The sequence below is a fragment of the Argiope bruennichi genome, chromosome 5 (assembly GCF_947563725.1).
Source record: "Argiope bruennichi chromosome 5, qqArgBrue1.1, whole genome shotgun sequence".
NCBI lineage: Eukaryota > Metazoa > Arthropoda > Arachnida > Araneae > Araneidae > Argiope > Argiope bruennichi.
Window position 1 is genome coordinate 68,115,578 of NC_079155.1, and position 230,713 is coordinate 68,346,290.

Sequence of the window (230,713 nt, forward strand, 5' to 3'; positions counted from 1 at the left end):
CAGCACCTTAAATCCCCAGATCTAGACTTGATTTCTTTCTCTGAATAATCTCATTTACCCCTGAAAAATCTCATTTACGAAACATACGCCTGATAAGCTTGCGGGTAGCATTAACATACTCCTGTAGTAGTGCATGATGTGTTACGTATTTTTCAAAATGTATGCTACTTAGCTAGGGTTGCGAAGATTAGAAAAGTAAGAGAAGGTAGTATCCACATCCATTAGAAATATTTTAATAGTTTTGTTTACAATTAAATAAATGTATAAAAAATACAAATTCTATTAATCATAAAGTATTGGGATGTTTTAACCCTTTAATTGTTTTAAAGGCTTTCATGTAAAATTGAATTTAAAAATCTTTTATAAACAATTTTTTTTCTCAAAATTTTTTTATTAATGTGTTAAAAAGCAAAGATTTCAACACTATAATAATCAAAAAAAAAAAAAAAAAATCATAAATGTGTGAAGTACTAATAGAAAGAGTTTTGATCATATTTATAATTCTACCTTTTCATCAATTTTTTTCTTTGATATTGACTTTAATTCTTTTTAGTGTGTTTACAACATCTTACACTTTTGTTTTGATATTCGAATTTTGATAAAAATGTCTTCTGTCTTATTATGAAATAATAGCTAAAAAAATTTTTTTTTATTCATAATCACTTTTTATTTTGTGGATTTTTGATAAATTTCATAATTTATTTTTATAAATATAATGGAATATAATAATGATTTTTTATACTAATATCAAATAACATTTATATAAAATAAAGTTAATATTTTCAGAAAATCAGCAATAAATTTAAAATATTGTATTATGATCAAGAAAACACAAAAAAACAAATATGTCCAAAATAATAATAATCACAGAGTTAAAAAAAAAAAAAAAAAAAAAAAAAAAAAATTAAGAATTCTATTTTTACAAGCCTTAAGTCAAGTTAAATTAAGAATATATAAAAATCTGTCTGAATGAAAAGCTGTAAATTCTGTTTATTAAATAAAATCATTTAAATTTTGTTTGAAAATACATATTTAATCAAACAAATCAATATATTTATATTACTACCTAACAACAAATTTTAGTTGTAAACAATAGAAAAATTTAGAACTTTCCAATAAAATTTCTTTTCCATTTCAATTTTTGAAATATATATATATATATTGCATTCTGCATAAACTAATACTATTAATATTTAAGACTTTGTATTTAGATTTATAAAATTAATTATATCAAAATTATAAAATTTGTTGTCTATAAGTCACAATCCAAAGGTAAAATTTGAGTAGACACTAAACCCTCCAATATCTATATCAATGTAAATATGGTATCCAATTCATTTATACTAATTCATATTCGTGGAATCATTTATTGTTCTCAAAATTATGCATTCTATTAATCAAAGTCTTTTTTTGAAATATAATTGAAAGTACTCAAGTGTAAAGTGAAATATTTGTGCTTAAATATGAAGTTAATCCGATATATATAATTTGGCATACATTGGATAAAATTGTTATAAATTTTTCAGCATGGATCAACAAAGTCCATAAAAAAATGGGGGAGAGGGGGAACATTGTAATGAAACAATTTAGGAAATTATAACTGAATTAATCATCAATTATTTCCAAGCTGGCTTTAGAACTGAATTTAAAAAATTAACTTACATCCTGAATTATACAAAAACATTGTTACTTCTTAGATCTGTTCAAAGATAGAGGTAAGTATTCGGTTTCTCAGCAATACAAAGAGAACAGGTTTCACTATTTTTCGCAGAACTCATAATTTAAATGTAGATTCAGTTTAACTCCTTAATTATTGGGAAGTATTTTGAGTGATAATTTTTCATAAAATCATTTATCAATACTATAATTTGATGCAAAAATTATGATCATCTGAAGTATTTTATTGATTCCTAGTTGTAGAAAAGCACATTTTCTTAATTGCCATTCAATTGGATAGTAAACATATATATAGTAGTTAAGGAGTTAAACATATTAATCAAAATTTTAATAACATAAATCTATTTTAAGAAAATATAGTACTTGAGGACAAAGATATCTAATTAATTAAAATCTAGCAATAAATGTGAAAAATTCCTTTTAATGTATTGTAATAAAGCAAGATTTAAATTTGATGAAACCGAGATGTAATTTCAGATATTAGAGGGATAAAATCTTTAAAAATATTTTGTTTTTAATAAAATGTTCTAAATAAAATTAATAATATTGAAAAATTTGACAGAAACAAATGCTATTAATTTCTTTGAAATCCCCAAAGTGATGGATTTGGGGTGGGAGTTTCTCCAGACTTTCAAAAAAATTTGTCTTAGTTTATAAGTATGTCAGGTAGGAAAAGACAAGTCAATTTTGCAATTGAACATAGGATGGGAAATGCACAGATGGTCATTAATAATTTTTTTAAAAAAAGATGTACTACATAATACATACGAACAGATATAATAAAATTTATATTAGGCAAACAACCTAGTTGCTTGAATCTCAACATTATAAGCAATATTAAGCATGACAGATGTTATAATCGGAACTAGGAAGCATTTATCAGTAACAAAATTTAGAATACTTAAAGTATTCAAAAGATTTGCCATCCAAAGCAATAATTTTTTTCATGTTGTTATTCAATCATTTGTGCTATGGGAAATTTCTATTCTATGTTATGCAATTTAATAGGTGTATTCTTTTATCTCACTAAAATTACAGACAATGTGCTTTTTGTAAAGGCCTTCTCTTCATGTTTCATATCCCATTTCAGATTTTACTAGAATTGACTTATTTCCCTGTGCTTTACTTATATTTTCAGTTTGTAAATATTCTTTTAATGCAACTTATATAATTTCAGTGGGTCGAGTGTAGATCTAAACCATAATACTAACACTTCCAGTGAATGCTAAATAAACTAATAAGATGCATCATTTCTTAAGCAAAATTATTTTAGTGCTTCAATGCTAAATATAATTGTACGAGTTATTTTTTCTGAAGAATTAATTTATAACAAATTGTTAAATACTTTTTTTTTAACTATGAAAATCATTAAAAATCAAAATAATGCACCATCTAGGACAATGTCTGACAGTCATCTCTACAATTAAAATGCTAAAAAATGGTTCTTGTAATATTATTGAAAATTAAGTAAAATGATCTTTTTTTAAAAAGTATTTTTGCTAACTAAAACTGAACACGAAAATTTCCTTAAATAGCTTTGCACAATTAAAAGTGGTAACCATGGCTCATAGTTATAGATCTTGTTTCTCAATGGATATGTTTTTAAGAAACTAATATTTTTTCATATGCTTTAATGAATACACTGCGACCTTGCAATAAATAAACAACTAAATGCCCCATGTTTCTATAGAATCATTACAAAATAGAGCATTTATTATTATCATTTAATAGACTATACATTAAACTAGGTAGAATTTGCCAAGAAATTAATATTCCTTATTTTATAAAAATATCTTTATAATAGGTGTCAACTTTTTAAATATATTATAATTTCAAGGTAAAATATTTTATTTCATTCGAACAAATTTGTGAGTAAAAGATGTTCTTCAAACAATAAGCTAGATATAATTCTTTAAAAAAAATTATGTAATAAGAAATGAAAAGATGAAAATTATACAATCATTAAGGTTTCTCGGAGAAAAGACAACAATGGTAATGTTTTGTTCATTTAATAATAAAAAACAAAATAGTTTACATCTGAATAGGTATGAATTATGAAAATTATATCACATGTGATAAGAAAAGCACGATGTGTTGACATCGTACTCAATATAAATAATGCACATACGTAACATTCACAAGTACAGAAACCTATAGTGCTAAGTAGCAACACAGCATTTTGAAGACCACAATAGAATTCCAAAGTGAATTGCCAGTATACAGTTTGGATAGAAGCAACATTACAAATAACACTGCAATGAGAAAATGAGGCAAAAACAAAACACCTGTACTTGAAACTGATCTACAGTAAAGTTGATAAAACTGTACAATAATAGTCTAGCAAATATTCAATATTAAAAATACTAAAAACTAATGGCCCATTGCCCCCATAAAATCTGCCCAACAGGGGAAAAGAAAAGACCCAGATGACAGTAAAGCTGTATATTTAACTGAAATCATTGCAATGATAAAAAAATAATAAAAACAAAGCACGATCCATCTGAAAAGCTGATAAAATTCCATCGCACAGTGTATAAAACTAGAAATAAAATATTGCAAGATGATTTTTATACATATAAATTATCTACATTTTTTTCATTTTAAATGCCCTCTACGATGACAAATGTGAAATTTACATCGAAATTTTTAAATTCACTCCTGTGTTGCATTGCAACATATCAACCAAGAGCAAACATAAGTACCTGTTCCGACAGAACATATGTCTCATGTATTACTTTCTACAGTATGGTACAAATGATTTTGGTAATACTCTGACAGGAAAACATCCAAGCACAGCATTTATAATCCTGGAGATGTGCATGATATTTTTGGGAATGAGGACCAAGTAGTACCAGAAAAGGGGGTTTCAGTAATTGCGATACAACCCATAAAGTAACCATTCCATATGTTACAATCATTCGACCACTTTGGTAAATTGATGTTAAAAATGCTTTTGCAGTAGGAATCAATGGCGCAAAACCCTTTAGATCAGAAGTTGGTTATTACCAAGAAGTTGCAGCTTAAGTTTCACTCTTGAGTAATGTATGAAACGATATCTGTAACTCCCGTAAGTTCATCTTCTTCATTTTCAGGGTTTCTTGCCCTCAGCAATGTATCAATCATGAATCCACCATTGGGTTGCATTACGGGTGTTGCAACATATGGATTGGGGACAAATGGAGGTACTGGTTCAGGTGGTACATAATTTGGTTGGTATGTTGCTCTAGGTAGACGCTCTTCTCCCTGATAATATGGTTGGTTCTGATAGTAATCTGGTGAACGAGGTGGAGCATAAGTATCTGGATACTGTGAATGGAATCTTGGAGGTGTCCCAGCATCTCTTGCTACATGAGAAGGAGATCGTGAAGCATATGTACTAGGAGATGGAGGGAACCTTATTTCTCCTTGATACCCTTCAGATGGTACAGGCCTCGGCACTGCCTCTGGTTCAGGAGTACCATAAAAGTGCTGTTTCTTCTTTCGAGAATCGGAATAGGAATCTAGTGATATAAAACCCTTTGGACTATTGGTGTTTGAATATGAATCTAATGGAGTAAGTTTGGAAGGGCTGGAGTTATTGGAATAAGTTTCAACAAGAGATGGTTTGAGTGGGCTTGGCCGTGAAGAATAGTCCTGGAAAGGAGCAAGAGAGGAATATGTGGGTGGAAAACACTTTTCTTCTGGTGTGGTATAAGAGAAACTAGACAGTTCCTTAGCTGGTGTATATTCAGAGTCACGTGTATAAGACAGTGATTTGGTAGGAATTGAAGTAGCAGCAGTGTTTGGGATTCGTTCCAATGGAACATCATCATCACTGTCATTTTCATCATCAATGTTACTGAAAGGCTGAATTATTGTGCTTGTAAAAGGTTTGGTAGTAGGATTAGATGCTCTAATAACATTTGAAGTTGCTGCCATTTTAGGAAAAGAAAGGTGTTTAGCAGCACTAACATTGTCTGTTTTACTTTTGTTGATTTCTTTATCACTCTCTTCATCTGCAGTTGCACCATGCCCACTTTTGGGAGATTTATCATAGGGTATCACACAAGGCACCATTTTAGTGGCATCTTTTTTTACTGTCCTCTGTGGTGGCTTATCTTTAACAGTCATGACCACCACTTTTTCTTTAATTGGCTCAACTGCAGGCAGAGAACTTTCTTTCTTCACTGCTACGTCTGGCATCTCAATTACTTTGGAAGCATCTATTTTTACCGCTTCTTTCACAGCAGAAACAGATTTAACCTCTGCTTTTAATGGCCCATCCTTAATTTTTGATTCAACAACAGCTTTAGATGGTGTATCCTTAGGTTTAGTTGATATATCATTAAGTTTAGGTAGCACGTCTTTAGTTTTAGATGGTGCATCATTAAGTTTCACTGGTGCATCATTAGGTTTAGATGATACATCTTTTGGTTTAGATAATGCATCTTTTGGTTTAGATGGAATATCTTTAGGCTTAAAAGATGAAACCTCTTTTGGTTTCTTAACTTTTGCATTCCCCTCTTCTTCATCCTCCTCCTCTTCTTCTTCTTCATCATCATCATCATCTTCTTCCTCTTCATCATCATCATCTTCCTCCTCCTCTTCAGATGATTCTTCGTCCTCCTCCTCCTCTTCATCATCTTCTTCCTCTTCACTTTCAGGATCAGAAACAACTTTGTTTGAACGTTTCTTAGGAGCAGATTCATGAGATTCATCATTCTCATCACTGCTCAAGACTTTTTTATTGATATTAATCTTTATCTTATTTCCTTCTGAGCTCTTTTTTACCTTCCATTCATCCTCTGATCCCTGACTACTTCCACTAAAGCTCATACTACGCTCAGATTCCTCTTCAGATGAAGAACTTGCCCATTTACGAACACGGGATTTTCTTTTGGGTTTCTTCTTTTTGTAAGAGGCCTCACTGTCTTCTGAAGAGCTTGCTTTCTTTCTCTTTTTGGGACTGAAACAAAACATTCATAATTATAGATCATTAACAGATTTTACAGAACTGGACACAAAGAAAAAATGCTTACAGTTTATAATGGAACTAAAATCCAGATAGATCCAACATGAGTATCATAGGAAAGTTCAAATTTTCAGGGGGGAGAAAAAATTAAAAGGCTGTAACCTACACCTGTTCTTTATTCATTAAAAAAAATTTCTGAATTATTTACCAAGCTAACTATAAATAGTTTCATACTAAAAATATTCTAAAGATAAATAGGTACCAGATAGAGCTATTGTCAGAAGGAAACTTATGAATTTTTTTACTTGTAAATTTGGAACATTTTTATGACATCAAAAATTTAAATTCTCTTTGTAACCTTTGAAAAAAAACAAAAACCCTTAAGCACAAAAAGGTTTATAACAACTGAAAGTAAATAAATATATATTACAGTTTAAAAACTTCAGATAACAGAAAAAGAAATGTTAGCAAGCAAATATAAAGCCGAATTTTAAACAGTAGATGATACATGTGTCAGAATTTCTAAACTGAACTAAAACTAATCAATTTCAGAAAAAAAAAGTACACTTATTAACAATAAAAAATCAGATTTGGATTTTTTTTAAAACCAAATACTAGTTACAATATGCCACATACTAGGTACAAAAAGTTTTAATGTATAGAAAGAAAACAGAGTAAACTTATTTCCTCCCAATGTTACCAAAGAAGAAGGGAGAATGGCTTCAGAACAGATTATTATCGAATTCTTTTTATACATCATTATTCATATTTATAGACTAACAGAACTGAGAAAAATTCACAATATGTATTATGAAATGAAAATATGCCGAATACAAATATCAGTATTGGAAAATTTGTCTGTTATTTCTCATATATTAAATTGTTTCTTACGATATGAAAAACAGAGTATTCAGATTATTTTATTACTTAAACCTTAAATATATTATACAACAAAATCAATAACCCCTCTTATATTTATATTTCAAGAAGAACAAATAAAATACTTGCTAAAATCCCAAGAAATAAACAGCTACAAACACAATTGACCAAATCATAACTAAGCTTTAAAGGAAAAATGACTAGTTATTATTTTACAAACACATTAAGTTCAATACCAGTGATTGAACTCAACATTTCTGCAAATGTTAAAAATTTTATGAAGTGAATCTTTCTAATGAATATTGACATTTCATAAACACAATAGCATTAAAAAAAATTACAAAAATAATCTATAATTAAAAAACAACATTACATAAAAATTTAATATTGTGTTTAGAAATTAACAACAAAAGTAAAAAAAATATAATTAAAATTTAAATATGGTAAAAATATAATAAAACACCGTTCCATTAACAGGATTTATATTCGAATTTTACATCCTAGTTATTATTTAATAGAGACAGATTACATGCATGTAATCTGTATCTCATGTAAATAACACCTTAACACACAGTTCAATTCTGCAAAAGAAAATGTAGTCAATATTTTATTAATTTTTTTTTCACAAATAGAAAGCATATATATAATTTTTAGCATCAAATTCAGATGAAAAATTGCAAATTTCATCTCAGCATTAAATAGCATTGTAAAAAAAAAAAAAAAGCGGGAGGGAAACTATTTGGCAAAGAATATTACAATAAGAACATTTAATAAATGGAATTTAAATTTCATTTCATAAGTGACAGCAATTCAAGCATGCAAATAACTTGCCAAGAATGGAGCTTAAATCTAGTTAAAATTATTTACATTTGCAATAGTTGTAAAAGCATTTAGTAATGCCTAGATAATTTTGAAAGAATTAAAAAAAATTAAAAAATAAGAAAATACTTACGCTGATTTAGGCTTAGGATTCCATTCATCATCATCATCTGAGGAAATTTCTTTATAACTAATAGCTTTTTGAGCAGCTCTCCTTGTTGTAGGTCTGTAGCTATCACTCTCATTTTCATCCCATTCTTCATCTAGGAATTAAAAGAATCGTTCAACTATATGTTGTTTGAAATGATTCAAAGTAATGAAATTTTTTTACAAAAAAAAAAAAGCAAAAAAAAAAAAAAAGCTTTATGGGGGGGGGGGGAATAAATTAAGTAGATTCAAACGAACTGTTCAGAATAACATAATATTTTAGGCTACATCATCTACTTATATTTGATTAAAATTAAATTTATTTTTAATCTAGTTTTAAAATAATAGCAGTAATAACGTGTACACACACAAATGTGTGCAATATTATTGCTATATACATAAATAACAGCAATTATAGCAATAGTTGCGATATATATTTTCAAAACTTCAAATTTCCAAAACTAATGTTTTTATTGATTTAAATTTATTAACTACATAAGTTGATTTAAATACCAAATATGACAAACTGACATTTAAAAAAATGTAATTGTGAATCTTTTTCAAGAGAATATGATTTTTCAGAAGAGCAACTCAGTTATCCAAGGCCATAGACTTGCGAGTCAATCAACTTATTGCAAAATAAATTTAACCCAATAATCAGCAAGTAATTCTGAAAATGTGGGAAAAAAAAAACTTAACAATAATACTCAGAAATTTAATAACCACTCAGTTTTAATGGCTCTCCTAAGTAATTCCTGAAAATACTGCAAAAACTTTGAGATTTGGTGCCCCAGAAATTTGCAGGACTTTTAGGCAATTGTCTACTTCTGCCTATCAATGATAAAGTAGATAGTTCGATGCTATGCTTAATATCATAGTATGCACCAAAAAATATTATATATTTTATTAAAATTTGCAAAGTGATTAAATAATACTGTTTGTAACAGGATTAATCCAACTTTGAAAAAGCACTGATTTACAAAATTGTAAGGCATTAAAGAGAAGTTGATTTCTGTTGCTCAATTACTTTATTATCAGGTATATATATTTTTGTTGATACATAGGTTCTCAAATTACAAAAAATTCTTGGGCCAAATATAAAATTAAGGATTGGTAATTCAGTAATGAAATACAAATTAAAATCTTGTGGTAAAAGCTAAATAGAATTTTAGCTGCACTTTTTTTTTTAATTCATAGTTCCTCTGCTTAACAGAATAATAATAATAATATTAAAGAAGGAAATGCATAATTCAAAATTGATCTAAGTAGTTATATTGAAATAGTAAATCAATATTCAAGAGGACAGAAACTTTTGTGTTACAAAAATTCCACATAGAAATAACTTAAAATTTAATATATGCAACATAAATGGATTTTTACCCGAACTATCCTTCCTTTTTCTCCTAGGTTTCCTTGCAGATCTTGCTTTTGTTTTAACTATCCTCCATTCACCAGAAGCAGCACTTTCAGCATCAGAACCACTTCTTGAAAGTGGAGCAGTTTGCTCTGAATCAGAACTGATAGAGAAAATATATTGAATAATAAATATATAATTTATAAAGACAAATGCATGCTAAATTAATAAATACAAATCAATTTCATATAAGTTTTTAATAAAGACAAAACCTAGCAATAAAATATTTTTTAATCTCCAAAGATACTAGTTATTTTCCTTTTCATTTGTAATGCTAATGGAGTTCAAATACACTCTTTTTGAACAGTTGGATGAGTTCATAGTAGTAATTTAATTTGCTTAGATTAGTAAATCTTTTGAAAGTTATATGAGGATCATTTGTGGTCAAATTAAACTTTGAACATTAACAGAGTGGTCATTATTTCTTCTGTTTGAATTTCCCTGCCTTTTTTCGAGTGTATCTAATTTCTTAAAATGATGTTCCTTTCTTTTCTTTATTTATTGCACAATATGTTATTAAATGTTCATAAAATAATGCTCTACTTTTTTAACTAAAATGTAATGTTTAGAAAACAAACAAACAAAAAAAAACATCATTATTGAAATTTCGATAAACTTCAATTATGCAAAATATTTTCCTATTTTGAAAAGACATTAACAACACTAGAAGATGCATTTCCATCTAAACGAATGTTTAGCCAATTAGTCATATCTCAGAATTGTTTGTCCAGTTTTACTCATGAAAGATGCAATATAAAAACGCTTGCACATTACAGAGTGTTTAAGAATGAAATGATGTTTCCATCTTGTGGCTTCTCACTTATCCACACAAATCTCTCTCTGTCTCATGCACGTATGTGCGCACACACACACAGTGCTTAATCTTTCTTTTCTATTGTAATTCCAAATGTTAATTTAACTGATTTTATTGTTTTAACTAAATTGTGTACTCTAATGCTAAACCTAGCCTCTATTGTGATTCGATCTAAAAATGATGAACGAATTATAATGTTATCAATTTATCATTGCAATATCATAAATAATAGAAGAAAATGGAGTAAATATTTTTAGGTAAGTACATAAAATATAACAGTATGGAAAATAATAAACTTCTTAATGGACACAAAACAGCAAGTACAATTTGAATCAAAATTAATTACAATCTAGATGCATGAGAATTTTTCTTCAGAATTGCAGGAACTTCTCAAACACAGCACTGACGATACTATACATCTAAAAATTTGATTCCTCTCAAATTTAAATACAAATCTCCCCAAACTAATGCATGTATAGAAATGTGGATGACCTGTATTTGACTATCAGTAAATGATTGATTTTCATTTGATGCCAATGTTTCATTCTACTTATGAAAAAATTCCAGCAAATTGTCATTTACAATATAAATTACCGATTCATAAAAAAATTCCAGTTTTCTTGATCGGCTGGCAACCCTGATTAATCAGATTATAAAGGAGATATATAAACTGGTACTCCAATCTCAAAACAAAAATGTAAAGGATGAACAAATAATACTAGTTTCAATTTGCACCAAGTTCACAAGGATAGCAATTTTTCAATAATATCAAATCTCAAACTAGTAATCTTCAGAATATGAGGTCTAGACCTTACCACAAGGTTACTACAGCCCAAGTTTATAGTAGATATGTAAAAGTTCATGAAGAAATTTTTTTATGAATGTTCAGGGATCACTGACCTTCAAAGGATACTACAATAAAAAACCTCAGTTTCATTTTTTGAAATCATCAATATGTTTGTGAAATTATTATTTCGCATAGATCTTGTGACATTAATATAAATGATCGTATTTTATTATAGATTGAACAAAGCCTTCAATCAATTTTTTGCCAGCATACGGCAGTGATAAGTGAAAAATATTCAAACAAAATATCTGCCCTTTCTTAATATTAACCTTAAAACATTATTTCAGAATAATTTAATAGAAATATCCAAGGACCTTTAATACATATTTCACTTTAAACCAAACACAAAATTTGTAAAATCTATATTTATTTTACCTTGATCCTTTATATTCCTCTCCACTATCTTCATCTTCATCACTGAAGTCCAAATCATTCAAGCGTTTCACTCTTTTTCTTCTTCCCCTCTTTGATGGCAATTTGGCAGTGAAAGATTTATCACTGTCTTCGGATTTTTCTTTTTCTTTAACTTCCTCCTCATCCTCAGTCACTAGAACAGGTGAAGTTCATAAAATTATTCACCATACATTTACATTAGATCATGGAATTATTTTATTAGAATCCAAGAAATAGTTCATCATTCAGTGTTGTCAGATTTGTTTAAGATTAAAAAACAATTTATCCTTTTTTGACATTAAATGGAACTTATTACTATGAAACAAATCAATCCCAAATAACTGCATTTAAAATAGAATGAATGGCGAAGATTATATAGTTATTTTAAAGCAAAATTGCTAAATACTGGATGACAGATGTCTAATCCTAATTTATGCAATTTCCTTTCTAAAGATCCCCGTATTATACTATTTAGTTTTTGAAAAGAACAGGATTTCATAATTATATTCAACTGCATATGGCTTGTTATATCATTTAATTTTTTTAAAGCATGGTTTTCTTTTTTATTCTTTAGACAGATTTTACAATATGTTTATTTATGCTTTGCTTTTATACATATTAAACATTGCATATTGAAGTTTTAGCAATAATGTGAAATTTAACACGAGTGTGAAGCAATATAACAAGTAGCTTTAGGATGTAAAAGAAGTTAAATAAAACTGAAATTTCCAAACATAATGTGATGGAATATTTGACTGGTTTTAAAATTCTCTAGAATACATTAACTAACATTATAAACAAATATTCAATTACAGATTGAGTATTAAATTCCATTTTGAAGTAAAAGGCTGATTGCATCTTTAATGTATTTAGGATTTTCTTAATACACAATTTTTTAAATTTATAACCTATCTAGGTAATTGACATTTTGAGAACACAGATTCATATGACAAACAAACAACACAGTGTAAAATTTATAAATACAAATCATATCAAGATCACATATACTCACATTTATCCAACATTTCCTCTTGAATAGCAGAAGCTATTAAAGCATCATATTCTTTAAACTGGTAATTGACATTACGGCGAGCTCTGACTGATCGTTTTCCATATAATTTGTTATGTCTTTCATCATCAGGTGACTCTTTATGTCTCCTTCTTTTGCGTTCAATCTCATTTATTTCCTCCTCTTCTTCTTCTTCCTTTGAAGATTCATCCGATTTTTCTTTCTTCTCCTATTCGATTCAATAATAATTATTTATATAATTTATTTTTAACCTACTTAATGTGAATAATAAAAAAAAATTAGAACATAATAAGGTTTATAAAGAAAGGAATATTTTAAATGCATATTTTGCTTACATCCAAAACAAATAGCAAAATCAAGCATAACAGTGACAACATATAAAGATGAGAGTTTAAATCTAATTGTAAATTTCTTAACAATTATATTTGTTTAGAACATAGCTTCTTTAAATGAGGATAGTGAAAAGTTTCTCCATACATTCTTTCCAATTTGCCTATATTTATAAGAGAAAAATATTTAGAGAAAATAATGCTTTAAAATAAATTAAAAGTTTCTAAATAAGCCTTTTTTTTTTTCATCCCTTCAGTAGGTCTATAAATTGAGGATCAAGTATGCTTGGGAACTAAACAATGGGGGTTCCGTGTTAGGCTGACCACCTAACCGGGACATATACCTTGCATCCCAGGGCCCTCGGTAAAAAGCAGATATGGGCACTGTAGGCCTTAGCCCACATGGGCTGTCATGCCACTGAGTTTAGTTTAAATAACCCTTTTCATTTAATAATATTAAGTTTTCAATTTTTATTTGTCGCTCAACAAAACTTTTCATTCAAAAATAAGGGTGCAAAACATTCTTTCTCACAAGAAAGATATACAATTGGAAAAGTTTTAAGAAGTTCAAGCTTTATTTATAAAAGGCCAAGAATATTCCTGAATTCATAAATAATAATAAATTATCTAGAATTATATGGATTTGAAGAAATATATATAGATAACATTTTAATAAAAGAACATGTGAAACTTATTTATATAGTTTATAAAAGCATGCTGGGCAGTTTTTTTTTTTTTACAACTTTTAAAAAATTCTAAAGTATTTTGTTCACTTAATTCATTACTTGTCACGATGCCTATTTAAAGATTTCAGAAATTTTACATACACAATTTGGAACCTAAAATATATTTGGCACACCTGACAGTTTCTTTCTATAATATATATATGTAAGTAAATACTGTGTGTAGTAAAAAATGTGTATTCTATGTTTCACGTCTTTATAACAAACAAACAGATTTGAACTTATCTGCAAGTTGTACACAATAGAATTGTTATATTTGAAAGATTATATTTTTGGTCTGGTTTTTATTATAATGAAATAATGTACATAAATATGCAATTTTAATAATATAGTAAATAACTGTTACTCACTGATATTAAGTTTTTTTTTTTTTTTTTGATATTTGAGCTACTGCTTGTAATAAATGATTTTCAATATAAAATTGCACATTATGATGAAAGTATGAAATATTTAGAAATGTTAAAAAGTTTACAAAATAATATGAAAAATTCCAAAAAATTAAATTTTATGCAATGAAAGTAAATCAAAATTTTAGTTGATTAATCTAATAAGTAAATTAATTTCATGAATTTTATTTTGAGTCAAATAAGAGATCCTCTCACATAAATTTTTTTAGGTAAACAATAAAAATACTATTCAGAGGCACATCTTTGGAACAATTGGTCGAGTGTTATATCAACATTATAAATAAGCACTAGGTAATTTTGGGGGGGAGTGAATGGTTTAAAAATTTTTGATAAATAAAAAAAATACAAGAAAATATTATTAATAATTAATTTTGTAAATGGACACTGTCTTGGCCACAATGTTTTGATGACCCTCCACAGAAAATTGTTGCCCAGCAGAGGGGTGTAGAAAGGAAGAAACACAAAGTGTGTGTGTGTGGGGAGAGGGGGTCATTGGGAAAGAGAAAAGATGATTATATAGTTGGTGTGTTCATATCTTGTGCAGTGTTCCCTTCGCGAAATGCTTAAAATAAAAATATTAGAACTAAAATTGTCATTCTACATCTATGATCACAGTTCATACATTAAAAAATAATTATAAAAAGTTTCCAACTGAAAGATATCAAAGCAAGATAAATTATTCACTATGTGTTTTACTTATGCAACATTGTTTCATTTTAAGTAGGAAAAATACTTACAGGTTTTAGAACATTATCCAAACTTATACCAACATAAGCCAGCCTTTGTTTTCTAAAAAAGAAAATAATAAATCAACTTTAAAGGTGGAAAAAAAAATGTATTGCTTTCAAAAATATTCCTTCAGTTTTCATATTTTGTCCTTTTATTCAAGGAATAATAAATTAAACAGTAAAAAGAGTTAGAATTAGGGATTGCAATACCAGTATACCGAATACCGGTATTTTGAGCCATTTATACAATTTCGTAATACCGGTTTTTCGGTATTTACTAAAAATTTAAAAAATTGTCTCCACTATATGTTCATTGATCGCGAACATAGCAAAACAGTATACGTTTTTGCTTTTATATCTCCCAAATGGACGAAATTGATTAGCTAATAATTGGCTTAATTAATTGCTTAAATCTAAATTAGTGAAACATGGATTATCCCCGAAAGAAAATATTGTATCCATAACAACTGATGGAGCAACAGTTATGAAAAAAGTTGGAAAGTTGATTGGTACAAATAAGCAATTGTGCCAAGCACATGGAATTCAGTTAGGAGTAATAGATGTATTATACCAAAAAAATAAAGAACAGAAGAATCCAAATACTGTGGATAGAGAAACTTCGGATTCCAACTTCGAAAAGAGAAAGAGTGAGAGTGATATTGACAATGAAAATAATGACAATGTAATTGTTGAAGAAGATATTGCTAATGAGGATGAAATATTAACCTATCAAGAAATGCTTCCTAAAATTTATAAAGTTCAAAAAATTGTTAAGATATTTAAACATTTCCCTATAAAAAATGATATATTACTGAAATATATACTAACTGAAAATAAAACAGAATATATGTTAATATTAGATTATAAAACACATTGGAACGTGTTGGTTTACTCCTAATGATGGAACGATTTTCGAAACTGAGAGATCCAATCCAAAAAGCAATAATCGACTTAAACCTGTATATTAATTTTTCAGATTGTGAATTCGACTTAATATCCAGTCGGAGAGATTCCTATTTATTAACAGCTAATGCAACAATAAATTTCATGTTGCAGTCGCTGAAAGAACAGCACACATCACTATCTGAAGAATTATATATTACATTGAAAAATTGCACAGAAGAAAGGCATACTGAAATAGAAAATGTCTTATGGTATTTACATAATTATAATGATTTTAAAAATGAAAATGAAAAGAAAATAACCAATTCAAATCTGATTAAGTTTAGAGTAAATTTTCTTAAAATCTTTTACCCACAAACCTATCCACATTCAGAATAATTCGGTTCATTTGTCGAAGATTATGATGACACTAATGTGGATAGTGAAAAGGAATTGTCTGTTGAACAAAAATGAGAATTAGCGATAAATTAATTTTAAAAAAATTCAACGAACCAAAATACAATACAGAAATCAGCTATATCCAAAACCATCCGACGAGAAATCGATTTATTTGAAAATGAGGGATTTAGAAGTAAATACTTGGAAAAAGTATATCACGCATTGCTAACAGTACCACCAACTAGCGTAGATGCCGAAAGAGCATTTTCGACAGCTGGTTAACTTTTACACAAAATTACTTTTCAGGCTTAATGACAGTAAAATTGATGCATTATGTTTTTTAAGATCACATTTCAGAAATTTGTAATAGTACCACAGACTGAATAGTGATATTTACACTTTTTTTGTGATTTAAATAAATAAGATATTCCTTTACTTTTTTGTGATTCTTTATATACTTTTATAATTTATAAGTTACAAATTATTTTTTGTGATATTTACACTCTCTAATAAAACTGGCAAATAAAACAAAGAAACAACTATGTTTTCTTTCTTTTTCTAATACCGGTATTAAGATCTAAAAAGTACCGAATTCCGGTATTGAAATTTTGTTCCGGTATTGTAATCCCTAGTTAGAATACAAATGCATGCAAATTAAAATCAGTTTTAGATTTAAAATTATTGTGTCAATATAATTCAGAGCAAAATTTAAAATACTTTTCATTTATGAAACAATTGTTTAATAATTTAAAATAGTATTCATACAGATGATTTATTTTAATAATCAAGGCTTTGACATATAATAGCAGCCAAAAGTATGGAAAACTTTTGGAAAAAATGGATTTTTGATGACCCATAACTACAATTTTATAAATAGAAATACCATAAAATTATTTAAATAAAGATATCAATTTTGAAACAGTACTTACAAAGAAAAAAAATAATGATATATAGAAAAAATTTAAGTCTCGGCAGGTAACTTTTAGCATTAATTATGTTTTGCAATGCTGTTCTTCTGTTCGTTGGAGTTAACTAATACACTTTAATTTCTTAGCAATAATAAATCAAATATAATATGCTATATCAAAACTTGATCGGATTATTGCTTCAATTAATTGAGTTTATTATTGGATTGCTTTTAAGTAAAAAGTGTTTTAGCCTTCTCCATAAATTTTTGACCGGACTATTCCCAGACCATTCCAATATTGAAGAATGATTATCTTGAAACCAGCTTTTATACATAGAGGCAAAATAACATGGAACTGAATCCAGTTGAAATGCAAATTCTGTATTATTTGGGGAAAAAATCACATCGGAAGTCAGTAGTTTTAAAATGATTTTTTCATTTACGCATTTATATTCTCATTAATCACACAAGTTCAGTGTGTGCCTATGGCATCATACATTGCCAAATTATAATACTAATTGGAAGTTTAACAATAAGTATTATGCAATCAAGACGAAAATCTCCTATTCTTCTTATGTATTTTATACCATTGCTAACAAATAGTGAGGTATTAGTCTAATCAGTTCTCAAGTTCTTAAATTTAGTTGTCCATTAACATGGAAATTTGAACTATTTAGTTTTAAAAAATTATTTTTGATTAAAAAACAGCTTTTTTTGTGTGGAATTCTTACATTTATTAATTATCTTTAAAATGAAAAACAGTTTTAAAGTATTATTGCAAATACTACTGCTATTATGAGCTCAATAATAGCAAATCTCCTAGTCTCCAATTTTTAAAAAGTTTTCCACAATTGTATCAAAATGGCCCATAATAACATACCTCCCTTTTTAACAGTCAGTTTTGAACAGTTGACAACTCTGCATCTATCATAGTATAGAGAGTTCTTGTATTTTTATTAAAAGCATTCTATTGAAGAGAAATAGTTGGCCTGAAATATCTTCTATTAACAGAAAATTTAATAACTATTTTGTTCCAAATTTTATTATCGGTAGGATTTAACAAAACAATGTTTTAATGAGATCATTCAATAATTTTGGAAATAAAATAACACAGATTTTAAAATACAGGCATTAAAAAAACATTTAAATATTGATAAAATAGACTTAATTAAAAGAAGTGGGAAGAAACAAACCAGTTAGAGGTTTAAAAGCCATAGTTTTTTCTCACACATCAATTTATCAATAGAAGTAATGTTTTTTTCTGCTCATAATATAGACCTTAATATTCTTATTTTTGATACAATGAAATCACTTTCTTAATCTTACAAAATATTTATAGCACTCTTACCTCAATTCTTCTCTTTCTCTTTGTTTTAATATCACTTCCAAGTTGTGTAATTCTTTTTGTAAGGATTCACATAAGAACATCTATAATTTTGTAAATAAAAAAATGTTAACTTCTTATCACACCATCCCACATATAACCAAATGAATAATTTTAAAATTTAATAATGTACAGTCATAAAAACTTACATGCTCACAAGGTTGACAATACCAGTCACCTTCAGGAATAATTACTAAAGGTGGTATCAGGCAAGTAGTATGGTAACCATTATCACACTTATCACAAAGAAGAATCTGTAAGAGAAAGATACAATATATATTTCTAATACAAACACAATATATGATAGAATAAAAGCAATACTACAATTAGAAAGTTTGTTTATTGAACATTAGTTGTCACATAAAAAATGAGGATCTTCCTTCAATTATTTAAATAGAATAATCATATATTCTTTAAAGTAGCAAATTAATAGATAAATAAATTTGTGAAAATGTAAATATTTGTATATTATTTCTTGTAAGCATGGTAGAATAGAAAATCAAAGTTTACAAATGTTAAATTATTTTTCCAACATTTTTTTTATAAATCAGTTCAGTACCTTGTCATTCTGATTTCAGGCAGTTTCGATTTGGTAAAATTAAACTGAAAAGTTACCAACATGTTCAAATCCAGCTATATAATTGAATGCAATTAAAATTTTCCATAATTTTTTATTAAATTCTTATTACATTATGCTTTAAAATATTCATCAGAAAAAAATTTAACTGCCAGTCCCTTGCTCCTGAATCAATAACTAATATGTTTGCAGATAGTAGACAGAAAAAAAAAAAAAAAAAGAGTATAGAATTGTAATAATGTGACATTCATGTCATTTTGCATTGTATTTAAAATAAATTATAAAAATGTAATACAATAGTAAATTAAACTATATACCCATTCAGGCTTGTCATATTTTCCACATTTCGAACATGGCTTATCATCTGTAACAACATTTTCTTCAGCAGTTATATCTTCAGGAGCTACAAAAAATAAAATACCTCAGAAGATTACATAATGTTCACTTTTCACCAAGATCATATACTTAAAAAAATCTTTTCACATACTTTATATAGCAAAATAAGGTGAAAATGTTTTAAAAGACCAACAATACATTCCGATTCTTTTTAAAAACCTACATATAATGTAATATTACATAGGAAGCTAAGTTGAAATTCACCCACTGAAATAAATAAAAATATATATTTTGCATCAATATGTTTTGGTAATTTTTTTATTTATAAAAAAATTCTCATTTACTAAATAATTCCTTGTTAAAATTATATAAAAATTAATTATGATCTGCAAAGCATAATAATCTATACTCGCATTTTCTGCTAAATTATTTTAATGCATTGCACTAAAAAAGAAAGAAAGAAAATACACACAAACATTAATATATTTTTTTTCTTTTTGATTAACAATTAACTCCAAATTCTGAAACCATTCTAATAAATTATTAGAATGGTTTAGTTAGAATGTTCTAATGATTTATTAGAACATTCTAATAAATCATTAGAATTAAGAATAAGCTTCCTCAGCATTTCAAAATTCAATAGATAGGGAAAGCTCCTTATATGTACAACAAAGAAATATTACCAAAGTTTCTCATAAAAAAAGTTTATTAATGTAAAATTTCATTTTTCAGGAGATAAAAATTTATCCATAAACTTAATCTATTCAAAGTAGATTCTTCACTTTTTCCATTCATTTGGTTTAAAATTAAAAAAATCTAAAATACAGTTTTATATAAAAAAATCCTTACATGAATATTTTCTAAGGTAGGGCACTAACAATGATAAGATCTTTGTCTTTTAAGATGTGCACATTTAAATAATTTACCACTACGGAATAAGAGTATCTATGCTTTTTTTTATAGAGAAGATGCAGCTATACATTTATATTAAAAGTTACAATTAATAAAAAATTTAAGTGGATTGTTGCATAACATCCAAATGTTTTACAGGAAATTAAAATTAAAAAAATGAAAATAAAAAAAAAAACAATGCTCTAATCTCACACTTAGCCATCAAATAATGCATCAATTGCAGAGCTTTTTCATAACTCGTTAAATTCATTTTTCACTGCTGCTATTCACGACTGATTTCTTTACAATGTTTATTCTTTCTTTTGATCTGATACTTATAAATTAAAATTTTTAAATACATACTGAGCAAACTTTTTGACAAATTTTGGCAGGAACAATGGTAATTTATTTCACAGTAATCATTATTCTGGGCTTTATCAAAAAGAGAAACATATGTATGTTGAGCAAAAAGCAAAAGAATAATGTTACACTGTTTTCAAACATTTTAATAATCTGGCATCTACAAAAGGACAAATAAAAAGTGTTAAAAGGAAAACAAGTCCCTTCATGCAAACATCAGTAACTTTTCTGCCACGTGAGCATCAGGCTACTGCTAAGACTTTGAGATTTACTTTCTAGTATTTATTATATGGAATAATTTTGTCCAATAAATACAGTTTTACTATTAAAATATTTCTTTTAAATAAACATCCATTAATCCTCTGATTTGATATCTGTCAGTTCCCTACTATATTGCAATGTTTTCATAAATTATTTTCATATATTAAAAATAAAATTAAGCAAAATGCAAATTTTAACATAAAAATATTTATACATTTTTTTCATCTAATCAAATACTTTTTTCAGTATAACAGGTAATAATTTACATAATAGAAAATTAATTTAAAAATATTATAATATGAAGAAAGTACCTTTCTTTGCAGTTCTAGCTCTCCTCACAATAATAGGTTCTGCATCTTCATCCACTTCCTCACAGGCAAATTCATCCTCATTTACTTCAAATATCAATGGTTCATCAGGCTCTTCTTCCTCTTCCTCTTCTGTAATTTCTTCAACAGAAGAAGAGGATTCAGATGACACATCCCATGGTTTATATCCTTTTCTAGCACCCTTTCCTCTTCTTCGTTTCTTTGATTTTTCTGTTTCTCTTGAAGTTGAAAATTCACTATCTTTTGATTCATCTTCATACATTAAAGTCTAAATAAGAGAAATTGCAATGCACTTGAATATTAGAATATAAAAATATGCAACTGCAATTTTTACTACTAATAAAGATGATAATGTTTGTGTTAGTGCTCTACAGGCCTGAGTATTTGATCTAGAGCTACTAAACTTAGTACATATACTGTTTGAAGGATGGAAACATGCACTTTAGAGTGATTAGTTTATAATTTTAATTAGGTTAGCAAAATTTTGATGCTTTTGTACCACAGCTTCCAAAAATATTGCAGCACAAAGATAATTTTTAAATCAGCTTAAAATTTTAAATAATTGGCTTTTTAATTATACAAATTTAATAGTCACAAAATATTTCCCTCAATTTTGTCAGTTTTTTTAAAGATAATTTTTTGTTTAATTTTCAACACTAGAAGGAATCAAGTACTCAATGAAAAGAACATATGCAAGGCAATTAAAATAGAATGACTTTGATGCTTGACAATTTAGTGAAATCATAGATATGAAAATATATCTAAATGATTTAACACGATTAAATATCATTAACATCCATACTAAACTAGCTAGTCACCAAAATTATTCCATATATTAAAATTAAACTATAAGTTATTCTACCTATATGAAATAAATCTGCAAAATGAGCAGAAGCTGAGTTCTTTAAATGGCAGTTATATTCGTCATAATTAACTCATTAATAGACTATTAAAAGATCTTTGTCAAATTAAAGCCAATACTAGGATGAACACACAAATCAGAGACAAACAAAAGGAAAACAGGATCTTGGAATATATTCAGTATTTCTATAATTTTCAGAAGGGAATTTTATCAATATCTACCTGAGCAAGCCTTTATTTTAGGTATGCAACTACATGTGCTACTATATCTTCCTATAGTATATAAACCCCTTTGTTCATCAAAATTTTAACACAGTTCCCTTATATTTTCTTATTTGATTTGATTACATGAAAATATAAGCCTATTTGAAGATTCATTCCAATTTTTAAAAAATTCAAAACAAATTGAGATTTAAAACAACATATTACTTAAGTAGGAACCTAACTCTTTTATTTGGGATGCTTATAGTTCTTCCACTGCAACTTTCATTGAAGAATCTTGAAATTAAATTTAATGCAAATATCATTATATGAAAAAGTATCTAATAAATGTAAGGACATTTTTTTTTAACATTTCCCATAACAAATAAATGATTTCTTATGGGAAGTATGAAAGTTACACCAGTAAATGTGAGAATTTTACTTCTCCTCCATTGAACTACAACCTATAAATTCTTTATTCTAGTCAGCTGATTGCTTTAATTTACAATATATTTCAGAATATAAGACAAAAGTGTGTTTTTTTCCCTTCAAAAATTTACATAAAATTCAAAAGCTATACATAAACAACAAAAGAAATTCAAATATTTTGCGATAAGAGCAAAAATATAGTTATGGAGCTAAAATAGGGGGAATATTTACAATCAAGTGGCATTAAAGTAAAGTGCCAAATGTCAAGCACAATAGTTTTTAACTCTAGTAATTTTTTTTATAATTAGGACATTTTACCCAATCATTTGCCATCTTGTATTCATTGCTATACTTTATCTGTGCTAATCATATTTTTAATGCCATGTTATTTTTTGTTTGAATGATGAATGGGTAGAACAATTCTCAAATATAAAACTTCATATAGGTCATTCTGTTCATGGAAAATTCTAACAGCATGGCTGTTTTATATCTTTCCATAAAGGAAAAATATGGAAGATATACAATTCTCTGAACTTCTAAAATAAAACAACTCATAAAAAAACTTATTTCAATAAAATAAATAAATTATTTAATTTAAAATTAAATTTTTCTTAAACTTAGGAAATGTATAACATAAAAATAAAATAGATATTTAGTTATTTACTGTATGCACCCATCCAAAGTACACACTTACATTTCTTATGAGATTAGTGGATTTGTATATATGCCTATTCCTATAATTTAGCTTTAGAAAAAGTTTTAAAAATTCTTGGCAGTCACACCATGCATGACTGATGTTTGAATCCTAATATGGCAGAATTATGAACACCAATGCAATTTCACAAATGACCAGGAGAAACTGCAGAACTTAACTTCTAAGATCAAAAGCATTTTCTTGTTTCCCGCATATGTGTAATTTAAAAATTAAAAAGAAAATAAAACTGGAATTCTGGCTTTTGTAACTTTGTTCACATTTTCTTCAACTTAGAAATTATTATCATTAATTATAAATGTTTAAAATAACCAAATTTAAAATAATGGTAAAGATTATTAGCTACACTAATAGCGTATCATTCTTTTAATGCAATCTATAAATTAATAAACATAATATGTTTTTTCGTTTTATAATAAATTTTTATGAAACAGTACAAAATCTAAAACTTATTTCTTAAAAACAAAAGAGTAATGGCAATTAAAATTAACATGAGAATTTTTATTTTGAATACATTTGAACTATTTTAATTTTATATACTGCTTACCATTTTCGTCATATTTCGTGATCTACTATTCATCTTCCTTGTAGTTCGTTTTGATTCCAAACAAGTATCTTCAGGAGTGGGAGGTTCAAATTTTGCTTTTGCTCCTCTAGGTGTTTTAGTTCCTTGTGTCTAAACAGAAGTAAAAAATATATAGAGAAAATATTCATTATTTAATTAAAGTTTTTAATATTTCATGTAAAATTTTATTCTTTAAAAGCAGCAGGACCTTGAAGAAATGAAATTGTATGTGTAACAAATAAAGCCCTCTCGCAGAAGAAAAAAAAAAAAAATTATGTAAGTTATTTGAGCCTATTTTGAAAATCTCTTGCATGGATACAATATCATTTACAATATGATATTAAAAAATAAAATGCATAAAAACTGTCTGGAAAAAAAATGTGTGATCCGTTTTTATAATTACTCATAAAGAGTTTCATTCTCTCATTAGAAAACTGTTTCTCTTTAAAAATGAGTTAACCTGATAATGCTTTTTCATAACTACTTATAAAAGGTTCCAAGAGTAATCATTTTCACACATACACAAAATATTTACTCTTTAAAAATGAGTCAAATAGACAGTTCTTTTTTAGATGAATTATTTTTTACAGTAAAGGGATAAGTTTATTAGCTTCTAATTGAATTTGCTTTTACTACTCATAGATGTAACAAAGTCTTTGCATTCTCTTTTGACAATAATGTATTACAGAATCATTCTATTCGTAAAGAGTTCACAGATTATTTTTTATGCTATATTTTATTCTAGCTTTGGCATCTTTCAACAGGAATTTGGAGTTGCATCTGAGAAACAGACTTTAAAAATTAATATGCATAATATTATATATATATAAGGATTTGCTTAAAGAATGAATACAAACTTTTAAATTTACTAACTTTATATATTAGTGGAAATTAAATTTTTAGTGGCAACATTTGCAAAATCTGTTTCTGACATTTATACTAAAGAATAAACAAGAAATTTTTACTTAGATATTTAAATAAAGTATTTTTTTTAATCTCTAAAATTTTACTAAAAATTAACAGCTATTCAGTTTTACCAGAGTTTTTCAAGTTTTAAATCATTTCAAACTTTAAATGTATGCTTTAAAAATGTAAAACTTTAAGTGTATGCCAAATCTAATGCAGTGATTTTTTTTTTACTCATTAAGACCTGTTATTAAAGAGTAATGAATATACTTTCTTTTATGGACATCAAATGATTTTACTATGATGAATATTCAATATCATTTCTCTCATTTTACTTTTTCTTTTGATACCTACAGATCATTATTTCGAATTTAATACATATTATAAGATATTAGAATATATATTTAATTACAATTGTGCATTATTTTTAGTTCTAATCTTTTTAACATACTAATTAAAAAATATATTCAAAAATGACTACCTTTGTTGAAGATTTCGGTGTGGCAGGTTTTTTTGCTTTCTTAGCTAATTGCTCCAACATCCTCTGCTCTCTTTCCATTTCTACAGCCAATTCTGACATTTTCTTTTGATGTTGCTCTTGGATTCGACGACTCCTTTTTATAGGTGCTGACTCACTTTCACTGCTCTGAGCAGATGGAGTACTGATCTTAGCTTTTTGCCCTCTAGATTTTCTATGAGGTTCAGATTTAACATTATCTGACTGGCTGTTACTCAAAATTTCCAAAAACCCTTCAGGAATTGTGAAATCATCCTTCCCTGAGGTGGCTGCAGGTTTCTTAGAGCTCCTTGGTGCTCTCTGCCTTGGTGTTTTGGCAGTAGATTTTACTGGTTCTTGTTTAGGTGGTGGAGTAGGAGGAACTGGAGGTTTGGACGATGATCCTCTTTGCCTTAATCTCCCCCTTTTCTTCTTACCCAGAGTGGGAGAATCTACTGATTTAATTATCTGAACTTCTTCACTTGTGTCTAGGCTAAATGTGGTAATGAGTTTTGGTTTTGAAGGGGAAGTGGACAGTATAGGTTTTTCACTTAGTTTACCACACTGAGGATGCCTCACTTTAGTTTCTAAGCACCTGCAATTCATAACTAGATAAAGATTTAATGGATTTTGAATATCAAGTTTGCAAAGACTTGGGTCGTATTTTGTTTCTTTACCACTAAAAATTATTTCTTCTGATACATCTAAAGATTCTTTCTTTACTTCCTTTTCTGTAATTGCTGTTGCATCTAAGTCCATTTTCATATCATCTGAATGAATATGTTTATCATTTTTTGTTATCCTTAATTTTTCTATTTTCTTTGGAGTTTCAGATTTAATGTTCTCATCCTTGAATGAATCATTCACAACAGGTTCCGATTTTTCAGAAATGTCACCAGATGTTTTGTTTTCTTCTTTAGAAACAGACTGTAAAGAACGTGATTTCTTTCTAGATGACCTAGAAGATCTATTTGATGTTCTCTGGTTCTTTTTTAGTGCAACACCAGTTGCAGCAGTATTTTCTTTACTGCTGTCTTTGGCATCTTCAACACTTTCACTACAATCTGAATTCAGCATTTCTTTTTTACACGGTGTATTTTTGACATTAGTACTTTCAGTAGAATGTGGTGATTTTAAGGATTCTTTGCCAGGAGTATCTTGATTCTGTGAAGAATCAACTTCATTCACTTCTTGTGTAGTAGAATTATCAAAAGAACCTACTACATCTTTTTGTTGAAGATTTGTTATTTCAGACTTAGATGTTTCTTTAGTAAGTGATTCTGTATTGATATGCTTTCTTATTTTATCTTTTGATTTATCATCAGTTTTATCTTTTTGCTGGCCAGATGTTGCTCTAATTTCAGAAGAGAGTTCATCAGTTTTGATCTCTGATGCAGCAACTTCTTTAGATTGTTTAGATACACCATCTTCAACAGCAGATTTTGAAATTTTCAGTTTAGAAGAAGTCTTTTCTGATTTTCTCCCCACAGATGTTTCTTTTGGACATTTCATACTTATGGAAGATTTTGAATCATTTTCAAATTCCTTATCAGGTACTTTCAAAGCAGCTGTATTTTTATTTTCTGAATGCTCAGTATTATTAGATTTGGTATCAGAAAGATCTGTTCCTGTTTCTAACTTTTCTGTAACTTTATTCAAAGAAGTTTTCAAATCAGTTGAGTCCATGCAAGTTTCAGGTACTACAGTATTATCTTCAGATTGATTGCTTTCCAATTTCATCTTTGTATCATCATCTTGAGATGTTTCTGTATTTTCTGTCATAGAAGAAACAGTTGGAATATTCCCAGAACTGGAATCATTTATTACTGAACTTTTGGTAGCACTATCCTCTAATTTATCAGAAATTAAACTGCAATTAGAGGACTTTTCAATTTTTACCTTTTTAGATTCAGTACTAAAAGATTTCAGCTCAGAACTGTCATCACCAGATAATGAAACAATTTCTGTTTTACACTTTTCTGCCATATTAATTTCTAACTGATGACCAATTGGTTTTTCTTCTGAAGATTTAACTGTTTCTGAGTCAACATCAACTTTGTTTTTGGATGGATGAAAAGTTTTCTTGTCAAGTGTCTCAGTTATTTTCTTTTCAGATGGAAAAGGTAGTACTTCCACAGGAGAAACATTTACATTTTCAACTGATTTCTCATCAACTTTGCTTGCTAATATTTTATTGGAAGAGTTTGGACTAATTTCACATTTTTCAGGAATTTTTTCTTGAGAATTATTTAGTGATTCTGTAGATGCAATGCTTTCTTTCTTACTTAAAGCGTCAGATAAGTCACTGTTGGTTTGCACATTTTGTTTTTCAGATTTAACTGCCAATTCATTTCCCAATGATAAACTGGCTTCAGAATGTTTAGTAACTGTGCTGTTTTTCTGATCACACATTTCTTTTTCTTTAGGCAATGGCTCTTTTTTATTGGAATGATTAACTGTTTCCTTTTTGAATAATTCAATGTCAGTTTGAGGCTTTTCAACAACTGAATCGCTACTTGTTTGTTTTAACTCAACATTTGCATCCAATTTCTCAGATTTTATATGTTCACGATTTTCTAACGAATTTGTGTTTACAACTGAAACCTCAGGCTTTTCAGATACAATTCTGTTTTCTGATGTCACTGACTTATCATCTAATTTAGAGCTTTCATTTTTTAATTTTGTTTGTTTATGCTCTGGAGTGCAATCAGTTTCCTGTAAAGAAGAATGAGATACAGATTTATCACTTGGGGACTTAATGATAATATCAGTTTTATCATTCTGAATCTTGTTAGAATGCAAAAGATTGCTTTCTGCAGATACAGAAGTATTTTCATTTAATTCTTTCTTATCATTCATATCATGATCTTGTTTTACATTTTTTGAAATTTCATTAAGACATTCAGAACTCAAAGCAGATGCTTCTAAAGATACACTTTTACAGTTGTTCTTAGTCTTTGATTCAGTAGGACTCTTTTTTAATAGATTGTTATCCCCAGATTTTTCCTTATCACCCTTTTCAACTGGAGACGATAAAGTTTCACTTTTGCAACTCGCAGGTATTAACGATGCAGATTCTACACAGGCAGTTTCTATTTTAGGAGTGATAATTTGGGAATTTTCAACTGCACATTCGTCTTTCAAAGCTGTGTTTTTAATTGACCCAGAAGATTTTTCTAAATTGCCACAATCCTCAGATTTTTTTTCTTTATGCCTTTCTAGTTCAGAATCATTTAATTCAACTTTAGACACAGAATGATCCTTTTTATTTAAATGAATTGAATTTTTTTCAGCAGCAATAGATTCATCATTGCTTTGAGATAAAGCAGAGCTACTTTCTACATTGACAGTAGAATCAGAACATTCTTCTTTTAGTTTTACAGTACTTGGTTTTTTGGAAGATTTATTGTCCTTTTCTAATTTAACACTGGCAGAAAGATTTTTCTGTTCAACTGCCTCACTGGAATTAGTATTTTCATGAGTGGCAGATAAAGGCACCTCACTGGATTTAAACACTGCAATGGATGCAGATTTTGCATCAATGCCTTTAGATTCAGGCAAAGAGCAATTGTCTTTAGGTAACAAAAATTTCCTAGTTTCAGCTGAAACAGGATCAATGTTTTTCGAAGATAAAGGCTGAGCAATTTCATGCTTGATACAATGATCAGAAATACTGTCTTGAATAGAAGTAACACCTTTACTAAGCTCTCTTTTAGAGGATTTAATAATATCACTATCATTTTCAGTAGGACAGGATACATCTTTTCTGTCACAGTCTTGGGCATGTTTTGGTAGAATATGTTCAGAATGATTACTAGTAACAATAGCAGGAACATCAGAAGGCTTGCTAATGAAAGAGGAAGAACATGATGTTGGATCATCAGACTTAGAGCTAACTATGTCTGTATTCAACATAGATGATATGGTATGCTTAACTTTTGATTCTGACATTGGCTTCTCAATTTTTCTAGATGAAGTGCTCAGATCAGCTTTATGAGAAGGAACTAATTCTGTTCTACTACAGACTTTTTCTTTTAATTCCTGTTTTGTGTTTTCATTTAAATGTAATTCTTTTACCTCACAAATGTCTTTTTCATTTATTGGCAGTAGATTTTGATTTGAAGGTTTTGCACATTTTCCCACTTCATTACTAAAATCTTTGTTTTGCTGAACTAACTGATCAATTTTAGCAGCCAGTTTTTGACCATGAATTTCTCTTGGTGTAGATGAAACATCAGATTTTGAATGGAAATGCTCTTTAAAAGAAACTTCATTGCTAGCATGCACATTCGATTTCAGCAATGGAGCGGGATCAGTTCTCTCAGAAACATGCTTTAAATCTCCAGAGAGTTGGGTATTACTGAATGAATACTTTTTGCTTAAAGTATCACAGGCTGTTTCATTAAAGGACGATTTTTCAATAGGACCAAGACCATATTTCATGTAACCGCTTTCAAATGAAGATCTTTTATCATGACTAGAAGAATGAACAGCATTACCCTGGAAACAAGTCATAGGGTTTTCATTGCACATATTTTGAAGTGCTTGCAAATGTGAAAACCCAGAGTTACCTGTTCTGTCACTCAAAGAGTCACTGCTAGGTTTATTTTCTTGATACTGGTTTAATAGTTTATTGCTTTTCACTTCAAAAATAACAGATTTACGACTATGATCATTACTTTCTTTCACAGGTTCTTCTTTTGCTATTGACAGATGTTTCTTTTTGAATGGTCTTGGTGCTTCAGAGCTATTTGAATACTTAATATCTACGGTTTTGTTGCTGTCATTGGCTGGAAAAGACGATCTAACATTACCGCCATTGTAACTGAGATTTGATGTATCTGAATCTGAAAGCGGCCTTTTTTTAATCAAGGATGCCGAGAGATCAGTTGCTGAACTTTTGCTTATTTCACTGCCACGACAGGAAACACTCAAATCCATGGGTACTTCTTCACCACGAGCAGAATCCTCATGAAGAAGTTTGCTAGGAGAAACTTTAAAAGATTTTGATTTGTTTAATGCACTTTCGGATGATGCCTTATGGCTAACTGTAAGATCTTCAGGAAGTGATTCTTTAACATCAACTGATTCTTTAGGAATAGTTGCTGCAGAATTATGTTTAACCTCTTCAACTGGTTCAGGAGTTATAATATTTTTCTTTTCATTACTCCATTTTTCATATAATTTGATTTTACTGCCTTTAAATTTGGTTTCAGGGACATCTTCTACTGATGAACTTTTTGTTGTATCAAGAGGCGCAACAACATTTACAGTATCTCTTGATGCATCTTGAACTGTAAGTGAGGATGGCTTTTTATCAACTACTGGGACTGTTTCAACTGATATCATTTCAACATCTGTTTTAGAAGCAATTTCTGTAATATTACAGTCTTTATCTTTTTCATTTTTTGCATTATCTTCTTCCATTGGAGTGGCATCATCTTTAATTTTAGTAGTACCTTCTGCAAGATTGAAGCACATTTCCTTTTTGATAACAACTCCACAAGGTTTCACCAGATTGTCAGAGCAAGTAGCAGCCCTTTCTTTAGATTCAGCTACTGAAGTGTTTTCAGCAGAAAGTACAGCATCTTTTTCTATCACTGAAATATCAGAATCATTTATGTTTACTTCATCCTTAACGGGTGTTTTTGCAGCATTTGGAATTTTTCCACTTAAAAGATTTTCTCTTTTCTCTGTTTTAATAATAATAGCACAGGGTTTTGTTTGAGACATGCAGGATGTTAAATCTTCACCATCTGAAATTGAAAATGATTATTTTAGTAATAGTAAAAATTTTCTAAAGCATTTTAATTAGAATAACATGTAGAATTAAAACTCTCATGCCAATTTTAAAATGATTAATTTAAATGATATTAATTTGAAAATATATTAAATTTTTTTTTTTCATTTGATAAAAATAAGAGAATTGGAGTGAAGCATCTCAAAATACATGAAAAGGTTATTATTACATACTGATGTTACTAATAATGAAAATTCTTTGTCATTATAAGAAATTTACTTAAAATGGAAAGGCTCACATTCAATTTTGAAATAAAAACATTTTTTAAAAATGAGTATAATTTCCCCGAATCAAACCTTGGACCATAAGTTTCTTAGAATCATATAAATTCTCTTCAATTTTTAGTTTTATTTATTTATTTATTTATTTTTATGTACAGAAAAGAGTAAAAATCTTATAAATAATCTTCAATTTCTAGTTTTATTTATTTATTTTTTTGTGTGCAGAAAAGCATAAAACTGATTTATTTTAGAACTAAATGAAAATTCATTTTACCTTTGTAAGCAACATTAGAGCTACAAGGCTTTCTTTTTATTCTAGTAAAACACATATAGTTTGGAAATTTTATTTTTACAATTATTTCCATAAGGTTCAGACCACTGATTGACTGTGGATAATTAATAAATTTTTAGGCACATGCTTTTGTCTTATATATAAAATATATTAATGAATATCGATTTTAGAATTCTTTCAATGAAAAGCTGATGTTCTTCTTTTATAGAATTAAATCGAAATTTTTAAAAATTACATTTATATTTAGAATTCTGTGTACAGTAATAAAAATATAGGTTTTCTATTGTTAATTGAAATAAAAATCATTTACCTTTCTCTTTTTTAGGCACTGTAGAGTCGACATCTTCTGTTTTTGCCACATCTTCAGAAACAAGACCTGTTGTATTAGTGATATTTTTCTCCAAGGAAGAAAGAAGATTCCTGAGATGATCTGTATTTCTATATAAATTAAAACAATAGATTTGTATTAGTTAATGTAGAAATGTTTTGTAAAAAAAAAAAGAAAAATATTTCAAAATCACTATTGGTAAATCTAAGATAGTGGAAATATAACATATTACGGAAACTTTAAAAAAGTAATAACTTCCATGCTACTTTCTTTAAAACATTATTTTCTGATTTACATAGTATTTTAGACCTTTTTATTTATTGCACAATAAAATGCCAAATCAAATAAATCAGATAAAAAAAGTCCAAACTTTTTCTGTGCAGGCAACATGAAACATTGTTAATTTAAATAAATTATAGTTCTTTAATTGCCCCTCTCACATTTTTGCAGATGCCGTTAATCACTTATTTGTGCATCATTAAGTCACATAATAATAAAAACAATACTTAAACATGGGAAGGAACTTTAACACTCAAAAGATGTGTGTGTGTGTGTGTGTATTTTCATAGCCCAAGTACTGTTGGGATATGAAAATATAATTAGGAATTTAAAATACAAGAATACTGTCTTCACTGTATAAAGGATAGCAAATTAAATATAAAGGAATTTTAACTAATCTGACATTCAAAAATTTGATTTACTTAATCAGTTACCCATTTTACAATAACTAATGGTTAATTGGTGATTATGAAATTTTGAATAGCAATCAGATGAAAATATTCGATTCATAGAATTTTAGATTATATTTGAAACTGGAAGATAATAAATAAAATAGAAGCTACTTGTATAATGGGACTAGAGTAGGTTTCTTACTGAGAATTCAAATGGAAACACTAGAATAATTAGATGTTTAATTTGGTGCACAACTCAGGTTCTTTTTAAAAGTTCTATTAAAATATACAATACTCTTCTGACAAATGTGTATACATATGGCATATAACCAGAATTTTAATTTTAAAAAAATCAAGTGCTACTTACGAACATACAAGTTGCCATGTATTCTCATCTCCAATTCCTTGGCGATAAAGCCTCATGTTATAATCTTTATCTAGTTGGTACCAATACATTTGTCCATTAATATCACGACCAATTGGAGTAATACGAAGAGAGTGTGCATCATGTTTGTTGACTTCTGTTTTGAATTTAACATTGGCATCAAACTGTAGTTCCAGCAAACGCTGCAATAAGAGATATTTGAATAATTATCTCTGATATAAGAAATATCAGAGCATGTATAAAAGTTTAAACGGAAAATACTGTCTATGCAAGTTATCTTATCAAAATATTGTGATAAATCATTAGTTCACTCATAGAAACTTTATTAAATGTTAGAAAAATTATTAAATGCTAGGTTATCACACAAATAAATCATATTCAACAAAGTTTTAAATAAAGATCTGAATACCCAGTCAAGCTACAAATGCCACAATTCAATACAGAAAAAAATCTGCATTTTGGTGATTCATGATTTAATAATCACATACTTGGCAAAATTTGATAACTGAACAACTCACCTGATTAAAGAGAACAGTTAGACAAAATCAAAAATGATTCAGAATAGAGAAAATCTCATCTGAAGATGAAATTCAATTGATAAGTTCAGAATGCTTCAGATGATAGATTTGATAAATTAAATGATCTTTTTAAAGCTACACTTTAATATATTAATATTATAATTCATTTGAGATTGAACTTAGTCAAAGGATTCTCTGATTTTTCCCAGCAAATTAATATTGGCTCTTAATCAGGAAAGGCATTTTTGCAATGGAAAATTTATTTACATGTTATTTATATTTTAAAATATTATACACAAAGGATAAATGTGAAATAACCTATATGGCAAGACAATTTTTTTTTAGAGTTTTTCTAATAAATATAATAATATGGTATTTTACAGGATAGTCTGTTATTGTTTCAGTTTAGCACATTAGTAAACAGATTAATTCACATCAATAAAGAGCTTTATCAATTTTAAAATTCATATTTTTTACAATTTAATTTTACATTTGAAACTTTAGGATATTGATAATATATAAAATCCGTGTTTAATCGTTTAGATTTCCAGCTACATATTGATAAAGTAAATTAGATTTATCACTGCCACTTAAAAAAAAAAAAAATATGAGCAATTTTTTTTTTTTTTACTTTATAGTAATCTATACTTAGATAAAGCTCAATGTGTGTGTGTGTTGGCGCTTTACAGGCCAGACCGTTTGACCTACAGCTACCAAATTTGGTACATGTATACCTTGGAGGTCGGGAATGTGAACCTGGGGTCCTTTTTTTGAATTTTTAATTAGAATTTTAATTATTAATTAAAAACTAACTTTCCCGCCAAAATAATCTTTATTTTCCCCACCGCCAAATGAGCAAGGCTTCAGTTTTTTTTCCCAACACAAATGAGGCTATGGTTAACATTTTTCGGCCGATTATTTCAAACGATTCTGTTTATTTTCTTAATGTTTGATGCATTTAAAATTAAATATTATTAATTAATCGATCTTTCAGATTCATTTGAAGTACTTTTGAATTAAAATAAAACAGAATAAAGGAAATTAAAAATTTCTAATCTGCACAGTGTTACCCCAAATGGCGTTGAAAATTCACGCATGCGTATTGTGTTTTGATTGTTGTGACTGATTGCGGACTTCATTTAAATTATTTTTAGGTTAGCTGTATGCTTTTGTAATGTAATTGTATTTATGTTAGTTATATATATTTTGTATATGCTTATAGTAGTACATCGTTTTTTAAGTAGTTTTTTTTAACCTGTTTTCAACCGATTATTTTAAACTATTCGTTTTATTTTCTTAGTGTTTGATGCATTAAAAATTAAACATTGTTAATTAATCGATCCGGTCATGATGAATCTGAGAAAATTTTGTTGATGAAATTTGTGAAATATTATATAAATTAAGAAAGATATTCTTTAGTCCCTATAAAGTTTAAACGCTCAGTGACTGTTTTCAGTAATCATATTACAAAAAAATACTTTGTTTCAGTAAAAAATATTATTATATTAATTGCAGATTAATCCTTTCCACTTTAATTTAAAGTATAAATTCTACGGGAGCTAACAGAAAATTAGAGAGATACATATTACGTTATGACTGAAGGCCTTTATAATATTATGAGTGAATTATATGCCTATCAAAATTTGAAGTTTTAAAATATTTTGACGAAGAATCTATTAAAGTAGGAATAATTTAATTATTAAAATTTTAACGAGCATTAAGATTGACGAACCGGCTGGTCGCCAAAGGCGGCTAGTTTGTAATAAAATACTTGAATATGCAATTTTAAGATCTATGAAAGCTTTTAAGCTTTTAATCACAAAAAGAGGGGAAAAAAATGAATATTTAAAGAAAATATGCATACGGAAAATCTGGCCGGTAATTAGAGTTGAAGTTTCTATTTTAAATACAGCTCAGTTTTAAAATGTAGGTACTTTTATGGATATTGAAAATAATTCAAATGCAGAGTGAAGAATGACTATTAAGATAGTATTAAACTAAAAGTAATTATGTAAGTACCTTTAATATTTCTAATTTGACAGATAATTTGGCTTTTTTGTATCCAAATCTTTCAAGTTCCCATGCATCCACACTGGAGTATTCATGACAGAACTGTAAAAGAGATGAAAATGAATGAAAGAAATTAAGTTATATATTAAGGATTATCAATTTTAAAAAATGGCAGATCTTAAACTTACTTTGATCAAACATTTTTCCCATCTTTCTTTAGTCACTCGTTTCCGCCCCCGTCGTAACAGATGAATGTGTAATTCAGCCAAATCTTCATGGACTGTAAAATTACAATATTTTATTACTTATCTTATTATCTTATAATGTAATGTAATAATGTAATCATATTGTTATTTTATGTTAAATGAAAACAACTAATAATTTATGAAAAATTAATCAACAGCAGCAAAAATTGTCAATAAGTCAAAAGTAATTGCGCAACAGTTCTTCAAAAATGATTTTTTGGGGACAAATCAAAGGTTGTTTTATGCATATACAATGCTAACAGAAAAGCTAATTTAAGCAATAAAATTGATTTTTGATAGATATCATTTAAGAAATATGTGACAGTTAAGCTATATAAAAAATTGATAAAATCTTAGTTATATAAATCTTTAAAAAATATGCAAAAAGTGGAAGCATGCCCATAAGTTTAAATTTAAGAGAATGAGTGATACATTCTATAAAAAGATTAATAAAATATCATAAAAAATGTAGCAACTGCAAACTCTAATTTAAAACTTATTATATATAGAATTCTGTTAAAATTGTTCTTTCATCAAGATAAGACAATGATAAACATCATTGAACAGAAAATTTATAATTACAACTAATCTTTAACCCTATGAGCCTTAACAGCTTGATATTGCCCCATTCGTCAGGGACTTGACTTAGGTGCTTTGGGGTGGTTAAATAAGTATAATTGAGAACTTGTCGACAAATACCTTTCACCCCTTAAACTCAAAAGCGCCTGAATTAAGATCCTGTCGAAAGGGATGATATTGAATGATCAGGACTTATAGGGTTATGGGATATATTTGTTGAAATATGCAATTACAATTTATAGTTACAAACACGATTATTCATATTTTTTCTCAATCAAATTATCTCACATCTTAAATAATTATAAAACAATATTATATATATATATATATATATATATATATATACATACATACATACATACATACATACATACATACACACAATATATTTTAAAATTTTTTCTATCTGAAAAACTTTAAAAATGCCCTTTCATTTTTAATCGAGTGTCTATTTAAAAGGTTTAACAAGACGTCTATTAAGAACAAAATTTCTTGACCTTATTCCCCACCACTTATTTTGGATATCAAAACAAATAAAATTAAAGATTTCTATAAAAAAGATATAGTTATCAAAATTAATTTTAAAACATTAAAATGTCATTTGGAATATTGATCATTCTTAAAAACTGAATAGCAGATATATTTTTAAAAATTGACATTGGATGTGAAGTCAAACACGTATAAATTCCTTATCATAAACTACATCCCTTCCACTTACAATGCTCCTAGTGCCTTTTTTTTTCTAAATAAAATATTTAAATGATTTAAAAATCTATAATGATTATTTTTTCTCATTAATATGAACAAAGAAAATTAATGTAGAACAAAACATTACAATATCTAAGTTCAGAACATCCCATACTAGATATACCACAGATTCAAATTTGCGTTAGTTGGAGGCATTTCACATATTTCATATTATAATATGACTTAACTCCATAAACTGAATAAGACATTTTTAAAACTTAAGAATACTAATAATAAGTATTTTAAAACATCAAAACTATCTGATAAAAATGAATTTCAATATCTTTATTTTCTTGAGATGAATTGGAAGAAAGAGAGAGGGACTTCTCAGTATTAAGAAACACTGACGTTTTCTTTCCTTTCACATTCTGGAAATATTAAATATTTACATTGTAGTAACATCAAAATAAGAATATGCTATTATTGTAAGATTAGAAGCAATTATTCAAAAATATACTTCCTACTTTCTCTATACATAGTCAAGGGAAAGAAATTGGCTAAGATTAATCACCTAGTATGAAGACTTTTAAGCCATGAGAAACCGAAAAACCAACTTATCAATCAGAATTTACTATGCTTCTTACAGAAAACTGAACTGAATAATTATCAAAATAACACAATTCAGGAGGTACTCATAAGTAGTCAAGTTTCTAGATTAAATAATCATAAACAAGCAAATAAACAAAAAAATTATGGATTTCATGACTGCTAAAGAATTTAGTACTCTGAATCCTAAATGATCTGTACTAATCATCAACTGAATTAAATAAGGGTTATTTTAAAGAAGACAATAATTTAATTATTACAGTGCTAATTAAAATTAAAAGGTGGCCACACTACAAATTAACTTCATTCAAAAACTTGAATTCAGATAAATTGAATCTAAACCTGAATAAGATATAAGAATTGGTCAGTTATTAAGCTATAATCAACAGCAAAGTTTTATTTTTAACAAGTACTATTTCAACAGGCATAAAACACTTTGAATGCAATATATGCAAAATAAAACATCAGAACAAACAGTAAAATTTACATTGCAGATGAATTAAAAAAAGTTTCTGATTAAATACAGTCTAATGCAGTTAAGTGAATTAAGGTCTGAAAAAGAATAATTCATTTATGAATACTGACTAGATAAGGCACAGACACATTTCACAAATAGAGACAATTTTATATTCTGACTGCAAATTAACCAATGCAAATTTGAACTATGAAAAAGTTTAATATTAAATTAGTAAGAAATATAAAATGCCACAGAAAAAAAAATAATAAATTGAATACTTATGAGTACAAATTTAAGAAAAAAACCCCATCAAGGTCTACAATATTACTTAATAGTGTAACAATACATATCAAATAACTGATAAGAAAAGTCTGAACTTTTATGACCCTCAGTAATTCTGATGAAGAAAAGTTATTTGTAAACAGTTATTCCCGAAGCACAAATAAAATTAAAAAGATTATTTCAATTAAAAAGATTTTAAAATAAAGTAGGTTAATAATATGGATACATATTAATATGAAAATTTATAAGTAACAGTTACTGCATTCGCAAAAAATAAGAAATGTTTGAAATTGAAGCATTATTTATACTATTTCAATCATTCCATAATATATTTTTACACAAAGAAAAGATGTCATGTTAAAATATTAAGTTGTAACTAAATATAATCTTAGGAGCAGTGATTGTATTGTGCAATGTGTTGAACGGTCACAATTGAAAATATTTACATTGAACGCTTTGCTTACTTAAAGATAATTACATAGACGCTAGCAAATATATTGCTCGTGCAAATAATTATAAACCAACAAACATTTTATAACTTTGCACGATTAAAAAATATAAGCAAAAAAAGCGGTTTGTTTACTATCATTCTTTCCAAAATATTGTCAACTGATTAGTAAATAAAAGGAGATTGACAAGTATAATCAAGGTTAATTGCAGAAAATTTTACGTATCTCTATGGCTCGTTTTAAACTACTTACCGTTTTTAGTATCCTCCAACATTTGTTGAAGGCAAGGAATTGTGACATTAACTCCACAATCATCTCCGAATTTTAAGATAAATGAACAAATGACTGCGAAATCCGGATTCCCATCACAACTCTCTTCACTGGCTGCCATCTTGTACGGCACACAGGAATACGTCTGAAGGGTTTAACTGTAGCCGTGGTTCGTTGACATGGACTTTGTTGAAATAACAAATTCCAAGTTTACGAATTATTTTTAAAAATTGCTACATTATTAATTGACCTCTGTACGCATTACGAATGACCTCACTTGGCGTTGACGGTGTTCAGTACCGTATTCTCTCAAATCTGTAAACATTTATTTATTTATTTATTTTCAAACTTTTTTTTAAATCTTCTCTTCGCTTAAGTTTGCTTTTATTTACAGGAGTAAATAAAAGGCTCGACTTCAGCACAAAAAATTGTTATTGATTCAGAGTACCTAAATTTCAAAATCGCAGGTAAATCAGTGTTATTATGTACATTTATATTGAGCAGAAAGCATACCTAAGATTCAGTTTCATAAATATATGTAATGCAAATGTTGTCTAGTATTAAAATTCAATTTCTACAAGAAGCAATCATAATATTCCATTCATTGAAACATATCAATATATATTTAAATATAAGGAATAATATGGAATTGCTCGCTCTTCTCTTTCTTGTACATCGATTTCTTTAGAGATAAATGTATCCACCTTGAAGCGTTTGTAAGATTATTATTCAAGACGAAATCGATGTTAATAATTCATCTTAATCGATGTTACATAATTCTTATAAAATTTCTACCTTCTAGTTTGGCAATATGACCAGAACCGAAACTTTTGAAATTTTTGATTAAAATGCTTTTATCTGTTTTAAACGTAGTTTGCTTTTGGTAGTTCCCCTTTATTTATTGTGTTTAAATGCCTAAAAGATTATTTCAGTTTTTATATTGATTATGAAAGAAAACGATGGATTGATGCCCATTTACAAGTTAATTTTTAAATTATAGGTTCGTATGACTGTGTATTGAAATTTTTTTTTTTATTTACGTGTGAAAAATATTTTACTGTTTCTTTTAAAATCTTTACGTATTTGAATTAACTAATTCGAGAGCAGCTATAAGTAAATTGCTGACTTCTTGATTATTGTAAATTCTACTCATTTTTTTTGACATTTTGATTAGTTTTGTTATCCAGGTTTCCCTCCTTTCATTTTAGATGTAAAATCTGTCGCCAATTCATTAAATCAAATGGATAATAAGATTTTATTTTATCATGGAATATTGTATGTAAAATTGAATATTTAATTTTGAAACTGATTGAAGTACAATTCAGCCTCAGTATTGGCAGATTTCGATTTAGAAATTTCTTATTACAACTTAACAATTTGTGTCGCAATTATCATACTGTAAGTTAAAAATTTTTTTTTTATTTCTTTAAACAGTTAAAGAAAGTCTCAGATCAAATGAAATTTCATCTATTTCTTATAGAAAATAAATATATCTTTATCAAAACAATGCTCTAGAATTTGCGCTGGTTAGATAATCTTGAGACCATATTGCCCAATCGTCTTCTTAGTTTAATGTTCTGTTCATTAAAAAAAAATCTACCATTAAAATTATATTATTAAATTTATCATATTTTAATTGCTGATATTATTGCAAATAATGTTAATTTTGATTTAAATTTTTCACTGTATCAAAAAGTTGGTTTTATAAGTTTCTGGAAAATAAATACTTATTTTTCAGTATCATGATTCAGATTATATATAACCATCAATCATGTAATTATTCATCTTTTTTGATGAAAATAAATAATTTGCAAACTAATGACTCTTTTATAACAAAATTCTTGTTAGAGCTGTGTTACAGCTTGCTTGTGTTTTTCAACTTAAAATTTTGTTCATCAACAATTTTTATGTTGTTATAACATAATTATATCCTATTTCTTTGAACTAGATGAAATATATGTAAAAGTTATTAATACTGTACATATAATATTGCCAAACATTAAAAGATCTTGTCAAATATCAATTAAAGGATTATGTATTAATTGTGTTGTCAAATTCTTCTTTAGTGGACATTTTTTTTTGTGAGATTTCCTTGGCAACTTTTGTATTTTTTATTGAAAAAATTCTGATTTTTCTTGAATTCTTTTGGAATTTAATAATTATTTCATGCTTTGGAAATATCGAGTAATTTTGTTTGGTAGATTTAAAAGTTATGTAGCTTAAACTTATGTATTATTAGGCTCTTATTCTTGTTCTGAATATATAGCCATACTTTTCTAAATCAGATGTATTGTATACTTATTATTTGTTATAATTCATAAGTACGGAATTGATTTTCAATCCATTTTTTTTTTTTTTTTTTTTTTTTTGTATAAAGAACACATTTTCTGCATGTTTTAATAAAATAACACAGGAAATTATATTTCAAGAATATGTAGTTTATAAATTTTCATGCTCATTCAATTTTGAAAACTTAGAGGAAATTTTCAGGCAGTTAAGTATTATTCATTTCTTAGCTGTCATGAATTGATTTAATTTTTACTAACTTGTATTGTTCTAAGTTTTTTGTTTTTTATTGTTAATTAATTGTTATTTTTAAAGAAGGGGCACATTTTGTATTCATATTTTCTTTTTAGTAACAATGTCTAATTATAATGGAGCTCGAAGAAAAACAACTGTTGGAAACCGCAGCGCCAACTTACAGTCTGAGACTGGTGTAAAAAGCAAGAAATATTTTGATCAGGTATTCTTAAGATTTTTCAATATATATATGTAACAATTTTCGGAATGCTCTCGGCTCTTTAATATGTAAGCATTATTTTATGTGAAGCAGAATGCAGTTTGAAGACACTGAAGATACTTTTAACATTTTTCAATTCTTTTTAATCCATTGGAAAAGCATAATTATTTACAAGCAGAGACGCAGACAAGACGTCCGCCACAGTGCAGCACAAAAGCGGAAGTGGGGAAGAAGGGCCAAAATAAATTATCCCTCGCCTTATATAACCTGAGATTTTGATAGGGAAAATATTTCTTCATAGTACAGTAGACTCCCGATTATCCGCGGGCGGGTTATCCGTGCCTGCCGCACAGTCTTTTTTTTGACCGATTTTTTTTCAAAAAGGTGCAGTTTTACAGTTATACTTTTGTAATTACAAAATACATTACAGTATTAAAACAGTACATATGTATTAATTTTTCTGTGTATCCTTGATGCCTCTCGTAAATACAAAGCACTTTTCTGTTTTCATTAACAAAATGCATTTTAGATTAGTTTTGAGTGATATACTAAAATATTAAGCGTTAGTTAAACATTTCCTGCTGTTTATTTTACATTTTATTGTACATAAAACGATTTTTCAAAGTTGGAATGACTGCTTTGTCTTTTTCTATACCCGTTTTTAGCATTTTTCGGATTATCCGTGATTTTTGTTATCTGCGGCGGCCGTGCCACCCAATTCCGCGGATAATCGGGAGTGTACTGTACTAATATATTAATAAGATTATGATAGATATTTCTGATGCATGTCAATCACATGTAAGGGAAACACAGGGATCTTTTAAGTAAGAATGTGCTTACTGGACATTTTTTACCCCTCCATGCCGAGCGTGTGAAAGTATTGGCGTTTAGCTGATTCAGCAGTTTTATAAAGCTTATCTTGAATTAATTAAGTAGAGTAAGTGGAATTGGATCATGAAATAAGAGAATATTTTTAGAATGAAGTTACTATGAGCTAAATTAAGATAAAATCTTGGAAATTAATTTAATTGAAATTAGAGTTAAAATATCATTACATATATATATAAATTTAAAAAATGCATTTATATTTAAAAATATATAATTGTCTTTCTGTATTGCATCTGTATGACAGAATAGACACATTGTGTTCTCCAGGTTTTTTTTTTTTTTTTTTTGTTACTGTAATAGATGTGGGTATATGTGTATTAACTTTTAATAATATGGAAAAGCCCCAAGTGAATATTCAGAGAAGCTATTCAAACTGCCCAGATATCAGAGCATGTATTTGCTTAATAGATATCGGCTAAATGGTGAAGACGTTTGTATATCATTCCTAATGAAACAAAGTGAGAATTGCAGTCTTTGAGGGGACATTCTTATTTTTGAAAGAAAAGCGCACGTGTTTCCAGTATTTGAGGGGGTATTCTTATTTTTGAAAGAAAAACGCAGGTGCTTCCAGTGTTCTGAGTTACATGAACTGTAATAATCTTCGGATTACCTTTAACGGCACAGTAAAACAGCAAAAGAGGACATCAGTTTTAAATTTTCTATTAAAAAAAACTGTTGACTTTAAAACCTAAAAAAATAACAATAAATCTTCCTTTAGAAAAATAAAGCATGAGCAATTTTAGCTTTTTTTAAGGCAATTTTATATTAAAAATATACGCCGATTTTTTTTTGTCTGAAATTTGCGAATTTTTTTTAGCTCTTAAAAATTGAAATTTTATCAATCGTCCATTTTTGTATAATATTTATAAGGTTTTAAAACATAATTTTGTTCAAGCTTCAAATTAATTTAAGCAGGAGCAAAAATGACTGATCTACAGGTGTCCTCATTTGAGGACACCACTGGTCTAGAACGGGGTGGCTAACCTACCTGGATCATCGTGCAATATTATCTGAAGAAATTTTTAATCATGTATAGGCGTGCTGTCAAATAATTCTGATGTGATTATGGAAAAATAATAAAACTAAATACTAACAACTCAAAAATCTTTATTTACTTTGAAAAATACATTTTGCACTGTATAGTAGTAAAGGTTTTAGTTATATGTGTAATTCAAATTAAAGGAACATTATTGTGACTACTGTTGTTGCAAATTAGATGCAAAAAACTTATATTAGGATTGTATTTAGGATTAGGACTTTTAGCATAATGCATGCTGAATTAGAATCATCTGCCAAGAAGTTTCTAGGAGAGTTTTTAATGATATTCATCTATGAAAAGAATGACTCGCAAGCATAGGTAGATGAAAATATGGTTAAAATAGCATGAGCTAGCTTCTCCAAACAGTGAAATGTGTCTGGAATCGAATTCCATTTTTCCCAAATTTTGTTATTGGCATTTTTACTTATATTGCTTGTTAATCTTTTTATTTCAATTAATCCCAACTTTTTCCTTGTCTCAAGAAATTTTTGAATCCTTAGTGATCTAGGCTGGAAATCAATCAGCTGCATTTCAAATTCATTCTTAATTTCCAACTAATTTTATTTTTTAATTTCCAACTAACCGAATTGGGACTAATTCAGTTTATCAAATGAAGTCGCATCAGAGTATGTAATAAACTTGAATTTTTTCCGATAATTCTTTGAACAGGGAAAATCTCGCTGAAAATTCCTTGATTGAAAAATCAATTACAGAAATAAATTCTTCAATAACTTTTACTTTGTCTGGTTTCACATGTACATCTGAATATTTGATTTTTTTTTTTTTTTTCAAATTTAGGAAGTACTTGTAGTTACTTGTAATTACATTGTTCCTGAAAACATGCAGTCCAGCATCCAAAACACAAATAAAATCCATCTTGACGATAATTGTTTCATTTGAGCCTTGAAGCTTTACGTTCAATTCATTGAAATGTTGGCATATGTCTGTAAAAAAACATCAATTTTGAGAGTCGCATAACATCCAATAACTGTGGATATTGTTCAATTTCCCCCTCATTTTGCAGAAACAGTCTGATTTCTACCAAGCAGTCAAAAAATCTTTGAAGTCCATTTCCACAGCTCAACCAGCAACATTATTATACATTAGTACGCCATTATACACCGAGTTGACTTCATCCAACAAAGCCTCAAACTTTCGCTTATTTAATGCCAGTGGCGATATGAGGTGGTCTATTTTTGTGACTGACACCATTACATTATCGAGAGATGTTAAACTACTCTTAGGACAATTTCAATCAATTTCTTTCAAATAAATTCTTTCTCAGCAAGAGAATTTTTAACAGCCGTGCAAATATATGTGCCCTTTTTTAAATGGAATGGGAACACTCGCATTTTTTCATAATATTCCATAGTGAACTTTGTTATTTTGAACTAAAATGCAAACCGTTTTGATCGGTGGTGTGCCCAAAATATTGTGCCATTGATTCGCCAATCCTGTGCCATTAATTAACTATTGCCATCTACCTATGTTGAATATTGTGCCAATGTCGCATGCCATTGATTCGCATCCTTGGTCTATGATATCTGTTTCTGTGTTTGCCTTTCTTCCCATGAAAAGGTTAATTTGAAATTTTAAAGAGAATAATGTGATGCTAATTCTATGTTCAGGAGGAGAGTTTTGTTTATTTATCTGTGGATTCGGAGAAAGAAACTCATATTTAAAGCTAGAAAACATTTTGCATTTCAGATTTGCCTTTCATTCTAGACTATTACTTATGTTTCATTACATGTTCTGCTTTATTTTTTGCTATTTTTATAATTAAATTTTTTAACATTTTGATTAGATAATTTTTATTCTTAGTTGAATTAAATTATAATGTGCTATTATACTTTGTATAAAAACTCAGTAGTTCCTATTTTTCAGTTATTAGTTCTTATATTTTTAAGATTTTGTTTAGATTTTTGTAGCAAATATTTTTTGTATTTTTAGCATTTGAAATGTTTCTAATTACCTAGAATATGAATAAAGGTGTTTATAAACCTAAAATTTTCATAATTGCTGCTATTTTCATAAAGAATTTATGCAGTTTTTTTAAGAGATTTTCTTACATAAAAATTGCTTTAGATGGGCGGTGTCCTTGTTTGAGGACACCACTCCCTGTGCAAGGAGGTCAGTTAAAAATCTTTTTGACTGCAAAATCCATGTATATGCAACCTGATAATCACATTGATAGTGCTTTTTTATTATTTTTCTAAAAGTTTATTGACTTGCCGGAAAGGATTAAGAGGCTTAATCTCATGCCAGTGCTATTAATCACATAAAAGGGAGAAAAAAAAAATCCATGCTATCTTAGTAGCACAGGATGCCACAATCATTTCCATATTACAAAAATTTATTTTTAAAAAGCTATTATAATTTATCATATAGTTGTTTTGATATATTGTAAAGTTGATAATTGTTACTACATTTTTATTTTGATAATTGTTATAACATTTTTAGTAAAATCAAAAGTATCAGTATATTTCAATGGGACCACCTTGAATAGCTTGAAGAATATTAAGGTGGTATTTTAATTCTTGCTATGTATTGTTTCACCTTCTTGGTTTTCACTTAGACACAGCTTAATTTTGATTTCTTTTTAAAATCTTAATTTTAAGTATATCAATATATTTAACTGGTGTTATAAACACTTGACAGTGAACCATAATTGCTGCTTTTGGATGAATTTTTTCTTCATTGACACCATTATAATAACAATAAAATAATTTCTGCATTAAAAAAATTTTAAATGCTAATTTAATATATAAAAATGAATTTTGTTCGTGCCTTATGCACTGCCTTTCCATTCAACCGATTGTGATGAAACTTGGTCAACTTGATGCTTGCACTTGCGAGAAGGTTATATTTTTAAATTGACCAAAGACAAACGTCACATGTCATTCAGAGTTAATCGCACATATATTAAACAAAATAAAATTATTATGATTGATGCCAATCAATGTGAGTGAAATAATTGAAAATATTTAATGCAAGCGTTAACTTTTTTTCTTCTCATTAATGAATAGTCTTTTACACAGGATGTTGTCGTCAGCATGTACGATATTTTATCTGCACATATTATTCAGAGTTTATCTCACATCTACAAAATAGAATTATTATTATCAATGCTAATCAAGTTAAGTTATATATAATGGAAATTTTCTAGTGCAAACAGTAATTTTTCTGTTTATTCTGTGAATTAACAAATGATATTTCAGTCATACAATCATGTATGGTGATTGCTTCAACAATAAATATGCCCCCAAACGTTTGTCACTTAATAGATCTACCAGCGCAACACATAAAAATAAGCCAATTCAAGCTTCTCAAACAAACGAGGAATGACAGGCAAGCAATAAAGCAGATTGTTTACGAATTCCAAATTCACACACATCAGAATCAAAAGACCAATATGCAGAAAGAATCAAGGTAACTATTCTTAAAGGAAAGATTGGAAAAGATGTGCTGATTTCATGCATTCCCATTATTCTCTCTGAAATGCTTTTTGATTTCAAACGACTGCTGTTCCCCATTCAATTTGTATTCTCAATGACCATCAATAAGACGTGAAGTCAATTACTTCAAGTGTGCAGATTGAACCTAGAAAATCCGTTTTTCACGTGACAAGTTGTATTTTGGATGCTTACGAGTTGGACAGCCAACAAATTTATTTGTTTTTACTGAAGACGGAAAAACAGAAAATATTGTCTACCCTAAACCACTTGAATATTAAAGTAAAAAAACAGAATAAATATTATTTATAATTTTTCTTTACATATCATTCAATTTCAATGAATGTATTCATTGCCGATAAGAAAATAAATATCATTATTTCTATCATTTCTAATTAAACAAAATAGCTATATTAAATTTCAAACGATATTTCGAAAATTATTTCTTCTGTGCCAGGTACCACCTAGTACTAAATAAATAAATAAAAAAAATTACACCATTATATATTCAGTGGTTGTTTGACTTTATGACCACATTTTATAATAGATTCTTTCTCGACTAATATTTGACTATTTTCATCCATAACATACAATTAATGCATAGATATGTCTTTTTTATTATATATATATATATATATATATATATATATATATATATAATATGCATTGTACTGTTTTGAAATATTGAAATTTTTTTAATTGGTTGTAAATCATTTAATATTAGAAGAACTAAAAGCTGGCATCATAAATAATTATATTTTCATTATCATGTGAATGTTTATATCTTGCATATCAATTACACTGCATGTTGCAATTTGCATGGATTTACATATTTTGCTATAAAAGTAGAAAATTGAAAGAAATGTATATCTTTTCAAATGATTAATTATTTATCATTTTTATGTACTTCTCAAGCATTTTACTTTTTGAAATAAATTACAATCTCAATGAAATTTCATTTTGTAGATTTCCTATCTTATTTTAAAAGATAGATCTAGAACTCAGACTAAATATTGTGGAGTAAATATTTAATAATTTGACTTTAAATTTAGAATAATGGAGGTGATGGTTGGCATAATGCAGGCAGAAGGCCTTTGAGATCCAGCAGTGATGATGGTTGGGGTGAAATCAGCAGACGACCTTCTAATTACACAAGCGATGATCTTTGGGGTCCTCTACCTAGTCCACCAGCAGCTACAGAGAATGCATGGGTATATATATATTAAATATTTTGAGATACAATTTAGTAAAAGCTATTTACAGAATTGAATAGAATATGAAATTTTCTTTTAAACAAACAATGAAGGAAAGGACTGTAAAGTCTAAATAAACAACAATAAAAAGATATTGTAATAATAATTGGGGTTTTTTTTTTTTTGTATTTTAGATTTTTTTTTGAGTTTGTGTGATTATGTTACACAACAAGTTGTTTTTATAAACATTTAATCTAAGAGCTCAATTTCCTTTAAGAATTATTAAGTTCTCGAAATTATTTGACTCTGTTTAAAATGCATTCAGCTCTTCATTTTTATTATGTTGTAGAATTCACTCAAGTAGTTTCTTAAAAATCTGAATCTACTAAAGAAATTAAATTCTAATTTGAAATTAGGTTTGATCTCTTGAAAAATATTGTCTCCTCTTTGTTTCATTTCTGCCAGTTTCATCCCAAAAATTTTATATTTTTATCTATTATAAATTGGATGAGCTTTGCCTTCATTTTGTTCTTGGAACCCGAAAGATTTATATCCTGCCTTCTTACATAAAACTCTTTCAAATACTCATCAATGCCCCCCCCCCTTTTTTTTTTTGAAATTGCATGCCAATTTTATACATATTTCTTTCTTTGTAATGATGTAGTTACATGTTTAAGATAAAATGATAGACTACTGTTTATATGTGGAAATTGTATATCAAATGTTAATGTTGTTGTTGATGTGCTAATGAGTATTAAGTTCTGATTAGATAGCAAAAATTCTCGTATGAATTTTAAGAGGCAAATGCAATGTTCGATGTATAAATAAAAAAAAAATTAAATCTGGGCAATAAGTACTTGTTGTGTGAGAGATTAAAAAGAATTCCCTTTTTATGGCACATAATTTACAATAATAGATTTAAATATATATTTAAATATTGCAATGAATCTCAAAATGATTTTTCAAAACTATCAGTTTAATGCTGTTTGTTAAAAATATGATCTTTGGCAACAGGAACGTGAAAAATATATCTAAACTATATCTAATTTTAATGAAATTTTATTACATTGTAAAATGTTTGTGGTTTCATGCATGCATGGTACTGAGTAACAGTCCTATATCATAATTGAATTCAGCCTCCTATAATCAGTACAAACCTTGTAAGATCCATCAGCTTTCTGTACAATATAAATAGAATCCCAATGGGACTTTGAATGTTAGCAGATTCTTTATTTGTCAAATACTGAAATTCTTTTTTTACCTTCAATTGGAACTGAGATGTAATCATTCAGATTTAGAACATAATGATGAAGTTCTAGTTTCTATAAAATAAATGTTATTTTGATTAATATTTTCTAGAATGTTATTAGATAACAGATAAAAGTTCAAGTTCATCTATAAATAACTTTAATTTAAATTATATTGTCTGATACCAACTTGATTCCTCTGTGATGAGCTTGACTTAAATTTTCCTTAGTGGACAAACTTCAATCATTTTGATTATATTGATTTATTTTAAAACCAAAACTAGAAAAAAATTTTGTAAAAAGTTTGTACCTAGAATTGGGCAAGAAACATTTGCTACTACTGATGTTATTAAAATATTTTATAGAATCCAATTTTTATATTTAACAATTTGAAATATGTGCATACACATAAGTGAGGGAATTTAGGATTATATGAAATATGAGCAAATACGCAAGAAATGCTATTACCATTATCCATTAAAAAATTTAAACCTGAATTTTTGTTATATCAGGATAAATTTTGTTATTGAATATAACTGCTGTTAAGAATTTTTTTACTGCTTCATAACTATATGATTGATGGCATTTTATTGCCCTATTCCCAAGTTTTTCATGATAGATATAAAAACCTGGATTGATTCTGTTTTCAAATGGTGGTCTTAACTTGTATATGGACATTTTGATTATATTTAATTAATTTTTTAGGTTGTAATGGATAATTCTAATTAATTTGTCTTTGATATGTATAAAATTACCTGCATATGTAGCAGTAATCACATGAATCAAATTGATTTTGTGTGATACTTAAAATTGAATTTTTTGTTAGTCTTTTTATCTGTCTATCTGTCCTAATATTTTTTTTTTTTTTTTTTTGTTGTTGTAATGCGAGTTTTAGTAAATGTTTGCAGACTTACTTAGGTCGGGAATCTGGAAACTTTTTAACCTGTTATTTGGGTACTTAACATATATTCAACTCATTTTCCATTGAAATATTTCATCATACCAGGTTAATAGTTTAATCAATCTTCCGATCATTGCTTAGTACTTATTATCTAAAGCTTAAGTAATAAGCTTTAGATAATAAGTATTCCCTTGATATTCATCCAAGGGAATAACAATTAAATCCTGCAATGTGCACTGAGTGTGTCTGAATCTTTGACCATTGATACTTAATTATATTTTGAATCATCTTTTGTTATTTAAAACACGTTAAAGTTGTCTTCTACTTATAAATGAAATTGCTACTTAGCCCTTCCGTAAGGATTTTAGCCTACCCGTTACGTTAGAAAAATACTTCCATTGTTATGTCCTGATTGTTTTCTACCATTTTAGAACAATATTAAATCCCTTGAATTGTATTTTTTTTTTTCAGTCAGTTCTGCTCGTATTTTTAAGAGAAGAAAGATTTTTACTCTTTTCTTAGTTTTAAGTAAAAGGATTGATATAGAAACTTACAGAATTTTTTCTTCACAATAAAAACCCTTTTAAATAAAAGCCTCTAAACTATAAACTCTCAATAATTTCTGGAGAGTTCAGCCCATCATTGCCAATTTATACAAGATGATAAACTGGACTCATTATTTCAGTTCAAGAGGTTAATAAGAATTGCTTTAAGAAAAATTTCAAACAGTGCACAAATAACACAATTGAATTATGAGATTAAAATTAAATTATATGATCAGAGGGACTAATGTAGGATAAAACACCTTCATTATTCTTGGATTCATTAACTTTTCTTTACACCTTTTTAAAAGACTTGATATTCAAATGCTGGACATTGCTGAAGAATTGTGTCATTCTATATGTTTGATAAATATTTGATCATGCTTATTAACAAACTTGTTTATTCATAATGAACAACTGTTTATTTCATTATCTAGATGATGTGTATGCATACTCAGAGATGAATATTAAAAAACAGTACAAATAGGTATGGAGAATAAAGGCCTTCTACCAGAATTCTGTAAAAACATAGAAGGAAATGTTTAAGAAAATAGAACATCAAACCACTTAAATAAATATTTGATTGCATGTATTTTTTTTTTTTTTCAAAATTTTCAAATGGATTCCTCCAAAGTAGGAAGTATATTAGAAATATATTCAATAAACTCAAAAAATTTAATAGCTAATTTTAATTTATTTTTGTCAGTATGTTTTTATTCTGCTTTTCTAAATGCTGAAATGTTCTGCACCTTTTAATATTATGTCTTTGTAGAGACATTCATTTAGTCAATGAAGTAGTCAACTGGAAAAGTCCTAAAAAATTTGAAGTTAAATGCTTACTACAGCAAGAAGTTTAAAATTACTTTGTTACACAAATTATGTATATGAAATTTAGAATTTGAGGCTCATCTGAAATTAAAGTTGATATTTTTATTGACAAGCTGGTTCCTAGCAATTTATGAGTAAATAAGCAGAAGTATATAATGATAACTCATCTATACTATTAATAATGTGGTTCAAAATCTAGTAAAAACTATTTTTTCTCAAGTTATTTGAAAGAAAAAAATTTCTAATATTTGATTTAAGTAATAAAATTATATGATATATAATGAAAGTTATATCTCATTTTTCCAACTAAAGTAGGAAATCTAATATGATTTCATCAATAAGCATTTTCTAGTCGATATCAAAACATTTCTTAATTTTCAATTCATTAATTTCAGGAAAAGAGAGGTTCTAGGAAGAACCAGAAGTCTCACACAAATCAAGGAAAGAAATCAGTTCCTTTAGTTGGGCCCAACTTTTCATGGGATGATGAATATCCTGCTTTAGGTATAAGGATTTATTCATAAATTATAAATAATGTTACAATATTATAAGATCATTTTTAATCTGTCAATTTTATTTGTTATTGGTACAGGCATCATCATTAAAAGCAACAACAACAAAAAAACAAAACAAGGAACAGCTTTGCAATTTTTATTTATAATCGCATCTTATCAAAATTGGTGTTGGTGGAAATGGATTAAAGGGACAGCTTTGTTGGGATAGGCAAACTTATTAACCAAATAAATTAATTCTGTTAATTATTTACTTTCAGAAAAATTTTTCCATTACAGAAATTTAAAATTTTTTAAATAATTCAATTCAGCAGATTTTTTTAAAAATGTATTTTCAGTTTTCATTTTGAAATTCATAGTATTCTTGAAATATATTTAATTTTGTTAGCTGAAAGCCCTGCTCAAAAGGAGCCATTCTACCGGAGATCACATATGAAGTAAGTTTCAATTTGTTTGTAAAAAAATGACTTTTTTTTGTGTTTTTATCCTTGGAATTTCGGTGGAAGAGACAGCATGGCTGAAATTTATTTTTAATGAGTAGACTATTTTTCAAAATATAAATATTTTGTTTTATTTAAATATTGAAGCATTTTTATCCTTTTTAAAATCAATCATTTAGTTCTTCTCTGGTTGATCCTGCTGTAAGAAATTAACATACATCTTAATTGTTATGATGAATAAACATTCTTGAATTCATTATTTTTTTCTTAAAAAATTGCTGATTGGGGAAATTCGAATAAAATAAAGACATTTTAAGCTAATGAAATTATCAATGTTTATTAAAAGGATGTATTTTTATTTTCAAGCAGTAACAATTGTAATTTAGATAGAAAATTTATTAAATTTGTTACTGTAAGAATGACTGAGTGATGGACATTCTTTCTGTTATGCTACAGTTGATGTAATCAAGATAAATAAATACAAACAAATTGAACCAAGCACATTATCATGCTACAATATCCCGAACTTCAGGTCTGAAAACAATATTTTTTTCATAAATGCAATTGCAAAGAGAAGATTATTTTATAATTCTGGGAAAAATTATTTTAAGAACATTTAAAAAATAATCTCCATCTAATTAAAGAAACTTATGAATGAGTGCTTAACATTAAGCCATTAAGTATATAAATAATTGGTGTTGATTAATTTCCTTATTGTATCGTTAATTTACTGAATAATAAGAAATGTTATGGATTTCCTGGGAATCTCAATTTTATTTGCTTTCAAAAGATAATGCTGGTAAAGAACAAAAGTTAATTAAACATTCCAACAGTCAATCTGTCCTTTAGTCTACTTTTATATCATCTGATTGGGAAAGTTAAATTTAAAACATCTGTTCTGAAAATAAATTTAATATTTAACTAACTGTGATATTATAATGAATGTTAAAGCTTGTGCTTCATAAAAATTAGATCTATAAATACAAATAAATTTAACATATGTATGGTCCCTCAAAGAGTGCATGATACAGATCGAGAGTGGAAATTTTTCATTTTTCGTGAATATGTTGAAAACTGTATGGAGTATGAACGCAATTTTTTGGATTCCGACATTTTAACCTGTCAGCTTTTGCTCCCATTTAAAATTTTTACTCTGTTACGATTTATGTTTTTCCTCACATTCATCTTTAAAAATTGATAAAGAGTATTAAATTTGTTATTTATTTCATGACTTTATGAAATATGATAAGGTGAGTAAATAAGTTTTGAAGAAATATGTAATAGTTGCCAAGATAACAGTGAAAGTTCATCAGATTAATTTAACTTTCAAAGCCTCATTGTTCAAAACCCTATAACTCTCAAAATTATCATCAGAACTCCATAAAATTTTATTGAGAGGTTCCATTATGACAAATAAAAAAACAACAACCATAAAGGGAAATGTTAGACAGTAGTTAATAAACCCAGTTAATTGGTTTGTCTATCTCAGTAAACATGTCGCCTTCAGTCATTTCCATTGACGCCAGATTTATGAAGATTTGATAACAAACTTACAGAGGTGTTCCTTTTTTTTGTTTGTTGTTGTTGTTTGTGCCAAATGTGGTGAAAGGGACTGTATGCACTCCTTAACATTAAGATAATTTAAAATGCAATTCCTTGATGAAAGATTAAAATTATACTTTTTAAAAATATTTATTTAACCTAATAAGAAATGACAAAGTTTGTATCTATACAAAATTTTTAAAAATATGTTTTATTTATTTTGTTCTTCTGATTGGACTCCATTTGCAAATACTGGTCTTATATCATATATATTGAAATGGACTAGTTTTAAAGATTCGAAGTTGTGTGTCATCATTATTTCTTGGGTATTTTAAAAGAAATGAAATAATTGATATTTGTGGAAGAATGTTTAAAACATTCTGCATTATTTTATTTTATTCTATGGGAAAAGAATTGTTATGCCAAATTGAATTAATGGGATAATTTATATCGTGATGAGCTTGCTAAATCTTTATACCAATGTTAAGAATACAAATATTTTCATAATCTTTTACTGCCATTCATAAAATCTGCATTTTTAAATACTAAGGAATATTCGCATAACCATCTCTATATAAAATTATAAGATTGAATGAAAATATTTATATTAGTATAATAGAGAACAAATTAGTAATACTGTAGAATTTTAATTTATTATTCACAATACCAGCTTGATCATTATTTGTATTGAGGTGTTCCAGTTTGCACATGTTACTTTTAGATATAATTTAATCCTCCAAGCAAATGAATTGTCTATTGTATCAGTTTGGTTCAGCTCCAAATTAAATAATTCACATTTCTTAACATACTTTTTAAAAAATGTCAAGCCAAAATATACTTCAGAATATATTGAATTGACTGTTTATCGGAAAATGCTTTAAATATTTTAATTGTTCAGCTTTGAGTACTGGAAAACATCTTGTCAAATAATTGGTTATTTGGAAGGCTAACACTGAAGGAATTGGAAATATTCCTAAAATTTTTATTACCAGTCCAGTTATTCAGATTTTCTCTTGTGCCTTTCGGTGGGTCATAATAGTTTACTGTGATTAAAGAACTGCAGAATGTTTGTGAAATTGGATCAGAGTTCACTTTTGTCTTTTTATCATAAATTAACATTATATGCTGTGTTTTTATTTTGATATTAAGGACAATATTGGGGATAATTATTAGCTGAAGTTTAATATTAAAATAATAGTTAATATATAATTATAAACTGATTCAATAGTGTTGAAATGTAAGAAAATAGTGTTATTTGCCTTTTAGTATCATAAAAAAACTATAAAACTTCATTTTTTATAAATGTTAATTTTTTTTTTTTTTTTTTAAATCTTGAATTTTTAAGTCAAAGAGTTTTGGTGCATTAGTGAAATGAACACTGAGTGTGAATTTAAGTGTTCCATAATCTTACTGCTGTTTATTTTCAAAACTGTGATTGCATTTCTTCATCAATTTTGTCTTTGTAGTTTTGTGTTGATATTTATCAAATATCCTAAATGTTATGTTTTCTGAATTTAATAGTATTCATAACAAGCATTTTGGTCATAATATTATATGTAGTTATTATATTTTGAAGTTTTAGATATTTTCAGATCATTAGCTGTGTGCAGAAATATTAACATACTTTAATATAGGCTAAGGAGATATATTAATTCAAATTAATGCTGTTATTTTCTCTATCATTATATTCAATGTATATATATTTCTTATATATCAAAGTTTCTATGTATCTTATGTAAATTCTAATTATATATTTGTTTTTACTTATTAATATTAAATAATCAAAAATTTTAAGTAAAGCATTCCTTATATATATATATATATATATATATATATATATATATATATATATATATATATATATATATATATATGAATATTTATCTTGATGTAAATTTTACTGTTATCAGTCTTGAATCATAAGTACTGATTAATTCTGTAAATTTCAAATATAGTTAATGATAATTTGCCCAAATTCTTAATTATAATAATAACTAGCTGCCTTTGACAACCAGTTTGTTCGCCCAGCTTCTCGACTTTTTAGGTTGTTAAATGATTAATTTGTTATTTGATATGACTAGAAAACAGGAATTCAACCAGTATTCTGCAAATTAAAAAATATATATATTATGAAATAAAAGCGGGAATAAAAATCCTATTGTTGAGATAATGAATGATTAAAAGACCCAATTGAATATTTTGATGTATAGTTTGAATTTCTTCATAGCATTTTAAAACATTTTTTCAGATAATGTATCAAATTGAATTTAAAATGTTATTTTTTTTAAAGAGAAAATTGACGGAAATGAAATTGATATCATTAAAAAGATAATTTTTTTTTTTTAGTTTTAAGGTAATACAAAAATCATTTTTTAAAGATAATTACTTTAGAAAATATGAATATCAATTTCCATAGCCAAGTCATAACGATATGGCTAGACTTAAAATGAATGTACGGTCGCCATTGTCGTCAATTTTTTTGCAAAAGCCATTTGATACCATTTCTTGTATCCATCCAGAATAGTAGTTTTTAGGTGAGTGTTTGAACAATTGATATGATTTTGATGTGCTTTTTAAGAAATCGGAAATTAATCTGAAATCTTGTCACGATTACTTATTATGAGATGATTTGCACTTGGTTAAACATTTTGTTTGAAGTCTTATATCTTCTTTCCTCTAACTGAATGTGCTTTTTCGTGAGATGGTGAAACACCTCTAGAATATTTTGCAGCTTCATTAATTAGCTAAGTGAAACGTTGGATTTAATGCACTTATAAAAAAGTCAATGAATGAAGCAGTCTGAAATTTGTATGATGGTTTGTTGATATTTGAATGTTGCCATTCTGCAGTAAATAATAAGCATGATTTCTGTGCCGTGTAACATTAGTGTTTTATATGATGGTAAATAGTTAATCTAAAAGTTGTATTATATTTTTACATAAATGCATAATTTATTTTTAATTAATATTGTAGTGGAAATAAGAAATTACCAAAAATGGAGAAAAATCTTTTTACTTAATTTTTTAAATATTTAAATATATACATTTTTTTTTTTTTGTTTACTGAATTGTCTTGTTGCTACAAATGCTATAGAATACTAAAAAATTTTAATATCAAGATAATTTTAACAGTTGCTTTTTCATTAGTTTAACTATTCATAAGTACTTTGTATTATATAATTACTTTTTTCTTCATTTAGAGAGCAGACCACCTGTAGAAAATGTTTGGGAAAAAAGAAAGGAAAAATTGGAGGGTAGAAAAGCTATGGAACCTACTAACCAAACAGAAGAAGAGCTTATGATTCAAAAGGCAATTGAGTTGAGTAAACTTGAAGCAAAGGAGGAAGAAGAAAGAAGAAGGTATGTTGAAATAGTTTTTCATAATATATAAATGAAGTTGTTTTAGTTAAATTTTGAAATTTAGAACACTTCACATGCTGAATTTTTTCAGCAAATAGATGATTATTTGTCTTTAATGGAATTAGAAGAATAATAATGTTGTACTATTTGAATATGAATTTATTGTTCAGATGGATTAGCCATGTGTTTTTTAAGCTTGGAGCACTTAGTTTCATTCACTATTCATCTTTAGTTATAATAAGGATGAATATATGCTTGTCTATGTGTTTTTACTCTATAGGCTAAATTATTTGACATGGAGCAATCTAACTTGATATATATAAATTTTAAATTTTAGGGGTGGGAATGTGCACTTTAGAGTGATTTTTTTTTTTAAATTCTAATCAGGAATTTAATTATAATTTGGCCCGGATAGCCTGGTTGGGAAGGTGTTGGATTCTTATCCCTTGGGTTGCGAGTTTGAGCCCCGCTGGCAGAAGAATTCTCCTTGTGTGTGGTGGCTGGTGCACGTATAAATCTGTCCTGGTCACAAAGTCCTCCATGTTAAGAGTAATACCACTGGAGGTATTGGTTCAGAGATGATCTTTCTCTGATTCTGGTCTAAATTACGATCGGTGGATGAGTGAATGAAATGCATGAATGAAGTCTGTCCCGTTAAAAGGGTAGTTAAGTCGTACTCTTGGCTCTAGTTGATACTACTGAAAAAATGAGAGACACTCATTCAGCTTAAATCGCAGCGGTCAAATTGTCAGCGGGCTTGTAAAGTGCCAGAAGTCACAACACAACAACAATTATTATTTAAGTGAAATTATAAATTAGATAATATAAAAATAATTTTTACATCATCAAAAATTTCAAAAAATTATTTTTACTGTGATAATAATTTTTTAATGTTTAAATCAATTTTTAAAAATATTTTGAGCATGTATATTTTGTATAATTCTGTGCATGTATATTCTGTATATATTCTGTATCTAAATATTTGAAAGTATATAAGGTTTTTTGTATAAACAAGGTGCATAGTGTCATGAAAAGTGTTTAAATTTGAATTAATTTTTAAGCACCTTAAAAGTACTTAATTTTTAATAAAGGTCCTTAAAAAGTGCTTAATTTTCTCTAGAAGTTGCAAAGCAAACTTTTTGAAGAGTGCCAACACATATTAAAATAAAATTAAATATATTTTCCCCCTATCTCCTCTTTCTTCAACAATATGCATTATTGTTTATTGAAATATTGTGAAGGTTATCCTGAAGACAATTGAAAATGAGTTCTGTGTCATATTTATTGTGAATTCGTAAAACATTCGATCTTCACTAGAATTCAAAGATGGTGAAGAATTTGTTTTAGTTTTGTCTGATAAATGTATGGTTAACCTTTTTATGTATTATTAAAGAAAAATACACAGATTTTTGCAATGAATGGGAAATATGAATGCAGTAAGATAAATTTGTTGGCCCAAAGAGATCTAAAAATCCTTACAGTGAAGCCTCTTTAATTCATTATAAATTTGTTCATTGCTCTCGTTAATATTTCATTTCAGATCAAACTCTTGTACATTTATTAAAAGGATTTACTATATATATTGAATTCTTATTCATTACATAAAATCCGGATATAATGAAATTTTAACTTGAAGCCATAGATTTTCAATAATTGTGTGTATATAAAAAAGTCTGCTAGAACTGGTTTAACTGTTATAACTGCTTAAACTTAAAATTTCAAAAAAGAATTTATAAGAAAGATTTTCAAAACTATTATTCTTCAGGGTTCATATTTTATTATATTTAAAGATTTTTGCTTTTTCTCTTTTTGTAGCTCATACATACATACATATATACATACATACATACATATATATATATATATATATATATATATATATATATATATATATAATGATATTTACTTGACTACCACTGTAAGGTAAGGCTGTGTGTCAAGGGCCCGACATACTTTCATGTCTTGCAGTGGGGGGAAAAAATGTAATGATATTTTAAACTCTCAATTTCAATTTAATTAATTTCCAAGATTTTATCTTAATTTAGCTCATAGTAACTTCATTCTAAAAATATTCTCTTATTTCGTGATCCAATTCCACTTTCTCTACTTAATTACTTCAAGAGAAGCTTCATAAAATTGCTTAGTCAGCTAAACGCCGATATTTTCACACGCTCGGCGTGAAGGGGTAAAAATGTTCTTAAAAGATCCCTGTGTTTCCCTTACATGTGATTGACATGCATCAGAAATCCCTATGAGAATCTTAATAATATATTAGCACAATGAAGAAATATTTTCCCTGTCAAAATCTAAGGTTATATAAGGCTAGGGATAATTTATTTCGGCCCTTTTTCCCCACTTCTGCTTTTGCAACGGACGTCTTGTCCGCGCTTCTGCTTGTAAATAATTATGTTTTCCAGATGGATTAAAAGGAATTTAAAAATGTAAAAAATCTCTTCATTGTCTTCAAACTGCATCATGCTTCACAACAAATAATATTATATATATATATATATTGTTTCCCATTGAAATCTCTCTACTCTTAGAAATTTGTCCTGATTGACAAAGAAACGCACAGTACAAATCATTGAAGTTAGGAATGTGAAATGTGGCAGAAAGTTGCTTCTCTGATATTAGGAACTCACTAAGAACATATTTTTTGGAATTTGAATTAGAAATTTAATTAAAAAATAAAAACAGGATTTAAGCATGTTTCCGCCATCATATCAAAGCATATTATTGAATAAAAAGTGTTTTTATGCTATTTTAAAGGCACAAAAAGGTTGTTTGAATTCCAATTTTGCTTGAATGAATGTGTTTTTAATAATTTTTGAAAATTAATCTTGGATTCGATTTTTAACTATAATTTTTAAAATAAAATTCAAAATAATGTCATTTTTTTCATTGAATTTTGTCACATTAAAAGTGTTAATGTTTCGATTTTTAAAATATGCTTTCTTTGCTTTTTAAACTCAATTAAAATTTTCAAGCAAAATTCGCAACTTTAAAGCAGTTAATTGAATAAGATCTTTACTTGATAAATATTGTTAAATTTTAAAGCAATGCGGTATTTAGTCTCACACTAGCTTCAAAAATTATTCATTAAAAATGCATTAACTGTCATTTTTTTTTTTAAAAAAAATTTCATTTTACTTGTAATTACAGAGCTTTTTTTTAATTTTCGTGAATTTGTTTCCATTTATGAAAAATAGATATTGTGAAATCATTTTTCTTTCTTTAAATATATAATTGCATTTTTCTTACTTTTTTAAAGCTAAAGTAATAAAATTTTATTTGTTTTTGCATGGTGGTTAAAAAGCATGTTTTTCTTAAATTTTCGAAATGTGAAACTTTTTAAAAGAAAAGCCCTCGACTAAACATCAGAAATAAGAAGTGATAAAACATTTTTTTTTTTTAGTCGGATCATTTCTTAATACTGTTATTCATTTTTTTAAAATACTTGATCTGAAAAATTCAGTTGGAACATTGCCTTGTTCTATCGTAAATATCTGGCAGTTATGTAATCTTATGATGGTACCATTCTGAAAAGCTTTAGCTATTATCTTTAACAGCGGCAAATAAAATGTTCTAAACTGTTAAGTATGGTGAATTAGAGCAGGGGGAAATTTTAATTTACATCTCAGCCATGTTGACTTTTATTTGTTGCAGCATATATAAAAATCAAATATAAATTTTTGGTCATGCTATGCATTTTTCTCAATGTCGATGTATAATCGGAAATGAATCAGAATGTCTCAATCCAAAGTAACTGATAATTTGTTACATTTAAAGTGTTGATAAAGAAGCCTGATTTTTATTGTTAATCTTATGATAGGTGATTTAATTTTTTAGTAATGATCATTTTTATATTTTTGTCAAAACCAAATATATTTTACAATAGACACTTTTGCAGTGTTGTAGAAATAAATATTAAAATTATTATGTTATGGTAGAAATAACTAAAAATTTCAAAAATACACATTTAAAATTAATTGAAAAATTACAATAAAAACAAAGTTTTATTAAAAATCAGAGAACACCCCATGCTTAAAAAAGCAGGGAGTTTGTTTCTTTGATGCAAAAACAAACCCAATCTCATACGCATTTACCCTCTTCCCCACAGCTGCAACCTTTATATATATTCTTTTCATTTAAATTGTTGCCAATCACAGATGATGAAAGGCGTTTAGATCAGGCTCGAATCACCCGAGATTATTAGTATGGAAAATGAGGGATAGGTAGGACCATGGAGACAGTATGCACTTCACATCCAAAATCAAGTTTTGTCTTAAATTTTACAAAAATATACAACAATATTTATAAGATTTAGTTTAGAATTTTTGTAAAAATATATTACATTTTGTATTTTTAATATTTTAAATGTTTCAAATTACCTAGTACATGAAAAAAAAGTTTTAAGTTATTTCGTAAGATTTTATACAAAGATTGCTCTGTATGGGTGGTTTGCTCATTTGAGGACTCCACCCTTGTGAAAGGAGACAAGTAAAAAAAAAAAAAAATTGACTGCAGAATCCATGTGTATACAATCTATTAATCACATAGATTATGTTTTTTCATTATATTTCAAAAATTTTAAAGACCCATGCCAGAAAGGGTTAAACAAACTGCCCCTGTACATTATGTTTGGCTAGCTTAAAGTTAATACAATTTTGCTGTCATTGAATAATTTTTTTTTTATTTTGATGCAATGCCACCTCCTTTTAGTTTAAAAGTACATGCTATTATTGCCAGTATTTTCTTGTAGCTATTTTTTATTTTATGTACATAAATGATAATTTTTTTTTTAGTTGTATTATTATTCACTCTTGATTTCATTGTTAATAAACAGCAAAAACAGGGCAAATTACATTAATGAAATAATCTATTTCCTTTAGTGTAATCTGCCAGTGTGCATGCGATTTTGTATTGCATCTTTCATGATTAAATTTGGATAATCTATTCTGAGAAAAATCTGCCTAGACTAGCAAACATCTTCTAGTATCTTTTATATGCTGATTAGTATGTTTGCAAAAAAGTTGGAAAAACGTTTAAAAATAGTCCCAATTGAAACTAAATCAAACTCCAAACCAACATGAAAATTTTTTGTTTTATTTCTAAACATTAAATTTTCATTCTACATGGAAAATAAGAAAGAGCAGAACACATTTTTAACATACTACTAAGAATATACTGAGCAGTACATAAGAGAAAGAAAATATAAAAAAATTATTTTAAAGATTTTAGATACTTTCTATAATACTCAGATAAGATTTAGATAATGTTCAGGGATAATTAAACAGTAGAAGTGCCGGCACCCTGCATGTTTTCTAAATTCATAGTTCAATTGTTAATATTCATATAATAATGATTGTTTGTTTTATATATTTCATAAAACTTTAAAATACAGTGCTGTGTTCTGCATTCTAAAATGTACTCCTTTTCATAAAGGGGGGGGGGAAGGTATCTTATTATAAACTGTTTTCTATTCAAAAGACATCTCTACTTTCATAGCAAGTCATAAGTATTCATTTTGTGTTCTTATTTCAGTTCAAAATATATGAAAAAATCATTCATTGCTATGAATTTCAGTAAATGTAAATTTAGGAGCCACATAACTAAAATCATTCCTCAACCTCTTATCTGTTTTGTTTTCTTTGATATTTTGTTATATGATTTCTTTTTTGGGAATGTTAGTGCATTTATATAGATTAATAAATATTTGAGGTATTTATGTACTCCACATAATTTTTGTATCTATTATAACATTTATAAATAAATTTAGTCTGTAAATTTGAAAATTACAAGAACAGAGAAAGAAAAAAATTAGGAGTAAAAATAAAGCAATATGTAAAAATATGATAGTAATGGAAGAATGTTAAAGAATTAGCTTTTATGAGAGGAAAAAATATTTCAATGTAGTTCTATTTTTATGTTGAACTGTTGTGTAAGAATTTTATATTAATTGGTTACTATCTCCAAAATACAAAAGGGGAATATACCAAACGAAAATATCATGGTGTTATAAAGACTGAAAGAAAATTTTATATAAGAGCAATTTAGTTAAATCTAAAATAATTGTGTGTTAAGAACAAAGAAAAGATTTCTTATTTTAAATTTTAAATAATGTCATTTGCAGTAATAATAAATAAATGATTGCAGTAATAATAAATAAATCATTATAAAATATAAATACACTTTTAAATTTAGGGTTTTTTGAAAATTGATTATTAAAATATTTTCAAATTTTGCATTTGATTTATAGATCAAGGAACTGTTATCCTTATATTTAAATTCATCACATAGGATTCATCATGGATCTCGTAATTTTAATTCAGCAATCAGGAAAATCCTTCAAAAATTTAATCCTTTACTTATTATAGTAATGTGCCATCAGATTTTTTGTGTTATGGTTTGAACTTATACAGAACTTTAAAAGAACAGTTAATATCAGTTTATTTATTTTTGAAATAGCAACGACAAGATATTCAGTTTGTTGTTCTAAAGAATATAAAAAATTCCGATGGTTATTCAGAGCTGTAATAAAGATTATTTTTGAAATAAAATGTAAATTAAAATTATTGAATGTAACAGAGTTCTAATTATTAAGATTAATTTGTAGTCAGGACCAATAGTTGTACATATAATCTGTATTTTTAATTAATTGGATTCAATTAGAGGCATTTATAATTAATCGACTTTTGCTTTTACCATTTATCAAATTATTTTGTTTCTTCTGTAAGTCTATCTGTAATGAGTTGCTTCATTGCTTTTAAGAGAAAACAAAAATAATATTTCTGCTACAGGGGTGTTTGTGCTCCGGGGAAACCCCGGAATTCCGGGGATTTTGAACTTCGATACCCGGAAATTCCGGGGATCGTCGTTCAAAAGGAAGTAGGAATAATAATGAATTATTTATTTTGATCTGGGTAATTTTGTTTGCTTTGAAAGCAGAAAACGCAAGGTCAGTGTGTGTGGTGAAAACTTTTCCTTTCTTTCTCCAAAGGCAGTGATAATGCGTGAAAAGGGGGGAAAAACTTCTTTTTTGTTCTTTCCTTATTGCGAGTTATGACTCATTCCCCCGGTTCTCGGACATTCTCTTCTGGATTCTTTTCGGCAAGTAGGCGCGGCAGAAAAAAAAGGGAGAGACTTCGTTCGACCAGATGTGCGATCACGTGACCTGGGTTCAAAGGTCTTTATTTTGCAAAAAAAGTAATTCATTGAACTTTTATAATTAGGTCATTCAATACTTCATAATCGTAATTTTTCATTTCCCCCCCCCCCTTCTCGAAACTCCAAAATGTCGGTAGTAAGTCCGTAAAAGTTTCCGGGGATTTTTTGGGGTCCCACAAACACCCCTGCTGCTAAAGATTGTGGGTAGCTACAAATCTGATCAATTTCTTGAAAAGTAGATTTTTTTTTTTTTGTTTCTTTGTCAAAATCCTAGCAATAGTAGATTTTTTAATTTTTCTCTGCATTGTTGTTTAAAATTGTTATATATTTACTTTTAATAGAAATATATGTTGATTGCATTATTAAAAACTACTAATACCATTTTTAAATGTATTACTACTTAATTAACATTACCAAATAACTATACAATATATTATTGTGTAATTCTTCCCTGCTTTCAAAATGTATTTAATATTTTAAGTCCTCTGATTTATCTAATTTGCAATTTTTGGGTTCTTTCTTTTGCAGGCATATTGAGGAAGAATACGAGCTTCAAAATGTAATTTTAGCTACAAATCCTCAGCTTTTCTCTGACTTCTTGACTCCTGATGAATTATCTGAAGCAAATAAATTTTTGGAACCTGAAACAGCAGATTATGAGTCTAATGATTTGGCAAATGGTTATGAAGAAAAGGAGTCTTCTTGGAATTACCCAGAACCTGCAGAAAAAACCCAGAAGCAAACTATGAAAGCTGAAGCAAATAAATTTTTGGAACCTGAAGCAGCAGAATATAACTCTAATGATTTGGCAAATGGTTATGAAGAAAAGGAGTCTCTTTGGAATTACGAACCTGTTGAAAGTCCTCAGAAGCAAATTGTGAAAGCTGGCAAGAAACGAAATAAAGTTCAATCAACCACACATGTGCAAGATGAAATAACTACCCAAAATGCATGGTCAGATAGCCAGAAATTTGATTGTAATAAACAAAATGAATCCATCCTTTCAGAACAAGCAGAATATCAAGACATTCAAGATAACTGGTCACAAAATTCTGCCTGCAAAAGTTATTGTGATAAAGGAGAAGAAAATGAATCTCGATTTGTGAATGAGGGTTCTGATTATCCTTCGACAGAAATGACATCAACTATACCAGAGGCTGGTGATGAAAGCAAAATGCATAAAGGTCCTCAATCCAAAATCTCAAAAGTCATTGATATGTTTGGTGGCTGGGGCTCAAAGAATATCCAGAATTCCAGTCTGAAGTCTTCATTTAAAGAGGAAAGATTTGACTCTTATGATAATCATTCTTCTGCTGATAACAAAGAAATATTTCAAGATGATTGGGAAAAAACCAAAGAAATATCCGAGCTTAATGAAAATGTGCAATTTTCTCAATATTCTTCAAAGCACAAAGAAGTTGAAAATCTTTCTATAAATGAAAAAGGTCATCCACCATTTGATGAAGAGGAGTCTTGGAATAACAAATATTCCTCAAATGATGAGCAGCAGTATAACAATGAATTGAAGCATTCATTGTATAGTCATGTAGAAAGCAATATTGCTGCATCATCTTCTTTTTGGAATGCTGCTACAAACTCTTCAGACACGGATGCTTCATACTTGTCTAAGAAGTCTGTTCCTAAAGATGACGACATTATGAACAGTATTGTTCAGGATTATGCTAATCTTGCTGTTAAATGTGCAGATACATATACTAAAGAAAATACTTCTGCCCAAAGAAAACCTTCCGATTTATTTAACAGTGTAGTAAACTTATTAAATGAAGATAATTTGAAATCAGATTTAATTGATTTACATCATTCAAAAGTAAGCGAGTCTGAAAATTTATCCGATCAAACAGCTGAAAACGAAATTATATATGCATTGAATAATGCTGCTCCAACTGAATTTTCAGCCAAAGCTCCAAAAGAAAATATTAGTGGATCTTGGAATGATTCTAAAATTGATTTTCCTACAAATTCTAAAAGAAATGACCTTAATAATGGCTTATTTTTACCTAATATTAATGATTCACAAGATATCCATAATGATTTGGAAAGCAATTCTGCAGATTCAATATTACCACCGCCAATTCAACAGGAAATGAATTTTCCATATCAATCTAATCCAGTAATGTCTAACTTTATGAATCCCAATTTGATGATGGGTATGAATCCTTTAATGATGCAACAGCAGATAATGATGCTGAACAATCCTTTCTTCCTTCAACAATTACACCAAATGGAAATGTATTACAGAGCTATGAGCATGCCCTTTACTTCACCTTTAATTCATCCTATGCAAACACCACCTTTTAATCCTGCGTTAAACAATCTCATGGGCAGCTGTTTTAATGGTGAACCTAACAGTTATATGAATTTAGTTCCTGAGCAAAGTGTGGAGAGCAATCCATCAATACCTCCACCATCTCATGATTTTGAAAATGGAAGTCAGAGAAGCATGCACGCAATAGCATCTGATGCCCCAAGTGTTGAATTTGAGAATTCCTGGCTCACCGATCTTATATCAGAAGGTGCTGCACATATGGATTCTTACATTCCTCCTCCTACAATGCCTGTTACTAATCCTTCTGAAAATCCACAATCTGCACCAAATGTAGAGAATAAGGTAGGCACACATATTGCTGAAGATATTTCACAAAATGCGTATGGGAAAGGAGCCATTCCACGAAACTCCAACTGTGATATGAAAGGTCTAAAGCAAGAAAGTTCTGTCTTGAAGTATGGCAGAACAGATGTTAATACTATTGCAGCAAATGTTAACTCTGTTAATATTCCCAAATCATCAGTACCATATGCAGGTGAAGCTTCAGGATGGGGCAACATTGTTGATATGCCTAACAAGAGTAACAGTTCCTGCAATGATGATATGGATGATTGGGCAGATGAAAAAGTGACCGCTTCTAAGTCAATGATCAGATCATCGATTTATGCTTCACACAAGCAAGCCAATACTCGTCAGCCAGTTCGTCAACCACGACAGGACTCCCAGTGGCGATAAAATGTTTTTGATGTTTCCTAGTATGGTAAAATGTTACTTTTGTTGGGGATTATTGCAAATTTTTGATGATCTGATAATGTATTTAAAATTCATTTCTGTTCGTATTTTAGCGTATTTGTTTTTGTATGTTGTTAGTTTTTTTGTCAATGTTTCTTCACAATTGATTGTTTGAAATGCTTACATAACTGAAGGCAAATGTTATATTTAGTTTTTAAAATAGGTTAATCAATATATAAGTTATTACTTTTTATAAAGAAAATTACTTCATACAGTAAAAATACTATTAAGATACAAAAAAAAAGTAGTTGTGAATAGAGTTTACCAATTTTTAAAGTAGTGGTAGAAATATATATATTTAAAATAATAACTACAAATTGTTAAAATAATTAAATCTATACTTTTTAAATTTAGAGTTGTTAAAACTATGGCAGAATGTGCCACTGCCTAAGTGAATGTTAAAAGTAGATTTTTTAAAAGGAAAACTGAGAAAGACAATTTGATTTTTGCTGCTTTTGCTTTTTTAAATTGTAAAATAGTTATTTTATTTATGAGTAAATATTATTTGAAATCTTGCCTGCAATAAATTAAATTTGTTTTTATTCTAAATTTGCAATCAGATTGCTCAGTGAAATTTCTATCAGTACAACCTAAATTGATGAAATGTTTTTATTTATTTCTATTGTTAAGCTGGTATAAATGATTTTTAATCTATTAAATAACATCTGCCTGAAGTTAATAGAAATCGTAATTTAAAGTTTTTTCTGGTGCTAAATGTAATCCATGTATTGTTGTGATAAACTTTGATGTTATTGATGTATCACTATAAATGTTGACTTTCAATGATTTTTATTTGTTGGACCAATATGCTTTTTATCTTGAAGTCATTCTTTGATGAGCTTTATAAGGACTTAATGTCATAGTTGACATATTAGAAGTAAAAAATGTTTTTACTGTTAATGTTAAATATACAAAATTATGTACATAATCATGAGTAATAGCAAATGATGGAACATTTAGATTGTTGTAATATTTGCTATAATTAAATATATTAAGGACTAAGTAAATTTTTGCATATCCTAAAAATAAAAACTATTGTTGATTTGTGAAATGAATCATTCCATTAATTTTTTATGTGACAGATAAAAAGCACATTTGTCTTAACATTTCATAGTATATATAGATGTGAAATACCTTTTCTAAAAAAGCAATTTGTGATACCTAAATATTTCATTTGGTATTGTAAATACATATTAAGTTTTTTAATTTAGTATATTGAGAAAACATTTCCAGAGCTTCTAGAAAAGGAAATTGGAGATATAATTCAAGAGTTGTTAATCTTTCTATTGCATAAATAAAAAGAATATTTGTTGCCATGGAATGTAACTACATTAATATGCGGATGTAGTCCTTTATAATTTGTAAAGTTACAGAATATAAATGTGTGATAATATTTAAAATAATTTGGAAGGATATAAAAAAAACCATTATAATTTTTTTATTGTAAAATTGTATTTTATAATTTTCTGTAAGATTCATTTCATTTCAACCCCTTTAATGAGATTTATTCAAGAATAAATATGTTGTGCTTAAAAAATATGCTGCATTTTTTAAAAATTCTTTTGATAATCTATATGTTACTTAATCCGTATGCAATAAAAGTAATCATTTATTTTGCAGATAAAATCTGCCAATTATAATTAAATATTTCAAAGCTTAATTTTATAATTATTTATCCAAAATATTTCAAAAACAAAACTATAAATGTATTTTGACTTCTACAATGACTATAAGAATGTTTATAAAGCAGAAGTTCTAAAGTCTACAACTAATAATAAAAATAAAAGTTAATTTTTTGTAAATTTTCAGCAAATAATGAAAGTTTTAAATAAAAGTTATTGCTAAAAACTAAAATTTTTAATTTGATCATAATGAAATTTTGAATTAATATATATTGCAAGAAAATATTTCAATTTTTGTTATCTTGTATTATGTTAAGATTATTCATGTAGTTAATGCATGCACACGCAAGATTTTTCTTGGAACTGAATAATCCATTTTGCATTGAAACAAAATTCAAGTTGGCTTCATTTTTAAAATCGTAATTACTGCTTATAAATATTTTAAAACTGAAATTTCTTAGGTGAAGTACACAAGGAAGTGGGATATAAATGCATATTTTAATTACCATATTTGTTACAATTTTTGCTTTCTTGCTGGTATAATCATTCATAAGATGAATAAACAAATGTTGTTGGCGATTATTTTTGAAATAAATGTGAATAAACCAAGGAAAAAAAACACATTCAAATGGTTTACTGTTTTCCAAAATAAATGTCGCATAATATTCATCAAAACATTGCATTATTTTTTTAAAAAAATATCTACGAAATACTAATGAATTTATATATTTCTTGAAAATTATACATAAAATAAAAAGTTCTAAAGTATAACACTTTTAAATACGAAAACTCCAATCTTCCTATAAGATAATTTTAAAACAATGATATATTGCTGATGATAAGCAGATAAAAGTGAAGAAAAAATCCCAAAAGTGAGCTGATAGATTTTGTAAATTTGTGAAGTATTTTTATTTTCATTAGAATAGGAAATTTTATAGTAAATATTAATACTTTTTAATTTTGTGGAAGAAGAAGAGATGAAACATAAGCTCCATTCCTTTCAAATTTCTGCATTTGATATGGACATTCATCTATAAAAATTCTTAAATTCTTTTTTCAGTTGATTCAACAAATTTCAAGTACTAAAATACTACGAGTTTGCCACTTAATGCTGAAATTTCAAACTGAAAATCTATAATCATATGCCTGATTAATTTGGTGTATTTTTTAATAACTAAAGAATTAAAAGCTTTTTTGTTACATAATATCAAATTTAGAATTCATTCCCCCCATATCAATTAAAGTAATTTATAAACTGAAGACTGCTCCATTACAATCTTAATGACATAGCTGTCAATGCATACATTACCTTTTTGTAGAGATTAACACAATACTTGTTTTCTTTGTGACATGAGCATCGCATTTCTCTCTACATATAGAATTTATAAAATTGGTTTTTCTTCTATTTTATCAACAATTTCCCTGTCAATTATTAGGCATGGTTCATATAAAATCGATCCAATTCATATAAATTTCCCTTGCATATCTTCAACATTTTATTGGTTAAAAAAGTATTGCAAATAATGGTTACAGCAGATTAAAAATCCAAGTCTAAATCTGTTAAATGAAAATAATACATTTCAGCTTCTGAACACTTTCTCATTTGGTTCTAGAAACAACTGTTTTGCTTTTATAATAATGTAAATTCTCGTTAAAAAAAATCGTACATTTTTTTAAAGATTAATTTTTTTATTTGAAATTATTTTAGAAGAAATGAAATTTTATCAGATTTCCTTTATTGAATTGTGTAGTGAAGAATTTGTGAAATAATTCAACACAAGAAATTTTGATTAATTCTTTATTTAGAATTTACCACATATTAGAATGACGTTTTGTGCACTACAATAATATGTCAAATCACTAAACTTAAATTTTTTTTTTTTTTTTTTACTGCAGCTGGTAGAAAACTATCTTTCTGCAACATGCAGTAGTGATTTTTTTCCAAGCCCATTTAAGTAGTTTTCGAAGATTAATTTGCAAAAAGCAAAGCATCAAAAATGTAATGGAAATAAAAAATATGGCAACATTATATACTGGGCAATATCATACTGATATGTGCAAGCATTTAATACAATTTTACAAGAACAACTGATAAATTTCACTAAGTTAGCTTGACAGATTTGTTTTGTACATTGAAACGTCACAGCAAGCTCACCAGTGCAGTAAGTTTTTCCCTTACAATTCCTCAATTAAAAATGATCTAATGATTCTTCAAATGTTAAAATTTAGTTAAAGACATTAAATAAACAATTAAAATACATGAAAGTATACAGTAATATTTTGTGATATTTTATTACATTTTTCCCTTTTATTAGATAAGGTTTAAACACATCAACATTTACAAAAACCTTAGTTGTAAGACAGTTAGATACACATGTTAAGCATAAATTACATACATAATCTATCAATACAATATTCAGAAAAACTGACTAAAAAAAGGTAGATCATTTCTTGGTTAAATAATAATCACTCTAAACGCAAGTTCAGCTTTACTTGAGGCTACCTCATTATAATTTCAATCTTTATTAATTACAGCTACTCTTTACTGCACATGGAAGATTGTTAGTACAGTCCGTATAAAACTGACACAATGATACAATGTCTACATTGAACATGCACAGGACAACACAGTTAGGTCAGTAGATTATAAAATACCACAAATAGGGGGAAGAGGTTAATACTTGTGTTGACTTACTACAAAGGAAAAATCAAATGCCCCCCAAAATTTTTCCCCAATTTTTTCTTCTTTTAGCTGTGAGAAAATAGACATGCAGTAGACACAGTATGCAACTAATATTTTATAAACTACGTCTCTACTAACACATAATAATTAACAGATTTACATATTTCAAAAACTGTTTTCTTTGCCTGATTTATTTTGATTCTGCAGTATGAGCAAACACTTTATAGATGAAGAAAGATATAACAATTTAAAAGAAGCAATGATTTAATTTTTAGGCAACTCTGAATTTTTCTCACATGCTCGAATTAGCAGCAAAAGAATAAAGAAAGAAAAAAAAATGGCAACATGACAACATGAAAGTTCTATATGTACACAATGTCAATTCCCAATGCTGCGATTGCTGTGGGTTATCTAACAAATAAAAAATCACAGCACATATATGGCATTAAAAAAGTCGAAAGAAATAACATTAGGAATGTAAGGGCATGGCCTTTGGAGACGATACACTATGTCACTACTTAATTGAATAGCAATACATGGGTGTATAACATTACATGTTTATTACGACATACGCAACAACATTTACTGGTCAGTCCAGCCATTGATAATTGCTTCAACCTCATTCCAACTTTATTTTCACATCAAATAAAATTCAATGAGTTCTAATAGTCTATTTCATCATATAATATATAAATAAATCTATGAATACAAACGTCATTGAAAATAAAAGCAATCATGGCAGTCATCCTTAAAATACTAAAGAGAAAGCCAATTGTAAAGGAATATTTCTTGGGAGATATGTATAGCTAAAATGATTTCTTTATAAATAAAAAACTGGTATTTAAAATAACATTTAAATTTGGTTAATTCCTGACAACTGCAATATTTGTAGTGAGATATATCCTTCCCATTAACTACTTTTCTCTATATTACATTAAAGGTAGATTTAATAAGGTAAATTAAATAAGAGAAGAAAAATCATACAAAATATGGTATAAACAGTAATGCATATAAATGTAAACTGAACACATTGAAAAATAACACAAAAATATATATAAAATAACTACCAAAAACAATCAGAAAATTGTCAAATAAAATTATGAACAAATTATTATTATTTTTAAAGTGAAGCTTAAAAACATGTTCTCAAAATTAAAATAAAGAAAGGAGAGTTAATATCTCTACATTTTTCATTCCTTGTTCCAAAACAAAAAATTCACTTCGCAGACCTAATAGCCAAATGCTATCCAAAAACACTACAAAAAAGAATTTTTCCATTCTCAATCTCAAAATTTTTTTTTGTTTCAATATATTGTTTTTTAATGTTTCTTTTGTTACTAAAAACTGGCGACTAAAAATGCTAGTTAAAGTGTTTGGTTAGTTTAAACACAAGGTGTGAATCTGAAATAATGCTGCTTCAATTGTTCTGAATCTCAAAGTACTTGTAGGTGGGGTTTTCGTAGCCATTGATCTGCATGTTGGCCACGTGCCTCTCCTCAGGGGTGGCAGCCTGATCCACCTCCACAAATCCCTGCCCATGGGGGGAGCGATGGGAGTGGCGTCGCAGCAGAACAATGCCCACGATCATTGCAGTAAGGAGGGCAACCCCTGCAAATGCGAGAGTGATATACACACTACCATTCCATCGTAGCCTCTCCATGCTTTCTTTTCTGACAGAGAATGTCTAGAAAAAAGAAACACATTATTAAAAAAAAAAATGGTTATGCTTAATAAGAAAAAATACCTTGCTATTTGAAATTATGGTAAATATTTACAAGTAGTAACAAGACTAATTAAGAAGAGTAAGTTTGCTCTTAGACCTGCATAAAAAAATTTAAAATATAAAATATGTTATGAAGTGGATGTGATCCGATATAGGAGTTCTTAAAAAATTGTTGGTAATAAGCCCAAACAGCAATGATTTGTTTTACATGGAATCTAACTGAAATTTTATTCACTGCTTTGACTTGCAATTTTTTGCTTTGAACGCAACATAACTTTAATTAAAATCATCCACTTCATACAAACAGCGAGCATTATGTTTCCGATATAAAATATTTTCTCCCTTATTCAAAATTTCTGATTTAATCAAATTGAAATGCTAGTTTTATTATGCTGGTTATTTTATGAATACAAACAAGTTAATTTAAGTTAATGCCAGCAAATTATAAACAAGGCAACTTGTTTATTCAGTTTGTTTCATTTATTAATTTTTAATATTGTTTTTTAAATGTATACCATATTTTCAGAAGGAAACAGAATAACAAATACTTCCATATAGTCCAAAGTCACAGGATAGCTAATTTTGTGCAAAGCAAATTCAATCTTGAGATAAGCTAATAATAACTGAGTACAGAGTACAGACTACTAATAATAACTGAGTACAGAGTACAGACTACTAATAATAATTGAGTACAGACTGAGTATTTTTCAGTCTAGATAATACATTATTAAATCTTAAGAAGAATAAGAAAATAACAAGTTAATTTCAAAGAAAGACGAGAATAATAAATTGTTAAGCTTTAAGATTCCAATTTTCTTCTTATGCACTATATATTTAGTTTTTCTTTTATGAATTTTTCATAATTCTATTATGACAATTTTACTTAAAAAAAGATTATGGGATATTAAAAAACGTTTTGTTCAGAAAAGTACCCAATAAAAGATACTCAATGCATTATAAAGACATTTAATAATACACAAATATAACATTTTTTGGGCCATTATAATAAAAATCAAGCTATTTTCTATTATAATCTCTGATAAATTGAACGATTACTTAATAAAAACTCACATGATAAGCATCATTTCAAAATCAACTACATTCATTCAGAAACCAAAAGAAATGAATGCCAAATCAAGTCACTATTAAATAAATCATTAAAATATTATGATTAAGGAGGTATTTACTTGCTTTTTGATATAAATCAAAAAATTATATAGAAACTATTTTATTGAAATCATTATATATTATACTTTTTGATTGATGAAATAAATCAGGATCAAATTAGAAGGAATTGTAATTAATACCTTTTATACAGCGGATCAAATTCTAAAAAAGTGTAATAAATAATTGCATGAATCTAAATAGATTTAGATAGTAATTACATTCAAAATAAATCTGTATTTGGATATATGGAAATAAACATAAATGAGTTATTAAATTATTTAAATGTTCAATAAATTCAAAAATATAAAATTATTCTTCATCTTTGTTTGCATCCTTGTATATAACAAACCAAAAAATTATATTTTTTTGAAAATTTTTCAAACATAAAAATGAATGATTTGGCATTTCATTTTTTAATTCCAAAGAAATTAATTCATATTTATTTATATGTTTTCTTAAAAATATAAAGATAAAATATTGAATAACAAAAACACCTTTAACAGATTTTTTCTTTGAACTCAAATTCATAAATTATTTAATAAGTTCTTAAAATTGGAATGTTAAGTTAAAAAACTTAATAACAAAGACTTTATTATCATTGATGTAAAACAGAACTTTTATAAACATACATTAAAAACCAGATTCAAAGAACTGAAACAAAATATAGTGTTAGGAAGATTTAAATAAATTTAACAAAATAATAAATAAATGTTTAAGGGAAAAAAAATTAATACTTCACATTTTTAATTAAAAGATTTTTTTTTCAAGTAAAAGAGCTAAATTTTAGAAAAATTTTTCCTATTTGATTTTTGATCTTGTACAAAATGTTAGTTTTTATAGAGTAAATTAATCTACTTACGACTTCATTGTGATGGAAAGCTTGGTTCTGAGCATGGGCCATTTTGGGCACAGGCAGCTCTTCATGCTCATTATCATGGAAAGCTGGGTTTTGGATATGAGCCATTTTGGGAGCGGGCAATTCCTCATGGTCAAGAGAATTGTGCTCAACACTGGATACATCAGCCATTTTTGGTTTCATATCAGGTAAAACACTTTCATCTTCCATAGATTCAGGATCGAATTCGCGGTCCAGTTTATGGCCAAGGTTAGCTTCCACGCGTTTCTTTTCCTCTCGAAGCTCTTTTAATTCCTGTCGTCTCTCTTCCATGATCTTCTTTTGCCTTTCACGTTCTATTTAAATGCAATATTTTATATAAATTTAAAATCATTACACTTCCTCGAACAAACAAAAATCATATTTTAAAATATTTGAATATATTATATGCTTTTAACCCTTTAGAGACAGGTGTGTCATATATGCATTACCTATGAACATCTCTCACAACTACGCATACCACTTGCACATCGATGAAAGTTGAGCTCAAGGGATGGGCCATGCATATGCACAGTTTAAGATGGAATGATTTTTAAAAGCCACTAGATGGTTCTCTGTATCCATTTGAAATGAACATTGATTTAGTAGCCTGACCTTCAGTTAGGTCACATTCAGCCTCATTTTGGTATTTTGGAAGGGGATAACAGTAATATAAATAAACAGAATTGGGTTCTTTAGCTTTCCAGGTGATAGAAAATTGAATCTGGTCTTCCTCCAAATTTTATTTATTATTACTTTTTATTTAATTTTTACTGCTACGAGGGGTCTGTTTACGTTTTATGGTCAGTTCTCTTGCATTTAGCGTTAGCAATTCAATTTCTCCCCCTTGAATTTGATATGTTATGGTAAGAAAACATTATTTGAAGGGGGGGGGATCTCAGATTATAAATAAGGCAAATTAGTGGCCTTAGAGTGAGAGTGATGATTCATGGTCTTAAGAATTAGAAATCGAGATTTTGAGTGATTCTGATATTGATATTTTATCAGAATCTGAGCTCACTGCATGCCTGCCTTCTACTTATTTTGTACTGTATTTTTGAATTTTTTAATATTTATTTTGAAGTTTACTAATGTATTTTATCCATTTAAACTGCAGAATAAATTGAATAGAGCTTCCGAAAATTATTTCACAATGTAAATGAGTTTTTTAAAAAATATATTTTAATGCAAATTAAAAGAAAGATTATTAAATGCTAATTTTTATGTATATGACAACTGAACTAATTAGGTACCAAAAATTACAAGATTAGGGACTTAAGTTTTATTTTTGTGATTTTTTTTTCCCTCCAAAGTTAATCTCAGCAATGCAAGGGGATGATACGCTCCATATCGAGCAAACATCTGGAATACATACATCTCATCCCGAAAGGGTTAATTCATCTCCCAACAGAACTACAAAACAACTAGAAGACTCTACATGTGCAAAATATATTACATTTGAGTTCTTTCTTTGCTTTACAAAATGCTTATTGATTTCAAGGAGGAAGGTATCTATGTCATCTTTTCTAAAAGAAGAACAAGCTTTTAAACAGTACAGTAAAACTCATTGAATGATCTTGAATTTGAAATAAATGTACTGGTAATGATTAAACAGCTTACTTCAGAATGAAGAAGCTTGCTTAATAGAGAAATTTCCATTCACGATTCTATAATAAATATTAATAACTGACTATAATTAAACTGCAGCTAAGGAAATTACCTTTTTGTTTTTCTGTAACCTCTTCTCTGTATTTTTCAACAATGGCTTCATCCACATCACGAGTAATAGCAGCTTTAGGTCCTAGTCCATGCAAATGATGCCAAACAGCAACTTTAATAACAAATAAATAATTACAGAACTTAAAAAAGAATATTCAGTGAAATGTTTTTTCAAAGTAAATATATTCTTTTTAATTAAAAATAATCCTTGCAGTCAATTTTTAGGGAATTTAAAAAAATATTTAAAGTTTTTATAAAATTCTTTAAAAATACCAAAAACAACAAGAATTTTAAAATGCAAGAAAAATATTGCTGCTTTGTAGTGGGGGAAAAAAAAATCCTCATTCCAATATTAGAATTAGAGAAGGGAATTATCGTTCTAAACATATTTTACAATTTAACAAATAAGTAAATTTATAAAATATAGTACTTTTGCTGTTGCATCAGCCTGTGAAACAAATCAATTTGGCAATGAATTGGAAGTTTTGATAAAGCTTTTAAACTATTTTTAATAAATTTCCAACTACCCCATAGTATTACAGAAGTGGATATTTTTACTTCCACTATAAAATATTATAAATTTAATTTTACCTTGCTAGAGCATAGCAAAATAAAACCGATAAAGGCCCAAAAATTAAATTTCCACCAACTTGCATCATATCACTCCATAGGTTCATGCTTTCACATAGAAAAATCAAGTTTCTTTTCATGAGAATAAGTTTTAAAATTAATTCCCTTACAAAAAATAAAAATTCAACAATAATCCAAAACAGAAGAATTACATCAAATTATTCATTTAATATAGCAACAAATGAAACATTTAATCTCAGAAATCTTTTCTTGAAATTTAGAAAAATCCCCAATATAAACAATCTTCAAAAGATTAGGTAGTACAATAACTCTTCTTTATTTGAACAAAATGAACGTCAATGCCTTCCAAATAAATTAGACGTTTCAGAATTTCTATTCCCGTTTTCACCTTAGATCGGTTTTGAATGCCTTGCTGCGAGAAAGATTTCCCCAAAAATACGAAAATTAGTAACAAAGATATATGCCAGTCCTTTCAGAAAGAAAGCACTATCTATCAAATTGTAAATATTTCTTTTCTTCACTTTTTCGAAATGAACCCCCTCTCCCCAACATGTCAAGTATAGCATCTCTAAACATTTTTCTTAAGCTGCAAAATACAGAATAAACTTATGCAACAATGTATCTGGTAAAAAAAAAAAAAAAATGTTTTTTAAAACATTTTATTAAAGATAAATTATTAAGTCACATCTTTATCTATTATCTTTTGATGAATAATTAGTAAAGATTTCATAATGGTAAATATTGATTCCATTAATCTCATAATACAAACATAAAAAGCATCACTGAGAATCAAAGAAAGAATATATCAAATGTTTTCTAACGGATCTTCAATATGAAAAGGTGTTATTAAAGAATACAAAATTTTAAAGTATAATGCATGCTAAGAGTATTAACATACATTCTTATAGTTTACATTTCTATAAATTCTTTGAGTAATTAACTAATAGAAGAAAACTAATCATGATAAAACAAAATCTTCAATTTTTCAAACAAATCAAAAACACCAGTTCAGAAATTAAATTCAAAATATTTAGAAATGGCAAGCATAGAAATCAAGCTTCTCTAAAAGATAAGACATGATAATATAATATCTCTTAAATGAAATCACCATCAACTGGTGGTCAAAATTCTTTCAGGGGAAAAGCATGTCAAAATTCTTCCAGGGGAAAAGCATGTCAAAATTCTTCCAGGGGAAAAGCATGTCAAAATTCTTCCAGGGGAAAAACATGTCAAAATTCTTCCAGGGGAAAAGCATGTCAAAATTCTTCCAGGGGAAAAACATGTCAAAATTCTTCCAGGGGAAAAACATGTCAAAATTCTTCCAGGGGAAAAACATGTCAAAATATATTAGTTATCCAAAAGAAAAAAAATCCACGGTGTTTGTAAATATTTCACTTTTCAGAAGTCTGAAAAAATTATTTGACAATTTTTAAGTCAACTGATGATAAGTTTTATTGTCTTATAATCTTTTACACTAAAAGAAAATCAATTTCCCTTTAATTTTGCTATATACTATTGTTTACTAATGAAATATTTCAGCTTATTGAAGTACCAAAAATGTACTTCAAAAGAAAAACCCACCCATTCGTAGTCTGATCTTTTCTGCTACATTAGGAACTCTATCCAGCATTGCAAGGCTCTGGTTGGCAATTTTATTCAGACTGTCCAAGTGCTCCAAAGTAGCTTCCTTCTCTTTTACAGCTTGTTTCAGATTGGAGTTAAGAAGATGACGATAATGGTTGAGAGTATGGCGGCGATCTTTTTCCAAGGCACGGAGCAACTTCTCCAGACACTTCTCAATCTTTTTAGTCTAAATAACAAACAAACATGAAAATCAAAAAGGAAACAAAAGTAGACACTTTTCTTCCAACATTTTCAGAAAGATAAAATTTTGAGAGTCAAAATATTATACATTTATTTTATATCACTAATGAATTGTTTTGCTGCAGTGTATGCTTAGAAGTATGAAACTGAAATTTATTTGAATATGCTCAAAATAAGAACAGTTTTAATTTCAATCTTTTACTTTTATATATGTTAAACAGTTTGTTTTTTCATATACTAGATTTCATATTTAAAGACATTTTTAATTATTTGCCTTAAATAAAAAATCTTTGTTCAAAAGTTAAATACCTTTTGATTATTCCTTTCAAATTCACAATATTTGTAATTGAATATTCATTTCTTTGTAAAGAAATCAAATTGAAATGTAACAAAACCTCCATGTATTGCATGTTGATTATCTGACCTAGTTCAAGTAATTATAATTATGTAATTAAAAATGGAAGACATCAAGCTTTCTTATTTTATTCTTAAAATTTTCATATAACATGACAATGCTGAATATAAAACATACTCAATTCCAGCCAATTAAATTGCCTAAAAATAAAAAAAATAAAAAAAAAGAATTCAAGATCAGCATACACTGCAGAGGTCACAGTAATATTCACTATTAATGTAAAAGCAACACACGGGAAAACACAAAGATATATAGGCAGTATTGGCAGAAAAACTTGTCTGTGAAGGCGACTAGTTTTACACTTTATAAAAATAGATGCCTTTGTTTAAATCTGAGACTAATAATTAAGAGTGCAAAAGTACAGAAATTATGTATGAAATAGGTAAATCTTCTGCTTGTCAAAATAAAATAAATGTATTATAACAAAAAATGTATTCATTTTTCTAATAATTTTTAAAACTAAAAAAAAAAAAAAGATTAAGATCAATTTTAATGCATATTTAATATAAATGCAAAGTTTTGAGATAATGCTGTTTTTCAAATATAAACTAACAATAGAGATGAATTAAAAGCCAAATTTCTAAAAGCCAAAAAAAAGCATCCGAGAGATACTTTTCAAAGGCTTTTAATCCAAGAGGCTTTAAAATAAAGAATCATAAAAGTTCTCAAACCTTTGGGTTAGAATGATCCAAAGCAGCAGTGTAACAATCCATAGCAGACTTCTTTCTCATGTTAATGATGGACATAATTCGTTGCTGGTGCATAGCAGACATTTGCCTTTTGGCAGCAGATCCTTCTTCTTCTAAAGCTTCAACAGTCTTCTGGAACCTCTGTAGTGAAGAATATGTGGCAGAATGTAAGTTTTGAAAATCAAGATTTTAATTATTTTTATGAAAAGAAGTGGAGTTTAATTGTTCAATTTAAAACTAGATGATTTTAATATATTTAATTTCACAGGCTTCTATATATTTTCTTCATTAAAAAATGATAAAAATGTGAAATGCAAATGATAAAAATTGTAATAAATAAAAAAATGCCAATGATAAAAATGTGAAAATAATAGAAAATATGACAATTTTCAGATTATGATAATGAAAGAAATATTAATCTTCAATGCAGGAAAATTGTTCACCCACCCACCCTTCCCTATGGCATAATACATTTGTTCAAAGCAAAGCAGATCAATGTATTTAAAAAAATTATCCAAAGAATTCTTATGATTTATGATAAATTGCAAAAACGTTAAGTTTGATCACTATAAAAACTAATTTTTAATTTGTCTAACCTGAAATTTACTGATAGAGTGCCAAAGAATGTCAAACTGATAGAGTGCCAAAAAGGTTAATAAGCATATTATTAAGAAGCATAAAATTACAATTTTATGTTAATACTTACTGCACTCATCTTTTTCCTAAAATCTTCAGCAGCTTTAGGATCTTTAACTTTCATTTCTTGATATCTTTCTTCCAATTCACTCCATTCTTTCATAACCTAACAATTATAATTTGAGAATGAATAAAAATTATAACAGTATTATTATTTTAGTTAAGCACATCCTATACTGCAATCAGTTATTTCTAATAATAAAAATGTTTAAGTTCATAAAATAAATAAATGAGGTTAATAAAAAGTTTAGTTGATAGTTCCAAACTATTATACAGAAATGAAATTTCTGATCTGCACCAAATGGTCAGATGAACAGTCTGCAATATTTATATTATGATTGCATTTTCAGAAACAGCTCACAACATAAAAAACATTTTTTTTTTTAAATATGAAAAATACAAGAGATAAAACTAAATCTTCAAATTTTCATTAAAAACTGAACTGAATTTTGCAAAATTAATTTTTATACAACAGAAAATAAAATAAAAAATAAATAAATAAAATTCTATCTAACAGCTTCAATTTTAAAAACCAATAAAATAATTTAAGGTTTAGATCAGGTTTTTTTTGCATGTTAAGAAAAATGAACACTTATAATAAAAATGAATGTTTAATATGCACATTATATTAAATCAAATGCAATTAAAATCCACAAAAAAAGTGTTTTTCTCAGAAACTAGGAGTATCAGATCAAGATATTTTTAAAATACGAGGAAAAAAATTTACAATTTACAAAAGTACGTACTTTGGTAACACGTTCTCGGTGGCTTTCTTCTAAAGATTTCTGTGCTTCTTTAAAGAATTCATGCTCATGTTTCTTATCAAAGTGGCTGTAGTAATAATCTACAGGTCTTTCAGTGGTAGTTGTAGTGGTTGTAGTAGTAGTTGTGGTGGTAGTAGTACTAGTGGTTGAGGATCGTGACCCATCTTCACTGTCTTCATCATCCTCATCATCATAGTCTTCATCATCATAATAGTCATCATCATAATCTTCATCTTCATTAGATGAATCTTCAGAATCTATTCCATTGTCACCCTTACGGCTTTCATCATTCACCACTCCCTCCTTATCTGTAGAAGGCAATAAGAATAAATATTGAAAAATTTAGGAAAGTTCATACACAGTATTTTTCATAAGTATAGCAAAAAGAAACAGTTTATTCCACATATTTTTTTGAACTTATGCATATTCATAATACATTATAATAATAGTATTGTTCTGATATAGCTAATTTCAATACAAAATAAATTTAGCAGTTCATTTTAAAGCATTATATTATAGGCAAATAATTGGCACTAATGGTAGAAAATTGGTAGTTATTGTGACAAAGAATTTGAATTAAAAATTTTGCATGTCTTCTATTTCTCTCTTAGATAGAACAAGCAAATGATGCTATATTCTCCAAAAAACAAAATACACATATAATAGGCAAAAGATCTAATACTAATTAAATAATGAACCCTTTCACCATTAATGTGAATTATATCTAACATCCAAATCATGGCTTTGATTGCAACATTTGCAGTTATGATACATTAAATAGGCATCACTCTTTAATATCAAACTTTTAGCTACAGCCAGCACATATGGAGAAATTTTACAAACTTTTAGCTACAGCCAGCATATATGGAGAAATTTTAAGATATAAATTATGGCTATGGTTGCTATCCAAAACACACTCCACAAGGATGTATATTTGCTTTAACTAGCATTAGTCAAAATTCATTTCTTGGTTCTTGTCCAGGCTTGTAAAAAAGGAGTAAGAGATAGATGATAATATTGTGCACACTTTTCATGTGCTCCTTGTTTGAAAGATCGGGCATAGGAGAAGCAAACCTCTATTGAGCAAGAATTAATAAAGAGAAGGAATATAAAAATTAAAATAGACCAGTAAAGTAAAATATTAAGCAATAAATATAAGAGATTTACAAGAAAAACAGCCATTTAACAGCCATCTTTCTAAAAGAAATACATTACATAATGCGCAAATGAATTTTTAAAAATGGCTGAAACAGAAAGAAGGAATCGTTATTTGCTTTACATAAAAAAACTTTGAGTAAGGTGAGTTCTTTTTTTTTAAAGAACCATTTTACATTTAATATAATTTAGGATCATACTGAAAACACCATATTTTCATTGTTTATATCAATGATCCCAAGAAGTTTCTATATTTTCAATAGATGAATTGATATCTCTTCAATGTGCACTTCTTACTGACTTCTGTTATTTGTTAAAAACAAAAACAAATTTAGCACAAACTTTCATACATGATAATTTTGAATTAATCCTTGGTTGATGCTTAAAAATTCTCCCAAAGTTATGATTTTTTTTTTTAATTAAATTACGTATAATATCAATAATTTCAGGTTCTTGTCCTGTTCTAGCATGTTTTTTCAAAAATATTTGTAACACAGGGAAACATTTGATGTACTAGAACAAGATGAATTATAAACTTGTTTTATTTTCTGCATGCTTCTGATCTTTTTTTTTTTTTTAAATTTTTTTTTAAAGTTTTATACTAATTTAATTGCAGCTCTTTTAGTTTCATTTTAATGATTTTATATGAAAAATCTTTACTTCTCTAAATGAACTAATAATTCATTGAATTATTATAACAAACAAACAACCGCTGATAGTAGTATATCAGCAAATATAATCGAAATTTAACATGCATTCACAATTTCACTGATGCAACCATTGTAAGGTGAGATTTAGAGCCAATATCATATATTCTTTGATATGCAAGTCAGATTACAGTTTTTGCTAAGAAATTCTGCCTTTTATAAGAATAACAAACGCCTAAGGTTATTCAACATCAAATATGGAAAAAAAATATTACACTATAATAAATATATAAGCAAATAAAACAGGATTATTACCATTTTTAGGGCAGCATACAAATTCCACTCCAGAGAAAAGATCAACGCCACAAGGTAATAGCATAGCGAAACTCCTGAGCTGCATTGATCTGTCAAGACAACTGTGAGCAGCAGTGTTGTTCCATTCATCAAAAGTCTGGCAAATGCTCTGGTTGTGAATATGATCAAAGAGGCAGTGCTCAGGAACAAGTAATGCATCACTTTGGAATTGACCCTCTGAAAATATGAAATAGGAAAATTCACCTAACAAATTTTCACAAAAAAAGTCACTTTTACAAATTTGGAGAAAGTCATTTAATTTAGCATCCTAAATTTCATATTTAGAGAAGTTTCTTTATTCTTTTTAGGCACAGAGGTTTTAAAAGTGTCATTTTCTTGATGGGTAAATATACAATGGTGAGATATTTTTTGACGCACCAGTTATAAAGACCATTCATGAACTCATGTGGCACAATGGCACTGTTTGAGGCTCTCCCTTTATATTCTTTCTTTATTAATAAAAAGAAACCTTGGTTAATTCAAAAAATTATGAAATTTCTGTTCAAATGTTTTTAATTTTATTTTTTTTATTTTCAAAAATTCTACTCCTTAATAAGTAAGGTAATTTTTAAATCAACCTATTTTCAATTATAATAAAGTTTTGAAATTAATTTTACTACTAAAGAAAAGATCAACTAATTATATAATCAGTAACTGAATAAATTTTCTGTTTCTTCATGAAGTGAATTCAAAACAAGAAATGAGCAAAAATATCTTTTAATTTCTAATTAATAAATAATCGAAATTCATTTGGATTTTTCTGACTAGAATATCAAATAATAATAAATAAATAAAATTACCTAAATTACCTCACAACCTACTTTTATAACAATATGTATTTATAAGAAACAATTTACAGTGAAAATGGCACAATTACTGGAATAATAAAAACTTTTATAATTCCGAAAAAATAGAACTTTGAATATCTTACAAGAGAATTCAAATCAACCACAAAATAATCTATTTAAAAACCAGATGTAAATAGTAATTTTCACTCTTCTTCATATTTATGTGATCACAATACAAATAGATTTTCTATAGAATCAAATGAAAAATTAATAAAACAAATCTATAGAAAAATATCATGCATTCTGCTAATATTAGTATCTATAATTATACATTTTCGTCTCTAAAGTATCGTAAGTAAAAATGCACTGTCCTTTCTGCATCATTATTGGACGTGAAATCCCTACTTCTGTTTTCTAGCTAATGAGACAGGGATTTTCAAATTTAAATTATATCGATGTGCAAATAAACATAGGCATAATGCATAACAAATATCAATACAGTCTATCAGCATGGGCCAAATTGAAGGTTATGCTGATCCATTATATTCTCCCCTTAGAATTCAAATGGATGGTTATAGCTAATATTTCCTCTCAACATTTTAAAAAATTTTATTCCACATCACAATTCGATTTGAGTATTCGTAAGTATTTTGGATTAGGAAGATCCCATTGCAAGGAAACAAAACATATTTACAACTAAAGGGTGTCGCAAATAATATGTTCATTTATTTATTTCTTAAGCTTGTAGTAGAAACTCATGCACATTGATAGCAATGTGCATGAATTTCTACTACAACTTTCGTTAGTTAATCTATGCCAATCATATAGGAGATATTGTTAACTGGTTAACAAATGTGCCCGTCTAAATAGGACTATCTTATGGTTAAGTTACAACTTCTGTAAAATGCACAATAAATAAAATGTTGTAAATGGATTTATGACATAATAATCCATTACTGAGATAAAAAGTATGCTTACGGAGGCATCTGTATGGCTTCACCCAGTGGCTGGCTTTACATTTCTTCTGGCCTGCTTTACACCAATTATCAATCTTGAAGTATCGGCTGGATTCCACGATGTTGGTAATCTCTTTAGACGAATAGACCTAAAAAATTAACATAGACGACTTAGAATTTTTCTTGCAGTCTGAATAGACGCTTTGAAAGCTATTTCTTTATATAGTGTCGTTATAAAAGATCAGGCCTTAAGTTAAATATTTTATTACAGCAACTTTGAACAGATGTTGCATACTTTTGGATATCATTCAACATAATCTTGAAACATTTCTCACAAATTTCCATTTTAAAGGCATGAACATGAAGACATTGCTTCTCGTAAGAACCATTAAGAAATTGGACATATCTCCAAACCGTAATTATTGATTGTTAATTATCACCAAAAATTTTATTGTATTTTTCCCAACCTCCATTTCAAAATGCTTATTTTATTTAAAATGTAACTAGATAAGTAAAATAGTTATTACTTCTATATTTATTAAAGTTCCAAGATTGATCTTTAAAAGGGAAATGGAAATTTCGAATCAAGATTTAGGAATTTTATGTTTAGCTGATATTGTTTCACTAAATCGCTTTATTTTAAATCGAAGCCTTTAATCTTTTCCAATTATCAACTCCCATCTAACAATTATAAAACAATTTAAACCTCGAGATAAATAAAAAGAATATTTAAAAAAAATGAAGCAATAACTCATCTACTTCTTAGTTATCTTTGGCGATCAGTTGTTTGCCAGCAATACTAAAATATTAATTTAATAATGACACTAACATAGATGAACATCATTTAATCACTCTAAGTATATTTTAAATTATGCTTAAATAATAAAATCAAACATGGCCTGTTATGCATGCGAAATAAATTGGCAAAATCGGTCCATTGTGACTAGTAAGTCATGTCAAAATTTTACTATGAGATATTTCAAAGAAAGGATGGTGCATATGGAGTACGCAACGATTCACAAATTATAAAAATAGCACGAGTTTTCATATAAAAATAGGCGAAAACGGTACAGTGAATAAGTCTGGAGCGCTTCCGTCAATGATTAATTTTCTATAAAAAATGTACGGTAAAGCAGCCTTTTTTTTTGGGGGGGGGGAGTCCCACACACGGTGGGAGCGAGGGCAGACAATCATTTATGATTTATTTACAATCACGATCTTTCGTATGGAATAAAAATTGGTGAAACGCGGCCAGTAGTTGGGGCTGGGCGGTTCATTTTTGTAATAATTATACTTAAAATATAGATGGTAATGGGTTATAGTAATATATATCGTAGAAATAATTAAGATTCTAAATGTTGTAGTTTAACTGGCTGTTAGGTTTATTCAAATAACTATAAGAATAGTCGTCATTTAATTCTAAATAGTGCGCTTTGTGAGTATTATGCTTACTCACAAATATGTGAAAACGTCATGAAGAGAATATTCATGATACCCCACCCCACCCTAAATAAAGACCTTCTCCCCGAACAATTTTCTTAAAATCTATTTACCTGTATATCATTAAATTATTAACACTTTTCAGATTAACACAATTACTACTTATTCTCCATATTTCGCACTACGGAAGTAAAGGAAACTTTATTAAATTACATTTTCTCCAAAATGAGAAAGGAACCTTTGGATTTGGAAAACCAGGCACAGGGGCGAGAAATAATCGCGAGCTAACCGCTCCGAGTAAACATAATCATCTGTGTAAACTTGGGACTTCATACAGTACCGGATCAGCTGCGGCTCTTAAGCACAGCAAGCGAAATTTCAATGCACCTTGCCCTAAGCGCCCCTTATACAAACTGCATTCACCATGACATGCGAATGTATTTAATTATGCAAATTCGTTCTGCCATCATAATGGTACCCGAGCTAGCGCCATAATTTTCAAGTTCGTGACACACACCGTGCTGGATACGGAATGGGCCGTCCATTCCGCGAACCCTTGAGTAAAGTCCTGAGGTTTTAGGGCGGCGTAAACTCATAAAATTGGAACTTTCGCCTAATTAGGGGTCGGCACATTCCAAGAGAATGGCTGCGAAGGGAGGCGTTTATAGGACAATGATGAGGAATTTTCCCGACGGCTAGCTAAATCGTTTACACAGCATTTAACACAACAAGTACTACACTAAAATCCCTGGCTAGCTGCATGCCTAGCACGTTCAGCGAACGACAATGATTTTATTTTTGAAGGTTTTATGAATCGTGAAATTTCGGAATGGCAGTGGAATGCTGCCATGTGAGTAACGTGGCTTTGTGGGAAGCTAGACACTATCAAAAAGGAAGCCGATTTAAATTTCTTGATACGACATTAAAAGCAAGTTTTCTTGATGCAGATATGATTCGAAATTATAGAGCAAACATATACTTATTTTGTAAGTCGTACAGTTAAGTAACGAGGCTTTGTGGGAAGCTAGACACTATCAAAAAGGAAAATCGGTTTAAATTTCTTGATGCCACATTAAATGCTTGTTTTCTTGATGCAGATAAGATTCGAAATTATAAGGCAGGCATATATTTATTTTGTAAATCGTATAGTTAATCAAACCATACACAAATCTAACGCAAAACGCAAGTAATTAGCATCGAGGTTCAATTTATGTCATTTTGTAATTTAATTCTTCCCTGGAAATTGAATAACTTTGATATGAATTTTATATCAAATTTATGTCTTGTAACTTGAATAATTTGAACCTGAAAGGATAATATTAAAAATTCCAATTATTTTGAAATTCGACTTAAATAAAACTGCATCACGTCAGGTCAGTAAAATGTTAAACAGAAAATTCAAGGAACTAGTGAAAAATTCTTATTAAAAAAATTCCATTGCGGAAGTCGAATTTATATCAAGAAAAATCTGTGTAATATTGTTTTCAAAAAGTCAAAATGTTTCACATACGATGCCTATAATTTGCAACATTCACAATTTTTTTTCCTATTCAAAGTCATCAGATTGTGCATAGCAATGCAAACAGTTCAAAACAAAAGTGGAAAATACGTCCCATCGATTCAAACTTTGATATTTTGCATAATTCACTTGCAAACGGAAATAAAGTTTCATTTCCTTTGAGTGGAGCAAAAATATTCCCAGTGACAGATCCAAGTATATTTTATTTTATAAGGAAACATACATTTTCCATGTTGCGTTTTCTAAGAATAAAGTGGTATAATATTTCATAGGCAGTATAAACTGAAACCACACATCGCATCATTATGGCCATAAACGACAAATGGTTTCATAAGTCTCGCTAGATTTGCATTTCATAGAAGGAAAAGACAATTTCTTTTGTCTTGTCACTTCAGATCCATAGCAGCAATAACTTCCACTTCTTTGGATATGTTCTTTTGAAAAATTGGAAGGGATATCTTTTCTGGCCTTATTCACTGTTCAATAAAGCATCGCTTTTTTTCTTTTATCCTTTGCTTTTCTCCACAGAGTTCTTCCACAGTCCCAGCTGCGAGAACATGCAGAATTTGTCCATTGTGAAATATCCCTTTTCCGGAATCGATCCATCAAGGGCAAATCAATTTTGGTAGAAAGTGGATAGAAACTCTATTTTGGGTAGTACACGGCTCAATCACTTGGGTATATATTATATATCAGAAAATCTGAAATGCATTTGTTTACTAAAATTAAAGCGATCGGATTTTCTGAATTCACCTTGACTTAAAGGTAAATGTATTGAATAATGGAATGTCTAATAAATAAAACAAGAGGGGGGGGGAAGGAAAACAAAATATTTTATTACTATTATTATTACTTTTCTTTCAGATCGATTCATCCATATATGAAAACAATCTTGTAATTATTATTATTATTATTTTGAAATTTCTATAAGTTTAAACTTTGTTAATTTTTTTCTGTGGAGCATTTTGTCAAAATATATTTAAAACCGAGAAATATGGATCTTTAATTAGTATTGCACTGATATTAGTTAATTTAGGACTTATATAGTCACTCGGAGCTAATCCAGGACACACAGCAAAGGTTGAAGAGAATATGTACTCACTTTAATACATTTTTTTGGAAAATTAAATCAAATTAATATTTATTGCAACTATTAATTTATAAGTAAATTTCAGGATTCGGTACATTTAGGTGCATACAATTAAGGACTATATCCAGTTAATGAGGGTTATAGTTCTAAAATGCATATCACATACAAAAAAGTAGCATTAGACGGGGGGGGGGGAATGACCAGAATAAGTCAGAATTAACTCAGCTTTTAAATTGTATTAAACCGACAAAAATTCAGATTTTTAAGTGGCATCTTATAGCATTCTCATAAACATTGAATTATACAGTAGGATTTTACTTTTGCGCTAGATCGCCCTTATAAAACTAAATAAGTAATTATAGCCTCGATAGGCAATTCGAGATAATTACTTGTCCTCTCTTTTCGTGAAAGTCATGAGATAAGTAGCCAAAACAGTCACAGAAGCAGAAGTTAAAAGCTTCAAAGCTAACACATACATAAAAGAAACCAAAACAGCATAAGTGGAAGCAAGCTAAGCAATTTTTTAAATAGCGAAGGTTATATTTTGAGATATAGTCTTTCTCAAAACTTCACAGAAAATAATTATTATATTGCATTTCATCAAGCTAATGAATGCACCAATCAATAAGAAGTTTTGTGGTGAACTGGATTTGGTTCAACTTTGCATAAGGAAACTCGCTCGAATTAATGCGGCTTACAATAGTGGAGTTGATATTCATAACATAAATAATTGATTCCCGATTGCAAAATCAAGTCTTTTTTTTATTAATTATTCACTCGGTATTTCATGCAGTACTCCCATATTATTTTGTATAATCATTTACATACAGGTCGACAATATATGTAATTACCATCTTTCAAAAACTAATATATTAAGACTGAAACCAAAACGAGACTTAAGTTGCCCCTTTTTAAAGACATCTTTATTTCATTATAGAATAATTTAATATCACACAGGGAATAACAAAATTAAATCAACTAGCCGAATGAAACTTTTAAGTCCCTAGAGATGTTATAAATTTTTTCAATACGTCAAAACCGCAAAATTAATCTCTTTTCGTGTGTTTCTAGTTAGCGAATAGTTAGTTTCTCATATAACGATCGATTATTATTACTAGGAAAGATTTATGACAGTAAAAAGCAAACTGTCTAGATCAAACTTGGAGCAGTGCCACCATCTAATGGTATAACAGTATAAAAGCAGTATTTAATTCTATTTACAGCCTCGAGTCTCTGCAAGCAGACCAAGAAAATAAAATTTCATGTGCCAAAAAAAAACTGCCCATATACAAACAAAGAAACGAGCGAGGGCGAAACTGTTCGTTGCTGGTACAGAAGGTCAAACTAAGTGAATCAAAGTCGAGAAGCTACGCAGCAATGAAGCAGAAAGCGAGGTACTAGAAACAAAGGGCCAGAGCTCGTAAAACGACCAGAAAATTTCGTACGCACACACTAAACATGATTGAAGAGCGACTTTACGAGTGTTTTCGAAACGATTTCCTCTTTTGGATGCCGAACGCTTTTTGATTTGCACAAGTGTGAAACAGAAACAAGAGAATTATCCGAGCAAAAATCTAGACTAAATGGAATTGGAATCCATCCAGGAAATTGATTTTCAGATTTAAATTGCTAATGAATGTGCTGGAGCAGGGAAATATATCCACAATAATTTTAAAGAAGAAATTATTGTGAAGAACTTATTTGCTTCGTATTTATATTTTGAAATGCAAAAATAAATAAAAGATGATTAAAACAGTTGAGAAGAAATATAAAATGTTTATTATGCTTAATGCTTTTTGTAATCACGATTTAAAAATTGTGATTAGAATTAGTTAGATTGCATGGTATATTAATCATATTTTTCATAGTAGTGGAAATCAAACATTATTTACTATGGAAGAATATTTAAACGAAAGATCCAGCAGAAATGTCGGAACAATGTAATATTACCTATTTCAAATGATGATGGAACGCACCTATTTCCCCCTCGCCTTTTCTTTCAATTGAAATTCGAATTGAACACAGTGTGAAAATAAAATATGATAAAATAAAATCAATTAAAAAAAATTTATTTGTACATTAAAATTTAATTTTTTTACTTTTCAGTTTGTAATTTATAATTCCTTATAAATATTAAACCGTTAAATCAATTTTTTTTCTCAAATTTATTATAAGATGCGGCACTTATTTGGAATAAATAAAACGAATCAATTAAACGATCATTTTCTTAAAATATTAAAATTACCAACTGTCATTGAGAATATATAAGCATATAAAGTACAAAGCTCTGGCTTATTTGAAATCAATTACAAAATTTAATTTTTATTACATCATACAAGTTAAACTACGTCGTATAAAAATTATTTTAAGAGCCAAAAATGTTTATTTTTAATTATAATACAAGATAACTATTAGGCCTACGATTTTTTTTTCTCGTATACTAAGAAAAGGATGTAATCGACAAAAATTTGATATCGCGATTTCGATAAATCATCATGTTTAGATTTCCATTCCAATCCAATAAAAACATTTTTTTTTTTAATTACAGCAAATCTTGATCAAATTTTGAATGAAACCCGTCCGCATATATAAATGAACACTAGAATTGTAAAACACTGACACATTCCGATGACAAAAGTGGATGCAGATTTTATCCACGCACCAGACTACATGGGTAAAATCTGCATTCAGTTTTATCAGAATCGTGGATATGTATCGATTTTGGACAAACCCGTCAGAATATCGATCCATTTATGAGAATAAGAACAACTAGTTACATAAATGAGATTCGGTGGATGTATGATCTAGATATTAAAACTGTACCAAATTCTGGAACCAATAGGTTCAAGGGAAAAGTTCAGACTCTTATTGCTACACTATGAACTTTACTCGACATAACCGATCATATATACGAAGAAAATTATGATAATAATGCTCCCGTTTTTTTTAAAAGCTAAGTTGACAAGATTTCCATGAGAAAGAACTGCTACTGATTAAAGTAACATATACAGTATACTCTCGAGTACCCGGTTAAATTTTCTTTTATCGTAATTAAACGAGAAAGGCAAGGTATTGCAAAAGCAGTCATATATAAAGGTCTTTTTCAAAAACTAAAAACTGTAAATTTTGACACTTATCTTAGGGTTAAGTTAGGGACTACAGAATTTATGTTAAAATCTGAACAGTTTAGACTGAACTGACTTTTTCTCTTATAAATTCTTGAAACGTGCAGAGCAGTATATAAATTACCAGTACAAAGCCTTCTATTTTATCTCGATACGTTATAAAGCAACTACTATGATTCACCGGACCACGGTCCTGTTCATATTCTTCGTGGCTTCAGGTAAATGGAGGGCTTAGTACTCATTAAGAAGTGAGAAAACACGTATTATAACAGTAAATTTTGGAATAAAAAATTTGCCTTCTGATATTGGCAGGCAAAGAAATGAGTTTATAGATGCGGTCTATCCGGCTTTTTTGTTATCCGGCCTGCCCTTCCGCCATATTACGCCGGATACTCGGGAGTGTATTGTGCATAATCTTTCTGAATTGTACATTTTCACTAGCTATTGCGGGTAATTATTATTCCTTTTACGAAATCGCAATCAATATGATATAAATCAAAGTAACCGGTTCAGTAAAACATTTCAAGATTGGCTTTTTATTTAGCTTTAATCCATTATAAAGGAAGAAATGCATAAAATAATTATTTTCGTTTTCACTGAATTATAACAAACAAACAAACAAAAAAATCTATTTCGAAAAGTCATCTGAAGTTTCCATCTGAAATCTCAATCACCAGAAGTATTTATACAAGACCATTGTGGAACGAATTAGTCTGAGATATGGACTTGCACTCAATTAGATTTCTTTTCTAAAAGTGGCATATTCAGAACAACTAATCAAGAGGCCAATCTCAAAACAAACAGAAACAACAGCGTTAATGAACCAAGTGAAGATTTTAATTTAGTGCTGCAACAGACAGAAATCGTTTTATGTTAAATTGTTACGAAACTGGCCACACGGCTAATTAATTGGAAATCAAAAAAGGAAATCGATCCGGTTCTCGAAATTAGCTGGATGAGAACAGCTGCTCAGTGCCTGATGTCATTGTCTTCCCAGGATCCCCCCACTGCTGTTCGTCCGTCCGATATTAACTTACTCTGGGAGAAAATTAATAAACGCCCGAAAGAAGACGGTAATCGAACCACTACAAGAGAACAGTAAAATGGAATTTAGCTGGGCAATTAGACAGTGTTAGATGATTCGGGACGGCATAATAAAGTTAAGTCATTTTTATTCTATATTCTTTAATTAAAGTGTTTCGATAAGGTTCGTCAATAATATGTAATCAAGTTCTCGATTGGATTTGTATGCAACATATTCAGAGGCACAACTATGCATTAAAATCGATGAACTGATTTAATTATAAAAATGATAATTGAGTATCAAGTTAAAAAAATATTGATTAACGATAATTAATAAATAAAACGAGTCATATTTAAACACATAACAGGATATATAAAGAAAACACTAAACTGAGCAACCACGAATCAAAGATAAACCAGTGTACATTGATATTGTTTCTAATTATCATTGTAATTTAAGGATTATTACATTTGATGACAAACGTACATTGGGGGGCTATCACTTTCCCCCCTATCTGCTCAAGAATTTTTAGACAAATGAATAATTATTTAGAAGGTATTCAAGGAAAATTTTTAACAAATTTATCAAGAAGGGGTGCATGCATTTTTTAAAAATGTTTTTATGGAGATGTGGCATTCAAAATATCAAAATTAAGGTTAAAAAAATGTACGGAAACTCTTTGACAGATTACAACACAATCAGATTTCAATGGTTATAGCATTTGATGTATAATTCTTTAAATAACAGAATCTTTCTTTTAGCCACTAACAATTTAAATATTACGAATAAAGATTAATATTAAAGAAAGGAATATACATATGCAAGCATATTTTTTAGCAGTGGCGAGGCCGAAGAGAAGACACTTTTTAAGTTTTAATACTTTGATTTATTCCATCTCGGGAGGCATAAATTATGTACAAGAAAGAAGCGACGGGATACATCCGTCTATATCGCGACACAAGAGCAAAAGAGACCCAAATTATTTTCTCGGTGATTTTACGCTATGAAATTCTGATAGGAATTTCTTTGACACGTGACGATTTAGGCAAGATAATCAGGTACCTTTAAAAGAATGTGGTTAAACATTAAGGATTTTTATCCTTTCACTCGGAGAATGAGAACTTTCAAAAGTAAGCATCTTTATAGAACGCGTGTAGCAGTAATTAAATAAAAAAAGGTGGAATTGGATCAGGAAATAATAGGCTATTTTAGAATGAAGTTAATATGGATTAAATTAAGATGAAAATTAGGAAATTAACTAAGTTTAAATTAGATTTAAAAATATCATTACATATATAATATGCGAAATTAAGTTGCAATTTTGAACATTAATTATACAATGACAATACACTTTCAATATATTTAATAAAAACGATAATAAAAAAATTTAAATAAAATTCTAACTAATCTATTGGAACTGTTTTATGTTAAAATTGCGCAATGTAGGAATTTCATTTATAAATTTGGAAATGTGTATAAGTGATCATTACTCCACAATGTACACAAAGTTATAAAAAGAGAAACGAAAATAGAAATAACACATGCTGAATTGTTGAACAAAAAGTTTCAAATCTTCAACGTTCAAATACCGAAATTGTTTTTTAAACTAAAAAAGTGAAAGATCCTTATCAATCTGTTAATACGAAAAGACAAATCAGTACAAATAAAATTTAAAAAGAAAAAAGCGTCAGCTCTAGTAAAGAAATACTGATTTTATTGGGTTGCACTACATACTACTAAGTTAGTCAATAAGAATCAAATTATCAGAAAAGCTCATTGGAAATACATGAAAATTCAATTTTTCCATTTACACTTGGGTAAGAGTAAAATCTACTTCTGCGAATTATGAAAACTTCCCCAAATCTCCTATTCCGATTGTCAAAATGAATGTTTTATGCTTATAGATCAACTATGTGAAAAGAAAAAAAGGGGTGGGGGCATGAGATGGCCGAAAAGGGATAAAAGTAAAGAGTTTTCTTCCATTAAAGCAAATGAAAGTTATGAAATCCTAATAAGACTGAAAAAAAAGTTATCAACTGAGCGCATATGGTTGGAACTTCCTTCGGCAGACGATTTAGGAAGTTGAAAAGGGGTCGAGAGAAATTGCCTTTTCGAGTTCCGGCTGAAGAAAGAAAAGGAAAGAAAAAAAAAGCATTAGGCAGAGGAAATAAAACGATATGACTCCCATTACGCGAAAGATTTCTATTCTTAATAACGTTTGAAAGGGCCAGAAGGTGAGTTATCGCCAAAAATAGAAAACGACTACATTTTTTTAATGATAAGAAAACTATTGATTTCAGAGAGTAGAACTGTCAAACTCAAAACATTAAGCACACAATGACAACCTCTGTCTGGAGTTAGTAATTAAAATTTTACGAAGAATATAGAGTCACTGTGCAGTAAATTTATAGAAATAGCTATGAAAAGTTATTAAAAACGTTAAAATATAGAAAAATAAGTGTTAAATGCTTCAAACTATGAGTTAGAAGATGCGAAAATTACATCCGTCAAAGTGTGTAAGTAACGAAGTAAAAGAAGCAGTCGCGAACAGGAACCTTAAAGACAAACAGAAGCACAGATTAACTTTTAAGACATAAAAGGCATATGAAGAAATGAAGCTAGTCAAATTTATAATATATTTTTAGTTCCATGAATCAAAATAAATGTATCTAAGCATACAATTTAAAAATAAAAATAAAACCACGGAAAATTCCAAACGGGGTCTCCATCTAAGAGGAAAAAAAGATAATTTTGCAAACATTCGATTATTGTTCTTCTGTTTGACAATCACTATTTCACTACATTGTAGAACAAATAAATACTTGAACTCTTATGAGTCATGATACTCTTGTCTTATGCAAGGTCTTTCTTTTTTTATTTTATTTCTATTGAAAAAATTAAGAGAATGAATGAAATATTGATCTACTCTTCCTTCAATTACAATAAATTTCAACAACATACGATAGAAAGTATGTTGAAAATTAAAAACATTGACTCAAGATATTATCAATTTTTTCTTTCAATAAAAACTCACAGTAGGCTGATAATTCGATTAACGAGTCAATAAAACCCGATTAACGTAAAACACGTTTCGAAATATAAAAGGCGAGAGTATTTTTGTTCTTACATATTCAAAAGACACGATGGGGAAGGATATCCAGCGAAGATGAATGCGGGAACCTGCCTTCGCAATAACTAGATGGGAGCCTATGTGATTCGATTATCGATAATAAGGAGATGATGTACAGACCTAATTTTAGACACTCGTGATAAACGATAGCCCGAAAGAAAAGTTTCAGTCGGGCGGACATAATAGGTAACGAGATACACTTGCCTTGAACTTCCTGACATGACCTGACAGAACACTTTTCTTCCTGTATGGTATTCCAATACTTTTACGGGGAAGAGTCCTATAACTTGATATCTAGACTTGTCAGCTTCGTTAAAGATATTGGCCATGTGCCATGGTGTAAGATTTCGAACCTCTATGTTCTGAGTCAATTGGAAGTGAAAGGGTTGGTATAAATTATTCCTAACTGAAAAGATTCGAGCATCCATCAAGCCATAATAAATTTTAAGCAAATCGAAAGGATTCTGTTAATAATGGAAAGTTACATGAAGACAAGTTGTAAATATCTTGGCGGTAATTTTATACCAGTTCAACTTTGACCTACAAAAGAGGCAATAAATCAGCAATGATCGGTAATTAAACCGGTAAGAGTTTCTTCGAAATTTTCTCGAATACCCTTCTAATAAAGTCTTCTATAAAAAGTTGTGAACCTTGATTAAGGTTGTCAACTCAACGAGTGCTTTGATTTTCATATGTTAGCGTACATTTTGCATACGATAAAGTAAAAAAACCACAACAACAACAACAACAAAAAAAAAAAAAAAAAAAAAAAAAAACACGTTTTCAGCAGTCATTTGTAACCTTTCACATGTTCAATGACATAATAGGACAGCATTTCGTATAAACAAGCCTTATATTTCTGCAATACAATTTTTTAAAAATTATTTTTTTCCAACAAATAAAAGTCTGGAATAAATCTTCAATTCAGTATACCTTCTAGAAAACCCGATACTGCCAACCAAAAGACTAACACATTTTAGATGTTCGCAATTGGACTAAAATGCCCCGAAAGTGTTTTTTGATTTAAACACACACACACACACACACACACACACACACACACACACACACACACACACACACACACACACACACACACAAAAAAAAAAAAAAAACCCTGTAAATATCAAAACATTAGAAAAAAATACTTCAATTATTTTTTTCATCTAATGAACCTTCAATGATCCTTCGCAATCGAATAAATTCCCTACATTAATGTATTTGCTTATATTATAAAGATCATCTTCTGGCCAAAATCCTCTTTCAAAATAGAACCCCTCTCATCATAATCACTTGACCGACCTGTCGCCCCCCGCATATTTAAGCGGTTAAGACCCCGCCGTCATCTCATAAGGTTAAGCTTTTGACTCAATCCCGTTCAGCTACGAAGTTCCAACAAACTTTCTGACGGATTACACCAATTAGGGATACCAAATTCTACGTAAATATACGGCGAATGTTACATAAATGGAATAATCAGGAGGCGAACACTTTGTTAAAGGCGATGCATTAATAAAAGGCACTAAGCCGATTTCGAAAAATTTCTAAAAGGCCGTACTTCAAAGCAATTAAGGAAAGCTTTCATTAAAATTTTATTCGCGCAAGTATTATTCGATATTTAATTGCAGTTCTTACAGATTTCGCTGCGTTAGCGATCGATTTTAAAATCTAGCATATGATGGATTTTATAGCAATATTTTGTGAAGTCTTTTTAGGGATTATGATTTAACAGATACAAATCATATACTGAAGAGAATGCAACTTTAGTATAGTTTTTATCTCAAGTATTAAATAATGCCATCAAATTTAGTACCGACTTTTGTTACTAAATGAATTGATTCGATTATCTCAATACAGGGTGTTTCAAAAAGTCTTTTATAAACTTTAAGGTCATGTCAGACATATAAAAACATGTTACTTTTTACAGATATGAGGTAAGGACAGCAAAAGGAAGACTGTCAAAGAAACTCTTAAACAAGAATTCATTGAAATAAAAAGGTACACCAGATTAAAATGCGTAACTCAAACTTAATGGAATAAAAATTTGCAACAGCATAAAGCAGTTGATTGAATACCAACAAACGAAATATATCGCTTTGGAAATCAAGGCATCCGTTCACCTATTTTAAGTATCCCAAAGGTTTGTTATTGATGCTACACCGTAGTTGCCATTATTGTATCCATGATATTTTTTAATGACTAGGTCCCCTATACGTTCTTTGCGTTTCCGATTTCATGTTCTATAGTAAAAATGACTTGTTTCTATATGTCTGATTTACCATGAAGTTGGTAACCGATCTTTTGAAATATCCTGTATAATTTCAAAATCAGTTATAAAATAATAATTCTAATTTAGCTAAATGATGCAATTTTCCCATTAAACTTTGATTCAAAACTAATTTTAGAGTATAATGCTTTCACAATATTTAATAAAAAAAACATCTTTTTTTTTTTTTAATGAATCTCTATTTAACCCTTTCTAGGGCCGTGGGAAGTATGCTTCCCATTAAATTTATCAATATTTGTATGAATTTATGTAGGTTGGCATAAGTTCTGACAAATTTTTTTAGAAAGACAGAAACTTAGATGCTTCAGTTCTTTATCTCACACAAAATGATGCGTCTTGAATTTTTATTTAATTATTAATTAACCAAATTAATTAATTAATCAAATTAAATTTATTTAATAAACTAAATGAATCCCTTTTCTTACTCTAATTTCAAGCCCAAAAATATTTTAACATAATATGACTAGAAAAAAAATGGCCCTTTAAAGGGTTAAATGAAATCAAAGCCAAATGGTGCAAGCGCAAAAGAACGGTGGATTTCTGTGTCTCAAAACAGTTTTTGTTTAATCCCATAAATGCAGAAAAAAATGACAGAAAAAGGGTAATATTTCAGAAATCAAAGTTAACCAAGACCATTTATAAATTTGTGCATCAAAAATTGTAGTTAATGATTAGTTATAGTCATCACTTGTATTATGTAAAATATTGAAAAGCAAAATATCCACAAAACTTGAAATAATGACCCATAAGCACTTTATCTACCTAATTTATTCTGTATCATTTTTCCCAATGAATGTTTTCATCAATAAGCATCGAGTGAAATGCATTTTTTTATTCAAACAAATTAGTACCCAAAATATGTTTTTTCTTTGTAAGAATTTGCTAATGAATTTTATTACTGATTAATACACATAGTTCTGCAAAACCAAAGGAGTAATAAAAAAAAAAGATTAAATGCGATTTCATGTAACAAAATTAATTTTTCTAATGCAAACTCTTAATTTAAACAGATTAACTTCAAAATAAGATGCTAAAAGGACAAACATTTATTTTTTATACTGAAGAAAAAATAAGATATTTAATTCTTTTTAATACCCAGCACCACAAGTGCACAAAAACAGTAAATGTATTTTAAGGTAAGTAAATTTTAATCTTTTTGACTTAGAAGGGCTAAGTTAGGGAAGGGCACTCCTCTCCAGTGCTGACCTACTTCATGACCGTGTGAACACACTTCGACAACATACACTTGCTTCATTAAGGCGTCTATTTTTGGAGGTGCTTCAAAATCTGTAGCAAGAGACTGCACGGTTCTTTTCAAAGGGCTTTAGAGAGAAAAGGGCGGTAACGTCATATCGAACGCAGACATCAGCCCTCTCTCCACCTCCCCGCTTCTACAAATGACGTAAAATCGATGGGCCGCCCGCGATTCTCGCATGTAAGGATCGATGGCACAATATCGAAGTGACATGTTTGGATTTCGGCGGAATTATTAAGAAAATGCATCTGTGCGCGATGACGCAACCAATGCATCAAGTTGACGCGCTGTGGCGGAAACTATGGAAATGGGATTAGTACCCACCCCTAAGTAATCACTTGGGAAGCACGCAGTGGCGTTTTATGTGCCACTTTTCAATAGTCAACATAACGGCCGATTGATAATGGCCATTCAAAAATATTTTGTATACTGATCCGCCCTCCCCATCTCAAACGTATCTTCTTTGTCGAGTTTATAATCTTAGTTGTATTAAACATTATCCATCAAGATGCCACTAACAATCTAAAACAGAGGTTTTCCAAACAGTGGGTCGCGAGTTTTTTTTTTCTTTTTTTCTTTCTTTTGTAAAATTATAAATAAATGCGTTTTCAATACTAAATGTGTTTTTTTTTTTTTTTTGAAACTTATTTAATACAAGGTTTCTTTTGGCGAAGAAAATCTCTTTTGCAAAGAAGAAAAAATTCAAAATGCCGAGAATGAAGTGGCTCGTTATAGATATTTTTTTAAAAAGTGGGTCGAATGTTTACACGTTTAGGAACCACTGCCGGTGTAAAATCAATTTAATTCAATAAAGGTTCATTTTATTAGACATTTGTATTTTATTTCCATGTTTAAACTAAGTTCAATCTGTTGTTTCTTTGCTTCTTTTTTTTTCTTTCTTTTTTTTTTTTTTATTTGTTTAAGATGTCGATATTTTCCAAAATGCTAACAATTTTCAATGAGCCTATGCCATTCATTAGCACGAGTTTGAAGTTTCATAATTTTGAAAATTTTTGGTTTTTGCTTATTTTCGATTGAAGATTTGAAATCATACTTCACATTTTTGATATTTTAAAAATCTTTCATTATATTATATTATATATATATATATATATATATTAAAAATATTTTTAAATGACAATTTATTGATATTTCTATATCTTTTAAAAAAGTTTCGTTAGTGTAATTTAATTTTATTTCCCAATTATCTGCACAGCACAGGTGTTTTAAAAATAATTTTACAAACTATTGAAATCTACGCCTTGAATTAAACTAGATATTAAGAATTAATACAAAAACTTATCCCAGTTGCTACAAAGCCAAAACAGAAATTGGGATTTTGTATTGAATAATGATGCAAACCAAACAGGCGGAGCTGATTTTAATTACGTTATGTGTTCAGACGGCGGTGGATGATTATATATACTGACCAATACGAACTTAAGGCAGCATTCATCTCTCTCATGTTGTGTGTGTGTATGTAGTGTAACACATTACTGAATATATGCAAAATCGCATTTACCGCCTTATATTTAATTGCTTAAACCAAACGACAGTCCTATTTGATCACGTGATTCAACATAAAACGATAACATCAATTCATGGGGATGAAATAACGTCTTGAAGCTATTATACACCAACTGATGGCGAAATAACTCGATCAAGAAACCGATTTAAATTACATTCCATTCCAGAAACTTCCCAAATGTAACTCGCATCCGGCGAAGAACCCATTTACTAGAAAATTAAAGTCACTCGTTCACAAAACCTATCCTTGCTGGCATTACATCCCATCTGCCTAATGCCACCTGAAAAAGCAGTTAAGGCACGAGATAAATAAAGAAAAAAAGGAAGGAACCTGGAAAATACCATTCAAAAGAGATTCGAAAAAACAACCCGGATGTAAAATAAATAAAAATCCCACGAAGCAAACAGAGCATCCAGTCAAAAAGGGAAGATCCTTATCCCGAATGAGATACAATAGAATAAAAAGTAGAAGGGGTAAAAAAAAAAAAAAAAATACATAAAAAGAGAACGATTCGGGATAAAACTGGGAGAAGCAGGTTCCGTCACGTCCTTGCGTAAGAACTTACGCCCGCTATTCGGTATTCCAGACATTGATCAACCCCTAAAGGACCCTTCGGTAAGGGGTTCGGAAAAGGGAAGAAAGGAGGGTTTCTTCAACTCCCTCACCCCTCGTCAGGGTTTTTCAACTAAGAGTTTTACCACATCTTGCACTGGCGGGAAACTGACTGAGTGAATGGTAATTGGGAATGCGGCAAGAATTGGATTGGAAGCGACGTAAAAAAAAAAAAGAAGAAGAATGCTTTTAGCATTTAAATTCAACTTAGTATGCGAAGCGTTGTTCTGTAACGAGAATATCTGGATGTGTAAGAGGAGAGGGAATATCATCAATGGTATACTGACAGATCGATGGATTGAGAAGTCAGGTATTCAGATTTATATTAGAAATGAGCACCCTTAGATGGAAAATAATTTGGAAACTACAAAATGGTAAGTCTACAGCAAGAATAAAATTCAAAATTTCCCCACCCTTTTCGATTTGATGAATTTCGTTTTTGATGAACATTCAGTTATAACTGAAGTTGTCCGTAATAATCAACACATTAATTGCAAAATGAAAGTCATTTTGTATTATTTATTTAAATAAAAAGCAAAGCAATATATAATTAAATATAAGCAAATAATGCGCTTATAATATTGTATGAAAAATGAGCAATTGCAACTTAGAGTAATTTTGAATTACTTAAGGTGTATGCACACACTAGATTTTTTTTTTTAATTTTAACTTTAAAAATCCAGTTTTTTCACAGTAGGTCATTAATATATGTTTAAACTCATTTCAGTGAGAAAAAACCATATTACACTAATTATTAATTTATTAAATAATATTTAATGAGCTAATTAGCAGATTTTTTGAAACATGATATCTTAAATTCTAATTTGTACAGTCACACAATTCTAGTTGGAAATGATGCCTAATATTAGTCTTCATGTTGTCTGCATCAATCAAGTTATAAAAATATATAGTTTTTTTAAAACAATTTTTTCATCAACGACGAATAGAAAAAGCGAGATTTTTTCTGTCATTTTAACTTTTAAATAGCTATAAAAATTTATTTCCATAAATATAACTTTGTTTGAGGCACAAAACATCCGCTATTTCATACAGATTATTTCGATACATAAATAATTGTATTTGGTTAATTTTTTGTTGAGTTATGATTGTTTGAATGAAGCAACATAGTGGGTAAATATTCTTCATAAAATGAGTTTTAAAAACACCGTAACTAGAGTTTTTAATGAAAGCACCTCAAGAAAAATAATTATAACTCGAGAAATATTTCGAATATTGACAACATCTTGGTATCGTTTGAAAACTAAAAGATCAGAGAACATTATTAAGAAATTAAAAAAATATTTGATATTTTGAACGATTTTTGAAGTTTTAAGTGTGCACATACACCTTGAATAAATATGAAAATAATATTAGTACAGAAGGTGAGCCAATTTATATGAATTCTAGTTAATGTTTTATTGGAAAAAAAAAAAAAAAAACTCTAGAATAACAGATACAAAGGCAATTAAAGTTTAAATGTAATTTGCTTCTTTAAAATTTAAACATTTTCATTTTTATAACATATATATTAATACACTTCCAGGTGTTAAAAAACAGTAAAATAAAAGAAACCAACATCCACTATTTGAATAATGCGGTCGCTCCTTAAATGGCAGATGAATCAATGAAGCCTTATGTGAAGTGTTAAACATGATGAAATCGAGCTGCATGCACTGACAACTAAAACAACAGAAAACAGCTGCGATCTTTCTAGTTCATAATAAAAGGTCAGTTTTTTAGGCGATAATGATTTGTTTTCGTTCTACCTCTTTACTTATAATTACTTTTTTATCAGATAAAGACCTGAACTTTTAGAAGATATTTTTTTTTTTAACCCGCTTCTTACGAGCGAACATGAAACTGAGATTGTATCTATCTGTTTATTCATGTTCTTCAACCAGAGTCTTTCTAAAGTGAAAGATTATTTATGCGGCATAAGGAATTGCTAAAGTTCTTTTCCGTCTCTACCTTGCTGAGCTTCGGGCTGAAGAAGCGAGCAGCTGCTTAACAGCTGCCAAGCTCCCAAGTTTCTTACCAGCATATGCCATTTGCAAAAAAAAAAAAAAAAAAAAAAAAAAAAAAACATCTGCCGAATTTTACCGCGCTGAAGACTTTCACACTTCTTCAAACATGCTTTCGTATTTATTTATTTATTATTATTATTTTTTTTTTTTTTTGCAGAAGCACAGAACTGGAAGGAATTGTAAAAAGAAAGACAGGTGGTTTCAACACGGAAATCTTGGAAAATCGAGGCCGCTGAAACGAAAACTAGAAAACAATGGATTCTTTCCCAGGTGATTTTCCTCCCGAGAAGAGAAAAATTCAATGTTCCATATTCTTGCAACTTGATTATAAAAAAAGTACAGGAAGGGGGAGGGGATCTGATAGTATTTAAAAAAGCGTATGTTATTCTTTATTTAAGAAAAGCGCGCTTTTTGAAAGATTACCAGCTTTCCTAGCTCAACATAGATGCAGTTTCATAACAATGTGTAGTTACTGACCATCTAAATCTTGGGGAATATTCTTCAAATACATATTCAAACAATAGAATCCAAAATAGCCACACTATTTTAAATTTCTAACAAAAAATATGAGAAAAAAAAAAGAAAAAGGTATAGACGAACTACAGAAGTTAAAGCTTCTTTAAAATCCTCATGTTGAAAAGAAGATACCATGAAACGTTAATTTTATTTTTTTTTAAAAAAAATCCGTTTGGAAATTAATTTTGCAGAAATTTCCTTTGAAAAATATATTTTCCAAACATAATATATATCGAAACTTAATCCAATAAACAAAAATACTAACTTGAATAAGTTTGACCGTACATATTTTTAAAAAAATATATTCCACATAATCAAATACTAAAGGAAATGCCACTGTTTCGAGAACATCCGATTGAAATGAACATCAAGGTTACTCTTCCACATTTTCTTTCAAAATTCAATTAAAATTTGGATTTTTAGAATTGAATCTATTTAAGTTTGATGAAATTTGAATCATGTTTATTGTCATCATTTGTCTGTTCATCATATTTGATGATTTTTTTTTTTTTAATTTATGAAGTAAAGTGACATTACAATAGGACTGATATGAAACATATTCAGTTTTTTTCCTTTAGAATTCATAATATATATTATATATAATTTGATCAGCAAGATCAATGTTCTGTTTCTGAATCCAGATTATGGCTCTGACGATAGATTTACTTTGATATATTATTAAGTAGAAAGTGAGTTATTAACGTTAAGGAAATAACTTGATTTTAGGCCAATCAAAATAATTCACTGAATAGAATAATATGACTTAATTCAAGTATTTTAAAATTATAAAATATTTAAACGGCAGCGGGTTCGAACCTAGTTTTACCCTATGTATTAATAAACTATGTGTTTAGTTGATAGACAGACTGCTTCGAGAACTAACTAACATCTAGTTCAAAATGTCAAGTATTTTTTATTGTATTAAAACTTTATCATAATGCTATCAACATAACTTATTAGCTAACAATAACAATATCCACATGAGGAAAATATAAAGATTTATAGCAAATTTTATTATTTAAAAAATACCTCGAAATCCAAACTTTTAATCTAAAGTAGAAGAAAAATGACAAATGGAAATGGTTCAATTTTAGTAAAATGGCTGAAAAATTTATTTACAATTCTGAAATCCTTAAAATAAAAAGTAAGCAAATATTCTAATAATTTTGAAGCGGAAGCAAATTTTTATGTGGGCTCACAAGAATTTATGCTTCATATTTTTAAAAAGTAGAAGAAGAAAAAAGCATTCTAATACAAATATCAGCAGCATTTACACAGCACCATTCAATTAGCAAGAAAAGAAGCCTGCAAAAACAACAACTCAGGCGAATAAAGTCAATAAAATACGGATAGCCCGGCTGCACAAAATATCCAATTAAGGGCGGAATACAACGGCGAATAAATGTAGTATCAAAATTCGAAAGAAGGGCGGCAAGATATGTATATCTTTGCATTGTTAGGGGCGTCGGTTTTATTACAGTCTGAGGCACACACGTGTATTATATATATATATGGATCAGCTAGCTCTTGTTTGCCAAATCGGTTATTTCACCATGGCGACGGATTCCCGCCAATCGGGTTACCGAGTTTCATTTTCCACGTTCCAAAATCTCCTGCCCTGCAGGTTAAAATTTCGCTGCGATCGATTGGGCGATTTTATCCGCTGCCGGCTTTCTTATGCGCTGCTCCCTAATGAAGGATTTCCGCAGGAAAGAAAATTTGTTGGAAAGTAAACAGAGACCCAAGTTTCAAATCCCTGAAATATTACAAAAAAGGAAAAACAATACGACGTATGCTTGGTGAAACAACATGCAAAGCTGTTACATCTACATTTAACTACAGGGACAATAGCGGAAACCAACACAAAAGAGTGGGTGATAACTCAGATCTGCAGACGTTTGACTACGAAATTCTGAAGGGAGCAAATATTTAACTTTTTCAGGATTTATGAACTTTTACTTATGTTACAGATTCAAATATTTTATACACTGGAGAAAATTGTGAATCATTTTCTGTACTGCTAACAGTAAATAAAAGTGAAGACGCTTTTCTTTATACACGCAATATTTTCGTGTACGAAAATAAAGTTGATGAATGTTTCACCAACCTTTTAGAATTGTATAATAAGACAAAGTAATCTACATAATGCTGTATTTTAAGGACAAATGATATAATAGGCAATTTCTCGCAGATTTATTTATTGATATTCAAACAATGTCGCAGCAGTAGAGAAGGTTAAAGGGTGATGAAAATGCTCAGGGCACTAGTTTTAAGGGAAACAAAATATTAGTGTAGTAATGAAATGTTTAACGTTAAATAGGATAGTAAATAAAAATAATGATAACAAGCCTTGGGCATCATTTATCCTTGTTATGATGCTGATGGCGATTGATGGTGACGGGAAAATTGACATTACAATTACTACAGCACTGAAATTTAATTGTTGGAGTGCGTTAAAATATGCTCGATTTTTCTAAATGTAACGCAAGAGAAAATTAACCAGGATTCGTAACATTGAATTTAAATATTAAAAGGTCACGTAATATTTTTATATTGAAATTTCAAGAATTTCAATGGCTAATTCAAAATTTTTACTATGAAATAAAGTATAGTTAGAGAAGTATGTAGGTTTATGCACTAAACAGATATAAAAACATCAATTTTTTAAAATTAAAATATTCTATTTCAAAGGAAATAAACATGAGTGAACATTTGACGGATTAATATTCGCTTTCTATACTATAATAAAGGTGCTATTCCAAAGAATGCGTTTCATGGCATTGGCGTACAATAATTACGAAATATTAACCTTTGGCGTGAATTTAGAATTCTTTCTGAATCTATCGTGTCAACCTTGGCAAGTTTTTCGGAGATTAATCCCTGACTTGCAATTAATAGAATCTAAAAATCGAATTTGCTTTGGACGTGTGTTTCCCAGCCGATTGAAACAAAAATGCGTCATAAAACTATACTTGTAGTCACAAAATAGCATACCAAATCTGATATTTAAGCCATTGCGTTCTTAAGTTATCGTGTTTACATGTTTCTGAAAGTACAGACCGACAGACGGTTGACACCTTGTTAGATCTGGCCCAAACTTTGATAAGTGTCTTTACTATAGATGTTACATATATGTACCGAATTTTATATATCTAGGTCCTTTCATTTTTTGCTATCGTGTTAAATTACATTCGAGCAGTCAGCCAATCAAACTTAATTTGGACCGATTTTGCTCAACATTTGACAAAAACCTGCAAATTAGGTGTAAAGACCGAATACCAAATTTCAACAGATAGACGGACCTTTTCCAGAAATATGTTTTTCGAATTCAGGGTGGTCTAAAAACGTAAAGATTTGTTAATATCTCGAATTCGAATTTTTTTGATTACTATACTTTCTCTATACTAGGCACACAATAAGGTAAAACGAGTAAAGATATTTTCATTGTGTATGATTGAAGTAACATCGTCTCATAAGCAGCAACAATAATTATACACATAAATGCCCATTCAGACAACAATATAGGGCTTTTAGATGAAGTTGGCCGTATAAATAAACAGCATATGACATACATAAAGTATTTTACACATTGCCTAAATTATAACTGGAACCATATTTCACACAGAAAATAGATATTTCCAACTACTGAAATATTTGATAACATCGTGTAATTCTAGACTTTCGCACAGCTCATCAATATAATCAATCGATCCATAAAATACTTCATGGAATTAAATACCTTCAGTTTCATTTTCTAAAGATATACGATACTCTCAAAGCTGTTTCAATTATACGCTTACATTAAATTTTGCAATCTTATATGGTATAGACAAGCTCAATTATAGAATTAGCAGCAGTTTATTTTTGCAATGGATTACATTACCTTGAAGCAAATATGCCTCGTTATTTTCAAAGCCATAAATAGCAAACTATACTCAATCCAAAATAATTGGGTTCCTGTTTCAAGGCTTTCCTGTGCAATAACGTGCAGTGCCCGTATCCGATTGCAAAAGAAACTTTTTCCACTGGTTTGAACTCCACTGGTGAATTGCAAATCCGAACAACATCAAACAATAGGGGGAGGAAGAATTAAAAAAAAAAAAAAAAAAAAAAAAAGATACTATTTCACTTAATACTGCTATTGAGCGTTACGAGCACAATAATAAAAAATAAATATTACCAATTTCATTTTAAAAGCGCACTTAACCCTAGAATGCATAACTTTTTATTGATTTTTTACAAGTTTATATATATTATCTAAAATTATTAAAAATATTTAAAAAAATTAAATATGTCAAATGGTTATACAATGAATTAAACAATATCCCAGTGACACAAATCGCATTATAACAATTATGCAATAAATATAAAACTCCTTTTCACAAATAAATTTTTATAATGCAAAAAATATACTGATAGCATTTTTAATGACAGAACTATTAATACAACAGCTATCTGGGTATTTTCCCAGATTTCCAGTTTAAATCTAATATTAGTACCATTATTGAAATATATCGGTCTTTTCTACAAATACTTATCAAAAAGCATTTAAAAAAGGATTACCAAGCATTCGTTGTTAACTTCTGGAATAGTCATATGAAGCTTATAAATGGAAATAAAGACGCGTAGCCAAATGCTACATGATGCGTCGTAGGGTTAATATAAATTAAGTCTAATAAAAAGCTTTGATTACAGATAGTGCTAGAATTTAACTGTGAATTCATTAGCAATTTTTTTGTTTTTGTATTCAATTATGCAACTTATAAAATCACGCTTTTAAAACATTTTTTCAAAGTAAATACTGCTTCCAAAATATCAAAATCCAATACAACTATTATAAAAACTAGCAACTTAATAGACGAATACTTTTGATTCTTACAATTTCTTCATTACCAACACCAAGAAACAAAGTTATTTTTATGAACCAGTTTCCATATCAATTAGTATTATTCGAAGGGGAAAAAGTACTATTAAGATAAGAGAAAGAAAAAACAACTCGTGAAGCATTATTTAATAGACACATAAAATAGCAAACGATAAACTTTTTTCTTTCGCACACAGCAATTCAATAACAGTATTTTATCCCAATGCAATTTCAATGAAGGCAAAAATCAGGAAAAAGCAACAGAAAAAAAAAATCATCCACGCATTTCGTAAATTTGTCACGTTTTAATCTATTCTAGATTCCACAGAAAGTCACCTAATTGCCGGCGAAAATTCTTTTAGAACAAGTTGCGCAAACTAATTAAAAATCATAAACACTGAAAAGACTTAATAGGGAAAAAGAAAATGGCGGTTTTAGCGATATTTGTACTTTTGACCTTTTAGACACAAAATGCAGGAAGAAGAATAGAATTTAAAATGCCAAACGTAGAAGCTTTTTTATTTTTATATAAAAACGTTAATAGGTAGTAATTTATATTAGCAACATTTTATAATGTCAAATAATTAATAAAACAATTCTGAACATTCAGTTATGATATTTCAACGGACAATCGTAATTAAATTGGTATTAAAGCATGTTTGCACAAGAATACATATATTAAAGTGTCTGTTTTGGGAACACGGTAAGTGCAATTATTGCTAAAGATTGTTAAAGGAAGCAAGACATTAAATATCCAAATGATACATCCTATTTCTATGTATAATACAGATGAACGTGTGCGTTGGCGCTTTACAGGTCACATCATTTGACCTAGAGCTATCAAATTTGACACAGATATACTTTTAGAGGGTGAAAAATTACATCTCAGAAGGATTTTTTTTTTAAATTTAATTAAAAATTAAGCTAGAGTTCTATGTTTTCCCGCGATAACTTCAAAAATATTCCCGAACAAAAATGATTTTTACATCATTTTAAATTTTAAAAAAATGCCAATTTAGTTGTAAAATTCTTTAGTCTTTTAGTAAAAATTATTTTTCCCTTTAAAATAGTGAATTATTATTCTTAATAAAATTGCAGTTACAATAACGCTAAATTTAGAAAATATACGAAGTGGTCATATACGCATTTAATAATGCTACGAAATGATGAAACTAGTCTCCATTATAAACGGAGTTATATAAAATTAAAAACATGCAAAAATCCTCCATTGTATCGATCTCAACAATTTCATTTGAAAAATCATGTTGGACAGATTTTGAAAAGCAATTCCATTTTGTTTCACTCAGAAAATGGCTGAACCTAATGATTGAAAATATAATTAACACATTGAATGCTGCTGACGCTATCTGATTCCCATTTTCTCATCTTTAATCTATTTAGATTACCTCGCTGTAACTGTAATTAATAAGTTAAGCTCTGTGTCAGTCACCGGTCACTTATTTTATACTTTTCGTTAAGGTCACATCAGTCAATGACAGTATAATTTTCATTCAGTTTATTGTTTGTTGACGATATAAAGTTAAAAAAAATTATGAAAAATTAGTAAATTGTAATTTGGAGATCATGCAGTCTTTTTGTAACAGTACAAAAATTTCTTGTTATGATTATATTAAAATAATAGGATATTGGGGGTAGATGGAAATGATGCCAGAACAGACTTGAGGCTTAACGTGTTAAGGGGACGGTGGACTATTACATTTTTTGCGAATTATTTACTACAGAGTTATGAAATTTTTTAAGTATATGTATTAAAATATAAATACGTCAAATTTCATTTTAAAAACTTTTTTAAACGAAATATTTTTTTTAAAATTAAAAATTTCAAAATATTCCAGACGACTCAATTTTTAATCCCCCCCCCCCTTTTTTTTCTTATTACCACATATAACTTTATTTGGAATAAAACTGTGCGTAATTTTGTAAATCCATTTAAATGCTAATTTTTTTAGAAATATTTTATAAGCACTTACTGAATTTTCATAAAAATTTTAAGTTTTTTAATACTAATACCGACTCTTAATTATCTAAAAAATCTATAACATTAATATTTTAACACTCTATTCTCTTTAAATGTTAAACCGAAATCTTTATTATCAATTCTATTTAAATTCTTCAAAGATTAGGACACCTGGAACATTTCAAAGACATTTAAATATAATTACAATATCATTTTGAGGAAAGTAATAATTTTTTTTTTCTGTAGGCTCTTAAAATATTAATGTTATTCAACAATATATCTTATAGCACCATTTTAGTAGAATGCAAATATATATTTTGGTGAGGAAACGATAAAAATAAAATTTCATGTTTCTGTCTATTTTTGCTTATTTCAAAGTCTACTATCATCCCCTTAAGAGAGAAAGAAGGGGTCATTCATAAATAGGAAGTCTGAACCGCAGGTTCGAGTTATAGCAGTGAAAATGAGAAATAACATCCATTACTTTCTTCTCCATAATTCCATAACCAGAGATATACAAGGAAAAACTCATAATTTCTTGAATTTGGAAGCGACTGAAATGCAAAGCTATTTCTAGGAATTTTTAAATATATATATATTTTAAAAAAACAAGCATGAAACTTTTTTCTCATCTACGCCATTTATCTGTTTTATTAATGAAATTTATTCTTAACGCGCCCCTTCAGTGCAATGGGTATTTACAGGAAGTTGCAGAAGCACAAACAATTATTCCTAATCCTTTTTATAGATACTTCGCTTGCAGAAAATGCAGTTCTGCCCATCTGCTTTTTCTGCAGCAGCATAACATCTACGCAGTCCGGGCCTCCGGGAACGCAGCCATATTCTCAGCTGGAAGCGCTCCCGGATAATTTCCTTTGGGAAAGACGAATCCTGCCGTGCCTCCGGCGGAAAACCCAATCACAGAATACCTCCATCACAGATAATGGGATGCCTGAAGAAATTGCAAAGATTTTCGTTGTGTTCTTTCGCCCAAATCTCACTTAAGAGACGGGGGAGTTTTGCGACCGCCGTGACAGAACAACACGTGAAGGACTGCGCACAGAAACAAGATTAGTTTCTATTCAGACGTACTCGCTGCATTGCAAAGTGCTGTGTTCCTTTCAGAGATTAAAGAATGCATCTGCCAAGAGAAGTTTCATCAGTATTTATTGTGAATAATAATGAATTCTTTATAAACGTTTCGCGGAAAATACAAGCCTAGCAATGCGAGTTAAAAATTCCTCAATAACATTCATCATTTATTAACAAAATAAGTAAATCTAAAACATTATTATAAGAGTTCATAAAAGGATCATTGGATTTTTTCTTACTATCTTATTATAATGTTTACTCAAAAATCTGATGTGCGAATGTTTTTAAGATAAATTTACGAATGAAGAAGTAATAAGGTTGAAAAATTTAATGTAATGAGAAAATTAATTAGATTCGTAAAATGCTTACGAATAAAAAAAACAACACTGCTCCAATTTGAAATTCAAAACGGCACAATACACTTTCTAATTCTCTTCAACTTTTGGGTAATAATATGGCATTGCTAAACCATGTCATATCGAGCAAGGGTTTCTATTGGTTGACTTCTTAATAGAGAGAAGAATTAAAATGAAATAAAGATTAGTCATCGGAAGCAACTTATAGAAACAAAAAAAAATTCCTCACGACAAGCTGGAAGGGAAAGGTAGATTCCTTTTCATCTAAGATACTATACGGCAACAAAAATTGTAATGTTAAAAACAGTCAATATTAGGGCTTGAAAATCACGTTTCGGCCCCTAACTTCCAAAATATTGCAGTTCTCGAAAAACTTCAAACACATATTTGTTCGTCTTAATGAAGCGCTCATTTGGCTAACAGGATTTATTTTTCTATCTTTAATATTATGAAAGTTATAGCAAAATGAACCCCCCCAACATTCCCCCCCTTTGAGGTAGATGGGGCATTTACGAATTCGTCCGAGATTTTTGCATTTCTAACAGCATATTCCAAGGCAATTAAAATCCAAACAAAATTACTGTACCTATCTTGTTCACAAGATAACATGGGTAAAGTGTTATAGCATAAATACACTTTTGAATGAAGGGTGGTTTGGGATTCTAGAGTCTATGATCGGTGAAGAACTGAATAACTTTTTCCGAAGTCTTGCCACGAAAACCATTGCAATAGGTGATCTTCCTATAGGAATTCACCAAATATTTTATGGGTACCATATTTTAAAGCAACCGAAAATTAAAATATGAGGGAAAGATTTTCTTCGAATGACATTTTTTAAAATTAATTCTAAATTAAAGAATAACAATTTGCAAAAGTGTCAAATAGCTTTTAAATATTGTCAACTTTTTTTTTTTTTCTAAGGAGGGAAATGATCACGCATTTGAAATTTAAACCACATTCAAATAATGCCATGAAATTAATTAAACAATACTGAATAAAGGACAATGAATGATTTAACAAGAAATTTACTTCCTCTACAGAAATCGAATCTTAGAAAACGCCGTTCGACCATTTCCAAAATAGCAACACCACTTTACGTTGAAAAAGTATATAAAGAAAAATTCTGTTTACGAGGTTTTTAACATAAACATAACAACGTAACTGAAGGATAGAAAGAGAGGCAATAAGGTTGAAAAGTTCCCTAAAGGGATTCCAGGAGGGATAAAAAAAAAAAAAAAAAACATGTCAAGCACCACAGAATTTTCCAAAAGGAGATTTTCCCTAGCCGACAAAGTTAAAGGCTCCTCGGATTCTCTTATCGTAACTATGAGAGATGCTGAATTGACTGTGGCCATTTTGCTACATCTTCCCACAACATAAAATGCTGGAAAAGCACGTGTACTCAGTTTAATGTTCCAACGGTGGTCTTTCCAACACATTTTTTAGAGAGGCTATAAACGACCATACATAAAAAGCTAAAAAACTGAACTTACAGCTTTACGATCTTCACAGAAATAACTTTAATTTCAGACAGGAAATATAGAATTTCTTGATATTTACTACAATGGAAAATATCTATATTATGATTCATATATCGTTGCAAAATCAAGTTAACATAATTCATACACGAATCTCAGGAGAATCTTAAGGTGAACACAAAATATAAGAAAATTTCTTACGCTGATAATGAAAAGTTTGGCACTCAGAAATACATTTTCTGGAATAATGGCTGAATATGAACAACAATGGAATATAATTATAACAAACGATGAAGTTAATGCATGTGGCGGCATATATGTTTACCATTGCTTCTGAGAATAGTATACTAAAATAACATAGCCTAATATAGCTGCTAGATGCTGAAAGCTGTGGAAGTGGTTTCTCCAATACCTTCTCGCATCCTCTCTAATAAACTTGTGTCACAGAACGTCTTGTATAGCATTAGCGTACAGTAGTTAAAAATAATAACTTTTGGTGAGAAAGAATTTTTCCCGAATCTACCGTGTTATCCTTGGCGAGTTCTTTGGCATGTTTTTAATAGAATCCGAAAATCGAATTTGTGTTTAAGACGTTTTTTTCAACCGATTGAAACAATGATTTGATGCAAAACTGCACTTGTAGTCACAAAATCCGAAACCAAATTTGATATAATTCAGTCACTGCGTTTTGAATTATCGCATTTATATGTTTCTGAAAATACAGACAGACAGATAATCAACTAGTTGTTGTCTCTGGATCAAAATTTGACAGATACTAACATTATAGATTTTAAATCTGTACACCGAATCTTATCCATATAGCTATTTTCGTTTTGTAATTATCGTGTTAACTTATATTCGAACAGCCAGACAGACGAACTTTCTCTGAACAGATTTTACTCGAAATACGATTTAAATCTGAAAATGTGTTGCAAAAACCGTGCACCAAATTTCAACCGTCTAGGTCAAAGGGTATTTGAGTTTGTCACAGTCAGACGGACGGACATTTTCCAAAAAATGCGTTTTTCGAACTCAGGAAAGTCAAAAAAGTGGAGATTCGTCAAAATCTCGAGTTAAAATCTTTTGACGATTACTAACTTTCTGCCTTCTACGTAAATGGGAAAGTAAAACCAAGTATTATTTAACTCTTAGATATTATAATTAATTTAAGTAAGCTTTTGACCATTTCGTAAATGCCTTTTTACATGTTTCTTTAATTGAAATTATCGTTCAATGATTATTATTCTAAATATCTATTTAATAATTTTGTTTTTTGAATAATTAAAATTAATACTTTCGATTTAAAAATGGAAAGGATATTGTTAAGATTTTTTTTTTTAATGACACATTTGCAAGTTACATATTTTTTTCCCGCTATTGTTAAAGTTCATGTGCTCGTCATTTTATATTGCATTTAATAAATCTTTTGCCTAGACATCATAGAGTAGTATTACAAAACATAAAAAAAGATTCGAAAGCCAAGCTCATATATCAATATAATTATGCTTTATATATCGTTTAAGTAAAGTACACTGTTAAGTGATATGCAACAATCCAAAATAATGCTTCCTTTCAATGTATCAATTTCCTTCTGACTTAATGCAAGCACAATTCTGTAGTTTTCTCCAGCATCGTATTTATACGGAGTCCTTTACATTCTCAATTTAAAAAAAAATACAATATGCTTACTGTAAGGTAAGCATAGGTTCTATTTCGTTCAAAAATAGTGTTATATTTTTGTCTAACAACTTGCATCTTTTCTTCCCCCCCCCCTCCCCCTTCTAAATGTGCCAAAATGATTAAAAAAAAAAAAAAATGTTGGAAAAATAGCGAAACATTCGTGAACTCGGGATTTTAACTTCAGGATATAAGTATTGCCGAAGAAGTGGCATAATAATTAAATACAGTTAACTATTAAAAATGGAAGCGCCTTTTTAAAATACAAGTAAAATAGGTAATAAGATTTTATGGAAAGAAAACAATGTTTTGATAAAGTACAATATGAAATACGAAGGATTTCTAAAAGCATTTTTTATTTGAAATAACTGAATGCTGAATTAATTTCATTTTGAAACACTGAATCAACAACCACTTGCAGAATTTCATTTTCATTTATTTATAGATTTTTTTTTTATAAAGAAGTTAATTTATGCTCACGTAACTAACATAAAATGCGTTTGCCGCAATCTAATTGAAGGAATTTTTTTCATAGGGGCAAACATTACGAAAATTAGATGTCAATTTCTGATAACATGCGGAGTTGCAGTCACATGGCCCCCCACTGACAGTTTCTTAGCTTGTTAAAGCATATTTACGAAACGAAATGCAAAAGACACACGCTGTTATGATCCAGACATTAAGTTTAAGTAATTAAATGTCTGAATCATAACAGCGTGCGAATCTAACTCAATTAAATGGATTAATTTAGTCTTAACAAACCTGTTTATGTTCGACGTTTTCATTAATATCTATTGGAAGATGGATTTTCTATGTTATCTGCTGTGAAATTAATTTTTTCCTCATCTTTCTCTTCTAATCTCCAGGATGATAGCACGAATCTATTTTTAGACTGAATATGCATATTTTAAAATTAAAATTATGAAGTGTGTTTAGTACTTCAAGATTGTCTTGTTCACACTGCAAAAGGTGAAACTGTCTAAACCCTGGCAATTTCTTTTCGTACGTATCAACAATTACGAGGGTGAAAACCTGCACGAATGCTAAAATTCTTCCAGATTCTAGTGTTTTTTTTTTTTTTTTTTTTTTTGCTTGTGATGCGAGTTTTGGTTAGTTCAATAAATGCAATTTAATAATTTAATTAATACAGTTCAGTTCTTTCTATCTTTCTTGTACTTTCGACACAATGGCTTTGATGATAATGTCCTTGTACAAGTTTTTGTTGCATTAAAGAATAAACTAAAAGCCATTTCATTTATTTCATGCATCACTCGAATAATAATAAAAAAAATTCTTAATCCAATTTACTAATTATCACATTTTTCAGATGACATTGTCAACACTTATCTCAGAAGTAGCAAGAGTCAGTACATCTCTCTCATACTAAAAGGGTAGGGAAAAAAAAAAAAAAAAAAAAAAAAAATCAGATTTTGACTCATACCTTTACCAATAAAGGGAAAGTATGGCCCCACTAAAGAGAACGATAACGAAGCTATTTGTCTTCGTTTCGACGGCAGCCCATCACTAAGAGCCATTAATCATGTTTTATGGTCAATCACGAGCTCTTAGGGGAAGCCAAAGAAAGCGGGACTCGTAAGAGGCAATGCTGGAAATTGCATACACCATTCCTTCTTGCCGTAGCGATAAGAGATAATGTTACAAATACAATATTGTTACTACAAAAGATTGTTACCAAGTCATCTGGTTTAGTATGTGCTGGGAGTTGCTAGGAAAATTTGTTACGTATAAACGAGGTGTTGCTGAAATGGAAAAAAGACATCGACAAGAATGATAATTCAAGTAAGCAATTTGTTTCATTTGTAAATTTTTAAATTTTCTTAAAAGAAGGCAGAAGCCTCATTCAATGAATTAGCAATTTGCTGTGTGCTTTCAGAGGTAGTTTAGAAGTATGATGGTTTTCTTTAACTGATTTTTATAAGCACGAATAGAAATATTTTTTTTAAAAAATATATTTACTCGTATTAAACAAAATGCATACTGCATACTAAAATATTATGGACAAAAAGTAAAATAATCCTATTTCGGGTTTAAAATTAAATTCTGGAAGAAATTTAGTCAAATACAACTGGAATGTTCTATAAATACAGAAAAATAATTTATATTCTTTCCTCAACCGGCTATCAGATTGGTTGTCATTTTTTTTATCGCCTTAGGTCTAATTTTCATCTTTTTTTAAAAAAATACCAAATACCAAACGACTATAATTAAATGGCAAGCAAAAGGCACATATGCTATCAATCTGAATAGGACTTCGGGATTATAAGTATCTCAAATATCGGGTCACTACTTTTACTAAGCAAATTAAAATGAACTTTTCAATTATAAAGAGTACTACAAAAGAACTCTTCAGTATTTTGAAAAATGCCTTTTTAACCACATGAATCAACGAACTTTATGTTGTCGCTGAACGTTTATTGTATGCAGAGTAGCGTTCGCAATTAGTGTTTCTTCTTACCAATCAACTTATCTTCATGCTTTGATAATTCGTACAACAAGCAAACATTATTCATCAAAAGGATAACAAATGATTGTTGTAGGTAATTGGCATATTCATAATAAAATAAAGCGATGCTACTATAATACAAAGAGGCAACTAGCAACGCTTTAAATGTGGAGATTCGGTGGGATGAGGATCCATTCAGTTAATAGAAGACTAGCAATTAAATTTTTAACTAAGAGATAATTAAATTGATCAAAATGACCCTGTAATACCGCTGACATGGTTATATATATAATGCCATCTAATATTAGTCTGTCTTATTAAAATGAAATGTTTATGAATGAAAATGGAGTTCGCATTGAGGATTAATTGCGGTTAAAAATAAAAATTAGGGATGCTTATCTAGATTTAAAATGCAGCATATAAATTATGGCCTTACAGAGAAATTCATGGAGAATGAATCGATCCAATCCAAGAATGCGAAGATACATTTTCGTTTCTCTTTTAAGAGCAACGTTCACAGTCACTTAAGGTAATCTTAAAACTTGGTGAAATTTCGAATAGCATTCAGTAGCAACGTCATCAAAGATCATTGAATGAATGATGAAAAGAATGCCAAACCTCCACTGCTCCATTCTTTCCAATAAACGCTATTTTCCCTCATCTTCAATTCGACTATCTGCATCACATTCCATTCCCTGCTGAAAGTTCCTTACTCATTACTAAGGACAGAAGAAGGAGAAAATTACCAGCTACCTTTTCTCTGGTGACAAAAACTTCGATCAAGGGAAGAGCAGCAGAAAAAAAATGGTTCAATAACAATAACCAGTAATACTCTCCACGTATTGATCGGTCGTGAAGAAAAGAATGCGGGAATCAAACATTACAATGGGTTCCAAGAACGGCGATTGCTGTAGAAAAATGGCTGGGGAAAAAAAAAATGAAAAAACCAGAAATGTTACCCAAAAAAAAGTTTCTTCTCATTTCCTTCGTCGCCAATTTGGCAGACTTTTTTTCCCCCCTTGTCCGTCATCATTGAACTTTTCATCGCCCACTTGGGCCATAATGTCCTAGAGAAAAACCGGAGCTGGAATTTCGAACAGAAAGCTGAGAGGAAGCAAATCCTTTCAGGATTTCCAAATGAAGGGTGAAATACAAAATGGGAAAAAGATTTTGAGAAAAGAAGAACTAAAAAGCACACGTTACAGAAGTGGCTTGAGAAAGAGAGAGAGAGAGAGAAAAAATGCATCTTGTTGAAATGCAGTTGTGTGTGTGTGATAACACTGGTTGAGTGGCATCACGGACAAAAGAAAAGTTACAAAAAAGTTACAGAAATTTTTATCGATACTTTTAGATACATGGATCTCGCATTTGGAAAACGAGGATTTAAAAACCATTTTCAACTGCCATGCGTATAAAAAGGCTTGTATTTGATTTAAAGCTCTCCCTCTGTTTACCTTAAATAGAAAAACGGAGGTCAATGGAAAACTTGGTAGGAGCAAGAAAGAGGAAGAGGAAAGACAATTTTTAAATTCAAGAAGTGTACAAAATAGCCTCTTTTTTTAAATAAAGAATTTCGTTTCATTTAAAAAAAAAATCTGAATAAGGAATAAAATTCGATAAATTTTTTCCAAAAGTATAGTATATTTAAAATTCATTTGTTAAAATACTGAAAAACAAAATGCATAAATGAAGCAAAAAAAATGAACATCCTATTTAAGCACGAATTTCGTATGAGAAACTTCATTTACTTTAAATATTTGCAATATGAACATTCTTTTATGCAAGTAAGAAAATGCCATATCCCTATTTACTTTCTTGAATAAATATGAAATTAAATTCTTATATATTCAAAAACCTGGAACTCTCTTTACAGTATTGAAACTGAAAAAGTAATAGGAACATGAAAAGCTGTTCAGAAAACTCTATTCCCATTTCATATAGAAAACGATAATATTTATTCCAAAAATTCATTTCGCAAAATATACGAAATCGATAACATGCAATTTCTTTAGATTTCAAAAGAATTTTTTTATAGTCACAGCAACTCTAAAGGATTCTTTGCCGGCAACTATAATCAAAAGCGTTTAGTAGAGGTAAAAAAAATAAGTCAAGGAATATAACTTCGCATTTAAAAAGCTATTAGTGTAATATTACGGAAAAATTTAGTGCAGACAAACGAAACGATCCGAAGGGAAAACTAAAAAACGACAGCCAATAACAAATAAATTGAAATAACCAATCCCTTCAATTTTTTTTTTTAAATGAAAAGCGGTATTTTGGAAGATAAAATATCAATTACATAATTGCATTTCGTTTTTTAATTAAAATAATTTGAAAAGCTAACGTTGGAAGAAAACTGCGATTTCTCTTCTAACTACTAGCTCGAAAAAAGTATTCCCACAGTCCAACTGCCTTTCATTTATTTTTTGCCCTTTGCATAGAATTAAATGAAATGCATTATACTGCGTTCTATGAATGGCAGACAGGATGAAGAGTTTTTTTCCCCCTCCTCTTTTCCCTTTTAAGTAGAAATTCAGGAAATCTGTTTTTTCAGCCAGGAACTTAATTACAATTTGGATAAAAACACTGATTCTATTTTCGCTTCTTAACAATCAATAAGTTAAGTTTGTTTCAACTGGCAACGGAATTGATTTTTTCCCCCTCTTTCTCTACAAGTTTTGTTCTTTTTCGTGTTCTACGAACGATATAGTACTGCTAAAATCGACCAGGGGGAATATATTGAATTTTCGATTTTTCTTCGTCAGAATATAAAAGTATATTCGCAGTGCACAGGGGAGTCATCATTTTTCAATAAAAACGCATTTTGGGTGTTACTGATGACGCTGTCTAACAACCCCTCCATGAACTCATTTCCTAATGATTCTTCACTGTTTTGTTTAATTTCTGTAAGGTTACTACAGCAACCAATAGAAACAGAAAAAGGGGGCAGGAATTCCTAAAATATTGAAATTTCTCATTGAATAATTTGATTAACTGCAACAGTTTCAGCGTTGTCAATAACAGAAGCAATGCATTTTTATTTTACAAAAAAACCTACAGTTACACCAATAATTAACAATAAAGTACATATATAAAAAATGAAACTAAAATCGCTAATATAAGAATGCTGCAATTGCAACAATTCAAACAAAACAAAACAAAAAAAAAATCAATAAATTTTTATTTTTATGCTGTTAGAATGAAATAAATTATGCTTAGAATTAAACATTAAAGCAATTTTTTTAGTTTCAAAAATGCTCCAGGTTTATTAATGTAATACTGATAAAAACATCCAATTTAACCTAACTTTACATATAACAGGAAATAAAACGTTCTTATTAAAAATTTCTTCAAACCAATCAAATGCCATATCATAATTTTTATAAATGCATTTTTTCCTTAGATACAACTTCTGGAAAATTTAGTTTAACAACATCATAATTATCTGTTTACAACAAAATGTTTTTAATATGGTACTCGATATTTTCTCCTTAAACGGACCTTCAATCAATTGTTTTATTTTAATTCATATTGAAAATAAAAAGAAACTTCCAAAGGCAGATCAAAACAAAATTAAATACATCCCTACAATTCTGTCATACGATGCAGTCGAAATTATGGAATAAATGATATTCAACTTCTTTGCTTGAAATTTAAACACATGTGAAATACGTTCGAGCAACCAACTTTTAGCATAATACAATGGTTCAAGCTACCATCTAGATCTGAGAAATTGAAACAAAAAATGTTCACTAATTTTTTCCAGACATACGAGAATACTTCACTTTTCACAATGAATTCAATTTTGAAAAAATCCAATTTGAAAATAGGAGGATGAATAATCAATACACGCGCTGGAAAAAGTATACAAAATAACTAAATCTTCAACATGAGAATGTAATCAAGTCGAACACGATATGAACATTAAAAGAAGAGTAAATTCCATCAGTCGCTGTTTGGCCTATGTGGGTTCTGACACCTTTCTCAAAATCAGAACACTCCATAAGAAGCAATGAAAAAAATATCTACCCTAGTCTCAATTTTCCATCTCCTTTCCATTACTTTTTTCTCTGCCTCTGCCAGCATTTCAAAGTCTCCACCCTTTGCATGCCTTGTCAGCAGGCATCGGCTTCCAAATTCCCCTTTTCTGCAAACTGTACTATTTATGACCTCCGATCGATCACGGGAGGAATGAAAAAAAAAAAAAAATATCCAGACACATGCATCAACTCATACATTCATCTGCGAATGACTTCTTTTCTTCTGCCGGTCCGGATATAATCTCATATTTCAGTTCCAGATCGTGTTGGAAAGTTTGACATCCAAGCTACATATCGAAGAAGTTATCTCCTTTCTGATGCAATCATTCTCTTTTCGAACGAAAGCGGAACCTATTCCAGTGTCTAACAAAATGTAATATATCTGGGTAAATCGATTAGAGTGAACCGAGGACAGATGCTAAAAAACTGCACAGAAGTACATGATGCAGTATATAGTTTGCTGAAAATAAATTGGTAAACTACTCCGCCGTTCTTTGCTAGATATTTTAAATCTGTTTTAAATTTCATTGGTTTATTTTAGAAAGTTTTGAAATCATAAATTTATAATTCTAGAATTTGTCTCCCTTCCTATTAAAAAAACAAAACAATGATAGTTACAATTTTTAATTTTTGAAAAATCGAAACCAGCACAAATTTAAAGCAGTACTAGACTTATTAATTAGTGAGACTCAAAAAATAATTATGAAAATTACTTTGGATATATTAATCAATAAAGCAACTGATTAATATTTCCAAACTCAATAGTCAAACTATTTTTTAATCTATATTTAATTAATTTTTATTTATATAATTGTGAATTTATATACATAAACATGCATCATTACCATCTAATTAAGAATGACACAAATATCTCCCTTATACATAATATTTATTCATTAGAGACTTTCCCCTTTTCACCCTTTTTTCATATATTTAATTTTGAAACAGGATACGAATCAAAACTCAATCGAAAATAAATAGTAATAATTCTAAAAGATTGTTACATAAATAACATTTCCAGAAATGATAACCGCACAATAATAGCGGTTATAAATATGCTTTAAAAGTGGATTTGGGGTTCTACAATGGCGACTTGGCACTAACAGGACGACAACGACACAGCAACTATAGAGGTATTACAATAAAAGTAATAAATTATGTATTCACTCATTTGCTTAGTTTGCAGAATTTGGTACCGTCTTTATAGCTCAGAATGTTATAATTTTAAATGCTTTTTTTTTCTTTCTGTTATAAACTTTACGTTTTTAAGCAACTATTGTGTTAGTTACAATTACTGTTAAAATAGAGTATTCTATATCATTCTATATTATTTACAATCTCATCGCCAAGTTAACAACTTTTTTTATGCTTTATTAAAGTGCTTTTTCAACATCAAATCTTTTTCACTGCAAGTTTCTCCACAATTTGATTGGTGGCGGAAAATAATCCCGTAGACACTGACGGGAATCAACAAAACTGAAATTTTACAAGTTCGCTGCATTCGATTACATAGAAAACGATGACGAAGATAGAAAATGGCGCAAAGTTAAACCACAGAAAAGTAAATGAAAAGGGAATTTTATTTATATTTTTTTATTATGAAAGTATTGGTTCGAAAATCACCGAGAGTAATTCGGAGCTATTTGAACAATGATAATATAAAAAGATTTCAAAATGTATAACGAATTAAATTACTATAAAATATCAATGTATATTAAAAGGGGGAAACGAAGTTTTAACTTAATCAATACCGATTTAATTTAAGAGCGATGAAATACCATGTATTAAAACTATAAGTTTGCTCTTTAAAACTTTGGATTCGAAAACAAATAAAACTGTCTGAGGGAATAACAATAAATATCGATATTTCAACCAGACACTCAACAGAGAAAGTCTTTTCACGTCTAAAATCAATCCCCAGTAACTCAATAAATTTCATCTCCTGATCTCGTCTAATTTCATTTCACTTCATACCCATTTTCTTTGGCAAATCCTCCAAGACTTCTAAGAACATTCTTCTTAAATACGGTGGCCGCCATATAAAGGAAAACGTCTCCATTTTATATCTTTCATGATCCTTTTTCCTGGATTACTGGCTTGGCGTCAATTTAAGACCATTGATTGAATTGCTCCAGCTATTTTTCACATTTGATATATCTCCTCAAAATGGGATTAGAGACTAAAGCGGTCGATGAAAGGGATGAAAAGGATATGCAAATTACCAACTTTTCCATGCGCCATTACTTATTAGCTTTTAAATAAAGACGAAGGATTATCATAGATTCAAATTCGTTGAATATTTAAAATAATAGAAAGCTTTTTAGTTAAGTCTGAATCAGAATATGTCTACAATAATTTTTTTTTAAATACTAGTCTAACAATAAATATTATAGAAAACTAATTTAACTGTATTTATGAAGTTAAAAAGTTCTCTTCATTCCGTTTTCTGGTGTATTATATTTGTGCTAAAATTAAAAAAAAACATGTGAGAAGGAAGTAACTGCAGAATTATAAAGGAAAAAATACAGGGATGTTTATTTCTCTTCACTAAACAGGTATTCTAAAACATTTCAAAATTCACAGTTTCCTATACATGCTGATAATTATTTTTAACACATTGTTATTAGTTCGCTTCCTTGCTTGTCTGTTATTACGATACAAATTTTGCAATCGATTAAAAACTTTCATCACTAAAAGATGGCGTTGTACCAAGTTGTTAGCTCGTCAGGAAGTTAGTTTAAAATCAACTGCTAACTTTCACACACAACCGATTAAAAAGCAGAAAATAATCATTTAAATATTTTTATAATACATCAAGTTTTTAAAAAAAGTCTAAAAATATAAAATAATAAATCTGTACAGGGCTATGAAAAATTTTATCCTTTTTAGTCCTTTTAAAAACGTAGTATATTATTTTTTTTTTATTTAAATAATTATTAATATTTTTCAAGGTCTTTGTAATAGTCTATATACAAGTTTTAATGGGTTTAATTCTTCAAAGCAGGGGTGAAAAGAAAGATTAAAGGAGGATATGTTTAGAATTTACTAGTATGTAATAGGGAAAATCCAAGGTCAAAGGGAATACCGGAAATGCACTTATCGTTCCGCGTCTCACCCCTTAATGAGATGGAGTCGTCGAAATGTGGTCGTCTCAGAATCCGTTGACGAACTATATATCACAATTTACATTTCTTCACAACACTATGATAGTATGTATCTACTTTTTTATTATTCAAGCATACATTTCAGAAAGCAATAAATCAAATAATAAATTGCCCCATATTTCGAAATTTTGCAGTACTTACTTTACTTGCAGTTCGCGAATAAATATTTTGGTGGTGGATGGACTTTAATTATGTAAAGATACGCATTTAAAATTAAGTACAACATATATATATATATATATATATATATATATATATATATATATATATATATATATATATATATATATATATATATATATATATATATATATATATATAAATGCTTCTTTTCGTAGTTAAGACTAGTGTGGCACGAATATGTAAAGTCTTAGAAATAATACAATATATGCTCCAGTTTTTCGAGAAAATTATGTTCAGGAAGTTTTTAAAAACACCATCCAATAATATTAAAAGAATTTATCAAACTAAAGAGTCAATTCACAAAATTAATTTTTTTTTTTCTCCTTCTCTTTGCTATTACTAGGAAAAGCTATGAAGCCAAGAACTGCAGAGAGTTGAAAACTATTTTTAGTAACCGTGGAATAATAATATACGAACATAATGAAAGCACCAACAAAGATTTATTTCGTTAGAAGCACTATTAACTATACAAACTGACTTCGCCTTTTGCAAAGGAGAAATCCGTTTTATTGCATAATTAAGAAATTTATTGGTCTTAAAAGTAGAGCACATAAAGCTAACCGATAAGAAATGGGTAAGAGTCGGTGTTACAGCCTGAAGATATGAATTCTAACGATCCTCTGCACAATAATAAAGGCAATAACCTGGGGGAACAACACGAAAGGTAAGATCGGAAACAAATTGATGTTTTAAAGCCATTTTAAAACAAGATAAAAGCGGCACGAAGTCAGCCCGATTAACCTGTTATGGCCGGCCTGTTATTAACGATGTTAATTTATCCGAACGCAGGGAATAATCCACACTGGCTGTTAATTTAAATCCTTCCCTGTTAGTGACAGGTTGAGCGGAATGGCCGCTTATTGGTCTCCAGTGCTGTAATAACCTCCTGTCCAATTAAAAAGCTGGGCGTAAATCCAACAGAGACTCTTCATACGCAAATTACATCCATGGATTTCGGGGTCATCATTTCGTGGAGGGTTTACCTTTGAGTGATTTAAATTCATTTGAAGATCGAGAGTTAACTAGTTTAGGGCTAACTTGAGCGATAGGGAATTCATTTGTCTAATTGTTATTGCAGATGCTCTATAATGTGGATTCATTCATACACTATGTTCAGTGCAAAGGTTATTGAATTAAAATTAAGATTAATGAACGATCTAATGATTGATTTATAATAAAAACTTCTGCAATAAAATTTTACAATACAATAATTTACTACGAAAATTTACAGAATGAGCTTTCCCATTTAGCAAGCAATCATATACAAAAAAAAATTTACCAAAATATTCGAGAAAAGTCGGAGACAGTTCGAAATTCTGATCCAAAATAGAACTTACCTAGAAAGACAAAAAATATTATAAATTTACTTGTTATAAATACATATCATTATAAATAGATATATTTATCACACACAAAAAAAGGCATAGAAAATTTAAATTGATAAAAGGTAAAAATACTCTAGACATTATTTGCATTCTTATGAAGTTATTTACATATACGCAGTTTATCATGAAATAAATTTTTCTCTTTTTTTTATTTGAAAAATTAATCCTGATAATTTCAGCTATAGATGTGGAAATTAACATCTAAAAATCAACCCTCTAGTTAAAAAATTTTACAGAAATTTTTTTTTATTAATAATCTTGTATTATAAAAATTAAAAATAGGCCAAAGTAGTTAATCAAAAAATAAAGCAAATTTTTAAAATTTGACATCTCTCATTTATCTCACAGTGATTAGTTACTTTTGTTATATCGTCTACACTTAATTGAAGAAACTGTTATGGAAACTGAAGAGGAAAAGCAGCACGATCCAATTTTTGAAATAAGTTCTCTTTCTGTTAATACAAGGTAGTTTAATCCCTTCGTTAACAATGAAGTGTTTGACACGGGCATTACAGAATTTTTAATTTTAAATCTGCAGTTAAGTGAATTAATAATTTAAAATGAAAAAATCACTCGGAAACGCTTCAATATCTCAAGGCTCTTTATGTTATTATAGGAATTAAAACAACAATAAATGCCCCAGATAAGATGGGTCATCTAATTAGGAAGTTAAACTCGTATGTCAAGGGGTTAAGCGACCTTGCTCGAGATTTAGAATTGTTCAATAAACAAATTTTTTGGATACTTGATTGAAAATCTCGGACTTTTAACATACTAAGAAGATACTAAAGTATGTATTTTTTAAACCGATAAAAAAAATACTAAATTAATCTTCACAGTTTCAATTTAATGCATCAATATTTGTTGTGTAATGGAACTTAGAGATCATATACCTAAGCCAATGGAGTTGAAACCATAGATTCATTAAAAATGAGAGTCTAAAGCTGATGCAATTCTACAAAAATATGGGTTGTAATATATTGTTCAAGATGTATTTTTTGTGGTAGATATATTTCGATTTTATCAAGATATATCTATTACTGAAAAGAAGTACTAGGGCAACAAAGTAAAGGATTTCTAGCTAATTAATGTGATTTTCCTGAGCTAATTGATGTTGGATTTTTCTACATGACAAAAAGAAAGAAACTAAACATTTCACAGAGTAAAATGACTGGGAACAGGTATACATGTAAATATATATATTTCATGCAATTTAATTTAGGCTATAAATATATACATGTATAAAAAAATAATACATGTTATAAATATATACAGCATAAAAATTTCTAATAATCTGAAATGCTTTCACTTTTTTTTTAATGCAAGCATTTCGACTAAAAGAAATTTTTCTAAAGGAGAGTGGCTTAAAATTATAATTGTGCTGAACAGCCGTTTTTAATTCGCATGTGGCAGCTTCAAATGTCATTTTCTGAATCATAGAATTTTACACGAAAAGAAAGCAAAAAAAAAAAAAAAAAGAATAAACAATTCGGAGGGGGGTACCATTCTGGGGGGGGGGAAACAGCCCGTAAAAAAATTATACCTGGGCATTTCAGATTCAGAAAATTACGAACACGGTTACCTATTCCGATAATCAATCAAGAGAAACGAAGAAAGGGGAGGAGAAAGAAAAAAAACACCTTTGAACATTTTCATGAGAATTTTCATTAGCACTTCACTCTGCCAAAGTGAAGTATAAACAAGCACACGGCTAAATTTTTAAAATATTAAAGTAGAAAGATTGGCGGATCCACCAAAGATCTAAAAAATTATCCAGACAGTATGGTAGAGGGGTTTAAAAAAATTCTCTTCAAAATGCTGAAGTGGTTATAATCTCCGCAGCTAGGAAAAATGTCGCATAACTTAAAAGTGCCAGCAGTTCCTTTTAAATTCGACGGAGCGTGCTTTAATTTTCTGGAGATCAAAAGAAGAGCCTGGAGCTAAATGGGTTTTTGTTTAATTACTCAGCGATTTTAGGGGGGAGGGGGATAGAAACTTTTTTCGAGGTCCACTGCACGTTGTACGCTACTTTCCGCAACAATTTTCTCCAGTTTTAAAGCAATGAAAAAAAGTATAAGGCAAGAATACTTAACTTGCTTTATTTTACTCAACATAACAGAAAAGTTCCTTTCTAACGACTTTTTTTTACCCCTTTCCTCTTTGAACGACAGGTAAAGTTTAATAGATACCTTCAAGTTTTTGTCGACATATCCTCATCTAATACCTTTACATCCATCAAATAAAATTTCAATGACGTTTTATTGAAAATTAATAAAATCTAAATAAGTTTTAGCTTTTACTTATTTCGGATGGATTTAGTTTAGTTATACTAACGTCCCGTTTTAAAGCAACACTAAGGCTATTTTGGGACGGACCTCGTAATTCTGAACCGTGGTCAGATGACGAGGACGACACCCGTGCTAGCAACCCAACTCCAAGCTTCCACACCATACCAGCGGGAGGACGTTTGGCCTCGATGGATTTAACATGCACCAGAACCGCTAACACGACGGGTCTCGAGCCTGAAACTCTCTGGTTCCGAAGCCTTACCATCAGGCCACCGCGGCCCTTATTCGGATGAAGGCAAAATGACAAGTAACAAGTTCTCAGAAAATTCTATAACCCAAGATTAAAATATTTCAAACAGAATTATTTTAATGCAACTTTAAGATTAATACGCACACTCTATACTAAAAACAAATGCAGGCGTATCATCAGTCAGAACAACGCCACCGTGCGGTGTGAATTGCAATAAATTCGACTGAGCTGAGATTTGAGCTAATCCAGTTTCAAGAGTAAATTCTTGTAAACAATTAATCGATAACTTAAAAGTTTACATCTTAAATATTCATTGTTTTTGTTACGTAAATATCGTAACAAAGCATCATCAAAATGAATGTGGTTACAATCGTAACGTCATACATTTATTATCGATTCTCAGATAAGGAGACCCTGCATATTTTCGTGCATTATATTAAACAGAACAGAATATTTAACAGAATATTAAAAATTCCAAGAAAGAATGAAACATTGATCGATAAATTTTGAAACATCAAAAATGACATCTTACATCGGGGGACGGAATTGATTTATACGTAAGTAATGTTTATCATGTTACTGATTTCTTGTATACTGGCTCCATTTTTTGTTACATTCATTTATAACAAAAATTATTAAAAATGCACCTTTCATTTTACAGATAATTTATAATTTATCGTGTCATCAAAATGAATGTGGTTACAATCGTAACGTCATACATTTACTACCGATTCTCAGATAAGGAGACCCTGCATATTTCATACATGTACCAGGCGTTAATTTTGCTAAAATAAGAGGAAATGGAAATGCGCCTAACGGGGCGGAAGTCAAGACCAAACTACGAATTCCGAAATGCCCACCTTTTACTGCGCATCACCATCTAGTGGAGTAAAATCGTATGAAAGTGCTAGTTTCGGGATCTTAAAACGAGCAATAGTAGAAAGCAAAACAATCTTTGAAAAAAAAAAGCAAAAAACACCGGCTTCTTCGTTCCTTTAATGAATAATAAATAAAAACGTATATGCATTGATATGTGTTAGCAGAAAATGTGCAACATATAATCTGATATTTTGTACCAAACGCAGTCTTCACTGTTAGTGATATTAACGGTAGGAAATCGTCCGTTAAATTACACAAAACGCAGTTAATTTTAATTTCACAAATTTTCCACATTTAGAATGAGTCAAAAATTTCCGCAAATCTATATAAAACCACGAGTTATTTTGTCCACTAATTTTTTCAACGAAATAACCAAGTTGAAATGATAAAACAGCCAAAAATACATGAAACATTATGAATAACGTTTTATCAGCGCGATTTATGACTCTGGGGACCTTAATAACATCAAACTCCATTAAAATCATACGCCTTTAAAAACGAAAATGTTATATTTGAGGCAAGGTGTGAAAATGCTCCTTGAAAATTATCAAAAGAATGTCGCAGTTAACTTCTCATTTCGTGAACATTAAATTAACAAGGCCATAAAAACAGGTACAACCATAAGTTAATGTTCGATGCAATATTTGAAAAGACAGTAAAAATCATTTATAACAGAACCGTCACACACAACTCAGTACATTAAAAAAAAAAAATAAAAAAAGGGAAAATGTTCCATTTCAACTAAAGGACTTTGAAAATTTTTCCATTTAAAAGAAAATAAAAACTACACCGTTCAAAACTTATATTTAATGACCTAACCCATTCGGGTGATTTTATTTCATTTTATTACAATCATTATTACTGTAGTTCTCATTGGACCACATCGCACTTCTCTGTCTCGTTAACATTTCACTTCACTTCATTGCGATAGCTCCCCTCCTCATCATCATAAGTAGACAAGCAGATCAATGCAGTAAGATAGATGGAGAACATAAAAAAAAAAAAAAAAAAAATCTGCTATAATAATTTACCACCAATCGTAAATTTAATAGTCGCCATTTATAACGGGTAAAGGCATGAAAGATAGTTAATATTTATTGAAACTTCTTTGTGTGTCCTAAATTAATATAGTTTAAGGTTCTCGTGCAAGAATTTTGGATTGCAAGTTCTACTTCATTGAATTATCAGTCATGAAGTCAAACACATTTATGAACTTCATAAAAAGAATCTTACCTGACATAAAATTGTTCAGTAATAATCAGAGACCAAGAATGGAAGTTATTTTATATAATAACAAAGTGAATAAAAGTGTTCCGCAAATATAACATTTCATGCATCATGTCATCAATCAAATGGTTTTATATAGCAAATGATTAAAATTCAGAATTTTAACCAGACAATTCTTAAGAAATAACGCTTTACTAATTAGTACAGTTTTGTTTACTTTTTCTTTTCATTTCAAGAAATTTTTAGGTTACCAAATTATTTGAACAAGTTAAATATTTGTCATTTATAATATATCCTTCATTTTTATTTTTTACATTTAATATATTTAATTATAATATTTACTAGATCTATTTCATAAATGGAATATCGTAATGATTTTTCACTCAATGTATAGATAATGTTCTCTATACAATATAAAATTTGGATATTTTCAATCAAGCTTAATAATTAGTTTATTGAATAATTTAAATTTTGATTCCAAACGAGAGGCGCCACCTGGCATTCAATTTGAAAAAAAAAATGATTTCAAAATTTTGCAATAATTTATAATTTATTTTTATAAATAAAGCAGAAAATAATTAAAATAATGTTACACATTTTAATACTCTAAGTAAAGACGATTTCAAGTATGATTTTATTTAACAAATGAATTTAAACATCTGAGCGAATTTAGTGAAAACCGAGTCAATAAGAGCAGTAATGCTTAAAAATAACTGGTTTTCCAGATTTAATAAAATAGATACAATCCCTTCACAATATTCAAGCAAAGAAAAACGAAAACATTTTATTAAAGTGTGCTCCTTATATACTGTTACTTATAATAACGAATTACATACACAACGTAGCAAAATAGGAAGCAATATCTCAATAATTCTACTTTTTTTTAAAAAAACAAAAATGCTTGTATAAGTATCTATACGGAAAATAACAAGATGCATTGGAGCTATGGTGAAAAACTCCGCTCTTTTGATATGACAACTGTTCTATATACACAACTGCATAACTGAGCGATATAAGTAAAGTAGCAACTATTTCTTTTAAAGGATGCTATGCATATTTTAAGTTAAACTATATGCGAGTTGTGAAAAAAAAGCCTGCATATACTCAAAAGGCCGCGTATGCTGGCAACATGAAAACAAATTTCCGTATTTACGATTCTTAGCTTTTTAGTTTTTTGACAAGGGAGAAACATAAATATCCTATAAAAACCTGCACATTTAAATAAATAGAATCGCAAAATAAACTTTTTTTACTGACCAGTACATGAATTTATATGCAGGTGCCTGCTCTTATCGTAGCCCAAAAGCTAACTGTAAACCGTTAAAGATAAACATAGTTCCAATTGTAAAAATGCTTTAAATGACGGAAAGATGTTTATTTTATTTTGTTTGAGTCATAAATTACAAAGTAATTGATTTGATTGAATAATAGATTTCATAACTTTTTTTGAAAAATGTAACACTTTATGTAGATTACCAGTCCTAACAATCATATTTAGTAAAACATCACTTCTTGACACTATATTTTAAAAAAACACTCTTCAGCGACTAAAACTACCTAAATTGTGAAACACTGAAAATTAACATTTTAGGCGAAGTTTACAGTTGAATTCACTGTCTCGAGAGAGATAATATTATTTGCAAATTGAAATTATGCACTGTTGTGTAATTCTTTCAAACTATTCTTTAAAATAAATTTCGAAATATGAGCCCCCATTTAAGTTAAGCATATACGAGTACAAATCAGTTTATTTTTTATTTACTTATATTTTTTCCGTATTGTATGTTTAAGAGAATCCACCTCCCCCCCCCCCCCGAATATGATTTATAGGACTCGGAGAACCTTGCAAGCACATAGAAAAAGCAACTTTTTCCATCATTTAAAACATTTTCTTCCCAATGAAATTACATGTCTATCTCTAATGATATATATATATGGCAATTAGACTATGATAAGAGTGGACATTTCGTACAAACATAATCCATAAAATTATTCATCATGTTTCGCTTTTTTATCTTAAAATTTTTATAACCCCGCCATCATTTTTACTGATTTTTAAATATATAAATCCGGGAATTATATCCGTACTATAAATGAAATAGAACTAAGTGTAAAAACCATGATAGAATAAATAAGATAGGTGAATCATGGCCATACTGTTTCAAAATCTATTTTCACTGGGGCCTGCCAGACAAATACATCAGCTCTCCAGTAGGGGGAGGAAAATGGGACGTAATAGCCCAATCGAAAGCCCGGTCCACATCATTAATTTGGGAATAACCTGATTTCTCATCACATGGCCGTGACAGTCAAATGACGTTCGCGAATTCTAGGGGAGTGGTGGGGGGTAATCATGCGATTCTTTCTCCCGACGAGGAGCGTTCGTCAGGATTCGCCCATTGCTAAAAGGATTTCTCTAATGGCTTGATGACAAATCCGGAGATTAAGTATGGAAGCCTTATGAGAAAGCAGCGTCTTTGCCGCAAAAGATTTTTCTCCTCATATGACTGGTCTTTTGATGCAAGGCGATGTGTATTATGAGCTTTGAGATTGCAACGGTAGATAAAAATCTTGCTTTCCGAGTGGCGACAGAGAACAAGAAAAAAATCTGCCTTTTCGGCACGTAGAAGCCTTTTCATAAGCACATCTGTCTGCGAGCTAATTACAGAAGTTCAAGGTGGAAATATTATATATATTAGATGCACAAACACATTTTTTTTCAACTAAAATTATTCGAAATTTTTTTTTTTATCAGATGTCTCCTTATAAATGGAATTCTTGTAAATAGAGAACATTAATTAAAATAATATTTTAGTTGATTTCTAATGAATATTTTTCGATCTTTATTTCAATGGAACTAGGAAGTCAACAGTGTGAACTTTACTCAAGAACACGTGTTATTATATGATAAAATATCCATAAGATATTAAATTCAATTTTTTTACAATAATTGCAGCCATATATTAAAAAAAATATGCATTAATTAGTAAATAATGTAAATGCTTAAAAGATAAAACATTTACTTATAACTTTCGAATACTACATGTACTCTACTCTGCAATGCTACATGTTTACATTGATACTATGAATGCTATTTCGCAATTCTGCATTGTAAAATCTTAATATATGATATATTATTCCTATTACCCAAATGACTAGAATTCAATAAAATGCTACAGTATTTTTTTTTCATTCTATACAAGCCGCGCATCGACTTTTCAAATATCATCAGGAAGATGAAAATAAGAATTAATACGACAAGAAACAAGAATTGATGCAATGCCGATTATCTTAAGTACTTTTAATTTGTATTTAATCAATACTGCTCCAACAAAAGACAGATGCAACTAATTGATTGAGAAAATATGCTATTTTTTAAATAATAAAAGCGTGGTCACTAAAATATTAATGTAGAATAATTATTAAAAAAATAAATATCTTCACTTTTACGAAAATAAAATAAAAAAAATAATAATGCTAAAAAAAATTCAGTTCATCACTTTGATTCAATTTATTTCGATAGCAAAAAAATTTCCATAGAAGTTTTTTTTAAGAGGAGGTCTATTTGCATAGTCATTGCAACCTTCATTTTATAAGGCTTAAAAACTTAAAATGAAAGTGTCATTATCAGAATTCACTAAACCATTAAACTAATAAATTACGAACTAAACTACTCAAATGCACTGCTGAGAATGAAAAAAACTCGCCAAAACACAAAGCCAGCTTTAAAAAAAAAAAAAAAAAAAAAAAAAAAAATCTAACACACAATTATTAAAAACACTATGCACAAAAACCACATCCAAGACGCAAAACAAAAGTCTTTTATTAAAGAAACTACCATTCATAAAAATTAAATATTAACAGCATAATTCATCTGACGGCAGACAACAAACAACGAGAAGAGACACCTACCGAGAAGCTTAAGAAATTACCCAAGATAAGGTTGAAATGATAAAACATTTTTTCCCATTAGAGCATCTTAATCCTTTTGAAACGTAGTTGGATCTCAAGCCCAAGACGAGCGCTTTTTAGGATTTCACCCAACCTGCCATCCATCTTGGAGGATTAAAGGATGTCGGAAACAGCAGGGAAAGGTACCTTGGGTTCTACAAGTAAGAAAACAAGAACTACAATAGAGATTCTCTCCCACTACCTCTGTCCCCCAGACACTTGCAGAGAAAAATAAATGGGCTATTAGATCTTTTTTGAGCAGTCGGGGTAACGAAGAAATAGTTTGTGTACCTTCCACCATTCCTCCTCCCTTCTGTTGAAACAGTAAAGCGAGTAAAGTTGTTTTTCCAACAAAATATTTATCTCCTGTGAAAAGGGTTGATGTTATTTTGAGAAATAGAACTTGAAGCATCAATTCGAATTGTTCGCGTTTGAAAAGAATTGGATGCGTTTAGTTTGATCTGTCTTTTGTTAAAAAGAATACACATTTTTTTTTTTTTTAGTCTTGCACTCTCAAACCCCTAAATTAACAATATTATATATTGCTAGAGAAAATTCTTAAAAAAAAAAAAAAAAAAAAAAATCCATGGATTGTGCAGTGAAAAGGCACACAGGCTCAGTAATAAATAACAATGCTTTATTCTACAAAAACTGTAACAAAATACATTCGATGCATACATAAGAACAGTAAGATTTGCTGCAAGCAGCAAATCAGTAATAAGCAACTGTAGCAGCACAAAAGCTGCTCAGAAAGAATTCGCAAGACATTTGCTGAATGAAACTTCGCTCAACTACTCATATCTCCCGAATTCACCACTATACGTTACTGACTGAATCTTCAGCATTGTTCCTCGGCTTTTTATGGTTTCCGTGACAAAGCAGAGAAGCTTCTTGAATAAATGCCAGAATTTCAGAATTATGGTGATATCGCTAAAATCCACAAATATACTGGACCCTTTATTTTTGTTGATAGATTTGTCGCCCAGGCCAAAGATCATTGATTCAGTATCCGTTATTATAACTGTAAAATTATCTTTCTTACTAGAAGATTTATTGCACAGGGAAGTAATAATACACATCTGAAGCAACATTAAAATGTAATGATAAGTTCTTACTGTTATCTAATTCAGAATTAGGGCGACATCGCTTTATGTTATTACGTCTCCAAAGAACTATTAGACAGGCATTACCGAATGCAAAATTCAGATTCATGGAAATTCTAAACAGAATAATGTTACTGAATTTGGAGAAAAAAAAATCTCAGATACAATCTTTTAGGAAGTTTTAAATTTCTTTTTATAATAATTACTGATTTACCTATTTTCGCAAGTATAATTTTAAATGCGTGAAAGGCGAAAAAAGGAAATATTGCACTTTTTTTTTCCGTTTTATACTAAACAAGCGAGGATCAGTCTTTTCATATAAACACAATTATACAGTCATTCGAATTTCAAAAAGGGGCTTAAATTCTTTATGGACATCTTTAATTTATTCGTTGAAGCAGTTAACTGTTAAAAGATTAGCATGACTTTTTAAAAAAATCACTTCCCTTAATATTTTATACATCAGTATGGAAGTATCCGAATCGCAAGATTTCGACAACATTAAGCAACTGAAATAGCCAATAGTTTTTAACTGATACTCATTGCTTCAAAAAGTAAACTGGGACCAAAATTAATTAAGAATTTTAATGACAACAATTATCTGAAATAACCCGTAAGAAGAAATTAAATAAAAATTCCGAGACCACGCCTGGAATGATAATGCAACGAATTTTCATCGATAGAGATATTTTCAGAAATGATCATTTTTGTCCAATAAAATAAATAACAAAAATCAACATTATTCCGAGATGGATACATCTAATAGTTTTAACTGAATAATCAAATAAAAATTTATTTTAAAACATAACAAATTAAAGCTTTATTTCATCGTATAAAATTGTATTAATGTGTACTGCTAGAAATCGATAGGAATGAATTATGATTCATCAAAAATTTAAAAATGGTAAGAAGCAACGGAAGACACGAGTCCATCATCGCTCTCCATTCCCAATTCAAATCACACCCAGAAGAAAGTAAATTACATATCCGGACGCTTCCGTTAGTCGACCCATTAGACTTAACATTTAAGATCCCGTACATTAAATTCGTCCGATTCCGCTGCAAAAAAAACCCTTCCCAGACTATAAAAATGCATTTATGAAACAATCTTCCAATTTACAGAGGGGAAAATTCAGTTTCCACGTTACCATGGAAACAACTCAAAGGGGTGAATAACATTATAACTCGGTGGGTTGTAGGAGGCAAGGGTGGGAGATGGAATACGAAATACGAGATAAAACGGGAGACTAAAATGATACATTTATGACGTTAAACTGCACTTAGAAGCTGGGGAAAGAAACTTAAGCATTCAGTTCATAAATTTCAATTAGTCCCCGGTTCTTGAATACCGCATTTCCGAAGGATAAATACAGCTGAGATGGATTTTTATTTTTTCTAGATTCTTCCTTCCTTTTCCTACATGTACTTCCGACGTTAAAGGCGCGCAGAAGGAGACATAACGATCCCTGATGATGGTCTTTAGCCTTCCCTTATCTCTCGCAGTTTTTGTGATGTTCTGATGATTCGAACCAAGACATCAGAATTAAATTTATGTTTAATTCATGTTCCGAACTAAGTTTTTTTTAAACCGGTTTCTCACATCACTTTTCATTCAAAACATTCCTTCTATTCGGAAAAAAGAAAAGAAAAAGTAAGAAAAGAATAGGAAATTCTGTCAATTCTTATATGATGTCTCAATTTAAGTGATTTTTTTTTTTTTTTAACTTCTGGGGAAGATACAGAATCATTAATGTATAAGAAAAATTAATGTTACATACGAATTTTATGCAAAATAATAATAAAAAAAAGCAGGAAACAAGACAGATACGTTCCATAGCAAACCGAAATCATTAACTTCGGTGAATAACATTAAAAAAAGCAATGAAAAAAATAAAGAAAATTTAATGAAGTTCATATATACTGTTCGTTTCAGTACTCTGAGACGACCACTATTCGACAATTCTACCTCATTAAGGGGAGAGATGCGGAAGAATAAGCGCATTTCCAGAATTCTTCGTCATTCTTTGACCCTGATTTTCGCCCTATTAGATTTTTTGTTCATTTTTTTTTTTCTACGAGTATTTGGATATCGCATCGCCTGTCTACGAAAAATCAGAGTTTATTTTATTGTTAAAAGTAAACATCCCCTCCTTTCATATTTCCTCTCACCCCTAATTTTGAAGAATTAAACCCATCCTAACGCATGCGCAAAAGCGCGGAGGGTTTTAGAATCCGTTGTCAAACAATATTTGAAACCATTTTCCTGCAACTTATTCACACGATTCGAGAGATGACTTCAGATTTTCTAGTGTTATTAAATATGCAAAGATTTCAAATTAAGAGAAATAAATTAATTGCATTGGTATTAGGGATTGGTCTCACTTTTGCAAGTTTCATTTGATAGTATTTCCACATTTTTAGAGTATATGGATTCTTTAAATATAAACACGCCGTTGCCAAATAATCTTATTAAAGAAATAACACGAATTTTCCTTTCATATTTTTAGCAGAGCTTGCTACTAAGCTGAGGAATACGTTGGAATTTGTTTTGAACAATTTAACGCTGAAAGTATTTTCATAACGTCAACTCACCAGTGAAATGTATGAAATGTATCTATTCGTAACAAAATATAACAAGATTTATGAATTTAAATAAAGCACATTTCAACTAAGAAACATTGGCTTAAAATAAGTATATGCATGTATGAAATGTAGGATATGAATGCATAACCGTCCAATTACTACGTTTGATCAAATTTAAATCTTAAGAACTAAGCACATATATAATAGAACTAAAAATTATTTTCAATGCATCAAGTCTCTGATTAAGAAATGTTATCTCAAGAAAGAAAAGCACATTCCTATCTCCTGGTTCTTTCATACACTAGTTCTTTTGTGTCTACAATGAATTGTGATGACCTAACGAACAAAACTCACTCGAAAATTTGCAAATGAAAGGCCCTTTCAAAGCTTAATGTAAGTCGTATGCAAATGAGGCAGAAAAAAGGCATTTCACAGTTAATAACAAAGCCATTTTAGCAGACGACCGCAATATGTTCTAACGAGCAAATCACACGCGAAACCGCAATTTCTAATATGCAGACACAATTCACATTTTTATTGATGTGCGAGTCATTAAATGACTCACCAAAACTACACAAATACTTTTTATAAGTAGTAAATTAATTAAATGTTTATATACAGAATATTTTTTGCCAAGATACATATGAATTAATTTTTTTTAATCATATCAACAAATTAATTTATTGCAACAATGTCAGTTTTATGAACTTTAATACTTAAATGGTTCGAGTCGAAGTTAATATTCAGTAATTTAATATCGTCTGCACAATTTAAACAGAGGTAAATAATTAGAAGCAGTTTTCCGGCCAGGCATTATTAACGCTTTTTTAAATATGGTAATGTTTATAGGTTTGCATACTGTAAGTAAAATGCATGACATGCATTATCAAAGATCAAGCAAAATACTCTGCAAGGCTGATTATTAAAATAATTAAATTTGACAGAAAATTACTTTAAGGATAAAAGTTCCTCAAAAAGAAAAAGTGTTCGCTACAATTTTGATTAGATTTATAATCAAAAATTAAAACTGTAACGTTATTCTTCAATATTTATAGAGAATACTATTGCATAAAACCAGTTTTATATCATTTCCAAATTCAAAAACTAGTTCTTAACTGATATCAATTGAATTTCCATAATTTTTTTTTTTAATTTCGAATTTTTTAAAACAAATTTGTAACATATTTTATGATACTTTATATTGGCTTGATAATTGTGTTTATACACACGTGCAATGCGACATTTAAAGTGCACATATGTACAACAGTACATTACATGTTCGTCTACTTTATCGCTGATACATTTTAAGAAAATTTTTAAAAAAAATAAAATACAAATATTCATCAATCCTAAAACATTTCCAAGCTTTATGATTAATTAATTAGGACTCAAGATTTGAATCGCCTTTAATTTTTTAACAAATATGTGGTATTTATTAGAAATTTAAAAACATCTCAAAATATGAGAAACTTTATTTTTCAAGTAATAAAAACAGAAATCATTTTAGATTGTTATTAAAAATGACTGCGCCCAACAATGGACGTTTCTCATTTAATGGAAATAAGAAATAACATCTACTAAAACCCTAAAGTTGGTTACAATAATAGTGCCAGTAAAGGGGAAAAAAAAAAAAAAAAAAAAAAAAAAGAGGAAAGGAATTTCTAGGAAAAGAATAAACTCGAAAAAGCTAACTCCACACAATTGGATTTCCACTATAGTAGTCGATAAAATAATAGAATTTCGAAAGTTACGTCCATCACAGTGGCAACTTTTCTTTGTGAAAGTAAAAAGTTTGTTCGAATGTTTAAATTCAAGAAAAAGAAAATTTACGAAATTTACAATTTTTTCAATCCTATAAAAATGCATTAGAAATTATTTTATTTTCATTAAAAGCATACTTAACACATAAGAGAATCTATTTAACTGAATAGTGATATAAAAGGAATTCGATACAAAGTTATTTAATTCTATAACCGAGCGAGCTTGTTGGGAGTGGAATTATGGTGCAAGATCTTCGGTTATTCTTTAAAGTGAAATAACATTCTACGGTTGTGGTTTTGCAAAAGCAGGTCTAGTTTATAAGCAAAATAAAATCCCATTATTCTGCGATTGTGTTTTTGTACAAGCAGCTCTAGTTTATAAATATAATATAAACCCATTATAATAACGACGAACTGCGGTGAAAACTGTCGTTATAACGGATTTCTCGTTACCTGCGAATCGTAAATGATAAACCAATAAAGAATGCTAACAGTAAAATAGATACGTTTATCTTAAAATAGATACTTTTATAAATTGTTTTATTAAAACAAAAACAGTTTCGAAATAGACTGTTTTAGCTGTAAATTGCCGAAACATAATTCTGTACCGAACAGAAAATGTCGCAATATGCGATAGAAGAACGTTTACGAAACCACAAAATGTACAATAACATTCAATGCTTCTATCAGATGTTTTTATGAAAAAACTTCACAATCGTCTTTATTTCTCTTATTTCCCATTTTTGAATTCTTTTTATTCAATAGTGTGCCTCTTCGTTTCATGTTATCGAATCGTCAACAGCCTTCCTATTTTCTTGAAAGGAAAATTAAAGATCACATTTTCTTGTTGCACATCTCCAACCATCAAGTTCGGTTTCTGGCGAAAAAAGCTACTGAAAATTCTGCATGTTTTAAAGTAGCTCCAAGGTTTGTTGCTTTAAAGCATTTTTTAACTTCAGAAATATCTTACCCCAGTATTTCATCAGCAATACTGAGAAGCTTTTCTTTTTTTCATTAACTATAACACACAATTTTTGTATATTTAACCTTAATGTGTTTGGAGTGTACTGAAAATGTCTTGTAATGGAGGGCCGGGAATTGTATTTAAAAATCGCACTCATTATTTAGGCTTTAACGAGAATATTTTTTCACATCATCATACGCTTATTTTACTTTTTAATTCATAAATGTGTTCTTGATAGAGAAACACAAATTAACTGGCAGCGAAATTTACAAAAGCTTAATTTTACAAATGCTTCCTACGAGATATTTCGTAAATGGAAGTGAAATATTAAATAACAGATTCGAATATTTAAAAATTCTGTAATTCACTCCCGAGTCGGAAACATCACTATATACGACTGAATAAAAAGAATTGAAAGTGTGATATATATAGTATCACTCGAGAAAACAACAATCCAAACCTACCAGTCAATTAATTGGGTTTTCCAATAAAAGACGACTGTACAAAAAAAGGTAAAAATAAATAACCCTTAAGAGAAAATGTAAATATAACATAACAAAATCTGCAATTTTAACAGGGTGTACTAAATAACACAATACCTAAAAATCAAACGAGACGCGCTTAACAAAACAAAGTAAACACTTCATCATTTAAAGTCATATTCTCCCACTGTCATTTCTATGCTAAGAATTTGACAGTAGTACACCATTACTCTTGGGAGAAGAGGGAGAGGCAACCAAATTAAGAAGTCCCCCGCTTCCATCTGGTAGAAATGTTCGAAGGAGACACTCCTAAATAAAAGTCACCGCTGACAGCATAATTAAACGCCACGCAAGAGACCCTTTACTAAAGCTATGAGAGACGACAAATACTCCTGCCAAGTTGGCTGCCATTCTAGGCTTTTAATTTCGAGTAGACGCTTGAAATTCGAAATGAAAACTTCTCCAAGCTTTTGTGGCAGGCTTTAACCTACCCATCCCTCTTCAGCTAACACCCAATGCCTGAACACACTTGTCACTACAATTTATCACGGGGGTTTCCTTTAGGCGACACTTCCATATGGTCTTTCGAATGGATATTCTACTATTATCCAAGTTGAGTTTTAATATAGACTGTAGGGATTTGCGGGGTTTTCATCGCATAAAATATCTGTAATACAAGAGGCGTTTGTGTATGGTCATAAACAGCGACTACATTTAATGTACTGTTTTGCTGATACAGAATCTACAGCAGTCGAAAGAAAATCAATAAATTAAAAAGCTAAATAGTAAAAAATGTTTTATAAGATTTTGCATTTGATTGATTATTTTAGATTATTAATTACCCGTATTTATAATTCAGGTCATGTTGTAAAAAATATAAAAACTCGTTAAATTCTGAACTATACAGATACTATAGAAAAAATAATAATTTCAGAGTAAAGAGAAAAGATATTTAGCACTTTATATGAAAAGAAATATTTTCATTTAATACTGTCATTCACGCCCTCCTCCCCTCTCACTTAAATTTCATCTTCTGCTTAATTTAGGCAAAATAATAAAAAGTCCCAAACGACCATGGAAAACTAATTTCACTACACGAAATTCTTAAAGAAATAATGTAATTTCACTGTTTCACTATTAACATAAATTACATACGAGAGTGCTTTATTTTTATACAAAAGAATAATATCAGGGCATGATGGCAAATCTCTTACCAAATGAAATTAGAAAAAGCAAGGAAATCACTTAGCTGATCTATTCTGCACGGGAAAAAAAGCTTAAAAATGAGAACACTGAAATCTGAAATTCTTGAAAATAAGAGACAGAATGCCCTGCAAAGCTTATTCAGTTTTTACAAAAATGCCACAGCTGAACTGAATTTCGCATTTTGGAATACAATACGTCACAATCACAAAGTACAACAATATAATACAATCACGTTATTGTTGTTAGTCAGCTGAAGGTGTATTTGTAAATGGCCAAACCCCCAATGGTTTTCACTTTTCAAAAGGTGTTCTATCGGCAGAGGTAAAAATGCAGATGTGGACACACCTGGCACGTGTCAGGTGTGGGGCTGATGTAAGGAAAGGGGAAGGGGGGACTTGGAAGTGTTAACATCATCAAATGTGAAAAAGATTTGAGAACATCTAGTAAATCTATGAAAGTATTCGTAAATCTGTTTTCTAAAAAGATTTTTGAGAAATTAATAAATTATTTCATAAAAATATGCTGCCTTTTTTGTTAATATAAAAAGCGATTTCGCATAAATGAATTCAACCATTTACAGAAGAATTCTTTTATAAAATTAATTATTAATAGAAGCAATTTTGGATAAATTATTATTTATAAATACAAATATTATATTACGATCGGTACCAAAAAACTTGTGCTGAAACTTCTAAAAAGGAGATACCTTCAGAACACTAGCGAACATCAGTTAAATATTTTAAACTTTGTTGAAAACTTCAAACATATAGAAATCCTTTATCTTGTCATAAACAGAAAAGCAGTTTCTGGTGAAGAATTCTTTATTCATCTCACAGAAGAAACCCTGCTAAATGAATAATGAAACAATGTCTGTCTTTTCGAACAACCACCAAAATGTTACTAGAGTAAAAATAAGCTTAATTAAGTGTGTAACACAATAGACGTTTCGACATTAGCTTTAGAAATAAGATATGAATTGTCATCTTATTTGTTGCAAAAGAATAAGGTTACACGTCTGCCTTGGACAGACTTGTGTATATGTTTGAAATAATTATTCTCGCCACTCTCGAAATCGATTTTGGTTGCCATGGCTTGGACTACCATCCTTTACACTTTGCGATGATTTAGTCATTGGACCAGGTATTTCCACAATGGAGGCCGCCAAACTGTACCCTTTCCTTAATTGCTTTCTGCCATTTGACTTGTTGGATAAAAGCGTGAGTGGTTTTCGGCGCCGATCGATATTCCAATGCTAGTTCTCTGTAATTTAAGCAGCAATGTATCCATTTCTTCAGAAGTTTCGCCAACAAAATTCGTCGAAAAATTCATTTCAGTATTCAAGAGCAAACTGAGCAAAAAACAATCTAAATGTGACTTTTCACAATTTTTTTTGGGTTCCATTGGATTGAACTAATCTTTCAGTTTTCAGTTTCTTAAATGACTCCAAAAAATAAAACATTAAAAGATAAAAAAAAAAAAAAAAAAGAAGTTAAATGTGCTAAAAAAGTAAAAGTAATTTATCGAAAAATTAAAACAAGAAATGATATCTTTACAAAACTTTCACTATGTTGACGCAATGATAAATATTATTAAAAAGAGCAGTTTCAGGTGCATATATAATCCGGAATTTAAACAATAACACTTTTCCAAATATCATAAGAATTCTTTAAAAGGCTGTTCAATTAATAAAATAAATATGAAATTAAAAGTATTAGAAAAAATATAAATTATACATGAATTACTGTACTCTGTATTCAATTTTATTATCTTTAAGCCTTTGGATCATGGAATTTTCCATTAAAATATAATCAATTTTAATAAAAATAGAATAGAGATGCTTGGGAACTATTTTATCTCCGAGTTTCCTGACATCAAGTTACTTTGAAGCGTAATACAGACATAGATTACAGTAGCTTGTAGGAAAAATGTGGAATATAAATTTCAAATAAGAACTTAGAGTGAGATTATTTTTTTTTATCACAGGTTTTTAGAACTAACTTGCCCTTTTTTTAAAAATGAACTTTTGAATTAATTCCTTTTTGCTATTTTTATACGCATTTTATATATCCCTTAGCGGCACAAGTAGAGAATAAATGTTTCTTTTTATGTACAAACTAGAATTTATTATTTTCTGAAAAATTACCCCCCCCCCCCCGCCCCAGGAAATAGAACATAAAAATAAAATAGGAACTGCGGGAAAGTAGGCAAATAGTGCATTACTATTGATTAAAAGTAATTTATTAAGAAAGACAATTCTCAGAACGATCGTTTACCAGGGATATTAAAGAAACATAAGCATATGCTGTTAGTAATTTTGTGGCCAGAAAATTATTTTATGTAACTACTTTTGAGATTGAAGCATGCGTTAGATTTAGACAAGAATATAATCCGAGAATCTCGAAATAAAGGATAGTAGGTAGCATAATAGTATACTTTTTGAGAGAATAAATTTAAAATGAATTTAATTAAAAATAAAAATTCCATTCACGCAAATTATAAAAAAAATAGATGAAAAAAACTTCAAAACTTATTTTCTTAAGAAGATCATAGAAAAATATCTTACATATAATTCTTCAGATCCCCACGGTTATTAATTACAACTGAGTTTGAAACAACATAAAAAAGACACTCGGCAAACATGAAACAAATGCAGTTTTCTTTTAAAATCCACCCCCAAGAAAAACACAGAACGGTACTGTATATTTAAATTAAGCCTTCTCTGTTTTTTCCCCCTTCCCTGCTTCGCTTGCTTAAAAACCATTCTAATTCTACCTCGAGGAGAAAACGAAACACAAACACGCAATTGGGAAATGAATCATACTGTGGAGGTCTCAGCAGCTATCCGCAACCCCAAGCACGATTCACGGAGGGGATTTTATGAATATTTCATTCCAAACTCTCTTTCAACTAAGGACGAGGTAATGCCATTAACAGACGTACGCGGTTTTAACGTTAAGGCAGATCTTTCTTTGGAATTTGTTATTTAGAGTGAATTTTTTTTTTTTTTAATCACTCCCTGGTTTTCAGAGCTTGGAGAAATTTGGCACGTGTTTTGACTGCAGAAGATTTTTGCTGAACTGTCCAGACAATTTTTAGAATGCTAGAAAAGATATGATGTTTGTAAGCAAGAAGAGCCAAATACACTGTAACACTGTTATGATAAAAACTATATTTGGTTGTCCTTTGTATTCTGCAATTCATGTCATAAAATTACTTGAATCAAAAGATTAAGAAATATTAAACTAGCGGAATTCGAATGACTGATATTTTTTCTTGAAGAGATTCTGCACCAATTTTTTTTTTTTTTTTTAAATTTATTACTCCCTGGTTTTCAGAGCTTGGAGAAATTTGGCACTGTTTTGATTGCAGAAGATTTTTGCTGAACTGTCCAGACATATGCTAGAATGCCAGAAAGGATATGATGTTTGTAAGCAAGAAGAGCCAAATATATTTTGTAACACTGTTATGATAAAAACTATATTTGGTTGTCCTTTGTATCCCGCAACACATGTCTAAGAATCAAAAATAACTTGATTTAACTATTCGAAAGAAAGAAATTAGCGAAATCGGAATCATTGCCATTTTTTTTTTTTTTTCTCTTACAGAGATTCGATTGCTTCAAGAGAAATTTCAGGGGCGTACCTTGACCAAGCGTTATAGGGGTATTCAACTTTAAGCGCGGGAAAATTGAATCTAGTTTAATATAATCGCTTATTGAATTATTTAATATAATAATTCAATAAGCTTAATTTCCGACATAAAGTCTTTTGGAATATATTTACATTCAGTTGGTATGTTTTTTGCTTTGCTTTTATATCTGACTGATGTTTATTGATTTTATAACTTGATAATGGTCTTATAGTAGTTTGATTTGATTCAATTTTGCTGTGGTCTTGCTTAGATTTGAATTTTAAAATAATATTGTGCTTATTATTGTGTAATTTTAATGTCTTATTTATTGTTACAAATTTTTGTCATCAAAACCTCAATTTCTTGGGATTTTTTGGATCACCAGGGAGGGGGGGGGGGTCAATATTTGGACGCAATTTAGACTCCTCACAGACAAAATCCTTGTCTGAAGGTTACCCTTGATAAAGTCTTCAAGCCGGGTTCATTTTTTCCTCCTTTTTTATTCTATTTTATTTATTTATTTTGCATTAAACTAAATACTTTTTCTAATTTGGATAAATTATATAGACATAGATTTTTTTTTTTCAGAAAAAGCAGTTCGAATTTTTGACTATTATTGCCCAGAAAATAATGAAACTGATCTATAAAAGCGCTTATTATGAAATAAATGGGAAAGTTTGAAGGAGATACTTGTTAGAGAATCAGACATAAATCCAAAAATGTGTGTTTCAAGCTCAGGAAGTTAGAACACGGAGTTTCTTCGAAGTTTTAAATATTCAATTTTTTGACAACTACAATACTTTCTACAAAACTTTGTATTCAAAGAAAAGAAATAAGATTTTACATTTTAATTTAATAAACTTGAGTGCTACCAAAAAAAAATATCAAATCATAACCTTTCATATTGCAAGACTTAAAAAAAATATATGAGAAGACAGAAATAATCAAATCTTGGCAAGAGAAGCAAGAAAAAAGTAGCTGTACCATAAATAGATTTCATCTAAATTTTTAGCAAGAACATTTAATTTTTTTTTTCCTTTGTAAAGAAGCAAAATAAATTTTTGATAAAATTCAATTTGATTAACACCTAATTAAGGTCATTTCTAAACGAATTCTTTCATGGAAAAAAAAAAAAGGTATTTCCAGAAACTTTCAGTTTATCAAAAGGGCAGACAAAGAGTGGGAGGAAGAAAAAAAAAAAAAAAAAAGAAAGGAATATTCATTTTTGGGCTTATAAAAGGGTGGGATGGAATAAAATGCAAAATAAGGGGGCGGTTAAAAGCACAAAAGACAAGGTAAAAAAAATTTGAAATTTTTTTCTTTTCTTTACTTTAACGTTTGATGGCAAGAAGGGAAAAAAAAATTGTTGTTGAATACATGATTAATGGAAAACGCATAATGGAGTTATGGTAGTGGAGGCGGAAGAGCAATCTCCATCCCGATTTCTCCAACGAAAGAAAAGCATCATAACGTGTCACACAAAAAGTTCTTCATCATCCAAAAATAAAACGCTAAATAAAATACGGTGCTTCCTTCTACTGGTCGCTTCCTTGGAAATAACGGCAGCGGTTGTATTGATAGAAAAATTCCCTCTTTCTGAAAGTGAATGGTAATATTATATATATATATATCACTAAGGGTAAACGATGAAAAGCTATCAATATTTTGGTATTTCCTCATATAATGCATACCAAATTCTTTATTAATGCACATGGACTTTCACAAGAAATGGTATAACGGTTTTATATGTGGATAAGCATTTTACTAAATGACTTTCTATAAAATTCAATCACCATTTTTCTTTGAGACGCAGCAAATAATTTCATTAAATAAGATCAATTCATGCAATTGTATTGTTTTTTTTTTTAACTTAAAAAGGAGTAAAAATAATATAAATATTACAAGGAATCGTAGATTAGAGGCAATTAAAAATTTAGCATTTGTAGCCGCTCTTGTAATACTAACCAAAATTGACTGATGACATCGAAGACAGCGCCCTCTGAAGCCTTGTGATGCTATGATTCAATTTAGGTCAGGCGACGGCATGTGCTGCATGCTTTGATCCATGCTCTTATATATCTTAAAATTATTCCAAAATTTTGTATGTAAATTGTCTGCGTGCAACGTAAGCTGTAAATAAATAACTGTTACACTAATTCGGATTTTTTACTAAGCTCCTTAAATACCTCACACACTGAATAAACTTTTTCTTCGAATGAAAAAAATTCAATAAAACTTTTCATATTACGGATTTGCATAGTACATATTTTTACGATTCTAAAATTTTAATTTAGTTTCATTAACAAATATGTCTTTAACGCTCATAAACCTTTTAAGATCCGTCTAAAGTAATGAAATGTTAACAAATTTAAATTAAAATATATTGAACTAAGAAAAAAAAATAAAAGTACGTAATTAAATAATAGATAGCATGTCAAGCTACTCTTTTACAAATTCCATGAATTTCTTAATAATTGTATCATGAATTTCACGAATTTGTTGGGTAAGAGTGTGCGGTATCCTCAAGAAAACCGCAAGTTCACTTTATTAAATACATTATATTATTTAATTATTTAATTCAGATTTAATTTAGAAATTCTGCAAAACTAGTACTCGAAAAATGTGCGAAACAACGAAAGTTATTTACCGAATAAATAATTACCAGTAGAATCAGATGAACTTTATTAAATTCTTATCATTTTCCTTCAGCAATTAATGAATTAAAATCAACAAATCAAAGTCGTTAATCCATTTCCACATATTTCATTAAATCATTCCATATTTCACGGAATATTCAACAAGAGGAGGCAAAAGTCTCGATTATCAAGATATCTTGAGATCTCAAATAAGAAAGGCATCGGACGAATTGAATGAGAACGGCGGGAAGATAATTACAGAATCCTGCATTTCTTTCATTCATTCACTTTAAAAGAAAGTAAAAAACGAAACAGCAAACATTAAGCATGAAAATAATAGGAATTATTAAAAGGGGGACTTCCAAAATTGAAAAGTAAATTAAAAATCACATTCTCTTCAACAAGCGGCAATGCCATTTTAATTACCGGGGAGTGATAGAACAGGCCGGGGCGGAGTAATCAATAAAAATCGCGCAGCCCTTTCATTTGACTTCACAAAATCTAATCTTTTCAGTGGGAGGGAAATTAAAATTCCGGGAAATGAGAACTTCTAAAGCTATACTTTAAAAGAATGAAAGACGAAAAGAGAAAAGCGAAATTACAGTTCGCAAAATATAAGAGGCTATCTCACATGAAAAAAAAAATCAAGCAAAACTTCTCAATACGAAAGATTACCGACTTAATATCTGTTAATGTTTTATAGCTCAAATTTCTGCCTGGATAACTGCATGATTAACCAAGTGGATCTGGTGGATTAAAATCTCTTAAAATTATTCTTGTTTCGGTCTTAGATAGCTCCAATGAGCTACACGCGTGAAATTTTTGGATTTTTCCAAAAATAACTCATTAAAATAGTTAATTCATTCACCATAGTAAAAGACACCTGCAACGTAATTCCATTAAAGTTCTCTTTCCCCCCATAAATAATCAAAATATTACTTTGCATTAATAACTATATCATAAAAATATTAATTTAACAATTTTACCAAATTTTATGACGTTGGACGCTTTATACACTCGTCTAAACTCGTTGCATAAAATAATTTGATTCATTAAATGAATCATAAAAGATTTTTAATGTTATTTATTAGATTATATCTACTGCTTTTTATTGGAAAAATTTTCTTCATGTTCTTTCAAATACTGTTAGAAAAAATAGTCATATTGTGTAGATATCAACCGGATTTAAACGATTCTTTAAAGTATCGTAGGTAAATAAAAGATTAAATTATAAACATTGTTTATTTAAAAGATAATAAATATTTATAATTATCTAATTTTATATATAAACTTTTATTATCTAATTTTTGCAACATAATGTTTGAATATTTCACCGACTGGAAATAAATCAAGTGAGAAAGAGCTGAGTAAGCACTTTAAAATTTTATCTCAAAGGTACTAAAATGAAATTTTATTTATAAAAAAAAGGAGAAAAAATACAAAAGAAATTTTATTCCAAATTTTCAGCTGCTATTTGATTTAAAGTTATTTTAAATGAATTGAACTAATCAATTTTACAATAGGTATGTAAAAATTAGTTTAGCGCATAGTTGAAATAAAACTATTTTTTATTTTCGCACGTTACATCAGAATTAAAGAAAAAGAAGATAGAAAATGTTTTGTTATTTAATAACACATAAAACAGAAAGGCATTCGAGAGAATGACTATTCCAGCAACCTCATCCAATTTCCAGAAGCACCTCAATTCTAATAAAAAAATAAAAATATTAGCAGTGTTAATTATCAGAATTAAAGAAAAAGAAGATAGAAAATGCTTTGTTATTTCATAACACACAAAACAGAAAGGCATTCGAGAGAATAACTATTCCAGCAACCTCATCCAATTTCCAGAAGCACCTCAATTCTAATAAAAAATAAAAATATTAGCAGTGTTAATTTATATAAGACCATTCATTTTACAGAATAAAACGAAATGCTTCGACAGATGAAACGAAAAGTACACGAAGAATCCTTCGACAGCAAGTACGAGTGTTGCGAAAGTAACATATTAAATACGGTAATGCAACATTCAAACCCGTTTTCTACACCATATTTGCATCTCGAGTCCAATTAAATCTCCCCTCAGCCACCGTCTTCACTGCTAGCTCCATTTCCAAAACTGGGGAGACGTATTCTTTGAGACGACTCATTACCATAAACGGGCGAGCGACAAAATTAATTATTTTAAATACATAAAGTGTTTTCTAAAGATGGAGGAGGAAAAACTCGATAGAAATAAAAAAAAAAATAAGGCCCGCTCGCTTTTGAGCACACATGGACTACGTTTCATAATCTTCTTCACGCAGCTTTGAAAGATTGGCAAACAAGAACTGTGCGCGGAAAGGTCTATTCGACAATAAGAGGGAAGAAGAAAGTGCAAAAAAGAAAGAGAAAAAATGAAAGAAGAGATAGTAAACAAAGAAAATGGGAAATAACAGCAAGAAATAAGGGAAAAATGTTCGCCAGAGAAGGTTAAGAGCAAATAAGGGAAGGAGGCCTGGGCAGCGAGGGAAAATCGTACAGGGACGGAGAAGTGGGTGGGCAGACGAAATGAAAGAGAAGCGTGCGACGCAACACAACGCTGCAGAGAATTCCCAGACGGGAGTTAGGAATTTACAGAAACATCCAAGCCGGGGATATTAGCTTCGAGGAAAAACGGGGGCTATTCCAAAATTTAGTCTTAATTATTAGGAGCTAAACATTACTCAGGTCGTCATCCTTTTCTCCAGCGTACAGACATTTTATAATTCTAAGAGAAAATAATTACCCTTGTTGTTTTATTCTTTTCTGTTCTTTTCCAAAGAGTCACTATTAAAGCTATAATTACTTCAATGAGAAAGTCCAGAAAACTTCATTGAAAAATAACTGAAATATATAGAAACTTAACCGTTCAGGAAGCTGATTGTTAAGTGTTACACTTTACGATTCATTGGAATATTGTGCAGGAAATAAGTTATTTATTCAATTGTCATTGCCAACACAACGCATACAAAATAATTTTGGGGGAAAAAAAAAACATTTTTTTTTAAACACAATGAAACTTAATTCTTCCGATAATATATAAGTGTACTTGAATTCAAGATATAAATTTTAAATTATTCTATCATTCATTCAAATTAGATGTAAATTTATCTACCAACAAATTATCAGCAAACTATTTAAATAGTAATTACAAAACTTTTTTTTTTTTTTTTTTTTTTTTTACAAAACCAGCGGGAGTGGGTTTTCCCAAAACTTTCTCACATACTCTCTAATAAACTTGTCAAGCTAGAGAACGTTTTATGTGACTTTGGCGTACAACAGTTAAGAAATATTAACATTTGGCATGAATTTTGTACCTTTACTGAATCTGTCGTATCATCCTTGGCGAGTTAATTGGCGATTAATCCTTGGCGTGGGGTTAATAGTGTCCGGAAATTTAATTTGTGCTATAGATGTGTTATTCTCACCAGACTGATACAAAAATTTGACGCACAACCACAATTATAGTCACAAAATCCCATACCAAATTTAATATATTTGTCATTGCATTTCTGAGTTATCATGTTTACATGTTTCTGAAAGTACAGACCGACAGACCTTCACTCCCTAGTTGGATTTGGATCAAAATTTGACAGCTGTCTACAATATAGATACTAAATCTCTGTACAGAATCGTATCTCTCCATTTTGTATTTATCAAAATTATATTCGAACAGCCGGACAGACAGACTTCTGAATTTGCTAAAATTTAATAGAAAGCTACTAATTTGGTGTAAGTGCCAAATTCCAACCGTCTACCTCAAAGCGTCTGAGTTATCTTTGTTACAGACAGACGGACATTTTCTACAAATATGTTTTTCATACTCAGAGAGGTTTTAAAACGTGGAGATTCATCAAAATCTCGAGTTCGAATTTTTTGACGATTACTATACTTTCTCTACACTATGTATACGAGAAACTAAAAATGTAATGTTTAAGAATATGTGATATTTTAATAAATGAAAATTTACACGTATATTGTGAACCTTTGTTTTTAAACACCTTCAAAAAACACCTTGATAAGCACAAATAAAATCATCATCTAACTCCAACAAAACTTGAATCGGCAGACAAATAACATTACAATAAACTTGTTTCAGAAAAATGCAGAAGCAACTCAGCTAAAAAAAACACGCTTCTGTCATGGAATAACCGGAAGTACTTTTATAGCCCACAAGAAGAAGAAAAGTACTGCATCCTACATAGCCACAGCGAGACACGTCTGAGATATACCTCTGAAGATATATCTCCTTGAAAACGACTGTCCTTATTTCCAGCGAGGTCACAACGAAACACATCGACTAGGATGACACCTCCACAATCCTTGACAATTTTTTTTTTTTTTGAAAAATATTATGTATTTGTTTGCATTTGTCTATCTGATTTTTCATTATGCCTGCATAATTTTCATTCAGCCGAGTTTTCTGTCCTAAATGTTTTAAACATGCGGAAATAAATAATTTTTATCGAAAATATTTTTTACAGCATGTTTATTAATTTAGCTAGGGGTGCCAGTTTAAATAACTTCTGTTAAATAGTTATTAAGTATGATACCTAACATCATACCTGTATACTGCTTTAACGTTTGGTTGTGATGTTACACTATCCATTTCCTCCACCAAAATGTACAATGAACACCAAAATTACAATTGGAAAAATTAAAGAATCCATTAAAGAAATGCAAATCAAGGTAGGGAGGTTGCATCCTTTTGGAAGGCATGCTAATTAACATAGTTTCGACAGTTAAAATTTGTTTAATTTCGTGGATTTTCTAATTTCTAAAAATTCCTTCCTAGAAAACCCTGATTTAAGATTTAGAAAGATTTTAGCCATCGCAAAATGCAATACATACAATGCTTGCATCAACACATAGAGGACATAATGCTTCAAAATATATATAAAAAAATCCAGTCACTAAAGATATAAGTAAGTATCCTTTATACCATTAATATATAAAAAGTTTTTTGAAAGAAAGGAATGATTTTCACAAGAATTTAATCGTTGAACAACCTCTACAACCTTGCATGTAGAACCTTTCAATTATTATTCGAAAGGCGCGGTTTCCTTTTCCTTATATTTATGAGCTTTAACCTTGTAAACTCTCTCTTATCGTTTCCTTTAGCAATTTGACTTTTTTTTAAATGAAATTTCCCCATTGACGTCACAGAAAATTACCTGAGATACAGAAATAACGACAAACTTTTCTTCTTTCCTCCAGATTTAATTTATGTTCAATTAAGCGGAAATCAGAAATGCTATTAAGTACTTAAAAAGAATGGAAGATCTCACAAAAATACAAACTAATTAACGCAAATGGAGGAAAAAACTCTTAATTGAGTAGTTTTTATTATGGGAATGTTTCAACTTGGTGAAAAATTAGTTGGAACAAGTTACAAATTAATAAATACAAGAATTAAAATATTTCAAACGCAATGGAAAATTTCTATTTTCAATCTTTCATGAACTGATTAATGATTGGGCATCTAAAAAAAAATCTGGACTTTCTAATCGGAAGAATTAATTTTATTATATTTAGGGTTTTTAAATATTCACGAAAAATATAAAGATTTGATTCCTAATTTAATTATTCAGAATATAAAAGAAAACTGAGCTAATGATTGACCTACATTTTAGAAATTTATCCGAAATTTATTTCTCCAATTTTGTTGGAATTTGTAGACAATTCATAGTATCAGTGAATCACCTGAATATTGTTAGAATATTTGAAGGCGGAAAACTTGCTTAAAAATTTTTTTAATCATTATTTTTGAAATTTGCATTTATTAATTAAATAATAAAAATAGGACTCTGCTTTATTTATTTATCTATTTCCTCGTATACGAACAGAAAGTATTGTAAATGCCCAAAACTTCGAGCTCGAGATTTTACGAAATCTTTATATTTCAGAATAATAAATCCCAAAAACATATCTTTGGAAATATGTCTGTTTCTAAAAACGATAAATTTAAAAAAAAAAAAAAAAAAACTTGGTGTTAGATTGATGAAATTTGATATATGTTCCCCTTTTCAGTGTAGATTTCCATCAAATTTCGGAAGAAATCAATTCAGAGGAAGTTTGTCTGTCCGGCTTTCGCGTGTACAAGTGAACTGGATAATTACAAAACGAAGGAAGCTGGATGAATAAAATTTGGGACAGATTTAAAATCTGAGATGTAGATATCTTTTAGAACCAAATTCGTCAAGGGTTTGACCGTTTCTCGGCTTGCCCTTTCATAAGCATTTAAATAGGAGTATTCAAAAACGCACTAATTTAAAAATACGGAATTTTATATAAGAATTTTGTGATTACAATTGTAGTTCCATGCCAAATTTTGTTTTTAATCGGTCGGAAAAAGGCGCCAAAAATATGCATTCGATTTTCTGATATATGTACAATAACTGCTTCTCGGAGATTAACCGCCAAAGATCGCTCTCTAAAAGAGTCTTTCGTAATTATTGTTCGCCAATAGAATTTGGGTAATAAGACGTAAGTTCATTTATTAGAGAGTACTCGACAATTGATCGGCAATATATTTGAAATTTTTTAAACTATAATATGGACTACCAAAAAAAATTCTACAAATCTTTTAAATTCCTAGAAATTTTTAGCATATCTCAAGTAGTTTGATAAAGTTACTTAATAGAAGCTTTCACTCACATTCAACAATTTCTTAAATCGCATTTAAATATAGTTAAAGATTAATTAAAAAATCATTAAACATGCATATTTATCAGAATATTGTAAAATAATAAAAACAATGGATTATAAATGTTACAATTAATTAATATAATAATTACATATGCGCTGGAAGTATAATTTCTTATTTAAAAATACTCGAAGAATATAAGGAAAATAATCGTATGAATGCTGAATTATAAGTTACGCATGTTGCATCCATTTCAAATTCAGTAAAGAAACGCTTCAATCGACATCTGTTACAAGATACAAGTATCCACAACTTCCAACAAAATTAAAGATAGAAGACTAGCTTCAAAAACTCCAACCCACGAAAGGCAAGTTCATCTTTTATAGATAAGATATGCCACTTTTTGTTTATTTTTTTTCGTGCCGAAAAAAATACGATATTCTTAACTTTAGACGGATGTCTCCCACTTGATATTAAGATGATATGCAGCATAGATTTTTTTCTTGTTGTTTCCAAGTTTTGCATCAAGCGGTCATAACTTTTCGCAGCAAAATATTCCCGAGAATGAAAGAAGAGGCCGAAAAATATTAATACCAATTTTCAATCGATACATAAACTCCATTATCGATCAATTTTTGTCTTGGCAGTGGCGGGCGCGACAAGCGCGATGGCAACCAATCGAATGCATTTTGTTCCCATGGTAAAAGACCTTTTATGGCTTTTGCCTAGACTGAAGTCGTACTTCGTAAGAAGACAGCCAATTATGATTTAAGAGGACGTGAAAAAGATTTCAAAGATATGATTGTGGATAAAGACGAATTGCCCCCCCCCCAACTAGTACTGACGCTCTCAAATTATGGATGAAACTCGTTTATTGGAATCAGATTTATTTGAGGCATCATGCTTCCATGCGACGGATGATTAAGCAATGGATTGTCAGTCCACAAGCATGTGAGCACGAAAGCTCAAAAATGAATGAGTTAAAGTAACTTCGGTATCTAGTTTTAAAATCAACGTCGAAGACCAAAAATATCCGATTTCAGATTGCAGTCAATCAATGAGTAAACATTCAATAAGCATATCTAATTCTTTTCACGAGAGAACGGAACTAAGACTATGAGAACATCAAATAGAGAACACTCCTGTCTGTTTTAAGTTTAATGATGCTACAACCCATAATTTTGTTCGACAAAAATACAATTTTTTATATTTCAATTCCTGCTTGTTGATTTTTACTGAATGAGTTTGTCCTAATTAACAGATTGAATTCAAGTGCATTAATGGCTAATCCGAAATAATTTTAGACAGAATATTGTTATTATCATTGTTCAATGGGTATGCGGTGACAAGAAAACAATATTGCACAGAAATACAACAAAAACCAAAGTGTACACATTAATTATACTTGCAGTAAACAGCAGCACACAAGCAGCAAATCGCTATTAAACAACTGCCATATTCAAAGCGTCAGAGGGAACTCGCTGGAAATCAACATTCAACAATTTACGCTTCTCGACTTGAATACTTTCAGCTTTTTATAGTTCTCATAAAAGCTTTTAGAAGGATATTGTATCTTTTGCTTCAAATCTAGATATATATCCACAAGAATATGTATTATTGACGCCTTTTTGCCACCAAACTGACTCTACAATCTGACACAAAACTATAGTTATAATTTATAATTGCAAGATAACATATCGAAATTTGTTAATTTTAGTAATTACTTTCACACGCATGAAAATGAATAAATACACAGATTGACAGACCGTCAACCGTTCGACGAATTTAGTTCAAAGTTCATTATTTTTATCTTACATGCTAAAATTATGTACAGATTATATTATATATATATATATATATATATATATATATATATATATATATATATATATATATATATATATATATATTCCGAGTTATCGTGTTCTCAGACAGACATAATGCTAAAAAATCTAATTTTTGAGGATTGCAATATTTTCTCTATACTTCGCATATTAGAAAGTAAAAATGATGACATTGCTATGTACACTTTATATATTTTAGAACTAACATTTAAAATCAATTTACAGGTGATACAAACTCTGAGAAGTGCACGAAAACGCTTTCTGTAATGGCAAAACCGGTAGCATTCACTTGTCCAATGAGGAGCTCAGGATGCAGGCAATTCATTTCTTTAGCAAGTTTTTTTCAGTGTAACTTCATTGAATAATTCATTCATTTTCAGTAATTTATTCCTTAATCATTAAATAGGTAATTAAACTGAAATATAACTTGCATCTATTTTTAAGTCTTGGATCACAAGAAACAAGAATTTAGGGTCTCAGAGTATAGGTTTTTAATAAGGAAGTAACATTTACCACAGGCATCTAAAAAGTTACATTTCAAAAATAATTGTAAATCTCCACCAAAAAGCGAAATAAATTCCGGATACTATTTAAAATATATCGCAATTCCTTCCCTAAAGTAAGGAAATATATCTTTTCCGGCAATTAAATAAATAAAATGTTAAAGGAAAATTCAGGAAGTGGCTTCCGGTTGTAAATCGTATCAACTCTTCTTATTCATTCGCCACAATGTGAAAGCATTAACCAAGTTCCTATGGATTCCCCTTCTCCAGCAATGTAAATGCAATTGTTCCCGAGACAAAACTGCTGTCAAAATCCGACCCTAAAAGAAAAGTAATACCCTCCCCCAAACCCCAGCAGGGGGGAAAGAGGTGATGCCATCCATCATTGGGATTTCAGAGGGTGTTCTTAATTAGAATCGTTTGGCAGCGCGATTTCAATAAACTTCACGCTCCCCTGCTTAAATTAAAATGCAGGGAAAATGGATGAAGGGGAAATAGATGGTGGGAAGGGAGATTTTTAAAATGGCGGTCGATTGTTTCTTTTCTGTTGTAGTTAAATGGCCAGGTTTTTCAAGGAACCTAAAATCATACATGGTTCAGGAAAATATTGCTCATGCACCCAATAACTCTTTGAATCACATAGAGTGATTGGAATAAAGTTATACAAAAGTAATAATCTTAATTTAAAAAATCCATACATTTGCTTAATTATGTACAGCTGTATTTGAGACTAATTCTCAAGTTTCGGTAAGTATTAATAAAGTCAACTGCTACAAACTTACAAGGCATTAATTCAAATAAGGTAATTTTTTGCTCGAATATAATTATTTTAATGACTTTTCAAGAAAAAGTTTAGTTCGGAGATATGAAAAGCCAGATTCCATATGTCGCTAAGTGATAAATGCATGATAAGCAATAAAGTACACAATGCAACTATCGAAAGGAATTTTGGAGCAATCTATTGTCAACATCTTTATAGCTAATTTTGTGGAATTCTCTCAGATTAAACTATTAGCTGGATACCTATAACCAAAAAGGTTTGGCATTAAATAAATTATACTAAACTGTGCAAAAGCAGAATTCAAAGTTCGGAAAGTTAAGAAGAAAAAAAAAACTTATGATTAATCATTCATAATATTTAAAACTAAACCCGAGTTTTAATTAGAGCAATTTTTCATACAATAGTTTCATATTTGCATTCAATTTAGAAATCGGAATCCTCTTCTAAAATATCTACTGACTGTTAAGATCCAATTATTTGAAATCTTCTAAGCCAAGCTAACTTTCAGGTTTATTTAAAATGTTCCCTTTGTAATGTTTTTCAAACAATATGCGCAATATTTAAATTTGCAGTGGTTATATAACTATTAACTTCTCTTTTGATACAACAACAGATGGCGTTACCTTATTAATATCAAGGAATATTTCCCATGATCCTTCTTGGAGAACATTATTAGATTGTATTTTAAGCGAGTGTCGTGCATTTTTGTGTTAGTGTTTGTTTTATCTTGTGAAATGTGAAAATTTCAACCTTTGAAATATTTTCCAACATCATTTACAATAGAATCAACAGGAAAAATATTAAAAAACAATGTATGATATATTTAAGCGGCTTTAACCAACTCGAGGAAAATACTGTATATGGTGTTAAGTGCCGATATTAGTTACATTTGCACATGTGAAAAATATATCTTTATAAATCCTAAAGGATTTATAAAGTGAAAAGTACCCTTTTATGAAGTATCAGAGTACACGGCAATGCAATTAACCGAAAGCAGCTTATATATAGAAAGTTATTTGAGTTAGTTTTTCAGACTGTACGCCCAAGAAATGTGCGCCTTTTCCATTTTTATTTTCAACTTAATGATCTAAAATAAAGAAGGGAAGCTAGTTTTAAAGTTTTGAGTTAGTTTCGGAAATAACACCAGCAATGAAGTTGCGAGGAAAAAAAATATTTAGAAATTAAAATCGATTTTTTACACAAGTTTGGAATACTTTTTTCAAGAATCGATTTAATGTCTTTTACAATAAGTATAATTCATTATTGGATTATTGAAGAATAATCTAGAACTTTGGAACTTTTGCCAAAGTCAGAAATGGAACGTCTTCTTTGAATAATTAACGAATTTATTAATAGCTCAAGTTTTTAATTTTAGATTTTGGGAAGAAAATTCAAATAGTGAAAATAAAAATATTATTTATAAAAAAAAAGTAAGATAATCTACATCCAACTTTTAGATTTTGATATATATGCATTCCTCCTCCCCCTTCTTTTTAAATAAATGAAACTAATAAAAAAATTTTTAAAAAGCAAGAAGTGACTTCCGAAATAATGGCGATTAAGTGACTTCTTGCAAAATAATGAAAATATTCAGAAAACTAAACATGGATAATGAAGGGAAGGAAAAACCTTTACTAATGAAAGAAAATGAATATGCACACTTAGTGCAGAATTTATTTAGCTTAGTATTAAATTTTGCATAAGGCTTATAAACGGAGAGAAGACAAATGAATAAAAGTAACAGAAATTGACTAAAACCACTTCATAACAGCAAAATCTTTGTACAATCAATATATACTATTTGTACAAAAGTACAAATATATATATATATATGATAGCTGTATTACTAATTTAATATTACTAACAAATTGAGATGCAGAATGAGATTTCGAGATATATATAATAATGTAAAATTAAAGCATAATTTAAAAATTTATAAAAAGAATTTCATAAAAATAGCAAATAATATTTTTGTTTCCTAGAAACACTTTAAATTTAAAAAAAAAAAAGGGGGCGGGGCATGAAATTTTGGCAAAGAAAGGCGGGAGATAATAAAACAAAAATTCATCTTTGAATATTTTCGAACTTAAAAAGATATGGAATAATATTTGACGCCTGGCCAACAACTATTAATTTCTCAAGTTATTTTGCGGTTTATTTGACGGCAGAAAAATTTAATTTTTCTCACTTATAGCTGGAAGAATTTATATTAGCAACAAAAATATTTTCGAAACACGTTACTTTAAGAAAATGTTCAAAAGTTTCAAAACATGAGACATAATTAAACCTTAGTAAATGAATACAATCTGAAGAATTCAAGTCATAAACCTGCATCTAATCCAAATTTTTTTTTCATAATTACTAATTGCAACAGCATAATTTTACCATGTATTACAACCTGGTTGATTAAGATAAATAAACTGTATTTCCAGAACATATATTTAACATAGCACAAAAGGCACAAAAGCGAGAAAACATCATAGATTACTTCAATACAGAGGTTTTATTTACTCATATTTCTGTTGCAATTTAAAGCAATAAGAGGACCATTTAAGGATAGACCTCGAGATTTTGAAGAATAAAAGACATCTGAGTCGGCACCCCTTTCCAAATTTTCGCCTCAAATTACCCTTTTTTTCCATTCAATGAGAGCCCATTCCAAGCGGTAAACTTCTACTCCATGCCATGCCAATTTTAACCGGTTTTTCGCATCGACAATCAATTTTGGAAGTATCGCCACTCCACTGGCAAAGTGATTCTAGAAGTGGCCTTATTGGTCCGGCTTTACATGGTGGTTTTTTGAGGGAAGGGGTTTCGAACCTAGAATATTTGTCCTGCAGTCGAGTTTTCAACAACGAAATAAACATTCGATGGGAAGAAATAGCAATTATGATGAAAATTTAGTAATTATTCATATTCGACGACAATAAAATTCAAATTTTAGGCAAAGAATAGCTCCTGTATTTGTGCAATTTTAAGCTTTCGAAGCCAACTAAGACAAGGATCAAAGGAAAAAGTTGAAAAATATGAATTGTGAAAAGCAATTTCTACCAGAACTGAAGTAGTAAAAAAGACCAAGGGAAGTATATTAGTGAGGGAGAAAATATCTTATGAAAAAGATCGAATGCTACATTATCGTAATACTTAACTAGAAACAGAAGTCACAACAATTCAGAAAAATGATATATTGAGTTATACGATGCCAGGCAGATAAAACTGGGTGCAAATGAAAATACCAATAAAAAAAAAAGGAAGAAAAGAAAAATGTGAAAAGTTTGCTGAATACTGTTTCTAAGAGGTTTCGAAATTACAAAAACGACGTTACAAAACGTGAAAAAAAAAAGAGCATTTCATTCAACGAATTGGAAAATATCAAGTATCTTGGAAAAAAAAAAAAAAAAAACAACCTTAAGATGCTCAGATTTTTTTTTGTGCCATTTCCCAAGAAAGGAAACCGATTCATTCAATTCAATGAAGATGATGGATAACATATAAAAAACGTTTCTTGAGGTTTAATAGTGTGTTTCGATGAATGAAAATACCTTTCTACTCGGATTAGAAATTGAAAATTTAATTGAATAATTATGATAATCATTACTTCAAAATTAATGAGATGTTTTGGAAGAGAAAAAGAAAGTGTATGAGATAATGTACTGCTTGTTTAGTATGCATTTGTAAACTCCAAGTAAATTCCAAAAGTATGTAGTCAAACTCTAGCCAATCATAGCATTACACATCAATAAAATAAAATTAACAATAACACTGAACTGATGATTACATTTCTGAGTTTTAGAAAGCAGTAATGAAAAATAAATAAGAAATAAGGCTTCAGAATTAAATGTAGCTCGTCGGAAATGAATAAAATTTCATATAAAGATCCGCTTATAACAGAACTTCAAATGATTATAAATTAAATAACCATAAAAAAGCCTATGAAGGAATTTGTCTAAGAGCACAATCAATTAATTTGTGTGCAATAAAGATTATATTTAATAGTAAGTCTATCAAAAGCACTATGGATCCAATAGAGTATCATTCTCGGTCAGAACAGCCAAATACCAGCCAACATCTCTACCACCAAAAATTACCAAGCCCTGATAAAATCCGCGGGAGATCTTTCAATTACAGAATTATGCCATTCACTGATTGACGAGGCAATGCAGAGTATTTTATTACCGCAGGCTGCAGACGGAAGGGGGGGGGGCAGGATATTCATGGGAAGAAGGCTAACAGCACGAAGCTCGTTATCAAGTTCTTTACTTCGTTCCCCATTAGGAACCTTTCTTCGCGAAAAGGATATTTTCTCTATCTCTGTGGAAACGGGGGTGGCACACACGATTAGTTCGAATGCATGCCCTGAATCTAATCCACCCTTTCCAGGAAGATGGGGGGAGAGTTCCATCACGACTAGGAAAAGTCCACCCAATCGAAGCGGAGGATTTTATTGCTCACCCCACCAAGAGAAGAATCTTTCGCTTTCATCCTCCCATGGGTGCCTTTCGAATCCAATCCCTCACCCCACTCACTCCTCCAGCAGGTTGCCACAGCTACATGGGCAGGCAGTAAAGCCCAAAAAGGAAGATCTTGAGCCCCCCGTGTTGATGTGCCGCGATTGAGTGTTTTGATAGGGATTTCTTTTCCGACAGAAAATCGCGTTATTACGGTAGGAAATGCACCTTGAAATTTATGAAATTTTCCTTCGAATGCTCACCAGTTCGTGATGTTTTCGCATCGCCGGAGCACATTCGTAAAATGTGACATTTCATATGAATTTCTTCGACATCTTTTATTTGCTTTGTTGAAAAAAAATAAACGCAATATATGGACAACTTCAGAAAGCGTAAAATTCTATCTAAACATGCACACACACACATAAAAAATAAAAAATCTAAACGGGTTTTATCAACTTCCATCTGTTTCGCTTCAAAGTAAAGAAGATTTTAAAATATAAAATGCATGTTTATATTTCTTGCAGCAAAAGAAACCAGTTAGTAGTTTACACTGCGTAAAAAAAGTAGATTAACAGTCATTGTCTGTATATTTTATCCAGTTATATTTTTATCCTGGCTAATATTCTTATGTAGGTTTTATTTAACAAAAGTTTTCTTTATTTTCACGTAAAAATGAAATAGCTACCACTATTTGTAATTAGAAAGGCGAGTATATCTGATTTACAGAATGTAAAAAAAGTACGACACTTACTGCATTTTTTTTTATTTGGTGGAATGTGTACGAGTAGAATAATAAGTATATACTTCAGGAAAAAGTATTTGGTTGAAAATTTCACTGATGCTTTAATTTCAGATTGCCTAGAGGTATACTCTTAAATGATTTTCAAAAGGGTCATACTGTTGCATATAAAAATGAAGGGAAAGGTATTTGAGAGATCGCTCGCATACTGCGCGCCATCCCCAATGCAGTTTCTAACTTTATTAAAAATCCAAACAGAAACGGAATAAGGAAGAAAACTGGTAGGTCTAAAAAGTTAACGCCTCGTGATGAAAATAAACTTGCTCATAAGCTTAAAAAGAGTAGCGGAAGTGTTGCAAAAGCTCGAAATCAAACAGGACATTCATGTGTCCAAGAAAACAGTATACAACTACATCCAAAAGATTTCTTTTCAAAAAACGGAGGTATCATTTAAAGTGGTAACAAATATGTATTTATAACCGTTTGTCTTGGGCTAAGGAACATATATCATGGACCATAGAATAAACTTCTGTGACATTTTCAAATGAAAAAAGTTTCACTTAGGTGGGCCAGACGGTTATCAATACTACTGTCATTATCTGAAGAATGCAGAACAATATTATTCAACTAGACAAATGGAGGAGGAAGTTTGATGGTCTGGTTAGCAATTGGTTACGGAGGAAGAACAAGTTTGGTCTTTCTCAATGGTAGGTAGAAGCATACAGATTATATTAATGTTCTGAATTCTGAGCTCCTTCCTTATGGCTCCAAATTAGGAGGATAACAATGGATTTTTCAATAAGATGGAGCATCAATCCACACCGCCAATAGAGTTACAAATCCGTTCGAGGCAAATCATGTGCAGGTTTTACCACTGCCAGCCGAAAGTTCTGATCTAAATATAGTAGAAAATATCTGGGCAATGCTTGTTTGTCGAATATACGCTGGTGGGAAGCAATCTGAATCGTATAAACATAATATTCGAATTCATAAAAGCTAATGGAAAGAGTATTCCTTACTAAAACCGCTTATATTTTGTTCTTTTTATAGCTGTCGTACTTTTTTTTTACACGGTTTTACATGAAATAACTTTTTTTTTTTTTTTTGTCATTTATACTTTATTTTCGAATATCATGGTAATGATAATATTTTTTAGGTGAATGATCTAAATAATTCTTATAAAAATAATTGCAGTAAAATTTTAAACAATCCTTATTATTATTTTAAAATCCAGTGCCATACTTTTTTTACACAGTGTATTAGTAAAATGAAATAAAAGGGAGGGGGAATCAAAATTGGTTTATCGGTTAATTGAATATGAATTAATAATTAATCTTATCACTAATCGATTCAACAAAGTAAATATTTATAGAAGAATAAAAACATCTCCAAATAAAATTTAGTAATATATGAAGACAAATTTTTAATTAGAATAAATGTCATTTATTCTTCGTTCCGGTAGACAAAATTATAGCTCATAATTACAAATTTATAAGAGAATTTCAGACATCTGCCGTGGTTTTCTTTTTTTTATTTTGATATAAAGGGACAAAGAATCCTACATTTAAACATGTGAGCTTAAAATTATAGAAGCAGCTGAAGTTATAGAATTAATATTTAATAAATCGTTTAGAATTCAGTTTTATTATTATTACTATTACTGATGCATATATCTGAAAATTAAAAGTTAGAAGGAAAAGGATGGGAACATGAAAATAAATTTCCAGATCACATTACTAACTATCAAGAATAGATAACGTTACTCAAACATTTCCACATGACTAAATTAAGAAAAACTCCATTTCAAATTTTGTAGAAAACGCTTTATTTCTTATATCAGCGACTTAACTGCCTTACATATACATCAAATTTTTATAGGTCATTATAAATATTTCATAAGATATATTTTAAGCCGGACGTTTCGTTTAACCTTAAAGAAATGGTGACACTCCAAAATCGATCGTCTATGAAAAAAATGTCAGGATTGACATGGAATGGAATGGAAGAATGAATATTCAAAACCCCAATTTTTTCCAAGTTGTTTTTATAGGATAATTGAAGTAGGAGTCCAAAGAAGGTCAGTAGAAAGGTTCGGAGTCCTAGATGGACGACAGTGGAAGACCAATATTTGTTTATTTAAAACGACATAGATAGAAGATATTTAACTAGGCAGTTAAACACACACACACACACACACACACACACACACACACACACACACACACACACACACACACACACACACACACACACACACACACACACACACACACACACACACACACACACACACACACACACACACACACACACACACACACACACACACACACACACACACACACACACACACACACACACACACACACACACACACACACACACACACACACACACACACACACACACACACACACACACACACACACACATTTAAAAAGTTTAAGAAATGTGAATCCTACAGACATTAAAAACTGTTCAAGAGAATATCATTGCAGAAAGTGTAGCCTGTTTAACTAGTGGATGAACCAAGAAGGGTCCAGTTTATACTTCTTTCTGCATTTCGGACAAAAGAAAATGAAAGAATCTGATTAGATTCTCAGCTGCATCCTCTTCAAAAGCCAAATGATCTGAACCAATAACGAAAAACGTCGCGAATGCAACATTCCGATCCCGCAATAAAACGAAACTGCAAAATCGATAAATGACCGTCGATCGCCTTTGCAGGGAACAAACACTAGCGAATCTCTTTCCACGGAAGCACCAACATAACAGACTATGTTTCCCATTCTAAATCTACATGCCTCGCAGTAGAACTTGGTCTTCTTTGCAACTGCGAAGTAAAAAGAATAAGAATATAACAATGAATGCCGATAAAAAAAAGTAAAAAGAAGAGGAGAAAAAATGCTATCTTCAAGCTTCCCAGTGACAAAGTATCTTTCGTGGCCTAGAAAGTTCGTTACTTGTTTACTGTACAAATTGTCGGTTCTACCGATACTGCTGGATTTTTCTCCCATAAATATCTCTACCGAAGAACTTCTATTTGGAAATCGAAGAATTGGAAAGAAAAACGTGTTAGGATTTTTAAAGCCTCTACTCAATGGTTCAGGAAAGGAAAAAAAGTGGACAAAAATGTTAAGATTCGAAGAGAAGGCATTTCTATTTTATCACTGGACATAAGACAGAGCGACAAAAAAATTTATTAAAAAAGACTTGAAGGTGAAAGAAAAAGGATGTGTGTTAAACTTCATAAGAAAGCTTTTCATTCAACCTAGGTCTAAACAGCTTTTAGAGGTCTTCAATCTAAAACAGACTGAAGACTTATAAAAATATTTTATTATTATTTATACTGATAAAGTAAATTTCCTAGTATTTTGGCACGATATTATTATAGCAAAATATCAGGTGATCGTATTTAAAATAATGTTTTTCTAACATGAAAATTGAATATTAGAGAAATCAGCATTAAATTAAAAAAAATAATGCAAAAAATGATGACAGATGAAAAATTAAATTTATATGAAAACATACGATGTCTCATTTTAAAATTTTATTCATTCAATTTCTTTAGATAGCACCACCAGTTATTTTATTGCAATTACATTTTTTTTTAATTTTATATATTTAATTAAAAAAAATGTTTTTTTTTAATATTCTATAGGTTTTTATTTGTGTAAAGTTCTCTTTTTCAAAGTAAAATTTAAATATTTTCCCATCTAATACCGTTATGCTGTTTAGTTGATGCAACTTTTTATGCATTTACTGCTTTTATTTTTGCCCTAACAGAACAGAACATGAAAATAGGTAAAAACAGCTGAGATAGCTTTATTTTATTTATCTAGTTCAACCTACTTTCTCTTCCACTCATTGAAGCATTTTATAATTATCTCTCTTTTTAAACTTATCCTTTAATATATTAAAAATAATAATTGAAATTAATAATTAAAATCTAAATTTATGTTGAAATGTATCGAACACTTAACTTCTTGCTAGAGGAAAATCTATGTTAATCTAAGACTTCGGGATAGAATTAAAAACCTCAAGTTATGATTCACAGAATAAAACGAAAAGTACCTTTCTGCAGTACTCAAGTATTTCGAGTTTATCCTTCGTGCAGATGGCTTTTGGGTCATTGTCAGTGACCCATCGTCGGTTCTCGTCCAGATACTTGTTGAGCAGCTTCCCATGACCACATAATACTGCAACCATCGGTTGGAAGTGGTTTGGTCCCGAATCCAAGTTGTCGCTAGTATCTTCCTAAAAACGAAATAGAGAAATATATAAGAAAAGTGCAATAATAGAATGGTAAAAATGAGTTCGCAGAATTTATTTTAACTAACAAAATAATGTGATGTTCCACAGCATCTCATTTTAGGGAGAATATAATCTTTTCGCAAAAAATATTTGTCCAAGAATCAATTTATTGTACTGATTTTCCTTCTCCCACAATTAAAACATCGGTGACAGGATTAATCTTTCATCACAATGTTGTGCATGGATACTGTAGCATAGCTTACTACCAGAAATGCTTAATCGACCAACTGGTTATAAAATCGAATTAGTACTATAAATATTTTTCTATGGCAATGTTTTATATTAATTTCTAAAACAAAGGATTCTACAACATTAATCATTTGTAATTCCATTTAAAAATTCGGCACTAATTATAGTAATCGAAGAATTAACAAGCGTTTGAAATGTCTTAATGTTAAGCAGAAATGTGCATTTCTGCTTAACATTAAGACATTATTAAGTGAGTACTATAAAATTAGCATTAATAAAATATTATATCTATGTCTTCGATGATCGAGTAGACGGGCAGAAAGAAATTTCAACTGACATCACTTATTAAACATATTAAATTTTAAAAAAAAATTTCTTATAAAACTGGTATATCAAAAAATGTACTAAGTAATATTACTATGAAAAGTATATTAATAACATAATCAGTTCAAGACGTAAACAATAATAAAAAAAATAACGATTGACTATTTTGTAATATAGATAAAATTATTAAACATAACGCATGTATAAATACAATTATAATTACCAACGGCTAAATTTTAAAAATAAAAAAATAGCAACTTTTCTAATGTAATGTTGGAAATTTAAAATTATAGCATTAATACAATACTCTTCAAAGCCAATTAGATTCAAAGGTATGTAGAAAATTGTTTTCTAAGATACATTAACCATATAACTTTTGAAACATTAATAATGTAACTAATTCTATACTATCCACCTTCTATGTGGATTTACAAAAAGAAGGAAGAGGGGATACCAAACATTAAAAAAATTCCCCTATCAGGCAGGTTAAATGATTTCTAAAGATAAAAGTCAGAATCAAAATATTAAAAACAAAAAAGACTAAATTTTTTTCAGTTAAAAGGTCGAAGTGCTCTCTTCTCTCGAAAAAAAGTCTTGTTTAAGGGTGGTAACCAGTGCTCTTTAATCCCGCTCAACCTATTTTTAGACTTTTGATAAGAAAATAAAGAGCCATAATACAAAATGTACCCCTTTCACTCCATGTCATGATAACAATGGACTTCAACTTGTCTTCTCATCTTTTTTTTTTCTCTTCTATTCCTCTTATTATTAGGAAGACCACGCCCCAAGGAGTAAAAAATCGATTCAGGAGTTCATCTTTCTGGATCATCGAAGAGATGACAAAAATAGAGTTTTTTTTACCCCCAAAGAGCTTTCAGTAAAAGCTGCACTGCCAAATATTTGTAAAGCTCCGTTCTTTCAAAAGTGATGCAATTTTATTCACTTGTGAAGATAGGAATCCATTTGGAAATTTTCGAAAAAATGGAAGTAATATACAGGAAAGTGCCAACACATGAAAAAGATGCATTGATATGTAATGGAACGGTTGATACATCATAGTGTCATGTACATTAAAAAATATATGGAACTAAAAATCATATCCAAATATACATGAGCGATTTTATATTCCCTTCTCAAATAAACATTATCAAGATTTTTCAGAATACTTATATAAATTTTAAGCCCAAAAATTATAATTGGGAAAAAAGTACTATAAATGATCTCCTGCAATACAAAATTAATATAATTAAAAATGTTATCACTTAATCATTAAAGTTCTCTCTTGCTAAATAATTAAAATGTAAGTTACAATCATTATTCCGGGAAAAGATAACACGATTATTATTGTCATGATTTTGACTCAGCGATATTTTTTTGTTTAGGATTTGCGAGGTATCCAGACTAAGTGAAGCATGGTACTTGAAAAGTAAAGATTTCCAGAAACTCAATCTCTCACTTCACCAGATTATAAGAAGCGGGCAATTGATACAAAGTTAAATATCAATTTCGTGGATCTTTTGAGCTCTGCGATATCTGCAATTATAAAGTTACAGTAAATGCTCTTTTGCGGTTACTGCAACCGATTATATAAAATTATTTTAATCTAAAGAAACTGCGTCATTATTTGCGCTGGCTTTTACAGTTGAGAACAAGTACAAGCTGCAATTCGATATTATTGCATGCTAATTTTGTGCATCAGAAAAAAAAAAAAAAACAATAAGTAATAATATAAAAGTGGATTTATTTTTGGAAGAACAAATAATCTTTCAAGCAAAATAATTCCTACAATGAATACCAAATTTACTTCAAATTAATATTTTCACAATTTCAATAGGTGTTTCATTTAATAATAAATAATTTCTTTAAAATAGTGCATGAACTGTAAACTATATGCAGTAGCGGAAAAAGTTACAAAAATACGCTCACAGTAGTGCAGATGATAATTTATGAAAGCACAAGAGATGACTAATTACGGACGGCGACATATGCGATTGGTCTTTAAAATCTTTTGTAAAATGAATTTTTAGCTATAACTTTGATATTACGATAATGGTAACACATAACACACAAAATTTGTAAATATGCATTAATTCTCGTTTATTAAAAGTATTATTAAAAATCAAAACTAATAGATCCAATACTAATAATTTGAATGAACGAACTAACAATTCTGCGAGAAAAACCTAAAACATGTTTCTATGAAATTAAGAAAAGAAAAATTAAACAGAAAATAAAATTGGTTCAAATTTCATATTACAAGTGCAGACAAAATTGAATCTTGAAACAATACAAAGACAACATAACAGCGATACTTGCACACTTAAGAGCCGAAATACAGCAATTTAAAAGATTTAGAGTAAAGAAATTATGAATATTTGAACAAATGAAGATGTCGCACAAAGCTCCAATTAACCTCCTAGGTTTTAACTTTTAATAGTTAGATCAGATAAATTGATCAGCAGACTAACTAATCAAAACTATCTTTATGAAGTTTTTAATCCCATGTTTTCCAGTCTAGAAAGTTCAAAAATATATTTGAATTGATAGACAGCAAGTAGGCACCCATGCTGAAGACTCCTCTTTTCCAATTCACATCAAATGCAATGACATCATTTAAGGAGGGGGGAGAAGGCTGCTCACAAAGCTTTAAGGGGAGAGACTACTAAGGGATTTCCAACACAAAAGCTGGGGTTTAGGGAAAATGAAAGAGCTTTCATCCGTACAATGGAAAAATAGGAACCAAAATGGAATAAGGCAAACTGATTAATGGCTTCCGCCTGATGACAAACATGATTAAGCATAAAAGAGTTTCATCGTTCATTATTTCCCTCATAAAAATAGAAAGGAAAAACAATGAACGATGGTCTTTAGGAAAATTTCACTATTAATCACATAGAAGACCCAATCTTTCCTTCAAACACTCTATAAATTACCTTTAAAGACTTTTCTATTAAACTCGTGTCAAAAAGTTGAAACAACTTTTAAAAATTTTTCTAACCGAATTTTTATTATTATTATTTTTAAATCAGTTTTTTTTTAAATGTTTCTATAATCCAGGAGATAAATAAATAGAAATGAGCTAAAGTCGTGTGAAGAGATTTTAAAATCTTTTCAAAATATTATAATTATTTTAAATTTTCTTCCTGGATGATTCAATGAAAATAATTTTATAAAATACACAAATTATGTTAAAACTTTGAACTACGAATGAGACATATAGCAATAATTGATAGCAAACTCAATAAAATAAGGGCTTATTTATAATAAAATGAATCGTTCAATTGTTTGGAAGAAATTTCATGAGTGTCTAAAAATTGAGAAGGTAATTTGGTATTAGGGATAATGCTCACTAATCCTAATAATAATAATTATCATTATTATAAAAATAATAACAGACACTTCCAGCCTTACAACCGCCATATATTTTGAAGAATTATGTCTAAACCCATTCATTCAAAATTACATCTATGTTGTTCTTTCTATAGACGTCTACTATTGTTATTCGACCAAGCTACAATTTAATCTTTTTACAAGTACAAAAAGCTTAGGTCTACTTGGTCTTACTCTAACATTTTATGACCGCAAGAAAACAATAGTGTAACTGTAACTATCACTTTACATTCAGTTTAAAATTATTTCATTAGAAAAAATTTAACCAAGTGGTAGCTTGAATTTTAAAAATAATTTGCGGCTGCACAGAAAGCGACAAAATGTGTACTATTAAAACTGATAATTTCAAACGTGCGTATGCATTTATCGACAGACGATAGCTTTAGAGTAGCATTTAATCTCGATTATGGAAGAAGTGACATCTTTGTTGTTTCTAGAAATGGGTCTCTACATGTAGAAAACGGTATTTAAAGAATGAGTACATGTAATGAGCCATTCATATTGTAGCTGCGAAAGTAGGCTTATTTTGAAAAGGGCGGCAAAATAATTTCGAAATCGATTATAATGAAACAGCTTCAAATAACACAATTAGGCAATCTACTGATATAAACTTTCATTAAAATTCATTATACGCAAGGTGATGAAAACTAAGCTATCACTGTTATTGAAGACTACAATAGGGATAAGCACTAAGGTTCCCATCGTTTTAAAATTACAAGGCATAACGTGTTAGGGGTGAAAGCAAATGTAGAAAATGCCATTAACTGAACGTATTTACCTGCTATATCACTATAGAATATCTAACCGTACTTCAAAAACTTTTCAAAGGAGAATTCCTTCATACGTAATTGACAGTCTATGGTTGACTCCTTCTAACAAGTCGCACAGACCGACACCTATTTATGGATAATATTAAAGAAGTATGCTGAAGTATATACAAGTATACACTATACAAGGGAATCGAACTTCTTTTGTATGAATGTATGAGTATGCAGCAACTTCTTGTTCTGAGGCATGTTTGAGATTCTACGTGAGGAATAAAAACCGACTAACAAGGAGGTGCAACAACCAGAACATTTACATTATTCATAACCTAGTAAATCAACTCGTTAAAAAAGTATGTTATTTTAGTATGAATAAACGCAAACATGATAAAATAATATCATTCATCTTTCATTTCAGCACTTTACATTTTGGAACATACTTTATATATGCTTTGTTTGAAAGATTCAAAGTATATCATGGTCTAGAAATAATTTAAAAGAACATCATATTCATGAAATATTATTGGAATATCAACAATACATTTTTTTTTAAAATTTGAAACAAACTGACAAAAAAATTAATTTTTGTTTAAAATACACAAATTTATTGCAAAAGTTTAATTTTGAAAGAGCAAAACTTAGAATGAATTCAGACAAGCTAAGTAACTTGTGATATGATACAACATATCTATTCAAGCAGTGGCTAACTCGAAAACTGAAGCTCCAAAAAATTGAAAACAAAAGAATAACTCTATTCAAATTTATAGCGAATTGGATTATAATGCGCTCGCTAATTTCTGCCGATTCTTTTTAAAATATTAAACTACTATGCATTACTCTGTCTCTGGGTTTCCTAAAAAATGTGGACATTTTTTTGATGCGATACACGTAATCACTTCTACATTTCAGCCTCATCCCTCCCCCCATTTTTTAGATGGAATGACGTTTATCTGGTCAAGACGGGGAGAGGGGGGGGGTCTTTTCTTTCTTCAATCCCCAAAAAGAGCGCTGATATAAACTGCCACTCGCACGTATCTCAGATGGTTTGCAGAAGCATTTCCCTTTCCTCTGGATTTGATTTATTTCCACATTTTTGAGGGGGGATGCGCTTTTCTTATTTTTTCTTCTGGTAAGAAAACGGAATTTCAATTTCCCACGCTCATCCACCCTCGTCTTTTCAGGCGTTGTTTTCGATTTGTTTTTTAAAATAGCCCCTCCCCACCCCTCTCTCACACGAATATCTTCTCAACATTTTTTTGCGTAGCAAACGAATGTGAAGGAAGCGAAAAAAACTATCCAACTTTGTTCTGAAATCTAATGCTTAGTTCCTTTTTCCTCAGCGATATTTTATCAGTATATATAACCGTTCTTTTATTCTCGCATTTTTTGAGTATGATATTCCGACGTCTCTATTCACTGCCAAATAATGCGAATATCTAACAGAAGGCTGATGGGCAGAGGGTGGTAATGTGCTCGAAAAAAAGAAACGGACGAAGAAAGAGCAAACGGAAATTTCAATTTCCTGCTTTTCAGATGCACGGAGAAAGAAAGGCAGCGCAGAATTTTCGAAACTATGCTTTAAAGCATTGCAATGCGAAATAAGCGCAATAAAATTTTTTACTACTTTTAACACAGAATTTTTCTGCAATGCATTTGATTTATACAACAACACATAGAAACCAATTCCAAAAACATAAATATTCAGATCTGACTACAAATACACAGCACTGGAAGATATTAAAATCTGAATGAAATGCAGTTTCTTTCAAGTTTCCGATATTTCATTGACAATCCATGTTTTAATGTTTATTACATGTATGGTTCGGTTCAAATATACTGCAGAAAATAGAAATGTTCACATCGATTTTTTTTTTTTTTTTTTTTTTTTGAAAATTTGAATTAAACATTAAGCGATATTTTGATATTCTTCTGTGATCCAAAATAATAATAATAACTGTTCAAAAATGATTTTCCCATTATTTTTACTTTCTTGCATACGTAATATAGAGAAAATATTGCAATCGTCATAAAATTCGCACTCAGAATTTTTACGAATTTCCGCGTTTCAGACCACTCTGAGTTCGAAAGACATTTTTGAAAAAATGCCTGTCTGTCTAAAACAAAGATAACTCTAAAACGCTTCGAGCTAGACGGATGGCATTTGGCGTACGGTCTTTATACTAAATTTGTAGATTTCTATCAAATTTCTTTCGAAGGAAGTCTATATATCCATTTGTTCAAACATAACACAATACCTACAAAACGAAGAGGGCTCTATAGATAAAATTCGGTATACAGATTTAACATCTGTATTGTAGACACCTATCAAATGTTGAGCCAAATCCAACAAGAGGTTGACCGTCTGTCCATCTGTACTTTCAGAAATGTGTAAACGAGATAACTTAACGCAATGACTTAAATACATCATATGTGGTATGGGATTTTGTGTCTAAGTTCAGTTTTGTGTCAAATTTTTGTTTCAATTGCTTGGGGTAAATGAGTCTAGATAACAAATTTTACTTTGGTATACTATTAACCGAATGCAGGAATTAATAGCAAAAAACTCGCCAAGGACGACACGAGTTCGCCAAGGGCGAATTTAACATTTTCAGTAAAAATGCTAAATTCGCCCCAAAGGTTAATATTTAGTAATTATTGTATGCCAATGCCATGCAAGACGTTTCTCTGGGATAACACCCTTATTAAAGTGTATGCAAGAAAGTTAGGGGGAGACCATTTATACTGGTTAAATTCAGAAAATTGTCTATTCAATTATGTTAATTAATCGATCATGCAATTTTACCTTAAATTTTGACCTTATTCTACAATCATTTCACAATCGCAAAAAAATTCAACGGTTCCCCCACCCCCCATAGTTTCTACAAATATCTTATCGAGTGTTTTGTTCCCTTGTTCAGAGCTAAATCTTCTATTTCAATTAAACAGTTTATATGAGAAATCAAAAATTGAAATTACGTTTTCACGAAAAATAACGTGTAATAAGAAGACAGATAGCTACAGTTTTAGTGGTTTTAAATCGTTATGAGGCTAGATTCCATGCCGAAGTCTAAATGGACATATAAATAGGAAAGAGGTATAGGGCTATTAAAATTTGATACGTAAAAATACTTTATTACTAGAAAAATGAGCATCTAGGTGTATGTAAAAAATTTAAGTGAAATTAAACAAATAATATTCTCCCAAAACTAACTAACTCCAAAAGTAGCTATTGATCATAAAGTAATAATACGTGGTTCGTTTTATAAAATTCTAATAAGGGAAAAAAATGGGAAAAAGTATGGCAGCCATTATTACGCACTTTTCAAAAAGCATACATAACTTTCATTATACCACTATAAATATATGTAAATTTAATGAAAGTTATTTTCTTTTAAGCCTACTTTATTAATAAACGACAAGACAAAAAGGAAAAACAAAATGAACTTCACATTTTTTTTCTCCATATATCACTAAATGTTATGAAGAAAAAACCGAGCCGAATTTGAAAAAGGTATATATAATATATTATATACGACTAATATAAATTTTCTAAAAAAATTCATACAAACTAATCTCAGAATCACGATATTCAGTAAAGAATGCCTGATGCTAGTAACTATCTATATGCAAATGCATAACAGCAACGCAGAAAGGTGACCATATCGATTGTACTAACAAGAAGAGAATTCAGTTTTACATTTGCACAAAAGGCAAAATAGATAAAATTAATGAAATGGCAGATGAATATTCCACAGAGTTGAAAGACAAATTTTTGATAGTCAATATCTTTCTTTGTCCTTCTGTCTAGACGTGACAAGAATAGATGAATAATTAGTCTAATGCGAAGCTTCGACAGAAAAATAAAACAGACGAAATCATAACAGCGACATGATAAAATGAATATCAAACTGATGTTCAGATACATACTGCATATTCTGGATCACATCAAATTAATTAAAAAGGTAAATATGGCAAGCCCAGTAAAAAGAGCAAATGATTCGTTGGCAACCTGGCAATTGATGTTATTTTAAGTTGGATGGGTCTGGATAGATTAGGATTATTACAAACGCATTTATAGAGACGAAAATTCTTTAATATTCATATAAAATTTTAATCAGGGTACATTTGTAAAACACGAAAAAAGCAATCAAATACCGTTTTTGATTATAAATATTTTGATTAAATAAAATTTAAATAATTTTTTATAAGCCACGTTTTTAAATATGATCTAATAAAATATAAACTTACTTCTCCTAGCTCACCATTCAGACTTATAACCTCATACACATTTCTAACTCCATACAAACTGCCCTGAAAATTTGTGATTGCGAATTTTTTTAATTCACAATCAGAATCATTGCCATACAGTTTTGAACTATGTTTAAAATTTCATGTCTCTAGCTCATCGGGAAGTTCGTTTAAAATCGATTACGAAATTTGTGCCGAATAAACAGAGTAGAAAGAGAGCTAATAAAAGAGTGTTAATAAAAAATAGATGAGTTATGAAGCTTTGCATATTACTACTTCAAACCAAATGTTTCAATGACCATCTCAAGGATGAACTGCCAATTAAGGCATATAATTTCCTCGTGGCGATCGTTAATCGGCCTAAAATAATGAAATTTATAATTACATAAGTGCGCCAGTTTTGATCGCAAAAGAATAGATTCTCTTTCTGTCGCTTTTATTTTTGCTTAAAATGTTGGCGAGTTAATATTTCGCTAAATATGACTCATAAATCTTGGGAATTAAATTAAAAAAACCTTAATGTATTAATTTTTTCTTAGTATTAATATTGACTCAAATATCATGAAATATAATTATATTATTTAGAGCATTCAGAACTGTATACGCTTAGGCTTTATTTAGTTTAAAAATTGAGCCACGATTAAAATGGACATACAGTTTAACTTAGGAAAAATGTAAATCTGCAGTTTAATTTAGCAAGTAGATTCATTACATTAAGGTTGTTCATAAGCAGTCAAAATATTACCACTTTCTTTCAATTAGATAAAAATTATTTAGCATAATCTTATTGCAGAAACAGACAAGGACAAATGCAATAAAAAGAATGCATTCTACAGCTTTCTCCTGAAGTCATTTAACACAAACACACAAAGTTGAAATCGTCCAGAGGAAATTACTGAAAAAATCCATCAAAATCAGACAGATATATTTTTATTCCCTTATTCTCGGAAAGAATGACCTGTAACAGGCAGTTGAAACAGTTACAAAATCTTTTATTCATGAACAGAAGAGATTTTCTTCAATTCAGAATTATCAAGATCGTTTATTCCACATCCGATGTACATGGATCCCGATCGAACGAACAATACGACGCATTGGACTGTTCCAAGAATTGTAGTCTGAATAAGGAAGTGAATGATTTTCATAACCACCGTAATTAAGATAACGATTGAGTCATCTCTTCAGTCACGGATAACTATTACAAACAGAGGACGACCCTTATCCCCCTAGGGGATAGTAACAAAACACTCGAAGTAGCACGATGCATTTTCTATCGATTGGTTGACTTGGGGATGAGGGTTGCTTCTTCGAGATTCTCGAGAACGTGCTATTTGAGTACAGACTGCAGGCGCTAATGACACAATGGAAGGAGGAGTGAAGAAAAATAAGACAAGACGATCACAGTTTGTTATCATAAATGATGACCATATGCATGATCTGAATCCGAAAAATCTAAAAATTAAAACTGTTAAAAAGATAACTTTCAACGCGCTCAAAAGCGACAATTTTGTACAAAATTAAGCGCAAAAATATATCTAAAGTAAAAGAAAATAGTGGTCTCCTACACCTTTGAGCAAATACTATTTACAACAGTACACCGCCAAAGCCCTTCAGTTCATTGAGAAATCTTTGCTTATATCGCTGACACCACAGAACTTCATTTAGTTAAAAAGTTTGATTGAAAACTAACCATACTGTATTACATGGTCAATAACACTGTATTACTGATTACGACATACTGATATGTCGTTTTAACTTACTGCGCATATAAAACAATCAGTGCAGTTTTGGTTAAAGTGGTCAGGGTACTATGGCAGGAATACAAGATATTTTCAAGATTCTGAGTATTCAAATGACTTTGATCCTAGTGAATTATTTTTGGAATTTGTTTTCAAGAATGAAATGTAATACCGAATATTGCCAATTTGACGCTAAACGTGCCAGTGTACGAAACTTGAATGAACTTCTACCTAAGCGAAATGAACTCTTCCTACAGTAACCTGTTTCGTTAGCGACCGTCGTAAAAATAAGACATTTGGCGGGAAGTGTTCTCTTGGTGGACATACAGTACATATCCTTATGAAGTAAACGATGAACGACCAGCTTAAAATTTATTCGAAAGTGGATATCCAAAATCGAAATGCCAGCTTTGAAACCTATTTTAATTCCAAAATGATTTAAAAATAATTCTTCAACGACTGAACTATAGTTCTTATCTTTTCTAATTCTGAAATGGCAACTGCAATTTTACTTGCATTTTTCTGAATTAAAGGGATACAAGTAAATTTGCTTCCATCTCAAGAATTTAAATTTCCCTTAAAATTCAAACGCAACCTTCGACAGAAGTCCTTTCTTTCAATGCTGCTTCACAAATCAAAAAATAGGGAAGAAACAAGTAATACATTCAAAAAATAATGATTCTGATTCTGCTTATGAATAATCTCAATTAACAGTATTAAATTATAAAGAATCGATAACTCCAGGACAGAACTGATAACTAATAAACCGCTATTTTTTACCCCTAAAAATTAATGTAACAACAAATAAGATTTTTAAAGAGGAAGGAATACAGTTCTTAGATATAACTGTAACTTCTATCGAAGAAGAAGACGATGATGAACCAAGAAATCTCGCCGGATCTTTACTGTTTTTTTTTTATGAAACAGTTTACTTCATATCTCGAAAATTATTATGTTTTCACAAGAAGTTGTACTTTCGACGGAATTAAAGTTCATTCGGGTCACGCACCTTACGATCACGCAATAGTGTGCGTACGCGCACGAAACAACGTGCGTGATCACGGGATCATCATCATCATTCTTTTTGCTCTGAAGAAGCAGGGATTACGGAAAAAACATTGGAGATGGAACACACGCGCGTGTGAATAAGAGAGAAGTGGATAGTTCTTAGGAAGCTATCGATCAGTCATACGAAAGATCACAAAGATTTTCGAAAGACAGATAAGACAATATAATACAATGGCCATTTGCAAACAAAATGTATAACTTAAAAAAAAATTGCATTTGTGCGTTTTCTTCTTCTTTTTTTTTAATGACAGATGCTTGTAGGAGTAGCTGGACACTCAACCTATTATCTATCTCTAAATGCGACTTCTCATTTGCATTCCTTAAGAAAGAGTTCAATTCAGGAGCAATGAAGCTCGAAAATAGATTGTTTTGTTTTAACTGTAGGAGCAGAACATAAGCGGGAGAGTAGCTTTTACAAAATCGATCGAAATGACTACAATTCGGGTAAAGAAATAGGAATTTGCATCGAAAATCTACAAACAATTCGTATTTTTTTAATCCTAATTCACGACTGATATATTTGAGAATCATCAATCCAAACTGTACAAACTTAAAATTTTCGGCATTACACTGATTGTTTTTCAGATAAGAAATAGAAAGCACTCAATCGTGAAGTCGAAATCAAAGCTTTTTTTGTGCAAAATTCTGTTCTATCTTTTATATACGACTTATAATTACTATTATTTCTGTTATGCTTCCATTTCCCATATTCTAAACAATATTCTTAAATAAAATGGCCATTTTATAACAAACCGACCATGTATTACTCATTTTAATATAAAAAAAAATTGATATACGAATGAATTAACCAGTTAATTGTTTTTGACTCGTCATGGAAAAAGTATAACATTTTGCATTATGATGAGTTTATTTGTCAAGAGTAATAAGTAGTGACAATATGCAGTTTAAATTACAATTTTAGCAAAAAATCAAACATATTCGCAAATTTCAAAATGCTTCAAATATTTTAAGGCCAGGTCGAAATCATATGAACAAATAAAAGATTATTAATAATCATAAAAAAACGCATATAATATGAATTGTTTTTCTTAAATGTATCGCTGTGTTGCATTAGCCATTCAATGTTTTTAATGTTTCTTTTTGTTCAAAAGCAACAAATGTATTAGTTTAAGTAAATAAATAAATGTGATTATTGAAGTAAAAAAAATAAAAGTCATTTCATTACGCATCTTTCGAAATCACGCATTTTTCGAAGAGGTCGAAACAGTGAACTGCTTCAAGTTTTAAGTAAGTACAATGCAAGACAAATTTTCTTAATTTTTCCAGTAATCACCGCAGAAAGCATTGTAATAAATTTTCACTGTTGTGAAGTTATTTTAAGGATGGCACCAGGATTAAAATTTAAAACAGGAGTATAACTGAAAATGATTTGTAAAATGGTCGAGTTTTACACAAGCCCCCCCCCCCCTATCTTCTCTCGACCTAAAAAAAAAAAATGTATCTTTAACACATCCATATTTAGAGAAGGATCAATTTTCTTTATTTCTGACTTGCATCCATGAATGAAAGTTTGAGACAAACAACTAAACTTATTTTACATATTGTATGTAAAAATATATTAATAGTAATTTTCAATTAATCAACTAAGAAACGGAAGCGAACCTAAGAACAACAACCGGGTTTATCTTAAAATAATTTTTAACAAAGATGCAACTCTTCATTTGAAACCAGATTTTTAGACTTCAAAGTGTGCAAATGATAGATAGTATACATCCAATAAAGATAAAGATTTAAGCTTTATGAACCGGCTGAATGCTCAAGTTCATCAGCACTTTACTGAAAACTAAAGCACAAGACAAGGCAAAAATTAAATTACTAAAATGTAATTCCCAATCGCTTTTATAACGAGATGTTTAAAAATACCCATAATATTTAATGAAAAATGAAAGCTAATTAGTTTTGTATATGAGAATTATAAACATGAAAAAACAAGAATTAAAACGTCATTTTACTTTCTGATTTAATGCTAGTCGCCTTGGTGACCATTAGCAGGGGATATTAGTTATATTTAATTTGAGTGAAATTATTTAGATATTATTTCCTGACCATGATACTCTTCAATTGCTAGACATTGAAGTTGTGTTATTTTAACATATGTTCTGCTCATTGTATATATGAACCTTCCTAATGAAGACCAGTCTCATGATATCATAGCGCTATTACAAACATATATCCAGTTGGTCATCTTAACTTTCATGGTACTGTAATAACTGTATTTTTATACGTCTTGTAAATCTTTCTTTAGCTTCCAACAACTGAAGAAAAATATGCGATCAGATATTTAAAAAAAAAAAAAGGGGGGGGGAGCGGTTTAAATTTCCGGGCAACAATGTAATCTACGTTGGAAAAAAATTTTAGGCAACATTTTTTTAAATGCCATAATTCAGAAAAACTTCACTCGACTATTACCTATCGTCTATTTGTCCTTTAATGTAAAAAAGACAATTTTTTCAATTTTGAAGCAGTATAAAATTTTTTTGTCCAATATCATTATAGAAAATTGTCAACAAAAAAAATGCGAACATTTGGTTTATTTTTAATAAATTAAAATTTGAAAAAAAAATCGCTACGAGCGGCACATTTCCACTCTAAGAGGTATATATGCGCCAAATTTTATATGAAGGTCAAATAATCGGGAGTGCAGAGCGCTAACACACGTACAATTATTAATAATAGTGGTATAAGGGTGAGACATATTGAACCTATTTAAGAAATACAATTTTTAATAATTCAGCAAAATTAACCGATAAACCATTTGGAATTCTTTTTGGATTGAAAACTATCAATTTTTAAGGAAGACCATTAGCAATTATCTGTACCCTCGATACAGATAGACAGAACTTTAGTTTCAAAAGAAAAGATATTATAGGATATACAAGGCAGGTAACCATGAGGAAATCAAAATCTATAAGAACAACAGTTGTAATTGTTACATGGAAATAAGAGAAAGAAATCGATTATATCTCCATAATCAAGTAGGCTTTATTTTTAAGTAATCTGCAATAATACTGAACACGATTGAGAACCCAGGGAGGAAAAATCAATGCCGTCCAAAATACATTGAAGTAATTTTTCGACATTCTTTTCAACAATCTCTTAGCACAAATGTTTTGAAATGAAATCCTACCACTTTCGTGCACTCGCGAAGGTAAACATCCAAAGTAATCTAAACATTGAATGCGTTTTCAGTATGCAAATCCGAAAGCAAACGCAGCTACTCCATGCAAATTGTATCTGTAGTTGGTGATGCACAAACAGAGTGCCAAGAATGAAATTGCTTGGAAAGATTCCCAAAGTCTTTTCATGAATGATACATCTGACCTAAAAATTCCTTACTGCAAAGAACCACCCAGTGGGCAAGCAGCCAAGGTTTCGTCGCCAGACATGCTATGCTGGGGGAGGTTCATAAGGGAAACAAGTGCACTACACAGTCGCGATCATTAAATTCCAGGAATGCCAAATCTTTAGACTAAAAGTATACTCGTGTTTGTAATTAAAGACTCGGTCTTGGCGATAAATCTTGTAGATGTCATAGAGATACCGATATTGTGAAGCCACCATAATTGTTTCAAAGATTTCCCTCCAAAAATAGAATACACACTTAGAATAAAATATACTCATATATTAGAAAATCTTTTTAATTTATTTCAAGGTTTTTAAAATGGCTATATATATCTTAGAATTTCAGTTAAAGAATGGAGATAATGATTTTTTTTTTTTTTTAAACGAATAATGGATTCAATATTTATAAGCATGTCGTTGGTATTGAGATAAAAGTGACAAAGACAAAAAGTTCATACATTTTTGTTCATATCTACAGCAAAATAAACTGCGCATATTATTAAACGAACAAAATATAACGCATATTGACGATTAATTGATTGATATTGATTCCCCCCCCCTCCATATTACTGAAATATTTTAAAACAAAAGTACACACTGTTTCATCTTCCCATTTCTTTTGACTTAATTTAAGACGTATACTGATGGTATGTTAATATTGATTCCAAGTAAAATAATCGCTGCTAGTAGTGTCCATGATATTGTAGCAATCTATCGGTTGCACTGATAAAAATAACAAGGAAAGGATCTCTCATTTTTAAATACAATAAAAAGTCTCGTATCTCTAATGATCAATAGTTCACTCGTAATGATCAATTTCGATACCCAGTCAGTTCAGCGAGGAGTTTTTTTTAAGAATAAGAGGAAGATCTTAATTCATCGAAAGATCAGAAATCTTTCCGAAGAAAATAATAAGAAATGGCTTAATGCAATTGTTATATAGTAAAAAGAACAAAAAACTATAAAAAGAATAATTCATGCTACATGGATGAATCAAAGACGTAATGAAACACAACACGAGGATAATGACGATAACTATAAAAAGAATAATTCGTGCTACATGAATGAATCAAAGACGTGTGATGAAACACAACACGAGGATAATAACGATAACTATAAAAAGAATAATTCGTGCTACACGGATGAATGAAAGACGTGATGAAACACGAGGATAATGACGATAAAGTGAAGTCAGAAAAATAATCATTAGCCCATGAAACTCTGAAAGCCCTTCGATTCAATACCGTGCTGAATCTATTACTGAACATTATTTATATGAAATGTTTATCCAATGAATGCTTGATAACTCTATATTCAAGATAACATTTTTAATAAATATATGAAATTAAATATATATATATGAATATTTTTCAATCCTGCACATTGCACCGATTTTTAAAAATTTCTAATTAAAATGGATGAATACTACAAATATGCTGTGTAACCTGTTTTTATTGCTCCTCTTGAATACTTATAGAATTGCATTATTTTCAAAACATTTCGGATGTACGATCCATATTGGATATAGATTTGGTTTGGACTCGAAATGATCCCTATAAATGATGGCCACTGTATCAACGAAATATTTCAACACACATCAATTTTTCCCATATGATTTACAAGATTATCTAAAAATCATTTTTATATATTACATTTAAAATTTTAAAAGACTATAAACAAAAGTAACAAAACATGAGAGTAAGAAAGATACTGGTAAAAATTTATATGCTCCAACTAAGAAAATACAATAGACATTTTCAAGAAAGCTACTGAAATATATAAATTTAAAATGCAAAACAAACTGCAAACAGCTTCACCTAGGAATTTTGCTAAGCAACGCCATCACAGAATAATTCACAGCAAATCTACAACATAAAACTTTATTTTGTATCAAACATTTCATTTTATAGGAAACTCTCACAGAGGAAAAACAAAATGAGCAAGAAAAAGAATATTCCGAACAACAAAACTGATAGCTCCCACCTTCCACAAAAAGAGTGAAAGTTCCCCTACTAAGTCGTATAAATAAAACCGAGATACCCAACCTCTTTCAATATTGAACTTTGGGGAGATGTTTTGCTTTTTCGAAGCAGTCAATTTTCTCTTCGAAGCAAGATGTATAGAAAGGCTTTCTGCAGCGGAAGGGAGGTAGGCTGGGCCAAATACCATCCACTCAACATGAGGTTTGGGAAATGTGGCAGTACTTTACCAAAGACGCGTCAGGGAAAAACTAGTTCCCCTCCCTAAAACCCTGTAAGGTATTATGAAATTTATACAAGATAAATCCTTTTACGTATTCTACTTGAAACTACTCTGTTTGATGTAGCAAGTAGCATAGAGAAGAGGGGAGGGCTGTGATAGGGTAGTAAGAAATTGCGTGCAGCTTTAAAGCGTAATATTTTGAAAATAGAACTCAAATCAATGATAGTGCACTTTAGAATGGGAAGAAATTTCTTTATGTTAAATGTCTAAAAATGATAGAAAGGTTGATCATGTCTAAGAACAAATATTTTGAACAGCAGAGAGTTTAAAATGTAGTAACATTAAATATTAAGTTTTGGAATTCATATAATTATGGCGATAATGATAATTTTTTTATCAGAATTCTTAGAAAGGAAAAAAAAAAAAAAAAATTACAATCAATAAAAATCTTTTCAACAGTATGATAGATTCGGGTCAATTAATGGAGATGTTTTCAACCTTAAGACAGTCCTAAAAGAATGCTAAACGGGGAATATATATATATATATATATATATATATATATTATATATATATATATATATATATATATATACATACAGAGAAGCATTTCAAATTTAAATAAATAGATTTTTTTTTTGTCTGATGAAATTCGAATTTTGGACAATATTTGAGAAGTTACCCGGTCATACAAAAATGTATCATTTTTAAAGTTACGCATTAAACTAAAAATTATTTCGAATTCCAATGTCATGATTGTATTAGCTCGTTCGGGAACTTTTTAGAAAATATTACTCGATTTAATAATCATAAAATCGAATTCTTATATTATCTAGTAATATGAAGTACCCAAAAGTACTATACATATCTTTTCACGTTTATACATTTTTTAGTTTAATAACCTAAATAATATAAAATTCCTTGTAATCCTTATGGATAAAATACTCGCACCAAATAAAAAAAAAATGCAATATTAGATAATCATTCAATGATTACAAACATATAATTAGTAAGCTCCTAAATATTATATTTTAAAACACCATTATCGACAAATAATCAATGTATTTCCAAATAACACAAATAAGGCACGTTGCCACAGAAAAGAGAGAGAGACCACTCATCATGTTCTCCATTCTGCAGTTTTCTTCAATACATTAAGTCAGAGGAAGTGTATGAGATAAGGAGAGGAATCTCCTCACTTTTCTAAGTAGTAAAAAATATCTGCATTTTCTACCTGAGAAGAACGGACAAAAAATTATACCCCTGAAGTTCGCAAAATAACCTAGTTTAAAAATCGATAGTCAACAGCGTCTCAAGAAAGGATCGAACCTCCTAAATTTACATCCGATACTCTTCTTTCAAAATACTGGGGAAAGAGCGAAGTATGAGCAAAGAAAAATTTAAACTATAAACAGTTAAGCGCAAGATTCGTTCGTTTAAAGAACAGCATGGAAGAAGACAACTTTAAAGAGAGAGGGAAAAAAAAAAGTTGAAGTTTCTAACAGTGCCTTAGCTAACAACTGAAATTTAAACGCCTGGGTACTAAAAGCAAACGGCTCTTCAAAATAAGGAGTGCAGAAAAAAAAAAAAAAAAAAAATGCGAGTAAAACTTCCAGTTGCGGTTTGGTTCTCGGATGAATACCAATGACCTAAGGGATATAAAAAGTCTAGCCAGATCAAACGTGACTTGTATGCAGAACATAAAAACAACGAGGAGTAAAAAAATGATACTCCCAGTTCTTAAGCAATTTCACAACCAAAAGAAGAAAAAAAAACTTGAATTGACCAAAAGGGGCAACAAGAATGCGAGACCAGATGTTCCGTATGATGCAATTATGTTTGCTTTCTAAATATAGTCAGAAAATCTAACGTTTATGAAAGACAATTATGTAATCGAATCGAAGCTTCAATGCTCCTCAAGGCAGATTTGTTTAATAAGTAGACAGCTGTTAATTAGTATCCAGTTAACTCATGACTATTAAAAATCATGCCTATTCAATCAATTTGAAATTCATGAGATGACGGAAGTATAAATTTTTCGAATGGCGATGTTGAAATTTTATTTCATAATCCATTCTATTCTAAGCGCCAACAACGATGGAATTGGACAAAAAAAAAAAAAAAAAAAAAAAACCAACAATTTTATATCAGAGCCATACAGAAACGGCATAATCAAAATTTCAATAATCTGAGAATAGAAGAATAGTGGGTTAGTTGACGGACTTGCTGGCAATTAGTGCAATATTCAGTCCACCAAACCGCAAATGATAAGCAGATGACTATAGAGAATCGTAGCACGGCATGCAAATGATTAATAAATATTTTATTAATTTTTTCCTTTCGAAATGCAGAAAATACAGTATGGTACTGAATTTTCGTACTATAATAGACATACTCCAATTTATAGCAACTAGATTTTCATAAATTGCCAGAATTGCTTTTTTTTTTTTTTTTTAAACGACAGGATGTAACTGATAACTGACTGAGCAACTGAGTTACCAAACTTCCCACTGCTAAAGATAACTAACTCTTTATTGCCTAGTAGCTTTAAAACAAAGTAAATTTAGGACACTCAATAATAAATAATTCTCTTTCCATCTAACTCTAAATATCTAATTTACCATTCCATTGTTTTTTGTTTTTTTTCTCCTGTCTAAAATTAAAAAACGACTTACAAAATCAATATAAATAAAAATGAAACGTCAAGTATTGATTCACGCTACAAAAATAGAAATTATGTATTTTTCAAATGTTGATTATAAATATTATGTAGATTGAAGATTTTAAAGAAGATTTCGTCACAATTAGTTAAAATTGCCAATTTTTAAAACTATATTGTCCAATTAAATAAAAACTTTTCAAACTATATTTTCCAATGCAGTAATAAATATATTTTCCATGGCGTATTATTTTAAATCGATTTCCTTAATTTCCTGTAATTTTGGAAATCTCAAGGCATTCAAGATAGATAGATACGAATGTATTTTCAGACTAAACCATTAATATCAGCAAGAAAATAAAACAAAGAGAACAATTATTTATTTCGATAAGGAAGAAAACGTACAAATTTAAAACTCACCGGCCGATATAGTATATTTTTCTAGTAATTAAATATACCGGTAGTTAGTTGCAATACTATTGACATCAAGTTGAAATCGCAAAATGTTGAACATATTTGATCATTTCTTACCACAAGTGCCCTCCCCATACTGGACAAATAATACAAATTGTAATGATTACATCCATACATTTTTCATTGCATACCCTGTCATATTACAAAAATCTCTGTTCCTGTAGACGAAGTTGCTCGAAAAGTGAAAATACAAAATCAAATATAGCAAGCAGTCTAATTAGTTCTTTTCAATTAGTAATGTGACAACAATCTATATATACGTTCCGAGATGAATGACCAAACTACTGACACTTTTTTTCTTTCCTCCCTCTTCCCCTTCTTCCAAAAATTGCGTTCTTTTCTTAAATAACAGGGACAAAAGGTAACCAGGACAAATGGAGTATTAATTATAGACATGATAGATGACTAACGAATGCAAAGTTTATCCGAACGACTTTTTCCAATATTGATTTCTTTTTTTTTTAAACTTGTAGCGGGGAAAAAAGTAAATAGGACAACAAAATTAAAAGAAGGGAGTAAATGAGGTATAACGCACTAATTATAGGCATGATAGATTATTAAATGAATGCATTGACATTTAAAAAGAAAATCAACACTTTAAATCCACAATACGTCATCAGGCAATAAAAAAAAACAAAAAGGTAGCATGCATCAAACAACAATAATAAAGCATAAAGGGGAAGAAAAAAATATACACCATAGATAATTTTAAGGAGAAAAAACCCACCTAAAAACATCACTGAAGTAACTTTTCACCGTCCCAAGGTCTGATAAAAAAAAAAAAAAAAATAACAATACAAAAAAAAAAAAAAAAAAAAAAAAAAAAACCACCGTAGGTATATAAGCGGATTGCAACACACATACTTCAGATAAGACACACAAAGAAAAAAAATGGAGAGCGAAGGAGAAAAATGACCTCAAGCTCAGCTTTGCCTTACACGATAAGACTTTCACAATAAGTATGGCATGCGGATGGCCCAACTTCGCCAACAAGAAAAATGTAGGTGGATCTTATTCCAAGAAAGAAAAGTTATCAAGTTGGAGCTCGAAATAAAACTACATTCTCTGGTGAGGTAGGCCGGTAAAGAAAAGGGAGGAAGATGAGTATTGATTCGTTTCCGAACACATTCACCGTAAGAGTCAAGTTGAGTTGTCTTCTAAGAAAGCATTTAGGACGGCACAAACAATTCCAGACAGGTGTCAGGTTTGCTTGCTGGAAATGGCTGAAACAATCTAAATGGCAGAGACGGAAGTTTTCTGTTCCTATTTCATAGGTAAAATAAGAGGAGGAGAATTAACAAGGGAAAGACATTTCCGAACTGCACTTTAAAAGTTCCAGTTGGAAGACAAATTATGCATGCATTCGTTTGGAAATAAAGAAATAAATGATTGACGACTATAAATTGTTAAACAATACGAAAAAAAGAATATTCTTTGGTTTGATAGTAAATATTTCCTTCTCCAAGAAACCAACAGGCACAAATACTATGCCGGTATAAAAAAAATAAATGAAATCGGTTATATCAATAATTTTAGGTCATTGGCAATCATAGATTGTGTAGTTATTATAAAATTTCGCTTAAAAATTGATTATTACAATTAATACTTATGGGGGCTATAAATTTTTAAAATTATCGCAAATGTGTATCACTCTTGAATAATAAATTCCTTACGAAATGTGACCATAAAAAAGAAAATTCTTGAATTAAACGAATATTAGTCTCTGCAGATAAATACCAAACTTCTAGAATAAAAAATCTGATATTTTTAAAATAGCCAGTTCTGACGACCAGCTGCTTTGCTAAGAATATTGACAGTATTTCATTTAAATTCCTTACGCAGAAATTTATACCAAACCAAAAGCTAAGAAATGCACTGCAATTGCTAAGTGATAAAGATCATGAAAAGGAAAGTTGCTATTTCCTAAGGAAGTTCCTCTCTTGTTTAGTATCATTTGCATTCAAATTCATATATCCTTAGGTACCTTTAAGAAAGTATTTTTAAACATCACATTGTGTCACACATTTAAAACTGATCTTTTAATAACTTTATATCTGTCATGATTATCATGAATATGAATATCCCCTTTTGAAATTCAAGTTGGACATATGAAAACACAACCATCAGAGTCATTCATTATTACGCTCGTTATCCTATGCAATTCCGTAACGTTACTTATTCAAAGTTTGTACCCAAAAATAATTCAGAAATTTATTTCAGTTAATAGAAAATCGAAAGCATTATTTTCTGTATTAAAAAAATTCCTTATTAAATGAGTCCTTCAATATATGATTACTTTTTATACAAATATAAATAGTTGTAATTATTTTCAAATATTTATATATATAATATTGATGGAAATAGTACTGATTAAAAATGTTGGAGGAAGGGGTCTTTTTACATCTATATGAATTTCTACAAGATTGAACTAAAATCAGCTTCTGTGGAAATTTAAATGTAACTAAACCTTATCTAGAAACCGCCAAAATTATATTTTAAGTATGTATCATATCATCTTGAATAGTTCTTCGAATAGGCATGCATCCACATTCTTTTCAAACTTGATCACAGATAATGCTGATATTTGTAAAGGCGAAAGCGCCTTTGAAGATTTCATCCTACCTTTTCAATACAGAATTTTTATCTAATGTGTGCATCTGTTAAAAACCGCAGGAATACGTTGTACTCGATTCTACACACTATCTCACCACATACAAAGAAAAACAAACCAAATGCGAAGAAACACGCTGCAACTGCTAAGTGATAAAGATCATGAAAAGAAAGTTGCCATTTCCCAAGGAAATTCCTCTCTTGTTTAGCACTATAGGCATTCAAAGTAAAATCATATGATCGGAATTTGCATTTTTATACTTCACTTTAAAGGAAGTGAAGGTAGTAAATTCTAAAACACATCCCCCGCTTGAAGAGTTGCCAGTATTGTAGATGCCAGGTGTGACATAAAAGGATGTGGGATGAAAATGCTTCTGGCAGAATAAACATCTGCTGCTAAAGCACGAAGAAAAACACTCTGAATATCTATTAGCATTTGAAATTAAGTATTATGGCTACGTTTTTTGGCATCGCAAAACTGCTGATTATCTTCGGATATCTTAAGTCGAAATAAACTGCTATTTTACACCTGCGATAAACATTTTTGATTTTAATATGCTAGATCCATACCCAGCACAAGAGCAACATAATGGTTCTTAATTTGTAACTGAACAGGCAGACGAACCAGCGTCCAACGCTTTGAACATCTACACCAACGTTATAGGTGTCAACGTGCTTTAATGTCCACCAACAGGAAAATCCATCGACTATGACGACGACATTTGCATAGATGGAAGCGAAAATTAGCATCAAACAAATATAGCAGAATTGTTTATAATATTTTCTATGTTAATGCCAGTTCTATTCACTTTCTTCAGGTTTCAAGGTAAAGCGGTTGTGCAACAATAGTATGCTATCCAATAATTCATATTTTTTTATGTGTGCTCAATCAAAATCACTCAAATAAATTTTGAAGCTCGCACATGCAATATTCTGATTCGAAACCAAGAAACGAATAAGAAGAATTACTCACAAAAATTCACGGAAGTAAAACCATTTTTAAGAATTGACGGATATAAAATAATCAAAATCTTCATAAATGATTTATTTTCTTCATATGAATATACAGAAATAAAAATGTATGGAAAAAATAAGGGCTTTCTTGACGTAAAGAATTCATTGCCAATTTATTTACAGAAATAAATGAAAGAAAATATTTGTATAACCGTGTTCTTCGAACAAAGTGACTTGAGAATCGTAAACGGCAAAATTTTCCATGCTATTTCATTATTGAAGATTTATTAAATTACTTATGTAAAGAAAATGAAATGAATTCTAACTGTAAATTCTTTTACGCAGTCATTTATTGCATGAAATAAAGTTATGTATTTCATCTCAGACGAAACAAACCATAAAAAGTATTCTCTAAACCCCAAATATTTCATAAAAATCCATCTTTATTTTCTCTTTCTTACCTTAATCCAATTTTACCTCCGACAATTTGAAAAAATATAAAAAGAACTACAGCAAATTTTCATCTTCATTTCATTTATGTACCCACCCTTGAAAAGAAAAATGAATTTCACTGACATAAAAATTGTAGATAAAAACAAATACTTCTAGTCAACAAAGCAACGATTTTAATACAGCATACATGCACCTTTTTTTTTTTTTTTTTTTTTTTTTTTGCAATCTAAAAAGATATTGAATGGTCATATCTTTTAAAAAATATTGAATAATTAGATTTTAAATTAAATTCTTAGAAGTTTGAAAGCATTGACTTTTTTTAAAATTTATTTTCCACTAACGATATGTTACAGAAATTTTAAACAGCACAAAAATCGAATTTAAATAAAAGATTTCAAAATATTTTGTATTTTTGCAATGTCTATTCTAAATTTATCATGAATTATAAATCTTATTTTCCAACGAATACAGATGTCTAAAAATTATCTATTTTATTTGGAATCCCACTAATCATTTTATTGCAAATTAAAAGCGATTCTGTTATTCGCAACCATTTTTAACTCATAATGTAGGCAATGACAAAATAGCAATCAATGAAAAACTGAAATTGATGACAATGCCGAAATTTCAAACAGAGAAAAAATTGAAATTGATGACAATGCCGAAATTTCAATCAGTGAAATAACTGAAATTGATGACAATGCCGAAATTGCAATCAGTGAAAAATTGAAACTGACTGAACTACGAAAGTTACAGGATATAACCATTATACTCAATTAAGTAGCTCCAGATGTATTGAAAAGTAACTGTTCAGTAATGCACCATTTATATGTTTTTCATTTGTACATTATTTCATTACAGTCTCAATTTATTCATAACCATTGTAATGATAAAATATTTCGTTTATTAGATGCACAGCTTCGGTTACGCATTAATTTTGATGTTGGAAAAGCTTAGCAGAAAGAAGCCTGATAGAAGAAACCATTTTCGAAGAGTACTTGAAATCTTATATTTTTATTATAACTATAACATAAAATGCAGTCAATGAACTTAATTTAAATCTTATTTTAATGAACAATTATAATCAGTCTGTTAGATGACCATTTTTTTAATTAAACGCCAACCAACATAATAATTGTTATGCATTTATATAATAAAAAGGTAAAAATTTACTAAAATTTTTAATTATAATTTTAAAATGTAATTACTGACATCATGTAGTAATATCAAATACTATCTTAAACTTTATTATCTAAGAACAAATTAGTATTAAGTTTGTAATGTGCAAAATTGTTTATAAAAATTTCGATTATATGACTTTTCATGTTAGGCTCTAGAAAGACACAAAAGATTACTTTGAACAAATCACAATTTTATTACACTATTAAGACATCTTATGCAGTAAAATTTATTTAATTCTTGTTAAATTTCACGAAGCTCTTTCCATGGTTTTGAGATAAGTTATACCCAATTCACCAATTTCGATATTTCAGTTTTAAGTTCTTTCTGTCAACGAATATAGACTATGATAATATTTCAATCTACATTACTCAATAAGTACATGATAAATAATGCATGACTTACTGCTAACAGTTAAGTTTTCCCATTCATTGTTGAAATTTCTAGACTTTCTATTAAAACTCTTCGAAAAAACAGAAACAGCATTGTAATTAGCTTTCAGAAAATTGCATAATCGATGCTCAGCAGTAAGAAATACGACTTTGGATTGTAAGAACAATTTCATACGTTTGGTTCCATCAAGTCACAAAGCTTTCATTTACCTGAAAATTTTTACACAAAAAGAAAGAAAAATTATAATTAGCGAGTGACTGATATTGTTTAAAATTACCTCGCCACGAAGTCGCTTTTTTTTATTGCAAAGGTCATTAAAATCGCATTAACCGGCACGGTTGTGGTCACATTTCAACGGAAGAAAGGCGGGGAACAATAAGCAGATAACGTCGAAGGGAAGGACAAAAAACGACGTGGAATGCCCATGACTAAAAGCGATGACACCCGCTATCACAGGTAAACAAGACGCAGAAAATTCGCCGCCCTTATCATAGAATTTGAGATCATCGCCACAAACCTGTATAGATAAGGGAAAAGGAATTTCTCCAAGACTGATAATAGATTCAGTAATGTTAGTTTAGAAAAGACAATTTTATCAAACAGGAAATTGGGTCGTAATCGTTAAACATTAGGATTGGAAAACTAATTTTATGTTTATTTTTGTAGATAAACGTTTTTTTTTTTAAATCGTTATTTTTTGCAAACTGAAATAAACAAGAGAACTGAAATAATAAAGAGAAACATTTACTGGATGAGTTTTATCGTTTGCTAGAAATCGAAGAGCTGAAATAAATAGTGAATTACGGAAAAAAGTATTACTGACTTAATTTTATTATTTACTGGTAAATTACAAATAGAATGAATTAAGAACGACACGGCAAGACGTTAACATATTCGTAAATTTTATTAGTTGCATATACATTTTCACCATAATTGAATTTTATATTAAAAAAACATGGCGCCAAAAGACGGGTAGTTTAATCCGTCTTTGATTAATTATTTTTAATTGTTAATAATAGAATGGTAAAATGATGTACATTCATTTTTTCGGGGAAATTCAACTTAAAACACTTGAATGTATTTATTTTTTGGTGTAATAAACAAGTGCATTTATAAAATAATAATTATGCATCGAATTATTTTTTCGAGATCAAAGGATTATATATAACAAATCATTTGATAGTGGAAGTGTAATGGGAGATTCCAAAATGAGGTGAGAATGAAAATATCTACATGGCCCATTTGAAGTAGATAAAAAAGGATTTAAAACATCCGACATGCATGGATCATAAAGGTTCAGATTAATTTTAAGAGGAAAAAAAAAAAAAATAATAATAATAATGATCGCATATATAATTATTTTTACACCCTCATTAACGCTACCTAGAATAATAAAAGCAAGAACCATAATAAGTTCTTACTTCTGCACCAATAATTCAAATCAAAATTAATCCGATAATAAGTAAATCTTTGTATCTAAATGTGATACTGACTAATCATATATAATATTGATTTTGCTATTCATAAATGAAATGAATGCGAAACTTTGAAAATGGCAGACAAAGGAAAATATATGCTATAAAAAGAAAAACAATTTAAAAATTATTCGTAAATTATACGAGTGCATAAATTATATTACCAAGCCACTGCAAACAGTTAAACATGAATTATGATAGTAATATATATTATATATTGTGGGGTCGTTAAGGGGTTCAGTAAAAAGTTCGAATTAGTGTAACAGTTATTTATTTGCAGGTTACGTTACACACAGACAATTTACATACATAAATTTTGGAATAATTTTAAGATACATATATATAAGAGCATTAATTAAAACAAGCAGCACATGCCATCGCTACATCTAAACTGAGTCATAGCGCCCGTCGTAGTTGCCTCTGACGTCCTTGGTCAGTTATGGTTAGTATTACAAGAGCGGCTACAGTACAATATTTCCTCAATATTATTTGACGTTCTGACTGTCACAGTATTGTGAAGATGTTATAACAATATTGTTGGGTATTTCGTGCATGTAGAGATCAAATCTTCATGTTTGTACGTTTTAATTCCGACTTAATCATAAGGTTAATATATGTGTTGTTTTATTGATTTCGATATATCTTTACTTAAAAAAAAATTGTGTACTAAATTTCTAACTACTTATTAATTTTTTAACAAAATGATACAACATGCATATTCACTTAAAAAAAAAAAACTAATCTATTTACAAAACAGCACGATAGAAAAATCAAAGAAGAGATATTGGTATATTTGTTATTTTACCAAAATAACTAATCTGAATTGAAACGAAACAAATATGCATAAAATTAAAAATTTCTAGTCCGAATATTAGAGATCTGAAGATCTATCATCAAAATGGAAATCTAAAGTATTGTAGGACCAGAGAAAAATCCACAAATGAAATTAAAATTCACTATTTGGTTTAGAATTAACATAATGAAAGGGAGGTTATTGTTCCAAAATTATTCCAACGCAGTCAAATGGCCATCAAGTCACGAATGCGCAGATGCGATTACCCGTCTTTCATAGGAAAACTGGCAACAGAATATATCGGATTTCCAGCGATCTTCAACTAAATCCTTGGAAACGTATCCATGTTAGAGTTTAGCTCCAAATTCGAAGTTCGTTAAAATCGACCGAAACTCACAGCCGTTGATGAATGTCCAACAGAAAAGGGAGAGCTCTAAATCGGAAAATTCTATAGGGTTAAAATTAACTTAAAGATCGACCTTTCGAAATGAGCAATTGGATCTGTGAAATTTAAAGTAGCGACCGCGAATGCATTAGCACATAAATACAACTAATTTCATCGACCGGTTGCGTTAATTAGATCTTTTCGAAGATTTCCAACGGCTGCACGAGCGACCAGAAAAGTGCATTCATTACACAAGGAAATAGAAGTAGTAAATTCAATTTCATTGTTGCTTAAAATGTACATTGGAATGCTAATCTGATGATTAAAAAAAAAGTCTTATTTAATGTATTTTCAATCTCAAAAAAAAATTAATTCACTTTTAAAATTTTTTTGATAACATGTTATTTGCAAACCAAATCGAATGATTCAATCATTGATATCAGATTCGTTCATGCCGATGAATTTAATTTTTAATTAAAGATAAAAATTTAATCTGCAATTTTAATCGAAGCTATACCTCATTTTTCCATATACTAAAGGATTTCTAGTTTCGAAATTCATATTACTGTTGAGATAGATTCAAGATATTTGAAGCATTAGCATTTTCTTGCATTTCCCATTTTCAAGGAGACAGCATGAGTTTACGTTTCCAATAATATAAAGAATATATAAAACATAATAAAGGAAATCAACGAATTTAAAAGAAATAACTGAGATATAACCAGCGGGAATGATTTGCCTAAAACTTTCTTGCACATTCTCTATTAAACTTATCATACCAGAGAATGCCTTGCATGGCATTGACATAAAGATAGTTACAAAATATTAATTTTTGACGGAAATTTAGCATTTTTACTGAATCTACCATGTCACCATTGGCGAGTTATTTGGCGATTAATCCCTGGTATGCTTAATACTACTTAAAAATCGAGTTTGTGCATTAGATTTGCTTTTCCCAACGTCAAAACACAATTTACGTTCCGATCCATTGACAGAGAACTATAATTGTAGTCACAAATTCCCATGCCAAAGTTGATAGATTTAAGTCACTGCGTTTACACGTTTTTGAAAATACAGACCGACAGACAGTCAACCCGCAGTTGGATTTCACTCAAAATTTGACAGGTTTCAACACTACAGATGTTAAATCTGTGTGTCGAATTTTATCCATTTAGTTATCTCCGTTTTATAATTATCGCATTACCTTATATTCAAACAGATGAACATCCTCAGAACAGATTTTATTCAAAATCTAACAGAAATCTGAAAATTTGGCGTAAATACCGTATACTAAATTTACTCCTTTTAGATGAAAGGGCTTTTGAGTTATCTTTGTCGCACTCGATGGGGGGGGGGGGTCTAAAACGTGGAGATTAGTCAAAATCTCGAATTCAAATTTTTTTTTTGTAGATTACAATACTGTCTCTATACTATACCATATATACGAGAAAGTAATAAAAGGGAACAACTGAAAAGCAAAAATTTGATTGTCCTCTCCATTTTATTTACCGAGCATATTTCTACAATTTTTAAGTTTAAACTTGAAATTTACTAACATATAGCTGGCATGCGTTGATTACAATTGGATCGAAGAGTTAAATCAACACTGTTAGAGCGATCTTAAAGAAAGGGGTTAAAACAATGAATCCTAAAAATTCAAATACATCCATTTTAAACCCCAATGTCTTCTTGTTTTTACTGTCGAATTTTGGCATATTTTCAAGCAAACAAGAAAAACAAATGCTAATAAAATGTTAACAAGATCGAAAGCCAATTCCGCTCGTTGTCGAAAAGAGCCTATATTTCTGTCTGTAAGGCAGAATTAACCATCATTCTGATGAAGCAGCTTTGCGCAATAACCAATAACAGTTTCCCATTATCTAGCTTTTCCCAATACTTTTACAGGAGGTGAAAGGAACGTCGATAAAGTCTTCCAACGATCAAAAGGTCTCTTCCCTTTTAAATAAGATCGACTCAACTTTGCGGCACACACCATTCAACGATGAGCTTGCTGGCTGGCTGTATTTTCTATTAAATTACTTTTTTCAACTCGTGTCGAGATAAGTTTTGGAAAATCCAGATCCTTTTGGAAAGTTCTTATCAAATTGTGCATGCTTGCCTTATTGTGAGATCGATAGATTGGGAGATCGATTTAAATGTGAAATTTTGGCACACTGAAGCAGTTACGACAGAAAATGGTGAATGTCAGCTTAATAAGCACAGAAACCCTCGAGTAAATGTTTGAAATAAAGCTCTGAAATTTTTTAGAATAAATTATATCTTTACGTTTAGAACCTGGACTTAGATGCTTAGTAAGTTCAAAATCATCCAAATAATTCTGTATACTACTTTTTTACGATTCAAATATTTAAAGCTTTTGATTTGGCCATCACAACAAGTAATTAATATCATGTACATATTTACAATAAGTTATTTTTTGATTTCATAAATATATTTTTAGAAATTATACGCAATCATACTTAAAACTACTATACTAAAAAAAGCAAATTTGATTTCTTTGGAGGATTATGCGGTTGGTTATCAAAATAATAGAAAACCTGTGAATAAAAGTGACATTTGTGAATGCACTTTGTAAGTATTAAAATATAATCCTAACTATCAGTATTTTTTAAATATAAAAAGTATATATTATAGTAGTATGAAGCAGCTTCAATATAATTATAAACGACATTGATTTTTTGTTAAAAGCTTAAAATGCCAGATATCGCAAACTTTCAAAGAGACCAAAATGTAGGCCTGAAGTCATGACGGCGTACAAACAGCGCAGCAAAACAAGCTTAGCAAAGCAAAATAGGAAGGAGAAACTGGAGACCGACGGGAATTGAAATGGAGCGTTCTATTTAAAATGAAAACAACGGCAGCCAAGTGACCGCAGAACTCAATCAGCATTTGAATTCTCCAATGTCAATAATTACAGTTAAGCGGCGTTACTGCGACCTGTTCGCCTGCAGACGAAGAACACGTTCCCCCTTGACCCGTCTCTTGCGGTTTTCTGGGGTTCTTTGATGCCTGTCCAGTTTATTGATAAACTGACATCACAGACATCAAAGCACTCAAGAAACCACAAGAGAGGGTTAAGGGGGAGACGTGTGCCCCGTCTGAAGAATCACAGGTTGTTGGAACACGGCATCAGAAGTTAATACCAAATGACATCTACAGTGTACCATAACCATCAAATCTGGTCAACAAGTAAGTGGAAGACAAGCTATATGGTCAGACGAAGCATTTTTCCCGCTTCTTCAGAACAGGACAGGTACAAGTTTGGAGGACACCTGCACATGCGTATGATCGTGATTGTCTCCTTCAGATTATCAGGCATTGAGGTGGATCTGTCATGATATAGGCAGCCGTGTCGTGGTTTCTACAGACCCAATCATAACCCTGATATGAAGGATCATTGGGAAGAAGTAGAGTTTTAGCAGACAAGGTCCATCCTATGATGCAGACTTTATTTCCTACAGGTGGTGGATTTTCCCCAAATGATAATGTATATTCATGGACAACACCGCTTCCTGCCCCTGCGACTATAAACTACTGATTATTTAAACAGTGTAATGAACATAAAGACGGAGAGATATCAAAAGACGCTCCTGTTCTATCCATCGCTGTGACTACCACCCAAATTGTTCGACGTCTGATTTTTATTGATTAAAATTTGGTCCGAAGAATTTGTCCAATTGCGATTTGATGAGCACGAAGATAAACCGAAACATCTACCTTGGACAGAACAGTTCCGTGACCTCAATACAATCGAACCATTATGGCCTGTTTTAGAGCGCTCAATCCGGAATCGATATCCTCTACCGGGATCTCACTCGGAATTTTCACAATATCTTCATAAAGCGTGATACAATATTCCTCTAAACACTATTTGAAACTATATGATTCGATTCCCGGGCAAATCCAAGCTGTATTATATGCCATAAGTAATCCTACGCTTTATTAATAAAGATACTTCCCTTCGTTTGTGGGGTTTCTATTACTCTGATAAGTACTTGTACGAGCTTAAGCAAAAAAGAAAATATGCATGGACAAACCAAAAGAAGAGACTTATTCATAAAAACACAAAATTGGTAGATATAAAGAAATAAAATTGTAATTTCTGTTGGAATAATAAAAATTATTGAAGGCAGCCATACGGTTATTAAAGTAATTATTAAGAGTACAATCAACTTTTTAAAAAACTTATTAGCTCTAATTTCCTTTGGGAATTACAATTTCATCTCTATGCACAACAATTATATAACATATGAAATGAGAAAAGACTGCATTTTTTTAAAACTACCACTTAATTTTATGTGTAAACGACAATTTCACATTTCCCTATTCCTCACCCCTCTTGAATAATAAATGAGAAAGGGAGAAAAATGTCTGAAAACAATTTATGTATGTATAAAAAATTATATATGCTCTTATTTTTCTTGCCATGGTAGAGGTATTTTTATAAGCTCGGTTGACTCTGCAATGCCTTCAAAATATGTTCAAAAGCCAGGAAGACATAAATGAATTAAGAAAACCATAAAAAGAAAAAAACTTTAATTTTCAAAAAGGACGGCAATTCTATGTCATTAGCCCGAAGCTATTTAAAAGCGGGGCCCTCCAGACGGCTTTTTGATCATAACAAGAAGCTTTGTTTAGTCTAAAAAACAACAATTAACCCCCTTTCCTTTCAAGATGCTGGAGAAGGGGGAGGGGGTGAATTTTCATAATTGCAGTGGGGTATAAAAAGATATTTGCGAATCAGTCTAAAAGAATTTGCAACACGTTTATGCAATGAAGGGATATAACTGCCCTAAACATAAATCGTACTACTGTAGTAGCATAAAAGCAAAATTGGAAGATTTTGAAATTTTTTTAGTACAGCTTTCACGATGCCAAGAAAATATTTCCCAATCATTCATTCTTAAAAGGGAGGGGGAAGATGAGAAAAAAAAAAATCCAGTAGAATAGTTGGAAAATTAAAGGCAGAAACCGACCTACAATTTAGAACAAAATATATGGGTTAAAAAAAATACAAAAAAGAATTAGAAGTCGGACAAGATTTGAAAATTGTTCTCTAAAGCACATGCAGAAACAGGGGGAAATTGAAGACAGCAATCGAATTTCTTTTACAGCTATATAATTACGTTATATTCAAAGTGTTTTGATAATCGTGCCCAATAATTTTCCATCTAAATTATTTTAGTCAGGATCCAAATCTTTTTTTAACAGAAAGAAAATGTAAGCAATTTAAAATTAGTTTCGTTCGTATTACATGGTATCAAAATGACCGATTCGAAAAGTAGTACACAAGATCAAAGTCTGAAGATTAATGTAATGTTTAATTTGAACAGAAAAACTGCTATCAATCGAAATACAATAGATGCTCGATTTAATGAATTTCAGATTTCCAGGATAGAATTTGATTATTATTCTTAGGATTTTTTTTTTTTTTTTTTGCTACTAATATAATTTTCATACAAGATACACATTATACAGAAGAGTCAAGAGTAACATCCAAACTTAAAGATTGTTCATTTTATAATGCTTAACGGGCTTCCAAGTTTTACATCCAACATCTTTTAGTTTGGCTATTCCGTTAAATCGAGAATTTACTATATAAAAGTGAATGCAGCATACAAAAAATAATTTAAATCTATACTGAGATTGTGAAAACAAACACGCACTCTTTACATTGGTTTTTAAACTTCGAGGAATAAAATGTCTTGCAATACTGATCTCGCCATAATTTCTTTAAATTCTCATGAATATGTTTTTTCAAATATAACACTTTCACTAAAATTTCATAAACCAATTCATTCTATTCCGATGAAAACTTGAAATTACCAAAGTCATGAAGCAGTGAATTAGTGGTCATAAAAAAAATATAAATAATAATAAAAAAAAACCGCATAAAATTTCACCAAGCTGCATAACTAATTGCCTTGATTCTTTGTAGCAATTAATGTCAGCATTTCTCATATTACACTTGTAGCAAACAGATGTCAAATTCGTGAAAAGAAACGTACATACATCTGAAATTTAAAACTATTAAAAAAAAACCTGATAGTTTGCAACATGCAGTGAATGACCTTTATCATCGTACATAGGAATTCATTGAATGGCGGCACCAAAGATACTATCATTAATAATAATCGATTCAACACAATAGCAAGATAAACATACAACTCCACTTCAAAATAGAGTAGAACTGATAAAAGTCCAATAAAATCGTAAACACGAACACGATAAAACTGCGAAGAGACAATTATCAAACAAAACAGGCCATCCCGCTATCCTTCGAAGATAGTTTTAAGATCTAGATATATCTATATCTCGAAATTTAATCTCAAGCTGCAAGCTGAAACAGCAAATTTAATTTAACTTCACAGAAGGGGAAAAAAAAAAAAAAAAAAAATTGATAGACAGCTGAACTGCAAAAACACCTTTGTTAGCATTACTATATTACAATACCTTTCCAACTAGTTACTAGCTATTTCTAAAAGGCTGTCAATATTAAGCTATGCCAATTTCAAATAATATACCCATATGAAACCAGTTTTTGGTTAACTATATAATGGCAGTAGCCAATGTAATGGCTTCTGAAAGGAGGGAGCAAGGACTTATTTTTTGGTGAAACTGCAGAGACATATGCACTATTATTATCTTATATCAGGTATAATGGATGATGAAAATTGAAATGGCAACCATTGTTTAAAATAAAGTCATTGTCAATCTACAATTTCATGTAGATGGTACCTTTGGGATTATGATAAGGACAAGGTGTATTTAAACAAAATGGCAACTCTGGCACAGTTTTAAAGAAAGAATACAATTGCCACTCAGACAGTAAAAACACATTGTAGAATATCGGTTTAGTTTCTGAAGATGATATAAATTTTGGGGAAACTTTCACATTTTCTTCAATTTGGAAAATTTTTAATATATATATCTTTGGCATCTTAAAATATATGTTTAGGACTTGAAAATAACTTATAACTTAAAACAAGATATTGTCAAGCTATTTTTTTATGGCAGGAAAGCCGTTCTGATTTATGAAGGTATCGAAACAAATATGCAGTAGAAAGAAACTACGTGCACTACACAAAGCTTAACCCGATTTTAAGAAGCATTATAAATCAATATTCCCAGTAGACTAGACAAAAATCAAACAGGCGCAGCTACTTTCAACTATTTATTTAAATTCTTCCACAATTTAATGTAGACATTAAACCTCGCTCGAACGTCTGGACAAGTAAATTACAGGAAAGGCGCCACTCTGTCTAAACGTAAAAGTGATTGCAGCCTAGAAGCTTCCGACATTATTTCAAACATGCAAAGTCAAAGATGCAAGGAATGGTTCTTATCGATTTTTCGCTTTTAAACTGTCGTGTAAAAGGTTCGATTTTATTCTAAGTACTGAACAAAAAATTTATGTGGACTGTCGAGTTCCAGGTGAATAACAAAACGAAACAGAGCAACGAATGCAATTGTACTTCATTGGTTGATTCCGTAACTATGGTCGAAAATTTGAAATTTCACAATAAACTGAATAAATCAGCAAGTCGGAGAACAAAAACACACAATGATTCTTCTAAACTAAATAAAACTAAAGTTGATGCAACTAAATATAATATGTTTTAAAAATAATCTTCATTATCCATGCTATTCTGCAAGACATCAAGAAAATTTATGACCTAAGCAGGATGACAGTAAATTTCTGAGAGCTAAAAAAGATATTCAAATGCAAAATTATTCATTATATGCTTTAATTTTTATATTATTTATACTATCATTTATCAATGTTTCTGAGTCTTTTGGACTAAACAAGTGGAGACTAACACGCATTATGGATTTACAATGTATATCAAATTGCTGTCTATAAGAAACATGAATTAAAGAAATATTTATGTAAAATTGTAATGGTTGATGAATGCTCACAAAAATGTTTTGAGAGTTTGGTGCATAGATGCATCATTTTAATACGAGGGGCTTTACATTTGAATGAATGATTTCACTTATTCCAACGCGAGCAAAACCATTTATACACATTTTAAGGAAATATAGAAATGACTAGAAATGAAAAATAATTGTTTTCCCAATTACTCACTTTCATTCATTATACTTCATTCTTGTACGATCTATATAATATTACATGAACTCTACTCTAAAAAAACTATAAACTCCGCTTTTTTTATATGCATGAACTCTACTTTGAAAAAAAAAAATTAAGTTTAAAACGAATTATTCTGAAAGATTAAAAACCAATAGTTAAAAACTGAAAAAAAACACAAAAAAACTTGATTTTTCTATTAGCATTCTTTCTTATTATCTCCCTAAATAATAATAATCCGTTAAATCCACATAATCAAGACATAGTAGTCACATTATTTTCAAAACCATTTTATAATAATTTACAAAAAAATTAATCCGATTTCATTAAATTAATAAATAATTAAACATTTTATGCATTTGCAATATTATATTTGAAATTTTATCACCGTCACCCATTTTAACCATATGTTTGGCGCAGCATAGTCTAACCAAGTTCTAGCGCCATTAAACTCAATCAACCAATTTTAGAGTAATTGTTTGCTCCCTATAAATCACTGCTATATTTGATTTTATTGTTACCTCCTAAAAACTCACCAATTTTTAATTTAACCTCGTATTTTTCAATTTAAGATACATATTTTAACCATACGCTTCGCGCAGTTTGGCCAAAAATGGCTTTTGCAGCAAAAAATTCCAACAGCATAATGCATATGCAAAGATACAGCTGTAAAAAACATAGTTACAAATAGTGGCGAATTTCCGACTAGTCGGCTGCCTAGGAGCGCAGGACTGAGTGCGGCCAGTTCAATTTTTAAAAAATGTTTTAACCTAATTATAAATTAATAGTTACAAATACAATTATGAAATATCACGATAGAAGCCTTCTGTCAAGTATAAATGGTCAATTCCGTTCTGCTTCATTATATCCATTTAATTGTTACAGTATTTACAAATACCAACCGCCTGATTAACAAATATTATGTAAAAATATGGATGCTGCGAAATTTTGAAACTTAATAAACAAATAAAATATATACACAAGTTAAGGAAATTTTTTAAAAAATACTTCAAAACAATCATTAACACTATAATTTAGTCCAAAATACGTTGAATTACACATTAGAGATCACATAAATGAACCGAGAGAGTCCCAAATGTGCAATGTCTATAGATTAATAGTATTTAAATCTGCCAATAACTATCAGACAAATAATTAACATTTTTAGCAAAATAGGGAAAAGAGAATTCAAAATTTCAAACCAAATGAAGTCTCAAACGTAACAATGCAGTGAGTCAATTTTTCAATACTTATAGATATATAGATAAATATATTTTTAAAGAATAAAGCAAGATCTATATTAAATGTTACAAAATCAATAACTTCCAAGATATATTAGAGTTGGCGCTACAAAAAAAATTCCTCATACTCTGTGTTCCATTGTTAATGATTCTCCAGAACAATGTTGTCAAGAAACTTGTGATCGATGCAATGATAAATCATTCAGCGGGTGGGCGCAGAAAAACAAAAATCCCTCTTTCAGAATTCTGAGAAGAACAAATAAGGTCAGATCACCCAAAAAGCAAAGCAATAGTAGGTATTAATGTGGTATATTTCGAAACACAGACATCGCCACGATCTGTTTTCGGAGTTAGCAACAAAAGAACATAGCCTCAGGGTGAAGCCAAATAAATAATAATCGCATTCGGTCAAGATAAAGGAAATGTATCTCTTCTTTTCCCTCAGCGGAACAAGAAATAAGACAAATTCATCTACGAAAGGGAACGTAACAAAGAGTCACATTCGAAGACAACTGCATAATAAAAATCAAAGTATAATAAGATATTGTTGCTTTTTAATATTTATTCTTGATTCCTTTTAATGAATTCTTTATCTTGCTTTTCATTTAAAACTCACAAAATTTTAATTTTAAAAAAACTAAATATTTTCTTTTTTTATATAATGCCTATTAAAATATGCTAGAAATCCTCTGTTCGCTCAGTTCACCAAGATCCAAAAATCACAAGATTACTACTGTGATCTCAGCTCGCTTTGCCATATAACTATACGTTTTGATAAAAATAAATTATAAATACATTCATTGCTAAAACTAAATTTAAATTATTTCAAATTGCATGAATTGCTAATTAACTTTTCATGAATTACTGGCAACTAATTTTTAAAATTAAAATTTTCTCGTAGCATTAGATGCAAACATTAAGAGGCAAAAATATATAATTTTAAGATGTTTAAAAATAAAAATTGTTCACATTAATTTCATATCAGTCATTTAAAATTTAAACAAAAATTCTAAAGACTTTCCAAGGAGTTAATCATATGCCAATTTCACCAATTTTCGTCGCCAAAAAGTTGTACCTCGCCTATTTGACAGTAAATCCCTCAACAATTCTGGCAGATTCAACAGATTTTTCCAAAATGATCTTTTTTTATATATATCGTGGGAATATGTCGTGTATTTTCTGCTTGTATTTACTTTACTATTTGTAGTTAGTGTATGTATTACACTATCGTAACAAAATGAACAGTGCCCTAACATAGTCCTATAATTACAACTTCTTTCTATAGTTCGGAAACTTTCCTTCGTACACTAAAACGTTTTGTCTCGATTTCTTTCATTTCGATTGGATTTTCTTATAAATGATTCTTTAACACATTCATTTACTTTAACTTCTCGTTTTCAATTTAAAATTAAAATTGCACGTCTTAAACTTATTTTTTCATAATATCCAACTCAACTGTTTAGGATTTTCTGCCAGGCAAGTATTTAAACAATCTAAATGTGCCAGCTGCTGCCAAATGACGATTAGCAATTCAATCTGATTTTGCGTCCACCAAGATGTTACATATATATGATAGATAATCGAATTTCTTCTCTATAAAAATAATGGATTCGGGTTAAATAATTTCTATAACATAATATTTGACGTTGTTTTTCTATAAACAGTAATATTATATGCATTGTAGATGGAACGAATAAAGTTTCTTGGTTCTTTCGGGTTTCACAAGAGGCAAAAAAATCCATGTGATTTTAATCTATTCTGTAAGTAATGTAACCTTTCTTGGTGACTGTATATTCCTTGATATAGTCATACAAGAGCAAGTGAATTGGTATGATAAGAGAGGCAAACGAATTTATTAACTGTTGTCAATATCGCAAAGGAATTCATAAGCACTCGCTCTTCTGTTATCATTTGAAAATGTATCTATTTCTGAAGCATCAGAATGTCAGTGTAACAAGGAAATTTGACTCGTAGAGAAGTAATGCATCCCTATTATATTTTCACTGCTGATTTTAGTGCAAATTTTTAATGCAGTGTCTAAAAATAAAACAATGCAAAATGAGTCAAATTGTTAACTCAAGGCTAAGAAGTTTTATAACATATCTGCTTTTGGAAAATGAATAAAAGTAGCAAAATATCTACCAAATAAGAGGTCTAATGAAAGGATTTTTAAAAATTAGAGGGGAGATTCATATCAAGTTGATAAACTCAAAGAAACTCGTCTTTTGCAGCAATTTTTGTATTTGTTTCCTAAAACAGATACAATTTTATTTGTGTTCTACGCAGAAGAAAATATTGAAAAAGGTTATTTAATTTTAATTACATACATTCGTTGCATTTAATTACCATTTTTAAAGTGTAAATAAAACCTAGAAATAATTGTTCCTGGAATATAAATAGAAAAGATTAATACACACTCTCATTTGATCAATTCGTTTTAAGATAAGTGATTAAAACTTTTTAAATGTACTGCTTTTTTTAAATGCAAATGATATCCAATCACCTTTTCAAATGAAGGTACATCAGAAAAAAAAATGGAATCGTAAGACAGGTACAACCAATTACCAGAAAACTGATTTTTTTAATTAAATTTCCATAAAATATTAATGATAAACAATGAAGAACAGTCTTCCTAAAGAATGAACTGATTTGTGAAACAAAATTGGTAGTTCTGATGCTCTATTGTTAAAGGAATTTAAAAAATTCTAATAAAAATTCTATATAAATGGAAAATAACACTGAAATTACTTTATATGAACATAAGAATTTAAAATTCCAACAAATTTTATTTAAGCTGCATTGACAACAGTAATATTTTATTTATTACAATCGCATTTTAAAACAGGAAATTTAAACAAGCGAACGATGATGTTTATTCGGTGAATTTTAATTTCGACGAGACAAATGCTTACGCAGCACTTTCTGGAATTAAACATCAATCTGAATAATTTCCCTAAAGGAAAATAGGAAATAAGTGAAAGAAAGAGGATGTTAATTTTCTCCAGTGAAATTCAATTTTACCGCTAAATAAATAATGAAAGGAACAGCATTAAAATTTCACAGATACGCGAATCACAGAATTGTATACTACTTGAGTCGGAATTCAGAAAATGAAATACGTTGGCTTTTAATCTTTAAGGAAGTTATCTTTTAAGAATTCAAAGAATGAATAAAATAGGCAATTATTCTTATTCGAATGAGAATTTATAAGAATTCTTTGAATTTTTCTTACGAGAATTTCTTCTGAGTTTATTTAAATATTGTATATGATAAAAATGCTTTCATTTGTATTTAAGGTATAAATTGCTCCAAAGAATAAAATATTCTTCGTATGGGGAATTAAATAGATAACATATAAGGAATTGAAAACATTCCCAGAATGAATTCGAAATATGTTATTGCTGATACTATAAAGAAAATAAGATGAATGATATCTAGAAAAACTCTTAACAGTATAAATTAATTAATTCAACCAAAAACAATGCTGCCTTGTACAAGATTCTTTTTCCTTTTATTTGTATTTTTAACTGTTGCTTTTATAATCAGATGAAGAATTTAGAAAAATGCTCATTATACTCTGATTTAAATATCCTTTTGTGATAACATACTATTATATTTAAACTGCAATCAAGCTTATAAAATCTTACTTCTCAGAGTTTATGTGCTTATGAAATAAATGGCAAGTAGAGATGTATTAATGTAGTCAAACTGATATTTTTCCATAACCTAATAAAAGATTTTAAAAGAATGATTCAATACAATTTTACTATTATTTCTGTTACAGTAATCTAACATCAATACTGATAGTTAGAATATTTGAAAAATTCAGAGAAGCCTTAAAATGTGAAAAAGATCGTTATCCATATAATCCGGATAATATTTTTATTACTTATTCAAATAATTGGATTCAAGAAATTCCACATATTTTTATTTCCAGTTTCATTCCAAACGAAATATTTTAGAATCATTCGTTTGAAATTTTAGTTCTGAAAATCAAGATTTTTTAAATTTTTATCAAGTTAATTATGATAGGACTTCTTTTTTTATAAATTTTTGACTGAAAGCAGTTCACTAAAATTTATTAAATTATTGCTTTTACAGTTATTTTCTGTTTATACTTAGAATTTTTATCTTTCACCACAAGATTGCAATAAAATGAGGTTTGTCGAAAATGAGGTTAAAAAAATATTGAACATGTAAGGTTGAGGGTTGAGTCAGAAATGTGCAATATAACCTAGATTACTGTCTTCAATCCCCCCCCCATCCCTTTCATTATGTGTGTGTGTTTTCTGTCAAAAATAAACATTGCACTATCTAAAATGCTTAAAAAATTGTTCTTTAAATGGTGAAATTTATGTAAAGCATATGGGTTACACTTTGTTCTAGAAAATTATTTATTCAATCGCACTAAGAATCTATCAAAATAAGAAAATGTGATCTATCTAACCCTGTTAAATCTATTTAGATCAAAGATAGATGAATTCTGTATTTGCTCTAGACAATATGTAAAATAGGACAAAATCAGAACACTTAAACCAGAATTATTTTAATGAATCCAAATAAAAACTAATAATGATCATATACTTGATTCCCAAATTATTTTATAATATATTTCTTGGTAAATTTGAGACTTACCAATAACATTGACTTATCAATAATATTTATATAGAAAATGATGAATATAAATACATATAACATACAATTTACTCTTATCTGGTATTCCATAAATAAAACAATATTTAATGAGAAAAATTATACTCAGTGGTAACTAAATTTAATAGCACATATAAAGCTATAATTGGCTACATCACAAATAACATAATGTGAGCAGCTATATAAATTAAAGATACAGAAACAAATCTGTGAAAAAACATTTCATAAAATAATGACTACCACTATTCTAAAACTTTTTTTCTTAAAATTAATCAAACACTTAAAAAAAAAAGTTATGTTGATGAGAATTTTTATTAGATTACAGATTATTTTATTTAATTCCATCTTTCTTCATATAATCTTAAATTATCACACTATAATAAATAAAAAGTTAAAAAATAATTATTTTAAAATGTTACAGATTCTATTGACCATAATAACATAATTTGTAACAATTTTTTTTCAGTTTCCTTTTTAATAGTCATACAAAAGTAAAATTCCTAAAAATATTTTATATAATTGTATCATTTATTCTACGAAATTTACTTCATATTTTTATACAATAAACACTAAAGCATCAAAATTTTCATCAAAACAATAGATAGTAAAATTTACACAAGTCATAATACAAGAATAAAGCAGCACAAAGTACTAATAAAACTAACCTGACCTTGTCTTCTACAATAACATGATAATTTATTCAAAATTTGTGTAAAAGAATATCTTGTGTGCATTTGTCCAAATTAATAATAGTAGTCTATTGGTCACTTAGAAGAATAGTAAAGATTCAAGAATTCTTATATTAATGTTAACTTGAATAAATCTAGAACTTAGAAATTTCTTTATACTAAATATATTGAGTTTTGTAACCTATAAAATATTTTATCCAATATATTTTAAGAGAATACACAAATAAATAATAAAAAAAGTTAAATAGATCTGATAAAATCATTGTAGCTATTAAAGAATTAAAATTAAATCAACTTAATTTTTTCTAAAAAATACTAGGATGATTACTTAGAAGTTTCTATAGTTTTTGCTACTTTGTAATATGTACATATTTATATTTTCTCTGGAACCAATCAATATTGCCTTGAAGATATCCTCTTCATTAATGAATTATATTCTCCTTAACTTGCTTTGTCTGACACGTAATATCCTTCAGATGTTAATTCAATTATATTAATGTCCTATTTAGAAACAATGAGAGCATTTGGGATTTTCTCTAAATTTTAAACTTTGATTAGATGATAAAAATGCAGCCTCGCCTTGGTGAGGAGTCCTTATAATTAATGTTACACTTCCAAACTCAACATAACGCATGTTACACTAACTCTATACTTTATAGTATTATTAGATACTATATATTTTAAAAGGCTAAAGAGAGCATGATAATATGATTAAAAATATGTAAATTAATTATAAAAAAGAGAAATGTGAAAAGGCACAAGGGTATAAATTAGAAGTTCCAGAGAATGAAAGAAACATTACCTTAATAACATAAAAAGGAATATTTCAGCATATTAATATATTTACATCAATTGAAATATAAACCATGAAACATCTTCATGCGTACCTAATAGATGTATAATATATGATGAAACATTAATGCTTTTTTTAGCGTGATTGAAAGATGCAGAATTTATAATTTATTTCAAGCACATGCTAAAACGATTTTTATACTAAATGACAATAGTAAGTAAAGTAATTATTAATAACACAGATTAAAAATTTGCAAACAATTTGTTGCATTTAAATTCGTGCTTTAAAGTTTAAAAAGAAGTGAATCTAACAGTTTTGATAAAGTTAATACTTTTCCACTTTTAAAAATTTAACTTGCACCAAGAATAGGTCACTTCATTAAAAAAGATTTATATTTTAAAAAATTAATAAAACTTGACATAGTAAAAATCTTGTTCTTCTATGATCTTTATTTTTAATAGTTGTTATTATTTACAAAGTAAGTTTAGTCCAGAAAATTTTATCATCAAGTATAAATAATTTAGAAAAAAAAATCTGTTTGTGAAATAAATTTAAGAAATATTGATTTCAGTTAAAATGACCTTTTATAAGAAAATGCTATGATAAAATATTTTATTTTGAGCATTAAAAAATTAAATTTTTATATAAATATTTACTAATATCTCATTTTTAACACATATTGTATCAATTCAGATTTGTTTAAAGCTCCCTTTTATATGAAATGTTATTATAAAATAAAGTACAATAAAAACATTAATCTTTAACAAAATACCCATTTTTTGAATATGAAAATATAGCTATTTTATGTTATACAAAAATGATTATGCAAAATTAACTAACCAAATTCAACCATAAATATATATCAGAATATTCAAATAAATGCATAATTTTTTTTATAAAAATGCTAACACATACATACAGCATGCTAGAAACCACACTTTTTTAAGGGGGGAATTAATTTTTCCTAATTTAATTAATTTTTCTTAAAACCGTGATGGTAATTTCGAATTTAATCAAATGAATCTTGTACATGTAGATAGTTTTAATAGAACATTACTAAAAGTCAAATTTTTAAAAAAATGCTATCAAGTCTATGAGTTTCAATAGATGGTACATAAAAATTCTAAATTTCATATTTATAATTCATAAAATTGTATTTTGAATACATGAAAGGAGCTTAAAACAGTGTTTATGATACTATACAATAGGATAGGTTTGGCTACTCAAATTTATTGATTGATTATTTTACATTTAGATAGGTCAAATATTATTACGCAAAGAAATTCGATATTTATAAGAAAGTTGGAATAACCAAGAGTATCATGTATAAAGATTTAACAGAATTTTTTAGCCTCTCAATGTAACATGACGGCTTTAGAAAGATAAATAAAAACAAGGCCAAATAGGAAAACATCTTACCTCTTCCCTAGAAGATGAGGAAAAAGCACATGCGACAAATAATGTGAAGACGCATATAAGAATCAACTTCATGACTGTTCTAATGTATTATCTTTTGATTTCAGATTCAGAAATGTGACAAATGTCTAGCAAAAATTCTTCAGTTTGTCACTACCACACGATACTAATGCATTACACACAACACAGTTTCATTAGCGGCAGGTCCTTGAAGCAAACGATGTCAAACCGGATGAATGATATGATAGGTTCTTCACGTTATTTAACGCTTATCAATGTTCAACGATAGCAACTACATTCATTCGAGCATAAAAATATGAAATTTATACTGGAGAGAGACGAACACCCTCGCGTCCAGGCCAGAAACACCCAGAAATTCAGAATTATGCTTTTGGTTGCCAGGTTCAACCGCTATACTTTGCTTCAAGAGCTGTGACGCATTCCGCCGCGAATCGATATCGCAGAGAAGAAAAGAAATTACTGCAGAACGGCAAAGGGTCTTCCTGCCCATTTCTGTATTGCGTAATCGCAATTTGGAAAGAAATTGGACACCACAGATTATTTTTTCTTTTACCGAAATTCTAGAAATTTTCTGATACATTTACTTTAATCTGACATTTTTAATGTAAATATTAAGAGCAAGCTTAATGACCGCTTTTTGATGTTGACTTAGGGTAAACATAGGTAATTCGGATTATTTAAAAATTATCGTTATCTATTAGTAGAGTTTGATGTGCATTGAAAATAATCAGAAATTATCATCTGAAGATTATTGATATATATTTTGAAAATGTAAAGCGAAATAAGATGTTTTAAATACTATAAACTAAATATATGTTGTAAGAAAAAAAATGAAGAATAAATTATTCTAAAAATAAAATAAGCACTGTATAAAAAGTAGATTTTCATCTTTTCTTCATTAAATATTTCTTTTACTTAGGCTGAATCATTTTTAAAAATATTTATTTAAAGGAAAGATCAAACTTACTTACTGCGTAAAAATATATTTATTGAAATATTATGAAATTAAAAGAAAATAATTATTGTTATAAAAAACTATTGAATTATTGTGTGTTTATGGGCAATCTTTATTAAAACATTTTCATATTTTCATTTATACTTGCAATAAAAGTTTGTAATGTAAACGCTTTCAGTTTGTTTCCTTAACAGAAGAGGGCGACACTGTGTGAAAATTGATTATGTGAAAACCAATATGTCCATCAGATAATAATTTTATGCAGAAGTACAAGAAATTATGTAGCAAGGATTAATCAATTGAATAGGAATGGTAACTTAAGAGCACTCATTATAGGGACGCAAATTTGAAACAAGAGTCCCAGTGTCAGAACGAGGAATAAGCATAAGCGAATCTTGTAGCTGAGCGATTCCTAAATGAAAATTAATATTTCCTCCACTCCTCTTGAATATCTAAATAAAAAAAAATTTCAGTTGACCAACCATATTGACCAATTTCAATATGGCCAACTTCAGAAATTTTTCTGACATTTTTTTCAATAGCAAAAACACAAATTTTGATTAAAATTTGTATTTCAGCTGCTTTTTTATTCATATATTTGCCAAAGAAACAATCAACAGTATATTCCTAATTCCTTTATTTATTACTTTGAGAAACTGCTTATTTTTCTATTATCTGGCTGAAATAGAGTAAATTCATGTGGAAAAAATAGCTTTGGCTTTTAAACATTGCAAATATTTCACTTCCCTTTATTAACTACAAATATATTTTATACTACTACTACTACTACTACAAAAAAAAACTTCTATTGTTTTATTAGGACTGAACAGTTTTTAATTAATTTTTATATATTATTAATTAAAAATAAATGAATCAAAGTATAAATAAGTATTGAATTATTCCCTTATTTACTTTTGCAGTTAATGATAATGATGCGGTTAATTTTCTTAAATATTTTCCCGAGGCCTTATACTATCTATTTAGGTCATTAATTTCAGTACAAAATCTTCTACAACTACTGGCATGTCCATCAATGAATTGAATACAAAAGAAAGGGACAACACTGGTTTCTAGCAAATTTGGAAAAAAATAATTCATGCTTGATTTTAATTTGAATAATTCCGAAAGCATGCCTCTTGTAAATCAAAGAAAGGAAAGACACAATTTAATAAACCTGAGTCTCCATATTTCCTACTCCATATTCTATTTTTTTTGTCCCCCCCCCAATTAACGGCCTTAGGCAACATTTGTTTAGCCTGGAGATAATGTTTAATTTCAATTAAATCTCTTATGCACAACTTGATGCTTATGATTCTCTCGATAAAATATTTTCAAACTTAAAATTGTTACTATTAAGCCATGTAATGTTAATACCTCCACATTTGTTATTTTTATTGTGAACATGAAATATCCTAATGACTTTCTAACCTAATGAATCTCTTTTCATGACTTTATAGTGCCATTTGAAATTTAAGCATGTGAGTAATTTATTTCAAACTCTTCTTTTCTTTTTCTTTCTTTCCATCTTTTTTTTTTTTTTTTTTTTTTTTTTTTTTTGCGGTGTTTTTTCTTCCCCATGTTTACTGTGTATATAATTCACAAAACCTTTTTTCAATGAAAATTACGTGATTAGATAATGATAAAACTATGAATATGCTGTATATATATGTTTTTTTTATTTATATATCTAATTATTAAAATTTAGAATAAATCGCTGGGGAATTTAATTTGGTGTAATTGAAAAGATGTGTGTGTGTGTGTGTGTGTGTGTGTGTGTGTGTGTGTGTGTGTGTGTGTGTGTGTGTGTGTGTGTGTGTGTGTTCATTTTAAGATAGTGTAAAAATTATTTTTGTGCTGTAATATTTTCAGATACATACATATGTATATATGGGATGAAAGTTTCAAACTTTCGCTTACTTTTTGCGATTACTTAAATTGCTAGTTAACATTTAAAAAATCATTCTGAAATATTTTCTTTCAATATTTCAAATACATCTCTGCCAAATTCAGTAATCAGTAGTCCATTCATTAAAGTGCTATCATGTTTTTATTGTTGAGAATGAGAGTGAGATAAGCTTTATTATCAGCATGTTATATATGTTATTTTATATATGCTCATTTTTCCTGTTATTAATAGTATTTTTAATTATCTTTTATTCATATCATTGTCTTATTCTTTATTTTTATTTCATGTTCTATTTTATATTTACAAACATTTTCCCCATTTTTTGTTTTTCTGCTTTGTTAGCATCCTATATTATGTTTGTTATTCGACAATTTACTTTTTTATTTCATGTAATTTTTCTTTTCAAGATTTTGTTATAACTGTAGATTTCTTAGTTTCTAAATTCTCATTTATAATGTAAGCGTATATGTGAATTTTGTATTAGATTTTGCTGATATTGTTTGAGATAGATATAAGATATGACGAAAGCATCTGCTGTATCTGTCTGATTTGTTCTGTTTACGCTGGCTTTCACCCAACTGTTTATAACCTATCTGCATATACGCTTTGGATTGATCGGGTTTCTCTACCTTGAATGTTGCATGAATGGGTGATACTATCGCTTCAAATGATTCGCATCACAATCAAACAATAGGTATGTGATTAACTTTACTCTAACAGGGGTGGTCAATTCGAATAAAGTTATTTCAAAACATAACTTTCACTTATGATGTTGATCACATTGATCTGCTTATCATTCCCTGTTTATGTTTGTAAAATAATATCACTCAATATGTGCTATTGTATTTAATCGCCATACTATTGGTCGACAGGTCTGGTTTGTATAATACGGCAGCACACACTCGTGCATGCGCGCTCTCGCTCTTTCTTTCGTCACCTGTTTTATTATTTGTAGAGGTACGAATAACAGATGCGAATATTTAAAGATGTATGATTTGAATGATATTGAAAAACACACATACGAAGGGTTGCTGAAACCAAAAACAAATTAACTTGCATTCATATTTTATCCTAATAATGCTATTTCGATGGTGATCTGTTGGCTAAAATGTTTGCTTGAGAACTTCATGCCACCGATTTGAATCATAATTTCAACAAAAATTTTAAATGTTCATAGGCCTGGTGTCCATTAAATCAAAAGAGACACCCTGCCATTTGTAAAACGTAAGTATATGCAGAGAAAGGACGCCATCAAGGATAAAGGATTAAAGGATTCATCCTTAGCTTTCTTTTGCGTTAAAATATGACGTTAATATAATAATTCTAAAGCAGTTTGATACCAAAACAATTTATTTTTAAACGCATTTTTACTTGGGAAAGATAAAATGGAATAATTTTCAAAGAAATTTTCTAAACCATGCTTATATAGACAATATATGATATAATATTATAATTGTCTTTTCTACGCGAGATTTTCTTAATTATATATTGAATGACAGTCGAAAGTGTCATTAAAGAATCTTGAATAATTGCAAGAAGAAATTAAAAAAATTATGAGGTATATTATGTTCTGCAATCTTTTAGAAAGGCCGGCAAGTACTTTGATGAATGAGTTATCATGTTACATTCGTCTTAGCACTGTACACTATTAAGTGGTGCCACTGGTATAAAATTTAATTATATGTATTTTAATTGTATTATTAATATAATTTAATTATAATTATCATTAGCCGAATTGATTAACCGTTATTAAGGATTCAAAATTTGAACGAAATTTTTTTTATGTAACTTGATCTTAAAGGCTTCCTTAGTGAAATATTTTAAAATTAAAATTTTAATAAACAAAAAAATACTTGAGGAAATCTTACACTCTTTTAAGAGTTGTCCTACGTATTTCTAGATTTTTTTCTATATTTTTGTACATCTAATTAAATCACAAGAGAGAACAACAGTATTTGAAAATTGGTACTTTAAAAAATATTCACCATTATTTGATTCTGGAGTTAAATCTGGAGTCTAAAGTACAACAAAATTTCAAACATGTTTTTAAAAGCCTTCCAGCACTCCGAAATTTAATAAACATGGAGAAATAAGACGAATTTTCATATCTTGATCACCAACATTGGAAAGAATGTCAACAAGACAAATAACAGAGCAGCAAAGAAAACGATTTGAGTTTCATCACATCAGTGAAATATATTGGGAAATTCGTTTAAAATATTTTTTTATAAATTTAATTAAGAATTGGAAAAAAATTATACTTCAAAAATTAATACATTGAAAATATAATTTTTTTAAATTTTATTTCAAGTTGCTATAAAAATAATTTTTGTGCTGTAATATTTTCGAAAATTTTTGCAGAAAGAAACCAAAATTTCGCTTAATTTTTGATTAACTAATATTAAAAAAAAATGCTCTTGAATTCCCATTACCATTCTTCAAAATGTGTAAGTGTTAAGTTTGGTAACTCTGGATCAAACAGTTTGGCCTAAATATCAATACAAATAAAAAGATAAAACACGCATGTATTCATCTTTGTTACTAATATAGATAGAGATATTAATTAAAAATAATAAAATTCTATAATATCACTGAGAGCAAGTTTACTGGATTCGTTCAATGAACCAACGCAAAATATCTAGATAAGGAACGTTGATTATTTCATTTCTTCCTAGATATTTTGTGGGTGCGGTCCGGATGTTGTAACGGAACCTGACTGTCCGATGACCGAACGGGTTGATGACGCACTGAAAAGGTGCGAGGAGGATTCTGGGATTGTTTTTGACATTTCACCTTAACCATAATTGTGACTGGGCGTAGATAGTTCTGATTGATTCTAGTAAAAACTTAGACCAGACATGAGTGCAGCGGCCATTCAATCGCGAAATTTCAAATTCTTGAATATGATAAAACAATATTAAGGAAGTTTAAATAATATTTTTGTATTTATGTAAGTCAATATTTACCCTAAATTCAATAACTGATAGTATTAAATTATTTTTAATATTACAAAACGAGTTCATCAAAATTCTGGAACATCAGGAAAGGAGTAAAAAATCGATCACAAAATCCCGTCTTTACAAACATCAATGAAACCGCATTAATAAAACTGTATAAATATAATAAAGTGACATAAAAATAATTTTCAGTTTCGAGAAAATTGATTTTCAAATGCATTACTGAGACCTTTGCATATCTTATAAATTACAGGTTTGAAATTATAGAAAAAAATTGATGTGCTGTAAAAGAAATTCTTATAAAAATAAATGATTGATCTAGAACAGGGGTGGGCATTAAGTCGATCGCGATCGACCGGTGGACCACCAAGACATTTTGGGGTGATGGCTTTACTAAGAACTAAGACGCGCATATTAAAAGTAATATATTTATGGAACATTGTATTCTCTTTATTTCTTGAGGAAAACTAAGCATTTCTCCTTCAAAATGACATAATTTTAAAAACACGTTGTTGAGAACCTAAAATTATATTTTGGAATCTAATGGCCATTTCCTAATTTAAAAAAAGTTGCATATTATTTAACACCGTTTTTTGGTTCTACCTACCTGTGTGAATCTGCATTTTCAACGATGAATATAATTGAGATAACATACCATTTCCGTCTCACAAACAATCATTTAGAATCCAGTGCAAGATTAGAAGTTAGTAATTATGTACCGAGGTATTGACGAGTAGTATATAACAGAAGTCTTCTACTAATTATAACTTTAGATGAAAAGTATTTATTTTTCAAATGTATTTTGAATTTTTTTGATATTAAGTGCATCATTTGATTTTATTATATTTGTGGCAATTATTATTATGTTTGTAGTTATGTAAGTAAGTACATATTCCGTATTTATTATTAAGTTAAAATAAATAATGTACTGTTCCGAAATTTCCCGGGGTTCGTTTGGATAGTGGGAGTTATATGGTGTGAAGAACGCTCAATCACCAGGCGGCAGTAGAAAATAAAACAACAGCGTTTATTTACACGAAGACACATAGGACAGTACAAAGACAACTATATACAGCACAGAAGACGATTATCTTCAGCCGAGACGTGCAGCATACAACAGATTCTACTGCAGACAGTAGCACACAGCTTAGTTCAGCATTAGCTTCATTCCGTCGCTGCTCCGCTTATCCCTGGAAGGCCAATTCTTTACCGTCGGTTCCGACTACGACGACTCCACTGGTCCACGACTACTCAATTCACCACTGGGTCACGATTGCCCGGCAGCTGCGGCTGCTTCCTTTTATAGGTCTCAGGAGGCGGGTCTAGAAGCCTCTAAACCAATCAGGAACGTTCAAGACGTAACTCGGTTCCTACTGGACGGATCGGGAAAATTCTCGATGTTTTGGGTATAATCTATTTTGGCACCAAAGTCGCCAAGTTTGTCGCCAATCTCTGGGATCTCCCATGGAACCACCTATGCTGGAAAGCCGCATCACAGATTCGTAACAGTACACCTACGCTATTGGGTGGACCACAATACTTTGAAAAAAACCCTACTCTGAAAAAGTCTGCTCATTTCTAGAAGGAGGATAATTCCAAATTTTTTCTGAGTCATTGTTTTGATTAATTTTTTTTAAAAAACCCAAGGCTATTAGATATCTGTCTTAAAATCCAAAGAACACTGAACTTGGAACAAGTCACACAGATATCTTTTATCTGTGACACAATAGAGCGATATAAATAGCTAGTAGACATTGAGATAAAGGACAAAATTTTTGAATGCCATTAGGACTAAAAATTTTCTGTCTTTAATTTTTAATTAACAACTCGTCTATTAGTTTTGAAATGCATTTGAAGGATTTAATTCAATAAACATTATAAAATACATGTACCAATGTCATACATAAATTTATTGATTACCATTGCTATTTGTAAAATATTTTACTTTGAATTACTTTTATTTTTCTCAGTAAAAATAACAATATTATAATGTACAGGACGGCGCGTGTGTTTTTTTTTAAATCCCCGCTTGCTGTCTGGAATTTTTTAATTGATTTTAAATATACCGGTTGTGGCAATTTGAAAAATAGAAGCATTTTTTAAATTTATTTTTTGAAATTGAGTGTAACTAAATCATAAAGTGTTTAAAACTTTAAAGAGCAATTTATTTCACAAAAAGAAAAAATTCATGAAAAGGAAAAAAGAAGATTATTTGTATTCGTGAACATGAGGTCCTGTAGTGATTAAAAACACAATAACATACCATACCTTTACACATGGAGAAGATGAAGTTTACAAACATCAAGAGCTGATTTGTGAAGACTTAAAAATATTTAACCATCTGCTTAGCTATCAATCCACATGAAACGACTTTGTTGACTTGACAACAGAAAAAAAAAAGAATTGGGAAAGATGACTTAAAGGCATCAAGTAGAGTAAAAAGGCTATTAAAAATAAATTAAGTTCTTTATATTATCATTCTACAACACATTTGACCCTCTATAGTTGGCAATTTTATGGTAAGGAAAAAGATCTTTACAGATAGTTCTGACTTATGCTGAGTCAATCATCCACAGCCTTGGTGACAAATTTGATGACCATTTGGCGACCAAAAATGAAAGCTCCAGAAGTTACTGGAACTTCGACGATACCTTAATTAGAAGTGAAGATGACATATCTTTTTAGAAATTTTCTTGCCCTGTAACAAAAACTATAAAAGGCTGAGCTGAAGTGTCAGTCAGTTGAGCGGGTAGCTGAACAAAGTTTCTCCAGCGAGTTCTTTCTGAGCGCTTTCGGTTGTTACGGATATTTATTACCGACTCATTGCTTGTATGTTGTTGTTATGTAAGTGCCATTTTATGTATGTTCCGATTGTATTTTGATATCGTGAACTAATGTTTTCGTATAGAATATAAAGGTTTTATTCGTTACTGAGTCTGTTAATTATTTCACAGTACAACTTCCGGAGAGAATATTGATTTTTAAAAATAAAATATGGTTTAAATATCTAGGTACCAGTAAATACCCATTTTGTATGATTGTGTCTAATAATTTGCAGGCACATTATTTTTTGATTCATCTCCTGTTCTGATACACAAAACATGTATTGTGTCACAACTGGTCAGGATGTTGAGAATTGTTTAAATACGGCTTACAATTTCCTAAAACATGTCTCAACCAGATTTGTTGCTGGAGAATTCTCCCATTTTATTTTATTTTATTTATTATTATTTTTTTAATGAAAAATAGAAATAAGTGACGAAAATTCGCTGAGAGGCTTACATGCTATCAAGAAATTCAAAATCGTTTTAATACGGTTTAAAAAATTTTTTAAACCTCTCTCTCAACAGGTTATAACTAACTTTTCAGGAATTGTGGTATTCTGTGAAATTCTTTTATTTCCAAAATTGAAAACCACTTTGTTAGCTGATGATTTGGAAAAATAGAAATAAGTGATGAAAATTCACCGACCTAATTACATGCTCTCAACAACTATTCCTAGGAATTATTCTTACAATTAAAGGCACGTTGAAAGTGGTTTTTAAATAGAAGAGGAGAAATAATCTCATTAAAAGATGCTAAAAATTACGAAGCAATTATTGATTTATCTAAAAGTTCAGCCTTTTTTAATAAATTATGTACTTAAATTATATATTTATGTAAATTATGTAAATAAGTACTTAAATTTTATCAAGCCGTAGAATGTTCGGTGTTTGAAAAGATGTCAAAAAATGATGTCTTTCAAACAAAAATATTTTATTGCTTAAAAATGTCACACAAACAATAAATCAAAACAATCAACAAAAACTATAAAAAAATACAAACAGTTCGATATGAAAAAAAAAAATCGTTCTTTTTAACATTTGCTTAGAAATATTTCACTTTTTAAAGCTTTAATATGATTACACATATAACTATTCTTAATATCAAACACATAGTCGATTTTCAGTAAACGTTAACAATAAATTATATGAAAAAAAAAAAAACTCTCCCGAGAGTGGTCTTTTTAAAGCTTTCTCGCACACTCTTTAATAAAAAATATTATCACTTCTTCTCCATATAAAATTGTTCACCTTGGGCGAGTGCTCAGATTTTTATTTTTCTAAGTCACGCACATGAGAGTTAAGTGCTTCGTCATATAATTAAAAAAAACCCATCAATATACATTTCTGGTGTGTGTTTTTTTTTTCGACCTATTAAAACGAAAATTTGACGCAGATCTGCAATTTCAATAAGACCAAACCAAACTTCCTTCATTTAAGTCGTTCCCTTTTTAATCAATCGCGTTTAATGCATGAGATGATACAGAGCGACAGCCGGCCAACGTCTAGACGGATTTATACTTAGCCAGCCAGCCAGACAGACTTACTGTGAATGGATTTCATTCAAAATTTGATGGATATGTACAGATTCGCTGTACAGATGCCAAGTTTCATTCCTCAAATTCAAGGCGTTTTTGTGATATTGTATGCAAAGGCAAATAAACATAATTCCGAAAATGTGTTTTTTAGATTAAGGGAGGTCTGAAAGGGTGAGATATATTAAAATTTCCGAGATCGAATTTTTCGGCAATTACAATAATTTTTCTTTGCAAATTTCGTATACAAAAGGGGTATGGTGGCAAAGTAAGAATTTCACACATATACAAAATAAATTTTTAGGATTTTTTTTTTTTTTTTGCATTTTTTAAAGACAGAATTAAAATAATAAGAAACGGGTTTCATAAAAAAGTTTTTAAAAAATGATTGGGTACAAAAAAGATTTAAACAGACAAAAGAATGAAAAAAAATTTAATATTATGAGATATCAGGACTTTTCATCTCGTAACAAACAAACGATCCATTTTATCTATTTCAACAACAAATATGAATAGGAGCAATGGGAAATTGTTTCGATTACATTGTTTGTTGATTTTCAGAGAGAACAAAGCAAGTGATAATGGATTTTTTTAAGGATTTTTTTCTTTTGTATTTTAAAATGGAGCAAACTAAATACAATGAAACAACATTGAAGTCTGAAGTAAAATCATTTCTTTTTTGTTAAAATATAAAAATGAGTGGTCAACAGAAAAAGAATTTAACTTCATTTAAAATTCAACTCACTATTTCAATTCAGAGAAAAATTATTACTAAAAATTATAATTTTTTTATATATATTTCTAATATTGTTATTATACTTCGGTTTTAGTGTACTAGAATTAAATATAGATTTCCTTCTTGCATTTTTTTTTTTTTGCAATTTTTGCCTTACAGCATGCAAATTTCTCGGATACATAATATAAAAGAAAGGTTCTAATGAACATGTGTGTGTCTATCTGGGTATAAAGATAATATGTCTAAGAATGAAACAAAATGAAAATATGAAAGAAAAGAAAAACCAGCGGGCAGTGGTTTTCCTGAAATTTTCTCAGATTTTTTTTAATAAATTTATTATGTATTAATTATGAGTGCATAATTATATATTAATCCTGTATAATTATGTATTAATAATTATTTATTAATACATATGTATATAATTATGTATATTAATTATGTATTAATTATTTATTATGTATTATAAATCAAATAACAAAAATTATAAATCAATAACAAAAAAAAAATGCAAACATTTCAATAAGAAAAAAAAATTTCGTTCTCTTTGGCGAACAGTAGTTACTAAATAACTTATTAGCCTGTGATCTCTACCAATTAATCTTTGAGATGCCGTTAATACACAAGCATCAGAACGCGGCGTATTCATTTTGGACTCCATTTTCCCGATAGATTAAAACCAAAATTTGACACAGAACTACAATTTTAAGAAAATCACATACCAAATTTCACAAATTTAGGCGAATGTGTTTTTGAATTACAGCGTTTACATGCTTGTGAAATGCTTGATTCCAAATGTTTAACATGTGCACCAGTTTTATTTCTGTATGTAAGTTCTCTACGTTTTATAGTTGTCGTGTTCACTTGTATTCGGACAGTCCGACAGACCTGACTTCTTCTGAACGGATTTTGTTCAAAATTTGACAGAAATCTACAAATGTAGCTGAAAGTCTATATATAAAATTTCATCCAGTTGAAATCGTTTTAGGGTTATAGTGTTCACAGATCGACAAACAGATATAATTTCAAAAATATATATTTTTTCGGACTCTGGACGTATAGAATTGACAAAATATAGAGTTTCAATTTTTTGACAATCATAATATTTTCTCGTTATACACTCCGCATGCAAAAAAAGTAATAAGTGTGTGGAGATATTGTTCTAATTTATTGTAATGGAAATATATCTGAAAATCTATAATGAATTGAAATCAAATAAAGCACAAAGGCATTTATATATTTTATAAAAATAGAACAAACTGTTTTTTATGGACATCTTTTATCTCGATTATTATTTATTTTTATGAGACTCTACCAGATATAATTTCGTTTTATAAAAATATAAATTATTTGGAATCATATATTCATAATCTTTAGTTTAAAAAAAATTAAGATTTTTTCGTAGCAATAATAGTTTTAGTAATAATGTGGGATCTAATCACTAGATGGTACTCGTTAATGTCGACAGTAGGATGCTGATGTCATCGTAACAAAACGGTTGCAGAATACGGGCAGACGTATGTGCCGACGGCGCGTCTATGAGCTGGAAAAGACGCTATGTAATGAAAAGCGAGAGGATGCATATGAGACTTCTTGGAAGTGGATTAATCAGATAATTAAACTAAACTAACTTTGATTTCAAAAGTTATAGTAAAAGTTTGCCTTGTACATTTATTAATAATCTTAAATATTCATTACAATAGAATGGAACAATTGAGAAATGTGAAGTTTTTCTATAGGAATTTTTTTTCTTTGTCCCTGGAATTTTGTATTTAATATAATGTTAACGTGAACTAGTTTCCTTTCATTCAGATTTTTATTTTAATCCTGCCACTTTCGAACCATCCAGCTTTGCTGTATTTATTGAATATTTTTTAATGTTTTGTTTCTAATGTTATATGAAATTGTTTTTTTCTTTTCTTTTCATAGATGTCATACTATCTACAATGGCAATATAAGAAAGGTACAAAACATCTAGGGTTGATACAGTTATTTTTTGGTGATAATTATTTGCTGTTATTTGCAGAAATCCAAGGGAATGAAATTTTGCCACAACTATCTAATAAAGTTAGTTTACACACAATCAATGGCATTTCACAAATACTATATATTTTTGGAAAAAACATACTTCATTACATTTAGTTTTTTGAGGCATCAGATTAAAAAAGAAGTTTGATAAACGCACTAGATGCCAATATTCGAACAGACTAATACATGTAATTAGCCTGAGACTAAGGCATGTACTCCTACATGTTAGAAAATGCATTCACAATTTTGTTTAATTGTCTGAACATAGAATGGCCTATGTTAGTAAATGATATTTAAGCATAATACGGGTTTTTTCTTTTTAGTTTCCAGTCGTTATAAATGTATTGCAACCGTAAATGATTCCCGGGTCAAGACAACAATTTTACCCCCAAAAGGGCCACAAGTGCACTAAAGTTTTTTTATCCACGGGTCTCTCTAAGACAATACCCTTCCATCTATATCCCCTTTGGCCTCTCTGACACTACGGCGCTGCATCAGAAGCATGGTTTCCCCATTCGCAACAAGATTATTTTTGGATGAAAAAGAACAGATTTTCAGATGTAGTCAAAATTTAAGAACATTTTTGGCCATCATCATGTCATCAAGATTTAGCACCGTGCAACTATTTTAT

At 29.4% G+C, this 230,713-nt stretch overlaps 3 protein-coding genes across 4 annotated transcripts; 1 reads left to right on the forward strand and 2 right to left on the reverse strand.

Annotated features, from left to right (window-relative positions):
* Positions 1 to 3,670: 3,670 nt before the first annotated feature.
* LOC129968189 (uncharacterized) lies at positions 3,671 to 39,792 on the reverse strand. The gene is made up of 17 exons (XM_056082041.1): positions 39,457 to 39,792; positions 36,088 to 36,179; positions 35,909 to 36,001; positions 33,354 to 33,553; positions 32,298 to 32,425; positions 25,660 to 31,430; positions 24,255 to 24,383; positions 21,487 to 21,772; positions 19,645 to 19,730; positions 18,900 to 19,004; positions 18,715 to 18,794; positions 15,188 to 15,239; positions 12,954 to 13,179; positions 11,924 to 12,095; positions 9,854 to 9,990; positions 8,460 to 8,589; positions 3,671 to 6,622 (listed from the first exon to the last, which is right to left on the reverse strand). The coding sequence occupies exons 1-17, from the start codon at positions 39,593 to 39,595 to the stop codon at positions 4,705 to 4,707; spliced, it is 9,744 nt and encodes a 3,247-aa protein (XP_055938016.1). The 5' UTR covers positions 39,596 to 39,792; the 3' UTR covers positions 3,671 to 4,704.
* A 503-nt stretch (positions 39,793 to 40,295) lies between these two features.
* On the forward strand, positions 40,296 to 69,954 carry LOC129969173 (uncharacterized). 2 transcript variants are annotated; one of them, XM_056083611.1, is made up of 6 exons: positions 40,296 to 40,474; positions 42,111 to 42,217; positions 48,646 to 48,804; positions 52,700 to 52,808; positions 57,998 to 58,157; positions 65,853 to 69,952. In XM_056083611.1, exons 2-6 carry the CDS (start codon positions 42,116 to 42,118, stop codon positions 68,344 to 68,346), a joined length of 3,024 nt encoding a protein of 1,007 aa, XP_055939586.1. In that variant the 5' UTR covers positions 40,296 to 40,474; positions 42,111 to 42,115; the 3' UTR covers positions 68,347 to 69,952. The 2 variants fall into 2 exon arrangements, with proteins under 2 accessions (XP_055939586.1, XP_055939587.1); XM_056083612.1 differs by lacking the exons at positions 40,296 to 40,474; positions 42,111 to 42,217; positions 48,646 to 48,804; positions 52,700 to 52,808 and adding an exon at positions 53,190 to 53,253 and having other exon boundaries at positions 65,853 to 69,954.
* Positions 69,955 to 71,809: 1,855 nt separating this feature from the next.
* Positions 71,810 to 217,548, reverse strand: LOC129968684 (amyloid-beta-like protein). The gene is made up of 11 exons (XM_056082827.1): positions 217,129 to 217,548; positions 171,320 to 171,502; positions 87,093 to 87,219; positions 85,288 to 85,503; positions 83,153 to 83,478; positions 82,417 to 82,512; positions 81,693 to 81,851; positions 80,364 to 80,592; positions 78,193 to 78,303; positions 76,458 to 76,789; positions 71,810 to 74,392 (listed from the first exon to the last, which is right to left on the reverse strand). The coding sequence occupies exons 1-11, from the start codon at positions 217,198 to 217,200 to the stop codon at positions 74,126 to 74,128; spliced, it is 2,118 nt and encodes a 705-aa protein (XP_055938802.1). The 5' UTR covers positions 217,201 to 217,548; the 3' UTR covers positions 71,810 to 74,125.
* Positions 217,549 to 230,713: the final 13,165 nt, after the last annotated feature.

Excerpts from the sequence above, each read along its gene's own strand:
- LOC129968684 (XM_056082827.1), bottom strand. The coding sequence starts at position 217,200 with ATGAAGTTGATTCTTATATGCGTCTTCACATTATTTGTCGCATGTGCT. Across the intron at positions 87,220-171,319 it reads TACTTGAGTACTGCAGAAAG|GTCTATTCGTCTAAAGAGAT; the intron begins GTACTTTTCGTT and ends TTAATTTTTTAG. Across the intron at positions 76,790-78,192 it reads GGTTACAGAAAAACAAAAAG|AACGTGAAAGGCAAAAGAAG; the intron begins GTAATTTCCTTA and ends GCATTTAAATAG.
- LOC129968189 (XM_056082041.1), bottom strand. The coding sequence starts at position 39,595 with ATGGCAGCCAGTGAAGAGAGTTGTGATGGGAATCCGGATTTCGCAGTC. Across the intron at positions 21,773-24,254 it reads CACGAAATATGACGAAAATG|ACTTTAATGTATGAAGATGA; the intron begins GTAAGCAGTATA and ends TCTCTTATTTAG. Across the intron at positions 18,795-18,899 it reads ATTGTCAACCTTGTGAGCAT|ATGTTCTTATGTGAATCCTT; the intron begins GTAAGTTTTTAT and ends ACAAAATTATAG.
- LOC129969173 (XM_056083611.1), top strand. The coding sequence starts at position 42,116 with ATGTCTAATTATAATGGAGCTCGAAGAAAAACAACTGTTGGAAACCGC. Across the intron at positions 48,805-52,699 it reads CAGCTACAGAGAATGCATGG|GAAAAGAGAGGTTCTAGGAA; the intron begins GTATATATATAT and ends CATTAATTTCAG. Across the intron at positions 52,809-57,997 it reads TGATGAATATCCTGCTTTAG|AGAGCAGACCACCTGTAGAA; the intron begins GTATAAGGATTT and ends TTCTTCATTTAG.